Raw genomic sequence first — 288,358 nt, forward strand, 5'->3', positions numbered from 1 at the left:
GCGTAAAGATCTCTGTCACTTGTCAAGGAGCAAGAAACTGTTTCCTCTAACATTAATATATGGTCTGGGGCCACCTCATGCAGAAGCATTACAAGTGCATGAAGTGAAAACTCTTGTTTGGGGGACAGTCATATTCAAAACACATACACAGAGAAGAAAGAAACTCACTGGCATTATTTATGTTTTGATCTTTTTCTTTGCTTAGAATAGATTGAGATTTGTTTGGAACCGACACACATATGCAGAAGGACCCCAGATTTGAACATCCAACCAGAGTGCAGCAAAACCCACGCTGCGGCTGCTGCTATCAGCCCCATGCAGTAATGCCCCCTGTCACTTCGCCAAGAAGCAGCTGTTGCAGAAAAGAAATAAATTCTCTACCATTCTACCAAGCAGGGCAGGTCTCAGCTTTGGCAGATGCAGGAGTGTAAAAGAAATAAATGCTAATCAGACATTTAGAAAAGTAAACACTCCTTATTTGTGCCTCAAAAATAATCATTCTACTGCTTGATACAAAATGTTATTAAAGAGTATGGGGCTTATACACATGGATTTTCTTATATTGAAGATTGATGGCATAGAGAAGTAGGTTTATTGTTGCTTAAATGATAGGATTTTATCAGTAAAGTACTTGGTTTTACACAAGAACTTTTTCTTATATTTTTAAATTACTAATATTTAGTTGTCTGCCTGCTTACATCCTCAAAATTATTAACATACTTTATACTCATCCTCCCACTAAAAGGTGCATGAATCCACAGTATTCACACTGATGTAACAGGGAATGCAGCTGCGTTACACAACACAAGCACATAAACTGTCCCAAAGTACATGGGTGCTGTTAATCACCATGACTTCCTAATGACATATGCATTTGGGTATGCTAGGCATGTAAGATACTGAGTTACCCGTGCCTGGGAATGCTTGTGGGTTCCGAGGCCAATTGGCAGAGCCAGCCCCAGGACTTCCCTGGAATGATGCTTCTTGGCGCAGGCCAGAACCTCAGCAGAGGATATTCCTACAGTATATTAGCAGGCATGATCATGTCTAAATGCTGGCAAAGGTCCTGGAGACTTCTTAATTTACAATCATAGATGCAGCCAAGGTGTCCGTCAAGATGTACGTGAGTTGCATAGGTGATGTGTGAAGGTACAAGCATATGAGGAGTTTGTGATGCATCACTTCTATGGGCATACCTTGGTCATCGGTAAATTTGATGGATCCTGGGCCTATCAGACTTGCTGCATGTGCACTATAGACACAGTTTTTAGCCTGAAAATCTCAGGCTGTAATATGGTAACCCAAAAAGTGTGGCTGAGTCTCTGCAAAGAATTTTTTAGCCTTTTGATCTTAAAGATGTACACTTCCTTCTATCATTTGCTACTGTGCTTTGTTGAAAAGCTGTAAGATTAACATAGTTGCAGATTAGTGGTTTAACCCCAGCCAGCAACTAAGCACCACGCAGCCACTGATTCACTTCCTCCCTGCCCAGTGGGATGGGGCAGAGAATCGGGAGGAAAAAGGTAAAACTCGTAGGTTGAGATAAGAACAGTTGAATAGGACAGAAAGGAAGAAAATAGTAATGATAATAATAACAATAATAAAATTACAATAATAAAAATAAAAGAATTGGAATATACAAAACAAGTAATGCACAATGCAATTGCTTACCACCCGCCGACTGATGCCCAGTTAGTTCCCAAGCACCGATTCCCCCAGGCCAACTACCCCTGGTTTACATACTGGGCATGACATCACATGGTATGGAATATCCTTTTGGCCAGTTTGGGTCAGCTGCCCTGGCTGTGCCCCCTCCCAACTTCTTGTGCCCCTCCAGTCTTCTTGCTGGCTGGGCATCAGAAGCTGAAAAATCCTTGACTTAGTCTGAATACTACTTAGCCATAAATGAAAACATCAGTGTGTTATCAACATTATTCTCATACTGAATCCAAGACATAACACTATAGCAGCTACTAGAAAGAAAATTAACTATATCCATGCTGAAACCAGGGCACAGATTTTATTCATGATCTCCTTATTGTTGTGTTTCCCAGTAGTTTTTCTCATTCAGGAGCTTAGCATACTTACATTCTCAAGAGAAATACAGATGTGGCTTGCTTATACTGTTGGCCTCAGCATTATGCACTTATCACCTGAACTTTATACTGGTATAATTTGGTTCTTTTCTTCTCTCTAAACATGCCCTGTTAATCAACTGTACTTCTGAAAGCCAGAATTTACTTCACAGAAGGTAGAAAGAAAAATGGAGAGCTCAGAGAAAAGAATTCCTTTCTCCAGTATTTAAAAAACATTTTGAAATTTTCATTATCTTCTGCAAAATCTCAATATTGGATTTTTCCCCAGGTAAGAACATTCATAGTGTAAACACTCTCACTTTTTTCATTATCTCTTCTCTGCCTCACAAATGTAACCTTTCTCCAGTTCCTCTTCTAACCCTCTGATTGTATCTCCTCCATATCTACTTTCCTTCTCATTTTACTGCTCTGATTTGTCCAGTGGTGCTGTGTCTCCTGCATCTGCTGCCTTTGGTCTACATCTTTTAGTTCCTCAGAGTTTAATTGCTCAACACTTGTTGGCTGCCGACATTTTGAAGGAATCAGGGGGTGTTTGGTCTTTGAGACAAGTCCTCATTTGCCAGTGATGTTCATCTCCAAAGGATAATGGAGACCGAGTTTGATGTGTTTAAGATGGAGGGTGATGCTTTTATACATCCACAAGTCCAAGGATCTGCTCGGGAGAATCCCATAGGATGCAGCCTTGGAGAAAAGGAGGGTCCAGGAGAGCTGGCTGATTTTCAAGGATGACTTACTCTGAGCTCAAGAATGGTCCATCCATACAAACATGAAATGAAGCAAAGCCAGCAGGAGGTCTGCATGGATGAACAAGATGCTCCTCTGGGAATAGGAACAGGGTCTTACCCTTTTTTTCTAATTTCGTCTTTCTGACATGAGGACTATCCTTTTGTCTCACGATTATGTTAGACTTTTCACTGTATTCTGGTCTCTCAGTAGGACTCCTCACTATATGACAGTACATAAAAACCACATACCAGCTTTGTTTGATTTCTGTTTCTGCAATTTTGTGTCCTCAGAGCTGTCAGATGGAAAAATACATAGAAAAAATGGGGGTAAAAAAAATTGGGGAAAAAGGAAAATAGTATTATTCTTGTAGTTCTTAGTTATTAATTATTACTATTTATAGGTAGTAATAATACTAGTTGTTAATTATTATTGTCATCTTCTCGTTCTGTTTTTCACTATTTAGCTTTTGAATATCCTTCTTCTGTTTGCTTCTCAATTACAAACTGGGAAAAAAAACCCCAAAACTGTTTATGCAGTTTATGCAGCCTCACAAGTCTCAACATAATACTTTTTATTCTTGGCTTATGTGAGCTGTGTGAAAGCATGGTCCCACCACTTTCTGCTGAAAGAACGTTCAGTGAAGAATGAAAAAGGAAGCTTCCATTGATGAACATCCTGCTCACACCATCTCTGGCTTTCCTCAGGAGCCTCTCATTCAAGTTATATGTGGCAATGGAGTTACTGTCCTGTGTATTAACTGATCTATCAATCTTGGTGACCAAGATTTACATCTAAATTACTGGTTCCAGCACTGCTGAATACATACCCTGTCCACATCCTGATTCTATACTAGAGAGTCATGCATCAGCCTCACCTGTGATTTTTTTCATTGAAAGGAAGTCTTGGTTTGCAAAAGACACAAAACTATCACTTTGGCCTCTGAAAACACTTGATGAGGACATTTGATGACCGGGATTCCAAGGTGTGCTTGGTATGCTTAAGAGGTGACTATGGGTAGAGCCCAGGTGACATCTCTGGTAAAAATAATCAGTTTGAACACAGTATATACTATGTCCAAGAGAAGTAAGCCTGAATAATACTTGTAAAAAATGTGTTTGTATAGGATTTCATTGGTAAAAGCGAAAATCAATCCACAGTTCAAAGATCTGTAAATTCAAACAAAACTTGCTCTAAAGCAACAAAAAGCACAGAACTTTAAGACTGAATTAATTTAACTTAAAATTCCTTTAGCCGTGTAGCTGTAATAGCTAATAAATCTAAATCTCCCTCTCCTGAAAAACAGTGCTGAATGAGGCAAGTGTCCTCAACAATTTCTTCCCCTTTTTGATGCCTTGTCATTACTTTGGGAGAGGTGACTGGGCTCAAGCAAGTTATTTAAGTGGAAGTGAAGATAGATAAAGCAACCTTTTGTTTGGCTAATCACCTGTTTTTCTCTAGTCCATGCTAAGGAACCTAACTTTGGCTTCTCAAGCCTATTAAGATATTTGGAATCAGGATTTCAGGATAAAAATAACTTCTCAAAATCAGAAGTTATCCTGATGGAGTTCTGACCTTGTCAAGAAATATCCAAAAGATGAGAGGCGTTCTATTAGACTATTAGATTTTATGCATTCTTTTTCATGATATTAATGGTCTACACATACTTAATATAGCTAGTTTAATGGAAGCAAGTGGACAGGTTCTTCTGGGAAATATTTGCCTAGCTACATCTCCCCATTATTTAACTTTAAATGCATATTGCACTTCAATACATCATTAACCCTATTTTTAAATTATCCTTTCTGAGAATCATATTGAACCTTCAAAAATATAACTTGACTTTCAGGAAACTATGGTTTCACCACTGTGTACGTACACTATCTATGAAAAGAAATTGATATTTTCTCCATGAAAACTGAATAACAGCATATCAAATTAACACAGCAAATATTGGTTCAAGGTAAAATTCGCAAACACAAAGGCTGAGTTAAAAATGTATTACCCTTCCATGTGTAATCATCAAATTTAATAGACTGAGTTTAATAAATTAGTGTATCTTTTGTTGGCAATAGACAATCCTGTTTAGATTTACATTGGAATGTAGAGATTGTATTACTTCTTTCTTCAGCTTTTGTGCATCTGCTATTAAAACCCACCAATTCAGGAGTCTGTAACTAATTAATAACATTGAAAACCTGGTACGAAACTGCCAAATAACTGTAGAATGATTTAAAAAATAGAAATTCTGAAGATAAAAGACTCTGAAGGTTCATAGTATCTAAATACTGAAGGTAAAGGGACTTGAACATGGATTATTAATAGTTCACTCTTTGTTGAAGGTGTAACAAAATCTATTGGTTGGAAGCTGAACTGAGCAATTTAAAATATACGTTTTTAACAATGACAGGAAACTGATAAACAGTAAAGAGGTCCTGAAGCATCAAGAGTTGTGGCAGATTCTCCATCATCCATTGTAAATTTGTAAATCAAGCTTGACAGGACATTTCACTAGATCTGTTCTCTTTCAACAGCTACAACTGAAAAGACACAGGTGTCATGGGCAGAACAATCTCAACTGGGGGAATTTTTATGTGATTTGATTTACTGCCAATTAACTCTATCTTCTGATTTAGGTACTGGGGGGACATAAATGAGAAAACAAACACTTAGGTAACACACTTTCATTCCTCTTTCCCAGGCTCATCTTAAGACAAACATCTCTGCTCTCCTCTTATTAGTGTCATCATGCCTTGTTTTTGCTGTGGGTTATGCTCAGTCCCTCCTTATTCATTCCATGAGCCCATGGGCAGGCCCGGTGCTTAATGGTTTCTTTCTGCTGCTCCTTGCTCATTTTTCCCCTGCTCCAGTGAGGACCACCCATGGCCACGGTCCTTCAGGGGTGCCCCTGCGCTGGCATGGGTCACCCTGGGCTGCAGTCCCCCGAGGTTGTCCCCACTCTGATATGGGTCACCTCTATGTCCCAAAATGTCTCCTTCCCTGTGGCCCCTCCATGCATCTGCCCAAAAGCATCTCCCCACATGTCCCCCGCCCTTTGTGGCTGCTGCTTTTTCTGAAATGCATTTGAGCAGAGACACCACGTGCCCCTTCAACGTTGAAGTTTTGGCAGGCAATGGGTTGCTCACATTGGTTTCAGAGCTGGCTGGACGTAGCTGTTACCTGCTCAGGGCAACTCATGACCTTCTCCCATGCAACATCCAGCTACCCAAATGCTGCCAGTTATGCTCAATACAACAGGTGTTAGATTAACTTTTATTTTTCATATGTCAGTGTAGCTCAGGACCACAGGCTTTGTAAGCAAACTGTTGTCCTACCTGTGTCTAAAGTGAGGCAGAGCAGATGCCATTCTCAGGGTTCACAAACAGCCTGTGTTATGTGTCTTACTCTGCCAAATGCTTCCTGGTACCACAGAATAAAGTCCTGTTTGGAAGCACCATGTTCTTCTGATCTTATGAGAATTATTGTCAGCTACTTTGTCAGTTTGTTCTATAATGACAAGAGAGCATATTGCATTATGTCAAAAAAAAAGGGTGTAAAAATGTGTATTTTCTCTGAAACTAAAGGCAACCTTTCCATTTGACTTCAATCATTCGTTATTTGGCCTGATCTCAGTAATACAGAAACTCTTTGCTCAGTCTTTAAATCTTCACTGTTAAAGTCACCTGCTTAAAACAGGTCCCATTTCAGCAAGGCAGTTATGCCAGTATATAAACACATGTATTTAAGTTGATCCTTTTTTATAAGAAAGGCCCTTCTAAATGCCTAAATTTAAAGTAGAAATTATGTTCTCTAAGTTTCTGAAATAAGCTCTTTTTTGAAATTCAAATGTTGCTATCCTTTTGCAATCAACACTCCCGTTGACTACCATTATGTGTCAAGATTTGGCCTTGAAACATAATCTTTTTTTGGATGTTAACAAGCAGAACTATGAGAGCACTGTGAATATGAGACAATGAAACATACCAGTGACATTTGTTACTGATGATGTGGGGACCTGATAGATGATTTAATCTGAGAGTGCAGATTCAATTCCTGACCCACATGTCACTACACAGAAGGTTTATGTAATTATCATTAGTGTGTTGTTATTTATCCATGTGTAGATCCTGCTGACTTTTTATTACTGTCTGCTAATGTTGTCATTAAAAATGCATGCCAATTAACATAATTTTAAAAGGAGACATGAAAAAATATCTAATTTTGCTTTAAATTTCAAGTCTTTCTTTGGTTTATTTTTCTTTCTTTTCAGTATTTGCAAAATAACAGTCTGGGTAGACAATAGATAGGAAAATAGTAGCCAAGTGTAGTAATTCTTTTACCTCTATAGGTAAAGGTGTCAAGCTTCTCATTTTGTGCTAGGCAAATCACGTGCTGTCACCACTCTTTGGCCAGTCAGTTCTTTTTATTTAAAAAAAAAAAAACAAACCCTAGCACAGATGGCATATTTTGTTGCAGCATTACAGTTTCAGGCCCTTCATGAATCACTTGAGTAGGTAAAACAGCATCTGTCAATTTTATTATATTGGATTTATTGAAACCAGGAAATTAGTAGCATGTAAGTATGTATTAGTCTCTACTTGGCACTTTATCGCAGTACTCAGTTATTCAAGATGACAAATTCAGATGTGTTTACTAAAACCTTTAGATATATTTCTTTTTCCTGCTTCACTTGACCGAGGAGGCTTAACGATCACAATTTTATGAGCCTCTGTTTCTTATGAAGGTAAAAGCCTTGACATTTCATTTTAGATCAGCTTTTCTGAGCCTTATACAGAGCACGGGTTTCGTGTGAGCTTCAAGATGACAATGGGACGTGGGGAGTGATCTTATCAGGGAGCTGACTACCACCAATTTTAGCACTAGAAAATGCTCGCTCTACCCAGGAGAAACCCATTCCCTGGAACTGCTGCCATCTCTCCTTGTCTGCCAGGAGGGCTCAGTCCCAAGGGGCTCCCAGGTGTCAGAGAGAGTTAAGGACCAAATGTCAGAAACGTTGAAATGAACCCGTGGCTGGCGATTGGGTCCCTCAGGCAAGACGGTAGGTTGCTTAAGTCTGTTTCTTGCTGAAGGACCATATCTATACACAGTTCTTTCAGTAATAATATTCACTTGCACTTAACATATATGGCACCTTTTGTTAACGCTATTTTCTATTTTTTGCCTTCTTTTTTGAGCAGATGGGAAATCAGACCAAGCAAGGTTGCAGGGTTCTTTTCCAAAACACACACTCTTGATTCATTAGCAGGAATATAAATTAAATTTAAGAGTAAACATTTTGATACTATTTTCTTTGATTCTTTTGATTATTTGTATACTTAAAAACAATCAGTCTGTAGTCAGTTTGCAATTATTGATTTGAACAGACTAAAGCAGTGAACTCTTCTAATGCTGAGATGTGCACCTTGTAAAAGGTCCTCTGTCGGATCCAGCAAACAGCGCTCCACCAAAATCTGATCTTTTCTCTGGCCAGTTAGATCTTGTAAAGGCTATTTCCAATACTGCCATCTGGTAAAATACAAGTTGTGTTACAGCTTTGATTGTTGTTCCATTTCTCTGGTAGCTAAACCACATTGCGTATTGTAAATGAAGAGAAGCTTGGAAGTTGGTTCTTACATTCATAAACTCTTCAGTCTTTGGTCTTTTATTTCTTTTAGAGGTCCATTCCAGCAGTCCCATTTGAAGAACCTTCCAGCATTTCCATTTTCTTTCCTGGTTTCAATAGTGAAGCTGTCCCAGAACTGAAGCCATAGCAATCACTGCATTGATGTGGAGCAAGATCCTGAAACATGACCTCAGCCATATGGAACAGAAGTGAAACATGGTATTGATGGACGTCACTTGAGAAATGGGGGAAAGAAAATGCTGCCACAGTGAACACTTTTTGTTTGTATGCATGCTAAGCTCTTGAATGACTTTATAGGGAAGATTTGTCATGTATTTCAGTGCAAAATTGAGGAAATGGCCTCAAGTTGTGGCATAGGAGGTTTAGATTGGATATTAGGAAAAATTTCTTTACTGAAAGGGTTGTTGGGCACTGGCACAGGCTGTGCAGGGAAGTGGTTGAGTCACCATCCCTGGAGGGGTTAAAAAACTGTGTAGACAAGGCACTTCAGGACATGGTTTAGTGGCCATGGTTGATGGTTGGACTGGATGATCTTAAAGGTCTTTTCCAACCTAAATGATTCTATGATTCTATAAAAAGACATGCAGTGTTGGAAACTGGCTTTTACAAATGACACTGGAAGAGGAACATTCTGCTCATTAAGTGGATTCATAACAAATTTCTTCTCTAAGTGGAAGCTCCTGTACTGTTCTGTTTTCCTGCTTTCTCCCTTTCCTTCTCCTTTTTTTTTTTTTTTAATATGTATTCTGCTGGCAGGACTTAGTAGCAAATCAAGTGATGTTTACTAGCACTAGACCCGTAACGTTTGCTGAAGCACAGTGACATTAACCAAAGGTGTACAATATACTGTAGTACACTATCTGACACTAAACGTTTTAGTTCTTTTGATAGCAGTACACTCAGGGCTTTAAATCATTATTCTCCTCAGTACGAGGAAGGCTAAGACAAAGACGGTGATGAGATGGAAGGTGCTCCATTATTGCAGTAGCAGAACACCAAAAGATGGTGGTCTGTGGCTGGTGCGTTCACAATGTGTTCAGGGGAAAAGGGAGCCTGTCTGCCAGCCAGGTTTTAAGGCAGGTTGCTGAGAAGTTGAATCAGGAGAGAGAACTGAAATAAGGTGAGGACTGTCAAAGGTTCAATCATTTTTAACATTCCTTTTTGTCCTGGTTTCAGCTGGGATAGAGTTAATTGTCTTCCTAGTAGCTGGTACAATGCTATGTTTTTGAGTTCAGTATGAGAAGAATGTTGATAACACTGATGTTTTCAGTTGTTGCTCAGTAGTGTTTAGATTAAAGTCAAGGATTTTTCAGCTTCTCATGCCCAGCCAGCGAGAAAGCTGGAGGGGCACCAGAGGTTGGCACAGGACACAGCCAGGGCACCTGACCCAAAGTGGCCAATGGTGTATTCCATACCATGGGACGTCCCATCTAGTATAGGAACTGGGGAGTGGGGGCGGGGAATCGCCGCTCGGGGACTGTCTGGGTGTTGGTCGGCAGGTGGTGAGCAATTGCCCTGCGCATCATTTGTACATTCCAATCCTTTTATTATTGCTGTTGTCATTTTATTAGTGTTATCATTATCATTATTAGTTTCTTCTTTTCTGTTCTATTAAACTGTTCTTATCTCAACCCACGAGTTTTACCTCTTTTCCTGATTTTCTCCTCCATCCCACTGGGTGTGGGGGGGAGTGAGTGAGCGGCTGTGTGGTGCTTGGTTGCTGGCTGGAGTTAAACCATGACACTTTCATATTATTTCTGATGATGGGGACCAAATAACTTCAAAAAATCATATTGATTACAATTTAATTGGGCATATTTATCTTGGAATGCAAAGCATTTATTGGCAGTGGAACAGTGATACGTATATATTGTGATCAATCAAATGCTAATTATAACTGTGGTAGCTTCCTATTTCAGAGGTCAAATATTAGAAAAACTCTCTATCTTGTATGACAGAGAAGTCAGGGAGTTTTAGTGGTTCATCTTATGCTTTGTTTTAATTCACAGCTTTAAATAAAGATCAGAAACAGCAGCTTCATAAAAGAGCTCTATGGGAGTAGGTTTATGTGTTAATTTACAAAATTATCCATGAATAATTTAGAACAAACACTAGATTTAGAGAAATAGAGTTTTATCTTCTAATAATAAAATTAAAGAAAAATTAAGAAACAGGTAAGTTTATTTCTTGAACCAGCAAAGCAATTTTCATCTGATGGATTAGTCCTATTTAATCAGAACAGTGAGCAGCTGGATAAATCCTAGCTAGAAGAATATTAGGTCATTTGTTAGCCCTTCAGCCAATTACAGCTGCAGCTGCTCTATGTTATCTTTTTCTTCTCATCATTGAGCTGCATTTTCTTTTCCTTGAAAACACTAGATGATGAGCCCTCAATAGATAAAAATGTAGGGCACAGAGATCTTACAGCATCAGGGTGCTGGTGGATAAAATATGGTCCCTCTCATCACCAGCGGAGAGTGTCAGTGAAACTTGTTTGTGGAACTGGAGAGCTGCAGGACCAGGGTCTAGTCCTGACTTGACAAGAAGATAGCTAAGTGTCTTTTTCTCTTCTGCTGAAGGAACTCTTTTTTCTTTATTTTGGAAAATAAACTCCTTAGTTCTTTGATTATTTTTTTTAAAATTGTTTTCATTCAGGCTGTCCTTAGAATGGTAACATTTGTGCTGAGTGGCTTACTTTGGGGTTCTTTATGGGTTTTTCTTTGTTAAAAAGCAAGCAAACCCAGGTGAGAAAATAGCCGGAAAATCTTGTCAGAAGTTTTGTGGTGGTACCAAAAGAGTGGCAGAAAACTCTAGAGGAGTTTGTGAATGCTATCCTGATTTTTTAATTATTCTTTTTTGTTCCCCAGGACTAGGAAAAAAACTATTCTTCCTACAGCTCTTAATGACTCTTCTGTGATTCACAGTGTGTTTTGGTACCAAATAGGTTTTAGTGTCCGCCTGTAGAAAGGTTTTAATTTTATCTATTTTATTATCTCTAGAGCTTGAGATTTTTGCCCCGTCCCCCCTTCCCCTGCAGTTAATTGATAGTAGCTTAATTAAAAGGGAATTATGTTGGATCCTTTTACCTCTATGTATAACTAAACATTGGCTGTTTGCTCTGCTACATCCCCCCTTGGGCTACCTTGTGAATACAGAGGTTGGGGAACTCACTGCCAAGGCAGCAGAGAGAGCACAAAGTGATGCGAGGGCATGGACAGCCAACTCTAGGCTGCCAGTGTAATGGGCAAAGACATAAACTGGTGGAAAAACATCTTTTGAGTGTTTTGTTCATCCCTGGTTACTAAGACAAGAACATCAAAGCCTTGCAAAGGGTGAGCCATGAATCATCGAACAGCACTGGCACTGAAAGAAGTGCTGTGGATGTTCAGAAATGCATGTGTGTGTTTAAGGAGCATTAGAGTCTACCAATTAACTCAGGACTGCACTACTCAGCCATGTTTTTCCTCTGTGTGTTGGGGAAATTGCTATGCCTCAGCTGACCATAGGTAAAGATGGGATCACATACCTCTCTCTTTCTCTCCTCGGGGTGGTTGAAGGACAAGGGCACCAGATGGAGGCAGGCATCCAGGGAGGAAAGAAATAGTCCTCAGAGTGAGGGTGAGTGGGGTCTTCCTGGGTCTTCAGAGCTTGCTTGTTTGAACTGGAACATGGTACTTGCCCAAACTGAGAAGCACTCCTATGGATAAAGTGCATGAAAACCAGCAGGTGCAGCACGAGAAGCCAGATATAACATGAAGTTGTACAAATCTATGATTCAAGACTTGCTGCTCCAGCTGGATGCACATAAATCTATGGGGTCTGATGGGATTCATCCCACGGTACTTAAAGAGCTGGCTGATGTCATCACAGGACCTCTCTCCACTATTTTTCAATGGTCTTGGGAGTCTGAAGAGGTCCCAGTTGACTGGAAGCTGGCAAATGTTGTCCCAAGTTTCAAGAAAGGTAAGAAGGAAGACCCTAGTAATTACAGGCCTGTCAGTCTCACTTCAGTGCCTGGTAAAATTACGGAGAAGGTTATTCTGGGAGTTACTGAAAAACACTTAAGAGAAAACACAGTCATTGGTCATGCCAGCACAGGTTTGTGAGGGGAAAGTCCCACCTGAACAACTTAATTTCCTTCTATAATAAGGTCACCCATCTAGTTGACCAAGGGAAGCCACTAGATATGGTGGGTTTGGATTTTAGCAGAGCTTTTGATACTGTCTCTCACAGTATCCTTCTGAATAAACTGCCCAGCACACAGGTAGATGGGTCCATAATACGTTGGGTGAGCAATTGGTTGACACATTGGGCTCAAAAGGTTGTAGCAAATGGGGTTACATCAGGCTGGTGGCCAGTCACCAGTGCGGTTCCTCAGGGCTCAATTTTAGGGCCAGTGCCCTTTAATATTTTTATAAATGATATTGACGCAGGAATCCAATGTACATTAAGTAAGTTTGCCAATGAAATTAAACTAGGAGGAGCTGTGGACTCCCTTGAGTGTAGCGAGGCCTTACAGAGAGACCTGGATAGACTAGAGAGCTGGGCAATCACCAACCGTATGAAATTTAACAAGAGCAAGTGCCCGATTCTCCACCTGGGATGGGTTAATCTTGGATATACATACAAATTGGGGGATGAGAGGCTGGAGAGCAGCCCCGTGGGAAGAGATCTGGGGGCCTGGGTTGATGGCAAATTGAATATGAGTCAACAGTGTGCCCTGGCAGCTGAATGGGCCAACTGTGTCCTGGAGTGCATCAAGCACAGCAGAGCCAGCTGGTTGAGGGAGGTGACTCCTACTCTGCACTGCACTGCTGTGGCCCCACCTTGAGTACAGTTCACAGTTTGGGGTGCCTCAATGTAAGAACACCAAACTATTAGAGCATGTTCAGAGGAGGGCGACCAAGATGGTGAAGGTCTCAAGGGCAAGACTTAGGAGGAGCGACTGAGGTCACTTGGTTTGTTCAGCTTGGAGAAGAGAAGGCTGAGGAGTGACCTCATCACAGTCTACAACTTCCCCAAGGGGGGCAGCGGAGGGGGAGGTGCTGATCTCCTCTCTCTGGTGACCAGCGATAGGGCATGAGAAAATGGAATGAAGCTGCATCAGGGGAAGTTCAGATTGGAGATTAGGAAAATGTTTGTCACTGAGAGGGTGGTCAGTCACTGGAACAGGCTCCCCAGGGAAGTGGTCATGGCACCAAGCCTGTCAGAGTTCAAAGAGCATCTGGACGATGCTTTTAGTCATATGGTTTGTTTTTAGGTAGTCCTGCAAGGAGCAGGGAGTTGGTCTCAACGATCCTTATGGGGCCCTTCCAACTTGAGATATTCTATGATTCTATGAAATATTAAACCATGTCATGTAAGCTACATTTTCTTTTCTAATCAGTTGTGCAGGGTAGGTGGGAGTCTGTTTCTTCAGTGTGCTGTAGAGGAAACAGAGAGGTATTTTGGTACCCAGAGCATCCCTTTGTCCCAAGCACTGTCTCTTCTTGGACTTATAGCTGCAGCTACTGCTCCTCCTCCTGTGCAGCTCTGGCTGCGTTAGCCATGTTTTGTACCCTCTCCCACTGCCCCTCCTGTGGCTTGCAGGGAGCTACTGATGCTAACACAAGAATGGCCTATAGCTTTGTAGCAGCCAGCAGCAGTTTATGGGACATTTAGGTGGCAAATTATACCTTGCATTTGATTGACTAGTTCTGTCTAGTACACCAGCTTTGTGTTACAGTGCATCCCCCAGGTTACTCCACATGGTAATAAAAGTATGTGCTCTATCTTGTATATGTTAATTTTAAATTATGTTTACACAGTGCATGAATGTGAATCAATTGAAGCTTGACATTCCTATTTCAGGGTAGAAATAGCTAGTCAATATGAGCTGATATTATTGATTGGGCTGTTTGTATGTCTGTTATGCAAACTGTACAGGTAATGAATATCAATATACAAGAGTCTGCTGAAATGTTTTATAGTCAAAAGCATGGAGAGTTCGCTGAACATGGAAGGCAGTCTCCCATGTTGGAAAGCAGCTGCCAATATTTTGGTACAATAGATTCATCTGTAATCTAAAGTATACATAAAAAATGAAATGTGAAATACTCTGTCTTAAAGGGAAAACATGAACATATGTTTCACAGTACACTTCTGACATGTGGTGTCTCACACTCCAGAGCAACTTTTTTTTTTTTAACATCGGATGCAGAGCTGGTGTTACAGCTATGGAGTTTCCAGGCAGAAGCAAAGGCACGGTGGAGTCTCTCTCCTAGCTGTACCCTATTGTCTTGCACTGCTACCTCCTCCGACTTCAGCAGACCTCCTCCTGCGCTGTCCTCAGTGGTCTGAGATCCAAAGTGGTTGCTGTGGTTCTTGCCTTTAAAACTTGTTCTAATCAGGTATGTGTTCCAAGGAGACAATTAGGATTGAATAGCAATTAGGAATGGATAATATGCCATTATTGTAAATCAGGATTACTAAGCATTCACATCATCTTAATTACAATATTTGTAAAAGAAGACACCAAATCTACGGCTGGTAAGGGAAAATTAAGACTAATCATAAGCCAATTGTTAGCTTTATAACATGTCCCCTGCAGCAGTCATGGGTTACAGCTGGGCTGTCTCGGGAGCAGATGAGGGACAGAGCGGTGACTCTGGAAGCTGTTATATGGCTTCATGCTTCCTGAGACATGACGTAGAAGGATCAGTTGGTGCTTTCTTACTAACAGCAGATTGACTGTACTGACTGGTGCGCTGGGGATGACTGCAGCACAGGCACTAAGTGTATGGTTTTTAAGGAATAAAACCCTCTGTTTTGCTTCTCTTATTCCCCCAGTCTGTGAATATACCTACACGTGCCCTGAGCAGACATGAGCTTACTTCACTGATGCTATAGCCTTACTGGAAGCTACATAGCTGTGTTAATGTGTTGCCAACATACAGCAACAAAAAAATTTGATTCTTAGCAAGGCTTATTAGCTTGGGCCCAGCTTTCTGCAAGCATGGCTGTCTTGCTTTCATTCAGAGCTCGCTTGCTTCTAGCTAATTCCAAGTGTGGGCAGAATAAGATAATGACAGTACAGAAAATGCCATGCAGACATAACTGAGTTCCTCATGGTTTTTAAAAACATGATGTTCTTTTAACACTTCAGTTTGAGAGTAAGTGATTAAGTTAAAAGGAAGCAAACTGATGAATCAACTCTCCCTGTTTAGAATGGGATTCCTCCTAAAAAAGCTGCTTAGTTTATATTTTAGGGTTCCTCATATGAAATCAGTCATCCACAAGCTGTCATTATTTCTGAATCTAAGATGGCATTTTATGGTTATGAGATGAACCTCCCATTGCTTGCAAATATAGAGGCTAGTATGGTTCTAGGCACAGGGTACCAGGAGACTGATTTTTTTTTTGTCTTGATGGCAATATGGGAAGAATAATAATGAAGTGCTACATACACACTAAGCTACATAGCTGCTGTAGCTCAGTTTACACTGGAAAATAAGAACTACCTGCTTGGGAACAAAAAGCTTTTGCCTCCATCCACAAGGGGATGGAACCTTGCCCCTGTGAAGCATAGCTGGGGATGCTGACATAAGGGCTACCAGCCTTTATTTTTGTGTCTCATTGAATAAATGAATTTAGAAACGTATAATGGTGGTGCAACTATCTAAATTCATAGACACAAACACTAATATTGTTCCACATTGCCTACCTTGGTTATTAATCCTTTCTGGAAGATTAAGGAACAGACATTTTGATTTTTATTCAATGTGCTATGATGAACCTGAAGATATTTTGAATTCTCCCTTGGCAATACATCTAACTGAATCCCAATGATTTTGTATTTAAAATCTGAACTCCACTTTCCTTCCTACTTTCAATTTGGCTCACAAACACCGTTCATTTGACCTATGCTATGACTTTCTGAAAAGATGATATTGTAGAATTATTAAATATAAATACGTTTGCCTTATCAGGCTTATCAACATATTGGAAGGGGAGTTTTTTATCTTTCTTGAAAAAAAAGGAATTACTGTTTTAAAGTTGGATAGTTTTCTTAAGCTGAGGGGTAAGTTTATTTTTTTAGTGAGGTGGTATTCCAGTTAGTTACAGTGATTAATTACCCTATACCAAACCCATTCCTTTGTTTACCACAACCAAACCCTTTTTATCTGCATGTAAAAAGAATTTCATCTGAAGTGGCTGCACTTGAAAGGCATTAGCTGCTTCAACAAAATATTTTCTATGGGCTTGACATTGATGGTCCATATTACCTTTAGGATCATCTCATTAGATAGCCCACAGTGATTACAGTAGTCTGGGTTATTTTCTCTTTCCAAGAGGTAGTCCTCTGAATACTTTAGGAGACATTTCATTAGAAAATGGTGTAAAGTCTTGAGCCACAACTTTCTCAAAGCACCAAAACCATAAGGAAATTGCTAGTAACATTTTTGTAACAGTTCTCTTTCTCTTTGTCCTTCTCCTTTTTTTTGTGACTTGAGTTTGCAGGTGACAATTTGGAAGACTATATTTGTGTTTTTCAAGTCATTCTGCATTTATCATGCAGTGTGATGTTACCCAAGAATCTAACAAGACAGAAAAAAAGTGGCCGATGGCCTTTGGTGCAAAAAAAATGGCAATTAGTAGGTTAAATTCAGTCTTGTATGCGTCTGTTCCTTCAGTGGACCAACAGAAAGGAATATTCTACAAAGTGCACAGCTTTCTTGGATGGCAGTCTTTTTGCGAAAGGGATCATAATAAGTTATGTGATCTTACTATGTATAAATCCACAGTTATGAGGAGCCTCTTATTTTTTACTACTGGGTTTAAAAAAGGAGGTATACCAATTAATGCTTCTATACTTTGCAGGAGATTAAGAGTTGCAGTTATATAACAAATACATTAGAGGAAAGGAAACCTGTATTTCCACCAATCCTTCTGCTTGGATATTCAAGGAAGATGAGCTACATTCTTCAAACTGGCAGTTCCCCAAGAGTCAGTACTCGGAGCTCTGAATAGAAGAAACAGACTTGGATTTTGCATGGTATATTCATGTGTTTAACTCATCTCTGTCATGTTTATCTCGTGCAGATTGCGTTGAAGACAGTTGCTGGTCACGTATGCGTTGCTTTTTTCCCCATTATGTATGCAATGTGTGCATGAGCAGAATTTTGGAGAACAGGTGGAAATGACACAGCCATGTGTTGCAAGTATATTCATAGATTACAGAGCCAAGAGGCAGGACTGTAACAGTCTAATCTAACTTCTTATATAATGCTGTTCTGTACATGCATAAAATAGTTTGGGGGGAAACATCCTGTTTTGATTTAAACATTTATTTCCTTAGCTATGTTAATCAGCAGTCCTCAATACCGAGGAACTTATTTCTCCTGAGATAATGAACTTTTTATTTGTTGAAGCAAGAAGGCGATGGTGAGGTGTTGAATTTTAAAAATGCCCACCTCATCAATGACTGGATTCCTCTCCAAGCCCATGCATCGGTCCTTGACCACTTGCTCTTTGCAGTAGGTGCAACTGAAAGCCTTTCCTTCAGATTTCTTACCATTTTGTTTTCATTTTCTTCAGCTCTCTTGTAACAGGCCCCTTACATTTTACTTACTGTCACAGTTTCTTTCACCTTCTGAGCTGACAATCCAGTCTTTGTTCCTCCAATGATTTGGCTTCTGCTTCTAATTTTCAGCTGCAATTCTGTTTCCTCTCCCTCTGTTCTTTGTGTCCAATCTCTATTCCCCTCCCCCCGCCCCCCGCACCTTAGTTTTGTACATCAAAGGAGGAAAAAATTGTCTTCCATATCTGTGTTTCTTTAAATAGTCCACAGCTTTGGCCATTTTCATGTGGCTCCCTCTTTCAGTGATGTAGCTTAGTCACTGTTTTCTTGAAGTCATTTCTAATTCCTCTTCTTGTAATGACTTTTCTTGCATTTGCAGATAAGCATTTTAGGATCCAGCCCTGCAGATGATCCTGAAGGTAATATGGACCACCAACATCAAGCTCATAGGAAGTATTTTGTTGAAGCAGCCAACACCTTTCAAGTGCAGCCACTTCAGATGAAATTGTTTTTACATGCAGATAAAAAGAGCTTTGGGTAACTGTCTCACTAGTGAATTCTTCCTCTAGCAAATCTGGGAGGGCAGACTGCCCCATCTGGCTTTGTCATCTCTCTTTCTCTCCTGCTTTCTGTATTCCTGGACTTAAATATTTCCCCAGCCTATTTCTACTTTGCAGCAGTACCTGGTTTTTCCCCTCACGCTAAGATGGAGACCACCCTGGCTTTCACAGTGGAGTAAGCAAACCTTGTCCCAGAGCTCTCTTTTAGCTCCAGTTCTCATGGGTATTGTGCAATCAGTATTTTGAAAGAAATTACTTCACTTTTCTTGACTTCTAAAATTTTCTCTCTTTCTCTGTGCTCATGCAGGAGAGACAGGCTTGTTCAGTGCCATGAATTGATAAACTTCCACTGTTTTGGCTTGCTACAGGTTGTGGAGAGCTTAAAACATATTCAAAATTTCTTCTAGAAGACACTCAAAATGAACAGTAATGTCTGTCAAGAAAAAGGGACTTTTCTTACGACTGTTCTTTCTCGCCTCCTAAGCAATATAGAGCATGAGTCTTGCCGGACAGTTGTTTCTTCCTTAGAAGGAATTAACAAAATATCCTGCACTCTGGACATGTTTGTGGAAGAGTATCCTGAAACCTTTCTGGTACGAGGGAGCTAGGGCCAGCCACTAGAAGGCAACGTGATCCCACAAACAGCCAAAGGTAATATTGCCTCTGAGCTACTTAAGCTGAAAACTGCACTTCTGCTCAATAAAATCACTTTTGTCACTCGTATGCATAATTAGTAGGCGATCTATTAAAACTACAGCATTTTACTTGGGCAATGATTGCAGCACCATGGCGTTTGAAAGGCAGAGCATGAGAAGAGACGGTCGTCACGCAGGCATTTCAGCCTTGTGCTTTAACAGCATTTACTGTATTTATAATTCGCTATGTTTGCAAAGCAGGCTGATGGCAATTTATTTGAAAACAGTAAATGCAAGTAATAGTCTCTTGATGATCATTACTGGTTTCTTAGACCTGAAGCCCTGTATAAGTGTGTGAAGGGGATTTGCTGTGCCAGCTTGCTTTTGGGAACCGTTAGTAGTAAATAACTTGTCCCTGTCAGGAATTTAATGCTCCCAAAGCATAGTTAATATGTCCCTATATCTGTTTGGATATACAACCACAAAATAGATGCAGTGCTCCTGTTTCACCTTTTCCTTTTCATCTCCCTTGTAGCTGAGAGACCCGACAGATGGTCCTTGCTGTGTCTGTGTGTTAAAACTGTAGTATAAGAGCTGCCACTTGTAGGGTTCAATTATATGGAACTTAGTTATCGGGCCTGAAAGTAGCTCATGGTCACAAGAGTGTTCCAGATGCCTTTAGAAGGCTTTGAACAGACTAAACAAGATAGAAGAAGAAAGATCCCAATTAGAAAAACACAGGTGCGCATTCCACGATAAAGGGAACTTGGCACAAACAACCTCAATTCAAGGACTTATCTCGACCAATTGGACTAAGACAAGTCTTGCATGCTCTAATTAATACGGCCAATTATGTCCTATGTTTATGTGCGTGTATAACTAACCTTTTCTTACATCTGTGCGCGTGGACAGTACCGATGTAACCAATCACCGTTTATGCTTGTGCGCGTGGACACCAAATGCTTGCATGCAGCAACCAATTAGAATTTCTAAACAACTTATAGAATTGTATAAAAATGATCGGCTAAGCTCAATAAACATCTACTACTTTGATCATCATATTGGTGTTCCATCATCCGGACCCCAGATGGATTAACCCTAAACCCTACAGCCACTAAGTATTTTCTGCCTCTTAATTTTCAGGAAAAGATGTAAATGAAGGAAGTCTTGCTCTATGGATCAAAAGAATGGAACCCAATTAGCATGGTGCTCTGCTCTAGGAGTGCTGCCCCAACCTAGGTCCCCTACAGCTTTTAAATGGACAATTTTGATCTTTTGTCACCTTTTTAGGGGGGAGTTATTTTGTTTGCTTTTTTCCTAGCACTCACCTGGAATTCCACTCTCTTTGTTGTCATCTCTTTGTTTCTTACAGTGGCTTTTGTCTTATGCATGAATAACAAGGACCTTTGCACTTATTTCTTTTTACTCACTTGTGCTTCATGCGCAGCCTCTTCAGGCACCTGTCGCTGGCTGGAGGTGTCCCTCAGAGCGCGTCCTGTTCAACAACATGAAGGAGTGGGGAAAAAAAACAAACAGAGGGGAAGTATCCTGACAGCAGGTAAGTAACCTCCTCCCCATTATTCCTCCTAATTTGGTAAGTTGGTGGATCCAGACAAGTGTATTTACTGTAGAATCTAATAAGATGCCAAGTTTTAATTAAACATGGTGGAAAGGAGAATGATAAAATAATGATTTATGGCTTTGAGAGTACAAGCTCACCTGTTACAAGTCAGGATACATAGTTCTCATGTCTTTGCTAGCAATACCTAACAAAAATTGTGCTTTTTTGCACAGCTTCACTCCTTAGAGAATAAAAAGCCCTGTCCTGTACCAAGTCTTTGGATCCTCAGAAACAACTCAGAATTATTCCATACTGTATCAAAGTGCTCTGCAAGGGACAGGCACTTGGCTATTGTGACAGTCATTTTTTTCTCATTACCATTGCGCCTGTATGTCTGGGGAGCTATGTGTGTGTGTATGACGAGAATCATCCATAAACCAGAAATCTAATTAGGGAGATTTTCATGTCTCCCAGCTCAGTAAAATACTCCCGAGAGAAGGGCAGGGCAAACCTCTGCAGCCAAAGGACAAATCAATACCGATAGACTCCTGCCAGTGCCAGAGGCGGCTGTGTAGGGGGAAGGCAGGGCTACCTGCATGCCCGCTGGCTGGCTGCGAGCCGGGTCAGGATTTTGCTCAGGCAGGTGCAGAACCTGTTGTTTATTTAACAAGGTTGGTGGCAGCTGCTGCTACCGCTTCAGAGCAATTAAAGAATGTGTTGTTCGGTAGGAGGTTGCCAGGTGCTGGCTGTCCTATATGCTATGACAAGCAGGGCAAAATTTCATGTAAACACCTGCCAGCATCCCAGGCAAACCTGTACTAACGGGCTATTATGTACCTGCCATTAAGCCATTTGTGGATTTAGCTGACAGCAACATGTGTGCGCCAGCTATCGCAGCAAAGGCTTGAAGAGATAAGATATGCCAGTGTTCCCTTACCACCAACAGATGTGAGGGCAGGATGTTTGAGAAACACCAACAACCACTTCAGACTTTACCCTCTCAAACACGCAGGGCCCAGTCCTTAAGTGGGGTGAACTGGTTCTGTGCTGCTGACGGCAGGAGAAAGGTACAATGCACGTGGCGGAGCTCTAGCATGGACCAGGCCTGCCAACCGCAGCCTAATGTTTCAGCATGGGGTTGTTTTTCCCCTGGGAACCTGGGTTTTGGGTGGGCTTTCTTGCCTCCACATACAAGGCAGGCAGGCTTATGTGTTAGCCACTTAATTGATTTGTAAGTGTGTATATGATCTCTGCTCTGTTAACTGAGATTGGTACAATTAGTGCCATTAGTCATGAACTTCCCCCCAAAAAGAACAGATGCTACTACTGAAAAAAATCAGATCTTTGAAATATTTAAAAGCGTCTCTTTCGATGATTAATACACTTCTGAGAATGCATATGATGAATAGTGCTTCTGTTACTTCGGTGCTTCTGTTACTTCGGTGTATGAGACACCCATGATATTCTGCGGCTGTCCTCTGAGAGCTTAACTCAGGGAAAGAGGCCAAAGAGTTACAGGCTGTTCCTTCCGTGAGGTGACTCAACCAGAGATCAGCAGTAGTGTCTCAGAGAGAGTTCCTCCACACAACGTCTGCGGCTAATAGCCCTCAAGGGACCGCTGGCCAGCCAGAAATGGCTAGATCACAGCAGCGACGTGGCCCCTGCCCTCGCGCCCTCGGCGCAGGAGCGATGCTGGAGGAACAGGCAGGAGGGCTGGGCGCTGGCAGCGCTGAGCGCCGGGTCTGCCGGGAAGCCTCCCCACTGGGAGTTCTTCTCCAGCTGGGGAGAGTGTCCTGCAGCTTCCAGAAATACAAGGAGTAGCAACAGTCATAACAGGAGGAGGGGGGACCAATACGTAGAAGGCTTTTCAATTCATTGCTGTACGTTAGACCCTAAGAGTTTATTTTTCCTGTGTGCGTAAGCACATAAATGGGTGGTCTACTTTATGAAGTTTGAGACAGTTAGAGGATTGCTGTTCTGAATTGTGCTTTGTTTTGAAAAGAAAAGCAAAAAACTTACTCAGAATGTGATTGTGGCAACAGCTGCTTGCATCGCTGACCTTACTAAATTAATGAGTTCAACAAAACGGACAGCATTGCAGCACAACAACCTACCCTGGTTCGTGCAAACCCCATCCGACTGCTTCTGTTTGCAACTCTGTGTACGCTCTGTGACCACCTCTCGTGTTTAGGCAGATGGACTGTGTGTGCGTGCCTGTTAGTATGGGTAACTGTGTATTTTGGATTGTTCAACTGAACAATAAAAAGTCAGAAATGTAGCAGATAAAGTTAGAGGTTCCTTTTGTTTTGCAACAAGAGGATCCCAATACTCTTAGCAGATGAGTACCCTAGGAGTTACTTAGCCATGTTCCATCATGGGGAAGGGAATGACTCTTATCTGGACTCACCTTCTGTGTATTGTGTATGTTTGCAACAGGAATTATTATATATGCATTTTTCTTCCTTGTTTGAAAGGAAAACCTGCAGTCTCTTGCCCCCTGCAGTTTTTAGTGAATACTGTACATAAATGATTTATTTCTTTCTTTAGAGAGGGCTTTGCTCTGCACGGCATCTGTCATCTTGGGATTTCCCCCTCCCCCTCTTGCAGAAATGTAGCTTGAAGCTCTTTGACTCAATCTGAGCACAACTCAAAGTGGGTTGTATTAATTCCATCAAGCTTCATCTACTCTTTAACATTCTCTTTCATCTGGTGAGGACCTTCATTAATATGCACCATTTGTGATTAAGGTAGCACTTACAGGACCATCACAGGATAATGTGCAGATTACTACACTTCAGAAATATTGCCCTGTCATTCATCCATGACATTCAGATTTCTAGAGTTTAGGCAAAAAAAAAAAAATAAAAAAGGCTTTCTGAATCACCTTTTTATTTTTAATCAAGAAAAGTCATGCTAATAATTGCCCTCTAACATGTGATCTCTTCATTTATTGTGGCAGAGAGATGGGCAATGAGACAAGATTTCAGCTGAAAGATGGGGCAACACATAAGATGGATCAAAAAAGCTAACCTATAAAAAATCAGTAACTCAGTGGGATGCTAGGGTCCATTGCTGGTAGCTCTTCTTTAGGGAACAAATAACTGTGTTACACTAGGTATGGCATAGTAGTAACTGTCAGCAAATGCTGTGATTTGTGACTTTTATTTTTTATTTTTTAAATGAAGTTCAAAGTGACAATCTGAAATAGAGTCATCAGGTGAACTTCTGTGTAAAGGCCAAGGAAATGCAGTTGCTGGCATGAGATAAAAGACAAAAATAAAATGGGTAACAGGACAGAGAAACTTTGGAAGTAGATGATGTATCAAAGCAAAGAATAACAGAGGTCAATGAGGAAGAAGATTAAAGTAGAATAGGAAAAGTAATCTGAGGAGGTCTCAAGTGAAAGCTGTTGGAGAGCAAACTACATGTTGCTGAGAAGGAAGTCTTTGAATCATTAAATACACCTAGTGTAGTTATGCCTTTTCCGATGGTCAAAACTGCTCCCACTGAATTGAGTACAAAGATTTCAACAGACACAAAACTGAGCCTACAAAGAGTCTCAGCAGCACCACCACTGGAAATAGCAAGTGTCACCTGCTGGGGCTTTGCTGATCACAAAGAAGAGCTGGAAAACTGTTACCAACACAAAGCACACGCAGCTCAGCCATGCACGGCTCATGGGAACCCCCTTTTCCAGGCATGCCATTGCCCGAGGACCTGGAGCCAACCACAGGGTGCTGGGACTCCAGTGGGGAGATGAGGAGGTACGTAGGGCAGCTCATCGCAAGCGTGCAAAATGCTTTGGTGTATAATCATGTCTGGGTGTCTTGCAGAGAGAGATATCAAAAAGAATGGGAAGATAGAAGGCTTATGAGCACATCAAAGTGGAAGGTGCTGCTAATATGCCTGCACTGAGGTTGAAAACACGATCACTTGTTTACTGAGCAGAAGACAGAGAACCCAACTTTATTTCAGCCTAAAGTAATAATGTTTATTTCAGTTATTTAGCAATACAGTTCTATGCCATGTGAAGGCCAGAGCAAAGGATTAGGGCTGGGATTTGGGAACACATTTGTGAGAACAGAGTTTTCAGGAATGTGGTAGTGTGAATTGCAGTTGAACCAAGAAATCATGGAAGGAGCTTCATATGAGAAGAAGCACCCTTGTATACAGGGTATTTTTTTTCTGCCCATGATGCCTATAAAAGGATAACTCTGGCTTTACAGAATGGCCCATCCTCTCTGCTGGAGGGTGGATGGCTGCAAGGGTGGAAGGAGCTGGTAACTCAGAACTCTGAAGAAAGTTGAGACCTAGCCCTTTACCTGTTCTGCAGAAGTGTTAAAACATCTTGGGTGGATGGACAGGTTCCAGAATACTAACCTAGAGAAGAAAAGAGAATGAAACACAAATGACTGAGAGGATGAGATTATCTGTAAGCAACAGACAAAAGTGGGGTTCAACTGGGACCTTGCAGGTCCATGCTGACCTACAGCTGAAATGCCTTCTCCTGCATGTGGACAGGTGTGTGGAACCTGACCTCTCTCACTGCTGAGGGTGAGGGATAGGCTGGAGATGTGCTTTGTGCTGCATGTATGCACAATGATGCATTGAGCTGGAAACCACTTATAGGGGCCTTTCTGGCTGAGGGGTTAGGAGAAAGGAGGGAAAGCAAAGCAGATATGGCAGGAGAAGTAGAAAAAGCAAGATGTTGAAAGTTAAGGAAGAACAAAAGGTGTGGAAGCAATGGCTGCAGTTTCTCTTCTCAGACCATATGAACCACTTGGAACTGGGAATTACTTTCCCTGCCCTTAACCTCAAACATCTGTGTTTGTGCAAAGTATAATTTATGGGGCAATTCCATAATTTTTATAAAGATAGTGTGATTTGCATATCACATTTGCATTATATTACTTATTTGCACACCAATCCTACTTAGTTTCTCCTCCTGCATTTAAAAATTTCAGATGTGTTATAGCTACAAGCAAATATTGAACATTTAGTAACTACTAGCTTTTCTAAAAACACCATTTAATCATGGCACCATGTACTATATGTTCATGGCAAGAATGTTTGCAAATGCTTGCAGGATGTGCAGAAATAGTAGAAGGCATCAGGAAAAGTTTTCAGAGTGAAAACTAGGTACTGGTTTTAGGGTCTTCAAAAAAAATGTTGGCGGTGTATAATGGTTGGTGTTGAGGAAGAAGAGAATTGCTATGATATCATTAGATCCTCTGCTTCAGAAGCTACTGGCTGGGGGCAGTGAGGGGGCAGAGAAGGAAGCAGGCTTAAGGAATTGTTTTCTACAGGAAAAAGGAGCTTCAATCTTGAAGGGGCACCAGGGAGTGAAGTAGAGGAATGAAGACTTATTTCTGCTTAGGAGGACGATGACCAGTCCAAAGAGGGGAAATGAATATGCTGTCACAAATTTCTGTGTGGGGAGGGACTGCTCCGCTGGTCTGAGGGGTGGAAGGGCCTCCAAGGAGCTCCAGATAGTATGTGGGACTCGATCAAGAATTGTCTATTCTTGGTAATAGAAGAACTGTATATCCTGAATTTATTCAAATTGATTTTTGTTTGAATCTTGCAGTACTGCTGAAAGCAGGATCCACTCTGGGGGTTGCTGTCTGCCTCAGAAAAGATAGCAGGTTGTTGAATGAAAGAAACATGGGTATCTCAGGTGTGACTGGGCAGCTCCTCCATGAATCATGCCATTTCCTACTTGGAACTGGGGCACATGAGAGCAAAGGATGTTCTGATGAAAAATGTAGACATACCTTCACTCTTTTACTGCTTCCCCTCTCATCAACCTTCCCCTCCCCTGTCTTCTTTGCCAGTTACTCTCTCATCCATTTTACCTTCTCTGTTGTCCCTATCTCAGGTCTCACACACAAAGCCTGAGCTTCTTCAGTATAGTAAGAAGGGACTGGAGTAACAAGAGGTCTGGAGAAGCAAAATACAAGCCAGAGAAAAAATCTTCAGTTGAGGAAGGACTGCCATATTAGTTGTCTCGTGTAGTGTTCTTGTTCAATGAAATTAACTGTACAATCCCATAATTAATTCCTTTTTCTCGTGGTTACATAAATTAGCATATAACACAGATAAAGCAAGGAGGCAGTGGTTGGTGTTTTGCCTTCAGCAGTCGGCAGTGCAATATGTTAAGCCATCAAATTGTCTATGTGCTGCAGATCATTTCTCCCTTTGGAAAAAAGTGCCCACCATTAAGGCACTAGCAAAGAAAAATGAGCCAGAAGTTTAAGGCAAAGGGGCAGTGCTTCGAATGTACATTTTATGCTGCTAAAGAGATCCACAGTACTGTGACCAAAATCCCATTAAATGGAACACTTTCTATTTAAATCTTCCCATGACATGTTTCTGGTATTACTGTACCAGGGAGGCACATAACTGTCAGGCTTAAAGGCTGCTCTTCTTTCCTTCCTTGAATGGCTCTGCGGACTCAGGCTGTCACTTCCAGTTCAGGATCTCAGGCTAAGTGCTCAATTTCTGGGCTGAACAACGTCTTACCTCTGACTGCCACTGCATACCTTACCCAACTCCTTAACTTGCGTCCCTTACCCAGTGAGATATTAGCAACTTAATTCTCAGGTAAGAAAACTCAAGACCTCACAAGGGAAACTGCGATGCTGTTACCCCTGCCCCGAGCCTCCGTGAGCCATCAGCTTTGCTGTGTCCCACATGGGATGAACTCCAGCGTAGTGTTGCTGGTGGATGCCTTGCCTGTCCTTCTCTGCTGGCGGAAAGGCCTCTGGCAGTGTTAACCAGGCCAGCGCTAAGTGGTCAGGAATAACTCAAATGAGAAGTTTTTGGCTGCTGCTTTTGCAACCACCCTTTGGGCATTCAAGGCATGCTGTGGCTTCTGACCTGCAGACAGGAGTTTCTCACCACGCAGGGCAGCAAACTGCGGTGAGTTACAATTAAAGTCAATGTTCACCCACTATTAGCTTCTGGCATTATCTGAAATACACACTTAGCTTTCTTTCAAGGGCTGATCCCAGCATCTTGGATACACTTAACACTGGCTTACATTAACCGCTTGTTGTTAAATGCTTTTAATAATCCCAAGGGCAGAGTATACAGTGGTATGCAGAGTTGGTTCAGAGAAGCTGAGAAACAAATGCTTGACTGAATCTTAATAGATTGTCATCCCAAGCTCCCCAAATATTGATGATGTTAGAAACAATAGTATAAGAGAAAGAAGGAATGTAAATGATATACTAAAGTCTAGGAGTCTTACTTTGTCCACTGACAGGCTAAAATATTCCTCCTTCTTTTACATTCTGTGTAGGAAGGGCAGCTTTTTTTCTCCCATTTCAAGTGCATTGGTGCAATCATCATCTCTACGATGTGGACAACTATAGCGCTATTTTCATATTTACTTAGTTTGTAAAGTACGTAGAAAACTCATTCGATTTGGGATTCCTCCCAGAAACAACTTATCTGAATAGCAGTAGCCAGTAATCCAATGACAGTTGTTGTTTTAATTAGGAATATTTTTCATTTTTGCATTTGGCTTTGGTTTTTCATGTCTTCTACTCAGATATTGAACTTTTCTTTTGTCATGGCTTGATCAGCTGTTGTAGCCTTGGTTTTCTTGCTTCATCCCAGCACGTTAGCAATACTGAAAAAGAGAATAACTTTCAGGTAACTATTCACTGTCTATCTAAAGCAATTCTACTCTCTTCTTGCAGTTTACAGTGGACATCAGTTACTGGCAACACGGGTAAGCTCCTTGAAGGTCTCAGAAAGGACACAAAGGTGTGAATCATCTGGCAAATACTAGGTCCAAGGCATCTGATTGTCCATATCATTCCTTAGTCACATCAGGCAATCCAATGTCTGAATTAATGTTCACCTCTTCTGTGGGTGAACAGGACTCTAGCATTCTTCCTAGTGCTTGCTATGTGAGAAGTAAACTCGGCTAAAATCCCCCCAAACCCACAATCCCAAATAAGCTAAGAGAAATAATACATTAAAAGGGAAAGGTGTGTTAAAATATGGTATCTGTCAGGTAACTGAGCCCATACTTTGTTGCAAATATTTTATAATACTTTTTCTGGCCAATATTACTATTTATCAAAGCTCTCTTTTGTTTAAGCAAGGGCTTGCTGCCTCACAGCCTGTCTGCTTGGTCCTGCAGTGCAGCCATTATGCTGAATTTATGACACAACAGTAATTACTGTGCCAAACTCCACCAACTGCTGTTTAAAAAAGAAACCCCTTAAAATCCAAGAAACAAAACCACTGGATTGTGCCTAACAATGCAGAATTAGATGGTAGAGGACAGGGGAGCTTTATTCAAGCGCTAATGTTCACCAAACTAGCAGGGACACTGGAAATGAATGGCAGAGTAAGTAGCATGTTGAATAAATGTCTCCTCCAAGTTTGGTCCATTGTAAGAACCCTTCTCAATGTACAGTGTTGCCACAGTATAAGGCACACAGAGAGCCAAATGCTCACTTAGAGTGAACAAAAGCCTGTCTCCCGCTGTTGCTTAATGCTGTAACTTTTATTAGCAGCAAGTGACAGCAGTTTAGTCTCCCTTCCTTTTTCTAGATGATTACATTCTTAAGCCGATTGACTGTGTTGACTAAAGGCAGCTGTTGATCCACACTCTTTCCTCGTACACACACAATGGCACACGAAGAAAAGAAACACCAGATTTTGTGTGCTCAGGATAAGCTTAAGATTTTGATTGCCTGAACAGAGGTGAAAAATTGGTTGCTGTATCAGGAGCCTGAGATCCCTAAAGGCACAGTTTCCGCATGCCTAGCAAAAGCAGGTGGGGCTGCTCTGAGTTTGGGAGCCGAAAACTGAGCCTCCCTCCTAAAGTCCCTTTCCCTTCCCTCTTGCCCTAGACATGGGGAAAAAGATTGTGAAGGGGAGCACAGTAATAGTATGTATTTGGTTGGATCTGGGCCACTAAGTCACTAACCTTATAAAGGGAAAACCCTACAAAGAAGAGTGAGGATTTGTGAATCAAATGTAAATGTAGCCTGCAGTCTTTATACAGAGTTAAATGTAGATGTGTAAACAGAATTTGCTTCTTTCTTTTTTTTTTTTTTTGTAGTGGTTGTTAATACGTAGATCTGTTTCCACCTCCAAGTCCATGCAGGTGCTTTGCTCCATGCTCAGAAGACCTTCAGGACATCCAAAGTGGCAGCTGTCTTTTTTGCTAAGGCTTAGAGGTGCAATGTCAGTGCATGGGGATGTGGATAGTGTTGAACAGTCAGTTCCCTGAACTTGCAAGCCATCCTTTGAGCTTGTAAATAGCACTACTATAGGGGATGGTATCAGGAAAGGATTCCTTATAATGCAAAATAGCTGAAAAGCTGGTTCTTGGAGAGGTAAATAACTTGCCTGTGTGAATTGGCACAAAATTTTACCCAGGAGGAAAGATGACAGTGGAAGTGGCATTGCAGCTATAATTACCCGATTAAGCTTTTTTCAAGGAAAAGCATGTCTTAGAAATCACCTTATCTGTGTAAATTAATGAAGAAAACCAGTCTCTTTCTGCAAAGATTTAGGAGACAAATTTCCTGGTTCAGCCTCTGTTGGCTGCAATGCGCAGTAAATACATCAGTTAAAGGTCTCAGGAGAGGTTGATCTAACAAGAAAGCTCCTGCCACTGTCTTATCTCAGGTGAGAGGCAGTTTGCTATTGAAAGGAACATCCAAGAGCAAGTCCTCATTTGCAAAAAGAAAATACAAGTGAAGAAAGTAGGGGTTTTCTCATGCATAAACCAGTGAGGCAACGTGGCTGCAATAAAAAGGAACCTAACAACAAAATTCAGGTCTGCATTTTCCTCCTTGACAAAACTGTGGGGCATCTGCTTAGGGGCCAATACAAAAACACACACTGAAACATTGTTCCAGGTGAAATCCAACTGAATGCAGCCAAAATACAATCACAGCTTTTAAAGTGATGGTCACGTGGGAAAAAATATTTTGACATCTCAAACTGGAGTTTTCAAAAATGGTTAAAGAAAAGGTACTTTTTCTATTGGGAGACTGTGCCATATGGTTTACTGCTTTGGAAGCTGCAATAGAAAAAAGTTCCTTTTGTTGTGCTCCTTCATCCTAGAAGGAAAGACCAAACAACAAATGAGAAATGCTGGTGTCCTTACTATCTTTTGCTTCTCCCTCTCTCCATATACCTAAGCTCCCATTCATATTTTTGTGACATAAGATGATTTATGCAGCTGAAGTATTGGCCAGACATACCGCTTGTAAACTGCTGGAAAAGCTGCTTGATTCTGCCTTGTGCAGTGTGAAAATGGATTTATGCACAGTGGAAGAACTTAACAGGGATGACAATTTGATAACTGACATTGTTACGGTAGTTTAATAAGAGAAGAAAACCTAGACTAGATCTCAAAAGCTTGAGTAGACATAGATAATAGCTCACTGGTAAACCATATCCTGAGGAATGAAAGTGCTGCCAGTGTGCTGTCAAATAGGGAAAGTCTATTCAATAATAAACCAAGACACATTAAGGAAGCAGGTGGCTTTCCAGGTGGTAACAGAAGTATGAGCGCAGATCTCAGTTGGAATAAAATGGTTGAAAGGGTCAGAGTCCAATGGAGTTAGCACCAAGGAATGGAAAGATGCTTTATTTTTGTGAACATGCCAAAAAGTTTCTTGGTTTAGAAACATTTCAGAAAATTCTGCACCCATTGACGGAGTGGTAGGGTAAAATATGGTATTTTTAAATTCAACCCACCAGTGCCTGATTATAGTTGATACAAATCTGTTTTCTGTATTTGTTCATATGGGTATTTTAGCCCCAACAAAGGACAGATGAAATAAGGTGAGAAGGTCTGTAAGTCAAAAACAGACCCCCAAAAATGACAACCATACAAAAGGGTTTAAAGCTCAGTTCCACTGCTTCTCTTCACAGCACCCTCAATCCATCCCTAATGTCTTCAGAATCAACTGTTACCTAAAATAAAAGAAGTTCAAGCTTACCTACAGCAGCCCGTGTAGAATACGTCTGTTAAAGCTGCTTCTCAGTGATCAGCTATTGCTTTCCAAAAACCTAGCCTAAACCAGCAGCTGTACTTTTCAGGCAGGGGTGGTGTCTTTTACATGAGCGTTCTGTTCTCTTGACTAGGGCAAACCAGAAATGAATTATAGCTTCAACTGAAGACAAACACAAAATGAAGTGGCTTGTCTGGACTCCAGGGCACAGGAGCTGAGTAGGCAATACTTTCCCCAGGCCACGCTGACCTGGGGTGCACTGGCCCCTTGCAGACACTGTTGTGTTTAAACACACCACCTCCCTTCCCTCCTCACCCCTCTCCAAGCTGCAGTGATTGGGCTGCCCACGCGAATGTACATACATCAGTAATCACTTCAATGTGAAACAAAAATCCCAATGTAGACAGAAACATATATTTCATCATTCAGAGAGAGCTGCATCTATTTATTTTGGTTCTCTCTGCCAGTAGGTGTCATGATACAGCAACCTGTGAAAATTCTTGGTGTAGTAGGAGATAAAGTGGTTAAAGAAACAGTAATAATTATGGAATTTTATTTAAATTATTGGATGTCAGTAGTTAAAAAGGTGGTTAATTTTGCTAGATGCTACCAACCAGACGTTAGCCTCCTTGTTTTGAGTGCGCTGCAGATGAAAACCTCTGTCACTGCCCCAAAATTTTCTTTTTGATGCCTGTATAATATATCTCTTTCCCTTGTTCCAGGAATGGTACCTGCCCTTCAGTGGGACAGACTAATAATGGGGTGGGTAAGTGACTGAGGAGTGACATCCTCTGAAGAAATTCATGATAACCTCTCCTTTGAAGAGAGAGATTCAAAACGAATGCCACACACATTTGCTACATCTAAAAGCTGTCCGCTTAGATGTTTTTGTCACACATCAAAGCACACTCGCAGCTATGTCCATTTTTGTGATGATCCTGGTTTCATCCTTCTGGGGAAAAAAAAAAGCTGCTAGTCTGAGAATTTAATTAAAAGTAATGGTAATATGTCAGATGATAGTCAGTCAGGTGCCTGGGCTAACTAGGATCATCCCCTTTCAGCAATGCTGCTGTGCCCCACTGAAGTTGCAGTTATAAATGTAAAAACATCATAGCAAGCTATACCTGCATGTCACACTTTTTCCCTGCTCTTCCCTCCTGCTAGGAGGATGATGAAACATAAAAATACCTTAAATAAGCATGAAAGGAAGTCATATTAATATCCACATTCTAGAGTGGGGTAAGTGACCAGAGAGTGGGGGAAATGTTTTAGCATAGGCGAACCTGTATTCACGGAGATGAGCTGCGGCAAATGAGCAGTATGACACGTGCTTTCTTTCACCTTCCCCATACCAACCTGCAGAGCAGCAGGCATTCTCAGCTCTCATGGACATCCATGCAAGCTGAGGGTATGAATGCCAGATAGGTTGTTCAGTTTTCAAGCCTTTACCTGTGCAGACATGTTGCAGGTTAAGAGGAATAAATTAGGGGTGTTTTTAAGCTTGATGCGATTGCTGGCCTGATGACTTCTCCTGAATGTGTTTCCTGCTCCCAGTGAAAGCATCTGTTAAAATGTTTTGAGTTTGGTTTTGGGTGGGGGTTTTCTGTATTTATCTTAGCCCTTTAAAGATTGTGGTTGCAAAAAAAACCCCCACCACGTTAAACAAAAGGGCCTGTTACTGTTCAGTGAGGAAAGGAAAAACTGGAGTGTAATATCTTACTAGAAATGTATAAACCCTCCTTTGTGTACCCTTGCTTCATGTTCTCAGCAAAGTTCTTGCTCTAAGCTCTAGGGATCATGTAAAACCATTCTAGGTATTTTTGATGATTTTTGCAACCCATATTTTGAAGCTACTCCTGTGTTTGTAAGGCATTTGTGTTAACAACTGAATTTCTGGATTCTTAAGGGGTTAATATGAGAAAGTAAATGGAGTCTCATTAAATGGATTCCTCAGGACAGATGGAAGCAAAAATATTTAAGAATATGCATTGCTCTTTAGTGAAAACACCAACCCTACAAATTCAGTAAAGAAGCCAAACAAAAGTGTAAGAAAAAATATAGCATGAGGTTAAGAAGGCACCGTGGCAGTGTACACGGTTAACCACAAGGACCCCATGAGTGACATTTAGTCAGGCAAGACTTGACAGAGCTTTTTAGCTCAGACTCACCAACTGCCTACACAGAAACCCTTCTGCACCTCTGACTTGGAGGTCTGAGCACCCAAGTCTTACTTGAGTGTTGGATGTAACACAACACTGCAATAAGCACTGCCATCTGCAGAACAGAATCAAAACTGCTTAATTGTTAATAAAACTTCTTTAGTTTGACAAGTGTGGGTTTTACACAGCACACCTCCACCATGTCATATTGTCATTCTTGAAGGAAATGAGACAAGATCACTACATTATTTTGGTTTCTCAAAATACTTTGGGCAGAAGTCTGGTCTCTGCTGAATTCCTGCCATAAATACACTTACTTACTTTAAATACACTTTGGGAAAAGAGAAGGCAGTGACACAGGACCCCATCTTGTCAATACTTATCTTAAATCCTATTCCTAATTATCCAAGTGTTTCTCAAACAGAAAGAAAAGCAGCTACCCTCTTCTGGGGCCCTTCCCAGGGACTGATTTTCAAAACCGCTGCTGCTCAGCAGCTTGCATAAACACAGTTTGGGTTGTTTCGTGCCAGACTGGGCCAATTTTTCACTTGCCTCTACCTTGGCCTTGGTTTCAAAGCAATATTCTCACATAAAACAACAGTGAAAAATTCACAAGGAGAAGCTACCACAGTGTACCTGCTTGTCACGAATAACGACCACTTCAGAGTGGTTTACCATTTATTAGTGTTCACGCTGAGTCTATTACTCGCCAACTAAATTTTACAAGTGAACATTAGCAAATTAGTTAGCCAGTTTCAGGGGATGAACACACAGTGTCTTGCACCCAAACCAAATGCTTACCCTTTTTTGAATTGGAGGAGAATCAGTCAATAATGAAAGAGCATTTTACCTTCATCTTAGACCTGTCAGCTTTCTAGAAAGCAACATATAGTCAGAGTGTTTGGTACAGGCTTCCCAACTCAGCTGTGATCGCTGGAAGAACTGTTATAATGAGAGATGTGTAATCAACTCTGCACTTCATCCAGGTAAATGATGCGATTGTTTTAGCTGAATATCTTTCTTAATGTTTTAGTTGCAGTTACAACTGAAATTTCACCTTGTCATAAGGGGACCCTGTTCATGAGGTTTGCCAAAGCCTGAACCAGGCAAAGCTATGGCTTAGGTGAATGCTTCGCATTTTTATAAAGATTTTCTAAGGTCTTAGCCTGAGAGCTGCTCTGTTCAACAAGTGCCATCCCTTTTCTCATTCAAGAGTGGCCCCAATAGATGCTATTCACAGCTTGGGACAGGATCTGCAACATTTGAACTGTAGTTAAGTCTTTCCAGTAGTTCACTAATATAAATTTAGTGAACAAAATGTTGACAAGTAGAGTAAACTGTGCCCACTCAAAATGTGTCAAGTTGAGTCTTGACTCAAGTAACTTAAGACAAACGGATCTGGATCTGCAGAGTCCTTTCAGGGCTTGGTACTCATCAGGGCACTATAATGCTTACTGATTTCTTTCATTGTATTGTGTCATTCACACTGTATTACCATAACAATGACATCCTCTTATTGGTGGGGAGCAATAGAAGGCTAATAAAAAATCAGTATCCCTGTTAGTATTCTCCTTCTCCCTTACAGAAGAAAAGAAGAAAGTGGCCTTTTATAGTGACTAGGATGGGCAGATGGACCTTTTTAAGCAAAGATTAATTTTCACTTTTTCACACCACAAAAATGTACCACCTAGCATGATGTACAGAGTGACAGCTATTAATCACATTTCTCTCAATATCTTGACAATGGAATTCTCTTTCAAGTTCTGAAATATCGGTCTGAAGTCCCAGTGACAGTGATACAAGAAACTGCCACTGGAAGGTTTTCTGAACTACTACTGAAACATTCCCAAACTGCCCACAATACCTGAGCTATAGCATTTCACAGAGATTTTCCACAAACTCTTCAGCCCAAAAATATTGGGAATGCAATGACCAGCCAAAAGGCCATCGGGAATGAGAGCTTTTCTACAGTATCCCACAGTAATCATAACAGCCCACTCCTACGCATAATGTAGTAATGGGTCAAAACATTGATAACTCTGGGATGCCATCCAGAGGGACCTTGAGAGGCTTGAGGAGCGGCCAATGTGAACCTCATAAAGTTCAACAAGTGCAAGGTCCTGCACCTGGGTCGAGGCAATCCCCAATATCAATACAGGCTGGGGGATGAGTGGATTGAGAGTGGAGAAGGGCTTGGGGATACTGGTGGATAAAAAATAGGACATGAGGCAGCAATGTGCACTTGCAGGCCAGAAAGCCAATCATATCCTTGGCTGCCTAAAAAAAGTATGGCCAGCAGGTCGAGGGAGGTGATTCTTCCCCTCTACTCCACTCTCATGAGACCCCACCTGCAGTACTGTGTTCAGCCCTGGGGCCCGCAACATAAGAAGTAAACATGGACCTGTTGGAGCAAGTCCAGAGGAGGGCCATAAAAATTATCAGAGGGCTGGAGCACCTCTCCTATGAGTAAAGGCTGAGGGAGTTGGGGTTGTTCAGCCTGGAGAAGAGAAGGCTCCGGGGAGACTTTAATGCAGCCTTTCAACAAATAAGACAGAAAGCGACTATTTACCAAGGCCTGTAGTGACAGGACAAGGGGCAATAGACTGAATTTGAAAGAGGGTAGATTTAGATTAGAAGTAAGGAAGAAGTTCTTCACTGTGAGGGTGGTGAGGCACTGGACCAGGTTGCCCAGAGAGGTTGTGGATGCCCCATCCCTGGAAGTGTTCCAGGCCAGGTTGGATGGGGCTTTGAGCAACCTGGTCTAGTGGAAGGTGTCCCTGCCCATGGCGGGGGGGGGGGGGCATGGGCGGAACAAGGTGATCTTTAAGGTCCCTTCCAACCCAAACCATTCTTTGATTCTATGATTCTACCAGGATCTAAATGATTTGGTGTTTAAACGACTAAACTTTAGTCAATAACCATGTGGTGGTTTTTTAATTGAGCATGATTTCAAGCCCTTCATCAGCAATTTTTGTAAGCTAACAGAGTGACAAAGAACTTGGCAGGGAGAATAGACAGAGCATGCTGCTGCCTTTGACACCCTAGTCCAAAGAAGAGGGTGGATTTCCACTGTAGAGATTTCCCCACATAGCAGAAGAAATCTGGGTTCCATATACTGTAAACACACACTATTAATAATAATTTTTAAAAAAGGAGCAATCATATGATTTTGTACTTTAGCACTGAGACTACTAAAGTTTTCCAAATGTGGACCTCAACTGTAGGCTGGATATTAAAGATTTATATTAAATCTATAATTTTATTTTTTGTCATTCTTTATAGTTTAATGTTTGCATTGAAATGAATAAAAATAAGATTAGACAAAGACATTAAAAAAAAAATTAGCCTGTGCCTCTAATTATTAGAGAACAGATCTGCAAGTTAAGCATGCCTTGTAGCTTGTAATTTTCAAATATCAGGGGCAGCAAATGAACGCCAATAAGGTTGCCTGCTGGCTAGGGCAGTAAGAGCTTTTCTCAGCTAGAAGCTATTCCTCCACATGGAAAATCCTTCCCTCCCTGCTACAGAATGCGAAAGGAAATAAATAGGTCAAGCTTGTGGTGCTAAAGCACTCTGAGTTTGCAAGCACATATAAAATTAATTTAAAACATTTAAACAGAGACATGCTTGAAAAATTAATAATACTTATCCTTTCTATTTTTCCAGTTCTTCCTAGTGCTTGCCTTGCTATGAGTGCTTCACTGTGTTGTGACTGATTGTAAAAAACAAACCCGCACCAAGAACTGATTAGCAACCCTACAATAACAAAACAGCAGCCTTGCAGGAAAAAGGGAAAAAATTATCTGATTTAAGTTTCCAGGGAAACATTAGGAAAAGATTAAATTAAAATTATTTTCTAGAAAACCTGGAAAAATTGGCAACACTGTTTCTTTTTAATTAGCTACTGTGATCTAACCCCCTGCTGAGTCAACGGTTGCCTAGACTCTCAGGGAAAACAAGGACAATCCTATCTATGTGCAATTGGTAAACTGGATCCTTCTCCCAACTCTCCTTACACCATAATTTTATAGTTGGCTTACCACAGCAAAGGTGTACTTACAAAACAAATTATACATATATAGTCACAATAATTAGAATTCTTTTCCATTGTGTTTCCAGACATTATTAGAAAAGGGAACAAAAAAATTTGCATAAAATATCTTTCTCCACACTTGGAGAAATTAACTGTATTAGGTGGCACAACATAAAATTTCTATTCATAAAGCAGTTACTAATTTTACAGCCTTTCCAGCTCCTTTGTGATCCTTTTCTTCAGTGGTGAAAGAGAGATTTAAGCAGGTTATTTGGGTTAGAGTAAAAAAAAAATATTTCTGCACCCTCTTCCCCAACATTTGATCCAGTCCTGAGGAAAGCTTAGCAGAAAAAGAGAATCCAATTTTTTTACTTTATGTACTGCACTTGGCTTATCTGGAGTGTGCTTTACTGGGGCAGGACATTTGAAAGGAATCAGCAGACCTGGCTTGGGCATTCACAGATTGCATGGCCTCAGCCAACTCATTTGCCTTTTGTGCCCAATATTTTTTTATGATATACCGTACCGTATGATGTCATTCTTGGCAATAAAATGTGGGGGGAATTGGGGTGGGGCGTGTGCCCAAAGCAGCCATTGCTCAGGGACTGGCTGGGCATCAGTCTGCTGGTGGGAGGTGGTGAGTGATTGCCTTTGCATCACTTTTTCTTTTTTCGTTCTTCACTTATTAAACTTGACCCACTTTTTTTTCCTAACTTTTGCCCTTCTGATTCTCTCCCTGTGCCGCTGGGGGGAGTAAGCGAGTGACAGGGTGGGGGCTTACGTGCCACCCAGCGACAACCCACTGCAGCCTCTAGTTGTGGTAGGCCATGGATGTGCATTTAGAGAGCATTGTTATATGCTTGCTCTATTCTTCTGCTCTGCTATATCTGCTACATCTTTATCTGGTTTGTTATCAGAGATGGAATACAATGCTGTGAACAATTGGTCTTGTCCAGTATAGACATTTTATATTCTTACATACTTACTCCAGCAGTCATCTGTGTGTCATTGCCTGATTTCTGCCATTATTTCACAATTATTTTTCATGTGCTGGTAACTGTTTTTTAGTAGTGGTTGGAGTCAGGGCTAGATCCTGACTCCAGGATCTACTGAAATCTGCTTTTCTTTATATAGCAGAACATATGTCTTCCTTATGAATGTCTCACAAGTTACTCAAAGCCAAATTCAGAGGATTTTTAACAAATTTATGGGAAGATTTTAACACAGCGCTAGAACTTGAAAGAAATGAAATTGTTCCTTATTTCAATGGAGTTTTACCCACAAAACTTACCTCCACTTAAAACTGTATTCAGCAGACACTCAGGTCATTACAGCAAGAATATCCAATCCCTTCAGTAAAACTGTTTTCCAATTAGTTTTATAGCTATGGTTGACTTCATGTTCATCTGATTTTTGTCCTTCAGAAAATTCATTCTCCATACAGGATGGGCATGTTTTGAACTGTCAAATATTTGCTTACCTATGCATTGTCTTTCTGTAGCTTTTGATACTCATCATGGCTGATATGGTGGTGGTCTCTTTCGATGACAGGCAGCAAGGTGTCAATCTGGATAAAAACTTTTGACTCCAGATCTCTTTTCATGTGTTCTGATTCCAGTTTCCAGGCATCAAAAGCAGTAAACAAATCTGGTTAGTTGCTAAACTGGTTGGATTGTCCAATTCCACAGCCTAAGGTTGCATTTAAGGCTATTACCCACAGCTGCTTGCCCTATCGATGAAAACTACCCTGGAAATCAGAGAGAGAAGAGAGAAGAATGGAAAAATGGCTTGTCTTCCCAGTGTGGATGTAAGAGACTCAACCCACTGAGACCATGGTCAAGTTTGGTACTCAATTCAGGGACATTATATGACATTCTCCCACCACCCCTCCCTTTCCAGCAACACCCTGAAGACTGAAGGTCTTACAGGACCATTCCCAAGGAAACTCCAGGATAGTTGGGAAGATGTGAGGTTGTCTCAAGGAAGACCAGCACCTGCCAGGCTGCACTGATGAGGTTCTGTAGTGAGACATCCATCAACTTGAAGTACTAGTTTAATAAAGATATTGGAGATAAGGATAACACTTTTCTGAAGGCAGCCTTAAGCAGTCATACTCAGGGGACATGCCCATGCTGGAAGGGACTGGCCTTATCTTAACAGCAATATTTAGGCTGAGGTGATCAGGCATTGATTACAGAAGATGTGGATAAGAGAAAGAAATAACCCTGAAGTTACTTCTGGACACCTGACTGAGTCTATAGCTGGAGCAAGAGCTTCACCTGTGCTTTTACTTCCCTAGCAGGTTCAAAGCAGGCAAAGAGTAAGTGGCTCTGAGACCTATACAGGATCCAAGAGGGCAAATTTAGTTGCGATGCTTGGATCTAGATTTGCACACACGAAAGTGGATTGAGATTTATGGTCTTTCCTTCACAGGATGAGTCCAAATTTCAGCACCCTTCTAGAAGAAGAGGAAGTTAAAACTACAGTTGAATCTATGATTGTTCCAAAGAAGCGATGAATAAACCCTGTACTTAGAGGTGGAAACAGCTATAGAGTAAAAAACCCATCAGTATGCTGGAATTTGGCACAGATAAACCACTTCAGGACTGAAAGCTAAGTATCTGTATGAGCCTTTAGAGAAGGACATCAATTGCTTCTAGAACTGAAGGCCCTAAATATTTCAGAGAAGGCAGCCAGAAGGAGAAGATGTGTGTGCTGCAGAAGACATACTTGGAGAACTACCAAGTAGGTGGGGGGTGGAACAGAACAAAGGGGACACTAGCCATAGGCCTTGAAGATCATATGGTGACCCCCCAACTTTCCTACTTCTCCCTCAGGAGAAGGAGTAATTGGGGGAGAGGAAAGAAGAGTCAGAGGGTAGAACACCGAAGTAAATCTCTTAATTCCTCATCCTCTAGCCTCTTGTCCTTACCTGGATTTAGCAAGACAGCCGAAAAGCAGTGAGGCTGCCCAGCTGCAAAGCATTCCTGGCTGGAAAACAGCCTCTTAGAAAAACTGCTGGTTGCTGCTTAGTTGGCAGTTTGAGGCACACTGCCCTGCACAACAGGTCTAAGGAAACTTCGAAACATAGGCATAGTTGCCATTCTTCTTCTTTGTGGAAGATGTATGCCTGAACTTTTCTTCAGATGAGGCCAAGATAGTGACCTGGCACAAGGTACCTGCTTCATCCCCTCCTGGCATGCAACAGACAGAAGAAGCTGTAGATACTTGAAAGTGGAAGGGAGGAAACAGGCACTTGGCTCCTAACAGGCTTTTGAATGCCTGGTGAGACAAAAGCTGAGGCAACCGCACATCTATGGTAGAGACAAGCTATAGGTTTTCACAAGCATGGTGAGGAGATGTTCGGAGCAAATGCACCTCTCAAGTGATGGGTAACAACTAGTAAGAATTTGCAACAATATTCTCATATCCAAGAATAGGTGCCTTTAAAAAGACATCCAATAGATTTTTAAGAATAAATGTAGAGTGGTAAAATGGTGTTGCCTCCAGCCAACTTAAAATGATAAAATGCTAGTGACTCAGATCTCATGATTTATGGGCCACCCGCTTCTGCTCTTACTGAGGAATTTCTTCATTAACACAAAGCTCCAGCTAGATCAGTCTACTGGATTTACTCAATAATTTTGAGAAATGAGCTTTGGGTGTCTGCATGAATTGGACTGGAAGGCCCTTTTTCCTGTCTAAAGACAATGATATGTATAGCTTTAAATGCTGTGTCAGTTTAAATGTTATAATGTTTCACAATCATGTATTTAAACACAGAAATCTGTTTATTTACCCAAACAAAACAGAGGAAATGATTCCAGCCCTCAGGTTTTGAATTCTCATTTAAATATGTGAACATCAGTCCACAACTTAGAGATGTTTGTGTATCTATGTACCTCCAAAATACTCATATTTCATAGGCTTTTTCACATTAATATTCACCAACAGTATCACAAAAGTTCTTTTTCTTTTACATAACTGTAAGCAACAGTAATTCTAGAAACACTAGAGAAAAAAAAGCATAGCAATGTCCACAGTTACAAGAAAAAGTGCACATTACTTGGTCACAATCACAGTCATTACTTGGAAAACTATATGTAACAAGTAGATATAAAATATCACTGATGCCTTAAACTCATTGTCAAAAACAGAATTACATAAAATTTTGTACATGAAATAAGGCAAATTTAGGAATGCACAAGAAACTTGTTATTCAACAAAAGCTAAACAACAGAACAGATAGTACAGTAAGCATAAACTAAAGTACTTTTTTCTATATACTTAAAAATAAGCCTGCTGTAGTGCACAAAGAAAACACCATTAATGTGTAATCAATATTATAAAATAAGAAATAGAGGGGTTGGGAAGAGTGGGGAAGGGGAGAGAAGAGTTTTATTATAGTTGCAGCTGCATCCATTTACAGTTTTGTACAGGTTTTAGCTAGGCCTGGGAATTATACAAATCATACCAGAAGTGTCAATGACAGTCCTTGGTAAGAATTTTGTTTAAATTAAGGAAAAAAAAATAAATACACACAAGAGTGCAAATTTTCAGATTGTCACTTGCAACCTCTTAACATTCATCATCTACGTCCAATCACAACTAGAGGGACTTGTATAGGACAGCAGCAGTGATCATGGAGTTAGATGAGCTCACTGTAAGAAATCAATTTATCTTTTTTTTTCTCAATGATATGTCTTTTTTAAAAAACCCTCAACTCTTTATTAATTGCTAATAAAGCTGCAATATATTACAGAATGGAGTTGAGAATGGCATGAATGCAGGAAATGCATGCTTCCTTTGGAAGGTATTCCACAGATGACAATTTACAGTACACGGGGGAAGAATTATCCAGCATCAAGAGTTACTTGTTGTAGAAAGAATATGAAGTTGGGGAGAAGGGCACAGTCAGGGGTTCAAGAGAGGAAGGGGGGACTTAAAATAGCTCCTCAAAACATTTTCAGGACCAGTGAAAAAGTTTACCAAAGTAAAAATGAAAAATCTTGAATGAAAACAAAAATCTTTTGTTTTGTTTTTTATAAAAATTACATTTTTTTAAAATACAAGATCCTTTTAATTGCAATTGTGCCCTGTAGCAACAGGACATTTGGCAACGTTTTGCCATATACTGCAGCTTTAAGTCCAATGAGTCAGTATCACATTCCACTAATATTGCACTTGGATCTTGAACCTTTTTTTTTTAAGCCATCACAGCATCTTCTGTTTCCTCCACTTGTTAGAATGAGTTAATTTCTAGCCACTTTTTCGATATTTATGCTGACACACTAAAACAAAAGCAATAGGCTGGACACAGTAAAGTACCTCGGAAATACCAGAGGTCGAAGTTCACTTGAAGCACCTTAACACATCACTTTATGGATCAAGAACAGTGTGGCATTATGGTAATTAACTCTCCTAAAAGACTGTGCAGTAACTGAAGTGTGTGCTCTGGGAAATCAAAATGTCATTAGTGGAAACTCTGAGATAAGACCAGGCCAGTGTGAAGGTCACATGACTCAGTTCTGCTGCAAAATAAGGTTTTCCAGTTCATCTGCAGAACGCAATAAAAATGCGGCTGATTCTCGATACCCTGCCACAAGCTGCCTCACTGCATTTATTTCAGTTGGACTCAGCTGGGGTCTAGAGCTTGAACTACTGGAGGATCCAGAGCTGGTTGCTAACTGCCTCTTCATACTGAGATCTGTTGGACCTGCAGATAACAAAGGAAAAGAAAAGAAGCTTCAGATCCACCGCCAGAGACATTTCACAGGTTTGTAGCTACAAATGCAGAGCAGCAAAAATCTGCTCTCAGCTGAGTGCCAGTGAGAAGCAGCAGAAACAAGCAATAACTCTTTAGTTACCAGTTGCCTTGACAGGAACCACAGCGATTTATATTTATATGACAGATACCTTTTAAGTTCTACTTACGTAACACGAGGGGCAAGTCCACCGCCAGCAGAAAACTACCCTCTGGGGGGTATGCCAACAGTGTAAGCCACTTGCACCCCAACACTGCCCTGGAATCTGATGCTGGTGAGCAGGCAGAAGGTTCATCTCCTGTGACTACCCCAGCTCCAGCTGCCATCATAGCCTTCATGGCAATCTGCACACTTGCAGTTTTTATCACAGAATATCAAACTTGTGTTCTCTAGATATCTCTTTTCACGTTTTATGCTTCAATCAGCATGCGGCCAGATTGTGAATCCCTTACAGACGTAGATAAACGGTCATTCACTTGACTAGCCCTGATGCCATGTGATCACTTATATAAATAGCTGGTCATGAATGAGATTAGGCTGGTGACAATCTAGCTGTTACAGTGAGGAGTACAGTATCATCTGGCAGGGCTGCATACAGCTGGCAATACATTGCAAGGATCTTGTAAGGCCTGAACACTGACAAGAGAACCTGCAGCAATCACCATGTTGCACTGGCAGCTTATACCAGTATGCTTAGCACTTTTCCTCAAAGAATATTCTCAAGACCATGCACATTGCATGCAGAAGACAGCACTCCTGAGGGCAGTCTGCAGGTTACCCCGATCGGCAAAACCATCTGCCACCATGGAGCTTGGCTTTGTGTGGAATTTCCCTGGTCGTTTGACCATAGTTATTAATCAGCTAAGATGTATGGTGCTTTGATGAGATGTTTGCCTTTTGCACTTAACACAATACATGTTTTCTTCCTGGACTGTAAATTTCGACAGGTAGAATTGGACTGAGGACTTTTTTAAACATGGAAGGATACAGATGGCAATTACATCTGGAAAAGTACTGCTCATTCATTTTGACAGTGTAGCAAATCTATACTTCTGGCAGGCAGAAGATCAGACTAGCTTGATCTTAATCTTAATACTCTCCTGGAAACTGGGCTCAAGTTATCCAAAGCTATGTATCTTGCTTTCCTATGAGAAAAATGTCACTGTTCAATTTCATCTGGACAATGTATGTCAATGCCAAGGATTTCTCAGCATTGGCTCACTGGATGGACTTTGTTTCCTAAGAAGACTGGAATAATTTTAAAATTTAGCGTATTCAACTGTAGAATACAGAACACACTGATTCATATCCTAGAGGTTCTCCTAAATAATCCCACCAGAATCACAAGATTCAAAACCAGACTCTCTATCTTAAGCACTAATGGAAAGAGATGTACTGATTTCCAGAAGCTGAAGATCTGGTCATGAACCTTACTTATTTTTCTTTCTTTTATGTCTATGCAGAGATACGGCTGAGACCACAAAGAATGTGGAGATTGCCATGTTCTCACACTCACTGAAGTTAATGAAAATCTCCCCTTGAGTGAATGAAAGCAGAGCTGGGACTATGAAAAGAAAATACTCAAACAGAAAGGGTTCTATTAGATCTTATTTCCTACTACGCGACTAGCCTGAACAGCACTTAGCTTTACAACTGTATTATCCAGTTTTACACCAGCATAAATGAACTGACTTTTAAATGACTTCCAGTGTACAAAGGATAAATAAAAGGACAATTAGCTTGGTGCATTTGTTTCTGTGTGACCGCACGCTGCAGGGAAACGACCACAGTGTGAAGAAGCTCAGAGAATATTTCTAAGTAAATCTTAACCCAGCACAGAGAAGAAGGGTATACAAATCATAAAGCCAGCTGGACTGAATGGTTGTAAGAAGCCATTAAAGACTTCTATATTTATTGAGGCAGTAGTGAAAAAGCTACCACTGACATATTGAGGGCATTGTGCTCCATATGAAACTACTTTAACTTTTATGTTCTTTCCTTGTCTCTCATTCATGTCACAGCCAAAAACACACACACAATATACAGCAGAACAGAGTTGCTGCAGCAGAGCACGTCTTTTTCTGAAACTAAACTGAAGGGCTTTTCTCATTGGCAAGCCAGATTTTTAAGTGATTGAATAGGATATTAAGTTTACTTCACTCATAAGTAGAAAATACATAGAAATGTGCTTGCTTACATCTCTGAGGTTTTCCTTACAAAAAAATGATGACACAAAGTAAAAGCACTGCTCTGAAAGGAAAACTAGGAGAAGACCAGATGTCCAGCATGCATAAATCTGTGTAACTCCTCACAAGTCTATAGGGTCACAGTGATTTACACAAACTGAAGATCTGGCCCTGTATTCCTAGATGTCCGGATAACTATCATAAGGAAAATTTTTTAACTCTTCAGAATACATATGCTTGAATCCCTGAAGGTACCGGAAATAAAGTTTTGTGCAAGTGCAAATCTGCAGTCTGCATACACAGAGAATCATCAGGACCCAGAACTCCTCTTGGTCTGGGAGACTTCTGATGTATACAAAGTTCTTGTATACAAAGGAAATAAGAAATCTCTGATTTTAACTTACCCCAGCTACTTCAAACTCCTTGATTTTTCTTTTATTGCTATATACTAAGAAAACAGGATTTTACTTCACCCTCCAACTCCTGCCTTGTACTTAACAAGTCACAGTGCTGTCCTCTTTCCCCTCAAAGAAAAGCCCCCTGAGCAAAAAAGCAAAGAAATCCACACACACAGAAAAGCGTTCATGGCTGTGGTTTCAGGACAGTGAGTACACCCGTGCCTTTTCAGGAAGGGAAGCTGCATGTGCTGGCAGATAGCTGAACAGAAAGAGAACAAGCCATGCTTGATGTGGGGATAAGGATTTTGGTTCTCCTTTTAATTATGTTATGTGACCCCCTACACCTCACCTCCAAAGCTTGCCTATGATAGCCCAAGCTTTATATCTGGGAGAACACCTCACCCAGAGACTAGCCCTAGGATGTATTATATTGGTCTCAGCTTTTAATAGCTATGATGGTCACAGCTTTTAATAGCTATGATAGACACTCACTGGCAGTATTACTGATTCTTAAAGGTTGTTCAGGCTGCTATATGGTAAAAATGCTGTAACTTATCTGTAGCTTCATCAGTCATACCTGGTCATTCAGAAAATAAGGAATAAAGGCACCTTATAGTGTACATTTTTCCTGTGTAATTTTATGCAAATCAGCTATTGAAACATGGGAACTTAAATCTTACTCATAAATATCCAGCACATTTCTTTAAACAGGCAAATAAAACACAGATATTCTGAAGGCTTAAAATAGCTGGTTAAGGTAGACACTTTGTGAACCTCTATCTCCAGAAGCCATCACTACAGATGACTAAATCAGGAGAAAGCTGAACAGCTTCACCACCATTTCTTTTAATAACTATCCTTACTTTAAATAGAACTATTTCTTTAGTGTACTTAACATTATTTATTAAGCTGCCAGCCTTCACAGGAACAAGGAAGTGTATCCTTATACAGAGGGAAATCTGAATATTTTTGTAACGAATTTTGCAGTGTCTGCTTCCTCCAAGGTGATACTGCACATTTTAGCATACTGCTTCCTATCCTGGAGTACTTCAGGACAATTAAAAATCTTGATTGCAAACATTATCAGGTTCCACAATGTCTGTGTGTGCAAGCAAAGATTAAGCATATATCACAGATATGAAGACAGGATACTTATTTTTATTTATTTATTTCTCCTAGTGCATACTATTGTAACTCACAACTGTCACCTCCCATGTTTTTATAACAGCACAACATTCTCTTAAGCATTGGGTTAAACAAATTGCTGAGACAGATCCTTTCTTTTACACTCTTTCAGAACACTGAAGTATTGTTCCTCTGCTTCTTGCCGAGGCCACCTGATTGACACTTTAACACAGGAATATTTTCGATTTACCACCTCAGTCCAGTTACATAGACCTAATTTCCCCTGTGAGGTGAAAATGTTCTTGTTGGAACCACATCAAGCTGAATATGAGAACTCTGAAAACCCGCTCTTCATGTGCTAGACAATCATTTATCAAATTAGCTGCTAGGAATATCTGTCATTAAATACACTGTGGGACAAATGGCTTTTCTGTAAATTGCCAGACTTAAATGGAACTAGTTATTGCCTCATGCACTACTCATTAGCAACATGATTTATATCAAATTCCAAAATATGGGTCAGATGTAGATGTGCTGTTACTGATTGCTTACACACTATCAACTGTCTCGGCAAAAATCCCTTAAGAATTGTATGCTGTCACTGGGTAGCTACCAATCTTATAATTAACAACTATTGAAAGAATAATAAATGTGTCAGTGACCCTCAAAATGGTTATCATTATTGCAGATAATAATTTAAAATCACAAAAATTATTTTAAAAACCTATATGTGCTTAAGCATCTATGCTTCTACATTTTCCTTAATAGTTAAGCAACCCTTTCCATCAGTGAAAATGTAAAAAACAGTGGCACTTGCAGAAAAATACATTTGCCCATGCTTTGAAATCTCTCTTGTGTATCTCTTCTATTGCACCTATTCTCCTCTCACCTTTTTTCTCCATGAGTAGCTTTAGGAGTGAGTATATACTAGCTTCTCATATACTCCAATAAAACTAAATAGAAACAACTATAACAGTGTGCTACTTTTTCCAAATCAGATGTATTTATTATTGCAATAATGTTTCATTGTGATATTATGTATGTCAATGTTTCTTTTCCTCCCGCCTTCAAACAGATGTGCCTAAAACTATTGTTTCAAGTGCCAGATCTCAGATGAAGAAAACAGGGACTAATGAATTGGACCTTTTAAGCTTCTTTCTCCCTTCTACACCTTTTCCTCTGGAAAACATACCTTCAGCTAGTTTAGACAGCAGAATAAACTGCTGTGTTGCCTGAGGAAAGAAGTGCGAAAACACAGAAATGCCTATAGCCGCTGAATATCATGCATTTTCAACAATCATCAAACACACTGGTTTGTGATGAAATCATTATGTGAGGTCCTCCAGTAATGTTTCCTATCCACCGTATGAGATTAGTTATGTGGCATACACCTGTCTTGCCTTAATGGCTGTCTCCTGAGCTTTGTGCAAAGGTAGAAAAGTAGGATACTGCCCAATATATCACAGACATTCCATCTCCATTCCTATGGTTGGAGCAGAATAATATTTGCATATGGCATGTATCCGATAACTTGAAGAGGAGGAGGAAGGTGGAAGAGGAATGTGGGCATGATCTTAATATCAAATTCAGCCAGCATTTCCCAGTGAGAAATTCCCACCTTTGCCACAACATAGGTCAAACCATTTAACTTCTCCCAACCCCACATTTTGCCTTTTTTAAATGGGACTAAACACACTCTCCCAGGTTCCTAGCTCTAACACTCTTGTTCTGTGTCTTTTCATGCTCCAGGCTCCAGCTATGTTAGAGACAAGCTGTTTTGTCTTTCCTCTCTCTCTCACTTTGATGTCATCAGGATAGCACTGAGAACACAGAAGACTGTGCAAGAGTAGAGGTATAAAGAAGAGCTGGAGAGAGCAACCACAGCAAAAATCCCATTCAACCCCTACAACATGGCCAGCAATGCTGTGGGTAACCCAGTCAGCACTTTACGAATTAGCTACATACTGGATATTCTCAGCTGGACTGTTTTTTTTTCCTAGTTTATTGCCAAGAAGCCACTACTGCTCATGCAAATGCCAAGATTTTACAGAAGGTTATAACTTCACCAAATCTGAGGGTGCAGAAATGAGGCACCCCCCCTACTGTCACATACAAAAGTGGACAAGAGTGCTCAGCTCTCCTCTCCCTGCCCCAGAGCAGCACGGCCATGCTGATCGCTGGGGCTCAGCAGCATCAGTTCCAGGACCTTCCTCCATCTACCCCATCGTCTTCAGCAGGGCTGCACCGCCTGAAGGACCAGGAGGCAGAAGGACCAGGAAGGCTGATTTGCACCTGGGTAAGAGGCCAGGCTAAAGTGGGGAATGGCTGGGAGAGCGCAGCCCTTCTGGGCCTCTGGAAGGGAGCAGCATGGAGAGGTGAGCGGTGTGGTAGGAGTCTGACAGCTACCAGCTGGAGCATGGGGCCATTGGTCATGGTCTGCGGGCCCGCCCGCGGGAGAGGAGGCTGAAAGAGAAGCCTGCCAGGGGTCAGGAGTTGCTTGTGGTGTGAACATATTCAGATTCAGCAGGAAGACTCACCTGAGCTGGAAGGGGACTGGACGTTTGTGGTGCCTGGGATGCAGTGCTGAGTTGAGGCTGTGGTGGAGGTAGGCTGCAGATCTGTGTAGAGAAACGGAGACACAACAGATGCTTTGTTTTACCATGACAGGAGGGCATGTCCTGCACAGCCAGGCTGCCTTTGAGTCTGAAACACCCTCTCTTTTTACACACACAAAGGGAAACAACTGACATTTCTGCCTAGAAAACCAGGCAATGATGCAGAAGAAACAGTCCCAAATCACCTCCAGGAAACCCATCAATGGCAGAAGAAACGCTTTCCACACCTCTTAGGGAAAATGGACTTCAGGAAACAGAGTGGCTGTGGGGAGCAAGGCTCTGATAAGCCCGCCCTGGCTTCAGAGAGTGCTGACAGCTGACAATCATGGGGAGAGGGCGGACAGTGACCCATTGGACAGAAACACGTGGGGAGAAGGGGTGATCCCACGCTGTCAGGAGAGGCTCAGGCAGCATGCAGGGACTTCAACAGCTTCTGGTGGCAGCAAGAGATTTTGCTCCCAACAGAGCAGCCTGTCTCCTGTCCTCACCCTCCTGCCCTCAAGCTGGGCGTCCCTCCAAGCTCAGTCCAGGTGTGATGGAGTGGGGCCAGATGAAGCCTTTGTGGCTGGTTAGGAGCTGGCAGGAAATTTTTTTCACACCCACTGGGCTATCCCACCTTGGAGATTCTCTACTCAGTTCTGTAGCAGGACCTGCATTAGTCTTAAAAAGAGAGCCGTGGAAGTCCACCCTTCTCAAAGAGAAGCTCTCCTTTAGCATCTACAAGAATCAAGGACGACGTGCCCAAAGGCTTCTCCCTAGCTCATGTATAGGCTGACAGAGGCTCTGTCAACCCACAGATTGCTTGGTGATGGGGTGAAGCTTTCCAGCCAAGCTGCCTTGGCCTAAAGGGTTTAAAAGCAGGGGAAAAAAAAAAGAGACCTTGGTGCTGTAAGCCCAAGCCTTTTCCTGCTGTGCTTTTTTCCTGCCCACAATAAAAGAGGGGTCACTCTACAAGCTGTTGCATTCTGCTTTCTCATATTGAGCAGTTGCATGAAGGCTTGCCCCATACAGTTGTGTAAGAAGCTAATTATGGTTCTGTGGAAGGACAGGCTGAGGGGGGAAGCACTGCAACAGCAGGCACAGAGAGGTCCCTGAGCCAGAGTCACCAAACAGTTGGGCAAGCAGATAGCTAAGTCTGTAAGATGGGATCTGAGTAGGGACCAACTTTATAGGGGAGGAAATAACCAAATTAAATGAGTCACAGCATACAAAATACACACATCAGCTGGACTATTAGAGAGGAGAGCTAATTGGACATAGTCATATTACTGTGGGACAAGGTCCAGAAATAGGTATTCAAGCAGTGAGTTTTAGCTAGTTTTGCAACTTCTTTTTTCTGTTATAGCAGATACACAAAACCAGACTGTATTTGCTTATACACACATCCTGACTGAGGTGTATATTTATTTTTACGTTAGAAGAACATTTGTAAACGTGACAAGAACATTTGATGGTTTACTAAATTGAAAAGGAAATGCATTCTTAAATGACTTCTTAGGTCCTGAAAACAATTCACAAGCAAATATCCTGTTCTCCAGAGAGGGAACTCATTAACCATCATAACAGCCTTACGTATGTTTGGAATGAGAGTCCTTTAAACAGAATAACGACTGCAAACAACTGTCCTATGAGGTCTGTGGAGGGCAATGGTTACCCCCTCAACTGCAACTCCACCCGCTCCTCTTAGTCCACAAATGAAAAAGCAAATATCCATGGACATATCAGAGAGGATTGACAGATCCCAAAGAACTGGCCTTCAAGTCCTCCCATTTCTCCTGTAGGGAAACCAGCTAATGGGGCCAGAGCACTTTACTCTCAATAGCCCAGAGATAATTAGGTTGGCTACTGATTGCTTTTGTGTCAATGAAACTGAGAAATTGATGGAGTTGCCTTTCCACAACTTTCCTAATGATCTTCCTGAAATGGCAAGTGGGTCACAAATCAGCAGCCAGCTAGATTGTTAGCATCAACAACTGGTTTCCAAGTGCTGGCACACAGACTTTTGGTTCATGGAGCTTATGTGCTTTGGATCCTGTAGGATCCCTGTGGAGAAGACAGACACCATTGCGCAACACTCCAACTATGCACAACCATCTGGCAGAGGTATAATGGTTTACTAATATTCCAAAGTAAGAGGACATACAGACAAAATTTTCCAGTGCAAGTAGGGAAAGGCAAGGAAGAAGAAATGTTTGAGCATATGTCAGTATGCAAACCGTAAACATCCACTGGTCCCTTCACACCAGCAATGCTACAGAGGGAAATGCAGTGCACTGTACAGTTCCCCGGCTGCCTTAGCTGTGCAGCATCTGGCAGTTCCTGAATATCAACTGTTTGTCCTGCAAAACCCATCTTAAGTTTTAATTGTGAAAAACACTGGAGTCCTCTACGTTAAAGGTACACAGAAAATGTTGCTTCTAATCAGAAAGTAATGCTAATTTATGATGTTGAATTTGTACCTCATTTTTTAAAATTGCATGCTGAGGTGACATAGAATGTTTTTGCCTAAATCCCACAATTCACTGAAAAATGGGAGTTATGGAAATGTATCCTATTACAAGAGGTTTGCAGGGAAGAACAAGTACACAAAACAGTTGTGATTCCTCACAGTTTAAGATTATGTAAACCAGGGCAATTCTGATGGCTTCTGCTGACAAATAACACATGGGGAGTTTAATCCTACTCTTAGTTGGGTGAAAGAGCAAATGCCAACTGTTTTTAGTGGGAACTGGCTCGGATCTTCTCTGGCCACAATGTAAAAGACAATTTTAAAGTTCTTGTGCATTTTCCCAAGAAACCAGTTTTCCACGGCATGTCTTACTCTTATGAAAATATTTGATCAGAGATCATATTCAGTACCTCAGATGTGTTTTTCATGCATATGGAAACAATTGTAATCATTATTCACTCTCTTCAAGTCAAAGACTTTTGACAACTAAAATATTATCTTTTTAAGGCCCTTTGAAAACTTAATGCAAATGATTCACAGACCTTTGAGGATTTTGGGGGTGGGGGCTGAGGGAGCAGACATGACCTAAGGTCACCAGGACACCACATACCAGTAACTCCTTGCAGGCTGCAGCACTGGTAGCATTTTGAAAATTGCTTAGCATGTCAAATATAGAGGCTATAGCTGAACAATTACCATCTTGCCTAAGTCAGCCCATGTACTTGAAGCAGCACTCTCCACTCAGCCACAGAGGGATCAGGCAGGACAAAAACCCAGGGATTTCTCCATCCTCTCAGACATTTTTTAAATACCGTTCTTGGAGGCCAGAGACCCTCAGGCTTCCAGAGTAATCACTTTTCTCAGACAGACAGACAATACCCTCGTTATCAGAATGGGCAAACCTTTTCCTTTGCTCTGAATTTGTATGAAATCAATACGGGGGACTATTTCAAACAAATAATACAATACGCTTATATCTGTTTGTTACAAAAGCTTGCTAATGTAAGAAGAAAAGAATGTTGTTTAAATAAATGACACCACTGTTTTTTTCAGAGGGGCATACAGCCTCATGGTGACACATAATTACCTGCATCATTTTAAGTTTAGAATATAGATGGATATGCTGATTTCTCATTTAACACTTGGTATGCCAGATCCTTATCTGCAGTAAATTAAAGTAGCTAGAGAGACCATGTGCGGAATCTAGGTCAATTCATTTGTGTTACGAAATATGGAGTTCAGTGTTTTCAAACTCCAGCCACAAAAATACTAATGGCCTCATTTCGTGATCAGTACAGGAGAGGACAATAATGACAGTGTAGGTCCTCATAAAGTCATGCAAATCGACTGAAGATCTAACCTGGCACTTTTTTACGCAGCTTTGTTAGAGACTTCAGGTTCAGTCTCGCCCTATTGTGAATTAGTCCCTGGCAACTGAAAGGAGACTAACATGCAGTAAGCAAGTATTTTGCTCAGCAGTAGCTGTTTGCGGGATTTTGTTCTTGCTCATTATCTGATAATAGCCTATGGATGTTGAACCCCTTGGACTAGCTTTCTGTACAGCAGGGGGAAATGTACACATGAGCACATATACACACAGGCACATTTTGTAAGGAAACTCACCACTGCTAGAAGCATCGTTGAGATTTAGCAGCCCACCTCCGAGCCCTCTGTAACTATGGTAACTGTAGGTCCCGTTGCCATTGATGTACAACACCTCCTGTGTGCTGGAAACAGCTGATGTTGAGTAAGTGACCTGGGCTGGCTCCTGTTTGTACTGCTTGTCAGCTGGAGCTGCCTCGTCCTGCAAAAACAAGGAAAGGTTTTGAATAATTGTTACATTTTACCTTGCACAAGAGGGTCTTTTCCATTGTTAAGACTCCATATCTACTGCTTTCAGAAAAGTATAATACATGTTAAACAAGCACAGATGTGTTTCTGATTAACCAAATATCAGCTGAAAAGAAACAATGGAAATAAGCAAGAATACAGGTTTCCTACAAATATGAGAATATTCATTTATTTGTGCTCCACAAGCCAACCATGCTGTTTCTCAAAGGAGAAGATGCATCCTCTCACCCTAAAGAGCTCAGTCTCCTGCAAAATGCAACTCTGTCCAGAAATACGTGGGAAAGGATAGAAAAAAAGCCATTACTTTCTGAGTGACTCTTCCAAGCCAGAGAATCATATCTTTCTCGATAAATGAATACAGAATGCACCAACTACTTCTTTTGATGTATCAGCCTCAGAAATGACAGAAGGAATAGAGGAATGGAATAAAACAGCATTTCCTGTGTTTGCAGAGGGCTGAGTGAGTGTCCATCCACAAAGGGCCAAGTGGCAAGGATGCGTCTACAAACGTGACTTGAAAGCATTTGTCCTCTCTGTATAAGCAGCAACTGTACACCATAAGTTCCCTTCAATGCTCCCTGTTTACCTTTTAGATGCTTGCATAATATTTAACAGCATTTAGCACAATGCCCTCCAATTTTCCCCTAAATGAGATCACGTTTCAGGTGAAAGCATATTTTTTCCCATCTGCACTTACCATAGCTACTGCTTAGAGCACCTCACCTCCACTCATGATCACAGAATGCCCCTGTGGCAACTTTAGTAATGACACAGGTGAAACAAAAAAAGCATTAAGAGAAGATTTAATGTGTTTTAGTAGTTGGGAACAAGGAAAACTATCAGTGTGTGACTGCTCAGCCCACCACAGGGACGTGAGCACCAGAATTTCTGATTTAGTCTGCAAGTGTATTTGAACTTTTTCTCTGTTTCTTTTAACCTGCAGACTTGTTTTTACAGGCTTGACTTTATATTCTTACGTGATGAAAATATATTTCAGTAATTTCAAATAAAATGGATCTATGGAAGATCAGTATTTAAAAAAACAGAGATGAGAATGTTTGCAGACCTTTTTAGAGTAACTAACTGAAAAATGATCTGTTAAAATTATCTCTCCTTTGTGTAAGATTTTGTCCATTTTATGTCTCTCTCTTCTGCACAACCCTTTTGTGGTTGCTAAATATACCAACCTTATCAAGAATGTTATAAAATATCTCAAACCTTTTTTACAGTGTTTACTTAAAAATAAGAATGTATATACCAGCACAGAGGGATCAAATAGTTCAAATAGTGTCCAGTCTCTGTGTCGAAGCAAAAAAGGGTTCTGAAGCAGCTTTCCTCTTTGCATTAGGAGCAGTTGTCAGTTCCACCTCTCAAATAAGACACTACCAATTTTTCAGAGATGAAGATATCTCTGTCTTGTAGATATTTATTGGTGAAAGAGACTTGGGCACAACTGACATGACTCAGGAGATGGTATATATATTATTAACAGAAATTTTAATATTTAATACAGAACACTGAGCCATCAGATAATTAATTCCATAAACAATCAGAATGGGGCCTCTTGGGCACTAATATGAGCTGAGGCACAGCTTTGCATTTTTAAGAGAGTTGGCCAAACCGGTCTCTTATGCATTTTCTTAAGTAATTATAGACTTAAACAAAGGGCCAAAACTGCAATGTATTTTTGCCAGGAATTCAACTTTAATATCATTTACCTTTTATCTCCAAAGGTCATTGCTGTCTCTTATAAGAGAGAATGTATTCTTTTCTCTGAGAAAATATTCATAAGCTATACAGTAAATTTCTTTCTTGGCAACAAAGCTTAACTCACTGTCCAAATCTTTAACACTCTCAAGGCTGAGATGTTCTGTATCCTTATGTCTAAAACCAGATGATACTTCCTGCCATAGACTCACTCAGAGCCTCATTTTATTCTCGCGAAGATCAGTGAGGGCTCTTCTGCAAATTTATCAAGGACTGGACTGTGTTCAAGGGGTGCAGTGCAAAGGGGACTAACTCCTACAGCTGAGCAGAGTATCTCAGGGCCTGTTTCCTTATCCTGACTGTCTGGAACCCACAAATTTGCACGACCCTGAATTTACACGTGGTCCAGAGCCCCCTCTAGTCAATGCACTGAAAACCTCACAGTGAGTTTCTTGCAGAGCTGATGCACTGAGCTTCTAGCAGAGCACAGCGAGCAGAGCCTGGCCGGAGGGCACAGCCAGGGCCCTTGGTGCGTACCAGCCCACGCATTAGAGCACATGGCCAAGAAGTGGGAGGCTCGAGTTCTGGCTCCTTGTTGCAATACACGCTGAAGAGGCGCCAAATTTGGGATGCAAGGTCTTTGCTAGCTGCGGTGAGAAGGGGACCTGAACTCCGAGCTGCCATCTCCTAGCAACCAGGCTCAAAGCAAAACTGCGGTGGGAGTCATCACTGAAGCGGTGCTACTGTGTGGAGAGAAATGCACAATTCATAGGGCTACAGAGATAGCAAACAAAAAGGGAGCATGACTCAGTTCCCTTTCGGAGAAGTGCTGCCCTGGGAGGCTTCCAGCCCTGCTCCCTTCCAGCTGCTGCCTAACACGAAGCTCACAAGCTGCTCTGAGGTCGGAATCCAAGGCTGGGGCCGCACTGCAGAAGGGGGATCTTCATATTGAACTGACCGGAGCCCCGTGCCACACCGCGGCCTGCCCCGGGGCTGGGGCTCGAGGTGGAGCCCAGGCGCCCCGGCGGGGAAGGCACTCCTCGGAGGGGTGAGGGGTGCTGAGGCGATGCGGAGCCCAGGACTCCTGGTTCTGCGGATCAGCTCTAATCTCTCGGCCGCTACACAAAAGGTGGCTTCCTCTAAATATTACGTATATTTTTAAAGAGCAGACCAGTCACCTGTACCTAAATGATGAATAAGTTGCCATACATTTCAGACCTGAAATCTAGGCCTCATCTAAGTGCTCAGCTCAGTGCTTCAGGATGACTAAATGCAGAAGTAGGGCAGGATTTTTGGCAAGCATTTTCTGAGCAGGCTCAGGTGTCAGCCCTACTGCTAGGATTATGAACCATTAGCCTGGTCCCAGGGGGTTAGGTGTTCCCTCTCATACATCCCCCGGGATTTAAGCATTTTTCAGAAACGGTTTGTACTTCAAAAGGCAAAACTGTGTCCTCTTTCCTTGCAGCCACACCAAGGATAAAGAAGCCAGGCTCTCTTTTTCTTGGGGAGAAAGAACATGACTATCATATTCACTTTTGCATACGCGAGATTTATTCTGCACAGATTCATTCTCTTCTTTCTTTTCATCTTAATTGCCTTTGCTTTTAAACTAATCTAGAAATTAAACAATCATAGTGTTGTTCCAGACTGAGATTTTTTTAATACTCTGTGTTAGTCATTCAGCACTTGTTGTTTCCCCATATATTATATTTACACTGGAAAGGCTTAATAATTTATTTAAAATATTATTTTTAAAAAATAATCATAATAATCAGTAACAATTAACCAACCATTTATTAATGTGTTTGACCTAACTACCTGGAATACACACTGTTGTAATTCATAACAGATTTATAAAACCTGTGAAGTATTAACTAACCATTTTTAAACTGTTTATAGTTTACCTTTAATAAGAAGTATGAACAAGATGCAGATATAACATTTGTCCATCTAGAATTTGACTTATACCATCTTCATTTTGTATGTGGCAATGAAAATAAGTCATCCATCTAACAATATTTCTCTTCTGAATTTATTTTGGAGGATAAGTAATTTAAGTCTTGAGCATATCATCTGGAAAACGACGGAAATCACAGAAATGCAAAAATACCTTTTAGGTACAAAAGCATGCTAAAATACAAAGTTATCTGTTCACTTGAAAAAGTGGAAGCATGAAGTACATACCATGATCCTCAACTTGGTAAATATCAGAGACATCTATGTCTCAGTTTTATGTCCAGGTCTGTACTAGGAGAACACAATTTTTTCCTTAAAAGAGCAGATAGATGCAATTTGTTTTATTTTTAGTCATGGAAGCAATTAAGTAACCCTCTAAGGACAGTACATACTAAGAAAAGATTTCATGAGCTGTTGTATAACCTGTATATTGAAGAAACCCTGCTCTCCTCTGACTGATATTCTGAGCAGCTAATGAATAGTTTAAAAGGAAATACCATCCACAGCAACACAGATGCTAGTGCAGAATGCCACGACTGTGGTACAAAGAACGAGGCTCACCAGGAGTGTCCCAGCCTCCTGTTCCCTGTGCCAGTGGAGGCCCAGCATACACATTTATTTTCGAAAAGTCTGTCCTTTGTGGAAGCAACTCTAACAATGCCATTGCTCCTTTCTGTTCCCCATCTGCTTCACCACCACCAAAATAATAAAAAAAGCAAGAGACTGTTAAAATAAAAAGCCCTGGCAAATCTGTGCTATATTGAGTTTTGATCCCGTATATACACAAGTGTCGGAAATTCTGTGTATTTCCATTAAGAGACAGCAGTGCTGTTGCTTTGGTTCCACTGTTAGCAACAGGCATTGCTAACATGTAAATGTAAATCCCAAAAGGGAGTGTGTATGCAGACCAACCCACATGGACAATGCTAGCTGACCATAAAGCTAACAAAACTTCTGCAATAAGAATATAAATGGTAAAGTTCCAAAAATGGCAAAGATGGTGACACTCATTTAACTACTGCTTTCATGAAATGCAGTGTCTACCACACCAACAAATGAACAACTCTGAGAATGACAGCTTTTAACTGCCTCTTTGGCAAGGTGATTTTTTCCCATTCAATTAGAAAAGAGACAAAAAGGCAAACACATTTTTGCCTCATGTTTCTTGATACTTTCTTTTCTAATATGTTAAGCTGAAAAATGTGGATTGCTTGTTGTTCTTGTTAATAAACACTTCTCTTAGAATACCACTTTGAGGTTAGGAAAACTCAAATGCAGATTAGTCTTCAAACAAATAGGCAAGCCAGGGACCCAATATTTGCATATGGTCTTCCATTTTTTCAGCATAGGAAAAAAAAATCATTCACATGAAAAAAAAACCCCATGCTTTCATGTGCTTAAAATTTTTTTTTAGCCTCAATAGCTTGTAGTATGGCTTTAGAAGAAAGGAGATAAAGTTTCACATACTTTTCCGATTTGGAACCCACCAATTAATTTCTATGATTTTTGAACCAAAAGTAAAATAAATAGAAACACATGATAAAACCATGTAGCACTTTTCAAAGCATACCCAATTAATCCTCACAATACTCCTGTTAGATAGGACTTTTATCACTGCTTTTCAGATGGTGAGATTCTGGCAACGAAGGCAACCTTAAGCTAGCATTACCTAATATGTAAAGCGCTTGAGTTCTGCAACCATAACATAACGGGCTTTTCTTCGTGTAACTTCGCTTTAAAATAATGGGAAGAAACTCAGAAGTTCCATCACGGGACACCCTGCTGAGTCTGCAAGGGGCTGTGGGGCTGGGAGCTCTCTGCCTGTCTCAGCTCTTGCGCAGAGAAGCAGCTGCCGGGGTAAGCAGCCATCATCATCTGCACGGAGCAAAGTGTTTAAAGGAGGATGAGCCAAAGGATTCCTGGCTCCCATTGCAGGGCCCAGAAGGTGGCCCCTTCTTAGACACCTGGAGAGATCACTGCCATTTCCCCGCCCATGACCTGATCATGTATACCTTGTGCTCTGTCTCTTCAAACTTATTTCATGCTGTCTCTTCAAAATCCCTGACTCCTCATTCCATCCTTCTTGCTTCTCCAGTTTCATCTTCTACCCTCCATCTCAGTTTCAATCTTCTTGCCTAGCAAATCCTCATCTCTCCTCTCCAGACAAGTCTCTCGATGCGTGATACCTGAGCGGCTTCAGCAACTCGAGCCCTTTCGTTTCCTAACTTGTCTTTGATCAGTGTCACAGCCACTGATGGTCCCATCTGAGGTTTCTTCTTCCTCCTCAGACTCCTGTCAGTCTCCCAATCCCCAAAATGCTGTCCCACGGGGAGCAAAGCCAGATTCTACAATTAGCCAGGGCAGCTCTTGTTTTCAACCCACATTATTTTTTGCTATTAATATCCGATCCTCTTTCACCACTAGCTCTTTAATTCACCTGATTGGTTTCCTTCACATCACCAGCCTCAGCTACTCACTTCCTCATCCAACCCCATCTAATAATCTCCCTTTCCCTTCATCCCTTGTTATCTCTGCTCCTGCCATGGTTCACAGCCCCAACACTCTTCCCCTCCTTTCTGCACCGAGATCAGATTCCTAGTCACACCCACTGAAATTCAAATAAACTGGGAATTTAGCAAGTAAAATATTTTAACTGTGTAAGCATGTGCATCCATTGTCACATCCTTGGCATAAATGACACCACTATACTGTCAAGACCAAACACAGAGGCTTTTTTTTTTTTTTTTTAAGGAATGGTAAATACATTTAGGGATCAAATGACCCTTACAGGATAAAATTTTCCTCATTCTTGAAAATGGCTGAAGTTTTCTCTGAAAGAGTTCAACAGACGGAAGACAGAGAGAACAGAAAATGTAATCCCTGGGGGCTGAAGGTCATGAAGTTATCACCAAATTGCATACCTAGTATTATAATGGGAAGTGTCAGGTAATCTTAATAAGTGATGATACTACCAACTGCTTGGATAGCACACATTGTTCTGACAGAACACTGGATCTTTTATTAGCTTTAATTACATTAAATTAATTCTCTAGTGTTTGACCCAGCTTTTAATTTTATGACCAATATCCTGGAAGCCTAGACAGCTAAACATTACTTTGGCACATCACAGTAGGCTAAATTTTCCTTTAACGCTGCAGTAAGGCTGTTGACTCAGAGTGCTTAGCAATGGCGGAAATGGTATTTCTGCAAATGATGGATGTGAGTCTTCGCTTTAGTTTTGGTTTCCATTGCACATTCTTTCTCCCCTCTCCAGTTGCTAAGGTTTGTGCTGGGATTACTACTCACTAAATAAAACCTGTTCAAGACGAGGGAGGCCTGAACAAAATTAAATAGACCTACATAATTCACTGAGTTTGAAATCCAAATGAAGCTTCACAGTAGTCCTTTTCATTGGCTGACTTTCATATTTAAAGTACTGATTATTTAAAGTCCTTTAAAAGGACAACATCTTTCAATATTTAGGAGGTGCTCTTACAGCTGCGATCTAAGCATGGAGGCAAGGTAAGGTTTGTAGAAAAAGGTAACACATTTTCTTAGACCAGGAGAAGAACTTCTATGCCCAAAAGCTGATCTAATAAAAGACACTACCTTCCCCAGAAAGCCTTATTTCTCTGACAGCACAATGAGTAAAAGCCAGATTTTCAGTTGAAGTCAGCAGAGTTTCAGTACTCACAGTGAGAAAAAACAAGCACTTGCTACAGGTTCCCTGATGAATTTGTGCACAGAAAAATTAATTCATGTCACCTGTTTGCCATGCTGCATCGTGCTTTCATACCTCAAAACTACTTTGAATAAAGTTCTACAAAATTCCCAGTCCCTGTATTGAGGGATTATTAATGCAAAATTAGTATCTACCTGAGATTTCAACTTATCGCACCAGACCCATAGTTGAAACCTGAAAATTGAATTGCTAGAATTTTTATAGTCCGTTTAGGAAAATACTTAAAACATACCTCAGATATACTTTATCTGAGGGACAAAGTTATTCTCTGATAATTTTCCAAGATAGATATCTATATTTATATATATGTATGCTTGGATATTTCTCCACCTCTCAAGCTACTCACAGTATTGTTTAAAATGATGGATCCATTGACAGTGCCATAACCTGTTGTCCAAAAATCATCAGGAAAGATAGATTTAAAAAATAATTGCACCTCTGGACAGATTCCTTCCCCTTTAAGTTTAGTTGTTCTTCATAAACAGCATTCCAGGTCTTCATCAGAGGGTAAGGCACTAGAATTATGGATGAGGTCTATGCACAACCAGCAGAAAGACCCCTGAGGTTTTCCCCAGAAGTACTAAGAGTAAATTTGAGCAAGCTGGCTAAAATAAAATATGAGGTCAAGTTCAAATAATATCACAGAACTCATGCCAGGTATTTTTTAGATTGGGAAGTGTTTTGATAATTCAGGGATGGATTTAGCAGTGAAATCAAGAGGGCCATAATTGCTGTCCTCAGGCACACACACTATTTCTCCTCTCATAAGAAACATCTGGGAGACTGCACAGCTTTCTATTTCCCACCCTCTGTTATCAGATCTAGACCATGTTTTTCTCTGCCGCTCTCTCTGCATTATTCTCTTCACTTTTACTTACTTAAATCAAGTATGTAAAAAAAATAAGAAAGCCTGTTCTTGTGTGACATACTACTCAATTTGTAGCTCAGAGCTGGGTATTCCAGCTAAACTCAACATTCATGCTTTAGCTGTGAGTCTATCATCTCATTGTTACATGGAGAGACATCAGTCTCAGAGTTTTCTGGCTCCTGCTCAGAGAAGCAGCTGCCAGGGTAAGCGGCCATCATCATCTGCACAGAGCAGGGCATTTAAAGGAAGATTTAAAGGAAGATGAGCCATGGGATTCTTGGTTCCCATTGCAAGGTCTGGAAGGTGTCCCCTTCTTAAACACCCAGAGATTACTGCCTTTCCCTTGCCTGTGACCCAGTAGTGCATACCCCTTATCCCACTCTCCTTGCTTCTGTCTATCACCTCATCATTACATGGAGAGCACATCAGTCTCAGCACAGAATTTTCTGGCATAAATATAACCTTATATGAAAAAGTGCTCCTAGCATGCAGATGCAACTGTATTGACCATGTTACTGCCAGAATTCTAGGTACTAATGATGATTTTGCTGTGAAGTCCAGTATCAAAATGATCTTCATATTTTTGATTAAAAAATGATAAATATAATTTTTCAGATGGAGAGGAAATATTGATATAGTCTAATTGAGCTAAATCAGGTGTAATACAGAGTCCAGCTAGGCATCTAAATTCCCTGTAATGCCAATGGTGATGTGGGAACTTGAAGAGTGTCTATCAAAATGTTAAAAGTTAGCTGCCAAAAGTTTGAGGACCTCTAAACTGTCCTCCTGACACAGGGTATAGAGCCAAGAAAAGAAAGCACCATGATTCAGTTTCAGATCAGAAGGGCAGTAGGTTCCTTTTGCTTTCAGGTTATTAACACTGAAATGAACTGCCAGCGTCAGTGCTGTCACCAGACATCAAAAATGACATGAGCCAGTGTTCAACAAGAAATGAAAGCATGAGACCGACATGGAAATAAAAAGGTGCTATTGTGTAGAAGAAAGAAAAATGAACCTCAGTCTTCTGCATTACTGATAGAATGACACATTATTTATACACTGGAATGGGTATGTTAATCTTAAAAGGTTAGTGTTTTCACATTGCAGTGTTGGAGTCTTGTTTTTTCACTACTGCCACTTCACCTGCAGAACAGAAAACTTTTTTGGAAGAGGTACTCATATGGCTGTTGCAAGGAGTTGTTGGAGAATCACTTTTGCTGGAGCAATAGCAAAGCAGAGAGATCATTTTTCATAGCCTGTCAGCTTTGGCCAGTTCATTATCCACTGTGATAGCGGAAGAGCAACGTGAGCTTTCAGAGGTCATTAGTGGTGCTGGCTGAGCATGGACACATGGATGAGCTATTCCTACAGTTTAGATAACTGTGATGCAATGTCACTGGCGAAAGTGAAACTGCGTTCTTCTAAAGAACCATGTCTCTCTGTCCAAATGGAAAAGGATAGCACTTATCTTTTTCTGTGGTGCTTGAGATAAACTTACTGTTCTTTAGTGAAGTTCTAGATAGTTGATTTTTGAATGCGCTTTCCCTGGTGTGCTTTTTTCCATCAGGGACAAAGGAATGTTAAAAAGCGTAACTCAATGTAGCAACCACATTTGAGGTGGACTAATGACAGAAAGCGTCCTGCAAGTTAAATTTCTCCATAGCTCCTGCTGTTCTTGACTTAGGTTGCAGTTATCACCCTTCATAAGCTATTTCATAAGTTATATTGGACATGGTAATGCTCTTTATTTCTCTAGAGAATTTTAATGTATGAAAAAATTTAGTTAGCTAATGGTTTCAACACTATTAATTGAAAGTTGTCTCAACGTATAAGACAGGTGCATAGTGCAAGACTGCATAGTGCACTGCAGTGTATGCACAGCAATGACTTCCTCAGTGCAATTTTAAATAACGTGTCCAGCGATGGCCAGCACCAGATGACAAACAGCTACAGGCATGTAACAGGCAGAACTGGACCTGGTTTGATGACATGAATTGTGCCAATGCCTTTGAGTTCTGGCAAAACTCCTATGTGCTCATGGCATATTTCACAAAATACATGTGACATTTCCCACAGAGAAAGTGGTACAAATTCAGAAAAAGGGACAAAGGTGCCATGCAAAGAGCAGAAGAGTCTTCAGGGCCACTGTTTTCTGCTTTGCAGAGGAACACCAGAGGAGAGGGGGCAGGAGGAACTTTTTCTCCTCCCTGTTGCACCAGCAGAGAGAAGAGATTTGTTAGGGCCCAGGCCTCATACAGAATTTCTTCCTCTCAGGATAGGCAGAAAACAAAGGCAGATTTTCGCTCTGACCTAAAGAACAGCACAGAGTGGCCCTTGCCTTGGGCCTTATCATAAGTTACTGATTCAGGCCTTGTTTCAGTAGTCAACCTTGACAATCCCCCCCCCCACCTCTGTTTGCACCTCCCCACCCACTCTCAGTCAACATCTTCCTTCAAAGGAAAGCCAGTTTCCCTTGGGAGACTGCATCACCGACCCCTTCAGCCTGCCACAGAGGATGGGACCAGAGAGAATACGGAAGGATCCTTTCCTTCCCTGTGCCACGTCCATAGATCTCTCAGCCTAAGACAGTTCAAGGCACAGCACCATGGGAGCAGGCTTGCTAAGCCTGCTCCTAAGAGAGCTCATTTGATACATGCCTGATCCCAAACGTGAAGCACTGCATAATGAACTCCAAGGCCTAGGATGCCCCTGCTGAAATTAGATTAGCTGAAAGTCTGAAGAAAATAAAGGTAAAACTTCAGTGCAAACAACGTACGGGTTATGTCATGTTTATTCTTATGTTGCTGCATATCCGCTCCAGTCCTTTCAAAGCCAATTTCTTTGCAGAGGCCAGCACCTTGCAGAAGAACACGGCTCCTGATCATTTTTGCTGCTTCCTCATTGACAGGCAGTACAAATGGCGGAGTCTGAATATCTGACCTTTCTTCCAAACAGAAAAAAACATAAACCACAAGAAAACAATGTCATCTTTTCCCATCCCAAGAGCAGTTTTGCCTGCAGGTAATGGTGCTGAATGAATCAATGTATTACTGAAACTGATGTGTGATGACAAAGGCATAGCAGTACTTACTGCTGAACCAGAAGGATGCAAAGTGAGAGAAATTCCTCCTTCGTGGTGTATTCCTCTCATTCAGAACAAGCCTTGCTATGCCTCAGGCAGCTCCACTTTTACGATCACAATCAAGCATTTTTCTCTTCATTTTTCATACTTATGTGTACTGTCCTCAACAAATTACCTCAGTGAGGCACTCCGATAGGGAGAGACGTTTCTGTTCCCCCTTGCCAACATGCCATTTTTTAGTGACTATGATGGGCAGCACTTTCAGCTGGGATAGATCAGCATTACTCCATTCAGTGCAGGAGGACTGTGGCACCAGAGCACCAACAGAGAAAATTTTTAAACTCGTGAATCAAATGTTTCGGGAGCATGCAGGGGAAAGTGTGTGGGAGGACTGGAGCAATGCTTGTGCCAGCTTTGCAGATTTATTACTACAATATCATCACGGTCAACATAATTAAACCTCCCACTATAGGTCTCTTCGTCTACTGCATTACAACTGGTATCACTCCCACCACTGACAGCATATTTTCTTGACACAAAACAGCTTTCCATACACCTGCTAGCTCTGGGGTATGGAGATGCAACTAGTGAAAAAGGCTTTATTGGAAAACTATGGGGTGTGATTTGGACTTTTGAGTGTTTCTCCTTCCTATTTCTCTTCTGCCCCACACTTTCTTTTAATATTACATATATTGGAGTGTGTGGCAGGGGGAATGGACCAAAGCACTTTATATTAGATTCTAAATGAAATTCTTCTCATTTAGAAACAGAAGATGACAGCCTAGACATGAAGCATTTGCAGTCAATGCTGAATTAACTTCCTCAGTTTCAACTAATTAAAAATGTCTGTGTTCTGCTTTGAAAAGGAAAAAAACAAGCACACTGAAGATTCCAGCTTATTGCCATATTTAGAGTATGGTGTCTCTTCCACAGGTAAATTCTAGTGGGAGTTATAGACAGCTGTCTTTCAAAAAAAACCAGTTTTCTGTCTGTTAGAGAGTGAGCAATTACTTTTTCTGCATGCACTTAATGACTGTTTTTAACAGTAGGTTCAGATATTTTAAAGATATTTTACCCTGTGTTTGATACATTTGATTGCTAATTATTTTATTTCAAATCTGTGTTAAAACTTGAACTGCATGTTTGTGAAAACCAAAATTCTTTCTATGAATTAAATGCAGGATGTCTGGTTTTGAACACTGCCTCAGGTACAACTTGACTTTTACAGCTTAAAAAAAAAAACTCTTCAAAATAAAAGGTATTTTAAAAAAAACCCGACCTCCCCACCCTGTCTCAAACTATTTAGTAGAAAGAAAATGTTTTGCTACTGAAGAAGACCTGCTCTAAATTTTTGACAGAACTTGGTGCACATTCTTTAACTTCAGTACTCTGAGAGTTCTGTATTTTAAAAGATTCAGTAGATAAGAAGTGATGCTTTGGGGTATGGCCTTTTGATTCCACAATTGCCAAACTAGAGTAGCATAAGCCGTTGGAAGAAACAAAGAAATGAACTTTGACTGGCCTTTGGAGGATGCACTTTCTGATTTGCTTCATTAATGGAGACAGTAAAACTGAAGCTTAATATGAAATACCATGAGTAATAAGCATGAAATTTGTGCGCTGCAGTACAAATCTGTTCGCCAAATATTCTCATTTCAGGGGAGGATTCTTCTGGCACAATGCCTGGGCTGCTGGCCACAGCCTGCTTGGCTGCCTTGCCCTGTGCCTAGCCTCTTTAGCAGCTGGTGCTGCTCCCAGGCAATGCACTCAGCTCCTGCTCCCACAGCTTATTATATTTTTTATTTTTTTCTTAGAAAAATATGTTTCTAAATTTAGTTTAGGGACATCAAGCCAGTTGTTGAATCACAAACATTTTCCTGCTACCAAACATAAGCAGTCTGTGCGCACATTTCTACATGTATTCTCCGCATGGAGAATTGCACTGTTCTAACCAAGGAATACATCTGAATCCATTGTGCAACTGATGCTTTGAATTTAAGAGTAATTTATTATTGTTTAAAGTCTTCTAAACCTACTAATTCATTAACCAAACCAAAATATGCCAGTCTTGAAAAGTAAGAGTTTGCACATGCACGCTGGTTTTGCATTGATTTCATTAAACTGGCTCAACCTCTGCATGATAACAGGGATTTACTGACCAGAAACATTATTCCCTGCCTGTGCTGTAGGCAGGAGGGTGTGTGCAATGAAGTCATTAGCTAAACACAGGAAAGGAAGGACAAAATCATGCCTTTTACATACTTGTCTCTACGCTAGAAACATCTGACAGGCAAGAAAATGCTTCACATTTAATATCTTTCTGCCATATGAAAGGGAGGGGTAAGTAAAAAGGTCTCTATTCTTGGCTTTCAACATAGGAGCAGGAAGAACAAAAGCCGTGACTCCAAAACCTCCATCTTTGAGCCTGAGGAGAGAACTTTCATATCTACACTTCCATCAGCCTTTCCTCTTCTGCCTCCTTGACAGGAGATGGATATTAAAGACACAGGGAAGAAGGCTGTTCTGGTCCCTGTTCCTTTTCATTCCACCTATGGTAGGAAGGGGGACAATGTTGTTTAAAAGTTCCTGTCCAAGAAACAACCTGACACTCCATTTCTGAGCCTTCAGCTTTATCAACCTCCAGAACAGAAAACTTACATTGGCATCAATTTTACTTCACATTTGAGATCTTATTGCAGCTTGGGGTGTTTACAGTGTTCCCTGAAATCAGCAGCTTGAAATTCAACCATATATGCTCAGCAAGAACAGTCTGGAAAAATAAAGCATTTTCTAATTTAATGATCTCTGTGTTGAGGTGAAAAATTAGCTGCTTACCTTAGGGCCTCACTGTAAATCCAAGGCATGAAATTATTTGCAATTGCATGCCTCGCACATTACTCCTTTCCAATACATGGAGCAAATTTAATGTAGGTTGGGCTGGAGCATGGAGGCAGGGGGGTTGCCCTGTGATACTTGGCAGTCCCTTCCAGCTGCATCTGCTAATGACAGAACCCTATCCAGCACTGCTGAAATCAGGAATTTTGCCACTGACTTGAAAGGCAGCAGGATTTAAAATTACAATGCATACCGCTTATTTTCTTCCCCTTGACAATATGGCCAGTGCATTGTGGGTAGGAAGCTAAGTTTCCCAATACTAGTACATAATTTGATCTCCTGACAATAATCCACATGCAGCTAAATGGTGCCTGCATAACATTTTGTGCCTCAGTGGTTAAAGCATATCATTTGGAACCACAAAAGCAAACCAAAGACCAACTCAGAAGTAAAATAATCATTAGGTGGGGAAATGATGGAAGTGAACAAGGCCTGAAATGCAAACAAGCATGTGGGTATCCAAGGACGTTACAGTCATCTTAGTGATCATTTTGAATGCAGATAAAAAAAGGATAAAGTACTGAAGTACAGAAATTACTCTGACCCCTATTAAATACCAAATCACAATGAGATGTCTGAATACAAAAAGCTATTATTAATAAAGCTTCTATAAAGTAGTGTAAGAGGCATTGAGGTCTTTGCAAGTTAAAGTGACTTTTGCCTCTTGCGGTTTTGGGGATTCCAATTTGTATTTGTTTGCTTTATGTTAAGTGAACTATCTGCTTCCCTTTGCTCTTTTCTATTATCTAAGACTCTGCAAGCCTCCCATTCTGAAGTGAAAATCACTTTGAGCTGGAATTTTTCAGGTCTTATGTAAATACACAGCAGAGAGAGGACATGGCCCCATCCCTCCGCACTGCTGCCACTTGTGGTCAGCACGGACGAAGTTCCTTTTCTTTCCCATTCTCTAGAGCAAATTAGGCTCTGTGAAACCCAAGAGGAAGGGAACTCCTGATGCTTTCTCCTCCACCTCTAACAAGGATGTATAGTTGATGTGCTCTTCCTGCATACTGAACAGCTGTAGCAAGGACTCCATCTCTGTGAAACAAAACCTTTTCTTTGTGCTCCCTCTGAATTTGCAGCTTTCTGCCACAGAAGCACTGCCTCAGCAGGGCATTCTCCAACGTCCACTGGGAGATATTTTTGCATAACTCCCTTTTCTGTAATGAATATTGTCCAAATCTGCCCTTGATACAAAAACATTCAATATAAATAACAGAATAAAAAGAGCATTTAAGAACCCTGCAATTTGTTTCTTCCTTCCTCTTGGGAGCTGCAGTTAGGATTGATCAGGAAAGAGAAGAACAACTTACATACAGGGACACAAATACATATCCTTCTTCCTTCTTTCCTTCTGTCTGAAGGGTAATACAGGAAATAACTGCTCAGTGTCAAAATTTAGAAGCTGTGCATTAGTGGCACAGCTGAAACACAAATTCTCTGTCCTCAGAATATGAAGGCTTAAAGGTCTCTTCCCCCTCACTGCTGAAAGCCAGATACAGTGATCCTGCAATGGAGGTCCACGCCCTCATTGCAATTCAGATTTTTAATTAGTTTCTTCCAAAACAGTTTTACAATTACTTGTAATTTGTCCACTAGTAATTTCTTTCCTTCTTGATCGAGACACAAACTGCTCCTGGTCTGCAACAACCAGACATTTTTTTTTGTTAATAAAACTGTGCCTGAAGAGTCTTTCTTTAGGTCAACCCCCTTGTTACATGCAGAGAAATGGCACCAGAAATTGTATGGAGGTAGATCATTAACATCTCCTTACAAACCTCAATTTCTTTGAAAACGAACATTTAGGAATTAGATATAAATGGAAGGAAACAGTAGCAGTGATTTCCAAGTGGCAGTACATATGCACTTTTATTAATATTCAGATGGATTGCATTAGCACAGAACCTATACCCAGTCTGCAACCGGCACTTGTATCAAGCTGCTCTATTCAGGTTGCTGCTATGACAACTATCCAGAGGCAAATGTCAGGTCAGCTCCCAGCATATGTGTCTAGGCCATAATTGCTTCGTCAGAAACCTAATAGCCACCTACTCCTACTGCTCTAGCAGCTAAAAGCAGTATTGTTAAAATTACTAAATGTTGCAATATTAACACCCTATTCAAATGCTACTAAAGCACTGAAAACTTTAGATTTGCCTTCCTTATATCCCCCAAACTAGAATGGGGGTGAAGAATGTGTTTAAGGTGCCTATTTGCAAATTTATGTTCATTTATGTTTCAGTGTAAGCCTGGGATCATTAAACTTTCTCTTCCTTGGGGGTTAGATATTATCTTTCACTCCACCACAATGATTATTGATATCTAATTTGCCTGGTTACAAATCACAGCATGGAAAAAAATTATAGCTGTCATCTTGATGAGAGGTTTCTTAAAAAATGCATTCAGTGTTTATCATAAAGAACTGCTTCATAGCACCATAGTGCATGATAATCTATGCACAGTGCATAGACTTGTTCTTACGAACTTGAAAAGCTCAAATAATCAAAGATTTTTTTATTGAGTTTAGCTTTTATAATTAAAGAAACTGGTAACTTCCACAAGACTCAGAACTATAACCTGCACATATATCCTAATCTTATTTTTCCTAATCTTACATCACATCTTTTAACCTTATGATTAAAAAAAAAAGGCATTTAATGTTTATGTTTAGAGAACTTTTTTGAGATGCCTAGCAGAGAATGAAATAATTGAAGCAGAGGTAAAGATGAAGTAAGTAATACTCTAGCAACTGCAAAGTTGTCTTGCAGCCATCTCCAAATATGATCTCATGTGAAGAATTAAAGTCTGCATATAACTGGTTTGTTCAGTGAAAGAGAAATCATCTCCCATGCACACATGGAGATGTACACATATCCTAATAGCTTCATTGTACTACCTCACATTTGGCTTGTAGATAGTGATAAAGAATAGTTAAAATAAATCAAACTAAAGAAATTACGAATTTTACAAAAAAAGTATTATTATCATGTCTATGCAGTGAAGGTATTAGGACAACACCTTTGTCAGGCTCTAAAGTTTTCTGACTTGTTACTTTTAGCTAGTGTCTGGAATGAAAAGAAACTGTACCCTTTAAATTCACATTTTAAAAAAAATGAAAATGCAGAAAACCTTTTTCTTATCATGTATATTCTATAAAATATTGACTGACAAGCACTCTGTGAAGAGCCTACGAATTTAAAAAGCACCGGCTCTGGCTGAGAAATGCCTTTGTTAGGATGGGAGATATGTAAGATAACTCTGACTTTCCTCTGAGCTTAAGCTCTCTTTGGGCTCAACTTGTCACTTGCTATGTAACGTCAAAGAGTCATACATTGCATGTTCGATTACTTGGGGCATAAGGATGAAAGAAGTGTACATAGCTCACCCCTTTGGCTGACCAAAAAACTCTGCATGCTATGGTAGCTCTTCCATGACATTACTCACTGAAATGGAGGTCAAATTGCTAAAATAACATGGACTGAATCCAGGAAAGAATCCAGTCCACTGGCTTAGCAGTCATATGTGACCACTATTCTCCCATCTACAAATAGAATAATGAATTCTCAAAGGTCCAGATTCCTAATTGATACAAATCAACACGGTGTGAATAAAGCTACATCAATTTTCTAAGTGATCTGGCTAGCTATACACAACATGTCCATAAAAAGGTTCATACACTTCTACAGACATAGTATTCTATGATTCAGTTCTTTTCCTGCTTTCCCATATTCATCCTCCCTCCTCACTCCCAGGTGCTGACATTTTGCCTTGATCACCAAAATCTTCTTATTTCAATTAGAAGAAAAAATGTTCATTCATAAATTTTGCAACATGACTGCATGCAAAAAGAATCAATTCTAAATAACAAAACAATGAAACAAAAGGCAGCTGTTACAAAACCCACTTGTGTCCAAATAAAGGTGAAGGCATTTTTTTCCTACTATCATTCTTATTTGCTTTGCCAAAGGAAGATTTCACCTTTTCATCTCCCTTAGGAAAAATAAAGGGGCAGGTCCTCTCACATACTGATGTATATAAAGTACTTTTCCTCTTAGATCTTCCCTTGAAGAATTTTCATTGGTCTTTTTGATTTCAGACAGGACAGTAACAAGACTAATCCACCTCCACTTTCCACAGAGTACCATAGCCCAACAGTGCTCCAGACAGTTTTATTATGAGGTTTTACAAAAACTACACCACGCACATACCTGTTCGAAAGAAGCAAAGACTGACAATGGTTAAGCTCTTAAAGTGAACCTTCCATTTCTGTGATCAACAACAAGTAGAGCCACAGACCTGAGGCCTCTGCAGCGGCAGCCCACAAAACAGGCATCCCAACCTCTGTTCACTGCCCAGGACAGTAATGACAGGATGACTTTTTCCAGATTTTTCTATTTATTTAACCATTCTTCTTTTGTCCAACCAAGACACAATTTGGTTTGTAAAGTGAAGGACACAACAAAAGAAGTCATCCTGTTTACCATATGTAAGGAATGCATGTAAAAAGGGCTGTATTTTAGCTCTACTTAATTTGTTTCATTACTCCCTTGTTTATAGTAGTTCAGAACCTCCACTTCAGTGCAACTGCTTCACACTGAATATTGCTAGAAATGTGATAAGGATCTTGAAGGATTATCCCAGGAGAGCATCCCAAGATATCACTCAGAAGCACAGGAAATCTTAAGGATTGCACCTTCTATCTCTGACTGAAGCAAGTCACAGAAGGTCGATCCAATTATTGTTTCTACATTTTTTATTGTTTCTACATTTTTTATCAACTGTGATGAAAAAAGTCCTCAAAATGCAAGACTGGAGTTACCCTTTTTCAGTATCCAGACTCAGCAAAGATGACTTGGAGAGCAACACAAAAGCTCTGCATTGCCTCTGTACCCACTGCCTGATCTAGACTGGGAAAGATCAACCAAATCCAGCCCAGTGTCATGAGCATTTCGCCATTTGGCAGTAGTATCAGTAATCCTATACAATTTCAATATATAAATCTATAAAATTTGTGCAAGGGAATAAATTATTTTTACTACCAGGCAGAATTAAAAAGTGGAAGCGACAGAACTCTTCAGTTGGGTAATAGGTATCAAATATATAACTTCTCGGCACTTAAGCTACTGGCCAACCAGCAGAGCTTGATCTCAAGATAATGAAAATGCACTGAAGCTAAAGAGAGCACTTGAGTAACATCTAACACAGTCAGACAGCCAAAGCATTATAGTCCAAGCTACCGTGACCTAGTAAACACATTTATATTCCTTACAGAGAAGTCTCAGAAACTGCCAATGCTTTTATTGTTGCAGCTTCAAAAACTATGGGAAGTTATTAGTTTCCTGACAGACAAGATCACATTGATTTTCCCATTATGAAATAAATTATTGCCATGAAAAAAACCAATTTGGAAAATAAGTAATTGATGCCAGTGAGACCAATTTTCATTAACTTATTTTTAAAATTGGATTTTTGCAGGCAGAAATTTTCAGCCTTGAGTTAGGAAATACAAAGATCACATGAGTGGAATTTAAGGCATATAGGGTTTTATAGGATGGCTTCTTCCTGCTTCAGACTTAACTTTATCAGACTTAACAATATCCCTAGGTCAGGGCTATATTAAGCACTGCAGCTATCAGAAATACTTCTAGAAAGTCATTCATAAGATGCAGTATTTGTTTGTGTGCAGACACACACATACTTTGGAGAGGTTTATTCTGAAGAGATAACAAATCTGTGCACAGGATTATAGGTATATAAAGCCAATCCTTCAAATTTAATACTTGTGAAAGAAACAGCTAATACTCATGAGCATGGCTAATACTCTATCAGTTCAAAAGAAAAAAATGAACTCTTAGAAGTTTTCATAGTTTTTACTTTTAAGCTGATTCTTTTTGCTGAGCAGTAATTGAGATGGTTTTTCATCAAACCACTGTTAAAATTAACACTGTAGGCAAAAACATACTTAGTTTGGAAGTTCATATTATTTTACTGAAGTACAGACTTCCATTAGGGACGTACATGCAACATGCTCAGAACTTCCTGTTCAGGGACCATGTTGTGCTAGGGACAGGAGGACAAATGGAGAAGAGGAAAGAACATAAACAAGACAAGAAAAGGAGTTCAGGAAGCTGCTGAAGTGTTGTCTTAGCTTCAGGATTGGGCATAACACTCACCGTGTTCTTAATACATTCACATGTTATGGGTAATATTCTGAAAAAGGTGGTGGTGGGGATGCAAGTTACATCTCACTCTGAGGCAATTCACCCTTCTGGAGAATAAAAGGCAGACCTTCACTGTGCTGCGTGCAAGAATAAAGCAGCTTTAATGCAACGCTTCCATTCAGCTCTGAGGGGAAGTGCTGAATGAGTGCTCTTACCAGATCCTCTTAACAATCTACTTTCCAGGACTGTCTAATGGTTGTCCTCCATAAGAAGACCTCTTGATATAATTTATGAAGTGGTAATTTTCATTATCTAAATCTTATTTCCCCTTTCCTCCTCCCAAATTTCCACTGAAGAGTCCTCAAAGCCTGAGTCCACCCATTGGCATAATGCCCAATTTTGGAAATTTATGTTTAAAAAGGAAAAGTGGAGACATGTTAACAAATAAACAAGGCATCTTTTTTTTTTTTTTTTTGAGCTATGGAGCAGTAAAAACAACATGCTGAACTGAACTTTTTCAACCTTACTCTGTTTAAGAAAAAAATCCAATTAAAGTATTTCACTTTGGACATATCTAAGAAAAGTGAAGGAAATTTAAAAGTAAGTAAAAGGCAAAAATAGGAAAAGGAGAAGGTTAGAACCCTTTTACCTATAAGGCATTCTCCCTGGATGTGAGCATACAGGTCCGCTTCCCATCTCAGCATAAGAACAGAGCACAGTAGTGTGTGTTAAATACCCCATTCAGAAATATTCTGGAATGCTTTGCTCTCGGTCTACTTTGTTAATGTCACATACTTGGAATAAATTATTAAATTTCAATGGAACTGGGGCTAGAATGAAGTTTTTCTACTTCTCTAATGACTTAACTATTCCACCCTGCAGGGTAAATTTCTCACTACAAGTTTTATGAAGCTACCTAACACACATTGCCATAATTTTTTCCAGCCAAAACTATTCAGCAAATCTACCCTGAATTCACAAACAGTTTTGCAAGCACCAGAGCTATATCAACCCAGCTAATTTACTGCTTGCTGAATCAAATGGCTGGTGCTATTTGCAACTGTCTCCACAGTGTTCGGAGAACTCACTGCCAAAAAGAGGGCAGAGCTGAAGGAAGCAGAACCCAACACCTATTCTTCGTAGGCAGCTTTGCTACTTTAATATCACAATTGTAATTAAGGTGATCAGTTTGGAGCCATTCTGCCTACAGATTTTTAATTCTGTAATGAAAAGTAAAGAAATACCTCTCCCCTCAATGATAAATGTTACCAAATCCTTCTGTGATAGTAATACCACAAACAAGAGAAAAAAATATCCTCCTAATATGTATTTTGAATTCTGTCTACAGTTTTTAAATTGTTTTTGGTTTCAACAGCTCTCTGGCTCTCTGGGGAGTATTATGGGATTCTCATTTAAATCACTCAAAATCTCTGCCTCACCCTGGCTAGACCAAGGAATTGAGACACCAGTTTTGTGCAATGAAAGTAACTGATGTTTGCACAAGTCTCTTCTAGTTCTCCTTGGGGTAAGCACATCGACTTTGTAGGGGTTTGGGTTTTTTTTTCAATTGTTACTGAAAAATCAGAGAACAAATGAGAGAATATAAAACCTGCAAAATCTGAATGAGCACTACTTCTAAACTAAGCCATACATCAGTGCTTTGACATCCCATGTGATTTGTAAATCTTAAGGCAAATGTACCACAGTAATGAAAATACTAGCAAAAAATATGACAATAAAAAGAAATAGCAATATCCACTCTCAGATACTAAACTATCAATGTTCTAGGCATAGCAGTAGTAATCCTTTATTCAGTTAGGGCATGACCTGAAAGAACTCAATAGACTATGTATAAAGGGAAAATGTTCTTTTAAAAAATGTCCTTTTCCACAAAAAAAGTTCATCTACCATGACAGAAGCATATACTGGAACAACTGAGTATTACTAAGATTTGACTTTGTGATAATCATGAAGAGAAATAAAGCATAATAGTCTGCAATAAGAATGTTAGACATTCACTGCATCTGTGAAGCAATTAAACAATCAAAGCCTGGAATGAGCTACCAGTTTGATTTCAAAAAATTGAAAGAAAATATGCAATTCCTAGCAAATTAAAAATAATTAAATCTTAACATGCACTATAATAGTTGAATAATCACATAAGAAAAAAATAAAATAAATATTGATATGAGCTTTAAAAACTCACTAATAAGTTAATTGACAGGATTTTGCTATGTATCACAATAACTTTTCTGTTTCAGGCAAATAGATATTTTCAGAAACTTACACTATTTCACCTTACATTTACAAATGCGTACATATTTTGAAAGAGAGTATGTGCACAGAAAAGCACACTGACTCATGGATACATGCACCATTTCTGTTATTTATGGAAATTATATATACTGTATATTCTGTTCCTTTTAATTCTAGTACGCAGATTACACACTATGCCCTCAAAAGCTACAACTGTTAAAAAGCAAATATATAGCTTTATCCAGCTGGACATTATAAATATACTAGACACCCTCATACACCTTATGTAAATATAGACAAAGACATGCTTGTGTATTCATTTAAAGAACTACAGCTTTTATATTTTAATTATTCTTGCCAGCAAGAAATGTATAAGGGATTGCACCACCCTTCTGCATGGCATCCTCTGTAAATGAGTCCAGTGCATTTATAAATATGGATGTGGTAGACCCCCAAACAACACAGTACCTGCTGTCTATCCAACCGCATCCTTTTTGCAGCATTTCTGCTTTCACTCTCACAGGCGGAAGCCAGGATACTCTCTGCAACTGCTGAAGTAAGGTGTGAGGGAATAGGTCGTGACTATGAGAGAAAAAAGAAACACAGAAATTATTTCTAGCATAATCCACGATACCCTTTTTCAAAGCACACAATACCATCACCTAGGCAGGAAAGTCCGCTCATTGAAATGCAGTTTATACCAACAAAACAGGGAAATGGAACTTGTAAAGATGAAAAATGAAACTAGTTAGATGTTAAAGCTGCAGCTGATCCATAGATCCATGAGAAGCACTTTCCCTCCACAGCTCTATTGTCCAGTGTGTTTAGTCTGGCTCATTAAGCTGTACTTTGAACAGACAGTGGCATATTCTCTGCGTTCCAGCAGCACCCTGGCCGTCTGATTCTTGTTAAGAAAACTGAAAGGCTTTTTATCCTGTACAGCATGTGACAGAGATGAGTAGTGTTTTTTTATCATCATAAAAAAAACAAAACAAAAAAACCAAGTGATGGGGTTGAAACATCACTCAAAACATAACAGATTGTCAGAACATTTCAGAGCAGTCTCAATCTGTAGTATATGAATATTTGCATTCTTTGCTGCAACATGACTGATGTGATTAAAATGACTAAAAAAAAAAATAATCTGTTTTTCTTTTGATAATGCCAGCCTTCCAACACTGTAGATATTGTGTGGTTCAACTAGCTATGGTTCATTTTTCCGATTTAAAACCCCTCATTACTAATTTCATAGCATTTACATGTTTTAGGTTAGAGGTGCAATGAATCCCCCCAAAACAAGGGAATGCTAAAATCTATGAACTCCAATATGATCTTCCCTACCATTTCATTAAGAAGAATATGTACACACCTCTTTCTCCTAATTACGTGCAAAACAATCTTCTGAAAGATGCTCACAATAAAACTAATCTTCTTCATTAATATACAAAGATATATCTGAACTACCAAGAAAATAAAGAAAATGGGGATAATAACATAGATACTGATATACATATAAGCCCATTCCAGAGACTGCAATTTACTGAACTGGGTTCTGAACTTCCATAAATTTTCAAAGCTTCATTGAACTCAAAAATACTGTGTAAATTTATACCTACTGAGGAACTAGCCATGGGGGGGTGGGTGGTGGTGGTGCTTTTTTGTTCACTGTTGGGTTTTGGGTTGTGGTTTTTGGTGGGGGGGAGGGTTTATAGTCTTGCCTTCTTACTCCTAAAAGCATAAATATGAACCTGCTATGAAATGTCACTGAGTTTTGGAAGAAAATTTTGAAGTATTCCCATTCAGTTCTTAGACAACCTTAGAACAGATTCATTATATTGGCTCAACTGATTTTATGGTTTTCATAACATCCCATGAACTAATTAAACTAACCATTACTAAGATTACATTTTTACCTTTAAAAATTAAAGTCCATTTATAGACTTTAGATATGCTCTGCAGAATACCAATTTTTAATCTGACGCTGTACTTTCTCTAATGTATGGGACCACAGTCTGTCTGGGACCAGAAGCCGAACTAGCTTTCAGAAATGGACAGGGATTTATGGGTCTCCCTCACTAGTGCAATAGGCTTATTTCTCCCCACTCATACAAGAACAAGCTCTCTGGCATCAGCATAACAGCTGTGTAAGAAAGACAATCAGAGGCTGCAATACTACAATAAAATATACTTGGATTGATTTGACAGAACAAACTATTGAACTTGTTTCTGGTTTGGAAAATAAGTCTAAGAGATGAGGGACACTGACATTAAACCCTGGTGTCATTACAGAAGTTAACATTACAGTACAAGCAGACACCTTCCTCAGAGCTCCAGAGGAGGGAGGAAGTCTTTGCGGAAGGTTTTCACTGACAAAGCATTATTTTTTTTATTCTGCCTCCCCAGAATGGTGATGTTACTCTGAATTCATTATTGCATCACTTAGCCACACTAGATCCCTCCCTGTGTTTGGTGGCCAAGTATCAATGTACATGCCACTGTTTTATGTATGTTCAAGGTACATTGACTATGTTTGCTGCATGGTCTCAGAGTGTTCCTGTAGCAGTGGCCACACAATGACATTCTTGAAAAATGGTGAGTAAACACCTGGTTAATTCCTCCAGCTCAGGTCTTTAATTAGACCTATAACTATACCTATACATCAATGGATTTTTAGAAGGTGACATATGAGCCAAAAAAATTAATGTTCTGACCAAAAAGTAAAATGAACCCAAGTTCCCCCAGCTTATTTGTTTATGGGAGAGAATAGGTTTATTGAAGTGTTTTATAAAATAAAAAATAAAGAATTACCGTACAAATCAAGCAGTCATGTGCTTTTCTCTGAATAGGAGTACAGTGGTTACGTGTTCACTGTTGAAATATTGAACTCAAAGTTAGTAGCCACAAAAAGAAAAAATCTCCAGGTAATGGAGTATCTTCCTCTTGAAATATGTGTTAACTCATAATTTGTCTCACTCGTCACTGCAGCTGGCTGTTGATATGTTCATGTCAAGAACTATCTAGAGTGAATAGGGAGAATGTAATGAATGCACAGTTGAGTCACCTGGGGAGTAAAATACGGTAACAAAGCACAGGAGAAAAATCATCTGATTAAGGTTCGGGCTCTATCAGCTTAACTCAGGCAGAGTACTAGTCTGACATTGACTGAGAATATGAACACAGTCCTCTGTCACTAAAAGGAGAGCTGTTAAAAAGAGGATTTTCTGTTCCATGAAATGCCCTATCTGTGAAATGTCAAAAAGATCAATTTTGAAAAGCCTTGCCTAAGAGGAAAAATTGCTTTGGAATAACCACTTTTTAAAAGATGTTTTTAAATAAACTGAATTAATAGCCCCATCTTCTAAGCTCAGAGGCTCCTTCTGGCTTAGCTTAACTTCCTCACCTTCTGTAGTTCTGATTATTCATGAACTCTACCATGACTACCAGCTATAAAACCACCTCTGTAAGAAGCTCAAGCATCCCAGTCCTTCTAGGGTTCTGAATATTTCTCAACTCCCTATCTGAGGGTGAGACACAAAGGCCTTGGGAAACATGGCAAAAGCAACATCATTAAATTCTGCAGAAGGGAGCCTGCAGATCTTAGCCAAACCAGCATTTTCTAGGTTACCAGGCTCCCCTCTGCAGAGCTGAGAGCTAAGACCTGGTTCCTGCATGTTTGGGACTACAGCAGGAAATGTGGGAGCCAAGGAGTCCTTATTTCCAAGGGCTCCCAGGCTCCCCCCACAATTCCTAGATCCACAACCTGCCCACTGGACTAGTAGGAAACGAGGTTTCATTTTACTGGATTACGTCAAAACAGGAAACCTTTGACAGACTAACATTTCTTCAAGGAAAAAAAAAAAAGGCATTATCAAAAAATTCCCAACCAGCTTTAACTGGCAGAATGCACCTAATGTCATTTGATACCTAACATTCACAGCCCCAGTGTGGTTGTTCTTTTACTTCACAGTGATGTAAAGCAGGAAATAACTATACTGGAACTACCCATGTGTAAAACAACAGAAAAGAAGCAAGCCTCTAACCTTTAGTCTACCAAAACAAACAATTCACATAGCAAAATTAGAAGGCAGGATAACATTTTTGTCATTTTTGAACCAATGACAGATAGAAAAGAGGCATGTGAAAATGTTATAGTAACTTTCAGGTGAAGAGATAAATAAAACGTAGAGGGAATCTGGTAAACAGCTTAATACAGACCTTCTGAGAAGACTATATGCCTCTGTCCATCACACAGCAGCAGTATACAGAATTCCTTTGTATTTACTTGGAAACGTGATACCGCTTGTGACTGCACTAAAACAGCAGCCACATTTTGAACACACATTGTTTTTTGATATTGTACATCTCTTCAGCTGACACACAACTAACGTTCAGCCTCTAACATGATGTAGGAGAAGAGCATTCTGACAAAAGATATAAGGGAAACCTGCTAGATTTCATGTACATGAGGATGCCTCTTTTTGTAACATCTTTTGAAGTGACTGACATTCAGGAAGAGGTTGAAATTCCCTCAGTAGCCCAAGGGAGATGACCAACCACCTCCAGTCCTCTCATATTTGAAACCGCATTTCAAGGGAATTTAAACCTGATTCTTGAGACCACCACAGAGCCTGTAGATGACAGTGATGACAACACAACAAGCACACTTAACCACCATACTGGACAGGAACTTTTGCATGGTTTTAAAATAAATCACTTTTGTGCAAATTGATATGAAGTCTTTACACACCCATCCCCTTATCTCTTTCTGAAGAGTGTACAAATTGCTGAGAGATACACTTTCACAGATTTCTTAATGAAAAATCAAATTAGCTGATACTTCTTTGTAGTCAAATAACTGTTGGTCTGCTTTAAAGAACAGTAAAGCTAATGAAGATCCTTCCATGGCTTTGGTGGTCTTTAGATCTGGCTCTCAACAATCAAAACATCTTACAACAAGCCTTTCTGGAGTTATGGAGTAGTCCTGTAAGGTTGCTGATTTTTTAGTAGCTGAAATGAGAAATCCTTGGCCCAGATTCTCTAGAAATTAGGTCTGTAAGTATAATCTCTGATTCCTTAACATAAAAGAGACTAGCGCTTTCAATATGCTGTAGAGTACCCATTTGCAGTACACCAACTGTATAGAATATCATCAGGTCTTCTGTTTAAAGTGATGTACCTTTGAAGTACCCTCATGGGAAACAAAATATCCTTTTTGGCATATTCACACAGTTCCTGTATTTCTATAGGGAAGCTAAAAAACTGCTATGTTGCAATTTCAGATGTAGATTTATACCAAAAATGCACCAATTATTGATATAACGGATGGATTATATTTCAGTCTAAACCACTAGGAGCAGTATATTCACCAAAAAGAAGTTTGCAATCTGCTGTACGTGCTGTCCTCCTGTGGTTAGAGATCTGTTGTCTCTGAAGTTACTACCTTGGCATTTTTTGTGAGATCCAGTATTTACTTATAAATAAAAGCCAAAGTTGTCATACAGAAGCTTGGTCTAGATACTATTACACACTACACCAGTCTGACTCAGTTCTGAAAAAAATACAGCTACCTGTTACATTAGATAATAGGCACACATGCACACCTGCTAAAATGCCAAACTTTATAACCTGACATTTGTGCATAAATACCATCTTCTAGTTTAGGCCAATTAACACTGAAAAGGAGATCTTTCAGTATAAGACAGTTGCAAGCACATAAACATACTAGTTACTTTGTTTTGTTTATAGAGAGCCTAATATAAATGTATGAACTCTAATATAAATGTGTGAATGAGAAAATATTTTAACTGTTACTCAAACTTGAAAAAAAAACAGTTCCAAATTTTTCAAAGTGATTGGGCATCTGAAGTTGAAGATGAATGCCTAACATGCCTCACTGACAGTAACCAAGTTTTTTCCAGAGGTACCACTAAGAAATTCTTTGCAAGTTGGGCTCCTAATAACATGATACCTCCTAGTGCTCTCCTGCATGTCAGCTTTCTCCTCAGGTATCATAAGACCAGTTCATATCCAAAATGAAATACTGCAAATATGCCACAACTCTTTCATAATAATTTATTAAGCTCTAACACAATGTGTTAAAATCCCCAACATATTTATAACAGTATGCAATACCTAAATAGCATTTTTTCATAAAAAAAATCCAAAATACTTTACAAGACAGGGTACGCATTATCTTCAAATGAGATTTTTTACTTAGTGTAACACACTGAAATGTATGACACGGAACTGTTCTACACTGCACCGTTACAAAGGATTCAGAAACCTTTCCACAGAGTATTTTTTAATTTACAGACTGAAGTACAGTACTGCACTGTATTGGATGTACTTTTATAATTGTTAGTTAGTACAGAATAGTGAAATATAAACAACCGGACTGGCATTTTAATGCCTGCAGCACTGTGTTTCAGTCTGGGTTTTGATATATTTTGCTCAGCCTTGCAGTCTTGTGATAAATACTCAATTGTAACACCTACTAAGGAATTCAGAGAAATAACTAGAAATATTTTCTTAAATGGCAGAAGAGGCTTTTTAAAATGTTCAATGATGTTCACATCACTTTAAGTTTCCAGCTTTAATGTACATTTAATTGAAACATTGCATGTTGCACCTTGATTATGACAGCACCTAAATATATCCATATATATCTTAACATATCCATATTCCTGTCTAAATGTTAAGCAAGTGACATGTTCCAATCAACCAGTGTTCTGCTGCTGCTGCTGTGCCTACATATGGGGCCAAGTCCTGCTCCATTTGTTAAAGAGACCAGTTTCAGTGGGGCTAGTGAAAATTTTAGATTACTTATGTGAACAACAGAAAGAATATCTCTCTGACTTTATCCACCTAAAACTCAAGTCTTTTGCCTAAACTAGTCATCTAGGCATCTTTTTTGTTTCATTAAAAAGACAGGTATCTCCAGAAGTTGACTCATGAGACAGCTGGGGATGAACTTCTCTGGAACAGTTAGTTCATCTAAGTGCTTCACTGATTGCTGAGGGAGCTCAGGTCACCTAATTTCTCTAGCAAAATTAGGTAAGATTACCTCCATCCCAAATTTATCTGGTATTTCAGAGAGACAGAGAACGCCAGGAATTGTCATGCTGAACTAGCCCCTTCTGTGTTAGGTGGGGATTGGACGCTCCAATAGCAAGCAGTTTACTAGCAAAACTCCAGAGGACTAGGAAAAACTGACTCTGATTTAACATTGGTTCCTGTTTCCCCTAAACAAATACACTGAACTGGCTCCCTGTCCTTAAGTTACTGGCACAAACCAGCTAATCAAGTATCATTGCAGCAGAGGTCTCAATCTAAGTCAGAATCACAGCATAAGAAAAACTGACATATTTACTACTTTTTTTTCTGATTTCAAGTTTACAGGTAATCAGGGTGAACACTCTTTTACCCCAGATTTTTTTTGTTCCATAAAAAGGGGTTTTTTTTCTATGTCAGAACTTATTTTGGAGGAGATTGTTTTTCTTCTAAATCCAATTTAAAAAATGAAACAAATGTCAAAATTGCATTCCTATCTTTTGTGAAGACTAATTACTATCAGGTTGCTAGGTATTTTTCAATTTTTAGTTTTCGTTCTTTTTCAAAGCTCACTTCTTCACATTTTCCAAGTGTAAATTCTTCCACCACTCACTTTTCCAAAATTGCCCATACTTGCAAAAGTTATTGAAAAGAAAAAGGTATCTGAGAGATTTAAAAGGCAGTTCTTAAAAATCACATAAGTATTCACTGAACTGTTCTGTGGGGGAAAAAAATATTTAAGAGCCTTAGGGAATTTTATTTTAAGGACATGTGAGACCTAATGGAAAAAGTCAAAGTTTGTAAGAGAGTAGCTTTGCCCTTTTTCAATCATGTTGCTCATCAGACTTACATAAGGGAACCACTGTCAAACAAGGGTGAGATGCTTAGAAAGGGAAGTGACCAGTCAACAGTCTGGGGTATAGTACAAAGCAACAACTCTATTATTATTCGTAGATCTTCATGTAACTGTTCTTGTGATAATTTTCTTAATGCTTCCCAGCTTATTAGTCAAGATTATGTATGCACCCCTGTATCCACAGACCCTCACCTTCCTGAAAACGTTTATGACCTTTCCAGTCATAAAAGGCCTGGAGGACTGAAAAGCCATGTGACAGCAAGGGCAGCTGGACTATTCAGCACTAAATTCAGTAAATAATGAAAGCTTCCTCTCTGTAAAGCTAAAACTTAAAAACAGAGGCTAGGTACCTATCCCGAGAAATCTTAACGAGGCAGATTTCAGAAAACATACCCCCTTCTGCAAACCAGTCCCCACCAAAGTTGCTCAATCACAATATAGAAGCACTCCAAGCCACTAGACACATTTAAAACACCTCGATCAACACGTGCACAGTTGCAAATCATTAAAACACCTCTTACAGCCAATTGGCTCAACCAAATGACAGAAGCAGTGAAGATACAGAGCTTAGTTATTTGTTATTGAGGCTGGCAATAGGACAGAAGGAGCTGGGATGAACAACACTGGGATCTAACTGAGAAACTGTCTTCAGGCATAGTGTGACTCTTCTTTGACACATGCAAACTTGTCTCCGGACAATGAAAAGCATTTATAACTAGCCTTTTCTCTCCAATATAAAAGAACACTTTGCTCTTTGATACTATTGTTTTGTATTACAGTACTGCCTAGGAAGGAGGGTTTACTTTTGCTTAAACAAAAGGAAGAATCTCTTTGTGAATGAGAATTTAAGACCTTGCTCTTGCATTGGGATGCACATAGAAAATATGCCATAACTGTGAAAAAGATACTGTAAGATGAAGTTTCAAACTGAATGCAGTGAGACTGATGATAGGAGATCATGAAGATAGGAGGAAGCAGATAGTAGAAAATGTAATTATTAAGTCAATTCATCCTCATTTGGTTATTTCTAGCATTAAATTTTTTCTGGACTGTAACTAAATAAATACATACCACATAACCTCAGCAGCTGTCTACTGTCTTTTTTTTAACTGGCAGTTTTCTATAGATACAGAGGCTGGGACAAATCTAAAGGACAGATTTTAAAAACATTAGCAAAACAGGTCATTTGACCATTCCAGGGAGAAAATTCTTCTTGTATAGCATATATAAGTCACAAATCACTTAATGTATATAAAGGAATTCTCATTAGTATCAGTCCTTGAGAAAGAGACAGTAATTTTTTTTTTCTTTTGCTTATAGGCTAATGAAGAGAAAAAGAAATAATTTCTCTAAGAACATCAAGAACTTTAAGAAGTTCACAAAGTGCTACAGCATAACGCAGGTGGAAACATAACCTAGAGATCCCATCCAAAAGCCAGTGATTTCAGGACTTGAGAAACTTCCCTTCCAATGAAAGATTCTGAGCAAGATCGTAGAACTTAGTAAGAGAACATTCTCAACAGTCCATAAGCAAGAGACAATGGGAGGAGAAAAACAATCTAATGAGAAAAACTTTGACAGTGTCTTGCTGAGGGGTATGCTTGTGTCAGAATGAAAAAGGCACAATTACAAGCTGAACAGTCAAATGGACAAAGCATTTCCAATGTAGAAAGGGAACTCCTCAAAGGAGTATTTGTAACAAGAAGGTATGCAAGCTGCCTTTGAGTCCACGGACAACTATCTGTCATAAGTAGAAACAGATAGAAGCAGAATAACTATAAGCAGTCCTTAAAAATATTAATACGGAGAAACATGTTAATTAACAATATGAACACTCATTAGATTGAGTCTTTCCCATTGCCTCAGAGCTAGAACTGGCCTGTTATACAGCAGGAACTGTCATTTGGATTACAGATGGCAAATAACTGACAGAAGCAGGCTTCAGGCATGCTTTTTCATCTTTACCATGCAGTCTTACACTAATTTAACTTAGTGTTTACATTTTCTCTTCACTTTACAATATGACGCTGTAGATAGCTGCACTGCTCCACACAGAGTCTGAACTGTCATATGCCATATATGAGATTATTCTCTTTTTCTCTTGCAACTAGATGCTCAAAATGTAGCATTCTGAACCTGAACAAAATGAAAAACTTGTGTTTAATATGTCTATAGCAAAAGACATCTCCTGTGGAGATTATTATCTGACATCCTATTTAATATAACAATGGTAGCACTATTGCTCCTGAGGAGATCATTATCCCATTTTGCTATATTTGAGGGTAACACCTTATTCGAATCAACACCAGCATGTCCCTTCACGATTGTTTTGAACAAATGTTATTATCCAGACAAAGTGATTCTTTTCCACTGTCAAAATGGTAAGTACATTTAAAATAATCATACAGTCAAGTGCCTCTGTCCATGGTAGGATTTTAACAAACTACTTATAATCAGGAGGTGCTGATACAGTAATTTAGTAATCAGAAAATAATTAAAAACATCAAATAGATACGTATTACATTTCAGAATTATTCAAGACATAAACATAAAACACCATTTATTTTCTTAGGAAGTTAATGGGAGCTCCTCCAAAGACTTCAGATAGTCTTTGGCTCGTGTTCCTACCTGTGAAGAGAGAAGCAGGACAGATTTCCCTTCAGGCCCAAGGGGGCTGAAATCTTTGGCATGAGCTCCAGTGCCTTGTCACTTCCATTCATGGGCAGCAAAGTCAATATTTTAGAGGGTAATTTGTTTGTTTAAAAAGAAATAAAGCCCATCATAAAGTGTCGTGGAACATTATAAAAATAGTGAATATTTCTGAACCATAAAGATTGCTTATTTGGATCATGTTCATGGTAACCTCTGTTCCTTTTCCCATCCCAAGAATAAATTTGATCCTGCAACCTTTATTCATATGAAAGTAACATTTGCAAATGTGTGCTGAAGTCAAGCCAACAACCTAGCTCTTATGGGTCAGACTGTAAGCCCCTTATTCATATTGCAAAACAGTTGTGCAATGTTTTCAGATGACAAAAGATGAGCCAGTTTACATAACTGCTCATCAGTGTGAATAATGACAGTAATGAGGCCATAAATTGGAACAGTGAGGAGACTTGCTAGCATCGGCTAATTTTGTAAGTATTTTCAATTGAAAGTACAGCAAAATAAAAATATTTGGCATAGTGAAAGCTGAACTTGAAGTTGCTGAATTATTTTCAACCAAAGTGAGTAGATGCAATTTGATACCACTTAGTGTATCATGGAAAATATTTACTTTCTGTTATTCTTTATTTTGGAAGGCTCTACAATCTGACATGTACATCACCAGTCAATCTTTGGCACTTTTATCTGTACAGATGTCCTTTATTCTACCTGTCTCTCTTCACCTGTGTTTCCTTTGTTCAGAAATGGTGTTATCCCAATGTTTCAAATAATAAAAACATGCAGTCAATTAGAATCACAAACACATACAAAAATTTAGTTTCTGTCTTTGCTTTTTGTGTTATCTGATAGTGCTTTTATCCTACAAATAAACTTGATATTTTGTTCTTAAAACTGTCAGCTAACATCTTAAACAACATATGGAAATCATAAGTATTCTGCAAAGACTGCAGGAAAGAGAAAGACAGAGAGAAAGAGAGAAACAGTAAAATTCAATCATCTCCAGTAATTTTTTAATGTAATCAATGGGTTTGCAGATGATTCATTAAAAAAAAATGATATGTTTAATCACTAAATGATATCTATTTGTAATGATGAGGTGATTTTATTGTCATCTAGAGGCCAGAGAGATAGCTAAGATGACACATCAAACATAAGGTGTGTAGCTACCTAGTTTCTTCTGACTTTCCTGGGTTTTGGAAATGCAAAAGTTTTTTAGAGATAATAAAGCTGCCAACTGGTGAGAAGACTTATTATTTACCCATTCTTGTGCTACTGAGTAATATTAAAATATTAATATCTGAAAACACTGACAGTTGTATACCATCATAATTTTCATGGGTTTTGGTTCAATTACAATTACTAAACCACTGGGATGCTCAAACTGTAAGCTTGATGTCTGTGTTTTAAAACCATTTAATGTGTTTTCCACACCTATCTATCAACTGAAAGATTTCAAAGGAGTAACTTTTACTGATAAGTAACAGTCTAAAATGTAGAAGGAAAAAACCCAAAGCCAAAACCATTGCCAGTGTGATGTTACTACACTGGGCATTTTCTTGGGTATAGAATTTCTCCAGCAGGATCTAATTTTTAGAGAGCTCATAGAAATCCAGTTAGCAGAGGCATTTTAAAGAAAAATCCATCTTACTGCAAGACTTTTCCAGGCAAAAATCTCTAAGTGTAACCTGAAGTAGGAAATAAGTCACTATATATGCCATCGTTTGGTTTCCCTCCTTATGCCTTGCTTTCTTCTTCTTTTTCTATACATCCATATTAGTTCATCTTCTGAACTCTAGTGTCTCAAAGCATTTTTAAACCAGTGAACAACAGGAATAAATTCAGGAAGAATGAAGGAGGGAAAAAGAAACCTCTGACCTGGTATTACCAAAAAAATAAACAAACAAAAAAAAAGACACTAAGATGAAAACAAAATAGTGCCATGGATTTACATATGGGGTTTTGATGGAAACTAGGGCTGGGTTTTAAATCAAAACTCACCATCTCAAAACCACTTCTTTTCATCCGCCTGCAGGACTTGAGGTAAGTACGTATGCGTTTTCTGGCACGCTCTTGATACTCAGGGAATTGTCGCCTGCATGAGTCAATGATAGCCTGGATCTTTTCTTTGGGCTGCTTAGAGATTGGGACCATTCGGTCCAAGTTTTCATCTACAAACAGCCTGACAAACATCTGTTGGCAAGAGGGAGACAGAGGAGATGGGTTTGGAGGGCGGCTCTCTTCTCTTCCTAGCTTCCTGTCTTGATTACTGATAGGAAGACATTTTTTCTATCCACTGAAGAGCTTTGTAATGGGAAGCCAGAAATATTAAGCAAACAGTTTTTTAAAGGGTTATTGGGGGGCGGGGGGGGGGAAGCTGATTAAAAAAAAAGACAAGAAAAGAATAGTCTATAGGATACAGAACTTGTAAGATAAACCAGAACAGATTGTGAAAATAGGCACTACTTAACTTTCATTATTAACAATAAGCTGTGATTGCTAATCATTTTATTGAACTGACTCTCACTTTTTCTTTGTTTGAACAATTGCTTGTGTTTTCATGCATAATTACATACATTGGGAAAGCAATAGAGAACAGCTGACCACCAGAATGGTCTTCTGATAAACTAGCTACAGCCCCTTTCCATTCAATGGGTGAACATGCACATACACACAGCCACATCCACACACACAGGAGCACATGCACACATACAGTACAAAGCTTTGTTTGCCTCACTGGTAAAGATGGCACTCTGCCTTAAAATTCTAAATAAAACACAGTAAATCTGTCATCTGTTGGCAAGTGTTTAATATGCATTAAAATAATAATTGAAATAAATCCTGCAAATTAAATTAATGTGCCTTTAATTGTCAAACTTACTCATAAATAACAAAGTAAAAGCAATAGTAAAAGTAAACAAGACAATGAGTGCAAGAGGACTTACGTTAAAAGCTTTCAGTCGCTCAGCTTCTACCCCATCTGATTCATTAACCTTCTCAGGATCTTCCTGCTCATCATGGTCATCCTCATCCTCATCTCCTCGGTTCAGAGACAGATCTTCAGCACCTCTGCCTACACTCTCATTCTTGCCAGAGTCATAGCTTGAATAGCTATGTGCAGGGGACTGAAAACAGACAAAAAGAATGTTTGTAAAAATTCACCATGGAAATAAGGTCTTCTCATCAAAAATGCTTTATATATATAAATATTTAAAGAATTCCATGATTTCTTTTTATTCTTTGTTCAACATAAAGTGCTCATAATCCTTGTAAGAGCGAAGAATTCACAATATTAATTTCAGTACTTTCAAAAAAGTGACCAGCTGCAAATTCAGTAAATCAATTAACAAATGAATTACCTATGGTAATTACAGTTAACATGAGGTCTTTGCCATACAGCCTTGTTTAAGCACTACATGCAGAAGTTTCTTAAAAATACCAACTTCTTTGTATTAGCCAAAATGTAAATAAGGGGCAATTGATTTGCACAAAACTGTAAAGGATTAAAAATTGCACATTTTAAGGCAAAAAGGATTTAAATAGGAAACATTGATATTCATCCAATCAATAATCAAGAGCTACAATAAGTTATGCAAAACATGGAGATGATTATGTTCTGGTTTCACTTGCAAAACTTCAGAATGAATTAGAGATGTGTAGGTTTGTTAACATTTTGAACTATCTCCTGAGAATCATATAGCAAAACCATTGTCTCTTTGCATATCAGCATTCAGAACTTTCCCCTGAGCTGAAATTCAGCTTGCTGGATAAAACAGATGACCATCTCATTAAAGTGTATCCACTTGTAGGACCAAAAAGTTTTCAATTGCCAAAAGTCAATACTGTGCATTTTTCCTTGCAATATCAAGACTTCAGTTACCTGCTTCCTCTGTATGCACTTCAGACTGCAGACCACAAAAAGACATCAGTAATAAAAAGCCTTCTACAACTTAACACTTTAAGATCATAGCTTTCCCCTAGTCAAACAAACATATCGGTGAGTATCTTTGCCAGAACCATCAGATTCACGTTTAGATAATTCAGAGCACAATTTTTCTTCTATAATATTTTAATGCGGTAATATTTCAATGTTTTCCTCTCTTGCTTCAAAGCATACTGTAGTCTATTAACTTCAGAGAGTCCTGAATCAGGTATTACATGATGAACTTCACATACTTTTTTTAGGTGCCTCCTGCCTAAATGTCACCAAAAGTCAGGAGCATAATGCCTCAATCAAAAATACATTTCAAATACTTAAAATCACATGCCTTGATCTACACTCTGAGCTTCCAAAAACTGTCTTTATTTCAGGGTGTTTTCACCAATCACAGAATGTAGCTGGGCAGTGAGGTAGGAGGTAAAGACCATTCATCTTTAAGGTATACTTCTTGCTTTATATTCTTACTCCAGCTTCTTTTTTTCTTTCCCTATTTTCATTTCCATCTTATGTACACCATCAGTTTTGGAGTCACTCCTATATGTTTCCTTGCCTTGCCTTAACAGCACTCATACTCCAAGCCTTCCATTTTTTATGTATCCTCCCCAGATACACTCTCCATTCACTAGACCCTTATAGCAGACAGAGACAGAATGAGAAAACATCAAAAGAAAACAGAAGATCCAGCCTCTAGATACAAACACCTTCAATAAGTAGCAAGCTCAGCATCACCTCTTCTCTTCCTATAGCCTATGACTGCCCAGTTATGAGGCAAGAAATTAGCCAGGGTTCAGGATTAGCAGGTTATGAGATGGCATAGGAAGATAAGACTTGGGAGAGCAGAAAAAAAACTTGTTTCTTTTCTTGACACACTGGTATTTTGTTCTGGGAAGATGATGAACATCTACATTGCTGCCCATTCAGATAACTCTTCCTTGCAGGAGATGTTGAATCCACTGAATTATTAGGCTCCAGAAGAATATAGTTCCATACTGACAGGAGATGATGGCTGTAACTTATCAAGAGTGTCTAGCATATCTAAGCAACAGTATTTAACTGGCCAATGGCTACCAGAAGTGTGACACCTGCAGCCTGGTAGCCTGTTATGAAGGAATAAGAAGACTGATTTTCTTTGATGCTGAAGAGGTTCCCAGATGAAAATTTTTTAAAAAAGAAAGTTACAATTAATTAATTGTTACAATTATTGAAATTGTGTCCAAGTGCTACGCAGTAGTAGATCTGACCTAGACTGCCAGACTTGTTCTTTTGTACTTCTTCGTTTCACCTTGCACCACAGCTATACAGCATGCAGAGGGCTTCTAGATAATCAAAGAGCCATTTCATGTGCTAGGCACCATATAAAGCTGTAGAAGCAACTGCCCTGAAGAACCCTACTGTCTGAAACCCTTGTTCTGCAAACACTTGATTTCGCATGAGTCATTTCATGAGACTAAATCCAATTAGACTACTCATGTGCATGAAGTTAAACAGATGCAAAACTGATTTCAGTATGTACATATGTTTGGGCTGGATGCCAAGATCATAAATTATGCACCAGGATTGAGATTTGCTTTTGTGAAGGAAAGAAATTCAGGCCAAAATGGATTAGCTATGTCTCTCAAAAATGCAATAGTAATTTTTTTTTTGTTTTAAAAGAAAGCATCGCATAGAGAGCCTTGTCCAATGTCTTCTCCAAAATATTTATTTCAAGAACAACTTTAGCATCTTAAATGAACCATGGAAAATAACCATCTGAGAAAGTTGCATGGCAGGAATCCGTATTTATTCATAGTGGATTTGAAGACTCTGTACAGTACCAGGAAAAAAAGGTGGGTTTTTTCCCTAGCTGTTGCATCAGCAAACTGAGGGAAGAGGTTACAAAAGCTCAGTTAAGAATAAAATTTCTACCTTTTTATATTTCTACACAGATGAATATTGAGTCAGAGAAGGAACAGACTGTTTCTCTCACTTGTGTTGACTCTGCAGTTGTGCAAAAGCTGAGAAGCATTTTCTTTTGGTACTCTATTAAGCAGCTGCAGTGCTAAACAAACATGGAGTAGAAGAGCAGAGGACAACTTTTCCTGAGTACATGTTCCTCAATTTTAGGTCTTGCACTGTCCTTTCAAAAGGCTTTTCCCACCTTTGCCAGACAGGAACCTGCTCATTCAGATTCCTGTACACCCCTTGACACATATAATTTTATGGTCCTGCAGTGAACTAGACTGGAGAAGTGATCCCGGTTAAAATGTTTTGGGGTTGGTTTGGTGTTTGGTTTTTTTTTTGCCAGTCTGTTTAAGACCAGGATCAGTTCTTGGCTCTAGTTCACCACCTGAAAGCACAAACCTTTGTGCTGACAGGAGAGTGTGAGCATGGAGGGGATAGAGGGAGCATACACTTCTCTGTTGACAGCAATGCAAGATTAAAGCAATCATGGAGTGGAAGCGTTAGTAGACACAAGATATTTCACAGGTGAAACCTTTGTGCTTAACAAATGTGGGTTGGAAAAGAAAGTGGCAGCAAAGTATAATGAGAAATTATTCAAGGAGAACAAATGAGGCTAAGGCTAAGGCTAAGGCCAAGAGTATTGCATCCCCCAAACATTTAGACGATTATAAAGTTGTCTTAAAAATACTGAGATGTTGATAGATATACTCTTGCCATTTTGCCCTTGCCCTTTTCTGAAGGTTCTGAGTTCATTATTTTAATGTCTTCCTTGCAATAATAAGTATTAGACACTTCTGCTTTATAAAAATGAAAGTAAAGGTTCTTGCCCAACAACCTGCTTTCAGGAGCTTGTGACATGAAATATCAACATCTTTCTAATACATTACAAGTCAGCAACAAAAGTCACCTGAAGTAAGGTCAAATAGTACTATAAAAGACCTGGGAGGACATCACAGTGTCACCTAGTTCATCTTGCTGCCACAGAACATCAGAGGTCATTCCTGACCACTGTTTGTCTGGCTGTTACCTTACAACTTCCAGTGACAGAGATGCCATGTATCCCCCAGACAATCTGCATCAGTGTTTCACTGTCTTCAGAATTATTAAAATATTCTTAACACCCACCTCTGACTTACATGAAAAAGGGATAGGGTTAGTTCTGTTTATGAATCTACCACATATTGCAATGGAGGACAGGTGTACCTGGAGAAGAGAGCATTCTCTTCCCTCTTTACAGGAATCTTTCAGACATTTGAATTCTGTTGTCACATCCCCTCCCCTCAATCTCCTCTTCCCAATAAATTCATTCATGCTATGAAACTCATGTTTTCCAGATTTGTAATCATTCTTACTGGTCTGCTCTGGATGTTCTTTGTTTGGTCTGAAACTTTCTCAAAGAGCAACTCCCAAAACTCCATTTGAGGCCTTTCTATAGAAAATATATTCATTTATTGCTTCACTGATTTCTAATATGCTTACAGCAGAAAAGCTTATCACTTTATTTGCAAGATAAAAGAATACCCCATACATGGCAAAAGACAGTAATACAGAAACCCCACAGTTGCCAACAGATGTCATGCTGTTATTTTGTGAGAAATAAAGCAGAAGTAATCCAGAATATTAATAAAGTCTACCATAGTGCCCCAGTGCCTGGTAGGCTCAAACACTGGTGTATGGCCATCAGACATGGTCTGTAGGATGATGTCACATGAACTCATTGCAGGAGGCTTCTCCCAGCAATGGACAGCAAGACACTCTTGGCTATCTTGGTGAGTATACAAAGAAGGCTGTTGATTACTGGACGAAAAGTTATTCAGCAACAGAAAGCTAATTACTGAGTCTGGTTATTTGTAATGACCAAAAATGGGAAAAATCTCAGCCTTGTAATTTTTTAAAAATGCCAAAAGGGAACAAAAGACCCCACCTTTCAAGGAAAAAAAAGCCTCTGAAGGAAGCGTAGCAAATTTTCTTTTAAAATGAAGTATCATTTTTCACATTTACATTGCATTTTACATTTACATTTAGTTGAATAGTTTTACATTTAGTTGGATAGTGTGTAGTGTAACTCTTTCAGTTGTTACATTAGTCACTCATAAACCACAGCACTCCTGTGAGCTGAAGAGATTTGGTGATTTGAGGAGTTGGCAAGAGAGTAGCACAGGTTTCCATATTGCATGGAAAGGAAAGGAGTTGTGAGGTAGGCAGAGATGAAAACACTCTGCTGGCTATAGATGATTCTCTTCTAGAAATCTGCCTCCACATCCATAAGAGTTACTAAATATATTTTTTTTAACGAGTAAATAAAACCACAATCTAAAGCTGACAGAATTCTGCTCGTCCCCTCAGTTGTACCTCCAACCCTTTCGTTCTTCTCTTTCTACATCTCAGTCTTTCCTGCTGTACCACTGAATACACAAAAGTCTACAAATTTAGCAATTACTCTGGCAAATTAGGTGTGCTTTTCTGCATATTTTCCCATGTGCTATTGTGTATACATATTTTTATAGAAACCATTCCTATGATACAGAAAGGGATTAGAATATTCTGATGACACCAGATTTGATTGCTTTGAAGACTTCTTTTTTTCCAGAATCGTCAATTAAATTAGAAGTTGATTTTAATTTTTTATTTCACCTTTACATTTTTAACTGATGCTACATATGACAAGCTTTTTGAAAAAAAGTATAACAAGCACACTGGTTTTTGGTGCACTGTCTGCGAGTAAGAAGCATGCATTTTATTTGACATATAAACAACATTAAAAGTTTAAGCCTGTAAGGTTAAGGGAAAATTTATGTCCTATATCTTCCCCTTAAAATTATATTTGAAATGAACATTGGATTCTTAGAGTTCCACTTTCTTTCCTGCGCAAACTGTGAGTATTCCATATTGCACAGAACTTGTCTACAGGAGGTAGTGGGTTTTTTTTTTATATTAAATCTACACCATATTGTCATGGTTTAACCCCAGCCAGCAACTAAGCACCACGCAGCCACTCACTCACTCCCCTCGCACCCAGGGGGATGGGAGAGAAAATCGGGAAAAGAAGTAAAACTCATAGGTTGAGACAGGAACAGTTCAACAGAACAGAAAAGAAGAAACCAACAACGCCAATGATAACACTAATAAAATGACAACAGCAGTAATAAAAGGATTGGAATGTACAAATGATGCACAGTGCAACCACCCACCACCCACCGATCGACACCCAGTTAGTCCCCGAGCGGCAATCCCCCTGCCCCCACTCCCCCCAGTTCCTATACTAGATGAGACGTCCCATGGTATGGAATACCCCTTTGGCCAGTTTGGGTCAGCTGTCCTGGCTGTGCCCCCTCCCAACTTCTTGTGCCCCTCCAGCTTTCTCGCTGGCTGGGCATGAGAAGCTGAAAAATCCTTGACATTAGTCTAAACACTACTTAGAAACAACTGAAAACATCAGTGTTATCAACATTCTTTGCATACTGAACTCAAAACATAGCACCGTACCAGCTACTAGGAAGACAGTTAACTCTATCCCAGCTGAAACCAGGACACATATGTAATAACAATAACACATTAGAAAACATAAAATACATTTGGCACATACATGCCCTTTTGGTATTAAAAAAGATGAAACTATGAATTCAAATGTTCCTATCTTTTTATCCTCAATTCAAACAGTAAAGCAGGAGGCATAACTGGAAAACTAAGGTTCAGGTACTATCCTAAGCAATCTTCTTTCAGCTTTTATAGAGATAAGCCCAGGTCTCCACTATTTTTCATTAATAAACCATTTTTTCCACAGTCTCTCTTAAATCCTATGCCTTTCTGTCTTTCAGACTTTACTGTTACTATCCTTTTTACATAGTCCCTTTAAAGCTTCATACTGTCATGTGTGTGGAACTTTACTGCCCATCATTTTTTTCTCATTACAGAAAAGACTGTAAAGTCTCAAATAAAATTCCAGCATCTCACCATTTATTTCAAGATCCAATTAACCTCATTTTTATAAACTTGTCACACATTTGCTCATCTTACCCACCTCTTTGCACCTGACTATGACCAGCTTGCTCCCCTTGTTACACCACAACTGGCCTTGCCAGCTCCTTCATAAAATTCCACGCTTGATAATGGGAAGGTGTCACTGTGTATAATTCTGCTATTTGGAGCATGAGGATAACAGCATTTTTACTGCAAGAATGGAGAGCTGAAATCTAGGGTTCATAGGTTTGACTCTATCAAAGTGTTATCTAACATGTAAAGTGGAGTAGATCTTATAAGACATTTCTACACAAAACCTGTATTACACTGAAATATTAAAATATCTTTTCTGTTTCCTCTGTGTTAACAATGTGAGGTCCAGAAAGACAACTGTTCAGTTATTTATAATAGGAACTAAGAAATAAAAAGATTTTTCTCCTGAATTATCTTTGACATGGTCTTTTCTCCAGAGTCATTGTTTTTACAGTAGTCACTGAGAGAACAGTGACTGTTCTTAAGACTACCTACTTGTTCTTTCTCAGTAATTAGGCAGTATATATCATATTATCTGTTTGCTTATAATATTCCTTTCAACAGAAGCACATTTAATAGCAGTGAGTAAACTGTAAATTACCCAGACACATTAATTCCAGCAGGATTTATCTGGATAGATAGAAGTTTGGATAATTTAAAGATAAGAAATAATTGAAAAACCTCCTGAAACACAGAACTTCCTGTGGTATATTTTCTCCTTTTAGCTAAAACATAGTCTGCCATAGGTCTATCCCCACTGGTATTGACCGACATTATTGAAGTACATCACCTTGCCCTAGTAGAATTAACCTCAGAAATATAGTAGAGAGTAAAAACAGAGAGACAACTGAGAATTTTCAGTCAAGTAGAAAAATGAAGTCTATTTAGAGGCAATAGTTTAACGAGCTTCTTTCTAATTTATCCACAACGAACCTCTTACTACCTGATTCAGCACCTTCAGGAAGGCTCCTACTCCTTCCCCAGCTATTCTAGAGGGGGAGAATTCTTGAAGGGTCAGAATAAGCATGTCCAAACCTCCCTAGCCCACCAGTGTCAAGAGTACCAGGGCAGAGCCAATTTAACAGAGCAGGAGACTTGCCTACTTCTCACAGCTTTTATTTTACAAAGTTTTTTTTATTCATGAATTCTAGAACTCCTGTCACTGATGTAGGAAGATAGGTATTTTCAACCAAATACTAAAAACCCTAGTTATATAACCCCCAATAACTGGTCATGTTGCAAAATGTGACTGTTGCGGTTTTGGCAAAAATACAATGTCCTTTGTAGGAGTTGAAAAGTCAAAGCTAAATGGTGACATATGCAAATAAAAGCCTAAATTATTTTTGGCATCATACACCGCTATTTTGAAGCTTTAAAAGGATCTGACAAAGTTTCTGTGAATTTGAGAAACAAATAGGAAAGCTCCATCACAAACTTCTGGATTTATGCAAACCGTTAACCAGTAGAGTATTTAAACATTTCCTATAGTACATGCAAAATCAAACTAGAAGATCTGAATGAAGATGTTATACTCTTGTAAGAGCCTACCTTACAAAAAAAAAAAAAAAAGAAAACCTACCTTATTATCAAAGGTAAGGGAACTTCACGAGTGGTCTCCTAAGGACAGCATTATCATACTTTGCAGGTACTACCATAGCTCTGTGAAGTGAAGAGCCTGGGAGTGCCCCACGTAGTTCTTGAGCTTTTGTCAAAATGCATCAATCAAAAACTTCTATTGGAAAACTACCATTTCTAATTTAGGGTGAAATTTTAACATTTTGCCAAGAACCTTTACAGTTTCCACCCAGATTCCACAGCCTTCCATTTGTCAGGGTTTTTTCTTTTTTAAATGAAATAGTGACAGTTTATATGGGGATTAGGGAACATTTTTCTTATGAAATACAGTTCAGTCTACTAAGGTTCACATTACAGGCATGTAGTGAGCATTTTTGACCACAATTCTTTGGTCAATTTTTAGACAACTGGCTGGTAAGAGCTAAAAACTATTTTGCAAATACACTGGGCTATTAATTTCTTCTCATTTTATTTAAATTGAGAATGAAACCTCTAATGCAGGCAACACATTTGGGAAGTAACTAAGATGGAGAAGACCTATATAAATCTGAATATCACAGTGACAATCACAATGTAAGACTTAAGACTCTCACTCCTTTCTTTGCAGCCTGTCCTCATCCAAGTGACAGAAGAGTAAGACATAACTAAGCACGTCAGTAAGGGTACAACAGTCCAGTTTCATAGGAAGTCTTCTGCAAGTAAAAGCAGAATCCCTGAAAAAACTCAATCTATCCTTCAAAGAGACCACTTAATGGCCAACAGTGCTACCTCTATGGTTAGAAAATATCCTGAACTGCTGCTAGCTTTTAAAACAAAAGTAGTTGCTGAATACTAAAACTGCAGTCATGGCTTCTGAAGTCTGATTTAGGTACAAAGTTATTGTCAGCAAAAGCAGGAATTGAGATATAGAAATGAAATAATTTCTTGAGTAGTAGTTTAAATGTCCTAAGCTTACTGCTTTATTTCTAGGATTTTAATTTCTTAGAGGTATCTGGGAAATAATGTTGTCCTAAATACAGAAGAGCAGGGTTTCTTGTCAGCCTGACATCATCGGATGCTCTATTTTAATCTTGAGCATATTCCTGCTGGAAACCAGGGAATATAAACTACATGCAATTCACTGGTTTAGTCATAGGCCCCTTGTCAAACATCTACAATGAACTAGAAAACTGCCACAATCTTTTGTTCTTTTTTTTCCTCCTTTGCTTTTCCTTCTGTTCATGCCCCTTGGTTCAGTTTAAACCATTTTTTTCCAAGCTGCTTTCTCCTAAAACCTCTCATTCCTTTCTTTCTCTTTGAACTCATTATGCCTTTAGTTCTTATTGCTTCATTCTCCTCTTGCATTGTTCTCTTGACTCTCATACCATTTCCTTCACATCTTCCTCCTTAAATTTCTCTCTGCTCCATCTTGCCATAAATTTAAGCTGTGACACCAATAGGTTCAATAACCTGTTTTCTTCTTCAATTACAAACATGAAAGATAAGGCTAATTTCTCAAGTCCAAAAACTTGAATCTACGCTAGGAAATTATGTGCTTATTTGTGAACAACATCCCTTGAATCTACAACTGTCGGCTACAGGTGAAGCCCTTGCTAAGAGAACTACAACCACAGAGAATCTAAAGACTTTGTACCTGGCCCTTTACTCCACCACCTTTTTCTTCCTGCCACTCTTTACTATGACAGTTTTCTACTCCTCCATCGCAGCTCAGGTATATGTAAGCTTTTTCTACCTGCAAAGCAATGTTCCCAAGGAGCAAACACATTCACAGGTGAAGGAGTTCAAGTCATATCAGGAAGTCAGGAGTTAAGAATTTTATTTTTTTTTTTGACACTTACTTTCACCCCACTCCCCTGTCTCTGTGTATCCCAGGAAAGCTAGAGGTGGAAGCTACACAGGAAGCTTCCAGGTTGTACAAAGTTTCAAAAGAAACTTCCAGAGAGTAACAGCAGAGACAGATGTAGGGACAATAATACATCACCACTGCAGAGTTTGTGTGTCCCAAGAGAAGCAGCAGCGCAGGAGAGGAGCATTTTTCACTAGGTAAAGAGAAAGAAAGCAATGAAGATGAAGGATACCTCTGTCCTATTCTTGCCAGGACTTCGGTAAAAGAGTGCTATTTGAGGTCCAGGAACTCAGCAACTCCCTATAAAGGCTACCCAGCAGCGGGACTTATTAAACACATAGTTACATGCTGAGCTCTGGACGTGTATTTTCTAATAAGGAAGGAGGAACAGCATTTTTTGTCCTAACTCATATGAGTAAGAACACAGTGCACAGAACAGAAGTGGGAAATAATGAGGAACTAAAAATGATGATCAGGATGAGAGAGGAAAATTGTTAAACAACGGACCTTTCTTGGTGTGCTCTTTCTGAATTTATCATAAGTTCTTCCCTGTGCTGATTTCATCTTCCTACTTTATTCCTACACAATGGCATTTCAGAGATTCTCCCACCTTTCTCCTTTCCAGTCTGAGCATAGCAGAATTGCAAATGTTTGGAAAGGAGATTAAAAATCAGTTGGTGGAAGCAGCGAAGGAGGGAACTCCAACTCACCTGTCTCCATCGTTTGAGACAAATTTAGGCTCTCCCTCCTTCAGTTTGTGTTGCTCAGTCACTACAGTCATATGCCAGAATAGGTGAGAGGAGACAGTCTGTCACTCCTTCTCTTCTGATCATGAGAGTCTGACCGATCATTTACATCTTCAGAAGTACAGATTAGAGGAAAAAAGACAGTAATGGTAACATATTGAGAGACAGACTCATGCAAAAAAACAAAGCCAATTGATTAATGACATGCACGTAACCCAAAATAATCTGTTCAATACTGAACAGCCATTTACAATTATCCCAGTAATACAATGACATACTCAAGATTGATTTCTTTGGGGGAAAGCTAGGAATGCAACAGGGGCACAACACAAATTTGTTGCATATGCAAGAGAGGAGCATATTACTTACAGAGAAGTATAGGGCACAACTAGCGAATGAAGGACTAGCTTGTTCTTGCTTTTCCTTTCTGCCTTTTGCCTCTATCTGCTTATAGTAGCAACTTTTTTTTTTCTTTTTTTTTTTCCTTTGCTTAGCTTCATAAAACATCTCTGGAGGTAAATCAGCTGGATTGTGCTAGCAACTAGCCCTGGGAGACAGAGGCTAATTGCCTTAATTATTGCTTAAGAGCCAGGTGGGGAGATTTAGACCTTGAGACCAATGAAGAGAGGACAGATGAAGACAGGGCTCCTGAAAGGGAGGGGGGGAAGAAAACTGGTCCTAGTTTGCAATAGTCTGAGTGATAAGGGAGCAGATGAGATGTCTGTAGCTGAAGCTGATGGAATAGCTTACTGATTAGTTCCCTACTTATCTACCGCAAATAAATCTTTAGAGTGATTTGTAAGAAATGCATGTAGTTTGACCCTCTTTGTTTAGGGAAGGAGAAAAAAAGCATTTATCATACAAGTAAGCCAGATGTATTGCTTGAGGTTAGCACATGACGGCAACCATAAGAAGATTGCAGTAGAGTTCCTCATAAAGGCGATCTCTAGCCACTGGTCCTCCAGATCAATGCATCCTTAGGATTGATACAAAAAGAGCACCAAGAAACAGAAATAACAAAAGAACCTTTCAGTCCTAAAGTGACGCTGGCTGTGCTCCTGCTAAAGACACAATCTGACATTTGGGGGATTGGGGATGGAGGACAATATTATAAAAAGCATTAAACATGACTCCCAAAGAAAAGGCAATACCTGATCAAACTATTCAGGGAACCTATTCTAGCAAACAACACAGTTGTGTTGAAGAGCAAATGCTCTTCCCCAGAAGAATCAGAGAGATCACAGTAGCCTCCTAACTCCCTACCAATATCATTAAGTATCTCTATTGGATCATAGCTTTCATAGTACCATCCTGAAGAAACCAGAAACTCTCACTGTAATCCATAAGTTTACTCTGTCTGAGATGGTATAGCACTTTCTAACTTGTACAAACATTAGTATATATTTGATACAAAAGTGAGCTAGAACTTTTGGGTGGCCTGGTTATAAATGAGCCCTGGGATTTTATATGCAGCCTGTTAAACTCTCAGGTTTGCGAGAAAAGAATTATCCTGCTTCCTCCAGGATAGCATGGCATAGTGTAAGCTCCCTGAACAGCTGCTGTTTGGAAAGGAAATTGCACTTCCAAACTTGACTCCGTGCATAATCTTTGTTTACTGCAAAATGTTTCTGTCACATTGGTACTTAGAGCTCAGTTAGAAGGAACCATGCAGCCATCCAGCAGCAAAAAAGTTTCCAAGATGATCTAATAGACCTGGTCTGTAAAAGCTCAAACTCATTTACAACAAACAATATTTTTAGCTTCTATTAAGAGAGATATTTTGAGTTGCAAATTCTAGGGACAACTTTGTTACATGCATTCACTTTATTTTACTAAATCAGTGCACAAGGCTTAGCTCTTATCACCACCCAGCAATGGAGAATTCCCCTAGCAGAGCAGAAAATCCTATTTGGCAAAACTTCACTTCCTCCAAAAAAACACATTAAATCCACATTGTTGTAGAGTAAGAGTTCTGGAAGGAAAACCAGCTAGAAGTATACCAGAAGAATGGAATAAATCAGAGCAGGCAGTACATTTTCTCATATTGATATCACAACTCAATGTCTGACTATAGAGCAGTGAACAGCTATAAAAACTGCTTTGTATCTTGCTCCAACTCAAATGATTTAATCTTCCCTGCCACCCTTCCCCTAAATTCAGGGAAAAGGGATTTGATCCTATAGTAAGTCAGTTTATCGCATAAAGAGAGCTAGCTGAAAAGTTCTGATCCAGATCTGAACTGGCATAAAGCTTTAAAAGTTTGTGTCCATTTCTATTTGCTTTCTTATGTTATATGACTACTACTTTTTCCTTAGCTTCCATAGATTAAAAAAACAAAGAGGAAGACAAAATAGAATCTATTTTTTAAAATAAAAATAAGTCATCCATATGTCTGTTTTGAGAAAGTGCCCCCCCCCTCATGGTGCAGCTGCCTACACTGTGTGTTCACCCATTCTCCTCCTTCACAGAGCTCTACCTGAGTTCAAGACATGCAGTGCTGTGCTCTACAGTCTGAGATCCTTTTGGAGTATGAATGGGGACTATAACTCTCATCTGTTGCATTTTAATAAACCCAAATACAAGATGCACAGAATGTGAGGGACAGAAGAGTTTTCTGTGAGCACCCTCCATCATTGTCACTGGAAGTGGCATTGACTCTCCCCTGCTGTGTGGCCAGACCACAGATCAGGAAACCAGTAAGCAAGAATTAATTTAAAAAACTGAAAGGCAAGGATAACTTTAGTAAAGTTCCCCTTCCCTAGTGAGTAACCAGATTTAACAAACCTAAGTAGAATGTTCTCTTTCGCACATGCCAGACCTCCTGCATGCATCCAGCACCATCAGCTGGCACTGGCATCCCTGCAGCTCTCTGAACTTTCCTGCATAAAACTTGCTTTCTGCCTAGTGAGGTCCATGAGGGACAGATCAGAGCTGATTACATAGAGCAGAAGGTCATGTGGGGTCAAAAAAGCACCCATACACCTGAAGCTGGTTTAGCTGCTATGATTTGCGCTGTTATCTGTGTACCAAGAAAACATCAACAGTTTTTATCCCAAGATCTTTACTGGTTCCTTATGACTGATTAAGTCAACAGTGTGTGTGTGCGTTAGTGTGTGTTAAAGGTTAGGGTACAGTCTAAATTTAAAGATAGCTGCACAAAACAGAAAACAAACTCATCTGCTTTTCTTGTCTTACTGATTGTCGCAGGCAAGAGTTTTTAAGATCTCCTGATGTGCATCTGAAAAGCATCTCAGCTGGTTATCTAGATAAGCATTAGGAGCTATGAGTCTCTAAATGTAAGATTTCTCAATGAAACTGTGATTCAGCTCACCAGAAGGAATTTTATGGGGTCTGAAAAGGCTGCAGTGTATTTATTTTGTAGCTAAGGGATTACAGGCAGATTTTCTAAAATCCAAATGAAAACTTTATGACTCAGAAAATGGTCCCCAGATAGAAGGTTTTCTGAAACACATATGTACCACTGCAATTTTTAAAGGTATTTTCACCATCAAGCTTTGCAATGCCAGAATTTATAAACCAGCAATGTTTACTTGTCTGTAAGGCAACATCCGTAATATTACTTTGTATATTTTGCTTTCCATTCCAACTTGCTAAACTACCTGTCAATCGTCTAGTCAACAAAGTAAATACAACAGGATTTCCTTTTGTAGACCCTGGGCTCCGTTTGAACACAAGGATCTGTTCACATGTGGCATAGGACAATAATAGCTTTGTTTTCCATTATTAAAAAGTAACACCACGCAGGCAATGAAAGTATATAGAAATAGGTTTTCTCTGTTAAATAAGACCTCTTCAGTCTTGTCAAGAAATTTTGCAGCTCCAGTACTACTGTTTTAAAATGAATGTGATGATACGGGTTCAAGCTATTGAATTTTTCTATGCAGTAAGTGCTTTCAACAGTGCCATAAGCAGCAAACAAAATACAGGGAAGTGACTCACTCTGGCCGTCACAGTTTACCTTGACGAGTCCTGTAAAGGAGTAGCTTTAATATCTGCTCAGTGATTCCTATACAGAAATATCCAGTATACTATGCTTAAACAGGTTTATCTTCAAAAAGTAGAACTGAAGAAACCTGACATCCTATTGACTTATGTCCTAGATCCCCAAGTCCTCACTGGCATGCCATCTCCATTTCACTCCACATCTCTCCCACTTCTCACAAGGCAAGAGTTTGTGGCTTGTTGAGGGCTGGGAGAGTACTCATTGCCCAAGCAGCTTCTGCCTCTCAAAATGTAAGGCCCTCATGAAGGCAGTAACTTGGGTCTTTCTACTTGAGTCAAATGCAGGTTTTCACAGAACTTGTAGCAACTCAACATTGTCAAGATTCCTACCTTATCAAATCAGATTGAAATTGGTCAATAGTTTTGAAGGTTAGGCAGGGACGGACAAACTGACAGAGCATAAAACACTTCCTTAGGAAACAAAATCAAGATAATGATCAGGACCACAACAAATATCTTTTCACATTGATAGAATAAACTGCAGCATATGGATAGCAAACGGGTATTTCTTCTGGATAAAACTTTCCTTGTAACCAAGATTTCAGAGAACATTTCTTACCTGGGACATGAGTAAAGCAGGAACAGTCTGGCATAAAAATCTCTAAATAACACTTTGCATCTAAATGTATTTATACAGAAAGTAATACTTTGAAAAGATCTAACAAGTATCTTGCAAATTCTTGCTCTAGGTAGAATGAATTTCAAAGTGGTGTGGGGGAGGTATCCATACAGAGAAGAATCCCATACTTATTAGCTACTTCCATAACACTTTGCACGTGTACTGTTATTTTTCTGGATATTTGTACAAGTACGAATGTGTTCTGTGGCATTATTATGTAGTTCACAATACTGAATAAGGCTGGGAGATAATCTTTTTTTAAATGTATTTAATATAGTTTCACCTCAGAGCTTGACTGAAGGCAAGACGTATAAAGTGACAGTTATACAAAATGTTGAACGCATGGAATAACTTTCACGAAAATTATTTGATAAGTTGATGTTCTTAAAAATTCAACTTTCCAAGTAGCTACTTCTATTTAACAAACCTATGAGAGGTTAACTAATGTATGAAGCAATATGTCTGCGCACAGCCACGTTCCTCTTAATGCACTGCCCTTCCAAGGCCCTGCTCTTAAGACATTATGTGTGACAGACCATCCAGTAGTTTTTAATTGCTTATAAATTCTGCATGATATGCTTAATCAAAGTTCCACATGAGTTTTAGGACAACCCTAGCTTTCTTTAAAACCACAAAAAATGAAATTTATAACCTGAAAGCAAAATTTTCTATCATTCACCATTCAGCCTTTCAAAAGTCAGGAAAAACATACACAAACTACTGTCCTTAATAGTGTTATCAGTGTGAGAAAACTACAGAAGACCTTACAGCCTTTTTTGCCAGACCACTCCCTTTTTACTACCTCAGACTTCATGATTTGCAAGAGAATTCCTGCAAGCCATCCCTCAGACAAACTCCAGAGGGAGGATGAAGGAAGCTATTTTTTCTTCAACATTCCTTTTCCTGATGTTTTGCCAAAAGTGGGATTACAAAAAATATCACTGGAGTCTGGCAGGTCTCCTCTCACCTTGCAAAGAACATGGAGCAAAATCATCCAGTCACAAGACTCCGAAGGCCCAGAGAAGCTTCTGTTTTGATCCCTCTCTTCTCCTCACCAAAGGCTTCTCATTGAAAAGTACCCACAATGAATTATTTCCCCTACCACTCCTTCCAAAACATTTTCTAATATGTTCATATTAATACCTTAAATAATCAAATAATCCTTATTTATCATCTGGTTAAAATTAAGAAGCAAATATGGAGTAATTGTGCACACACCATGAAAGGTGTTGAAGTGTTGGAAAACTCTCTTCTCAAGAGGAAACACTACATCACTTGGTTTTGCTTTGTGGACTACCTTCACTATTTCCAAGATCAGTATTTCAGTAGCTGTTTCATAAAACACCTTGAAATAAGCCTGAAGCCTATTTATCTTCTCTTTTTTCTATTCTTTGTGTGCAAATAAATCAGCCTCCAACCTGACACTTCTTGAGTAATGTTTCTACAATGTATTATTGTATTTTCTAATGATTTTTTGATCCTAAAAAATACCAGCCCTGGTCAGTCCTAATGATCACAGGCAAATTCATGGTCTGGCATATCTCTGAAGATCTACAGCTGACAGGAGGATCATGGGACCAAACTTAAAGCTTTGCTGCCTTATGTTTTGCAGAGCTCATGTTTCACAGGCTTTAAATAACTGGAGCTATGGAAACACTCTTTATGCCTTAACTTTGCGCACCAAAAACGGTTTACCTTGGTTAGTGCTTCACGGGATCTGATCTCTGAAAACTGCACTGTCCTCAATTAACTAATTCAAGGTAAGACCATGTTTTTTTGTGGAAGGATGAAAGGCTTTAGGGTAGGATTAGCGAGGCCCATTAATTTTTGAAATTAAATGCTGTCCTTTTGCTTTCCCATATCTTGGATTCTGCATTTCCACCAAAGACAGAAGTAAACATCTCTATTGTGTAAGATCGCTGGCTGTAGCCTGAGCACAGCCCATGGAAATTTGCCCTTGCAGAGTTAATACAAGTCCTTCCATGTGAGGTAGAAATGGGCTCTGAAGTTAACATTTCATTTTTTACCACTGCCACTTAAAACCCTCTTGCATTTTCTGTCATCAATCCACACCCTTGTCAGGACCTGGAGTGCACCATCGGGCCTTATTTTTTCTGGCCACCTCTCCTGGGACCTCCACCTCTGTGCCCCTTCCCAGGAGCCCCACTGAAGCTGAGCCATGCTGTGGGCAAGTGGGGGCCAGTGCTGTCCCAGGCTGCTCCTGGCTTGCTGCCTGCCCTTCCTGCACTGAGCTGGGACCTGCCCAGCCGCTCCTGCTTGTCTGCTGGTCACTGGGCTGTCAGTGGGACCTGCTACTGCCGTCAGCAGCCCTTGCCCTGCAGGCTGCGGGGTGCTGTGGGGCTTGGGTCACGGCCACCGTCAACTCCCTGACTGCCTTCCCTTATGGAGGAGCCTCCCTCTTGCTGCTCTCCAACAATGCTGATGATCAAATCTGCTCTAAGTATTGGCATGACATTTGCAGAAATAGTTCCCTTCAGTGCTCTGCTGCCAGTCTTGCTTTTGAACTGCTATGCACAGGATCATTTCCTTCCTTGTTCTCTACTTAGAAAAACTTTTAGAACAGCTTCTTCAAAAGTACCTTACAAGAGTACTATTGTAGGCAATCTAGTTCCATATTCAACAAAATCCACAGCAAATCTGCTCTGTGAAAATACTACTAATTTCATTTTGCATGCTATTTGCTAAAGTCTCTATAACATTACACTGGTTTCTCCACAGTTTCAGAATTTTTCCTTCTTTTGATACCTTAGCAAAGGTAAAGCAATGACCTGAAATGCATGCTCCCAAAAACAGATAGGGAATGTCTTCTATTCTTGCCAATCTTTTCTGATTCCTCTATTGGCTTTTGCCTTCATATATCGTAGCAGAGGCAACAGGGGAGACTTCTGTTTCTGGCACAAGTGTAAGAAGAGATATTGAAAGTGATGAAATCATCAGTTGGGATAATCCTCTTTGAAGAGATCACCATACAGAATGGATCCACTTTGGGGGCTGAATTCTCTCAATAAGTTATTACGTAGCAGATCGCAACACAGTTGACTTGGATTAACTTGTAAGGCTGACTGAGGAAGAGTTCCCAACAACACAAGAGGCAGGAGGTAATAATACAAAAAGTCATTTATGCCAATAACAATGAACAGGCAGATGAAACAAGGGCCTAAAATGGCTGCACGGTAGTGGAAATTTCATGTCCTGGTGACAAAGCCATTTCAAAGAAGGAAGGAAGAGGGATGCTATTGTACATCCAGTCTCTGACCTGCAGCAGAAGGACTTTGCAGAGCACTGCAAGAGATGGAGCACCAGCAGATGTTCATTTTTGCCCTCAGCTGTGTATATTCCTTGCTATTTAAAGTAAAAAAGCTCTTAATTTTTAAATCTTTTTATGTTTTCTGTGTTACATGTTTCAGTTAACACTTGCCTCAAAATCAGTGAATTGTAAACATAGTGCCCAGCTGCTCTAACACCAATAAGTGCGTCTGTGTAAGCTACTGCAGGATCTGTTGGTGTCAACATTAGTTATATGGTTTTGGTGGCTGAAGTGCTTAAGTTTTAGAAAATGGGTTGCTTGAAGAAGAATCTGCAATTTAAAGATGTGTATAAAGGCACACTGTCAAAAGCACTTGCCAGAGACATATGGAAAGTACATAGGCCTATTAAGCAGGACATAAATTTAGCGATCGGGAGAGCACTCAGCCAAGCAAGCTATATATACCAGCATTGTGAAACAAGGATTGTATGGTAAGAAGTAATATTTAAGGAGGGAGTCAAACAACTTGCTTGATTCAGGCACACAGATGCACAGGCACACTCATATTTTGTACATAAATTGAAAAGCTGAAGTCCAATGCTTCCATGATTTGAACTATTATTTTAATTTTTACTTTTTTCGTAATTAAGCAGAAGAAATGGCACTGCTATATAGTTTCAGACAACTATTCTGACACTTCTACAGTCTCATCATCATGCAGTTCTCTCAGTTTTGGCTACATACCCATTACTTAGTTCAATCAATGATCCCATCAGCAAATTAATGGCTGTATCCATCCCAGCTCTGCAAGGCCAGGGCCATGTTCTGAGACACATTTAAAGAAGTTCAGAGGCCAAATGTTGGTCTCCTATCCTTAGGAATATAAAAAAGACCACAGCATCAATGTAAGTGGAATTAACTGCAGTTTGTACCAAAGTACTCTGAACTTCCTTGACTGTCAAGAGAGGAGGCTAAACGGATGTGCAAGACAGCCTGAAAGGGAACCAGACGACTAGGTGAAAGGCAACTGAGCCCCATTGCTATTTGAGGATGGAATAGGAGCACTGTACAGTGCTGGCAAATAAGACAGGAGGCCAATGCGAGAGACACATCCTTCCAGAGATGTGTTTGCTGGGCAAAGATTACCCTAGGTCCCTACAAGGGTACCAGATGCCCATTTCTATGCAACTGAATCCCATTCTGCTATCTAAAACCAGGATGAACTGCCACAGCTGTTAACTTCTGTATTATTTAAGTACACTCTACAGGGAAGCTATATCACTAAATTTAAGGAAAGCAACTAACTTTAAGGCAACTAAGGCTTATTCACATAAGTATTAACAATGTAGTCCATAGGATCTCTTGTGGATACATATGTGTGTTTTCATGATGAGGGCTGGATAGATTTATCAAGACAATCAGTGAAATTGTCATCCTCATGGTTCCAGCAAAGCACAAATTAAAACAAACATTTTTTAAAACTGCTTTGAATTTTAGCTATGCTAATAAAACCAGAGGAAACTTTCCAATGGCTATTCAACTCAAGTTGATTCTGCCTCTTTACTCTAACTGAACAGTAACGTCTGAAGGTAAGGATTAGTACTGTGATTAATGTTCAGGTATAGCACACAGGAAACAAATGACTAATCCAGCTTTCCTACAGATTGTTTGGCCTTGGGAAAGTCAATGAATTATGTCATGCCTGTATTTACCAATCAATAGACAGTGATGGAATATGCTCACCTCACGGGACTGATCCAATGTGAAGCTGATTTATTTTTATTGATGTTCTCAGAATTCCAAATGTGCTGTGTAAATCCAAAGAATTAAGACACTGGAATCTCTGGCAATTAACATATTGGTGAAAGTATAAATGACTGATTCATGCTGTATAAAGCTATTATGGACAGAATTATCTTATTAGAAACAATATATCCTAAAACTTAAATTAACCATATGAATTACAGATGTTAAATGTCAAACGTAAAAAGTAACACTGCAGCATCATATACAGTTAAAGGACATAACTCTTGACTAGGAAAAGATAATAAAAGGTGGAGCAAAAGTTTTGAAGATCCTGCCACCGCTGACACTGCCTACCTCACATGGGCAGAATAGTTCAAGTAGAGATAACTGAATGTCTTACCGTTGAACAGTAGATTCACTACGCTATTTGCCATATATAGCCCTAGATATAAGTTCTTGGTACTGTAAACATCATTCTAAAGTGAGCATTAAATATTAAAACAAACAAACAAACAAAATCTAAACAGAGAAACAGAGTAAAAGCAAAGCAGCATACTCCCTGCCAATTTCCTATTTAAAAAAGGAAAAATAAGGAAAATAAAAAGTCATCCCAACAGAGTTTAGAGATAGTCTTAAAAACTACTTACCTCTTATACTAATAAGAATGATCTTGAATTGGCATAGTGAGTGTAGTAAAATTAAATATCCTGTCCTGGGTTTTATACCCCAAACCAGATGTATGCAGGGCTAAGCACTAAAGACTATGAAATATAGACATCTAGGCCAGGTTTTTCAAAAGCTTATGCCAGGGAACTGGCAGTCTGAGAGGCTAAAAGCCTTTTTGGCTCTTTAAGCATTCAAGACACTTCTACAGATTCATAGATGTTAAGCTCAAAAAAGAATGCCTGCACTGTAGAACATCACCTGGTAACTCTTGAACAGGAAGGAATAGTTGTCACCGTTTTCCTAAATAACACAATTATGCCAAATAACTTGCAGATAAATTAGAACAAGTATTTATAAAAAGAACAAATACCTTATGTAGAAATTTTTGTGTAATAATTAACTACTTTAATATGAATGGTTGGTTACAATAATTATAAAAATATTTTGTCTCAATTCCAACCTAACTTAAAAAAAATAAGTTTCATCTGCTGAATCTTTTAATAACTTTGTCTTCTAAAATAAAAGACAATCTATTTATTGGTAAGAACCAATGAGATCTGTGATGAAGTCGCCACTGCTTTATCTCTAACAAGTTAATTCCCTCTTTGTGTAGCAAGTTTTTCAGCTCCTCGGTGTTTTGTCACTTATTCAAATGCGCTATGGCTTCCAATATCTTTTTTCAATATTACACAAACCTGTATATTATGTGTTTCCTGAAAGCAGGGTGGACACTTAATTGTATGATTATGTATAGAGGTGGATTTTAAAAAGCATCTAATGAACCACACAGAAGCATCAACCTTATGAGACAGTCATCTTTAAGGCATGACTGACACAAGCATATTCCAAAAGATGCCTGTATCTCATTCATCCATCCCTCCATCCCTCCATTTCCCAGTGAGGCCAAGAGGGTTCGAAGTGGCACATACGCCCCAGACTCATCTGATTTCTTTTTCACTAAACACAGCTATTCCTTCTAAGCAACACACTGGGGGAAACACGAACTTTTAAAACTTTTATTTTAGTCATTTTATACAGTTTTTGATACAGGTCCAGTCCCACGGGGTTCCACCTGCAAAAGATTTTTTAAGAGCATATGACTAACTGTACAAGGTTAGACAAAGATACATACATTCAGAGGGGCTCCAAAAATATATATCACTGATTCAATACAAAAGGCCCAAAAAATATCCATGTCTCTTTTTGAGAGCTGATATAGAGCTCATAGTATAATGTTGAGGACTCAGGACAGGCCATACTGGGGCCATTTGTGGTAACCCCTAAAGAAACCAACTCACCTTTTCCTGTTTTTCATGCAGATTCTCTTATCCATCCTGAGACCGCACAGCCCAGGAGCTCAAGGGCAGAAGGTACAGGGCAGAAATTCTGAATAGTTCTGCAAGGGATCTTCACGATGGAGTCAGACAATTCCCAAATTCCATGGGAAACACAAGAGGAGGAAACACATTACTTCATGACCTTTACCCAAATATAAAATGGAGACAGAAGCAACACACAAGATATCATCCTGATTTTAATTAAAATGCACATGAAAGATAATCACACACTCTTGTCTACAGGAGCACCTGTACACAAAGGTTAGGTGTATGTCATTGCAGCTGCCTCAACAACAAGAGATATAAGCTTTTCATATGCTCCTGATTCATCTGTATGATTCCATCAACTTTGGGTCATGGCCACTGGATATGACAGTTCTCATTGGACAAGGGAGAAAAAAAGAATATATAAATAAATATATATATATCTTTATGAAAAAGTGTGTTTGTGTGTATGTATGTATGTATATGAAGAAAACAGCATGTATCGTTACCCGTTCTGGGGAGTAGCTCATGGCATATTCATGGTGAGAAGCATTAAGAAAACACAGACTGAATAGGTGCGAAAGGACACTGAGAATGACAGTCTGTGACCAAAGCAGTTGATGAGAAGAAGCACCTATATGGGAAATACTTAGCTGTACCATGCCAAGATCCAAGCAACAGCTGCAGTATTTCATAGAAACACTGTGAGCTCCAAGAAGCAGCAGCTTAGTAAAAACTCTGCAGATACAGATGGAATTCATCCAGTATTAAAATGTTTCGTGATATGCCACACTTCCATGGGTGGAATGAAAGCTCACAACAGTTACAGACCACTACCTTTGGCTGCATATTTTCATACTTGCTCATGTTTTCATATTCTTTCATCAGTGTCCAGTGAAAAGTAAATGTTGACTGTTTACACAGTTCTCAAGTACCAGTTTCCAGGATCTTTTACTGATTGTGCAAGAATACTGTTCTGTAATATTTGTAACAGTCAGTGGCTTATTCATTACCACACATTTTGCAAAATTATTTGATTGCTATCTTTTGACTGTGTGTAATAAACATAACACACGTTTCACATGTTTCAATGCTTACCTACATCAGCATCCCCTTCCTGCCTCAATAACTAATGTAGATGAGGCTTTTTTAATTGTTTCTTTGAAGTATTCAAAATCAGTCACTGTTAGAATCGAAATATAAGGCAGGATGTTTTGATGAAACATATGGCAGAGAAAACCTCAAGCAGACTGACAGGGATTATTGGAGGTTGTTCTTTTTTACTCCCTATTCTGTGGGGAATAAGATACTGCCAGAGACCATCTGGGAAATCCACCTAGCAAATCCCTTGTTGTTGCAGGGATCTAGGACAGCAACTATGATTCCAGTACCTCACTTTCTCCCTGTGGCATATTACAGCTGCACCATTGTTGTTTCCTATAAGGCTGAAGGTTATTAATCAGAACTTTATGGATGTTGCGACGTTTAGTGAGCTGAACTGTTGCACAGTAAATGCCTATTACCTAGGTTGCCATTTCCAGAGGACTTGACTCAGTAATTCAGGTGATTCCTTACAGTCCTCTTTACTGGTAATTGATATTATTATCTACATCTACTATTTTGTTCCTAAAACTAAAATTTCATATAGGTTTTCCTAGGAGTCTTTGGAAGCAAATGGAGGAGAACAGAGGAGAATTAACAGAAAAAGCTGAAGCAGCAAAAGGAGGGTTAGAAGACTATCAACAAAAAGAAAGATGAAAGAGAACAAAATAGTTAAATAGTTTTAAAGTCGAATTCTACTTCTCCTTCCTTCCTCCATTAAAAAATTTACTTATTCACTTCTCTCACATCACCGTGCAAATCCAGTTATGTGAATAAGTAAGTATCCAAAAAAAGCATTCAGTGTTCTAGTGTACCTAATTATTCTCAGCAATTGCTATAGAGGGAAAATGGAGAGCACACAAAAGCACAGTTTGAAGGTGTATCAAGTATTCACCAAGATATTTGACTACTGGCATTCATTCCACAAAAAACAAGATTAGAAAGCGAGATATCTGTAAGACAACTAATAAAAAATATATTTATTTTAAAACCTCAGCAATATGTTGTTATAAAAGTCATTAAAGAAAAAAAGAAAAAAAAATCTTTGACTTCTTTCCTCCCTTTCTTCAGCAGCTGACTTGGTATATAGAAAAGAATTCAATACCAGAAGAAAAAATCAGGGGTAACATTTCAGGATTATCAACTTCATGAATAACAATATAGTTTTGGAGGAGTGTAATGTATGTAGAAAGTGGCCAATTATCAAGCCATTCATCACAGATTAATTTTGAGGATCAGTTCTTCAACCTCTGCATCCAAAAAAAAAAGACAGTTCATTAGCTGTAAATAATATTAAGACTAAACACAATTGCAGTAGGTAGCAATTATTGCTGCCCCATTATATCTTGCTTAATTTACCATCAAATAGTATTTAATCTTCCAAGAGCAAGATTTGCTCTCAGTCTTTTTCTAGTTGGTAGAGGAGCTGCATATGTGATAACAGGAGAAGAAAAAGCTGCAGTGAACCATTTGACCTGGTAGGACTTCAACACAAATTCAATTTCCTTCCTAAGAAAAAAAAACAAAACAAAACACAAAAGCAAGAGTTAGGGATTGAAGCTATTCACTGTAACAAGGCCCAGCCTTGAAGGTATCTGTCAGGAACAAACCCTGGTTGAAGTCAACAGGAATTTGCCTGAAAGGTACAGACTTGGGTTCCCAGGCTGTTGAGTTATAAAAAGTGCTTGGCTGTAAACAGGGAGGGAAGTAGTACTTTCAGACACCTTACCTCACTCCTTGCAGATGCACTTGATAGCTTTCTCTCTTGTCTGAACAGATATCCAGCCACTAAAACCTAGTTGTACAAAGTCCTGCATCCCCTCCAGGTACAACTGCTTCTGTTTCAGTATGAGGGACCAATGACTCCAAAGGTGAGTGTGAATGAGGATAGACAGCTGTATCTGTGAGTAATACACATGCAATCTGGAATCAACAGCACCGCTGTCTGATACTTGACCAATGTGCACTTGTCCCTTTGACAAAAAACTTCTGAGAAAATTTATAAAAGGTCACATTAAAAGTTATCCTCTTCTGTGCCAGTTTCACATTAGCTGGGATTTCATACGCATATGGGGCCAGATTGTATTCTCCATTACAGATATGTAAATCTGGAGTAGCATCATCAACTTCAGTTTAATTGATCTGGATTTACATCATTGTAATGAACGCCCTGCAGGAAACCAATTTCATTTTCAAGAGCTTTCACTGAACATGAAAACCTGTTACTAAATATATTTCCAATGGGAGGAATTAGACACAGAACTGATGTTATCATAGACAAAGGACTTTGATGAATGTGACTGTTAAAGAACGCTAGAGCATTCATATTTTCTGACAAACACTGCACTGATTTTTTCATGCACCTGTAGTTGTCTCTCTTCATAACAACGTTACATTTAGCCATTTATTATGGGTAACCCCCAAAATCAGAAGATTCAAGTCTGGAGAAAAAAGTGCTGTATAAATTCAACTTCTTTTTCATGGAAAAGGCTTATTAAACCATTAAACTAACATCAACTTTTCAGTACCAAAAAGCTTCTCAGTGGCCTATAACAATTCCTCTATCAAAGAGCAGCAAAAAAAAGACGACCTTTTTTTCTTCATAGAACTGTACTGCTTTCTCCAAACAACCAATAAACTGACCTTTGGAGCTAGAAAATTGTGATTTTCTCAGCTTTCTCATTTTCTAAAAGTAGGGGAAAGTAAAGCCAAGGTGTTTGATAAAATGGTAAAGCAAAATATAAAGGACTCAGTCTTCACAAAGAAACCAACCTATAAAACCCCTTTGTATGAAGCAGGAATTAATAGGGAAAGAGAAAACAGGCTAGTTTGTCTAACTTTTGTGTAGGTGAGTGGGTAGGCAAAAATGAAGAGATCACAAAACTTCTTGCATACACTTTTTGTTCTCCTTTCTTTAATGTTCTCCATGCATATGAGAAGGGGCCTATCTCCTCCCACTGTAGTGCATCTATCTCCCAAGGAGCTGTCAAAAACACTGGTACGCCTGCTACCTTTGCACAAACCTGAGCATAACAGAGAAAGACAAAGATGCATACTTCAACAGAACCTTTGAGCCTGACTTCACACACCAAAGATGTGAGATGCAAACCAAAAGATGTTGTAGCCTTGTATCACCTACACGTGATGGCAGCAGGGGCAGATTTCACCTTCAGTTCACTTCTTTTATTATTTTTACTTTTGAGTCTCAGTACAGACTATTTCCAAGGATGTAGTGAAAAGCAGCAATGACGGAATCCATCAAATAACAGTTAAGGCTTAGCTGAAAGAAGTCACCGTCCTCTCCTTGGTGCTTGCTTGGAACAGTGGAAGCAGGCCGGACCCTTGTGGAGCTGCAGGCTCAGTCTGTGCTGATGTCTTGCTGCTCCACAGGGTGCGTATCATGCTGGCTTTGCATTCTGCCCCAATCTTCTGTAGTTTGCTCATAATCTACTATATCACTAACTGTAACATTTCCTGCCTATACCTTTCACCAGACTTTGCCTCCCTCCTCACAGGTTATTCATTACAGTAGCAAACAGAATTGCACGCTAAGCCTCTTCCTAGTCATAATAATAAAGCCATAAAATAAGGCTGTCAAACACCTGGACTGCAGACTCTTAAGATATTTGCATTAACAAAATAGCAGTCAGTAAGATATGGCATTGCTTTAACACTTTCTATCTGACTATGGAAACAAAATAAAATATAACAGTTAAAACAAAAAAATCTAGCTTCCTCTTACGCCATACCTAGGTAGTGAGATCCAACTTCAAACAAGAGAGATGAGTGACAAGTTCTGTGGAGAGGATGAGTTGGAGTCAAAAACTCCTTTCTGAAAGGCTTAACTAACTCCTAATCCAGATTCATTATCTGTAACTTGGGCACTTGGCAGCATAAACTAGAAGCACAAAAGGGTATTTTCTTTGTACCAAAAAAGCCAACATGCAGAGTTTAGTGGTATCCTCAAAAGTGGAGGAGACACTTCTGTCTTACCCTTTTCAGCTTTCCTTCCTGCTTAGAGCTGAGGTAACCATATCGTATAAGCACCATATGACAATGCTCCAATTCAGCTGAAAGCTACCTATGCCACCTGAATATAAATAATGATGATGAAAGAAAAAAAGAAATGAGAAATGTTTTAGTTATGAAGTAAAAAAAAGAAACAAAAAAAAAGAAAAAAATAAATAATAAATGTCTCCAACACTGTTCTTCAACACGCCAAATTCCCAGTCTGCAGTTTACTTCTTGCTTCAAGTAGATGCACACCTGTTTCACATCTCATTAAGAAATTTTTTTAATAAATTACTTCTTAAGTGACTCAGTAAGCTACTATTGGTCTATATAAAAGCCCACTGTAACTCCTGAGGACTCCGCTTGCTTTGGAAAGAGCATTTACCTATATAGTCTTATACTTATACTCTGAGCATTTCCCCAAGCAAACCTGCAGACAAAAATAGAGGCAGAGGGGAACTAGACAGACAGTGACATCACATGCCTCAGACACGTCAGATGTGATGATGTTCACCGGATATTAGGAATGACCTTTCATATTTTACTAAGATACAATCCTACCTTTAAAAAGGAGAGTGAGAAGGAAACACATTGAAACTCTACCTTACTCCTCAGAGATGGTGTCTATCTGTGGCTAAATTCATGTGCACTTTTGGAAACCAGCTGGATTCATGATGCACCAGCAGATTAGGACAGTCTTATCGGTATATTTGTATATTCAGGTCAGGCTGCTTGGATGGTTGTGCCCATTTCCCTTCAGTAATGATGAGGTTCAGCAAAGCAGATGTTACAAGATTCTACAGCTGGACTAACTACCGAAGATGACTAAAGTTTTAACTAGAGCAGTGTGCAGGAACTTCAAATGACCCTTCACCCAGGATCTCACATGTGCTCTGGCTTTCAGATCCCATGCAAGGTTACAGTTTTTAAATACCTTCTTAGAGCAGGACATGTCTTAAAAGTGGACAACCTGCCGGGCTAACCTGCTGTAGTGTAAAATGCATCCATTACAACACCAGTTTGAAGTTGCAATAGTTGGGAGTAAACAGCCCCTGGCAATGGCCCATGACAACACCACTGTTCTTTCTTTACATCAGGCTGAAGAAAAAAGCTTGAGAAACACGTCAAAAGCCCAGCATTAAAGGAGTGACAGAAAGTAAGATCTTCCATTTAGAAACTACATGAAAGCTCTGCCTTGTTGTGAACCACTGTAACTATAATGACATGCATGTTAGAATGCAGTATTATAATTAAAGGTCACTGTATGCAGCAATCATTATTTACTGTTCTCTCCTTTAAAACTGTGCTTTTCTTTTCAGACTTAGAGAAAAATTACTTATCTTGTGCACTTCTCCATGCAGCCAATTACACACTTGAGCTAAACATAATGTATGTTAACTTAGCCTTACCATACAACCAGAGGGCATGGAGGTGTCCAATTTTTCTATCAGAAATTTTGTCTGGTAGAAAGAAAGAAGACATTAACCAACTGTCCACATTTAGTAGGTATCTGGACAAAATGGACACATGGTGTGCACCCTCCTTGTCACCTCACTTTAATGCATCTCCTAGGCATTCGTGATCAGTAGTACATGTTTCTATCTGGCATAGCCCAAAGAGAAGTTTTGCATATTAGGAACGTCCTTTGCAATACAGACATAATGAACTATATATTAATCCAGGTAAAATACATGGCACAATATAAGTATGGCTGGTTAGCTCAAAAACCTGTTTTCCCATACCACATCACAATAACCTTGTTATCCAAATGCAGAAAAGACAAAATAAGTTAAAAGGAATGGGCTTTCTATATTTCATGAAATAAATTATGTGGAAGAGATAAAGCTATATAATAAGTTTTCAAAATAAAATATATGGTCTAGGAAAAAGCAATAACACAAGAATGAGAAATCAAAAATCTCAGTGTTACAGAGACTTCACCATGGTCATACAGAAACCCAGCAGTCTCACACATAAGTATATAATGATCTAAAATAATTTATATGTGCACTTAACTATTTGGTTTCAAAGAACTGCATTTGCAGAGCATTTACAGGTGAGTATTTTATAAGCTTTTCGTAGTACAAAGACCCAGCCCTGTTAAGGTAAATTTATGTATACATTTCTGCAGCTATTCAAAGTTTCACTGACTTCAGTTTAGCACTAAATGGCGATAGAAAGTTCTACTGCATGAACATCTGAGTCTTACTGGAGGATCAGTTCCCTAATATCAGCTTAATAAAAGCATAAAGTATATATATACACATAGACATATATACATACATACTTACATATATGTATTTAAGACTATGAAAACCCATTTCTTCCTTGCATCACACTTTTTCAGTGAGCACTAAAACATTTTGGACCAGATTTTAATGTTATGTTACAATTTGGCAAGTCCCTCCACCACACTCAGCATGTGGTCTTTTTACACGGAGAAGAGGCTACCACACATACTTACTGCCTGAAACTGAAGATTCAAAGAGTAAAGTTACACTGTCCACTGAAAAATCATTCTTGTTTAAAGAGTGTTATCAACATCAGTTTTAAAAGTCATATTCTGAAGTGACTGAACAGAGCATTCTTTACATAATATACCCTAGTAGTTTGAAAAGTTGAATTAAAATTTGTTCACAGGGTTGTCTAATCTCCAGTTATTCATCAGTCTTTTCAGACAAGAAAACTCGATTTATTCTTCCCAAAAAACTACATTTCTTACAAATCACTGATGACTTCCTCTGTGTACATTAGAAAGGCCTGAATTTAGGGAAATGTTAAGTATCCCTGTTTTGACATCCCAGACTCTTTCCCAGAATGACACCACTATCTAGCAAACTTTACATATAGCATAAGCATATAATTGGTTCAGATAGGTATTGACAAGATGGATATTCTAAAAATTGAACTTCCACAAAGAAGTAACCATTTTCAAAAAACATTTGCCTATTAGCTGTCATATTTACAAAGAAAATATTATGGGAAAACTACCATTTTTATCTCAGCTGCTTCTTCATATTTCTGCAGCATGTACAAAATCATCAATCAGAACTGTATCATCAAATGGTGGGGCTCACCACTACACATGTAAAGGAAGTATCATTGTTGTAAACAGTGTTATACAGGCAAATACCTATAATATAGTTTAACAAAAGTGCTTGCTTCCAGAAAAAAACAAACTCCCTTAAAACATCAGTAATGTTTTGGCTTTTTGTGGCTAGATTCAGGTCTGATGTGTTATCTTTAAACCTAGTGACAGGTCAGAATGGATACAAGTTGACCAGAGAAAACATGGCTTCAAACTTAACAAAACATATATGATGCAGTATCTAAAAAGGAGACTCAGAGCAGATCTTCCCAGCTCCAGCCCTTTGCCTCTGGGTTTCAGAGAGTCCTGGACATCTCAAGCAAGTAACATCTTCTGCAGGCTGAATGGGCCATTGTAGAAGCTGGAGGAAGCATAATGTATTACTTCCTGCAATGCTAATCCAATAATTAAAATATATTTCCCTTCATTTAGAAACCAGATGTTTTCTTCACTAGCTTCTCACATAACTTTTCTTAGTTCTTTGCCACATAAAGATACTGCAAGAATACTACATTATAAGAAGTGGCATATCAATTTGATATTTGGTGAACACTGCAGATTATTTTTCTCATGAAAGAAATGGTTACAGGTTACGCTAAACACATTTGCTTACCCATCACTACCAGTGATGCCATTATTCAGGTCTAATTGTGTCTGCTAACTCTATAATTGTGAATGGCTGGAGGTTAGATGCTGAGAGAGCACTGGGAGAATTCCTAGATGACTTCAAAAAACAATGCACGTATTTGGTGTATTCTGGGTAAAAAGGATATGTGAGATGTTGCTCCTGGTAAACTATAGTATTCTGTTAACCTTACTTGTTCGTTATTTTGTTTCCTTCCTGGCAGAGAATTAGAGTTCTGGCTATTCCTTGTGATATCCTTGCCCAAGTGCATCCAGCGAATACTGCACACAACTAGGAGTTTGATCTTCTGCATTGTTCAAGATTAATCAGCTCAGTAAAGGCCAGAACGCTCTTCTGGAGGGACCCAGTAATCTGACTCACCAGGAGGAGGCAAGAGGATCTTCTTGATCAGGTCTAGGGTTTGTAAAACATTCTCTGACTCTTTAGCCTGTACGTTACTGCTCAAGGTAAAAGAGTAGTAATGATTTATATGAATGTATATGTACGCATATGAAACACTGAGATGTTGTACAGTCCCATTCTATTCTAATACATTGGGTTTGTTCCTTCTAAAAATATTCTATAACTTTTTTTTAAATTTAAAAAGTAAGAGTAGAATTCATCTGTAAAATATAAAATGGGCTGCAAAAGTATTCCTTTACTGTACACTCAGCTTACAAATCTCTGACAAATTTTTGTTTATCCCAGGAGTGTGTTCTTCCTGAAGTCTTCACTCCATATTTAATAATCTTTGCTGCATACCTAATGAATCATATACTTAAATGAACTGTAAACATCAATATGAATTTCACTAGGACAAAGAGGGGAGACAAATCTGCATACTGTTGGCAGTATAGAGTGGGTAGGATGACAGTGAGTGATGAAAGACTATATCAATGTGGGGGATGATTCAGGCCTCTTAAAATTTGTAGAATAACAAAGAATGAGATGGCTTTGATTGCCATCTCAATTCATTACAAGCAGATTTTTAACACTTCTTGATACCATTTTTTTGCATCTGAGTTGGAACTGATTAAAACCAGAAATGTGACATTAGACTATGTTCTTGTCTTGGCTATAAAGGAGTTCCACATTAAGACTCCTCCCTTTCTTCACCAAGCTTATTTGTGTATTTGCAAGAGTAATGGCAGAAACAATGTACCTCAGGCAAAAGAGCCTGTGTGTCTATCAATATTTGGGTGGCTGGCTTATAAAATGTTCACTGGAACAATGTGCCCTGAAGCAAATGAAGATACTGTTCATATGAGCCAATTTGGGACTCACTGTGCAACAAAGTACTGAGTAAATCCACCACTGGAGTGTATACGCACTCTGAGACTAGATCTATTCAGAACATTATCACTAAAATCAAAATTTGTGGAAACAAAAATATCCCATGCAGATAAACAGGTTTTCATAAAGATTTTATGGAGAAGGTTTTGGGATACATGATTTGCTAAACTGGAAGGCCAAGAAAGACAAAGACTAACAATCTCCCATTTGGTCAGCCTTTCTTCTACCCACCAAAACCAGACACTTGAGTTAAAAAAACATTCCAAGTTTTTATTTTTACTCCACAAGCAATGAAGACAGGAGTTAAAACTTTAGCATAAATAAATGTTCTCTAGACATCAGTCATGTACAGTCTCCTTCTGGCTATACCTAGAAAAAGTGATTTTCTGTATCACTCCTATTTCAAAGCCCTGCAAAAAATGTGATCATTCAAAGTATATATATATTTTCAGGTTATTTTGTAGTGGGCTATTGAAAGCTAGTAACTAGCATTAATAGTATTTGGATCTAGTACGGACATCCTATTATTGCTGCAGTAAAAGTGTTAATCCAGTTGGGAGTTATCAGATAAAAAACAAGAACTTGTCACCAATAAGGTCAATAGGTAAATTCTGTGATACAGGCCATTTCTTCACCCTCCCTACAGTATGCCCTCATGACAAACACCTTCCTAGAAAGCTAGCTACCTAGTCTATAGGATCTGTCTTTATCTACAATATAACCGCCCTCGCTTCTCTGTACCCACATAATGGAAACTACAGAGAAAAGCCCTCAAGGGATTACAGCTTCTTAAAGCAAACTTGTCAGTTTTAATTCAGGTTAGGTGCCTGCATAACACAAATAATCAGGAAGGAACTAAATCAGTTCCTTTCAGATGTTGATAATTCACATGTAGTAATTCGCTTGGGCATACGCACTTAACATTCACATGGATTCATTCTACAGATACGTAATACATGTAATGAGATGGTCATCTATAAATATACATAGATATATGTATCTCATTATATATACATATATATATGTATTACATTATATACATAGTTTAATATATATATATTTCAAATGGATAATGTAGACAGTTCTCAATAAATGGACTGATAAAATTCATGCCTGGTGGAGAAGTGCACTGTTTTTTGTCAGTGTGTCAGCACAATATTATGCCTATATATATGTATTCACCCATGTACATCCACATACACTTAATGTACGTATGCATCATATATGTGTAACAGAGCATACAAATCTATGTATAGCATTTGAGTAATGATGTGACAAACATTAGACACATTGCATTAAGTGCTTAGCTGGGAATAACCTCTGGTTTGGCCTCACAAAGCTTTTCCTTTTCTAAGCTACACACTTCATATCTGGAGCATGTGGAAGCATCTTACCTTGCTTCCATTTTCTCTTGCCTCCCGTTCCATCTTGAGATCAGAAATTAGGAGAGTCTTGTATTTGTTCTTTCCATTACTGCTGTGATCATCTAGTCTGTATTCTGAAGTCAGCTGAGCAGAGAGGGGACTGTCACTCAGGTTCAGAGGCTGCTCATCCTGCTCCAGATTTGTTTTGCCATTACTGTTGGTTTCTGCCATCTCCCTGCAGTGTGTTCCCCCTGAAGCATTGGAACTGTGTCCCACGGTCTCATTGCCATTAAAACTCTCTGCGGCTGAATCATCTATTAAAAAATATATATTTTCAGTCACATGCCACATCATCATCTCTGTCCAGTTCAAACATAATTTATACCTTCACAATGTTTTTCAAAATAGAATGAAAATGGTTTATATTACTAGTACCAGTACATTTCTGCAAAATGTGCATACACACTCCTCCACGTTTTCAAGTAAAAACTTTATGTAAATCCATAAAATATTACTAAGTTAAGGGAAATTATCTGGGCTGACACCTTAGTGTCACTGTGTACACAAGAGATAAGTATCACAAAAGATTTTAGGGACAAAGTGACAAAGTCTGCCTTAATCCATCTGTCTGTCCATATGTCTATGGATCTATTTAGATTCTTATACCATGCTCATTACTGCAGTATTGCATATTTCTGAAATCAACAGAGGCGCACATCGTAGTGAGAGAATCTAGTCCTCAGGTTTTAAGGGTGCAGAGCAGCATATGTCATATCCGTAAACATCCTCTTGCACAGATACAATGTAAATACATCTGATGTAACCACTGCTGGCCGTAAAGATTAACTGGAAAAGTTAACTCCGGAAACAAAGATCATCTCTTCATTTTGTTCAGGGGCTTGTTCACTTTGCTTGTTCATTGTGTGTCACAATATATTTAAAAATATTGCTCAATAAAGGACTAAATTATCAGCCTGAAAGTTACATCTGAAAACTCTGGATGTGTTGCTGTTACCCCTAAGATTTTACAGCTGAAATGTATGATTAATATGTGTTTTCACATGCTTATGGGTTTGTGTATCCCGTGTTTGTCACCACTGGAATTTGCCACCTGTGCTACTACTCAGCCCTTCTTTACTACTAAACAATCTTTTGGCCAACAGGCTATCTAGTAAAACAATTCATCCTTCCATGGATTAAATGGCAGCAGAATTTGACCCTCAATTTGCTTACTTCTTTTGCTCTAAAGCACCTCTTTTTTGGTGACTGACTTACACAGTTTTGCTAATGGTGCAAATACCTGCCCAGGGTTCTACAAGCCTATGCTTACTGCAGACAGTGAAGCTGGAAACAAAACTTGGGGGTTAGCAGCCAGGAATGTGTACAGATTGAAACTGGAGATACAGGATGAGATAGACCTTAACATATCAGTACCTTAATACACCATCTGCTTTCAGGCCCTTCTAAACAACTTCCATGGAAAAGAAACAAACACATTTATGGACACGTGGAATTCAATAAAAACATCAGGACACATTCTTTAAAGGATGTGCTCAGAAATACTCATGTTTGAAACTACATGATTAATCAAATTGTTGACTCCCTATCATTAATACAGTAAAAAACAACTATTCACCACCCTCAGATCAGAATATAAAAAGTGAAGGAAATATTGTATAAATGGGTAATGATTTAATTCAGTTAAGTACTTGGAGAGCCATAGACAAGCCATCATACATCAGTGGTTTGCTTGCTGTACTCATCCAACACTTTTATGTCAGAAAGTATACAGGACTGGGCACACATTCTGAACATATTTTCTTTAAATTGCTTTGATTTGTAAACCTGTAACAAAAAAAGTTTCATGAAAATACATAATAAAAAGAATAATTTAAATGCTTTTATTTAAGGAACATTTTTTGGTTTTATAAAATGCTTTATAATTAATGGCTGCAATAAAAAATAAAGGTATGTTTTGGTATGTACCACTTTTACATTACCTTTTATAAATACAAATGTATATACAATAAAAGACATAACGTTCCTACAATAAGACTTTTAAATGTGTACACCAACCAACTTGCAACAGAGCAATGGAAGAGTTCTGATTTAAAAACCTGAGGCTGCTTGAGGATTTCAGCTACATAAATGAGTAAGGTGAGCAGGATTTATCCTTAATAAACTTTCTATCATGCCCTGAGACTTATGTCTTACAGGGGATAACATATTAAAAAGGTTAAAATTCTAAATGCAGTTTCAGAAATAAATAAATATGCAATTTTATTATTCTGAACTAGAAAATGGCATTCTAATATAAAGTCTTTATTTTTTTTTAAGAAAATAGCCATATTTACAACTCATCTTAAAAGCTCTGAGATATCAGAAAGAAATCCAGATTTCTTTATTTAAGACAGAAACACTTTGGTTACCGCTGATTCATATTTAGGACTGTTAACAGATAATTGGCTTCTTGATTATCAGTTTAACAAGTGACAGTTAGTTTCAAATTAATTAAATCAATTACTGAATTGGTCACCGAGTGAGGGATGCTCCTCCCTTTGAAGGGCTCAGAAAATTCCCTGCTGTTGGCAGCAGAGAGAGAAACAAGTGAGTAGCCAGAGGATGCAAAGAGCCACCTAAAAGCTGGGGGCACTGCCTACTCTGCAGCTCACAGGTTTGATCCTTAGGGAACTTCTGCATGCCGGGACCCGAGTGCCCCGGGTGATACAGTGCAGAGGAGCCACTACCAGGACATAGATGGCTAAATGGGAATGATGGAGTGGGACGAGAGCTGTGCATAGAGCCGGATCTAGGAACAACAAAGTCCAAAGCAAGGCTGTTAGTTTTGGCTTGTAATCATAAGCAATAATGCTTTTATTTCTTTGGTGGGTTTTTTTCCTTGTATGATGAATGGTTGACAACTAAAACTTACACATGTGTGAGAATGTTACAATGCAAAAGAAAAAAAGAAAAACCCAGCTTTTTCTATATTTGTTCTAAAACATAACCATTGAAAAAATTCCTATGCTGAGTAAATGTGATCAAGCATTATAATACTTTGAAACAATTATACAGTATTTACATGACTTTGGCTTTTCTTAGCTAAAGCTTAGTTACTTGATGGTAAATCTCAGTTTCTACTCTAAAGTCAAATACCTGCTTTCACAGTCATTTAACCTTGCTTGTTAGAAATGGGAACCATTGTTTGTCAGGATAACGTACAGGAGAACGGCTACAATGCCTGTAAATCACGCTTTTGCCAAGTAAATATAAATATGTATTGCCATAAAATAGATCAAGAAAAAAAATAGTGGTTTAGTGCTAGTAGTTCCTTACAGATGTTACCAAGGTAACTAAATTACAAGGTTTAGTACATTTCTCATCCCTGGGCAGCTGGTCTTTTTTTGCCAAGAATAAGGCTACTCTAAAGCAAGAGTTTCTCATGTATCAGAAACACAGAGCACATCAGGAATAACTGGGTTTTGGGAAAAAGGCAGGAGGGTCTGGCCCAGGAGAGGAAAGGCACATTCACCATCGGATATGGGCAGCCACGGGCCCAACAGCTCCCAGCCCTGCTCGCGGACGCTGGGCCGAGCTACCCCGCTCCTGGGCCCGCAGGGCCTGCAAGCACTCATGGCCGCCACACAGCTGCCGAGGGGCAAGGAGACCTGTCCCTCGGACCACCCTCCCCAGTGGCGACTGCCTCTCCGGGGGGCAGGAGGTGAGATCTCACCTCCTCACTGCTCCCGGCGTGGCTGGCGAGCGGGGGCTGCACCTAAGCTAGGGCCTCGGTAGCAACCAGCAGTTTGCTTGTACAGTTTTCTCACCTTTATTTATCACAACACCTCAGCAACAGTAAACTGCTAATGCTGAAAGTCTGTTCTCTTACCAAATATTTTTTTCCTCCATCCTGCAGAGGCAGAGGTGTAGCCGCTTGGGGAGAGCTCTGCGCAGGCCCAGGGAAGCCGAGGCTTTGCCCAGCTACGGCCACCGGCGAGCGCGTCTCCAGGGTGGCTTGCCAACAGCTCCTCGTTCGGGAGAGGGACACCACTAACGGCAGGCACTGAGGGGGAGAGGCCGGGGGCCCATCCCTGCGGCAGCGGAGAGGCTGCAGGAGCGCAGCTGGGGGACGTGGTGGCGGCCCTGGAACCCGCTGACATGGCGCGGGTGGCAGTTGGGGGCTGCCTGGGCCCAGCCCGGCCCCTGCCCCTTGCCCCTGGCCCCTGGACTTGCCACTCGGGCCCGGCAGCACACGCGGGGCAGCAGCCGTTGACACGCTGCAGGGCTGCCCTCCTGCAGGAGGCCGAGCAAACCTCAGTGGCCCTCCCTGGGCTCGCTTTGGCAGCGCCGCCGGTCAGCAGACGCTCCAGGCTCCCTTCCCACAAGCTGGCTGACAAGGGGCAAAATGAAACTCCACTGTGGTCAGCCTACATCTGGGTACTTGGTAGCAACTGCCCCACTGATGCAAGGACAGCTGTTTTCAAAACATGCCTCTTGCCTGAACCGCCACCGCAGGGCAGGTTTTGAGGGAAGACCTCCAGGGAAGCACACCACAGGCGCTGGGAGCTGAGAAAGGAGGGAGCAGAGGGCTCCCCTGCCCCGTGTTGGGTGTCGGGGCAGTCACGAAAGAGGCTGTGGGATGAGTTCACGTCTTCATCACCTCCCAGGGCTGCCACTATCCACAGGCATCAGCCGTGACAGTGCATGATGGCCTCATCAAATGCTGCTGCTTACTTGGGACAGGACACGTCTTTAGGAACAGTGCAGTTTTCAAACCCTTACCCCAGCACACTGGAAGACTGGAAGCACATCTACAACCAGTTTTATTGCGTAAGCCTGAAAAGGGCGAGTCTGACTGCAAAACATGTATGTGTTTCACTTCTCAAAAACAGCCAGCGGGTGCCTCGCCTATGCAGAAATCCTTCTCCAGGGATTAAAGAGCGTCACCCCTCAGAGAAAGACTCCAAGAGCAGAGGGAAGGTACCTTTGGAATGGGCAGCAGCCTTCTTGCTAAAGCAAGGAGTACTGTCCAGGCTTAGGCATGGACTTCTCACTCATGGACTGATATTTCTTAAACCTCCTGATGCCAAGACCTCCTTCTCCTGCCTTTGCAGAGAGCTCCACGCTGATCCTCTGCTCTGACCAACACCCTTTGGGCACCTTCAGTCCAAGTACTCTCCCTGTTAGGGGTAATTCTCAAAACAAGAACTGCAGTAATTTTCTTACTTCCAATTAGTTTCTTATTATTCATCACATTGCATTAGAGCTTCCAGCTCATCCTTCCAGATCACCTTGAGGCCAACTAGACACAAAGTGACACCAGCTCCATTTCTGCACACTTGAGAAGTCCAGGCTCCTGCCTGAGAACTTTCCAGGCTCATTGCAGTCACCACTGTGTTATCTTCTCCCCCGGCTTTTGAAGGAAACTTGGAAATGGTGGAAGAAAAGACAATGCAAAGTCCAAGAAAACAGATGCTCCGAATATGAGTATTGATTCTCAGAACTGTTGCATCCTTCACTTCAATTATCTGCCACAGACATTCGCTTTATCATTGCCTGAACTTCCGCCAAAACTCAGTTTCTCTGTATTTAATGCCTTGGATTCTGCAAGGTGATTTCCATGACAGTTGACAGTTTAAGGGCACTCAGATTTAGAGCAGGAAACCCGGTCTTAATTTATAAGATTACATTCTCCTACCAAACTGTCTAGATTTATGAATGGGCAAACAACATATATTGCTAGAATTAGAGATTCTTCTGTTACAGGTTAAAATACAGTTCTTCCACCCAGAGAGAACTGTCTTCAGACCAGGTATGTCAAATGCTCAACACCATTCTCAGTAAGAGTGCTTTCTTAAACCAAAGCAAGTTGCAGCGTGCACAAAGTCTGGCTGGAATGACTTGTTCCTCAAACACCAGTTTTCTGACAGCAGAAATCTGAACTCTGATATAAGTGTCACTGAAGTACTGTGAATCTCAAACCAAGGTGTATATATATAAACTCCCACTTGTCTCCTTGAGAGAAAAATCTCCAGATGTTTTAAAGGATCTCTTGCATTACTCTTAGTGATCAATTTCGTACTATAAATCACCCAGACTTTTCATATTCCTTGCAGGTAAGGCAGGAAGGAGTCAACAAGACATTCTACATAGAGACAGATCTCTGAATATATCCTCTCCCTCTCTCAAATTAATTCTCAGGCTAGAATTCAATTAATATTTAGAATATACTTAAATAGTTTATACAGCTGAGATTTCAGCTACCTGAAACTTACTGCATATTTTACTAGTCAGTAATACATAGTCTTGGCCTTCAGCTCTAACAGCAGTAGTGTGGCACAGTCCTACAACCATACAACCACATGGAAGCTCAGATCTGCTGAAAGGACAGATGTGGTGATGGGTCAGGGAGCTAAGGAACCCTCTCATTAACACCAAGAATGAAGCAAGACCCCCATGATACCAAAGCAGCTCTAACACAGCTCCCTTTTTTGCCATGAAGCAAGGCAGACAGCCTACTTAGGAACTAGACAAAAAACGAGGGAAAGGCAATTAACCTTAGAGCACCTTTGGCTCTTCTGAGACATTCTGACTACATGAGGGTGTACCACAAGCCAAAACCATTCCTGGTGATAATGAGTCTGATTAATCACACCAAATGAACAAGGCAATTGTTGGGGCCACTTTTTTCATTCTGCTCTAAGAAGTGGAGATAGGAGAGGAACACGTCTGCAGCCCAAACAGACACCGATGCCTGCAGATCCCAAGGTAGCATGCACACAGGTTAAATGGATATTTTTGGTGGGTTGCCTGCCTACAGAACATCTCTGAGAGCAGCAGTTACTGTAAGGTGAGTAACTGTTCTTTCTAAAAGGAGGAGATTGGATATGAATGAGCTGAGTGGGATGAGTGAGACTGAAGCTGCTGGCTGTGCAAGCGCAGGCTGTCACAAAACCCACTCTTAAAGATTGTCTACCAAAGTCCTGTATGATGAAGGTTGCTTTAATCTCTTTGGGCTGGATACCACCAGCCCAGGTCTTGCTAAACACCACCTTACACCCTTAGCAATCTGATTCATTTGAACAGGATCACTTGCAAGAGACAGTATTGCAGACCAAAGAGTGACAGACTCCAGACAGTTTTGAGTTACTGTGCTGTTCTCTTTAACCTTTGGCTTCAATATTGCACATGTTTTATTTTTCCTATGTTAAAATACCACTTTAATGAAAATAACATGCTACATAAGCAAATATTTAAAACTGTTAGTTACATTCCTTCTGTAATTCCACAAACCCAAGGCACGCTCGCAAATCTTCCTAACAGGAACTATTGAAAAAAACGCTCTACTGGTGGCAACTGACAGCAGGCAGTTTTGGGAGAGGAACACCATAAATCAGATGAAAGGTGGTATAGAGTGCTGACTCACAGAAACTTCTGTAGTATGAAATAATTATAGAGATTTTTCTAAATGAACTGATAAAAAGGTGAGGTCACATTTCACTCCCACCATTTTTCACAAGGACCGTTTAATACCAGTTTGTCACAGTTATGTATTTGGTTATGCTTCATTTACATCACAAGTCATGTTTCAAGCACAAGTTCAATACATAACAAAAGCTAGTCAAAATCAACTATATCTATTCATCTTCTCCATTCCCTTTCATATTATGACAAAGAATAGAGGTTGAATTAATTGGGGTACAAAGATAATTTCAGACCCTCTATTATTCCCTGTTTCATAAAGCATAAGAATGGCCATAGTTGGTCAGACAAAAATCCATTTAGTCCAATATCCTATCTCCAGTGGTGGCTATTAGGAGATGTTTAGAGAAGAGAATAAGGCAAGCATATACAATTCTTCCTCCTTGGGGGATTGCTAAGCCCTTAATAATTTTCAACTCATGGTCTTTCTGAGCTGGATGTGGTTTCTAGTAACATACTGATGCTCAACAGATTTCTTTTCCATGCAAATATCCAGTCTCTCTTTGAACCTGTGTAAACCTCAAGCACCCTTCTCTGCTTCTCCAAAAGGTTACTGGCACTATTTTTGTTCCTTCATTCGCAGTGAGACTGTATTTGCTCCATTACAAGAATATGTTTTAATTGTCCTCTTCAGCTAACCTCACTAACTTTAACAATTTTTTTTCTCCTTTTGATATGTGTAGCTTTCCTGATGTGGTTGGCTTCTGTGAATTCAGCTATGGAACTCACTGCATTGAAATTTGAACCTGGAATGTCCATCAGTTTCAGTGCAATGCCAATCAATGAATCCCTCACTGCTATTTTCAGTGGTGGAGGAATAGGTCTGGAGCTGCTCTATATGATTACTCACTGCATGCATTTATGGAATTAAAAAGGAACAAAGCAAACTAAAAAACTAATCCTTAGCATTGTCAACAAGAGTACTGTAAATTTCATATACACAGGCACATAGACAGTGGAATCGGCATTAGCCAGGCTGTAAATCTTATTTCATTATTAAACAACCCCTCCAGTAATTCATGATTTTTCCATGGATAAACACCTCTTCTTGTTGGAGCCACAAAACAGGCAGATATTTTATTCAATTATAACATTAAATAACAGAACAGTGAACAACTGCCACTCCATGACATCAGCAGCTATCAGAAAAATAATACTGCCCTGTCAGTCAGTGTTATAGAAGGGCTCATTTATAAAGCTTCATGAGTGATTGCATGCTTACTTTGCCTGCAGAGCTACTGTCCCTGCATACACACAACAAGGAGATGAAGCAGAATGGCTATTAGGAGGGTACTGCACATGTAAATAACCAATTGAATAGCTCACTGGGTGCACAGTAGTCTTATTATCCCTAAGCATCTAGTTTGTACTTGTGCTTTGGCATTTCCACTTCAAAAGACATAGCCCTCGCTGCCTCTGGGGAGAAAAATCTCTGATTTTCCCTTTACTCTGGAGAAACCTCTAGGGCGCTTTTTGTGGCAAAGGCTCTATCAAGCAGTTCTTAATACAGAAAACCTGCAATTCTTCTAAAAGTTTTTATGCTGTCTTTAGGATCATATTTGACAGGCAAAACGTCATCTGACATCGAGAATGTGGCTTAGAGCTCCATCTCTGGACAAGCATTGCAGGAACAAGTTCTCAGCCCAATAACATATGAGTGATGCCAGAGATATTGCCTTACACTCATCTCAAACAGGACTCCAGACTTCAGAGAAGTTTATTGATATGAAGCTAGAAACTGATGAAGGCTGGGAGACAGGCAGGCAAGCAGGGCTCAGGACAGGCTAACTCTGACTTTTGAGATTCACTAAAATTCCAACCATGTACAGAACATATCAGCAACAAAGATGTTTGAGACTGCAACATGTTAAGAAAAGAAGGATAAATATGAAGTCTTTTCCTTAAAGTAAAAAGAGGTAACCTAGGAGATCTTACCCTCTCCTCTTTCCTGCCCAGCATGGAAGAGGCTTATGCTGCTCTAGCTAGAAGCTGCTGTGGGCAGCAGCAGCTGCCGCCATTCCTGGCAGCAAGAAGAATCTGGTGCTGTGCCAGCAAGAGACAAAAGACTAACATGCAGGTGCATGTTTGGTGCCTAAACGTCAACCCAAACGGGGCTGAAAGGAATTATGTTAACTTATCTGCCACTCGGACCTACTGCATGTGTGTGATGCCATATTTTATTTCATCAGGACCTGACAGAAGATAAAAGCAAAGAGGAAAGATCAAGTTGGAGTCAGTAGAGGAAATTCTCTGCAGACCAGATGCCCCAAATACTGGCATTTTTTAATAAAGCCCTTTAAAGTCTAAAATTTAGCCTACCAGCTTTAGTGTGTCGAGCAGGTTCACACAGTGACATCACTGTGTACTTCCTTCCGGAACGGTGAAGCCCTGAGCACAAGCAAGAAAAATGATCGCTTGACAGCTCTGCAGCCGCTCAGAAAACTGCTGCCTGCTCTTCTATGAAGGCAGCAAGACTATAGAAAGGCTCGTTATACCCCCTCCATCAGTAAAACTGGGAGAGAAAAGGGTGAGAAGCCTTAAGAGCAAACAGAAATGGCTGCTTTGAGCTTTGTACATCCTTAGCAACATAAACTCTGACTTGGGCCCCAAACTTTACACTACAAATTGGTGGATTTGCCCATCTGCTAGATTCCTAGAAGAAAACTGAACAGAAGTTTCCTCTTGAAATACAAAAAAATTCATTTGTCTGTTAATATTTTGCCTATCACTAGAAGACTACAATGAAGTAGAAATAAGAAAAAATCTTACCTATCCAACAAAAAAAAGCAAGAGAATTGGGAAAAGATATCTATACATGCCCAAATGTAGGAAAACCAAGAGTTCTGCTGAAGTTCAACAGATACTATTATTATATTTTAAGTTTTATTTTAGAACCATTCTGAAGAAGACTTGCAAGCATTCTTTGCTTTATATTTGTAATGTATACACAGTCTCAGTAGGTATAAATTTGCTATTTAGGTGCATAAAACAAAGAGTAACTAAGTTGAAAATGACCTGTCAGCCCAATATTTTGGGTACCTCTATAATAATGAAAATAACTGAGTTGACAGCATAACTCTCAGTAACAGTATTTCTACAAGAAGTTCAGACTCATTAGACCCTTCATCATCAGGTTTGTAGCTTTGTAGCTCAGGATTTCAAAATGACAATCTAAATTTTTTAATTTTTTAATACAGAAAAGTATAGTTTAAAAACTTGTATCAAGTAAATTAAAGACATTTTATTGTTACTTACATACTAATACTATTGTTATTTGCATGCTAAAAGCTAGGACATGAAAAATGCTTCATAACTAAAAGTGAAAACATTTCCTACCATTTTCATAATTTTTTTTTCTAGTTTTCATTTGAAAATGTTGGTAAAATGAATTTGTTTTTGCAAAAGATTTGGTTTTCACTCTAGAACAATTCTGTCATATCCTTTCCAATCAGTTCTCTCCACTCATATTAACATACAGGCTTTCAGGAAAATTTCCTAACTCAGCAGAGAGTAATATAAGCACCTCCAATATTCACATACTGAAATTCAGTTTAAAAATAGGTAATAAATATGTAATTGGGAAGAACTGGAAGAAAAGTACGTTGAACATGAAATAGGAACTTAATGGCGTTTGTACTTCATCACAGTTCTAGCATTGTCAACAGTGAACTAAAACTTCCTTGATACATTAGGAAAATGGCTGTTAGTGAATCCGAGAAATTAGAACACTAAATATACAAGTTTCAGACTCTATTAGGGTTGCTGTTTCCCTATTTAATGACTGTGATGTAATTAATGTTTTTGCTGAGACACAGTCTCAGTGGATCAAGCATAGGATTCTGTTACAGATAAACTGTAAGTTTAGAAATTTGATGAAGAATTCCAGAGCTTGGAAAGCTGCTATTACAAACTTGAGCAAATAAGCATGTTCAAGGGATATAAATTACATGGCCCTTTTCAATTCAGTTTGCTTTTCATTCTGTCACTTTAAAATGCTTATGGATGTCCATGGCAGCATGTACATTGCTGTTTCCTGATTTGAGCATGCCTTGAGTAACTACAGTGAGTGGTCTCCTCACTGCTTGAGTGAAAACAGTGTTCTGGTCACACAGAGCAACACTTGATAACAAACTTGATGGCCTTTCTCCATCTGGCAAGCAATCATTTTTTAATGTTACATCCATTATGCTTTCCTAATTTTATTTTTTGCTGTTATCAAGTAAAAGTTAAAAATATTCAGCATCTACAGAGGCTAAGCACCAGCCCAAACACCAGCAAAAGAATGCAAAAGGTGACAACAGGCACCAATGCTAGAGAAGCTTCACCTGAACACAAAAATATTGCCACTGAGGTAAAGGACATAAGCATATTGGAAGTCTCCCTAGCATGTTGATTACAATTATAAGCATCAAACAAAAGGGAGAAAAATAAACAGTGCTGATGACTGGACTCCCTTGATTTGAAAAAATCTCTTGTGTGTAGTAAATGCCAAAACTGCCATGAGGGATGTACAGGCATTATCATATGCAAGGCATTAGAATCAGCTTGGAAGTTTACAACAGTTAATATTTTTTCTTACTAAAAAATTGCATGGCCCAAGACAGCCCAATCCCGAATCACATAATACAACTTTGGTTGAAAAGTGGTAGATTTGCAAGCTCTATCCACAAACATCCATGATTTGAAGTCTTTCCCACCAATTGGGTGATATCAGGCAGAAGATAGCAGACTTCCAATGAGATGTTAATACTACGGGAAGATCTCTTCTGTCTTCATTAAAGTCACCACTTTTAAATCCCAACTGCCTCATAACACTAGAGATAGACATGTTGACTTCCAATCTGACGGGCAAAATTAAAACATGCTCTTTCCTTTTCAGAAATTATTTTTGGCAAAAATAAAACATGCTCCTTCATTTTCAGAAATTATTTTCAGCACAGACATCAGAGTCAATAAATCTTTTTACAATTCCCAAAATACAGCTGAGCATTTGGTCACATATCTTCTAAAAATGGACTAGAATAAGAGGTATCTGAAGACAAAAAAGAATGATTTTGCTAGATGGTCTGTCAGCACAATATCTCTGGCAAACCAAGTAACTATGATTCAATGCCCAGAAACTTCACAAAGCCCAAAGGATCTGATAGACGGTTCTGGCATATCTGCTGCTATTCCTCACCAGAGCTGTGGACTTGAAATTTTCACTGCCAAGCCACCTGACTAAGCAATGCATCTCTTCTTCCGAACTTTCCCTCCCACTGCAATGCAGTGGACTGTGCTTGCATGGGGAACAGAGCAAGTATGAGAGGATGCATTAAACAAAAGTGTAAATGAAAGATGGGAAAACTTGAAAACTATTGGTGCTTGAAAACTTTTGCATGAAGACCATCATTTTACAGTTCCTTTCTGAGAAGCTAATGCCAACAGAAACACTACGGGTTCTTGGACACAATACTATTTTAGTAACTTCCAAAAAATTTTCTTCTCTTTAAGGCAGTCAATTTCCCCTTGCTGAAACATCACTGAGAGCTAGTCTCAAAACCAGATTACTCAATGTTGTGGCTTAACCCCAGCCAGCAACTAAGCACCACGCAGCTGCTTGCTCACTTACCCCCCACCCAGTGGGAAGGGGGAGAGAATTGAAAAAAAAAAAAAAAGGTAAAACTGGTGGGTTGAGATAAGAACAGTTTAATAGAACCGAAAGGAATAAAATAATAATGATAACAATAACAATAATAACATTACAATGATAATAAAAGGATTGGAATGTACAAACGAAGTGATGCACAACGCAAATGCTCACCACTCGCCAACTGATGCCCAGTTAGTTCCCAAGCAGCAATCCCTGCCCAGGCCAACTCCCCCCAGTTTATATACTGGGCATGATGTCACATGGTATGGAATACCCCTTTGGCCAATTTGGGTCAGTTGTCCTGGCTGTGCCCCCTCCCAAATTCTTGTGCCCCTCCAGCCTTCTTGCTGGCTGGGCATGAGAAACTGAAAAATCCTTGACTTCGTCTCTAAACACTACTTAGCAACAACTGAAAACATCAGTGTGTTATCAACATTCTTCTCATACTGAATCCAAAACATAACCCTATACCAGCTACTAGAAAGAATATTAACTCTATCCCAGCCGAAACCAGGACATTCACCAAGGCCAGAATGTAGACCAAAGAGAATACCAACCTTCAGAGAGAATCCACAAACTGCTTTGCAGTTCTTTGCAAACTGAAGAGATTTCTTAAGAAATAAAATAACTGGTTCATGTTTGTAATTCACTTAAAGGCTTCTGGTAGCCCAGCAGGATTCAGCAACGGGACAGTCCACACACAGAGTATTTGCAGCACATGCTTTTCCTGTGCTTGACAGAATTGATGAGGTACCATTACCAATGAAATTTAAGAATCTTTTGATCACAGTGAATCAGTCCTATTCTCACTAAAATTCCAACAACTGTTTATGTACAGATTGTTGTTAAAGGTCAGAGCACTACAATGGGAAAGAATAAAACCATACCAAAGAGTCCAGCTGTAATACCTACTTGGCCTCTGTATAATATGGGATTGGCTAAGAATGCTGGGCCGCGTAAAATTATAAGAAATGATCATTTGCTGAGCTTGCCCAATGGATCCGTGTGTGGAAACCAGCAGGCTGCTCCTGGTAAACACAGCATCCTGCCCACAGATGATGTTCTCTGTTACAAAGTTAACTAGGGGAGAAAGGGACAGCCTAGGGCAAGAGACTTACAGAAATGCTTGGTGTTATTTTAAATAACAAAATAAAGGACAATGATATTGCAAAACCTGCTTTATAATTTGTTTTCCCTTTAAAATCTGTAAACAAGATTATTTGGCCCATGATACACTTTGTATTTTGAAGGGATCATCACTGTATAGCTACTTTAATCTGTTGAAATGCATGTTAGAAACAGCTGTATGACAAACGGCCGTATGGCAAACCTGTTCCCAAGCTTTCAGATAAGTTAGAAAATACAGTGTTTACAAAAAACAATGCAGAGAACAAGCAACACTTGCTGATAGTCTTTCTCCTGCTTAAATAACCTGTAAATGTCCATCATAACAACAGAAGCCTGGGAAGTTCTTTCAAATCCCCAGTTTGCTTTGCAATTCTTATCATCACCTACATAAACTGATCACCTTCCTTCCTAAATAACAATTATGTATCAATTCTGAAGGAACTGTGTTTTCCAGAAGCTTAGTTTAAAATTTTTAGAAGCGGAACATGGATCTGAAGCTGGGTTTGAGAATACAATAAGAGTATTACTTCTGGGTGAAAAGTTGCTATCATTGGAACAAGCAGAGAAGTTATGCATGTTGCAGAGTGAAACACGTGGTAACAATCTTGATCATTAATAGAATGTTATTTACAATAACTGTTACAATCTTGGTGGGCTGTTATCTTTTATATTCAGTGCAAAAGCAAACAATAATACCAATACTCAACAGCATGAAATGCCTAGTGTGCCCTCTTTCACAAAAGAGGAGCAGATTTTTCCTTTTCTGCAATTGCAAATAACTGCCATCAGAAGAAAAAATACAAACCAATGCAACAACAACAACAACAACAACAACAAAAAACTAAGTGAAAGCTGGCAATGGTAAATGCAGTCCGAGAAAATCTACTAACTGCACTTCAAACACAAATTTGTGTGGGAAATCTTTTCGTGGATGGCACCTAGAGATGCTCCAGGTATGACAGCTTCAGAGACTTTTCCTTATTCTGCACATAGGAATCAACAGAAAACTTCAGAGCTAGATATTTAATTGGTCCAAAAATTACAAAACAATCTGGGGAAAGCATAATCTTATTATCCCTGATTAAAGGAGTATGACAGGCTCCAACATACAGAAAAATATTGATACAAAATGACCGATCATACTATATATGTCCATTCAGGTACTTAAAAAAGTTTCAGCTGTCTAAGCACCTTTGATTCTCCAACACATGAACAAAAAACATTTTGGAGGACTCAAAGGGCAGCTTTTCTAAAAAAAAAAAAAAACCCTTTCCTTATTACCCTGTGTCAACTATAGCAGCTTCAATAGAGAAACATTTAGAAGGTGATCTAAAGATATCACCTTCCTCTTCAGAAAAGTTTCTAATATTTCAAAGATATTCATGGCATCCCCCTTTATGCAAACAGAAAAACAGAGTTTTTCAAGTTCCTGATCCTGTCTCCCCAATATTAGCTGAAGTCCCAGAACAGTGGGATACAGAGTCAGTGCCTCTCTCCTGTACAGTGAACATCCTGTTGTATACACATTATCAACAGAGCAAAGAAGAGAAAAACACATATAGATGGAGATGGAACAGTTATCAGTGATGCAGAAAATACCTAAATTCAAGTTGCTGTATTACTTGATTGAGATCAGAGGTTTGAACCTGCATCTCTCAACCCCAGGAAAAATGTTCTATGAGACTTTTGGACTTTTGATTCAAAATCTTTCAGGCTGAACTTGAGAAGCCTTTGAAGATTAAAATTTTGTCAGAACTGCTTTAATTTCAACATTATCTTCTTCTGTTGAAGAACACCTGAGACAACTCTAATTTGAAATATCTCCAACAAATGGCAAAAACCACTTGACAAGTGTGGTGAGAATCACTGGTGTGGAGTCCCTTTTATGTAGTATCATTAACCAATTCTCAAGCAGTCTGTTTTCCCAAAATGTATTTCTTTTTAACTTCAGCACTGAAATCTGCAGTTTCTGGAGTTTCCTACACTATGAGTCCCTGCCAAACTCAACACCACAGCTGCTGCTACAGGAAATTAAGATAAAATACAGAGAGTAGAGGCTGAGCTTTTGTATTGGAAGTGGACTTATGCTGACAGCGCATCTGCAGACAGTAAAAGGACTGATACTGTTAATGCAATTTCTACATCACGTGGTAACCACAGTATGAGCCATCAAAACGAATCTTCAGTAGTTTATGTAGTAGCAAAGAGCAGAATGGAAGGACATTAGTGGATATCATGGCACTCTTGCCCTTGGACTTGAATATCCAAAACATAGTTTTGATCAGATCCCATTAGGTTTGCTGCTGGCTGAAAGCATTCACACATTACAGATGCAATCAGGATTGCTGCTGTTGTTGCCATCAACCCACACGTGCAGTAGTCGTCTTCTCCTCAGCATGTTTCAGAAAACAATTTCAACCATAATGACTAGAGAAATGACAAACACAAAATGACTGATTATCCACCTAAAGACAGACCATTAAAGGGGTCCACACCAGGATACAATAACTAATCTATTGACAAGAATAAATTTGCAATGAGAAATTAAAATGCACTACGTATAAAAAGATTGATCACTCAAATCCTGAGCTCACTTTCATTCTCCTATACCCTGCAAAACTCCAGGTGGACTCTTCTGGCAACAGAATGAGAGAAACCCTAGATTCCCATTATATAACTTTCTACTACAATTGCAATTTTGATATTACTGATATGAACATTTGATATTTTGATATTTGGAATCTGAAATAAACCTCAGCATTGCCCTAGAGGATGCATGTATGCCCCTCATGTTCCTTGTAGCCACCTGCTGACATGGCCTTACAAATGACCTTTGGAGAAGACTAAAAAATTCAGTTTGCTATGGCTAGAAGCATACAAAACTAGAATAATGGAGCTGCAACAAGAACAATTCCACTCCTTTTAGCATTACGGCTGTCAGCCAGACAGCACATAGTACCTCAACTACCACTAGAAACAGAGAACTTGCCCAGGAAATCTTGATTTCTCTCCCTTTGCATTTGGCCCTGCTGAAAGTTAACATTGCTGTTTTGCTTAGGTCTTCAGCTAATATAAGGAACTTATTATGCAAAAAACCACAAAGCCAGCATCACAGCACTGAGAAAGCACTGTTTAATTAACTGCTACAAAGCTGGCCAGAACACCATACACAGGGCTGAAATCTACCTTTGGATGCATGTGATCTTAATCACACTAGAGTCAACAGGAGCCAGTGTATACAGCCTGGGAAATAATTTAGTCCATTAAATTAATGCAATTTACATACAATTAGTGGCTTCAGACTTTTACTTTTGAGGAGAAAAGGAAGATAAAGGAGGTTTAAAATAAAATATTCCCATGTGGCTGGCTATTACTGTTTCAAATTAGGGCAAACAGTTAACTCAAAAGATATTTTTTAAATCCTTGCAGATTTGTTTAAACAAAAGAAAAATACAAATATTAATCAAAATAGTTGAGCTTATGTTTAAAGGCAAACAAAATCTTAACAGATTTAAACTTCCTGTTTTAACTGAAGATATACTTCTTTCACTGAGGGCCACTTCTGCCACCTTCACATTGGCCATCTGTAGTCTCTGGAAACATGAATATATACGTACATTTTAAAGGAATTAAAGAGGCAGAAATGCCCCAGGAAAAAAAAAAAAGCCTTATAACCATAAAAAAAATATCATTGCTATTACTGTTTTCTTACTAAAACGTGAAGGATAAATCTCTGATATGAAGAGACATATACATCGTGTGTAAAGTTTGTATATAGTATAAATTTGTTATTTCTATTATTCATTTAATGAGAATACCAGCAGCAAGATCCCTGCTGGGACAGAACGGAGTTTGTGATTTTATCATATTTGTGGATGTTAAAAGACAGCCAGGTTCTGTGAGGTGCAGCGTACCACCTGGGAAGTGCCGAACATCTTACCTATTTTTCCCTGAATGAGTATCTCAATGAAAGAGGAACAAATTGTTAGTCATGAATTCCAAATGGAGGTTTTAGGCAGAAGCTGTGCTATACAAGTTTTGGGGGATATTTTTGCCATCGTGAGAAATGTTTCAAGGAAAGAGCGCGACACACTATTAACAATATTTTTCTGATTGGTGTCATAATTCAAAACCTTGATCTGGGGAATCAGTATATACATTAAATCATTCTACTTTTATGCATGGAAAAGACACATCAGAGAGCATTATGTTAGCCAGTTCAACATCTAGCCAGCAGACAGCCTGAACACTAGGACACAGTGGCACAGGGAGAAGGCAGTTCAGGATGAGGGCAATACCTGTAGGGAGCAGGAATGCTGGGCAGAAACAGAATGAAGAGAAAAGCCTGGGCAGAGGAGTGATCCACTGCCGTGTGGAAGCCAACAGTTCTCACAACAGGAGAGTGCCATAGAGAAGCCCTGGCAGAATATGCTACATCTATTATTTTTAAGAGTTTAGGAACTCTGACTTTTTTGTAAACAGCAAGAAGAGTCACATCTGCTTTTTAGCTTCTGGTATCTTAAGGAAATTAATTTTATTTAATCAAAACAGAGTTTATACAGGAACTCCCTCAAGTTTGGAGGCCTGGAGTCCTGAGCATGAGCCGTCTCTACCAATTGTACCTGCCCGTGTGTAATACAGTCCCACTGCTACATGGAGCATTCACATCCTTTTCTCGGAAGAGAATGCAACACAGGTTATGGGTTTGGGTGCAGGCTTTGGGTGCAGGCTTTGAACCTCACTGCACTTCCTCACATGCAGTTAGTCCTGTTTACAGCTGGTGCTTAAAGTTGTCTGTAAATGCAGATAAGGAATCCAAGTCCCTTTGTGAAAACTCAGTCCTAATAAAACTTGGACCAACTTCCTAAAAATCACATATTTTGCAGAAGACAAAAAAAGCTGAGACAATGTTTGACCAGCCAACATTATTCCATAGACAAGTTAAATGTTGGAGGAAAAAAAAGGGAAACAAGTCATGACCTTGAGATAAAAAAATTCAACTTTGTGGTGAATTAATTTAATAAGAGGACACACAAGGTAGAAAATTTATGCAGTTACCCATCTAAAAATTTTTAAAAGCTGTAAACAGCTATGCTAAATGGTGTCACTCTAAAACAAAGCCTCACAGAGGTGGTGAAAATACACAATGAATTCTCTGACAAACGTTCCCTTGTGTTACTTTATCACAGAAGGGACTTTTTAATCAGTAATTTAATTTGACGTGTAACAAAAAATAATCTCTTAGTGCTCTTTCTAATGAAAAACATATATTTGATGAACCTTCTCTTACCCTGATCCCCGCTTTGCTTGGCACTTGTGTGAATTCCCTGTCACCCATATGTCTACCACAGAATCAAGAGCCAGCCTAAATAATGGCTTAAAGCTTCCATCCTTTTGCGTTTATTTCTATAGTCCTCCATATAATAGATGTAGACTGGCTACTGAGTATTTTAACTACAAAGACGACAGACACTGTCTTTGATTATCAATGCTCTTGCTATTTGGTAAACCAACCAAAAAAAGGAAGTTTTTGGGGAAGACTGCTCTTATACTAACCAATCTGGAGCTTATGTGTGACTCTCTGACCTGCCCTCAGAGGGAAGAGAGAAAAACAGCTGTCCCCTCACTACCTATTCCATGGACCCAGGTCTCTGGAAAGGCAACACAGTGCTCTTTCACCATATCAGTCAAGACACTTTCCCTTTTTACTCTAGAGACACACACAGAAATACAACATATGCTGTTTCTTTAAGTGGACCGAGTGCGTTTATTAGGTTTTTGCAACAATAAACATTTTAGATAGGAGAAAAATATCTATCCTTCAAAGTGAAAACAGGTCTTTTACTTCCTCGGTGTTATATTATCATGAATCACTCACAGGCCTTATTAAAACAAAGACCCCATATGTCTGCATATGGATATGCATGTATGTATTGCAGAAACACACAAGCACGCATACATTTTATACATGTAAAACACATATATGCATCATAGATCTAAGTTAGAGAATACTACTATATATTAAATAATCATTAAATAATGATAAAGTTTTTTTTGATTAAAAACTCAACAGAAAAAGCATGCATACTAAAAATGTAAAAATACATAGGCTGAACATATAAACTCTGCTGAAAAAAATAAGTTTAGGAAAAGCTGACAGTAATAAAAATCAGACAGTTAAAATCTTACTGCAAACAGTCTAGTTTAAAGCTGGGAGTCTTCATTATCTATTAAAGTGAAATACAGGACCATATCAAAGAAAGCCAGAGCATTAAAATAACCAGAAATGGAATAGCTAGAATACCCTCTGTTTAACTCTACCAGCAAGAAAACAAACACACATTTCACACGCTGCATCATGTCACACACCACCTTAATTTATCTACATTAAAATGAGTTTTCCTCAAAGAAAAGCTTGTATTATGACTATACCTTTAAAAAGCTCATGTTTTCTCAGTTTGGGTTTTAATATGAAGAAAAAACAAGGTTGAATCAGGAGTTGTAAATTTTCATGCTTAATTTGATAGTTCAGCACTTTTGCAGTTGAGTTTGCAGCACACAGAGATCGGTTTCCTCACGCTTTCCCGCTTATTTTTCAGCACACAGGAATTCTTAAGCACGCCGCACAGTGCATACACAATTTGCAAGGTATGCTCATCGTCACTTGTTCAGCTTTACGCACCAAATGAGACATGCTTCAGGTTTCTAGGTGCGCATCTCACGATGATGTTTTAAAATTTTATCACCTAGTTTCCAGGGAACTGAGGCTTTGAATCTATATTTGAAATACCACCTGAACAGGTGAAACATACTGGTATTCCACACACAGCCTCCTGCTGTCATTCCACTGTTGGCATGGGACAGTCTTCACCAAGACTTAGAAAACCTCATTCAATATTCCTCTCTGGAGGATCTGACACTTACTGTGAATTCTGCTCTTCAACTTAAATACCAGTGTCTGTGGCAGGCCAATTCTATCATTGCAGATACAGCATCCCTCAGGCGAGGTCCAACCTTTCTCTCGCAGTGCACCCAGGGATTAGCTTGACTTCCCCTAAATTCTCTCCAGTGCACAGTACGAGCTAATCTTTCCTGTAGGAAGCAGGAGATGGGGTTGCCATGACAACAGAGCACATTCTAGCAGTGGGACCACTGAGATGAGCTGAAAAGACGACAGTGAAACATGCACTCAGCCTTCCTCCGGGGCTACGGGCTTCTTCCTCCAGGATTTAATTCCCCTGCAAGTTTACTGACAGGCTAGGAGGTTGATTAGCTATGTATTTTGCTACGGGGAGATTACTAGTTAAGAATATGGTTGAGAGATCATAGCATTATTTAATGAAACTGCCATTCCTGCTTACGTTAAATTGCTGATTTTATAAGCAGTGTGGCTGCTTTTAAACCACTACTTGTTCATGCATATTAGTCCTACACTTAGTCCACACTAACATCTCACTGTAATAAAGAAAAAGAAAGAAAGTCACAAGCCAAGTCCTGTGCTTCAGCTTTGGTTTTCCAGCATATTAGCCATGCGGTCTTTCTTTAATGGTTTTACACTCATACACATACATGCACACAAAGAGCACAGTACAACATCTGTGTTTGAAGCTCAAAGGTTTCTGCTGATGGGGGAGGGGATACTGAGAAAAGCAAATCACAGTGGCCACGTGTCTTACATAAATGACAAAACAGCCACAATAAGCTTTGGGAGCCCTGTTCATCAGGCAAAAGAAAATTGAGTAATCCATACTGTAAGTATCAGCTATTTACTGCCCCAGAATAATGTCTGGATCCTATGCTTTAAATATTTTTTTCTCAATGAGAATAACAGAAAGCTTTTATAGTCCCTGCATTTCAATTATTTACACTTTTTTTTAATTGTTCAATCAAATTTTCATGCAAAGGGTTTTTCTCTGTGTTTTAATTTCTCTTACAAAACCACACAACGTATTATTGTGGTAAATTCCTGGAGCATGACTGTGTCTTCTCTGTTATTTCAGATACAAGCGTGCCTCGGTGAGCTTTCACATTAAAGAAGCAGCAACTTAGAATGTAAGGCAGGTGCCTAACCATGTTTTTAACCATCCATTTCCACAGAACAGATTTCTTCCTCCTTTGTGCCTTTGCTCTCAAGCATATAAAGTGTGTGGCTACACACACAACACCCCATCCGCAGGTAAGATACACCAGACCCCTCAGTACCTGTAATGGCTTGACCTATCTGAGTACTAAAAGAGCTGCAGATGAGTCAAATCTACACCATCTGAATCCACTTCTCTCTGGAAATTTTAAAAGAAAAGAACCTTCATGATGGTCTCTGACACATGAAAGAGAAAGTGCCCAGAGGCTGCATTTAGCCAGAACTCCTATGGGTAGGGGAGGTGGGGGGTGAGCAGGCAAAACCGTGCGCAGATGTATAGCAGCCTTCCCTGTACAGCAAGTTATACAGGATAGTTGGCAGTTAGTCCCAACTTAGTCCCAGCAAACCACATAAGGCTAGGAATAGAGCTTTGGTTGGAGAGGAAAGGTGCCTTCTGGGGGAGGCACCTTGCTGCCTGGAATGCATCAGGAAATTGTTGGGAAGTCTGAAGGGATGGAAGCATAGGGAAGCCCAGGTCAGGATCTCCAAATTATCATCAAATCACTGGGTTTTTTCCTGGTACCACACTAATTGCATTTACAGCTAGAAGCCCTCAGACAAAACCCAACCAAATAAAAAGCATACAATTTATCTTCCATGGCTAGGCAATATTGCTCTTCTGTAACCTTGAAAAGTATCTCAGTGTTACACGACCCTTTCAGTTTTACTTTAGTTTGGATCTTAGCATGTGTCAGGAATATACACGCACAAAACAGTATCCCTCAGAATCTGCTGGCTCTGACTCATCCCACAGCTTGCTACGAAGATGAATTACACCACACAGTATAGCACCTGTATTTATTATCATCTAATTAGTGTTAGGGTTGGGGTTTTTTTCCCTCTACTTTTCCACTCATGTTCTATGCAACTGGAGAAATGCCAAATCATGTAAGCAACATATGGTTTTGGTTTTGAAATCATCCAGCCAGAATTCCCAAATACTGAAAAATCTTTGGCTAAATAATTTGCAGCTCGAGAGACAGTATTTTACACCTTCAATTCCACTGGGAAACACTGATATTTGTAGGCATGCAAATTGGTTTTGAGGAAAAAGGGCATATAATCAGATGTTGAATGATGTTACAGATTTTTCCTGTCATATGCTGTCTCCTCACAATGTGAAAAGAACAGTTAACAGCAAGATTAATGCTGTGAAAATAGCTAAACTACTATTATGGTTAATGAAAGCAAAGTTCTGTTCCTTTATTCTTTCACAAACTATGACTGCAGAAATCAGTAAATATTGCCCTTAGAATGCAAACATTCATTTCTTCATGCTCATGTGCAGAACTTCTATCTAATAATACTGAATCTTGTGTTTCTGGAAATTCAGTCTTTCAACCAAATACAAAATAGAATTACTATGTTCCTTTAGTTGTTGGATAGGGAATGGATTCCCCTGCCAGCACCCTAAACAAGTAGCACCCAGTTACTAAAATGGGTCCAAATTAACCCTGACCATCATCTTTCCATTTCTGGCTGAACCTTCTTGTGTTTTATTTCAGATGAGTACCCGGAATCATTCCCTTAGCAGGAACACACCCTCTCACAGACACATGGAGAAACAGAAGCACTTTAAATGTGTGAAGTTCAGAGATCTCCTGGAACATAGACGAGCTCACAGGTACGCCTGTTGCGTTAGTATATCCCTGGGTATACCCAGGGAAAGGCAACTGTTTTAGTGAACCCAGGTGAAGCTTGCCAGAACAAGAAGCAAGATAAAATGAAAAGTGATTATATGTATTTAAGCAATCTACTCTAAGGGAAAACACGTACGTGTAACATACTTCTAAGGCTTGACTAGAGTAACCAGCTCTAGGTCCTTAGCAGAAACAAGCTGCTCCTACTGCTCTCATAGGTCTGCTCTACATTTTTCGAAGGTAAAGTCTACCTTTATGAAGGTTGGAGTCTTAATTTTGCTCTTTGTCTACCCTCTTGCTTGGGAGGGGGATGAGAGGTGAATACACAACAGCCACTTTTCCTCTCAATAATACCCACAGTTTAAAGACACTACGTGGAAGCTCAGAAGACACATTTTGTCCTATGTTTCTGCATGAATTCACAGCTTTGGCCACAAATGAGGAGTCTGAGGATTTCATGTTGAAAATAAACGGGAAGAAAGACAGGAAAATAAAACTATACAGAGGTCCAACATGAAAAGTTGACATGAGAAAGTGAAGGTTTCTGTTTTGATTTCCTGTCTTTTTCTTTACTATGCTTAAACTCTGAAATCACCATTGAATTCTCATTTTTATTATATAGTTTCTGTACATAGCTGTTCACAGAGTCCTTTGAAATCTGTGGATGAAAGGAAATATCAATCTTCTTTTTAAGAACTATTCATTTGAGATTAAACAGTGCTAAATGCTGAGCCCTGAACAAAAGGTTTAAGCACGTGTAAAGTCTTGCTGAAATAGAGCAACAGTGCCCAGTACTTTACAGGATCAAACCAGTGATTTGGGGTTTTAAACACCCTAATTCCCTATCCTTTCCTTTCTCTTTTTAAATATACCTTGGTAGCTCAGATCCTGCTTTTGTCAGATGAATTCCTTATACGAAATGCTGAGTGACCTTCAGTCCTAGTGCAGTGATAAATCAAGAAGAAGCCTATACCAGTGCAAGCTGTACCGCTACCTTCTGACAGCAAACAGTTTTCATATTCTAAGCACAGAACTAATGGCACAGAGCTAATAATCAGAATACACCTAAATATGTAAATGAAAACCAAAATTTTTTGCTTTTGCACTTCAAGAGTCTTAAACACAATCTTATTTTATTTTTGGAAATGTGTTATATAATTAAGCATTTTCCTCCTGTAATTTTATCCACTGGATCGTATAGGCAATCAGGACCTATTTCTGGTACCTCTTAGACCATTTTTCTCTATCTGTGGTTCCTCTCAATTCACTGACTTTACTCAAGATTTACAAATAAGAGTAGGTATTAGCAGAATCAGCGTTCAGGAATTTTAAATCAAATGATTTGTAAGTAATGACACATTTCAGGAGATATGATTTTTTTTTTAATATGCAAAATGATAAAAATTACTGTGATTTCATTCTAATAGCCAAAGTAATTTATACAGAAAAGCTAAAACAGCCTGTACTTGTAAAATTGTAATATAATTTTGTTTTCTTAAGCAAATGCTTTGTATTTTGGGAATGTAGTACCAAATGTAGAAGTACTCATTCAAGGGATAAGCTACCCCTTTGGGAGACATGGGCAACATTAAACAACATTAAACTAAATTATTTCTACACTGAAATCATAAATGCAAGATGAGGTCAGGTGTTCTCAGTAAGATGTTCTTTTTTCTAGATCTGTAAGATTAGTTTATCAGATTGGGAGTGGTGGAGAGGCATAGCAAAGATAAAAATGCTTTTTCAAATGTCTGTTGCTTATACATCTTCTAAAAACTGAATTTCATAACTTTCTTAAACAGGCAATGAAGTTGGACTGAGCAATGTCCAGAGGTCCCTTTCAAATTCAGCTATTCTGTGATTCTGTGAGTTACATGGCTACTTTGTGGCAGTACAGTCTCTGGTGAATGAGACCAACAATAAAAGATTACACCATACATTACACCATTATGTCTGATAGACATTCAAAAAGAGGATATATAGAAAATAACAATGACTTTGAAATGCATGTTGTTACTTCCAGCAATAATCCCTTACCACTATTCTGCAAGAGGATAATAACAGAGATACTCTCCTGACCCTGACACCACGCAACAGCTAGAGGCATGATTGAGAAGAGAGTGACAATGTTCCCCTGGCTTACCTTCCCACCACCCAGCTACCTTTCGGTCAGACATTTCCTAAACCTGACCTTATATATCTTGGCTACATTGTCAGCTTTGTGGACCACACTAGGAAGTAGGTTCTGGCCTTTGGACCAACTAGAGCAGACTGACTTCTGTCCATGCCGTTCAGGGCAGGACCAGCTTTGTCCACACTGCATAATACTTAACCCATCTCATCTGCATGGCAACCCCAAATTAACCAATTGATGAGACAGACATACCACAGTCCTCCACAGCAGTGGTTGTAAAAACACAGCAATGACATTATATTGTGATGTCCAAGTCCTTGGAGGGACTTGGTGGCCTTGTTCCCAAGAGGAGCCTGAACATGAACTGCATGGATATGGTGTGTGTGATCTGGGTCTGAAAAATGCAAAAAGCCAATGAATAGCTTAAAGACTCATTCTTGCCTTTTAAAGCTCTTCACGGATTTTCCCTCTATTAATTTTTCTAATTTTTTTTTAACCTATAATAAGCATTTGGCATCTACAACACCCTTTTGTGATGCACAAAATGTATCTTCTTTTACTTATTCTGGTCATGACCTCTGTTAATTCCATCTGATGGCCTATACATTTTGTATTATGAGAGACAACAAATAATTTGTCCTTCTTAGTCTTCTCCACACCACTCATGACTTTAAAAATGTCAGTCATGTCCTCTGAAATCATCCTTTTTCCAGGTTAAAGAGTCATAGTCGATGTAGTTTCTTCTCTCACGGAGACAATTTTGTATGTTTGATCTTCCTTATCACCTTTCCCCGTACCTTTTCTTCTATACACTTTTTGGAAAAGGGAGGGCAGAATGGCACTGTAGGTACATAAATTTACACAGGGATGTGACAGGAATGTAAGAATTGCTGTGCTGGGTCAGATAAAGTCCATTTAGCCTAATATCCTGTCTTTGACAGCAGTGAAAAAGGGGATGCTACTGTTCGCAGTTTTGCTGTCTATTTCTTTCCTGGTGGATCCAATATTAAGCTCTATATTAAGCTCTGAAGTGTCCTCCTTCAATCCGCAACCTCATCAAGGTTTGTGTGCCAAAAAGTTTGCCTACTTTTTCCAACCGCACTAGGTGATTTAACATTTATCTACAAATCCCGTTAAACCCATATCTTTAGCACTACTTCTACCAATCCACAACACTATTTTTTTTCCAACTGCACTAGCTGGTATAACATCTAAGTACAAATCCTGTTTAACTCGTATCTTCAGTACTACTTCAAGAAATTCTTAACAGTCTATTTGTAAACCATTACTGAGCTCTGAGCTGATCTTTTCATAGATCTATTTACTATCCCCCCAAGATTTTATTCCAAGCCATTCATAGACCTTGTAGATAGTATATAAATTGAAGATTGCATTTCTTCATTATTTTTACTTTACATTCACCACAGCTGAATTTCTTATGTCATTTTATCACCCAGCACCATGAGATTCTTCCGTAACTCTTTACAACCAGGCTTTGCTTTGGGATCCTGAGTAACAGTCTTGTCAACATGCGTCACCTTGCCCTCCAGTCTTTTTCCAAACTATTTATGAATATTTTGAACAGTAAGAGCCCTACTGCAAATCCATTTAGACTCCACTGGTGACCTCTCTCCAATGAGAGATCCAAATATTTAGTCATATTCTCTATTTCTGATTTTTCAACCACTTAGATACTACAGAGCATTTAGGAGGGGCCTTGTTAAAAAACTTTAGGAAACCCAGATGGATTACATTTTCATCCCCATTAACTGAGGGCCTACCTTCCTTTATAACAGATTTGCACTGGAGCAAGCAAGCTGAAATGGCCCAGCACAGACCAATTAAACTGAGTGAATGTCTGGGTGTTCCAGTGCTCAAGGTTGCAGACCCTGACCGTTTTCTGAACAGCACATAGATGTACCCTACACCAGCCACAAGCTCAGTGACTCTTTCACACACAAATAGTTTTGACTCTTAACAGGTTTGAGCTCCTGACTCTTCCTCAGTGCATTGTATTGCTACATTGCGTTATTATGCTCATGCATAGAAACCCTGTTCTTCAGGGCAGTTTCTGCCAATGTGACCAGTGAAGACCTCTGACTTTTTCATTTGCAGTTCCCTGGATACCAGCTGCAACATTGCAAGATTCACATTCACTACCTTCCATTTCAATGCAAGATGCTTTGAAGGTCAGATCATTTTTATCTACCTAAATATAAGTGTGAGCATTAAACTGTACATTTTGAAACAGGAAACTCAAGGCATAGGCACTTAAATTATTTAAATTAAATATGTTCTGAGTACTATCACAAAAAGGTTGCATTTAGCACCATGTAAATTTGGACAAATGAAAATATTTAGTAATGTAAAACCTATTCACACTCTGAGATAAGAGAACTCATTTCCAAATCCATGTTTTCCAAGCTCAGTGCTGTTCCTGTTATACAGCGTTAAAGTATACTCTGAATTTATTTCCTTTCTGTATCTGTTACTTCTAATATTTACATTTAATGCTATTAAAGAAGCTAATGGATTTCCATTTATACATGTGAATTTTGCTCTACAACCTTGTGTCTTTGTGCCTAATCTATCCAAATGGGGCAGGCTAGCATCAGGTTGGGCTTGTCAGAGAAAAAAAAAAAGAAATAAAATTAAGATAACCAGTGTACTTATTGCTTTATTCTTTGAGTGTTCGCAATTTTGCAGCATCTCTATGCCACACTATTTAGTCTGGCTTTTTCAGCTGATTTTAAAAATCCTGGAAATCCAGGTGTTTACTGTTCAAGCATTGAAGAAATTCAAATACTACCTTTACTTAAAAAAAGAAAACCTAATCTAAATTAGCTTTATGGAAGCAATTTCTGCTTCGTTGCTGATATTTACGATATTATGGGATATTGATCAATTTTAAGCATTACCAGTAAATACACAAGGGCTTACTTCTCCTGTCTCACTCCTCTGTGCATATTTCCCACCCGTTTATTTCCTATGCAGAAGCAGAAATAACTCTACTGGAACATGTCTTCTAAATGCACAAATTTTTTTCAGTTACCTAAAAAAAAACCAAAACCAAAACCAAAAAACCCACAGCGTAATGCAATTGCAGTAGATATTATCAGTATTATAAATGTTTTTCATAGTGCTTATGGTTTCAAATGAAATTAATTTTAGAAGCTGCATCAAATTTCCGTCTTGTTAGTCCAAATCATGTCACGACAGTACTTTGGATGACCTACTGTGCATTGCTGTGTTAGAATGTGCTTAGGTCTGTTTTCAATGTAACAGGAAGTCTGATTTTCCCTGATATAATATCTGGTCTTTTTAGAATTTTACAGCTTCTTTTCCCATATATATCAATTTAAGTTACTGTTGAGGAGAAAGATGCTGATATCAAAAAAAGCTGGAAATAGGATGTAACAACACATAGTGAGGTGACTGAAACTTCTGTGAACAAACAGCTTTGAAAGACCAAAACCGCCTGTTTCCCAATCATGCCAGGCAGGAAGTTCTATTTAATTCTCCCTGGATAGCTTTATGAATTCAGAACAGGAGGAAATATTTTAAGTAATTTCTATCTTAAAGATCACAGTAAATAACAAAGTTTACATAAATCATACTGGCTGATGATGTTTCTCCAGGAGCTGCCATTTATGACAGACACACAGTGAAATCAAGATGAGGGAACAAGAAAAGTGATACTGTGTTAATGGCCCAGCAAAGTGACAAAAAAAGCATTGCAGCTATTTATCTTTTAAAATCTAAGGATGAATATTTGACCTTGACCAAGAGTACCAAAATAAAAAATGAAGCCGTTTATGTTCTTTTTTTTTGCATAACTATAAAAAGAGGCAAGAAAGATATGCTAGCCAGCTCTGGCTTGACAAAGCTTCATAATCAAGGAACATACAATATCGGAAAAGAGTTGAATACTCAAATTTTCATTCTGGTTCAGTATATGTCAGTATATTTGTAAGAAATTTACTGATATTACCCCATGGCTGCTAGAATGAAAACTGAGGAAGAGAATAAGGTGAAGCTAAAGACAGTGCAAGCTGTAAAACAGATGCTTTTCGAACATCCAGTTAGACAGGTGGATCTAAGGTCTTTTAAGCATAGCTGATCTGTACCCAAATACCTGCATCAGTTCTTTGCTTTCCTATGAGATGCACCTCTGGAAAACTTGTATAAGATGCTGAAGCAATAGCACATCAAGAGGACACAAGGAAGAGTATGAAGAAAACTTTACTTCCTCTTGCTGTTTCCACCTAGTTCCAAAGCTCTGTTAAGTTTCATCAACAGGTATATAAAGAATAATTCTTTGGCCCCAGTAGGAGCAATAGCTCCTCAGTTTCCAGAGGGGAATTATGAAACTGTCATTTATATTGTTATCTTACATTCTCACCAGAAGAGATGGCAGTTGACTGATTCAATATCTCAGCTGGCATTAGACTCAAAGAATTATATGAAGAACATATTCCAAGGACACCTACCCTGAAGTAAATCATTTATGCATTGCAGATAAGACAAACAAATAAACAAGAGTTGAGACATAAGAGCATTACCTGGGTCATAACCTTGGCTGCTTACTCCATCTGCTAGCTAATTCTCACAAATAGACATTAAAGTTGAGGAACATCTAAGAGGGACAGAACAGAGACAGCACGATAAAATTGATCTAAGAGTATTCACTGTAGAGAAGGAAAGTAGGGGTGAAAGGGATATCACATCCACAGGGTATTCTACTGCTCAAAGCAAAGCATTCTCCATGTGTATAGTAAGGTAGCAGAAAAAACTATCATGTTAAGACAGTGATGGATATCTTCTTCCCTCTCCTGCTTTGAGAAAAACAAACATTTAATCAGTGAATTTGTGAAAAACAAACCTCAATATGTTGCACAAAAGGGAGGAATAGCTCTATCTGTATGAACTTCTGTGGACTGCTTACCCTAAGACATCGAATAAAAGATTTAAATAGTCTTTCAGTCTCAGCTGAAGTGAAAACTTTCCCTATTGCTTCTTCCCAATGGTGCACAGTCGGTCTGCAGTACACCACCACTACTAACAGATTAAGCACTGCTTTTATAATAAGGAAAAGTCCTATGGTAAAATCCATTTAAATCTGTGGGAATTAGTGCAGTCATTTCAGTCATCTTAGGACATGGTACATCTTGCCACATCAATGCTTTAACTGGCAACAGTTTGCTCACCATGAAAACGGCAAAGACATGCTCTTAGTTGTATGCTCTAGTCACAACAACATAAATAAATTCTGTGTATGTGACCTCCAAATACCTTGATTAACCTTGCTTACTGAAGATCTAGTAACTGGCTGCTCACTGATGTCATGAAGGTTTGCAGCATGGTCCAAGTGCTTCAGATACAGAGGGGGATGATGAACCACTATAAAAGATGGTTTGGTTGAGATTTAAATACTGCACTAGGACGTCTGGACAAACGACAATTAAGGATTGCTCAAAGCCTAACCAAGTAGTGACAAAACCACTTGTGGGTCCCATGGTGCAAAACTGATTTCAGTGAGAAGTGCATGGCCAGGACTAAGAGCTGGAACTGCAGTCATGCAGAGCAGCTTATGTGGGTCTGCGTAATTTATTTGTCTCCAATGGGTGACTTTAACGGTACTGTAACCTTCCAATTTAAGAAATTAAAAATATGCAAAGTTATACTAAATGCATGATGGGGGGGGGGGGGCAGGGAGGAGCCAAATGTAGAGGAATTTAAGTGCCACTTCCTTCCCAATCACACAGCTGGTTCCTCTAAAACAGAAATGCTAGCAAGTCTAATGTCCCCTATGCAAGTCAAAATTGGTGAGGCTAACATTCATGGCTAGTCTTGGTACCAGCCTAGCCCCATCCATGCAGTGCAGCAGTGAGATGTGTGGGGTAGTGTTGTTAGTTCCCACCTACACATCGGTTCTTAAACTCCCACTAGTAAACACAATTCAGGAAGACTGTTCCCCACCAACGCTCAGATTACATAAAGGCTTTGATTACATTGGAATGAGAATGGTAATATTTTTCCCCTACATCTCAGGCTTAAAGATTTTCACTGAAGGAATAAAGTCCCTTTTATTTTATTTTTTAATTTTTATTCACATTCCTGACACCAAATCACTAAAAGGTCATGGATGCAGAGAATCACTTTCTAGAGCCTGGGGTACTGGTTTCCCAGTAAGAAGCATGGATGTGTGCTTCTGGTTTGTTTTTGCAAAGCTGATACGCTGGTTTGAGGATGCCAGTAGGCATGTCTTGCAGGGCTGCCTGTAACACCTGCGTCTCCACTAAGCTCTGCCTCCAAGGCATGTCTGTGTCACTCTTCACAGAAGAGGGAGATGAGGACGGCACAAAGAGCCAAGCTGGTGGGTCCAGTTGCAGCACAGAACAACTGTTAAGGAGCACACCTAAGTGCCCAAGTGCATGTTTGGAGGAGGAAGGCACATGCAGTTCAGCCACTGACTCCCTCACACTTTACTTTTTTCTTTTAAAGAACACCATCAAACAGTCAGGCTGAGAAAGGTTAAGGAGAAGAAAGTGAGAGAGTGTCAGCAGCATACAAGAGGGGAAGTAAAGAAAGAAAAATAGGCAGAAGTGAAGAGCCAAGGACTTGCCTATTCTTTGTCCTCAAGAAGTTTTTCTTTTGGTTGGTTAGTTTGATTTTTTAAGTATTTCTGCTTAATATATGTACACATGTAAGCACATTAGCACTTACATGCCCTGGCTTGTATCAGGTCACCACTATGCCAGGCATTGTACCCATACATAGTAATAAACTCCCTGGCCTAAAAGCTTACTGCTTAACCAAGCAAGACAGAAAATAGATGGATTTAAAGCAATATTATCACCTCCACTCTCCAGACAGGAAACAAGACAGAAAGAAATCAAGAGACTTGACCAGGACAAAGGTAACCAGGAAAGAAACGCAAGCCCACTGAATCCCAGTTTTGTATCCCCCCTCTCATGTCCAGAGCAGGCCTTGCACACTGGTTGCTGCCATAGTGCTATTTTTGCTGCCTCGGCATTTTCTTCTATCACCCCAAAAAGGTTAATTTTTTTCAGAAGTACTTCATTTTGACTGACCTATTTGTTTCTTTGTGTAAGCACCGGTGCATCTAATAACATAATCTTAAAAAAAAAAAAAAAAAAAGTAGCAAATTGTCAGCAGTAATGAACTCTAAAAGGCCTCAGGATGGTTGAACTGAGCATGTTTCTACAAAACAATCAGATACTTTTCAGTGAAGAATTCTACTTCACCTGATGGCAAAAAATATATTAGGCAATTGAGGGAGGTAAGACAGCAATTCAGGTTACAGTCAGCCTTTATGTTGTTTCATGATGATAATTAGCACAATGTAGACTGAAAAACAAACAGCAGGCTTGCAATACAACATGCAACTGAACATTGCCTTTTCTTCCTGTTTTGCTACAGATTGTCTCTCTGATGCTCTGTTAGGTGAAGGGAATCCCCTCACTGTCTTTATCTGCAGGACTTTGCTTGCTTGATACTATGAAGTGTATACCTTCAAGTATCTGACATATAGATGTGATGCCTGGAAATCTAAAAACAAGCACAAATAATCACAGTGGCTCAAGCAAAGATTCATCTCGCCAAGTATCCCAATTCTAAGCAGCAGTTGAGCAAAAGACCATAGGAACAGTAAAATATGATGATCCTTCTCCTAGTATATCCTTGCAGCTTCCAGCAATCAATACTTTATGACCTCCTCTGAGTAAATATTTTAAAAAACCTGTATTGAATAGCTACCAGTTGATCTATGCTTCAGGACCACTTTTGAACTGTTCATTTTTTCAGCTTCTGCAACATTCTGTGACAATAATACCACAACTTAATTATGTCCTGTGTGCAAAAATGTCTTTTGATTTTTATGATCTCACTGCCTGATCATTTTATTAAGTGTCCCAGTTTTCTACAGTATGAGAAACAGTGTAGAATACTACCATGTTTACCGCTATATACCGCTTACAACTGTACAGACCACTGTCATACCCCTCCCTCAGATATCTTTTTTTTTTCCAAACTGAAGAGTCCAAGAATTTATTTAATGTCTCTTCATTCCACATTACTTTCTATTCTAGTCTTTCTTTACTGTGTCTTCTCTAAGCCTAGAGCATCTTGTGCTAGTATTTGTTTTATAACATCAGTTTTCAAGGTGCGATAATGCAATAAAGTTCAAGGAAGCACACAGAACATAATAAGATAATGAATTCATATTCTGTATGTAAATTTTTTTGTAGTGTTTAAACAGAGTTTGAAGAAGTAGGAAAGATTTTTAGCTAACAATTCTCCATAAGTGTATAAATATGAGATCAATTTATGTATAAAAGATTTAGGAGCTGTAGATTGGGAAGTTTAAATCTGCTACTCTTCCATATAAGGCTATCAAACACAAGGGGTTTCTATGAAGGTTCTTCTGCAGAAGAACATACAAGCTGTCTGTAAAGCTTACATCAGTGGGTCTGATGGGCTGGACTCACACTACAGACTTTTAAGATACACATATATATTTCCAGCTAAGATATCCCACACAGGAATACAGCAGTATGCCTTAAACTCTTCCCTCCCTTGTTTAGCACACACCTCTAAGAAATACCATGGATGACCTCAGCTTTTGTATGGTAAATAAGGAGAACAAAAGTCCCTAAGAAAGCTTAGTCCCAAACAGTATGAAGTGTATACAACTGAAGTTACATGTAGAAACAGGTAGGAAGCCAATGCTGTTCAGTCAGTAAATTATAAGATGCATCCCCTTTTTGATGCTTAAACCATGCCTCCATATTATAAACGCTATAGTTCAGGCTTCAGATTTTCACAGTATGAAAAGATACTGGCAGTCATACAGTGGTTACTATTCTAGAAGATCCCCAGGAGACGGTATTTATTTAGGTAGAAAACTGTTTCTGAGGATAGGCTCATGGGGGATTCAGTACATCTCTTCCTGAGCTTCCCGAGGGGACAGCAGTCAGACAACCTCACTTCAGCATCCTTCAGTACAACACAAACAACATAATGCAGGACATTCACTCAGGACAAGTAGACAGCCACTGTCAATGTCTCATTAGGCTGTCACAGGAAGTAAAGGCTTCAGATACAGGGATTTTAGTATTCCAGTCACTGATTCTATGGTATATATAAAAGCCATCTTTCTCCTGCACATATTTATGTGTATGTTACTCAATACCAGAGGGAAGCCCTTTCCAAAGCTTTCTTTCACCCAACTTGCAGCAGACAAACCCAGGTCCTGTCTCTAAGCCACAGGCCTGAGGCCATTCTATTTATAGACACCCTAGCCTTAAGTAAAATACGCAGTATGTCGACTCAGTTAATAAAACCAGCACCATGGATGGCTTTCTCCAGCATATTATCCATATCCAGTTCACTGAGTCTCTGGTATTTAATTAATGCATTTAACATGAACACAGCATCTAAATACTTTAAGTTGCCAAGGTTTCTCATCTTACACATAAAGTGAAAAGGACTCCAGAAACTTGAGTTATTTATCCATAAGTTTCATTTTCATGATATCAAGTGCCCCAAACTAGAAGCCCCAAATTCTCAAAAATTATTAGAGAAATCATACATATATACAAAGGTATAGATATATCCTGAAATCTGCTTCTTTTTTTTTTTTTAGCAAAACGGATTTTTGCATTTCATTTAGGTGTTTCTTTGGATCTTGCTTGAATAAGCGTTTCTGTTTACATCTCTCCTAAAAATCAACCACATTTTCTGGAGAATTAAAATAAAAAATGAAACAAACAAAAAAAGCTTTTATGGTCCTAAGGATGCTTTCATTGTGAATTCAGTCAAATCTGTTGGCTATATCTGTGAGCTTGAGAAAGGGTTGGGAATCCTGCAGTGAACAATATTCCTCTCATTTACTCTTAATGCCTTAATCGTGTTTCTGGCTGAGGTCCCAGCCTGAGACAGTGGTGAGCATAGAGAGTGCTAATAAACTGTCATTTGACTTCTCATCCTCTCTTCACAGGGAAAGGAAGGCAGAGGATGGAAATTTGCCACATTCTACCCAAGGGAAAAAGGAAATAAGGTGCCTTTTCCTAGTCCAGATATTCCTTTTTCCCCTCAAACCTACTACTTGCTGTGAAGGTGTTCACATACTGCTGACATAGATACAGGGAATAAAGCTCTGAAAGGTGAATCGCCAATTCTGGGGCAAGGATAATGAGGAATTCAAACATCTGGACAAAACGCTGTGCTGGCTCCACCCCTTTTGCCATATAATTCCATTTAAACACTATATTTTAGAGCTAAAAAGAAAAATGTTTCCATTAGTTTAGCTACATTGAGACTCTGTAAGTAATGCCCCATTAGCCTCACATAGCTTACATCTGCTTTTACTTAAGTATGAAAAACATAATAGCCCATGCTCGTGATATATCTTGTATCTTTTCTGTCCCCCACACTAATCATTTTCAGCATTCATTCCTCTCAATATGGGATGTTCAGGAGGAAAGCCATACAGTCCCAGTATTTTGCCTGTTGCCCAGTGCTTTAAGAACAACTCAGGGTTGTACGGAAGCTACAGTCATCACAAGGTCTGTATGGGGGACCTGGCACCAGAACAACTTCTGATGAGTATTAAGAGAGAGCTGATGATAACAATAATAATAACAACAGTAATAACAGTAACAATAATAATAATCTACAGCTTTTTTCAACCAAGTCTCTCAACACTAGATGAAAACAGATAGAATAATTCTTCATTGAGGAGCCAAGATACGAGGTGGGGAATGGATGCTAATTAATAGGATAGACAAATGGCTGGGGGATGCACCCTTTGTCCTCACTTTTCCTAGCTATTCTGGCTATATCTGTTTTGCTCTACCCAGCTTCGCTGGCAAGACTTCTTTGGAGCCCTGACAGCAACTTAAAATTACCCTTCCCCTGAAACCCCAGGGAGGGCAGAGCAGCTCCACCACCTGCTCTCCCTGGAGGGGAATCCCTGTTGGGATGCTGGACCCAGACGGACGCAGGGAGACGTGATTACACCTCCCAGCACTGCCTTGACTGAATCGGCTCTTTTGCCTTTTGCACAAAGGACCTGAGTGATTCTCCAACTGTTCAATGAAGAAAGCAAGGACATTCTTAAAAGAACTAATTTCATGGGTCTTTCATAAGGAAAGCATTGCCCTCTTCATATGGCATTTCCTCTTCAAAGTGAAGAAGGAGAAAAAGGAAATCTTTCCATAAAGGGCAATAAGTGCAAACTATCTTGGGCATGACTTATGTACACAGTGGCCATTTATAGATGGGTTTACCAAATCCTTTAGTATAATGATTTACCCTTAGTTGTTCTGCTATCACACTAATGACTTCCCCTCTTATTAAAGAGGTATACTCATACCAAGCAGTCCGACCAGTAAGAGGCATGTCTGGATACCTTCATAAATATTAAGGTTGACAGATGTAGGCATCAGAATTTTTTCCTTTTTAATAAACAATCTGAAAAAAAGACAGACTTTATAGATTTTCCTTTTCTTTAGCTGCCAGCCATCAGCTACTGACTTCATGCACACAGCTAACTGAAGTCACCACACTATCACATCCCTCATCCTTCAGTAAGTGAAGAAAACTATGCACAAGTTAACAGCTAGTGCTAAGCTAAGAAAAGGGGGAGTACAGCAGTCACAATATAGTCAGTATACAGACAATATTTCATTACAAGACCCAATACAGTACACAATATACAATCAATATTTCCACTGAAATTAATCCCAGTTCAGCAAAGCACCCAATTCAGCTAAGTACGCATCAGGAAAGTTTTACAAGTGTGCTGAACCAGGCCTCGTTTGTATCCTCAGCACAGCAGCTGATTTCAGCAACACTACCTGTGACACCACCTTCTTTCAAAAAAAGCAAAAAAAAGTATACCCACTTGTCAGACACCAAATAGGAAGCACTGTCAGATGAAATCTGAGGAGCCTGATGCTTCTTATGAGACCCACAGACTACTGTTTTATGACTTGTCAGGCCACAACAAAGAGGATGTAAAAACATTTTGCTGAGCAGGAACAGATAAAGCCATGCTTAACTCTAACCATCAGCCAGGTCTCAAATGGATCTTCTCATGCCCCAGCCTGATTCCCTACAAACTCTAGGTAAGGAGCTCATGAGTAACCAGGCAACTGTGACTTACCCATTTTGTTTGGTTGATTTGTTTTGTGTTTGTTTTGACCAAGAAGCAGTATTTGTCACCTGACTGCAGAGAAGTCTCTGGAAAAAAGTCATTAATGTAACATGTCCCCCCTGTTGTCCCAACGAATACATTCCTGTTCTTCTGATGAATAACTAGGCCTACAGGAAATACAGTAATCTAATTCCCACTTGTTGTTTGAAATTTAAAAAGCATCACACTAAGGTCATTTAAAAGAGGGGTTTAAGATTGTTTTATTTTTTGAGAAATAAAAATAATCCTCAAAGGCAGATGGAATTCAATAATGCCGTAAGAAGCCATTAACTGTAGAACAATTTCATTAAAACATTGTTTGCTGCAAGGTTAACCACTAAGAAATATATCTATCCAGTGAATTACATTATAATATACTTACTTGGTGAATATAGTTGGCAATCTTTTAAGTCACTTTTCAGTTGTGAGTTGTGTGCAACTCTTCCCTACTTCAGGTAAATACTACTTAATTGAAAACAACACTAAGAGGTTAAAAATTCAGAGAATTACAATGATACACCTCACAAAGCAAACAATGTTTAATAAGAAGCACTTTCTTTTGGATGAAACATTTTTAATACTTGCAGAAATAATTGATGTTGGCAGAATTTTGATATCAGTAGACCTCTAGTGGCTATTACAGTAATTGATGATTACATTACTTTTTTTTAATATTCTCTTCAGAAAACAAAACAGGAAAAAAACCCCACAGGAGCAAAACTGCAGCAAAATATTATTAGAGTACAAAAAACATAATAAATGCCTTATTTCACAACTGTTATCCAACAAGTATTTAGAGGCCTGGTTCTCATTGGTTTTAATAAAATTACACAGCTAAATACCTTTACAAATCTAGTCACCAAAACCCAAATCTGAGTCAGCAGTGGATGTTTTAGAATTTCCTGAGATTAATTAAAAAATATTTGCCAAACACTCTGAGGGAGCTATTTACGGGTTGAGTCTTAAAAGGGACAGGAAAACACTTCCTCGCTCCCCAGCTGGGGCAGGTGCCCTCAGCCTGCCCACGCACCATCCCTCCTCGCTCTGCTCACCGCCGGGAAGGACCTCAGACCTGCATGTCAGAAGCGGTCTGCAGAGGGCTCGGGACAGTCCCCAGTCTGGACTGGGAGCTGTGGGACAGGAGAACATTGTCATGTGGTGTAGCTAGCCATGACTCTTAAGCTAGCCATTCCTAGAGTCAGCCACTGTCAGTATTTGGTAAAATAGCCATTTTAATGATTCTTCATTCATTTTGGCTAAACTGTCACATTTCAGTGCCTGTCAGCAGGTGTAAAACAGATAGGATTCCCTGCAATGATTTAGTAAAGGAAACAGTAAAGGGCAGGCCTTGATGACCTTTGAAAAATCAGGATACATTAGCTTAATGCAACATCAAAGAATGGATTTCATGCCTGAAGATGGGATGCTCAACCCTAAAAGTTTAAGTCTTTGCTCATTTAGTTTGCTTATTTAGAGTTTTTTGTCATGACACAACATCTCCCTACATTATCTAACATGTGGTTCAGGGGCCTGGGTACACATTTAAAATTTTTCTCTCTCCCACACTTCTCAACATTAAAGGGCCAGACTTAATGCAGAAAGGCAAAGAGAATAAGACAACAATCTATATGAACATATCTGAGTATTGGCCATCTTACTCTTGCCATGTGACAAGTTAAAAGGCTTTGGTGATACTTAGGTCTAACAAACACTTAAGGGCTTTTTCAGATGGTATTAACTATCTTTCTCGGGGAATCGAGAGGTTTTATCTCCTAAGAAGATACACTTGGAATCATATAGTATTAGTAAGAAAGTAGTATGAAAATTAAATTCTCATTGCCTGAGGCCCTCCCATTTGCCCATTTAAGAGGCTCCATTTTAGTTGGTTTGCACATACTATTTCTTTCAGGTATATTTTAGATTCAGAGTAGCTATCATTCTGTCTTCCTCACATGGTGTTGCATCTTCACGAAACAACTAAATCAAAAGAACTCTGGTTGGTCAAAATTGTTCAACGGATTTTTGGTGTGACCTCCTTCATATGCTTGTGAAAAAAATCGTATATACAATCAGAAAAGTTGATTCTTATTTAAAGGACAATCATATGCACCTATGCATGAAATCTACTGCCTTCTGACAGACCTTTGTGCCAAGGTGACTTTCACAACCTAAAATGGTCACAAAAATGTAATTCTGTACCACCTGTGTAGGTTTAGAACCTAAACAGTATCTAGAAAATATCATCTACGCATAACCTTGCACATATTTTTGTACACAAGGGCAGAAAACATAACACTCTCAAAAGCTGAACCTTTACCATGCCACAGGATTTTAAAAAAGAATTGAAGGCCTACATAATCAAAGGCAGATCATTTGAATGAAAGAAATGCTGTGGAAATCAGTCCAAATAGATCTGAGCACACACAGGGAAGTGCAGTGATGTAAAATGTGTGTGCCAGAACAAAAATCTCTCCCTCAAGGAAGAACTTCCAGCACACACTTACTGAAGCTATTCTTGATTGAATATCGTAGGCTGAGCAGTTCAAAAAGAAAGAGTTTAAAACATTTGCAGCTAGGTATTCATACTTTCAAAGAGTTCAGCAGATGATCTCTTGGCAGTCTATGTCCAATAGCTGTCTATTCAGATAGGATGATGGCTGTTCATTATCAAATCATCTCTTTGCCTAAGGGTGTTGCCAAACTTGTTAATGATAAGTTTGGCTGAGCAACCTGGATAACACTGGGGGAAATATTACTCTGCAGAAACTTTCTGCTGTGTGCCAGCAGATAACCTGCCATTGCAAGGTTGGTTGAGCTATACAAAGAAAAGTGATACGTATTTTTTTAAATACAAAAAGAGTCCCAGGTGATTTGGTTAATTTATTTACAAGGATTCTCTGCATTGCTGAGCAAACAGCTACAAATTGGAAACTAAGAAGTATGTTAGTTCCCAGTATGTAACACTTCTGAGGATCTGAACATACCATGGAAGTGCACTGTTTATTATTCTTTAATCACTATTAATATACTATTTCCCTTTCTCCTCCAAACCCAGGAAGTATACTGTGCATAAATGAGATGAGCTTACAGCTCAGATGATTCTTGACACACCCTGCCAAGATAAACGTTCATCCAAAGAGCTAAAATTCTGTTCCTTACCCTGCTCCTCTGAAGCTTTCTCAGAGCCAGAAGCTGGGGACAGCCAGCCCTTCTGGACAACCTTCCGCTCTTCCTGTATGTTCCTGGTTACAGTCTCTTTGGAAACAGAACAGTGGGAAGCCACACAATAGGGAACAGCTTCATTTAACTGAGCTTCTCTCATTGCAACTAAGCACACGAGTGCCTGTACCTTAGTGTGAAGTCAATACAGAGTGGATTCAATGGAAATGGACTAAGTTTGAACACCCTTCCGTATGTGTTGAAATTTGCCTTGAAATGGAACAAGAAGGGTCAGAGTGTCAGCAGCTCCCATTTGAGAGCTAATAATGAAAAGCTGTGTGTTAAAGGCATTTTCTGGGATCAGCTGATCCTGAGGGGACTCCAGCCCAAAGCAGACCCTGCAGCAGACTGAAGATCTGGAATCACAGCAACCAGTGAAACTATTCACTATTGATCCAGCTACCAAAATCCTCTGTGTGTTGCAGGGTTCATCAGTACTTTTCAACTACATAAACCTCATTTGGGCTAAAGACATGGATCTGCAATCCATGAGACCCCAACACTGGCTAATAAAAACCTGGAACCTGGGTTCAAACTTAAACATCACAGATGTTTATTTTTTAAACAAGGACTTTAAAGGGTTCATTGATGACCATGTTTAAAGCAAAGAACAAAAGGAATTCACTGGCGTTTTGTGTTTTTGCCAAAGCTTGCCTGCACAGGATCTATATAGGTGTAAGGAGAAACATGTCATGATGCAAAATCTAAAAGCAAGGCCTCAGCCCTACCTTGAAAACATTAGCATCTCACAGCTTCCCTACAGCTTTTTATGTAATCACATCATGCAGCCAGCAGAGCTCTTACCAGAGAGAAAGCTTCTGGCCTACCTTCACAGCTATCCTCTCCTTTCAGCCTGAACGTGTCACTAAAAGTGTCCATCACACTTCAGGCTGAGCTGAGCTGTAGCATGCAGAAAGAAAAGGCTCCTACTTCGGATACCTTTGGACAATCCATATGTTCTACTCATTCTCATATGTGGCATGTTTAGGGAATCTAATTTAGAGTAGTAAAGACTATCTCACAAGATGTAGGTGGATCTTAAAATACCCTCCAGATTTCTGCCGTAGTGTAAAAGCTGCTCCTCTTTAATATCAAAGGAGTGGATTTGTTAAAAGAAAAAAAAAATTCTATATATAGTCAGTGCTGAATCAGTATGAACATCCAGGACAAAAACAAATACAAATCATTTTCAGTATTCAGGGCCAAAAACCATCCCTTCCTTCCAAAAGCTGGTCACATTTCATTAAAGAGTAATGCAGATTTAACTTAAGGAGGAATTTTTTTCCGCTAACTCTACAGCTCCCTCCCATGAGAGCTCATAGTTGCTAAAAGACTTCCATCACCTCTGTTCACTCTCATGGGAGGAATATGACAGTAATGTCCTCCCTCTTCTTTACCCATTTACCAGAGTTCCTGGATACATTACTTACAGACGTCAATAAATTCTGGCATCACCAAATCGGTAACTCAATTTATTAAACCATATCTTTTGGACTACTTTGTTTTCTTTATTTCACAGTCTGCAAGCTATGTTCTGGCCTTCAGTCATATTGCTGACAATTTCTGATACCTCCAGCTTCTAAATAATATCTATTGCGGTGACTCAAGGCAACAGACATTCATTCTTCTTCTGTCAAAGACACATCCTTGCCTCATTTCCCCAGCTCCACTGGCCTTCTGATTTAACTAGGAAGATGGGAGAGTAACCTCTATGAGCTCTGCTGTCCCTGCTAATACCTCCAAACTTTCTGGATTAATGATGCTCTGAGTCATTGGAAATGGCTGTCACTCTTGTTGTATGGATGGGTACATTTAACAAAGATGGCAATATTCCCCCAAATGCTCCCAACTGAAAATACTTCCTTTAGTATTACTACTTAGAACAATAAAGCTACTGAATCAGGCCTTCAATTTAAATGCACAGGCAAACACCCTCAGATTGCTTTGAAAAGCTACTCTACATGCAGAGGGTGGGTGGAATAGGTGACAGCGTCTCTTCTGGAATGTAGACAACATAATACAGCATGCCACTTACATTGTGTTACTGACTTGCTGGTATTTCAGAACAGATTTTGTTGTACTGAAATCAGGCAGGCGTTCACCACAAACATCTATGTGGTTACTTCACCATTTGAAGACAAGAATGGATAGCATGTGGACATCAGCAGATTTTCTTTATAACCACTGCACTTTGGACTTACAAATTGTGCCTAATAATTAATGAAGTTAAGATTATATTTTTCATATACAGGGATGCACTGACAACTATCAACTATCACAGAAATCAATATTGCAGGCAGAAAATAATAGCTGTTTTTAAACAAGGTCAGAACCTCATTTGCTATAAACCATTGTAGGCCCACTGAGAATATGATGCAAGACATCTAAATTTGCCTGCACTGACATTTTCCTTTCACACACTGGCAAGTAATACTCTTTTAAACAGCTGCTTTGTGGAGTGACTAGAAGAGAATTTGCAAACCTTCACCAAGAGCGGTACTTTCAAAGGCATAAATGGCAGAAGAGTGTTCTCTCTTCTGCTACCTCTCTGCAGGAGTTAGAGGTCTAACTACCACTTATGCCTCTGCCAAGCCCCTCACTACTGCCTCTCTTCCTGTCTGCCAGACAACTCTTTGGAAAACTGTTTTTCCTTGCCGCTAAAACTGACTTTCTCTTCTCATACTCAGAATCCAAGCCAGAAATCAGCATGAAGATAGCTTACCTTTTTATTTGCTCTACTCCAGTCCATTCTCATGAAAGTACATGCCTTTCAACTGCCAGCACCCCTTCCTTTACTACCATTCTCCCCTCATATGACATAGATTCAGCTGGCAAAAAAACAAATGTGAAATATTGAGGAGAAATATTTCAGACTTCCTTAGACTGAGAACTAAGGATCATTACGAAAACTGTTTCTCTCCTGCCAAAACGCACACCTTCGAGACAAAAAAAGCCCCAGTGTTCTTCCCCAATAACTACATGAACCTGTGGAAAAAAATGTTTCTTATCACTTTGACACCAATGCACAAAGCTTTTCACTCCACAATCCATCTCTTTCTCCAGCTGTCTTGATGTTTAGGTGATAACAGGAAAAAAGCCTTTTCACAATGATGGGGGACAAATGAAAGGTGGTAGGAAGAAGGAAGTGCCTCCTGATCATCTTCCAGTAACAACAACATCCAGCTTTAAATTAATCAACCCACTCTTCAGTTTTGGGACCTTTCAAGATTCTATGGTATTGGCTGCCCAAACAGCCATGGAAGCAAAAATAAATAATCTGCCACCTGTAACAACCCAGAAATCTCCTTTCTTTTTCTGACACAAGCCTTATAAGCTGGACTGTATGAATTCTCACCTTGATTACCGGAATCACAGAATCATAGGGTGGTTTGAGTTGGAAGAGACCTTTAAAGATCATCTAGTTCAATCCCCCCTGCCATGAGCAGGGACGTCTTCAGCTAGATCAGGTTACTCAAAGCCCGGTCCAACCTGGCCTGGAACACTTCCAAGGATGGGGCATCCACAACTGCTCTGGACAACCTGTTCCAGTGTCTCACTACCCTCGTTGTAAAAAATTTCTTCCTTATATCCAATATAAAACTTACCCTCTTTCAGCTTCAAACCACTGCCCTTGTCCTGTCACTACAGGCCTTGTTAAAAAGTCTCTCTCCACCTTTACTATAAGCCCCCTTTATATATTGAAAAGTTGCATTACGATCTCCCCAGACCCTTCTCTTCTCCAGGCTGAACAACCCCAACTCTCTCAGCCTGTCTTCATAGGAGAGGTGTTCCATCCCTCTGGCCACTTTCATGGCCCTCCTCTGGACCTATTCCAACAGGTCCATGTCTTTCCTGTACTGAGGACTCCAGAACTGGATGCAGTAATCCAGGTGGGGTCTCAGCAGAGCAGAGTAGAGAGGGAGAATCACCTTGACCTGCTGGCCATGCTTCTTTTGATGCAGCCCAGGATACAATTGGCTTTCTTGGCTGTCATCACACATCACTAGCTCATGCCCAATTTTTCATCCACCAGTATCCCCAATTCCTTCTCCACTCTCAATTCATTCAGTCTGTATTGATGCTGGGAATTGTCCCAACCCAGGTGCAGGACCTTGCGCTAGACCTTGTTGAACTTCATGACGCTTGTATTGGTCCACTTCTCAAGACTATCAAGGTCCCTCTGGCATCCCTTCCCTCTAGCGAATCAACTGCACCACTCAGCGTGATGTCATCTGCAAACTCACTGAGGGTGCACTCAATCCCACTATGTCATTGACAAGATACTAAATAGTACTGGTCCCAGGTATTGACCCTTGACAGACACCCCTTGTTACTGGTTTCCACTTGGACATTGAGCCATTGACTGTAACTCACTGTACTTAAGAATGAAACCACCTAAAGAAGAGGCCTCAGGAGACCATTTACTCACCAATACCACACCAGCTTTATGTTCTCCCCTCAATCTCTGACCTGCCCTGCAAAGCACCACTGGAAACAGCTCTGAGAGGAAGCCCCTAAGATGGGCACTGTCCTGTATCAGGAAAACACTTTGAAGTATGGAAAGAGCTTCACTATAGGGTTTTTTAATTTTTATATATATGTTCTGTCTAATATATGGAATATATTCTATATATATATATGGAACCTGCTTCTACAAGAGACAGCCGTGCAAATGTATTTTTTATGTTGCTTCCCTGAAAGAAGAATGTGCTGCTAAGCTGTTATAGTTACTGCTGCCCCTCAGATATAACCTGTAATATTCTGATAGGAGTTACACACACTGACATGCACTGTTTCTTGCTGTTGCTCCTGTTGCACAGGAAAACACAAGCTGGCTCAGATGGCACACACCTTGTGATTTGTTTGAAATACACTCAAACAAAACCTTTTTCACCCACACCAAAACAACAAGAAAGAGATGTAAACTCTTTTTTTTGCCTTGGAGCTTCAGAAGGTATTGGAATATATGCCTCTGAGAAAGAGGTAGACTGGTGGAACCATTCTCTGCCCTCCCTGAGACAGAAACAGGAACATCCACCAGAAAAAAACACAACATCAGGAGGATCCTGTATCCTCCCACCACCAGGCAGAAGGCAATAGCTTAAAGGAAAGGGGTGAATGGAGGCAATTCCATGCTCAGGGTGGCAGACGAACCCGCTCCTTGCCCACCTCACCTTCCCAGGCGCCTCTATACAACAAGTATGAGGTTCTGGATGTGGAAGGTCAGTCAATGGATGATGTGGATGATGGTCCATCTACACCAGAGGTGTTGCCAAGGTCAGAAAGGCCTACCCCCATATCATGACCACCTCCACGAGGAAGAAACAATGGGTTATAGTTGTGACTCCCTTCTGAGATGAACAGAGGATCCAATATGCCAGACAGACCCTCCTCTTAGGGAAGTCTGCTGCCTTCCTGGGGCCCCGGTTAAGGACATCACTAGGAAACTTCCTAACCTGGTAAGGCCCTTGGACTATTACCCATTACTGCTCTTCCATGTGGGCAGCAATAAAGCCACAACATGTAGTCCAAGGGCAGTCAAAAGAGACTTCAGGGCCTTGGGATGGTTGGTAAGGGAATTAGGAGTACAGGTAATTTTTTCCTCTCTCCTTCGAGATGCAGGCAGCGACATTGGAAGAAACAGACACACCCAGTCAATTAATACATGGCTCTGTGGCTGGTGTCACTGCCACAGTTTTGGGGTTTTCAATAACGGGATGGCCTACACGGCACCAGGCCTGCTGGCATCAGATGGGATATACCTTTCTCAAAGGGAGAAGAGGGTCTTTCCTCACAAGCTAGTGGGGCTTATTGGCACAACTTTAAACTAGACATGAAGAGGGAGGGGGATAATATCAGACTCACCCGTGACAAGCTGTGGGATGACACACCAAGGTTAGAGGGACAGGGTGCTAGTGAGACCACTCAGCCTGTTGCTCTGAGACTTGCTGGGTACACTTGAGCACACCTGAAGTCTTACGGAGATGAGTCAGGGGCTCCTGAGGTATTACAAGCCAACAAGGAAACACCAGAGAAATACCTCGAAGGAATTAAGGGATGTTCCTCTAGGAAGGCGACACGGCCAACAGCCCAGCTGAAGTGCCCCTACACCAATGCACGCAGCGTAGGCAACAAACAGGAGGAGCTGGAGGCCACCATGCTGCTAGAAAGCTACAACCTAGTTGCCATTGGTGAAACTTGGTGGGACGAATCCCATGACTGCAGTGTGGCTATCTGGCTACAGGCTGTTCAGAAGGGACAGGCAAGGAAGGAGGGGTGGAGAGGTTGCCCTCCACATCAAGAAATGGATGAAGTGTGAAGAGCCATCTCTGAAGAATAGCCACAAGCAGGTTGAAAGCTTACGGGTAAGAATTAGAGACCAAGGCAACAAAGGGAACCTTGTGTCGGTGTCTACTACAGGCCACCCGATCAAGGGGAGCCTATTGGTGAAGCAGCCTTTACTCCAGCTACAGGAGGCATTGCACTCACAGGGTCTCGTCACGCTGGGGGACTTCAACCACCCTGACATCTGCTGGAAAAGTAGCACGGCAAGCCGTAGGCAATCCAGGAGACTCCTGGAATGTGTTGAGGACAACTTCTTAAGTCAGGTAATAGACACCCCTACCAGAGGGGATGCGATACTGGACCTGTTGGTCACCAACACAAGTGAGCTAATTGGTGACATCAAGATTGGAGGCAGCCTGGGCTGCAGCGATCACACACTGGTGGAGTTTGCAGTCCTGAGGGATATGGGACAAGCAAAGAGTAAAGTCTTTTAGGAAAGCAAACTTGCAGCTGTTGAAGGAATTAGTCAATAGGACGCCCTGGGAAACTGTCCTCAGGGACAAGGGAGCAGAACAGAGCCGACAGATCTTTAAGGATGTTTTCCATAGAGTGCAAGAGCTCTCCATCCCCAGGTGTAAGAAACCAGGCAAAGAAGGCAAGAGACTGGCATGGATGAGTCAAGACCTGCTGGTCAAACTAAAGGGCAAGAAGAAAATGCACAGGCAGTGGAATCAGGGACAGGTATCCCAGGTAGAGTATAAGGACGCTGCCCGGTTGTGTAGGGATAGAGTCAGGAAGGCCAAGGCACGGATGGAGCCGAATATGGCAAGGGGTGCAAAGAATAATAATAAGAGCTTCTATAGGTATGTCAGCCAGAAAAGGAAGGTCAAAGAAAGTGTACGTCCCCCGATGAACAAGACTGGCAAACTGGTAACAACAGATGAGGAGAAGGCTGAGGTAGTCAACAACTTTTTTGCCTCAGTCTTCATGGGCAATCTCTCTTCGCACACCTCTCAAGTGGATGGACCACAAGATGAGGACTAGGGAGCAAAGTCCCTGCCACTGCAAGAGAGGATCAGGTTCATGACCACCTGAGGAACCTGAACAAACATAAGTCTAAGGGACCTGATGAGACGCATCCCAGAGTCCTGAGGGAATTGGCTGATGTAGTTGCCAGGCCACTCTCCATGATATTTTTGCATGACAGTCAGGTAAAGTCCCCGGAGACTGGAAAAAGGGAAACATTGCACCCATCTTTAAAAAGGGTAGAAAGGAGGACCCTGGGAGCTACCAACCTGTCAGCCTCACCTCTGTGCCTTGGAAGATCATGGAACAGATCCTCCTAGCAGCTATGCTAAGGGACATGGAGGACAGGGAGGTGATTCGAGACAGCCAGCATGGCTTCACCTTGGGCAAGTCCTGCCTGACCAACCTAGGAGCCTTCTTTGATGGAGTGAATACATCAGCAGACAAGGGAAGAGCTATGGATGTCATCTATCTGGACTTCTGTAAGGCCTTTGACATGGTCCCCTACAACATCCTTCTCTCTAAATTGGAGAGATAGGGAAATGATGGGTGGACTATTCAGTGGATGAGGAATTGGTTGGATGGTTGCATCCAGAGAGTAGTGGTCAATGGCTCAATGTCCAGATGGAGATCGGTGACAAGTGGTGTCCCTCAGGGGTCTGTATTGGCACCAGTACTGTTTAATATCTTCATCAATGACATAGACAGTGGGATCAAGTGCACCCTCAGCAAATTTGCAGATGACATCAAGCTGAGTGGTACAGCTGACACACCTTGAGGGACAGGATGCCATCCAGATGGACCTGGACAAGCTGGAGAAGTGGGCCCATGTGAACCTCATGAGGTTCAACAACCCAAGTGCAAGGTCCTGGTATCAATACAGGCTGGGGGATGAAGGGATTGAGAGCAGCCCTGCAGAGAAGGAATTGGGGATACTGGTGGATGAAAAACTGGACATGAGCTGACAGTGTGCACTCGCATCCCAGAAAGCCAACCATATCCTAGGCTGCATCAAAAGAAGCATGGCCAGCAGGACAAGAGAGGCAATTCTGGCCCCCTACTCCACTCTGCTGAGACCTGACGTGGAGTACTGCATCCATCTCTGGAGTCCTCAGTACAGGAAAGACATGGACATGTTGGAGCCACTCCAGAGGAGGGCCACAAAAATGATCAGAGGGATGGAACACCTCTCCTATGAAGACAGGCTGAGAGAGTTCAAGTTGTTCAGCCTAGAGAAGAGAAAGTCCCAGGGAGATCTTATGCAGCCTTTCAATACTTAAAGGGGGTTTATATGAAAGATGGGGACAGACTTTTTAATAGGGCCCATAGTGACAGGACAAGGGGTAATGGTTTTAAACTAAGGGAGGGTAGATTCAGACTAGATGTAAGGAAGAAATTTCTCACAATGAGGGTGGTGAAACACTGGAACAGGTTGCCCAGAGAGGTTGTAGGTGCCCCATCCCTGGAAACATTCAAGGTCAGGTTGGATGGGGCTTTGAGCAACCTGATCTAGTTGAAGATGTCCCTGCTCATTCCAGGAGGGTTGGACTAGATGATGACCTTTAAAGGTCCCTTCCAACCCAAACCATTCTATGATTCTAAACTGCTCTGGTTGGATTTAGCCTTTACAGAATTGGTTCTTCCAGAAATTCAGGCCCATGGTATTTCTGAACTCTCCGAGATGGTCTCTAATTAGAGCACAGGAAAATGTATTAATCTGCTTAATAACAGATTCCCATGACACAAAGCTCCGCTTCCCTTCAGTGAGGAGTTTTCAGTTTACTTAGATAACTATAGAAAGAGATACATGTGATAAGAGAAATATAGATTTATAAATATGGTTATGAAACACACGAACAGAAAATCTATTCTTATTAGTAGATACTTCTGTATACACTTGAATTAGCTTTGTGCTTGTTCCATACTGTGTAATGAAACATACAAAAGGGTCAACATACAACTCAGTTCTAACTTTATTTTTAATAAATGCTGCTGGAAAAATAACCTTGTCAAGTTGGCAAGCTCAATTTCTGTTACTCCCTAAGCAGCCTTCATAACCCTCTACTCTCTGGATCTTTCCTCAGAACCGATTTCTGTTCACATCTGCATGTACAGCCAGGGAGAAACAAATGGTAAGGCATCCACTACATACTCGCATAGGAAACCAGAGTAAGTAAAATTTTCCTGCTTTGAAGGGTGCTGAAGGGGGACACTTTTCACTCTTAGCAGAAATAATGGAGTCAGGAGAGTGGTTTTCTCCTCATTTCTTCATTCAGGTTGAAAGTATAGATAATTGCAGTATTCCCAAGAGGTAGTCAGACAGCACAGGAGACTAGATTTTCTCCTGACCCACAAGACAGGAATATCTTTAAAGAAACTAATTATTATTCAGAGAAATTTACTCTGCAGGGCAGGAACAGTTTAAAAACCAAATAGTTATTTCCCTTCTATCTGTATACAAAGAAAAAGACCCAGATATTGGTACTGCTAACAGCTGCTCTCTCCATCATACATGTGTACTTGATGGTCAGTTAGGTTTGGGGTGTTACTAGCCAGTCTATTCAGGTGTTAGCCAGCTCACCTGTTACACAAGGTCCTTGCATAACTTCACCTATGAAGCAATGGGCTTTTTTTCTATTACAGTATGGTAGTTTGATGGGCCACGTGCCTGATTTGGGACTCCCCAGTTGTCCTCCCCACTGAAGCCACATCGCAGCATCCTCTTCTACAAAAACAGCAGATGCCCTAGAAGGCATCAAAGCCATTCTGGAAAAAAAAGCCATCCATATAACAGAACTGCCCCATAGACTACCAACTGGACTACTCAAAACCAGGTAGTATGCTGGAAGGGGGTCCAAGAAACAGAAAAAAGACTAAAAAGCTACCACTACCCATCCAAGTCAATTATCCATACAGTAGAAGCTCTTCTGAAAGGAACCTGTTCTTCTGAATGGCCATGGTGGTGTTGGATCTGCCTGCAAAAGGCTAGAAGGCTAGGAGTATACACAATTTCTTAGGTGGTGAAGAATTGTTTCTGAGAAAAAATAATTATTTTACCATGTCTACCCTCTCCTTTACAAAGCTGATTTAAGTAAGCTTCTATTGAAATCAGCACTTTACAATGCCAACAGACAGAATTAAGTTCAAGAATCTCCACAGAACCCCCTTTCTTAAATCACTGTGGAGAACTTGTCCAGGTTGTCATCTTACTCTTCAAAATCCACCCATACCACATGCTTTTTAATGCTGTCACCACCATTTCCCCACCTCCTTGAGTAAGCAAGCATTTTAGGCCCTTTTTTTTCCAGGGACTGAATGGAAGCATGCTGCTGAGTAGCTGATTCAGAGAACAGAAAAATATTTGTCCTTTCTAACAGGCTTTACAACAACCATACTTTTAATTAAAATAGGGCATATTTGCAGGAGATAACAATGTGTGCAACTGCAAGTCTGTGACTACAGATGTACAGGAATAACCTGGCATTATAGTCTTATCCAGGAATCAAAGATGCACAGTTCCTAGAGAGCATACATAACTAGTACAGATCGCAAAAATGTAGCAGAAAGAAGAAAGGACGATACAGGAACACAGACAGAGCTTGGCTAACTCACTGAATTAAAGCTTATCATCTCTGCATAAACTGCACTGATGGTTTAAGTGAAGAACCACCAGCGATTTCAGCACCCACATTAACTACTTCAGGATCAGTTCAACTGCCCAGAACCTATTACGAAAACATGAAGGATGAAACCTTGTCTCCACTGGAGTTTATAGAAATTCTTATAATTGATTTTAGTAAGATTTTAATTGCACCCATATATTTTGGACACGATCATGATAAATATGATTTCCAAAAGCCAAGTCACTAAATCTCACAGTTCTTTGAAACTTTTCGTAAAAATACAGTCCTTCGATGGTTAACTAAGAGGGATATTTTTTAAAAGTTACGGATTGCTTTTGGACAGATAGAAATGATAGCTTTCTTTGGTAATGAAGATGTATACAGACCTGTAAACTATTCAAAGATTATCTATTGATTCTTCATACACATACAAGGAGTCCTCTTAAAAGAGATTTGACAGCACTGGTTGCTTCCATTTACTTTCTGCCTCTTTAGACCACCTGGCTGCTCTCAATATTTCTACCGCCTCCTCTTGCAGAAGGCCTATTTCTCCCATTGCAGGTAATTTGTATTAAAAGTTCTCAAGTCTTGTAGTTCTGTCTCTTCATCCTCTCTTTGACAGGCTGCAGCATCAGCTGCCTTCAGAATAACCATCCAAGAGATGCTTAAACAGTGTGACATAACAAACCCGCCGCATGCCTTTACCAATTAAGTCATTACAACTTTAGTGTGCTTCATATTTTGGTTCCTCTTAGAACAGTAACTTTGTGTAACTGAAATGTCATCTCTGTATTTTGTTTTCTTTGCAGAGAAAAAAAACAAACCTATTTCCTGTCTGTATCTCCCAATTTCTTTTCCCATCAAAGCAGTAATAGCAATTATCGCTCCTGAGAATTTAGACTAGTCTGTTGATATCATGGTTTTATCACAGTGTTTCTCAAAGTACAAAACCAAATTTTCTAATCAATTATTGCCCTAAAGTACCTATTACTATTGCCTTATTTAAAAGCTGGTAGTGAACCACATGCTTTATTCTGGTTTATGATCTCATTTAAATCTCCAAGCCAATGTCTATGCTTATGTGAAATCCAAGTTTCAGAGTAGGGAAAGCTAGACACAGAGGTTTGAACTCCACCTTCCAGTCAGAAGTAATTATTCCTTTTACACAAGTTTAACAGTTTGTTTATAGCAGGGATCTGGGATGGTTATTAACAAGGATCACTCTACCTTCTTAGGGAAGAAGTCTACCCAGTAAAGCACACAGACATCAGGACTGCTAGAAGTTCGGTAGAAGCAGTCGCTAGCTCTCTTGGAGATGCATTAAGCTGACTCCTTGATTCATTTCACAAGAAAGCAGGCTTGTAAAAACTCTGAAATGAAACTGAAGCACTGAGGAAGAACTTAAGACATAAAGGTGCAACTATCTCCATAACCAGGAACTTCTGCAGTAGGGACTGATTTCAGGGCACTATTTCTGCTGGAAAACCACATTCCAGCTGCAAGACTAGCACACTAATGAGTTGTTATCTGATGGAAATGGAGAAAAGCTTGGGGCTGACCTAAGGCATCAATTTCTCTTCATTTCTGTGCACCTAAGTCTGAAAATTGTGTATTATATAAATTTAGATTCTTCCTTTATGTTAGCTTTTATCTGAACTTATGCTAATGGTAATGCCAACCCTTACAATTGAGGCTCTGGATTGGTTTCTCAGCATCACAAACAGTACAGCCCACAAAGGCAACTAAATAGGGTGTGCTCCTCCACCTCTTTTCCCAGTGTGGGTTTGAGTAGCTACTAAAATCTGTTTGTCTCTCTGGAAGGGTGCTCCTTCAGCAACCAGCACTGGTCAGTGCCCACCTGGCAGGCAGCAGTGGAGAGACTGCTTCAGCCTCACGTCTCCCAGCAAGCTGTTAACCAGTCACCAAGTGCTAAATAAACTTGCAAAAGAGCCTAGTTGTATTTTAGTTTGTGTTGATGCTAAATGTAATTGTTGTATTTTTCTGCCTCCAGACAACATGCAAACCATCCCTTCCATCTTTCTCATAATAACCAGGCTATCAGTATTCACGAATACTTGGAGGACACTACTGGAGTTTCATCCTACCCTGAACCTTTCAGAATGATTATATAATTTCTTCCATCCTGTTATTAGGAAGTGCCAGAGATAGCACATTCCTCTGCCTCAGAATAACAAATATGGTTACTATTTGGCAACATTAAATCAACTATTTGAAAACACCGCTTCACAGATCTCAGAACCACTTCCTATGTGTTAAAATATTACAAAACTCTATAGTGCTGAAAAAGTACTACTTTCCTTTTGTAATCAAAGTATTTGCATTTGGTTAAAAAATTACTCCTAATTTTAAACATTCAGTATTACAAATATTTTATCAAACAAGAAACACTTTAAAGAAATTTCCATTTAAAAAACCCCAAAACTTTCACAAGACAGCCCAGTGTCTCCAGGGAATTTCCTGTTCAGAAAAAAAAAATTAATAGCTTCCCTAATTAAAATATAACAGAGTGAAGAACTAATGGCTAAATTTAATTTTCTTTAAAACACATTATTTTACATGCCTTTTACTGAAATAAAAATGCTCTATTATGTTCTTCAATATCAAACATAATAGCAAAAAAAAGTGGAGTCAATATCTAGCATACATTTTAACAGTAGTTAGGAGAAAAACCTCTACCTATACTGTAAGGAAGTAGATCAAATTAAATTAAGCAACCTGTGTGCATAGATCCTGCTAAAGTCAACTGGTACATACAAAAGGATAAACTGGGTAAAGTGCCTGTACTGGAAAGCAAATCTAAATCCCTATACCAGAATACCCCTCCTTAATTTTGAAGTTACAGAGAAATGGGAGGAAAAAGCCTGAAAGATACTAAGATAAGGGAAAAGAGCAGAGAAAAGTCAACCAAAACCAAACCCATGCTTTCAGAAATCCCACTAAGCTTAGTTACAAGGGCTTGCACACTGAAATCAAAGGCAAATTGGCTCCCTTCAGTACCTGCGCAGGGAAAAGATAGCTTGGTTGGTTAGTATTATTACCAAAGTGAAATGCCCACTGACAGAGGACCTGTACAACACTGGTGAAACCCACAGACCTGTTCTGAAGGTGCAAAAGAATGCAAGTCTGCAGCTAGCCTTTTACACAGGGGTAGGCTTCACTTACCACTAGATTACTGATATAAAAAAGAAGGGCTGTGAACAGTGAATGGTCTGCAAGCCTTTTAGAATTCCTTGTAAAAAGATAATTCTGATTTCTCAGCTATTATTGGCTGCAAGTATTCCCTGATGTAATTATGGAGTAATAGCTGAGAATTTGATTGTAACCAACAGTTAGTAGTTTGTTGCTAACAAGGCAAACATGACAAACAATTTTGAGGCAATTATTGTCATTACAAGCCACACTCAATTGTTCAAGGCAAGTGTAATAGAAAGTGACAGTTGTGCAGCTGGGAGGGTGGCGCAGGAAATGGGATTGTTCTCTGGTTGCAACAGACCAGTCAGACTCTAGCAGAGAGTCTGCTCAATGCATAATTCATGTTTAATAATATTTTAGTCTCCAAAGCAAATTACAGTATAAGATAAAAAACAAAGACATATCAAAGAAAAAGAACACAAGTTATTAAAAGATGAGAGAAGACACACAGAAGTAAAATGGAGCAGAGGGGAGACATTCAGCACAGCCAACTTACAAGAAGTTTGCAACCAGCAAATGAAAATAAAGTAACTCTACATATTAAAAGAGTCAGTTGTAAAAGTATTCCATTTGCTACACTTCAGTGAGAGGGATGCTCATGTCCACAGCCTGGTTTGAGACCCTTGTCTGATTAGGCAGGTCCACTGAGTTACTGAAGTTCTGAAAGTTCCTTCCATTAATCTGGAGTAAGGAAGGACTGCTCTCCATGGAGAAACACTGATGCTTAATTTTTACTAAATTTGAGTTGTATAGAGAGTCAAAGGAAGATTTTCATCCATCGTACAATAGAAATATCTCATATATCAGCTCAGTATTCTGATGACAATGCACATACCAGCTGCCTCATCAGCAGCCAGTACATTAAAATACTTGATTTGCTGAAAATCCCACCCAGCTCTCCTTAGTGATGTTAAGGACTGAAAGTTTCTAACGTAGCTGCACCAATATTTCAAGCTCTTGGCCAGGCTCAGTACGATGCATTATCACTGACATCATTAACACTGCTCAAGTGGCATTAGAGTGTCACTCGTAGTGCCTTTTGCATTAATAAGGTATCATCTCTAAAGAAGCCATTAAAATCCCACTGAAACAAGATTTCCACAACTCTCTGGCTTTCTGTCCTTGTTTCACCATTTTCTTCCTCTTTCTTAAATGTATTGGTTTATGCAAATAATATTACATCAAAGCAAATCTGATGGGCCAAATCACCCCAGGTGTAGCTCCACTGAAGCAAAATAATACTAGTACTATATGCCAGGTTCTCAGATCCGCTTTAACTCTGCTTAGGTGAAGATGATACTAATTTTCTCAGATAAAGCAATATATTATAACTAACACCCTGTCTAAAGAAACCTTTGTGATTTTGACATGTGCAAGATAACACTTCAGTGCAGCCCATAGACTTACTCAGAAACATGCATGTGTGACTTTGCTGTCTTTTGCTTTATTCAGTAATGAAGCTGGTGCTTGCAAAAGGTGGCAGATCGACAGCTGCAGAGACAGGAGACCTTTGCTTATCCTCAGAACAGATTGCTGGGCAGCCAAAGCAGAGACCTTCCTCACTCTCTCTTGCCAGCTTGTCTCTGCTCTTGTCTTTGCGATGTGGTTGTTGCCCTCATTCAGCCTGTGCTGTCTCTGCTCTTTCTTCCAAAATAGGGGAAAGGTAAAACCCATTAATACAGGTGGGCTTTTCCCTTCAGGGAAATCACAGCAAGATCACAAAAGACTATGCATAAGGTGCTGTATTGCTAGCGTTGCCTGGATGTTACTGTACTCCTCTCTTCTTTTCCACTGCCATGAGACAGACAGGTATCTTAGATCTCTTTCAGAAGACTGGTACTTATTGTTTCATCCTTAGTCATAAGAAGTGAGATTATTGCCCAAAATGTTTCAAGTTTCACTGGCTCAACAAAGACTAGAAGGTCTGAATATATCACAAAATTCAGTCAGCTCTCCTGGCCCCAGCTCAAATGTAATTTTAAATGGTCTGCCATGTCACCAATGGCTTGGACTCAGTTCAGAGTGAACAAAACAGCAGCAACCATGGGTACAGCAAGCTCTGCTCCCTTGCACAAACACAGTTTTGACAACTTAATCAGCTGATGTTACTTGTTTCCGGTGAAGCTGTTAAGTAAAGATTATAGCTTCGATGCAGAAAACGGGTATTTAGATGACTGACTCCAATACCTGTATCTACCACAAATACCAAATGAGTGACAGGAATAGTCAATGTGAACAACCACATCTCCTACATCTATCTTGGGGAAAGCCTGGCAACTTGAACATGCCAGGAAAGAGAACTGGCACCATCCAAATGACCACAAACTACTTGAAGGCATAGTCCTCCATTGAATTACAGTACTATTGTTCAATTTTCTATAAACTGGAAAAAATACAACCAGGAAAAGCTTATCAGTAATCTCCACATCTAAGATGATAGCACAACCCCCATCAAAGGTTGAATGGTGACATATTTTGTCATACCTAGCTGCTATAAGCACAGTTTCCATACAGTGCCTCTGAGGGGGAGTTCTATTTAAATACGTATAAACATGTAACTATCATTTTCTAAAAACTAGATTGAAAAGAACATAGTCCCTCCACCCAAATCCAGACAAAACACTGATATGTTTTGGTGTACCTCAGTACAGTGAGAAATACTGAAAATAAATGAATTCTGCATCTTGCACTGAGTTACAGTCAAATAGTCTCATCCCTGATTTTTATTTGATATCTCACATAGTGAAAAACAAAATTCAACATAAAATTTATACCTAACTCTTGTTACTTCTAGAGTTGTGCATGTTCTTAATTTCCTCTAATCAGAGCATCCCCCTACACCTCTCTCATTTCTTGGTGTCCTGGTTTCAGCTGGGATAGAGCTAATATTCTTTCTAGTAGCTGGTATAGGGTTATGTTTTGGGTTACAAGAAGAATGTTGATAACACACTGATGCTTTCAGTAGTGGCTAAGTAGCCTTTCAATTAAGTCAAGGATTTTTCAGCTTCTCATGCCCAGCCAGCAAGAAGGCTGGAGGGGCACAAGAATTTGGGAGGGGACACAGCCAGGACAGCTGACCCAAATTGGCCAAAGGGGTATTCCATACCATGTGACGTCATGCCCAGTATATAAACTGGGGGGGAGTTGGCCTGGGAGGGATCGCTGCTCGGGAACTAACTGGGCATTGGTCGGCGAGCAATTGCATTGTGCATCACTTGTATATTCCAATCTTTTTATTACTATTATTGTCATTTTATTATTGTTATTACTATCATTATTAGTTTCTTCCTTTCTGTCCTATTAAATTCTTCTTATCTCAACCCACAGGTTTTACCATTTTTTCCTGATTCTCTGCCCCATCCCACTGGGTAGGGGGGAAGTGAGCGAGCAGCTGCGCAGTGCTTAGTTGCTGGCTGGGGTTAAACCACGACACTTAGTAACTAATGAGCCACCACAGTAAGGGAGCAAACACACTCCACAGGGCTCCAGCTAACAGGCAAGGGCAACAAGAGTCCCATTTTCCCTCAGGGTAGCAGCTCTTGTTGCCCCTGTGACAGACCTATCTAGAGGTCAGTTTTCACTACAAAAATAATTTTTGTACAGGTTGAAGCACTAATTAAAAAAAAGACAAGCTCCTTTTATTTCCAACTCAGTGTGCAAACCTTGCCTGCTGTCTGTGGTCTGAGACCAAGGCAAAAGAGTTTGATCCAGCAACATCAGAGTCCCTAGAGCGTTATTAGGAGAAAGAAGAATTATAGACAGCTCTCAAGTGGGAGCTTTGCCCACGGGTGAGTGGTATGCAGGGCTCGCTCCAAAGAACCAGCTCAGGACAAGGGAGCTGTAGCATGTATAGGGAAGGAAGAAAATAGGGGCAAGCAAGGGGAGAGGGTGCAAAAGAGGAAGGAACATACCAGCAATTTGCAGCCCTATTATCCAGCTGGCTGCTAGGGAAAGCAGCTCTGAGGCACTGGTAACCAGATAGCCCTACCCCATTCCCAGCTGGGGAATGAACCAATTGCAAATTAGAGCTGCTTTCCTTTTCTAACTCCCCAGGGAAGAGCAGCAGCTCTTTTCCAACTCCTCCCCCATCGTTGCAGCAGCCCTGCAGGTGCTCAGGATGCTATTTTCAGCCATTCACCAGCAGGTGTGACTCAAGGCCCTGTTATTTAAAAGCGTACGAAGGCTAATTTATAGTGGGAACTGTCCTTCATAGTACTCTGGCAACTTCAGTACTATGGATACGGTTCCCCAACTCTTCCCACTTTTCATTTCTTCCTCAATTCCTGTTCCCTCTCAACCTAACATGCTTTATACAAGGAGTCTTATGAAGCCTCAGTATATTTGCAGAGACCAGCACTTTTGTACAGTACCAGCACCCATTTACTGCGAGGAAATACCTTCCCTCTCTGTGCCTTTCTTCTCAACATTTTTCCTACTTACCATGACATTTCTGGGTGAAGAAGTCTATTGCTTTCAGCTGATACTGTAGATTGCTCTCATATTTGCCTTTATGCTCTTTAGGTTCAAACAACCTAACCATAAGAAGCAGAACACAGCGTACTAGACTGGAAGATATTGAGAAACCTCAGTCAAATTTTCTAGTATGAGCTCTGCAATGGAGTCTCAAAGCCAAATACCTATCTAAATATGATGCAGGTATAGCCTCAATGGAAGAGGGTATGAAAGCATCTTACTCCTTTTATGTAGATAGTGTCAGCATTTCACTATGCTCTGATAAACTGAACTGGAAGAGGAGCCTCCATCTTTCCCCCAGTAGCATGGCCCAGCTCACTATTACATTCCTCTGGGGTACACGGACTCTGTTGATATGCTAGTACCAAATCATTTGAAATCCATGGAAAAAAAATAATAGATGTCCCAAAATATTCTCATGCCACCTCACATGGAAAGCCAGCTAAGCAAAGTGATAGAACACATCACCTTTATGTACACTGGAGCTGTCACTAATCCACCCCAGGCAGCAGTTTTCCTAATGATTCCCATTAGCAAATCATTCTCCCAATAAGGGCATGCTTGGGGCAGCAGGAGACCTGTGCTGTCCCATTCCACCACAGACACCATTCCCAACCATGTGTGCACAGGCAACCTTACACAGCAGTAAGTTTTCACCTGCCAGAATGCAGCAAAGACATTTCAGATGAGCTAAATGTCAAGTGTCTTTATCTGTAGACTGAATGTGGTGGCTGACATAAACTGTCATGGACATATAGAATGTTTGAGGGAAAGGGGCAGGAATCACTTTAGACACACGAATTCATGCTTTGGTGATGGTTTTGGTATGCATGTGCTGTAATTAAGTATTAAATTTGTAAAATTTTACAGTGAAGGCTATGACAGCAAAAGGGATTGTACTGCTAAGTTCATTAAAGTTCCCTTTTGTCTTCCCTCCTTCCTGTTCCTGCTTCCAATACTCTATCCCTGTGTTCATTATTTTCTTCCAATCTTCTTTTTCCTGCCCTCTCCTATCATTCTTCTTTCCCTCCCCTTCTGTAATGTCTTTCCATTGCTCCTTCAGCCTCTTCTCCCATATCTGAAAAAGCAGTGTTGCTATAACTAGCTACACTCAGGTTTGCTACCTGACAACAGCTAGCACAGGAAAACCATGAAGCAGGAAGAGCTGCTATTTCAAATCTCTGTATCAGCAGATGCTTTAGCAGAAGATGCAGCAAAAAATAGGATTGCCTTAGGAAGGTGAGCAAGTACCATCTGGGAGGAAGAGAAGGAAAGCTGAGAGATTTAAAGCAATTCTGTAAGATCACACTACCTGCAATTCAAAGACCACAGTGCATTTATTTCCCATACATTTTAAATAGCAAGTGACAGATTTGCAGCGTTGTATCATTAGTACTTATCTTCTAATATGATTAGATGTGGCACATCAATCTGGTTTTGGCAAGTATTAAGACGTACAACAGGCATTTCTTCATAGGTTACTATACTGAGCTATACTTTTTATTTTGAACATACACATGCACACAATTACTATTAAGAAACTTTCTATATATGTGAAACAGATTGAGTATATAGGTAAGCCAAAACCTCTAAAGCACAGTTTTGCACTGAAAGCCAGATGATACATTAAAAATGGCACCTTCCAAAGTATCCCTGAAAACTCAAACTTAGCAGTATTATTGTAATATATTAGCCCTGAAAAGTCAAACTTCAATAGGAAAGGGAACAGACTTTCCCTACATCTTGTGCATCAGAACTGCTCCTTTAGTGAACATACATAGAAATTAAGTCAAAAGTTGCACAAATTTTGTGATAGCTTGAGGACACTCAGGCAAAAGGCAGCTGTGGTTAGAATCTAGCCTACCAAATTATCATAGATATTCTCCTCCTTTATATGTCTGGAGAGAAACACAGCAGAAGGTCCTACCCATCACCAGATCCTATCAGCCACTATGCAGCACGCCCTTCCTCACCTAAATAGCTTACCAGCTAGCAATTGACCATGATGCATAAAGTGGAAAGAATCCAGCTTAACTGTCAAATCCCATATATTTAGTGTTCAAGAGAAATATAACAAGCGCTTCTGAATTGGCACACATGATCAGGAAATTACAGCGTAACAAGTAGAGAATACCAATGTGTTGTTTCTAATAGCAATAGAATGGACCTGCACTTTGGGTGTCGCGCATTCACATGCCACACATGAGCCACTGTCACAGCCTGTAGTGGGCAGGCTCTTTGTGAGCTCCATAGGCAAGGAGAAAGTTCATTCCAAATCAGGCCCATCTAACTTGTTCTATAACAGGGGCTGAAATCAAAGAGTACATACACATCTATGCACCTTCTATGCAAAGTAAAACTTCCACCTCTTTCACCAACAAATTAGCTTTGTGTTGTAACTAACCTAGAAATAATTAACATTCAAATTTACAATGCTGCTTGTTCTGTTTTCTCTTCTTTTACCTCTATTTCCCTATCAGAGTTTGTCTTTTTCATCCTTTCTTCTGAATATGACATCCCAATTCCTAGCTCTCAAATAACCATGCTTCTGTCACACCCCTCTTCCTGATTTCAACCAGTAAAAACAACTTTCTCAGCCTTCTGGGTTGCCTCAGAAAGGTTTGAGTTTCATTTCCTTTTATGCCTGTGTATGGTCACACTATGTATACAAAAATAGTAAAATAAGAATACCTAACGTATAGTGGTCTAAGCACTCAACTGTTGCCTAAGCAACAAATAAATTAACCTGCAGAAAAACCCAACTTCATCCTCTTCATGCTGAGACATAGGTAACATACATTTCAAATTACCTAATGAAACACATTATGAAGAAAAGGACACAGCAGGTACTAAATGAAGGCACAGAATGGGAAAAAGACAAGGCAATACCACATTTTCTGTATGAAACGAGAGCCTTACCATCCTGCTGGCCCTGGAGGTTCTGAGGACTTTGCATTCTCTCTTCCAGATTTGAGCTGAGGTCAGAGTTCACAGCTGACATCCTAGTGGAGTCACTCATATCAAACTCATCACTTTCTATAGAGCTCTCATCCTGCAAACGGAAAGTTTCAGAGACATGTCAGAAAACATCGTATGCTGTTCACATTATATGTGCAGTTCACTCGTTCCCATTTGTTTCACTCACACCTGGAGCAGGGTGTAATCATGCTAAATCTTTGTCTATATAAGCAAACAAGCAGAGCATATAAAGAAGAGCAAGGAAAACACAGTGTTTATGTGATATGATAATCTGACAAATGCAATTTGTTCAACTATGAGGATACTCCATTACCGCACACTTGTAACTGTTTCCCTAGTATTTTGCAAAAGAGGGCTAGTAAGTAGAGACACCATACCAAGTCCTTGTTATTCAAATTTGGTTGAGGAGAGCTCTCCACATTCCCTACCTGAATCCTCTACCTTTCCCAAGCAAGGTCATTAACCCCATGATGACCACTCACAGTAAGATATTTCCAAATGGCCGCTTGACCTAATAAGAATCCACCATCAAATTCCCTTGACATGATGTCACCCTTACACTGCTACTGTGTTTAAAGAAGCATCTATGAAAATGATAAAGCTTATAAAAGTTCTGAGCATGTTCAAATGACAGTCAGTGGCAAACCAAAGTAATATAATCACATGAGAATCACTTCAAATTTATTCTACCTTATACATCTTTAATATGATTTTTCCATCAAGTCTAATTACAAAGCATCTACTAGGGATGATAGCAGAGGGCAAAAAGTAAAAGTCCCAACCAAATATTTTGTCCCCATTTATAAAAGCAAAACAGTTTTGGACCTAGTCCAGCAAACATTCACATACATGTTTAACTTCACTTGTTTCAGTCCCACTGAAATTCATGCGTCCACTCATGGATTAAAAATTAAGCAATCACAAGTCTTGCTCTGTAAGCTGCTGAAGCAACATACAAACCTAAGGTGTTATATTTTCAGTGACAATTTTTATGAGATAATTACTCCTGTTATGAAGAAAAGCATCTTAAAGAACACAGAGAAAAATATGGCAAATAATTTTGTATTCCCTGAAGATCAGTTTAAAATACTTTTCTAATTAATATAATTTTTTATTTTTTTAGGGGAAAAAAAAAACCAACAACTGACGGGATTCTATTTTTCTGGGTTGCTCACCGGAATTGACCCAGAAAAACAGCAATCTTTAGAATATGATTTGCTGTGTACTTGTTGTGAACTGGTTTCTACAGATACTAATGTAGCTGCTTTCTTCTTTCTGAGTGCTTGGCCTTTAAATCAATTCCTCTCTTGGGTTTCAGCAATGTTTCCAGCTTGCAGGGGCATTTCTCTCATTTTCGGAAGGCAAGTTCCCTGCAGTCACGACTCTTGTTGAACTGGGATGAAGTACTGCCAAATGCCATTCAGGAGCGAGAGTGGGACAACACGCACGGCAATGCCGTTTTGCACTGTCACACCAGGACAATGACAAATAACAAAACAAACATACTTTGTTCTCAAAGTTTTGTAAAGCACTAAACGGAAGAGTGAGATCTTCTCTAGCGGGCACCTGTCTGCCTTGCTCAGATAAGGTGGGAGCACCCCAGGTACAGCAGCAGCAAATACCTGAACCCTGCCCTCACACAAGAACCGTGGTGCCCACTAGCCTCCTGCCCCAGAGAGAGGGGGCCAAGGCACATGCTGAGCTGGTTCTGGGGTTTAGGAAAAATGCACACTGCTTGTTCAAAGAGTAAGATCAGAACACAAACTCCCACAGACCTTCTGGAAGGCTGGGCCTCTGTTAAGACACAGTGGTATTTCTCATTGAATCCTGTAGGAACCAGCAAGCAGCAGCTTACGTTTTCCAATTCTGGGGTTAGGCAACCTGTATGGGCTCCCAGAAGAGGAGCTCTGGCTATCCAGCGCTAGCATAGGTATAAAACAATACACGTGGGCAGGCCTGTGTTTGCCTACAGCACTCTACAGAATATCTCCTCCTCGCTCCCCAACCTGTGTAAACATTCATCTGAATCTGCGTGGACACACAGGCATGGGGAAAGGAGCTGGGAGCCACTGGGATCTTTGCACCAGTTGTAGCACAGCTGTAAATTCCTACACAGCGATGAGTTCTCCTGTTAGATGAAGCCTGTTTCCCTTTCATCGATGGCCTCAGCTTAAAAATGATGAATTGAGGATGAGAGAATTAGGAGGCTTTCAGTCACTGTGCTAGCTAGTCATGGGATCCAAGTTTACTCCTGTCTCAATTCCACCCCCTCCACAAGAATACAGATATGATTGATGAAACCTTGGAAACAGAGTCTTCCTACAAACCCAAGCATGTTTTTCAAGTACATTAAATAGCTGGAACGTATGCACCAAAAATCTTCCTGCTTTGTACTACACCATTTTCATTGCCATTTTGTTCTCAGTGCAACAAATGTACAGCCTGAAGGAAAAAGAAATTCTTAACAGAACTCTGCCTTGAGAAAAGATGTAAAGATTATCTTGAGGACTTTCCTTGTGTCCACTCTGCCCTGGCAAAGACATTGTTGCTAAAAAATATCAAAAATTACTTTTATCTTCATAAATCCAGTGCTACAAACATTTCATACACAGTAACATTAGAGCTGCAAAACTGAGCTGGGCTGGGAGACAGCAAGCAATGGCACTTCTTGCTGCCACCATTTCATCTCCCCTGGTTCACCTAGATGAAAAAACTGGTTTAACACAAATTTCAGCCATCAGACCAGAAAGACTACACCTAAACATTCAGGCTGTAGAGGCACTGCAGCAGGTGGCCCTGATCCAGCATGAGCCCTTGACCCTGTTGTGGGTGGAGTAATTGTCAAAGGGAAGAAGTGGAAAAAACAAAGAGTCCTTTAACTCCTAAGGCTGCTGCAAGGATAAAGCTCTTCTCTCCTGCTGCTTGAAACCCTGCTGCCAGATCCCTAAAAAGGGGCAGCATGCAGAAGGGAGACTCAATAGGAGGGAAAGATGACCAGGCTGTATTTGTGCATGAAGAACTCTGAGTCAGGGATCTCTCCCCACACCCTCCACAATTAAAAAAAAAAAAAGGCAAAAGCAAAACAAGGATCCTGATATTTCTAAAAGATTGATGAAATCCCTATTCTATGGTGTTTTGAATAATTCATAAATCTCCATCAATAGCCCATATCTACTTATTATGAAACCAAATCTGGCTGACTCCACAGAAGTCAGGAGTCAGTCAGGGTCTTTGACATAATCCAGCTGCTAAGGTTGTTTTTGAAGGTTTTCTTTATTAAAAAATAAGTTGCAGTCAGGCAGAAGGACACAGCGTGTAGGACTGCTTTTTGGCTGGCACATAGCTGGGCTTCTAACTATTTGGCAGCTGAAATGGTAAATGAACACATTTCTAGCAAAATGAGTTTATTACAAATAATTTGGTAGGTGCTATCCAATTGATGAAGCACTTAGGATCTGGAAAAACTCTGAATAAATCACAGAAAGAAAATAATTTTTTAGAAGTAAATACCATTCAATTCCAATTCTCTCTGAAGAAGCTTGATTCTCCGCCTACTTCTCTTCCTTTTGTTTCCTGTCTTTTTATTCAAAGTTTCAAAAGCAACCCCTACTCTTATTTATCAAGCTTTTTGCCTTAAAGATTTCAGCTGATGTTGCCAAGATTTCCATCTATCTCACTGTAATGTGTTGCATCCTGGCTGCTAAAGTTGAGAACACCATGGCATTCATTTCAGCTGTTGATGGTATGTTTTCTAGAAGTAGACAATGAAAGTCACTGCTGAACACAGCACTAAGTCTTGGGTGATCATGCTACCCCCGTTATCCTTTCTGCTGGTCCAGACAGTAAAAGGGCACCTTCAGGTAATTTGAAGCAGTACAGCATATTACCCCCAACCATGGAAGGGTGGTAAGTCATTACATTTTCTCTCAACCTGATTGCTTGCAAACAGCCTTGGTTTGGTTTCAGACTGGCTATTTTAGCAACAAAATTATAAAGATGGGATCAACAATCATCTTCAGTTCAGTTTCCTGGCTACGGCAAAGACAAGTACCAAAGAACACAGGAGAACAGAAAACCAAAAGATTCCAGGTTTTACCTCATCTTGCTGTGAATTTAGTAGCTGCAGCTTCATGTGTTTCATATAAGCCATAGTAATTGGCATGTTGTAATCAATCATACTGGTCACCAAAGTTGGAGGTTTTCCATTATCTGCAATAAAAATATTTATTATACATTATATGTTAATTGCGGAGGCTACATCAGCCTACTCTGCAGTCAAAGTCAGACAGTTATGTCATTTAGTTCTAACTTTGGCATCGTCAATCGCTTGTAGGCTGTACAGATGGAAGTCTCCCGAAGAAAAATGAAAATCAAGTTCAAACCCTGAAAAGTGATGAGTTCTTCTTCCCTAAATGACTACAGCACATGCACCCTATCTATTCCTTATGTTTAAGCCCCCATATAAACATTTCCATAGCAAAATAAATTATTTCCTCCAGATAAAATCATCTTTCTGTTGAGGGTGCATATGGTATTACACTCCATCCTTAAGTGAAAGCAGAAGATTCACTACCTTCCAGCTTAAGTAAATGAGATGATCTGAATTACCGAACTGTTCCAGTCTACCAAATTTTTATGAACCCTCACTTAAGCTAGGAAAATATAAATGGGTATTAGGAGTAAAATTACTTTACATCCCACTATTTGACACTAAAACTACCTTTATGATCCGCTCCATCTGGGTTTAAATGCATTCTTTTCTGGCACTCTGAGCAGCTCATTAGAAATCGTGTCACCGCTTCTCTCGGTAGGAAGGCATAGGTCTCTGAAATCTGAAATGAATAACAAAATATAGGTGTTATTATATAAGCTGATTGAACATGATTTAACAGAACTGATCATTATATTTCCAAATAAGGCATATTATCTTATAATGCCAGGAAGCACAATGAAAGCATGTTCTGCATACTATGTAGGATTTCAAGAAACATCTATCCAATCTGCCTACTTATCATCTAATGCCTAATAACAGTTGATACTGAACAAAATTTCATTTATATCAAAAGGGGGTTTGTGTTCTGTTTACAGGTTTTTTTCAAATTCCTCTCAGCAAAAAGATTCATACATAACAGACATCCCACTGAGGGTTGTTTTTAAAAAAAGTTGAAAAGCAACCTTTGTCTTATAACCAACACCAAAACCAGAAAGTGCTTGGCTTATGTGCTCTATTTATTTTTATTGTAACAACAGGTAGACAGATATAGGACTCAGTGTATTAGCAGCAATGACAGTCTCCTTACTATTTTAAATTTGTATTTGAATGTTTTGCAAAAATATTCTTGGAAAGCTCGTGATTTAATACTATGGAGTAAATATGTTATTTTTACTAATAGTTATAGAATTTCAGAATTGCTGGATTTTAAAGACTCTGGTTTACCTTGAAATAACAGATTTTGGTTGTTTCCTCATTTCAACGTTACCATTCTTTCCAACCACATACTCACAAGCAGGCATCAGAGGGATTTTTTTTTCTTTTTTGAAAGGGTAGAGGAGGAAACAGGTATTGCTGGTTTTGAAGATTGCATTCCCCCCACCCCCAAGGATGCATACATCTTTATAGACATTTTGCCTTGGTGAAAAGGACCTGGAGGTTGGCGCCAAGCTGAAAATGAGCCAACAGCATACTCTCTGATCACAGATAAAACCCATCTCATACTGGCTACGTTATGTGTATGGCCAGCAGATAAAGCAAAGTTATTATCCCTCTCTACTCAGTGCTGGTAAGACAGCAGCTGCAATAATGTGCCCGGGTTGCCCCTCCACGGTTCAAGAAGGCTGCTGAGGAGCAGGAGCAGGCTCTGTGGCAGGCCACCCTGGCAGCTGGAACCTAAAGGAAACCTTCAAGGAAGGGTTGAGGGAGCTGGATTTGTTTTATGTAGCTTATGAGGCAGAGAGAGATCTAATTGCAGCCCACCACTGCCCGAAGGGGAGTTAAAAAACTGGGGAGAGAAATTCTTCAGATGGTATAACCAAGGACAACAACCACCAACTGCGGTTTGGGACATTCAAACCAAACATCAGCAGAAACTTCTTCACCAAGAGGCCAGTGCACAGGAGCAGCTTTACCAGATGAGTGGAAGAATCTCCAAACTTGGATGTTTTCATGACATTACAAGGCAAAGCCATGGCTTTTCTGTGATTCATTATATATGTTGATGTATATACACTGAACAGTGCAAGTATTGTAAGGAATCTCTAGCCTTTCTTCTCCCAACCAAGGTGGTTGTCTTGCAATGGAGACAACCCCTAAAGAAAGACAAAGTCCCTGCAAGAGAGATTAAAAGAGTCAACTGATATCTGCTTGTATTCCCTTATAGTAAAACCTACAGCAGGACTGGATTTCCTATCAAGCCCTGCATTGATGCAAGTCTCTGTAGGAAGTGCAGAAGGATGGAGGTGGGGTGTATCAAAGTGTGGATACAGAAAGGACAAGGTAACTTTCTTTAACTGGATGTAAAATGGGATTCTATACTGTGTAAATCACTCATGCTCCTCACAAGGGTGCTAAAAGGAGGAGCAATGGCAAGTTTTAACTCTCTTACACTCTTGCCCTTGGCTCGTCACCTACTTAATCTGTGTTGAAACTTATGTTTCCTAAAACTCCATGGACCAAATTTACCATGACAGTATTTTGGAAAATAGGTGGAGTTTAAATTAGTGTTTGTTGATATGACATGAGTCATGGAAATACATGAAAATGATGCATTGTAAAATAAGAACGCAAATTATACCATCCTGTTTATGATATTGTTTAGGCCATTTATTGTTGTTGTTTTCTTATATAACAGAAATCTTATTTTGAGGGGGAGAAGGGGATTAGTATAAAAGCAAAATTTGTTCTGTGATGACAACTGGCAAAGATTTTCTCTGGGCCTGAAAAAATTTATCTGAAAATGAAGGCACTAAATGAAGCCATTTTTGAATGGGAGATGCTACCAAAAAAATTTTTTCAGATTATTTTTCCTGGTTTTTATACCACAGAACAGATGTTTATTTACCTTTCTAAATATGAAAACATTGGTTATACTCATGCCTTATGGAATCTTAAAAAATAACTTAAAACCAGCTAGAATTTAGCATTAAGAAAATTGGTAAGTGCACATACACAGCAACCTCTCTCTCGTAACATTTAACACATTTAGCACTGTATTGAAATTAATGGAGCTTACCCATGGATTCATTAGTTGTCTGCATTTGATAGGAATGCTCCATTTATTCTAATCAAGCATCTCTGTCAAAATTCCGGTTCTGCTCAAACAAGATGAAAATCCTCCATGGAAAGCAAGTGAGCTAAGGCCTAGATTTGATAGGTATGCTCCACTGACTATAAGGGAACCGGGTTTTATAACTAAATTTGTCCACATAGCAGATGCTTGTGTCTCCAGCCTCCCACTGCAACACAGTTTTAAGGATGCCCTTCCCTAAATAACACCAGTTTTCACCAACTTCCTCCCCTGTTTATTTTGTAATTTGAATCAACCACTTACATTCCAAGACTTCAGCCTGTATAAATTGCCGTAACACAGTAGGTATGATATTAAGAGATACATAGAGGACATAACCTGCAGCTTTCCTTATTCTTGCTGCTTGAATATACACAAAAAGCTCTTTCCAAGTTTCAATGCCAGAAAGCTTAGAAAACCTCCCCCAAAACCTCACGTCCCCAACAGTGCAGACTTCTGTTTGCCTTTCTCATTAAGGAAGGGCACATCTACTTCATAAGATGCAGATAGCTGCTTTCTCACTCTGGCCATGCTCCGAACCAGCTGGCTTAGCATCAGCTGTAGCCGGGAAGCTCTCTAACCAAATTAGCACAAGGCTGAACACAAAATCCTGTATTTCACCCTTCAGTAGAGTTTACCAGTTTGTGCACAAGGTTGGGTTGATGTAGTTCATGGAGCTGGCTTGCATGTGAGTATTTCAGAGCACAACCTGAAGGCCTATGACACTTTTTAAATAATTATACAGAAATACCTTAGACAGTGGTCTGACTTCATCAGGAAAATTTGTTTCTGTCCTCTATTCTATCTGAAAGAAAGCAATAATGACTCAATCCTCATTGATGCTGTATATTCTCACTGCCTTCAGTAGCCCTGCTTCTAGCTCTCTTCTCAAGGGCATTAGCTAACAAAAATATAGCCAGACCATCTCATTCAGTGATGTGCTGCAATAAAAGAATATTGTTTTATTGCAATTCTACACAAAAAAACCCAAATGCACACAATTCTACATTTTAAGAAAAAATAAAGCCAGAAAAGTGAATTGAAGTGGGTGATATTGCATTGTTTACATCCACATACTAACAATGCACACCGGCATGTTTTTCGCACGACTTACAAGAAACTGCTCACACACATGCCTGTACCAATCAAAGAACAATCAGTGCTGATTTACCATATTGATAAAATTACTTGCATTGCTTGAAAAAAAAGTAAGTATACTTTTTTCAAATATGAAGCTTTAGAAGTATTCTTATGGGTTTCCTTATTCTTACTAGTGGTTTTATTGCACATTAGCATATCTTCTGTTGCTTGTAGAAATGTGTTATCTTGCATCTGGACGTATTCTGTATCACGGACAAATTAGAAAATAAGCAAATCCTAGCAGGTTGGTGTTTAGGTATTGTGTACTAGGTATAGCTCTTACAGCTGAATGTTTTTTACATTGTAAAGGGAAAAAAATTATATGAAGAAGAAACTAGACGTCTGGAGCATTAAGCAAAGAGTGCAAAACTCATACAGGGTTTGTTTTAGCCCCCAAAGTTACAGGATAAGAAGCAAACATTTCCTAACAATACAGTCCATGTGCACCTACACATATCTCATTTTAACTCTGAACTGAGAGGAAAATAAAAGGAGTTGACTCAGCAACTTCAGTGTCAAAACTTTTGTGATCTTATTTCGTTGTTCACAAAAAGTCTATAATAGATTTTGACATATATCAACCCATCCAAAACATCACCCAGCAACAAAGGCCTTCTAGACCTATAATTGACCTACATGCTACTTATTTACTGGATCCCACGAAGAGCACAACTACTACAAGGCAAGTAATCCAGTACCTGAGCATGTCATCTGATTTAGACTGGAGCTAAGTGATGCATGCCCTAATTGTCTATGAGAAGCGTATTGCATTCCTACTCCATCACTGCAGGCAGAGAAAACAGGCAGTGTCTTTTATGCTCTCCAATATTCAGATTATTTAAGTGCAGGATGTTGTGATGATGTAGCTTTCAGAGCTACATTTTTATTTGGAAAATTAACAAGCTCTAAACTGAAAGGCAGATTTTAGGACACATATGGCAGAGCAGGAAAGACAAGTGTGAGGAGAGGGAGTGAAATTTTGCAAGTGAACCTATTAACCCCTAAAGAATTAACATGGAGGATGTATGTGTAGTCTGGAAGATACGATGTGTCAGAATAGAGAATTTTTTTTGGTGTGTGTGTTTATTTTTTTAATTAAGGAGGGTAAGGGGGCGAAGATTATCGAAAGAAGACTTCCAAGAGGAGAGAAAGAGAGACAGGGAGAGTGAAGACGGTAATCCGTCCTGGGCCCACAGCCATCAAACCAGGTGGCAGAAATTGGTTTCTTGATGACAGGAGGGCAAGCCAGCCAAGGAAAGTCCTCTCCTTTCCTCATCAAGAGGTCAGAATAGAAGGATGGCATAAGAAAGCAGATATATTACTGCTGGGAGTTTTATCAAGAGCTCACTACCCTGCTATACTGGGGAAAATGCTGTTCCCTTTCGTGCTAAACTTGCGCTTCACAGCTCCCTTCCCTCCCTGTGTAGCAGAAGCTGCTTTCTGCAAGGGAAGCAATGGGGGACACCTGCTAGCAGGACTACTGCCAGGACACTCAACACTTGCCCTTTGCAAAGAAGCAAGAACAAGTCCATAGAGTAAAAGTGCACAGGGCTTGGCTGTTTCACCGTGCACACAGGAACAGTGTGGATGCAAGGTTTTAAGTGTGTTAAAAGGCCCTGCACAAGCGTCATATTTTTCCGCTTCCCCAAGGACAAGGTCTACCCTGGACAGAAACCAGCCAGGCTCCAAACCTGCTTTAGCCCTGTTTGATCAGGGAAGTTGTACTGGAATGAGATTATGTTATTTCACAGTGTGACCTGTCAAAAAATTCTTTCCCAAGGAAAACACGTTCATTGTGATGCTCAGAGGGGACTCGCAAGCACATTGCTGTTTTAGGAGGGGAAAGGAGTCACGCCATGTTTCACAATCTGTGGAAGGTTTTTCTTAGGGTGACAGGAAAGAGGGAATCTACTCAACAGCCTGATCCCAAACCAAGAAACATTTATTACTGCAACAGCTGGGTGAAGAACAGGACCCCAGATACTTCCCCACACCTAATAGACTCCTGTTCTGCCTCAGATGTTACATATTTATGTACTACCTATCTGATCAGAGTCTTGCCTCAAGCTACTTTCCCTTGACACATCAATATCTCCCCCATGTTTTACAAGCCTGATTCTCTTCCAGCTCATCAGCCCAGTGCTCTTTTTTCATTCATGGATTGGGAGTTTTATTAACTGACCCATTTCTCCTGCTCAGACATTGCAACCCTCACTCACTACTCAAGTTCACTGCTGTAACATTTCAAAGCTTTGCACAGTGGCTACACAGGCTCAACAGGCAGATATTATATCATCCTTCACAGGTAAAAACATTCAAGTAGAATATGCACGTGGAATTTAAGGTGCTTAAGGTGGCTATGAGATTTACACAAACAGTTCTCAGGTAGGTAATGCACTTAGTTATGGGAAACTTTGTCTAGATACAACATACAAAGCTGAGGCACTTAGTCTATTGTTTAAATGAATTAAAATCTAACATCTTTTTTAAGAATATTAAAGAAAGTAAAGAAAATAAAATATACTCTGAAATACAGGGCTTGATCACTAAATCTGGCCTACCTGTACCCATACCTGGGCCTGAGAGGAGGCAGAGATGTTTTCCATCTTCCATCTGGTCACAGACCATTTGAGTTTCTTGAAAAATGTAATAAGGCTATTTTTTTCCTAGTTTGCACTGAATCGCAAACAGTTGCCCTAACAGCTTGAGCCTGTTGCATTATGCTGCTACTGTAGCCACAACTTTTCCCAGTTACTCCCACCTCTGATATACCCCTCACCACTCAAATTTAAATTTTAGAACTGTTTAAATCAAGAAATGCAGCTTTACAAAGGCACAGAAAGCCCACTATGCACTTGTTGCATGCCTTTTCCAATACACCAGATGGATTCTTTTCCTGAACACTTCTGTCCTGTGCATCCCCATCTCCGCTTTGACACCGCAGTTCTCCTTTCAGAGTGGGATGCCTATACAAAAATAACTCCTTTAGGACAAAGAGTGAAAAGTACTATCCCAAAGCAACGCAATTCCTCTAGGACACTGAGCTGTAGCAGCGAGTGCTAGCAGAGTCACCCCTACAAGGATCCTTGGTATTCTCTCCCGACAGCTTAACCAATTCCTTGCATCAGCACATTTCACCCCCCCTCCTGTGGAGCCTGACAGAGGACCCGGGGGGGAATGCAGGACAAGCAGCGACCTGTTTGGGCACCGCTGCTTTCCTTGGCACCAAGGAACATGCTCTTTTCACCTTCCACACCTTCCTAATCACCTGTGCCCCTGCTGAGCAACTGACTTGGCCAGGCCTTGTGTCACACATCCTGCCTTTGTGAGGGAATTACTTCCCAGATCAAGGCCCTCGATATTTTTTCCCTGTTTGTAAACTTCCTTGGGAACCAGGCAACTAGCTGAGATTATAAACATCGTATTAAGTACTCCTTCAGTCTGGCATACTCCAGATATGATTTAAAGATCTTACTTTCATTTTATATATATAAGCCGGGTCTTTTTTTTGCTAGTGCGGATCTACCTACAGCTATGCTGGCAAGGAATACAGCCCATCAATCTTATAATGCATACAAGTCGGGCACTTGAAATGAGCACAAAACCTGCCAGTTAAACAGGAAGTTCACTCTTTTTTGCATATTTTCAAGGTTACTCTCCCACATCATTTAGATAGACTTTGTACAATTCCCTTCTTATTTGTTAGTGTGCAGAGAAGAAAATAGGACCTTATTCTAAACTTAAATATTGAAGCACAGATGCTTTCCTAGTTAATCTATAGGATTTTTGTCAAGAAATCATAAAGTTTGAGTTTGATACATTGCTGCCCCAATTAAAATATAAAGGTTCCCTTCCAATATGCTGCTCTTTTAGAGGTACCAAGCACCATATCCTACTTATCTTCCCATGAGGCACCACTGTAGGAAGTCCCACAGAAATCAATCAGTTGTAAAAATGCCATTTGTTTCCACACAGTTAATGTAAACAAGTCAGTGCAGATTACAGATTCACTAATTGAGTTTGTAAGCTGTTCTGAACACGCTTTCAGAGAGACATACTGATGTATTTTAGCACTCCAGCATCTGGGGTAACTCTATCAAAAACTAAAAAGACTCTACCTATTCCAAGTTTGCTACTCTAGATAAATGCGAACAGTAGTTAATTAAGTCACCTTTGACAATTCATTACCCTTCTAATCATTCTTGAGTGCTATTCAAAATTTTGAGTGGAGCAGTTCACTGTTGAAAATAGACACACATATATAAGCAAAGTAATTACTTGAAATCAATATGTTGCAATTCTTAGGGCTGTGCCACTAATTTTTTAGAAATACTTGGGTACTGAAAATCCATGACAATATTTATGAACTTCAGAAGCTTAGCAATTTTCTACCAAAATTGTGGTGGTTTTCTCCCCATCATTTCTCTGTTAAAATGTTTTGGTTATCCAGTCAGAGAGCAGAAGCAATGTGATCATCACATGCCAGGAATTATGAATAACAAATAGCAGTTGTAGCATACAGTTTGTGAACCATCCTTTCTGTAAAAACTCTTCACTCAAACTATTTAGTGAATACTTATGCATGATAAATACATTCACAGATATCAAGGATGATTCACTTTTGACATGTGAATGAAGAAACAAGACTAAATTAATCTTGTTCCCAATTCACTTAATAAAATTAAACCCCACCAAAGTACTTCAGTTTGAGTTATAAAGCTTTTAGGATATAATGCTTTGTGAGGCAGTTACTCGAAATACTACCTCTTTCCTCCTGCAATGCCACAGAGGAGATAGATAGATACTGCATGGCTCGCAGGAACAGACCGACACCACAGCTCATCATTTTTAGTGAAGGCATTTTCATGGACAGGTCCAGTAAAGGAGCATGCATTTCCCCAGCTAGTCTGGTAGAATTTGAGGCCTGTTTACTTAATTCTCACATCAGGATAGAACTTTTTTCCTTTTTTTTAATCTATAGAAGTCTTTAAATATTATATATGTGAATCCTGTCCTTGGCAAATAAGAGTCAATGCCCTTAATAAACAAATATGCAATGAAATGAATGCACAAATATTGCAGACTCTGGTAATGACACAAACTTACATTTGGACATCCTTATCCTCTCCTCATAATGATGTAATAAGGTCAGGTCTCAGTTGCAATAACAGTTGACATCAAATGAAACTACTGTGCAGGCCATTGAATCTGTACAAATAGTTCTCCTCACAGAAGATACGCTAGTTGTCTTTCATGCTGTTCGCAACACACAAAATTCCTATCTGACCTGGAATCATGGGATTCTTACGGTGGTAAATATTATACTTGGCATGCATTTGTAGGATGATGACTTGAAGTATTGTATTTATAGTTGGTAGTATACTTTATACTTGTATATTATTATACAAAGTTTGTGACCTATAACTTTGAACAGCTTACGGAAGTAAAACAAAATAGAAACGTCAATGAAAATATTACTTCTCTAATGCTTTCTAAAAGAGAAGACCAAGTATCAAAATGGCCAAGGTGACATATGAAAATTAGACAGTTTGTGTTTGTTCACCCTAAAATAACACTCCAAGCCTTACAAAAGCACACCAGATGACTGATGTCTTCCTTCATATATCTAGCTTAAGGCCAATACCTCTGGGAACAAATTATAAGAAATTTTGCCAAGACCTTATGCCACAACAAACCACCTGAAATAGCCTATAAATAAAATATCTGTGAAGGGATTCATAAACACATACGAAAGATTCTTTATATCTGAAAAAAACAGTAATGGAAAAATAGCAATTTCTTACGGCTAAAATTGAAGATGTGGGTAGCAGAAACCTGGAGTTCCCCCACAGTTTGGTGACCCCTGATGAAAAACAGCTGACACGACTGCAGGTTGTTTTTAAGGTGAAGAACACTGTGTTCAGGGTGACAGGTCACCTCAGGGCCCTGTGCACAGCAACCCGTGGGCCTCGTCCCACTGGGGCCAAGGGGAGAGGTGCCTCAGAAGCCCTGCACCCTGGCTGGGGCTGTGGGATGGGCCCTGGCTGGGACTCCCTGCCCTGCTGCCCTGGGGGAGCTCCTGGTGCTGCAGCAGCTGGAAACAGCTGGGAAGGTGGATCAGGATCAACTGCTGAGCGTGCCTGGCACTATCACAGCCCTGCACATGGAAGTTTGGCCATCCAAATCCAGGCAAGCACATACATTTTAAGCACCTTAGGAAAGCGCAGTAAATGTTTCATTAGTTCTCCGTAAGAAAAGAAAGTGTTGCATTTGTGCCACTAACCACAAAAGCTATTTATAGCTATTTTGAGGCAGTGGCTGAACTGGTTAGGTCAAGCAACAACATGCAATTAAAAATCGTAGAAATAATCATTTCTCTCTACTCAGCCGGTTTATGCAGGTGTGAGAGCTGCCCTCTTAATACTTCTCTCATTGTACCTAGTAGCTTTCTGGCCTTTTGAATTTAGCATATTTACAAGTTTTCATACCATGAAACCATTAAGTATACTTAGTCTGCAGCAATAAACTATAAGGCAACTTCATTCATATGCTGAAGTACAGCACCTCATTCAGCAAAGCTATGGCAACACCTGCTAAGTCTTCTTTAAAACTTCATCCATTTAATAACAACTAATTAATACAGAGTTAATAGAGATATTGTCAAACCATTATAGAAAGAATAAATTCTCTGCTTGTACCAATGAGAAAATGTTTATTGAAGTCAATGGATCTGGTCCTTACTACACAGAAAATGTGATTTCTAAACTGTGTGTTTTCATGCATTATTGAAAGATCTCTGAAATAAATTTGAGGGTGAGGGTTGCAGTACTAATCCAGTTGGAAAAAAACACAAATCGCACACCATGGGACTAAGCCCAAATAATTCACGCTTTTAGAGACTGATGTTCACTTTTAGTTGCTTTTTTTACTTACTGCTTTATACGTTCTCTTTTGTCCAGCATGTTTTCTGATTTGTTCTCCATTAGGCCCAGTTTCAACATGCATGGAATAGATTATGTCAAAGAAATCTTCTACGACGGCTACCCGCCGTAAAGACAGCTTCTCATCTACACCTACTCCATCCTGAAAAGAAAAAAAAAAGAAAAAAGAAAAGGTAAAGAAGACAGGATGAATAGATAAATTATGACAATCATGGGATGCATTCTCCTTTTTTAGCAGGGAGTTAAAGACCCTTCCACTGAGATCTGAAGGTCACCCACCCTGTGAATGACAGAAACAGTATTGTAGGAAAGCTGTATGATCAGAAGGATCACATGGACCCTTGCAAGCAGTCCATTTTGCCAAGCCAGGGCATCTGGCCTCTTGATAGAAAGTGATCTTTCAGTCCAGTATTTATAAAATGAAACAAAAAATTTCTGTGCTTCTTTCTCCAAATGCACAAACAAGATTCAATGGTAGAAGCAGTCCCAAACACATGGCACAGAAATGCATTATGCGGTGGTTAATAAGAATGCAACAGCTCTTTTATCCTCTCATTCCCCTCCCAGTAAATCTGCACCTAGCATTTCGTAAAGATATTTAATAAAAGGTTTTAATTCACAGGTGACAGAGCTGACTGCAATTATGAATACAAAAGAAGTTGTTACAAACAAATTACCCCTGCAAAACCTGCTTCAAAATACACTACATGAAGACATAGCACAATATGAGGAAAAGAAAGGGATTTTTTTAAAATTTGTGATTTTTGCACACAGATGTCCAGTTGGAACAAGTGACAGAAAAGTGAGGACACCTACCATCTGATTTTCAAAAGTGATAGTGCCATGGTAGCTAAAGACTTCTAAACAGAAACAGTCCCCAATGTCTCTGAAATTAATCACTGCAGTTCAGTTCCCGCCTTTTAAACAGGACCATCCATATGAGGGTTTTTTATTTTACAGCTGTCTATGGATTCTATTCTAATCAAGGGGCAGGAACTGGGACTCTTGTTTTTCCACAGCAGGCATCTATCAAGCAGGCTGTGTTTTGTAATACAATATAAGTATATGAAGAATAAAATAAGAATGGGCAATTCACTTGTACTCCACCATAGTATTTGAATTCAGACCTCTGGAGGTGGCAGTGTCACCTAAGCTTCAATGTGTATTTTAAGTAATAAGGGCGCTCCAAACTCAACACATTTGATAATACCTTTACTGCTGCTGTAACTCATGCCACAACAAAACTGATTTATATTGACTCTTTTGTGACCAAACACATGCAGTTATTGCTGTGGTGACCAAATAAAGATGAAAGATGAGAAATGAAAAGGCAGTAATTATGTATGACTCCCAGTTGCCGTCCCCCTGCTCATAACTTCTTGCTAACCCATTCCAGTAAGTTTGCTTGATGTGAACAACCATGATTTTTTTTTCCTCACTGCCTCTATTTTTATTCCAGTCCACTTATTTTTATTTTTCATAGAGTTCATGGAAAAGAACCCAAATAGTCCCAATGGCTCTGAAGAACCTCCAAGGGTGACAAAGAGGAGCTTTGACACATTCCCAGTAGTGATGGAGAAAATGTCAGTGCCTTTATAGAGTAACTTTCTAAATGTGCATGACTCTAAATGATATCAGGTTAGGATGTGTTGATATGCTACCAGCCAGTCAAGTTTTGTCCTGTCTTGCTCCAGTATGCCCAACCTTCTTCAGAAAGGTCCCTGCCCAAAGCTACGTGATCCCTTCCATCTGCACAGCAGGTTGTGCTCTTTGTCCCCAGGAGACGACTGTACCAGAGCAGAACTCCCGCATATGCATGATGAGAGGACTACCACAGTCCTGATGGAAGCGACTGTGTTGAGGATTCAGGGTGGAGGAAGATGAAGAATTTGCAGTGCAGACAAGTTAAAGCCTCAGAGAGCTCAGCTGGGAACAGTTGCTCTGAGAAGGCGGCGAGGCTCCTGTCCCATGAACAGTCTCTAAAATTTCACTAACCACCAGCTCAAAAATTTTGTGGCATCGTGACAGGTTCTGGTATCAGCATCATTAAGAATTCATTTGGTATTGCCCACTACCATTGCCCACTATTTAAAAAAAAAAAATGTTTTAGAGATGGGGCCAACATAAAATCCAGTCTTTGCAGCTTTAATCTTTAGGGGAATTCACGCGAGCTTTGTAGGGGGCCCCATCTTCAATCATTATTTTCTCACCACCCAAACGGCACGGCGGGTTCCCTAATGATTTCAAACACTCTTATTATGACGACAGTGTTATCTCATGCCGCTCTCCGAACACTCAGAAGTTTATAGTGTTGATTAACTGATAAAGATTTAATCTGTTTATTACTAATGAGTTTTGTTTTAGGAAATTTCCTACGGGGGAGCTCTCTTTTTTAATTAAAGAGAAATGCATTACAACAATATTAATTTAAAACGTGAGATGCCACCTCAGCAGAGCTGACACATGCAAACATTAGGAATACATTCAAAAAAGAAACTCAAAAACAAAACTCATTTTGCTGCTTTTGGTAGCCATAGTGTGCAATGCTCTTGTTTCACAGTCCTCCTACCTCCCTCGCCTTACACTGATACCCAAAGGCAGGTAGGCATGATGTGGGTGCGCTCTTGAAACTGCATTTCTCCATAGAGCTGAATAAAACTCTAAGCATTGCTACTACTTCTAAAAATACAAGGAAATAAAATCAGCACAAACCCTCTGTCATGCCTCCTAACTGAAGTGCCAGAAAATGAACACAAACTTTCCAAATCTTGTCAGTCAAAAAGGGTAGGAAAAAAATGGTTTACATGGAGTGGAAACTGCTTCAGGGGAAGACAGTACTATTATTTAACATCTATACTTGTAAATTCATCATAACTTTATCTGGTGGGGCCTGGACCTGATTAGGTCAGGCTTCAATCTGCTGGGTGCTGTATAAGGCAGTAAGGTAGACCTTGTTTCAGAAAGCCTGCAGTGCTGCAGAAGGTGCTGAGCTGCTTTGAGTAAGCTGTTCAGTCCATCTGGCAACTAGCAATGCTGTGCAGAGATGTAAGCTTTAGCTGCAGAAGCAATACACCAGATGAGTAACTTGAATAAGGTAGCTACTTACTGAGACTTTTGATATCCCAATACTGACATCCCAATAAGTAAAAAGTTGGGCAAATGATACAAACTCAAATCTCCATTTAAACCATAAAGTCTCTGAAGTGGACACAGTTGTATCAGGTTTTCCTGCCATATGCCATTACACTACACTTTTATCCTGAAATTGCTATTTGATAAAGGCATTAACAAAGCAGTTCTACTTCATAAGCTGGCTTTGGGTAAAATTTTTCACAGTGCCTAAGGGGACATTTTTTTAGCCTCAACTAGGGCTAAAAAGAGACGAATCAGGGAATACATGATAATGCTATGCAGATGTCTGAAAGGCTATGAAATGTCCACAAGGGACAGGACAAGTAATAGGCTTAAACCACAGCAAGGGAGATTTACATTAGACATTAGGAAAAACTTACTATTGATGTGGATAGTCAAGTACAGTAATAGTTTGCCTGGGGAGGCTGTGGGATGTCTGTCACAGGAGGATTTTGAGACCAGGTTAGACAAATATCTGTCAGGGATCGTTTGAGTAAATCCTGTCTTGGATAGACTAGATATTAACTGAGTTCCTTCTTGATAATTCTATGACTGAGAAGCTTAAATGCCACTTTCAAAGTGACTTGGTTACTAACAACTCTGGAATAGCAAGGAGGATATTTATAAATCACAGATGTATTTTTAGGACTTTCATTCATCATGGCAACAGTCCAAGCCCTACTTTCAAAAATTACTTAGGAATGGAAGCCTCACTGGATGTTTCACTTCAAAAATTGGACTTAGACTCTTAAATCTTTTAGGCTGAGCTTCATCCCACTTGTTCCAGCCATCACAGAGCTATGCCCCTATCCTAAACCAGTTGTCTCAGATTCCTCACCAGCCAACAGCGTGACAGGCAGTGCCAAGATACAATTCATCCCTATAGCTGCTGGAATGGTTTCAATCTCTACCAGTGAGAAATTACTTAATTTTACTCTTTGCATTGCAGGGTTTCCTGTTTACTCTTGGTTTTATGTTTATTCCGTGCTCTTCCTATGTTCTTAGGATACAAATAAATAGATGTTTCTTTTCATTTTCAGCCCTCCAAATTCCATTTGCACTCTGAGATTGAAGATGTTTGGTTGGTTGGTTGGTTTTAGATGTCTACACAAAGAATAAATTTCTGGACAGTATTGACTTTTACAGAGAGTTGTGTACCTCTTGGAAAGTGCTAAGGATCCCTTTGAACAAGGATGCTTGAGGAGAGAGTCAGTCTGTTTTCTTGAGGTGGAACCTACAGGGCTAGTGGGACTCAAGAAGGGGGAAAAGATTTGCCAGTGAAGTGAACAGATAAAACTATTAGTCAAGACAGCAAAAAGATCTATTAAATGAAAGGCTGTCATTTTTACAGTTACTTTGCAGAGGAGAAAAAAATTTAATACAAGCCTTTATAATTAAAGCCACTGAAACAAAAGTGCTTGCAATTCCTTGCTTGAGAATACCTACACCATCTCATGTTGAAATTTCTTGGGGGAAATAGGTCTCATAAAACACCCTCTCAATTTGTGAATGAATATAACTATCAGTATCTTTACCACATTTGAAAAATATTCCTATAAACACATGATAGACAGAAATAGAAAATAAAAGTAAAGGCTTGGTTGGTGGTTCTATGGAAAATGTTCAGGCCTATAAAAACCTCCGTTGTAAAAGCATCAAAGCCAGAAGCATCTACAACACATTAGGAGTAGATGGAAATAACAATCAACCTAAATATTTAATTACAGAACACAAATCACATACAAATGTAAGACTGCTTTGATTGCAGAAATATGTGTAACAACCAACCAGTTCAGACGACAGCAGAGTTAAAGCACATCTGTGTCACCGCACATCTGTATCACCACACCTCTGCTGACTAGTATTGCCTCTTGCAGTCTTGAAAATGCATTTCCTCTGGAAGGGAAGCAAAGTCTTTTGCTGACTAAAACATTGTGCTCTGAACGAACTACATCCTTACAAAAAGTTTTGCACATAAACCCCCACCTTGTTAGCTTATACATAATGAGCTCCTGACATGATTGTATGTAGGTGTTTTACTCCCTCTGGATTCAACACTGGAAAAATTTTGTATTGTAACTGTTAGGGGGAACCAGTGGTAGTTTATGTATAACATGAGCCTTATATACTTGTCTGCAGAAATAAGTTAAAATAAATGATCAGATTGAAAATCCTGTTAGATGTTATTTCCTTTATCTGCTTGCTCACTAACTGTAAAAATATTAAAATTTAAAAACAGTGATGACCATTTAAGAATGTCTCTTACTCCCAAGGAAACGAACAATCTAGTTTCATCAGCACGCTGATTCGAATCCCCAGGTTATTAGTACACCATTCGAATATCTAAATCATTCCTGTCAGCACAGTACAGATCAAAATTTATTAGTGTTTCATACTTATTATTAAGTGGCCTAAAAATAAATAAATTGATCACTTCTATCCCATTCCTAATGGAAAGTGTCTATAATAGCAAAAGGGGTATTTATTATTTGAAATTTATAGTTGCTGTTACTCATTATATGATCTGTTTGAACAGCAAATCTCGTATTTTACCAGCAGATGGAGACAGGAAAAATCAGAGTTATATTAAGGCAGATACACACTGGAACCATTTTCAGTTGACAAGTCTTCTGGAACCTTTAGAGCAACAAACCCTACAAGGGCTACACCTGTAAGCTAGGAAATGGCAGCAACGAGTCAAACTAATTGTGGAAATAGGTCATGAAAATAAAGAGAATAAAGTGAAGTAAAATGGCAAATTAATATGCCATTTGAGATAAGAGACAAACAGATTAAACAACAGACACAAAGTTTTGGGATGTTATGAAAGCTGTAGGTGAGAAAAAGTCTTCTAACTGTCTTGATAGGGAGTCTAAGAGACCCAATAAACAGCAAGAGAGACCAAATCAACACTGAGTAGAAGCCCCTTTCTCCTTTATCTCTTGGACCAGTCCAGATGATGGGAAAGCACCAAAGCCAAGTCTCTGTCCATAAACAATAAGAGGTGAATGCTGAGTGTTATGTAAGTCTAAAAGATCCCACCCAAAAAGTCTATCCTACTGAGTCCTTTCAAGTGAGGCCATCATCTGGTGTGAATCACTAGCTCTATTAAATGAAGCTCTTGCAACTAGAGATCATGGGTTGTGAAATCCAACTTGCCAAACTGCAAAGGGAAGGTCTGTCACCTTTTTTTCCTTGAAGTGTAGTAAAATGGGCCTGGAGATTATGTCATGATAGAAAAGATACCTTCAAAGCAGAAGCAGGGAAGTGATCGTCCCCCTGTACTGGGCACTGGTGAGGCCGCACCTCGAGTCCTGTGTTCAGTTTTGGGCCCCTCACTGCAGGAAAGACATTGAGGTGCTGGAGCGTGTCCAGAGAGGGGCAACCAAGTTGGTGAGGGGCCTGGAGCATAAGTCTATGAGGAGCGGCTGAGGGAACTGGGGTTGTTTAATCTGGAGAAAAGGAGGCTGAGGGGAGACCTTATCGCTCTCTACAACTACCTGAAAGGAGGTTGGAGTGAGATGGGTGTCGGTCTCTTCTGTCAGGTAGCTGGAGATAGGACGAGAGGAAATGGCCTCAGGTTGCGGCAGGGGAGGTTTAGATTAGATATTAGGAAAAATTTCTTACTGAAGGGGTTGTCAGGCATTGGAACAGGCTGCCCAGGGAAGTGGTTGAGTCACCATCCCTTGGAGGTGTTCAAAAACCACGTAGACAAGGCACTTCAGGACATGGTTTAGTGGGCATAGTTGATGGTTGGACTCAATGATCTTAAAGGTCTTTTCCAACCTAAATGATTCTATGATTCTATGAAAGGTATCTTCAGAGGCCCCTTTGGCATGAACAGGATAGTAATGTGGCCAGTGGTCTCTGAGATAAATATTTAAAACTCTTTCCATATTGTAGAGGGGAAGAAACTTTTCTTTTTCATCTTTCTTCAGAAGTGTGGATGGATGGGTAGATCTATCATCATCAGTGTTAGTGCAGAAGAGCTTTGAAATGAAACATGGAATGTGTCTACTGACTCTTGTGTCTCCTACTGAAAATAAGCATGAACATGGTAAGCAAGAGGCAATTTCAAAACATCACCTTAAGATCAACTGCACTCAGAGCCCTGAAGGAATGACAGAGAAGACCCCAGTGAGGAATACAGAACAGGCAGAGCCCTGGTTGCAGTTTACTCTTCACAGTTAAGAGTTACTTCTTAACTGAGGTCTCAATATTCTTTTCCTTCAGCACACTAACACCAGATTATTTTTTTTCCTTAGGTGTTTAAACATTTACACAGCCATTCTGAACAAAACCAGGTCACACGACAGGCCACATTTTACTATTTGTGAAGTCTGTTGCTGCAGGCTAATTAAACACCCTGAGCTGTATCTCTGTGAGCAAGCAGGGCACCACAGGAGCAGCAGATCCATAGAGCAAGGCAGCTGATACCAAGGAGGTGATTCCACACGGTACGTATTTCAGGCTAGCTCTAACCTGGTCCCCTGCACTGGACACCCACTTCTGGTTGCAACCCAATAGGTGCATGCCTAGAACAAATGCCAGTTTTCTTTCACTGAAAGGAATCCAGTTCATGCACTGAAAAAACACTGCAGTGTGAAACGAAGCACAGCGAGCATGGTCAGGAGTTTTGTTTCAAAGGCACATTCATTCTCCAAACTAAAATGCCAGTGCAGGTGCAGTCATAGCTTCCTTAGTAAGACAACAAGATAGGATTTTTCACAGATGCACATGGTGGTGAATATTACCCAAACCAATGAGGAAGATACTTAAGTATCTAGCTCAGGGACACACATGGCCCTGGTGTGACTGGGAAGAGCAGAAAGAAGCTGAACAAACAGCTATTCTGACATGGAGACCATATTTGCCACATGACTCCCTCCACCTGCCTCCCTCTCCAGCAAATTCCTGCCTACTTAGCCTCCTAAAACAACAGATGATGCTTCCAACATTAGATGCAGCCTGATTACAGCTGGCCTTTTTTCCTTTTATTTTTTGACAGAGAAAGCAAATTAATGCTGTATTCTGTCTACAAAAGTATGTTGAGTTGGTATGTTTAGTACAGGAACAATTAACCCAGGCATTAAATGCATCATACTCAGTGAAAAGTATGGGACAATTCCAATTGAACCAAAGCTAGAATTGGACAGAGAGGAAGAGCACATATAACAACTGTGGGGAGATGGCAGTTTGCACTTCAAAGGTGAACAATTTTGGTCAATTTCTAAGCACAACAAAAAAAATTAATTCAGCAAATTGCTATTTCTTTTTATTAAATTGAACTTAACTATAATTTACCAATGAATTTTTCATTCAAAAAATCATCTCAAAAATAATTTCTGATCTTAGACCATTTCAAAATAGTTTGTTCAGAAGTCTATATTTTAAAAGAGAAGCAATAACTATTTCTTTTTTTGATAACCAGATTGTATTGTTTCCTGTTCCCTGAAGGAAGCTGTCTCTTTTCTAGTGGGTTACTTTTCTATTAGAAATAATTAAGTTTTGACTTTGAAGTCTATTTTTTTGAAAATACTCACTACAGTTCTGGAAATATCCAGCACACTTCCCTTGCCCACTTCAAATTCACTGTTTGGTAGGCAACTGAGAGCTAATAAACCTAGCTAGGACACTAAAGATAACTGAACAGATGAGGAGTGTAACATAGCCAAATTTAACTGAAGTTTTTTTTTAAGCTCACATTCATGATCAAAGTTTTAATGTTTAATGTTTTTATTCCTTCTTGACGACTCATTAGAGGATTCATCTAGGTATGAGGAACTTCTACCAGAATTTTCTGTAATTGTGTGAATTCTAAGAAATTGCAGGTTTTAAGCTTAAAAAACTGCCAAGACTTCAGTTCTACCACGAAACAGGATGAAAGTGTGTGAAAATTCATCCCATTAAAGTAACATGTTATTCATTTACTGGAAGTAAAACTGAACATAGAGGAAAGTATTAGGATAGCTATAAAATAAGATTTCTCCTAACTAAGAGACACCAAAAAAAGTTCCAAGGAGTTATTCTGAGGCTGGTGGTAACCCTTCTGTGTACAGATTTCTTCAGTTGTTCAAAAAATTGTAAATACACCATCAGGCTAAGCCAGAAAAATAGGATAACAACTCAGTGAAGCGCAAGTGACCACTAAGTGTACAAACACCAAAATGACATTCCCTTTAAACACTTTTTCATGTCTTTCTACTCTTCATACATTTTATCTGATAATTATACCTGTCAAGCTGTGAGCAGTTACTCCAAGACTTTTCCAGGGAAGATTGCAATGCCAAGCTAAATGCTTAGCCAGGGAACTGCCTTTTCAATCTCACATGAAATCTGGAAGGGTCATCTACTCCTAGTGAGTTTGAAGAGAAGGGACTTCAGCTCCCCACTCTGACAGCTCAGCATGCTGTACATTTATTTCCATGAAACTTGTTTCTAAAAGTTACTAGCAATGACAATACACACAAAACTTAGTTTTACTTTCATCTCAAAACAGACAGTTCTTTGTACTACATAGTACTTTAGTGAGCATGAAAAGATTTGCTTTTCCCAAATAAGGTTACCAGGATAAAACAACTAATTCTCTTCACATATTTTTGACTGTAGGGGATTTTAAAATTAATGGGTGTGAATCCTAGAGTGGATGTTTGGGGTTTTTTTCTAAATTAAAATAACTGGTATTGTCATCAGTTCAGCAAAAAGAAACAGGCAAGCTACTAACTAAATGTTAACTCTTAACATTCCTGTCATGTTCCAAAAATGAACAATTACACAATTATATTTTAAAGTGTGCTATACTTTACAGGTATTCAAGCACTAGGGGAATGCAATGTAGATCTATAATGCCACCTTTTTTCAGACTGATGAAATGCAACTACTGTACACCAAAAGTAACCTAACACTAAAGTGAAGCTTAAATAATGAGAACTCATTACCCCAAAGTGCTGCCTGTGAAATTAAATGTATGTTTTTAAATTATATTCCAAATACTCATAAGCCTCTGATGCAAGGGTGTTCGCGGAGGGAGATTTTTTTAATACATAAGTAATATGCAGGTGCCAAGAGTTACATATTGGAATCAGGTGCCAAGAGGATACCACACCACAGATCAACACAGCTCAGTGACAAAACTTCTAAGAAAAGAAAAAATTGCTTCAAAATGCTAGTTAATTGGTAAAATACTTCAAAAAGTCAGGGGAACCGGATGGATCAGAAGACTGCTAATGGGATATAGTGGGTTTGTGTCTAGATCTGTGGGTCCAACTCCAGGAAGGGCTTTTGTCCCTTGAAGTTTCTTCCACCTTCCACCTGCTGCCTGCTGCAAGGAATAGCCCTGGGGTGGCAGGGAGATGAAGTGTGTGACCTAATATCTCCCATCGATATTTCTGCAACAGCTGTTCACTTGCTTACAAAAAATGAGTTCACAATCTCAGCACAGTTCCCAGAGGACAGCTGTCTCCATCACCAAAACCACTGCTACAACAGACTGTTAGGTGCCATTAATTGGTAACCTCATTAGCAACATCAGTAAAAACACTGGGAATCAGATTTTAAGTTGCACTAGTGCTGTACAGGCAGCTTATGGCAGGGACTGATGAGAAAACATTAGTGGCTTTGCATCACCTGTACAAAACCTTGGTGCTGATATAACCCAGGGGCTGGTTCAGCAACCTTGTTTGCGAGCCCTGCTCCAGTGCCAAAGGGTACAGGACTCTCCAGGGTACCCCGTGCTCCACGTGTGGCCTGGTTCTCTGGCCACATTACCAATATACTTCCCACTGGAAGACAGCTGTTTGTTGCAGGGAGCGAAGAGGTACTTCCAAGACTAAATATTGCTGGAGTATAAACTAACAGCCTCTAATGGAGGTCCCTCTAGATTTCTGCAAGGACAAATGGGCAGGGATTACCAAGGGGCTCGCTGTAATTGCACAGGTAATGTTACCTGACCAGGGAGAGTGGCCACTGGGGACTTGGTGGTCAGATTAGTACAAAACTGAATGCATGGGTCTGTGCTTGGCACACTGACTTCTGCGTGCAGGCAGTTTTAGCAGTAGTGGTGTTACAGCCCTGATGACCTACAAACATAAGCAAAGCAGGAACTGCGGGGAGAACTAGGATCTGTTCTCAGATGAAGCAACGCAGTATCTAGAAAAATCAGGCAAAACATTGGATATACAATCTCTCCACCGGGTCTGAAACAGAAACAGCAAATGTCATGTCAGGTACTGACAACAAGTTTTCGGTGTAGCCAGCAAACGCTGTGAACCAAATATCTGATCATATTCTTAAAAATTCATTATGAGGGGTGCAAGTTATCCTTCCAAAAATACATTAAAAAAACAACTTTTTTGATCCTATCTCAGACTTGAGGGACAGCTTGTGCAGTCAAAAGTATCATAAAACTAAAGCAGTTGGTAAATAAAGAATATTGCTTTTTTAATTATTAGTTTTGTTAATATTTGTGTGTGTGTGCACAGATCAGGTTTTACAAAATGAAATTACCTCAGCAGACTTACGTGGGGCTCTTTAACAACTTATTTGTTGGCTTTTTCTTTAATTAAATTACATTTCCCCAATTCTTCCCACACACACACCCCAAGAGCACTTTTCCCTCCTGGGTAACCTAGGCAAGAACAAGTGCCAGATTCAAAAACCTGTGTTTCTGTGACGAAACACTGATCCAGATAGTAAGATCATTTACATCATTTTTTTTTCTCCTTTTCTTCTTCCTCCCTTCCTCAACCATAAACAAAGTCCACAGCATGAAGAGGCCAATCCTTGCCACCAGAACCAAGTTTTGAAAAACACTGCTCAACCACATGTTCAGTCCTGACCAGTGCGATAGTTAGGAGGCTGACATCTGCAGATGGAAAGTTCATATCACCATTCAGCACAAACATGCTGCTACTGCACACTGAAGTCAATATTAACCAGACTTTGCTTAGGAGAAAATTTCAACACTGATCTACAGTTTCACCTTGCCAATTAATTTTTGCTACAGTGACGTAAATGAAATATATATCTAAAAAGAATCTAAGAGAAAAATGGTGGCAGTGACTGAAAAAGGGAGCCTTTACAAATCCTTTTGGTAGTCTCCTCTAGAAGGAAAGTTCTTCTGTATCAAATATTATGTTGAAGCTGTTTGTGTGATAGAAAACACTTGCTAATGGTACACATGATGAACCTTCATGAAAGCCCACCAAACTCTGTTTGGCCTGTAGGGTTATGCACTAAGAGAATACAAGCATCTGAAACAGTCTCCTGAACTTCTTTGAAGACACAGTAGACTCAGTTTTTCTCTAAATAAATTCTAACAACCTTTCTTGCAAGAAGCACTGTAAGAACATAAGTCTTTCTTGCCTTACTTAATACCCTTCTGAAAGCAGTGAGAATACTCTACTTAAATGTTTGTGGGAGTGATATTGGTTCTTCTTACAGAAGCGGCAAGATAAAATGCATTTTCCCCACTACTTCTTACTTCTTCTCCCCCTTGCTCTTCTCTCAGTCTATCTGCAGCTCTTCATGCAGTCCAAACACTTTCTTCAGGGCTTAAACAGATTTATGGTTAGCAATTTCCACAGGGTCTGTGTGCATGTTCTCTCAGGCATGCTCAGGCACCACCACTCATCTGAGGGCTGGGAATCAAAATCTGTGTCTGTTCTGCCACTGGCAATGAAATTCAGTGGGTTCATGCTTGTTGTGTCCTTCATTCAGATGTTTACTGCATAGCAGTCCCCTTCTTTGAAAGCCTATCCTTAAAAGATATGCCTCTGCACGAATTTTCTTTTAAATGTTTTGCAGTCTTACCTAACATGCACATGTATCACTGATTATAAAAAAGCAGAGTGAATGGAACTATTTTCCTTTATTATGTTGCTTTGAAACTGAAACAGACATAGATGTCTAGACTGTAAATTCCTAGTAGAAAGGGGTTAGATACTCAGTTACAAAGATTTTACACAGAACATTTCCTGCATCAAATCTGGAGGGTGCCCTAAAGAGCAAACAGTTCACAGAAACGGTAACTACAAATTACAACACTGACTTTGCAAATGCTGTTTTATTGGGTAAATTTGGCTTCTTAATTTTCATAAATATCAGCTTCTTGATTTTTTTAGTGAAGATAAGAGGTACAGCCCAGTTCTGATCACTAATGATGCTGTCCACCATCCCTTTTTTTCTTAACAGAATTAAAGAAACAATCAAATAATGAAGGAAAACATATTATTTCCTCAACAGTACTGCAAAAATAGGTGTTTTGAATAAGTAGGTAATCAGATTTACCCAACATCTGATGCATGATAGAAGACTGGAAATCAGAGTTATTTGCAAGTTGAAAACTCCCTATTAATCAGATGTTTGCAAGTCTCTGCCTTAATCTAGGCATGCCTGTGAATTTACTACCACACAGTATTGCTTCGCATGCTAATATTAGTATACGTAAAGCACAGCTGATGAAAGAAAAGGAAAGATGCAGATGAAATAGTCTCTCTGTATAATTAAAGTTCATGATTATTCTTTCATACCTACAACAGTAAATATGCAAACTATACGAATCTTTGTAATTATTAGCACAATTCTGTGCTCAAAACACGAACCAAGCACTATATTAACATTTTTTTCTCTGAGTATGTATCCTTACTTGCACTTTCTCTCTTTATATAAAAGGAATAAAGTTTTAAATTTCTCAGCTGTTTACCAGAACAGGAAGACAAGTTGAAACATAGCATTAGAATTCAATTATGTATTAAATACGCCATAATGACTATATTATTCATCAGGTTCACCAGAATTTGGTGCTCTGTCTCCCAAAATCTTAAACTACTGTGTTGAAACTGTAGCAAAACCGTAATTCACCAATATTAAGTGATCTGCCCATTTTCTCGCTCCTCTGTGTATACTGGCTGTATTAAGATAATGGGACACAGCACTTGGATGTCTTCAGTAATAATAATGACAATAATGTTTCTCCTCCTCTCATTACATACACATGCTGTGTACAGTTTGACTGATGGATATGGCCATCCAACCCAGAGCCGGATGTAATTCACAGTTTAGCTTGCAATGCGCTATGGGATCTCTTGAGATGAATAGTACTATACAAAATCAGGGACGTTACAGATGAAAGAAAAATCAAATGCTGACTTAGCCCATCCCCTGACAGAAAAGGGACTGTCTTCTGTTGTTCATGATGTATTTTCTTCTGTCTTGTGTTAAATGACTCTTCTGAGGTAGCTTTCAACACTCCCTCTGAGAGACTATTTTACTGACTAGTAGAGGTAAACACAGAATCTCTGGCTGAGCCCACGCCAACTGCCTGCTACAAAAGGTTTGCAGACTGCTGTGCTGCTGTTCCTTAGTTATGTTCACTTGGAAGACAGACGTGGTACTAACACTCTCTAGGATTCATTTGGGGAATAGAGTTTCTCTGCCATACCAGATCATACTTGCTGAGAAAGAGTTAGCACGGGCCTCTCAGTGGCAGCAAGAAACAGGTGATCACCTCCCTAAGGCTTTGCCGTATCATTGCCTTGGTTCCAGTGTAGCTCCTAATTCCTGCTCTGCTCCTGCCAAAAACAGCTTCCCTTGCAAGGGGTCCAGTACATTCTCTCTTCATGAATAATAACGTAATTAAAAATCCCATTGAAGACTCACATTGATTTTAATAAACCATGGCTCAACCTCCCAAATTGTTCTATTCTCTCTAAAATTATGCTCTGCCTGCAAAGGACTAGGGACACACCATCATCAGTGTTAGTTCCACAGCAAAGCTGATACAGATACAGAGATCACAGTTTCACATACGTGTTAGAGATGGCTAAGGGTATAAAGCTTTAAATCTATGTTACAAGGAGAGCCAATGTCTATTTTCATGTTGATGACAACATGAATGACAACATTTTTATTCTGCTGAATAAAATATTAGCAAGAATTGAATTTGCAAATGCAATATTTTGTTTTTTTCTGCATCAATTCAATATTAAACTGCATCTTCTGAGATGCTGCTGTGCCTACAGGAAGCTGCAATTTGCTTTTCTCAAACCTTCACCTTTTCCTTACATCAGGCTTGATTCTTCCTCGACTACATTTCCCAAGACACACTGCAGAAGGAGATCATGTGTATCGTGAAACATTTAGTAAAATCAAGGATGCCAGTGTAGTAGGAATTCTTGTATCACATCTCTCTCTTTGTAAATACATTGCACCCACTCATTTGCTTGCACTTTATAGCAATGACTATCTCCAAATAACCTAAAAGGCTTTGCAGCACTTGCACCAACAGATGGAGTCAGCTATGTGGACTGAATATGTACTTTATCTACATCATTTAAGCCTTGTCTGCTCTAAGAGAAATATGCTATTACTTTATTGATGAATAACACCTGCTACCCAAACCACATATAAGGCCAGTTCTCCCTCACTAGGAAAACTCTAAATTCAAAATCCTACGTCTACAGCTGCCAAATCAGCATGGATCAGCACAAAGATGTTTAAAAAGACCACGCAGACAAGCCCTGCTCCATTCTGTGCAAATAGCCTGTTACAGTACTGTATTTTCAGTGCTACAGTCTTTAAAAGGAAATGACACAGAAATTTCCCATCAAATCAAATAATTTCTAGCATAACTTTTCATTGGGGATATTCTGCATGTATCTTGGAATTTGCTTTCTGGGGAGACATCAGGCACAGCTGCATGTCTGGTAAATATGTGTGTTTGTTTTTTACATATGGGGGTGTGTGAAATTAAATTCAATTTGATTCAATAATACTTTGCTGGCATGGCAAACATTGCCTAAGAAAAAAAAACAGACCCTTGAGGTAGCTGTCACAAGCTGGCACAATGCATTTAGGATGGGGTTTCATTCTGTATCTGGGGTTTTATCCCATCTACCTATTCACCACTACAGCCTGTTTCCTGTCTTGCTCCGTCATTTTTAACAGTAACCTGCCATCTGAGGGTACTTCACAACACAATACCATCATTGCACTCTCCTCCAGGGGTCAGGAATACTTTTTCTTCAGGCTTTTTGACAGACACGTTTTATGATTTCCGATGATGCCCTAAAAAATCTTTCTGAAACTCCCTCAGATTTTGGTTGTTGAAGCAAAAAGGGTTGCTCCATTTAATTTTTTCCTATTAGATTTTCTGGTCCTTTTTTTTTTTTTTGTATCCTTGTTTCCACTTGTAGCTTACAGACATTCCTTCTCCATTCAGTGTATCTGTTTCAGTTCTGCATATTCACTGAAATAAAGAAATCTATTAAGATGACAGCATCCAGTCTAGCATCCTGTTGTTTGCATTCCTCTTTCCCAGACCTCAGTTATACTGGGTATCATGAGTTACAGAGACAGAATCATAAAATCACAGAATCGTTTGGGTTGGAACAGACCTTTAAAGGTCATCTAGTCCAACCCTCCTGCAATGAGCAGGGACATCTTCAACTAGATCAGGTTGCTCAAAGCCCTACCCAACCTGACCTTGAACGTTACCAGAGATGGGGCATCCACAACTTCTCTGGGCAACCTGTTCCACTGTCTCACTACCCTCATCATAAAAAAAGTCTTCCTCGTGTCCAATCTAAATCTACCCTCTTTCAGTTTAAAACTATTGCCCCTTGTCCTATCACTACAGGCCTTGGTAAAAAGTCTCCATCTTTCTTATAACCCCCCTTTAAGTACTAAAAGGCCACAATAAGGTCTCCCAGGAGCTTCCTCTTCTCCAGGCTGAACACCACCAACTCTCTCAGCCTTTCTTCATAGGAGAGCTGTTCCATCCCTCTGATCATTTTCGTGGCCCTCCTCTGGACTGGCTCCAACAGGTCCATGTCTTTCCTGTACTGAGGACTCCAGAGATGGATGCAGTACTCCAGGTGGGGTCTTAGGAGAGCGGAGTAGAGGGGCAGAATCACCCCCCTTGACCTGCTGGCCATGCTTCTTTTTATGGTGGTGGTGATCATAATGGTTTAGAAGGAACCATTATGATTAGCTCAACTGATGTATAACTCAAGCTATACGAAAATCTCTGAATTAATTCCTGCGAGTTATTGATGCTGTAGATATTGCAGCAATGTATTCTGCATTTTTGGTCCCACAGAAGTCAACCTATTAGAATTATGGGCAAGAAATAATGGCATTGATGTTGCTTTCACATTTGATCCTCCTGTGCTCCTGTACTGCAGCAGAAGGAATGCCTCCTGGTTTTGATGAGACGGCACCTGGGAAATACGGTCTTCAGCAAGGCATTTACTAGAATGCTCTCCTTTTCCAGAGCTTGCTTTATGGTACAGCATACTTATGCAATTTTTTTTCGTATTAAGGTTTTACAATCTGATTTGTAAACTTCAGAAACTGAAGCTTCTAGACTCCCCTATTATGAGGCTGAGCTTTATATAATTTAAGATGTATTCAGTGTTCCTATCTCTGTAATTAAATTTTAGTCTGTTTTTGTTATTTTGAGCACCTTCTGAAATTTTTTTCGAAGAGCTTACTAGGCATTATGTTGAAAAGATTCTGCTGAAATTATATCTTCCGTTTTCTCATCTTTCATATTTATGGCCTTTTTTTAAGAATAATTACTTAACTGATATTTCCATTAATGAAATAGGGTATGGAAAATCATTAAATTGGTCTGAAAAATCTTATGATTTAGGAAAAAACACACTTGTTTTGTTTCCTCGGTTCTAAGTCTACAGGGTCTACTTGGGACATTGGCAGAGTTTAAAGTGAAAGTTCTCAAACAGCAGTCTGCAAGACCATTCATCGTTTATAAATCAACAGTATCAGTCTCTAGAACCACACTAACCACTAGCATTTTATACACTCATCAGTCAAAAGGCTGATAATGAAATACCCATGGCCCTTGAGAGATTTTGAGATTTGACAGGGAGTTGTTGCTAAGACTGACAATCTTTTCTATACAGCTATGGGGATTACTAAATGATTTTTGTGTAATTTTTTTAACACAAAAGTAGAATTTTCACAAGCATTTGACTGGAGATGGGATTTTTTAAGAAAAAATGACAAATACCATGGGACTCACAATGAAATTGTAACAGTTGACAAGACTCTATTTTTAAGCTATTTTAACATCTATAAAGGAAGAGAAGGTTTCCTGCTCTTTTTTTACATTAACGTCTTTAGGACACAGATGCGGGTTTGTGGTTAGTTTTTCACAAAGGAATTAAATTTTTATTTTCATGGGTGATGTTATTATTGGTCAGGTATTTTACTATCTTTTTGGGTCTCAGCTATGTTCAGTTAAAGACAATGGGAGTCCTCCAGCTGTATTCGATGATATGCAATCCAGCACTTAGTGAAGCTGATAAAAAGTAGTTATATTATGGCTAAAACAGAAACCTCTTCTAGTACGTGGGGCTAAGGATATTCCTCCTATCCATCCCCTTTTCCCAATTCCTGGGCTGCCCCATTCAGCTACATGGAGGAAGGGGCTCACAAGTCTTCTTTAGAGGGACAGAACTGGCTTTAAAGTATATCATCAGACTAGTATTTGCACATCAGGGACCCAAGACCACATTTTCGTACCATAACGTTTTGACTGCTTGTAATAGCCAGTTTAGTACCTTGAGAGCCAAAAGTTGAGCAACGCTACTTTTCAGCGATAGCTATAACTAAATACTATGCTACATACCATACAGCTACGCCCACGTGGTAAGAGAGTGCCAGGGCTGGTAAGCAAGAGGTGTCTCGAGTGCTGGGTTCTGGCAAAAGCAGAAGTGAGGGTGAACATCAGGAGTGACAGCGGCACAAGGTTTTATTTCCATTCCCTGCACCTCAAGTCATGCCAACCATGACATGTCACTATTTACAGCAAGTAGTTGTAGCTGCCATGCCATTGGGCAGCCCTACATCCGCCAGCAGGGTCTCATGTGGCATCACGTCATGGTACAGTGAATTTACTTGAGAGACTCGGGGCTTGTTTCCAACGACAAGGGCCTCCCTAAGTCAAACCACTAGTTCCTGGAGGCCCGTGATGTCTGCAGGCTATACAGCCATAACGCAAGCGCGCTGCGCGCATCTGGGACCGCCCCAATGAAATAGGTACCTGCCGTATCACCGCGTACACGCACCAGCACCCGTACTCTGCCAGGAACGGGGCAGGCTAGGCGTAGAAATCCACCCATGGCCGCCCATACGACTGCTCAGGACAGAGGAGGGTATCGCCCACCTATCTCCAGCGCTAGCATTACTCCGGGCCCTACCGGTGCCAGCAGCAACCACCACGCTGAGCTGGCACAGGGGATTTCCTGCACTGAAAATACACCGGAGCTGCTATTTTACCTCACGTTATCACCTGCCCGCACGTTTAACCGCGCGGGTGCTGGCTCACGGCTGCCCGGGGCCGGCGGTGCCCACCACGGGGGCACAGGCCGAGGCTCGCCGGCCCGCGGTATGGCGGCAGCGGGCCGGGTCGGACCCCCCCGACGGCGGCCCTTTCTCTGGAGGACTGGCACGGCCTCGCCGCGGGCCCCGGCGGGAGCCAGGCCGGGCTGTGGCGGGGAGCGGGGGGGAGGCGGCACGCGAGAGGCCGATGGCCGGGCGGAGGCCGCTCTGCGCCGCCTCGGCGGCGGCCGCCCAGGTGCTGCGGCAGCCCGTCGCCATGGGAACCGCGCGGCGCGGCGGGGGGGCCGGTGCCGAGGGCGCGGTGGCCGGGCCCGGCCGGGCCCCCCCTCCGCGAGTGGGCGTGAGGAGCGGGTGTGCGAGTGTGTGTGTGTGTGTGTGTCCGTCCCGGCGGTATTTCGCGGTTACCATAGGAACAGGCGGGGGGGGGCGATGGCGGCACAGCCGCACCCTGTCCCCGCTCCCCCCTCCCCCGTGCCCTCAATGCCAGCCCAGGCCCTCAATCAATTCATGGAGCCGCAGCGGCGGCGGAGCCGGCACCGGGCTGGGGTGCGGGCGGGGGGGGGGGGGAGAAGCGGCGGCGCGGCGGCCCCCGCCCCGGTCCCCTCCTCGCCCCTGAGGGAGCCCCCGCACCCAGCTGGCGTCGCGGCCCGGGCTGCCTCCCCGCGGGGCGGCGGCCCCGGACCCCGGGCGGCGGCAGATGGCCCCTCCGCAGCCGGCGCCGCTCCGCGCCCGCCCCAACGCCGTCCCCGGCAAGGGGCGCCCGGGGCGGGCCGCTCCGGAGCACCGGCCGGCGCCGCCGGGAGAGACCCGCGGCCTGCGCAGCGCGGGGAGAAGCCGGAGCGGGGCGGGGGGGGAGGAGGACACCACCACCAACAACAACCACCCAACCCCGCACGGCGCGGCGGTTGTTTACGGCACCATATGGCTGCAGGGGGAGGGGTGAGGGAAATGCCTGCCGGCTGCGAACCGCCGCGCTCATTATGTCCGATGGAGTCACGGTCACCGCGCCGCCCGCCCGCCCCGCAGCCCCGGGGGTGGCGGGGGGGAGTGGGGGGGGGCACGGCACACGCGGCCTCTCAGCGCTTCAGCTCCCGTCACGCACAGATTTTGGGGTACGGCGTGCCCCGGGGCGGAGGGGCTCGGAAAACCCCGCTGTATTGCAAGGGACGGTTTGAGCTTCAGGGAATAAAAATACAGCGGTCTGGCTGGCCTTGCGTTGCCGGTGAGGAAAAAGGCAGCCCCTTCCCCAAAGTGTGCCTCTGTTTCTGTTAAAACCGATGCATATCCTTTGTGTAAAGACGAACGTATGGGATACGGCTCTGCTTTGAATCACAGCGCTGCAACGCTTGAAACGGAAAAGGAAAATACAAAATAAACCTGTCGCCAGTGTTTTCTGTGGCGTGGTTTGAAATGAAAACCTGACCCGTTCCAGGGCGTTTCTGTTGACACGTATTAAGAGTTGGAATTGCAGTTCTGTGCATCAAATGCTACAGTGAGATCCGCAGCAATTAATGCCTTTTTTTTTTTTTTTTTTTTTTTCCAAGCGAGGCAGTCATTCATTTCAGAGCAATCCTTGCGTTGCGGCGCTGATGGAGGCACGCTCCGTGCGGCGCATCCTGCCTCTGGAGAGCTTTCTCGGCTAGGGGCAGGGGAAATGCTCTGAAACAGCTTATGTCTTTCGATGATTCATAAGATAGGTGCTGAACCTCGGTATTATTAGAGAGAGAAAATCCACAGACTATGGGGTCTGATAATAGGCAACTATACTGCTATCCATATTACCTTGTAAAATTGAAGTATTGATCTTTTTAAAGCATGGTTTGCTACTTAGCAGACCAATCCCAGTTCTATTGTAGTCAGTGGGATTTTGCTATTGACTTTACTGGGAACAGGGTTTTGCCTTTAAAATGGTCTATTTCCCATTATTATGGTAATGTCATTCAGCAATTCTTAAAATCGGCCTTCTTGGCCTCGGACATTTTACAAGATTAATTATTTCAGCTCAACTTATTCACCTCATTTCTGCTCATGTCATGTCCAAAGTTTTGTTTAGATAAATAAGATAGATAACTTACTGGTCCAGATGGTTGTGGGTGGATTGGACCTAATAGATTCTCCAGTTACATGTTTTTAAGTTTTCTGTTTTGTTTTTTTTTTTAATTTTACAGAAGCCTAGATTTAGAAACCCATTTGTAGATCTCCTCTTGAGTGCAGCTTAGACTGCATTTGGTTGCTCACCAAAATAGCGTGCCTTCCAAAGAAAGATTAACAATATTAAAATGCAGCCAGCACAGTGAGTGGTTCAGTTCAACGGATGTTACACAAACGGGCTGATCCTACTGCCCATAGATAATATACATTTGAATCTTGGCACCTGCCGTTGGATTGGAATTCAAAATGAGAAACAGCAGGCCTCGAGGTCTGGAAATAAAGGCAACGCAAGGAAAAAACCTGTTCTCTGCCTATTAGTAAATAATAATCTGCAGCAGCAAAGACAAATGACAAGGATCAAGGAAAACTCGTAGTGCTGCAGACATCACATAGATATTGGGGCTATGACACAATGGCGAACACATTCAAATTCAAATTGAGAGGTGTATCTAGCACCTATATTAATTATTTGCATATTTGTATAACAACAAGCTTTTTAGTGTCTAGCAACATTCTGCTTAGCTACTTTCTGCTATATCATGCTGTGATACTCATTAAATTAAATGTTGACTAATAAACTCCAATTTGAAATAAATGCTAGGGAACAGGCATAGAATTTATTAAAAATCTTGCTGAAATCAAATTTCCATGAAAAATACCCCAAAAAATCATGTTCCATCTTCCTCACATTTTCCAGGCAGTTTTAATTGTTAGGTAGTTAGTATCTTAAGGTTGTTCTGTGCTTATAGGTGGCCAACAGGTATGCTTAGCTGCTTAAATACTGGTGTTTTGAAGAAGATCAATAGTAGTTTTATTACCAAATTAACAGGAAACATCAGCCTCCTTTTACCTGGTTTACTTCATTATTGTTGTTGTTATTATTATTATTATTATATGCATGATATGTGTTTTCCGTGCTTATTTTACTTTCCCCAGCCTCCACCTCTCCCAAAGCTGACTTTCTTGCTTTAGGATGAGCTCATAGGGCGCTATTAAGCCAAAGTTTGTTTATAGTTAGTTGATTGGCTTTAACGCTTTACTCCATTTGTTCTCTCATCTCACTTTTCTTCCACTCTTATTAGAAGCAGGATTGCTCTAATGCAAATATAGTTCAAAGAGGGAAAAGGGAATGAGAGCTGAATTCTCCCCATAGCAGATGTCCTAATGCAATATCCGTAGAAAGGGGAGAATACTTAAGCAAACAAACAACCTCAACAGTGTAATTGACAGTGAGTGTGTGTTGTGTATGTTTAGTTGGGAAGAGGACAAGATGAGAGATGCACTTTCAGTTGACAAATATATGGAGAGTTTAAAGGACTAAGATCAAGCCCATTCTCCAGTTTGGTTTTTCCATCCCTAAACAATCAGAATATGGGGACTTCTATAACGGAGAACTGTCTGTACAGTGCATTGCAATGAGTGCAACTCTGGCGTTGCAGAAGATTATAACCAAAGAGGTGGGAGCAGGGTGCTCCTAGTATTATTTTACAGCTGAATTGGGCCTTGCTGTAACTACATCTTTCTAGATATTTTTATACATTTTATAAATATGTCTATACACTTACTAAGCACTGGTCTAGCACATTGGGATATACTGTGGCAAAACAGAGAGCAGTTATGGGTAAATTATTCTTTGCAAATAGTAAAACTTCATCTGAACGTATCCTATTGAGAATTCAGTCATTGCCACCCAGTCAACCGATACCAACTGATCGGGGTGTGGAGTGCACATGGTGGATGCTTTGTGGGTGGACTCCTCCCTTGGGTACTGGCCATTACAAAGACTAAACATCACCCAAGGGCTGCATTATGTCTTCAAAACAGGGGCATAATCTTTGTGCCAAAAAAATGATTCACAGACCTGCTGCTGGTCCTATCCCAGGAGGGCATTTCATCCAGCGCAATTTAGGATGACAGGACTGGTCCTTCAAAGCCTCACAGATTTCAACGGCTTGACTCCTTCCAACTACCTACAGCTACAGTTTTTCAGCTGTTTTGTAGGTCTTAGTTCACTCTTTGGAACTATTAGGCAAAGTACTAGTTCACTTTAAAATATTTTCACATAACCAACTATATTGTACTTTGTGTATTTGCCTGCTTTCAAATTACAGCAAGCATGATAATGCAAATTTGTTAAAATTTTTGAAGTCTGTATATGTGAAAATTTTCCTGACTTTACATTTATTAAGAATTAAATATCTAAAAAACCCACCCTGGTAATTATGTATAAATTCATTAAAGTTCAATGATAAGTTAGAATTCTATTAATTAAAATGTTCTACTTACTTACTATTACTAACAAAATTTGACCCACTTTCTCCTATTTAGGAATGCTTTTTCCTACTCAGTTTTTGAAAGCAGTCCTTTTGTTTCAAGTTGAAACTGTAAGGTTCAGTTAGGAATACAGGTAAAACAATCTTTTCAGTTCCACAGTGTCCTCGAAGTCTGATGTATCTTGCCAAAATTGGGCTGATTTGAAGACGATAATACTAGAATTTGCTATATAGAAGGGCAGATAAAAAGGAAGAAAGTAGTCTTATTTTAATCAGCTTTAGACCCAGCTTTATTTATATTGCTTTATTATTTGCTTCGGTGCAAATTTAACTTCTTGAAAGCTCACCGTATGCCCAATTCAACTCTCAGTTACACCAAAACAATGATAACCAGGCCTTGTGCACTGGTAAAACACAGCAGAGGATCTGTGTAGGTTTTCTAATAAAGCAGGGTCAAAGTACAATGAGTTTACAACATATGTCTTTTTGAGAAGTTCTGGGTTTTGCTGCTGCATCCATACAGAACTTACTATCCCATCTCTTTGTTGGATAAGCCCAAATTGAGACGAAAAAGGGTAAAAGATGTGGTCTGTCTGAACTACAAGTTTTAGACGGATGCCTGGAATTGGAATATAGCACTCATTAAAAGAAGGCTGAGCTGTTTGCTTGCTACAAATGAAATATTTTAGTATTATGGCAACCATGGCTGTGGGGCTTTGCTGAACTCTCAGAATATAAAAAGACAAAGGTTATCAAAAGATGTCATTAAAAAAAAAATTGTGACTATGACTAGATTAAGGGAGAAAAGGAAGAGTTACACTCTTTTTGTTTTCCACTGCAGTTTCTTGAGAAATGCAATGGGACAAGTCATCTAATTATGTCTGCGCCACACTTGCTGGTCAGACTGGTCAAAAGCTAAGTCTTCCAGAAATTGTCATTTGAATGAGCTCATTTCCTCTCATATTTGCAATTAATTCTCTAATAATTCTGCTCTTTGTTTCTTTTCTTCCCACCATAGTAAGAGTTTGGTAACAGTTGCAACAAATACACACAAAAAAACCTAGCACAAGTAGACAAAAATATGGAAGTGAAAACAGCACATTACTTCTCCTCACAAGTGGAGCAAATTGGAAAACGGAGGTGATATACATCGCAAATGTTCTGTGGAAACCACAATACTCTCATGCACCGGTCCACATAGGATAGAGCTGGAGCTCAGAAACTTGATGGTCTCCTTCCTTCCTCCAGACTAGTAATATCAGTACAGCAATGAGCCATAGAAACTGCTACAGCCAAACTGACCAACGAACCATCTAGTCCCAGTCTCCAAGGGAGTCTGCAAAAGTTGTTTCAGAGCTCAGTAACTAGTAAATAAACAAATAAATCCCTAACTGCAGGTGTATTGTGCTATAATGACCAAATTATTTTCCTCTGCTAGCTTCGGCCAACCTAAGAACACATACCTAAAACTTAATGATCTATTCATGAAACAAGAGCATGAAGGCTGAGACCACCAGCAATATTAAAATTCAGTACAAAGGGGAAAGGGCTGAGGAGATGCTGGGATTTCACCACCCTCCACAAGTCTTTCCTTGTGTTGACTCTATGGGCTGGAACATGACTAACCCTGATGATAGACACTTTATAGGAAAACACCTGGCCAGATGCTGCCAGAGACCAGGTAACAGCAAGGCAGCAGGTAAGTGCCATCCCTCACCAATGCCTGCGCTCCCAGGGGCACAGAGCGGGAAGGGCAGGAACATAACCTTGTCCTGACTTCTGCTCCAGCCAGCAAAGCTGAACTGACGTGAAGGGCATACTACATCCTTACAACAGCCACGGAACTATCATTCTCTTGTAAAATCCTTGGAAGAAATTTTGGCTGAATCAATCAGAGTTTCTCTAGGGGCTGCAATGCAGACTTTCCACTCCCAACACTGCGGGTTATGAAACAATGGCCTAGCTTTGAATTTACCTTTTGAGATGGTTGTCAAAAGAGTCGTAGAAGATGGAGTAGGAATAAAAAGGGTGGCTGCTGAATTTTCAATCTCTGCTGTTCATCAATATTTACACCACACCATTTCTCTCAGCTTCTTTCTACCTCTTTACATGTCTGTTTTCTACTGTGCATGTTCTTTAACGTTCATCTTTCTGGGTGATATAACCATTAAAATCTATTTCTCTTATAAGTACCCCTTTTCTTTAATTAGCTTAGTTACCTTCCCTGGACCTCTCATCTATCATGACCTTTTAGAGATGAGGTAAATACACTAAACATGTTATTAAAGGCGAGGACATACCATTTAATTAATGAGAACAGTAAGTTTTCAATATTATTCTCTACACTTTTCCTAATGCCGTTTTTTTATATACCTGCTATGCTTACTGAAGAGATGCTTATTGATTTGTTTGAAATTATTCCTAAATATTTCCCTTAAGATGTTATACTAATTCTATACATTTTACATGTGATTGAAAAGCTTGAATTCTTCCTTTTCTTTCAAAAAGCTAATGTCACAATGGCATAAAATGTAAATTATCTGGCAATGGTCTGTAGGGAATTCTGCCTGCCATGATTTCTTCTTTTTTCCTTTGTTATGATATTTCTATTTTCCCTCCCATTCTTCCTTGACTTGCTTAACCTAATTAATTTGCATTTCCATCCAGTGTTGAAACTTCTTCATTTGTCTCAGTTTATGTGTGTATATGTATATGTATGTACTTATTGTGTGTGTATATACGCGCATCGGACTGCATTTGTATAGCTCTCAAACACTTCCTATGGTTTCCCAACTCTTCACCAGCTTTAATTTGTCACATAGCCAAAGTTTCAACCCTGCTTTAATAAAGTCAGTATCAGATTGGTTTCATTTCAGAAGGAAGCCAGAAGCAAAGTTTCACCTGAAAACTGTTTCCAAAAGACTTCTGAACATGACAGGCTAGAGGAACATAATTAACCCTTACAAAATCCAAACTAGTTGCACCAACCAGGTACAGTTCATATTGACACTTAACAACTCTATTTTTAATGATTTTCTTATTGCCTTTTTTTTTTCTGGTGTTGAAATATGGTTCACTGGTCTGTCATTTCTATGAGCTATCTTTACCACCTTGTTTTTTCTCTTTCTAGTACATTTTTTGCCATCCTCCAGTATCATTGCCATATATAGTGGCAAATGACAGATTTTAATAATGTTTTAGTTACTTCATTCTTCAGTGTTCTTGGATTTGTATTAGTCCTGGTGATGCACTGCAGTTTAATACCTTGACTTTCTATCATCTCTTTTTTTATTTCTCTATTTCTGGCCGGTCTTCAGTTTCATCACCTGAGAAATGTAAACCCAGGACAGGTATTTCCTCATTGCCTACAACAGAGAAGATACACGCTGAAAAATGAAGTTCTGTGAAACCTTTTTATGCTCCTTGTCTTTCCTGTCTGCTGAAACCTCTGGCCATACCTTAGCTGTTCTTCTCTTACTGTATCTCAATACTTGTACAGTTACTTACTTGTTACTCATCTTCTATCAGCTCAGGCTAGTGAGCATTAGCCCATTCACAAGTTTGATTTCCCATCTGCTAACACAATGCTACTTTACCCTACAGGTAGGTCATGATTTAGTGGCAGCTACTTCAGCTCTGGATCTGCCTTGAACAAAAGTTTTCTACAAAATCCACCTGGCAGTATTGGTAGTGGTATTAGTCCAGAGGCAACAAAGAGAGCAATCACATGATGTACCCATTTAAAAGTTGTATGGTGAGTTAGAGTCATAAGTCATTTAAGTGCAAGTGACCTCACCTCTTAAATTTTCCTCACTACAGTCAAAATGTTATAGCATCCATGTCTTGTCATATTAAAAACTCTGGGGTAACAAAATTTACAAAACTTTCAGACACACAGACCTTACTGGCAATGTAATATGTAAAACCTCTCATTTCCCAGAGGAGCTTAATTACAGGCTCTCAAGTGAAAAAGGTTGAATGAGTTTCATCCTAGGCTCAAGTAGGTCATTTAATAAAAATTGTCCTTCCAAGTCTATACAGAATATTTATTTCTGAAAAAGTCTTTACTTGAGGTTAAGTCTAACATAGATCAGATTTATTAAGTAAAATGTTCACTACAGATAGCCCCTTAAGTTGAAGAGTATCCACATATACAACTAAATGGTTCAAACCCTACAATTCAATTTCAACAACTAGCTGTAATCCCTGCAGATGCACATAGTAACTGTCAGGGTTTGCAGCTTGCAGAGTTATTGAATAAGCAGTTAGAAGCCTGTACAACTGTCTGTGATAAAGTTGATCATGGCTAAGAAAATCCATTTGCATCCAGAAGAATGCTCAATGCCATAACTTGGAGCAAGTCTCTCCTGGATATTGGCAGTGCCTACCTGGATATTTTATGTTTATAAACCATGAAAAAATACCTTGCTAGTGGAACTGTAAGGTTTCAAGGCTCATCTATTTAAATAGAACAAAAAGGTAATTTAAGAAAGCTACAGGATCACTTTCAGTGCTGCTGCAGGACAATGCAAACAACTCTCATGCACCAGTTAATACCTCCTGAGTTTTCTGAAGTCAGAGAGGCTTCTGGCAGGTTTAAAATGACATAACAAGATAAAAACATCTTTTACGTCCTTGAAAGCTCTACTCATTTTGGAGGCTGTGTTGACCAGGGTCAACCTACTCAACAAGGAACAAAAGATTCCTGTGATGCTCTGTGGTGCATGGGAGGCTGCAGAATCTGGTATGATGCTCCTGGAGAGTGTTTCCTGTCATGCTGTCTCATGATCTTTCTCCGCATCTACCTCATTTATATCTCTCCTCAACATTTGCCCTGCTTGTTTTGTTCCTCTTTTACCAGCAAACTCTCAACAGGTGTATCCTGCATATGGGGAAAGATCAGGACCCAAATAGCTTCCTTCAGAGCAAACCCAATAGCTGCTGGTTGCCTCCTTTCAGCAGCAGACCAAAAAATGCACGGTTCAATGTCAGCCGATTTTAATTTATTTCTGTAGCATAAAATGAAATTTGAATCATAAACTCCATTAACATTCATCCAGCACTAGCACTAGCCCTGTTCCCCCAGGGCCCTGTTTGCATGATAAGCCCTTTCTACATGGAGTCCTTCTGTGCCCATATGTATGTAGTCTCTCCGGACTATGTCTCCTTTGTGTCTAGATCATTGAACAAGAGCAATTGTGATCACCCCAGAAGTTAGGGAAAGAAACTTTCTCTGTAAAAAGATCAGGAAAAGTCCCATTATGCTGTACTGATGCCCATCAGCCCATTTTAGCACTCACCTGCTAGCAAATGCCTGCTTATTTCCTACTGATCACGTAGCTATGTAGCCACAGAAACAACAGTAGGTATATCTAAAGAAAATCAGGGCTGAAGTGTCTGAGCTGGAGTCCCTACCACACTGCATCATGACTGAATCCAGTGCAGCTTTGCTGACAAGAGGCTGAGGTAAGACAGCGAAGAACCAAGTTCACTGTTGCCTCAGTCTTCTCGGCAAAGGTTCATAGCAGCATGAAAATTAAAGTGCGATGTTTTATTTTGTATGACTGGAAAGATTGGGGCTTTTGAGCTACAAGCCTGGCCTTTACCAGGGGATAGCACTGAATCTGTCGTCCTGTCTCATTATATGCATGGGATGGATGTATCAGTAGTAGGTTTTGTTATGATATTGCTACACCCTATTTAATGTTTCTAAAGTATCGTTAACAGTTTCTAGTGTTACAGAAGCAGCACTTTAAAATGCTCCCTCTTTAAAAATTTGCTCTCTTTGGCTCATAGTTCTTTGGAAAATTCTAGCTCAACATTGTTACCAAGAAATCTCAGATCTTGTCTCCCTTTGCCTCTCTCTCACACAGGCACATGGACATGGCGTCTTACATATGGCCACTTGAACATCTTTAAGTTTCAGGACAGGGTTATTCTCTTTATTCATGAACACTTCACTGAATGCCTGCATGGCAGAGTTGCCAACTAAACCGGTTTTGTTCCATCTGCTATGACCATTTTCCAGCACTGTCTGTCTGATTCACCAGCATCCCTCCTCACTGAGTCCACTGGGAGGTCTGCAAATGGCAGGGCAGAGGCTGCGGGTAACCGGAGGAGACGAAGCTCTGCAGACCTGAACAGGGGTTAAGGAAAATGTGGTGGGCAGTTAAAACAGGGTGGATATGGCAAGGCTCAAATACCACTTCTGAGCCTGGAAGGTGCATTTAACGGGACTGTAAACTACCGCAGAATTGTACCTTGGGATAAATTGTAGCTCACCCTCATCATCACCTTTCTGTGGTACTTACTGCCATTATGTGTTGGCAGTTTGGTAGGCTACAGAGCTACCAATATATATTTGACAAACACTTTTATTCATTTTTTATATTGATGGCTACAAAAATGGGGAGGAATGCAATGAAGCAAAGCTGCATATTTTCAGATCACTATAAAATACCCTAAAACAATGAACAATTTAAAACATAATTTAAAGCACCGTATTTTGACATATAAGCTATCTATACTGTGATCTGTTTCTTCTATTGTTCATAAACAAAGTCATTTATACAAAATCAAACGAACCATAAAGTCATACGTCCCCCTCCTATTCTTCACCACTAACAGAACAAGAGGTGGGCTGGGATGCAGCCTGTTCCACAGAACTGACTGGCCTGTAATCTTAAATCCTAAATCCTGTAATCAGATTCAGTAGTAGAGCCCTGCACCTGCAAAGACCCTCACTGGTCTGCTGGCAGCAATCGAAGAGGTACCAGATCCTTCCGGAGGATCTAAAGATTTAACTAAACTGAACAAAATTTGGTTTCTGAATAAAAAGTTCATTCTATGCTTATAGTTGGAAAATATAGAAGACGACACAGGAAAATTCATACATTAGGCTTGAGATTTCATTAAAGTCAGTGGAGTCATTCCAAATTAATAATGACATAAAAGCAATCTGAACTTGGCCTTTGAGGTTATATTCTATTAGTTTGCTAATACCATGTAAATTCTGTATGTGAGAGGTATCCTGCAGTCATCTTGGCGCTTCTTTTTTACAGGAAAGTTCTGCTTAGAATCTGCTGATACACCTTGGGCCATTATTTTAGAATTTATTTTTAAATTGAGACTGATTTTAGGAGCCATATTTGTGTCTATGGACAACATCAAGCAAGAGAAAGAAAAGTGGTGAAAAGAAATTTGTTTTCAAGTTGCCAATCGATAAACAGTTTCAGTTAAAGAAATATGCAGAAAATACACACCAAAAAATCCACCATAAAAATCATGTATACCATTGGAAAAGATAGTATACTAGAAATATTAGTTCCACGACTCCTGATGGATTGCAAGTACCAACCATTAAAAGTCGATACTGTCAGCCATGTGGCAAATTTATTGGCCTAACACGTTTATACAGTGTGTCTAGGTTAGGTATAATTTCACTACTTTCATAAAGCCCAGCTTGGGCTTAATGAAAGAAAACCTACAGTGGTAACAGGAGCAATCTGCAAAGTTGCAGAAGTGAGATACTCACTGGGTTGCATATAGGAATACCTTACTGCGTGTTGTCCCACTCCGGACCTAAAATGGCTGTTTTGCAGGCGATGTTGTTGCCTGGTGACCAAAAGTGCATCTCCTAGGCCACAGAGGGATGTGAACATTCAGAAATTGATTTGTTCCTGTTGCTCTTGAGGAGACCATACCCGTAAAATAGATTAGGCCAGCACATAATCATCTATGCATTCTCCTTGCTGGCATGCTTAAACTTGATATTGAAGGTAGGCCTGTGATTTTGAGCTACTTCCCAACCAGGCAAGGGAAAAACAGAATAATACCTCATGCGCTACTGCCCACAGAATATGACAGTAGACCAAGCCTCAGCTACTGTGAGACTGCAAGACACCCCTGCTTCAATTAAGTCTGTGTTGTACATCTAGCCTGTTCCGGTGCAACCTCCCAGTTGCTATCAGGCTCTCTTTCTTTCATTAGAATCAAGTAGTTAATTAGCCCCAGCCTGTCCTCTCTCCTTCTCTCTTTCCCTTTAACGCAGCAGTAATGATGTCTAATTACCAGCAGCAGTGGATTACAGCACCATCAGGAGCAAATCTCTCTGGCTGACAGCAAAGCTGAGCAGCAAATCTTAAACCTTCAAGGAGAGAATAATTCCTAATGAAGTATTTGAATATTTGCTTATTTTTGACCAGCTTGTGACTGTAGAGTCCAACTTGTAATTTCATCCATCCTGTTACTGCAGAGGGAGCGCTCATGCTGCCAGCAGTGATTAATATTAAATTGAAATTACTTTTACCTATGGTGAGATCAAGTGATGGACAAGAAGAGGGAGAGGATGAGGGAGAGATTCACAGTTTGGGGATCTTCTACTCTTTGTGGCTCTCTCTGCGGACTGGACAGGCTCAAATGTATGGGATAACAATGAGAGAGAAAAAAAACCAAACAGTGGGGATGTTTCTAAATGGTCATAAATTAATAAACTCTTAAATAATTAGTAAGAATTAAAGAAATGAGAGAATGGGCTTTCAAGGCTTACAAACAATTACTGTCTGATGAAAATCCCATCTTTCCCCCCGGTAACTTATCATTCCTGGCGGGTTGAAACCCTAGGCCTCTTGAAGTCAAAAGGAGCTTTGCCACTGGCTTTCTGTGGGCCAGGGGCTGCATCCCTGTCACGTCAAAGGGGTTGTTTCTGAGCCTTCAGCACCTGGCAGGTGCTGCCCCTGCCCTGGCAACAGCTCATACAAACCATGGCCACCCGACTTAAATACTCCTCTGCCTCCTGTGATGGGATAGTGACACCAGATTCACGGGTTTAGGAGAGGGGGCAGCATTTGTTTCTCAGAGCTGAATGTTGTATGAGAGTGCTGAGTGTCACCTTTTCTCATTTATGTTGGATAACAGATTGATGTTGGCCAGCAGGAGGGAATTTTACCTATATGCAAGACCTTTTCTGTAAGGGTTTATATGTCATTGTTCAAGTAATGTACTGATATTCAGGACAGGTCATGCTAACTTTCCTTTCTTGATTTTATTAGCAAGCATCCTTATTTTATTAGGATTTAAAAATTTTGATTATTTGATCTGAAAATAAACTAGAAGAGGGGATGCAAGGTGGCACTCTAGGCTTTCATGGCCTAGCAAAGGTGAGAGAAAATAGACAAGCTGATCGCCACTGAGTCTTGTGTTTCAGGGGCCCAGAACAGCACCTAATTTTTTAAATTCTATCAAGTGAAATATAGGTTAGCCTTTTTATTTAGTAGTGTAGTCAATGTAATTAAAAAAAAATACTGAATTTGCTTACAGTTTTGAGCCTGCAGTGAAAAGGGTAGTCTTAGGAACAAACGATCTTGCCTACTGGATCTCCAAAATTATTATTTCAGTAAGTAGAAGAGACATTAAAAAATATCGACCTAATTGGAGACTTCTGCTTTAGACAACATTTTCGTTATAAATTGTATCTACAGTACCCTCTGGGGTCAGAGATTAGCAATCGGTCATCTAATGGTAGAACAGAAATCTGCCAAATAACCTGAAGGTTAGGCAGACCTAGAACATTTTGGTGAATAAAAACCATAGAGAGGGAACAAACTCTGTCCAGAGCTTCTCTTTCACTTTCCATCTTCATATTTGTAAACTCCTTAAAATTAATTTCCCACCTCTGCCTCCTCGCAGGCATGACGGCGCTGATGACAAGGGGGCAAATACAAGCCGGCCCCTGGGAATGCCCAGGTTTATGACTTCAGCGAGGCAGAGAGCGGCAGATTTCCCCGGCAGCCTACGTCACAACCCAACCCAGAATACTTTCCAAGAAGCCCCCTTTGCTGCGCCACCCAGCAGCCTTCCCGTTAGGTCAGAATAAGCTACCACTCACAAAAAAAAAAAAAAAAAAAAAAAAAAGGAAAGAGAGAGAGAATATTGCTCACCCAAGCCAAATGCCCAGGCAGAGATATTTTTAATTGCCGGGTTTCCGTTCTCGGCTCCCCCTTCCCCATCCGCCCCACGCACAGACAAAAGAAGCTTAGCTTGCGTGACCCAGAGCGTAAGAAGTAAGAATAATGGTACATTTAAGAGAGTTCAATAGGCAAAACCTACTTGCAGCCAACAGTCCCCATCTTCTTACATAGGAAAATCTGTCGCTTCTGCCACCACCAAGCATAATAGCTCTCCCGCTGTCAGACCTGCACCGAGCTCTGCAGCTCCAGCGCCTGCCGGGGGATGCCACGCTAGCCTAGCGCATCAAATTGAGTTTTAAGCCTTATGGCTGCGAGACCCGTGCAACCCTCAGCAAGAGGAACAAAATAACACCCTTCCTTCGGTCATGCGGAACCCTCTCTCCCTTTGTTGAGCATCCATCCTCTCCCCCCGCCGCCGTTACTATCGCAGCCGGCGCTTCCCAGCCAGCCGGGGACAGTCGTGCCGCTCGGCGGCTCAAGGGCTGCGGGCTAACAATAAAAAAATAATTAAGAAAAAAAAAAAAAACAAACCCAACAACCGATATCCCGGGGAAACCCCCCCCAAATCACCGACCGGCGCCACGCTTGGCTTTGTGCCAGGCAGGCTACCCCCGTGCGCTATCGATCAGCCCCGCCGGCGGCGGGGGGCCGCTGCCCGGGGCGGCGGGGCCCGGCACAATGGCCGGAGCGGCGGCGGCGGCGGCGGGACAATAGCCCACCCCAAACCCGCCGCGGCGGCCCGGAGGGGGACGGGGGGGACGGGGGGGACGAGGAGGACGAGGAGGAGAACGACACCGACCCGGCAGGGTGTGTTGTGCGCACGATCGCTTTAAATAAAAGGACCCACAAAGACCTCGGCGGTGTATAATGTGACAGGCAAACGCAACATGGTGATGATGACTTGGGGGAAGAGGGAGGAAGGAGCCAACTGTGGCTGCGGCTCCCCCTGTGCCTCTCGCTCCCGGAGCGGGCTGCAGCGGCCGACATAGAACAAGGAAGACAATTCTCTACTAACCGTGGTTTTGACTGGCACGTACAGCACTTGCTTCCCTCCTCCAGCACCACCACTGACCTCGTCCGAGTTGCCGAGCTGGAAGCCTTTAGATTTGACCCAGAATTTGAATTTGGCATTATCCGTGGAGCTCGACTCGGAGCCGTTCAGGAGCTGGACGATCCGGTCGTATTTTTTACGGGTCACCGTCTTGGTTTTTCCTGAGTCCCCGTAAGTCCTGAGACACCAGTCTTGAAACTGGCGGTACATGTCCCGGTCGCCGCTCTCCATAATCTCCTAGTACACACACGCACACATGCACACGCCGGGGCGCACACACACACACACACTCGCACACTCACTCACTCACACACTCACACGCACACACACAGACACGCGCGCACACACGCGCGCACACACGCACACGCCGCCCCGCCGCGGGCCGGGGTGCGGGGCCGGGCCGCCCCGCCGCACTTTGCACCTGTTCACCCAGCGCTCATGAAAAATGCATCCAGCTCCGAGCCGGGGCGAAGGAGGTCCCGGTGCAGGCAGATCCCAGCGGGGTTTTTTTTGTTGTTGTTGTTGTTGTGGTGGTGGTGGTTCGGGGGGGTGGGGGGGCCGGGAGGGGGATGGGTGAGGGGGGGCAGCAATCAATTCAGTGGTGTGGCAATGTTCTCCTTCATTATTTCTTTTTTTTTTTTTTCACAGGAGGCAAAACGGGTCTGGTGGAGGCTCCTCTTATCCTTCCACTGTACGTGATCAGTCTCTTTAATAATTGTGCAAGGCAGGACTATCCCACTGGCTCCAGCAGCGTCTTACCCGGAGAGGGTTCGGGTGGATAAATAATTAAAATCTTATCCCACGGCTTAGCGAAGAGAAAAGAAAATATTGACTCGGATCCTTCTTCTTTTCCATACATCAGCTGCACCCGGATTCACCCTGCATAGTGCAGGTGAAGGAAGGAGAAAAAAAAAAAAAAAAAAAAGAAGAAAAAAAAAGCCCACCCTCCTCCGCCCCGGCAGCCCTCGGCTGCCTTCTCGAAAGGCTTTCTGTCTCTGTCCTGGCGGGCTGTGCCTCTCCCTAAAGCAGCCTCGCCGCGCAGGATGGAGGAAGCACTGAAGGGCAAACTGGTCTCTTCGCTCCCCCTTTATTCCAGGGCTGGGCGGCTTTGCTTTAGATATCCCCGCTCCGGGCATGAAGGTACTGGAAAGAAAGAAAGTTCTTACCTGCTATTTTCTAAGCCTAATATATCCGATCCGCGTTTTAAGCACATATTTTCTAATTTATATTTTAAAAAAATAATAACGGTCTGTGAGCATTTCACTTCCTCATGTTCAGTCCCACTGAATTTTCAGATGCCCTTTTAGGATTTTTCCTCTATTTATTTACTTAGCAATCCCAGCAGATGGAGGAAAAAAAAAAACCAACCAAAAAACAACCAGATATATACGAGATAGGCTCGGATATTGGACCAGAGGAGAGAGAGAGATCAGTCCCAGGAGGATGTTGGTAAAGGAAAGGAGGCGGCTCTCGGTTGCTCTGCCAGTGTAATGATGGTGCTCACACATGTAGGACTCCTCGGGTGCGGGGTATCCTTTGGTCTCTGGGCTAAACTGGCTACAAGGCATTCAAGTAAGTTTGCGTGCGGATGCTGAGCAGAACCCCCTTTTTTAAAGGGGGAAGAAGAAGGAAAAAAAAGCAATCTCGGGGGTTTTTCCCCCTCCCTTTGCCACAGTTTCAGTTCACGCCGGAGATTTCCGCGCTCTCCCCCGCCGCGCCAACCAGGACAGCCCCTCCGCGGGGGGAAGGCTCCGCGGCGGCGCTTTCCTCTCGTCGCCTCTCCGCGGCCGCGCCCGCCCGCGCCTCCGCCATCCAGCGCCCGGCTCCGCGCCCCCGCCCGCAGCCGGCACCTCCGCGGCCGGGGCACGCGTCCGACCCGGGCCCGGCCGCCGCTTGCGCGCCGCAGGCCGCGCACCGCCGCTCCGCTCCGCTGCGCCGCTCCCCGCGCTGCGCTGCGCTGCGCTCCGCGGCGGGCTGGCGGCGGCGGCGGCGGCGGCGGCGCACCGGGCCGGGCCCAGCGCCGCTCCGCGCCCCCCCCCGCGCCCTGATTGGCCGCCGGGACAAAAGTTTCTGTGGCGACGGCGGCGCGGCGCGGTGACGGGCAGCGCTGTCCCATGTCGGGATGGCGCGCGCGGCGCCCCCGCCTCCGCGGGCGCGGCGGGGCGCGGAGGACGGCGCGGACCCGGCCGCGGGCCGCCCGGGGCGGGGGGGGGAGGGGGGGAGAGGAGGGGAGGGCAGCGTTTCCATGGCGATGTCTCCGGGCGCAGCACCCCCCCCCCCCCCGCCTCGCCGCGCGCAGACGGAGCGAGCGGATCAGCTGACACATCATTAGCTTAGGACCTAATTATTGCTTATTGGAGCAAGAAACGCGCGCAGGGCCGCGGCGGGGGGCTGGCGGCCTCCGCGCCCCCGGCGGACGTCTGTCCGTCCGACCGTCCGTCCGTCCGTCCCCCCGCCCCAGCCGCCGCCGGCCCGCGCACGCCGCAGCCGCCGGCGGAGCGGGGGAGGAGCGGCGGCACCGCGCACTTAGCGCCGCACCGGCCGGCGGGGGCTGCGGCGGGCCGGGCGGGGGTCCCCGCGGGGACACGTGGCCGCCGCCGGGCCGGGCTCTCCTTTGGAAACGGGAGAGCGAAGCCGCTCCGCGGCCCGGCCCCCTTCCCCCCTCCCTCGGCGGCCCGGCCCCCGCCCGGCGGAGCGGAGGGGCCGCGCTTCTCCCGGCGCGCACCGCCCCCGCCGGCGCTTCCCCGCCTCTCCCGTCGCCTGCGGGACCCTCCGCGGCGGCTCCGGGGGGCGCGGCCGCGGGTCGGGGCCCCGGCGGCGGAGGCTGGGGGGCTCGGCCGGCCGGAGCGGCGGCATCGTAGCCCGGGGCTGCGGCGGGGCAGGGCGCCGTGCTTCCTGGCGGCGAGCGGCCGCCGGACGGTTCGGCGTTTGTCCCGCGGCCGTTGGGTGGGAGGGGAGGCCGACGGCGGGGGAAACCCGGGCACGTGCCCTTGTCTCTCCGGCCGCGCGGAAATGAAGGGGGTCGTGGGCTTCCCGAGCTTGAACCCAGCGTCCTCCGCAGAAATCTTGCCTGTGCCTGGGTTGGCGGTCACTCGGGGCCTGGAAGGACGCGGTGCAGAGGATGCGAATCCAACGCTGTGGGGGTTTTTCTCCTGCCCAGGCCTGGACTGGGGCGAGCACCCTCTGCTTTCGCCACCTCGCACCCCGCAGGAAAAGGCTGCCGCGGCCTGCGGTGCCAGCAAAACCGTTCACGCCAAGCCTGGATTTCTAGTGCGGAAAGGGAAGGTGCTAAGAGAGCTGGGAGAGGCCTTTCCTCGCACACCCCGGCCGGACCGCGACGGCCCATCGGGCCGGCCCCACGCGCGGGCACCTCACGCCGGCCGCCATCTCCCCGTGCCTGACCCAGCTCGCCCGCACCATGGCCGCTCTGCTCCTCTGCTCTCTCCCTCCCACCGGTCCCGTGTTTACTCTCTGCTTTTCTGCTTTCTGTCTAGAAACACCGCCGCAGACGCAGGCGAAGCCGGGAGAAGACTGTTGTTTAAAAGCAGCGCGCTGAAGGATGCTTGTCTTGCCAAAACCTTTCCTGGCATCTGTAAAATCTGAGAGGACAAGCTGGCACAATGGGCGGAGAAAAGCAGGACTTAGAGATAACCCAGGGAGGCCTGAGACTTTTTGTTGGCCACGGGGCCCGTAAATTATCTTGGCAGCCCCATTTTAGTGTTAAAGGAGCACGGGACTCCCGTCCATCACAGGATCTGGAGGAGAGGCAGTAACAAAGGAACTGCTGTGCAGAAGGGAAGCGAGGGGAACCTCGCTGAACCCTCACCCAGCAGGCTTTATGAGATGTAACATTACTTTAATGTGCCATTAGATCTGCATTTAGAAAAAGGGTCATAACATAGATTGGGCTGCACTGCTAAACAATTCTGTCAGATAATTGTTCTCAAACCAACCTCCTGCTGAGGGTCTCGGTAACTTCCATATCACACTGATACCGTGCTACGCCTGAATCCCAAGTAAGCTCACAAAGCGGGGGGGGGAAAGGAGGAAGCGATGTAACCAGGAGTGATGATACAGACAGTTGTAGCATGGATGAGTGAAATGCTTGAAATAATATCGCAGGAGCACTTTAGTGTATCAGAAAATAATTCCATATCCAGGAGTACCGCTTTGGATCATGTAAAGAGCCATATGCCTTCTCAGCAGAGACAAATTCCTAAATTCAGCTGAGTTTGGATCATGCCTTAGAAAAACCAGAAATAACTCATTATTTTTTCAAACTGTTTAATGACAGGAGAGAAACAAAAGCGGATGGAAACCAACTGTGGTGTGGAGTGGGGATGGAGTGTAGAAACTAGCATAATATTTAACTGAGCTGGATTTGTTTCTTTGTTTTACAGTTAGGATGTTTGATTTGCGTTGGTGAAAGGTATGGATGTTTTATTACTGCTTCCATTCAGTTACGTGGGCAGAAGTCCTAGGAGCATCCTGGAACTCCACCGTGCCAGGCAATGGATCAGCACAGGACACAAAAATGATGCTTACTGTGGAGAATTTGTGATCTAAATGCGGTCAATTGCATGGTACACGACTTCACTTTTATATAGATGTACATTATAGTATATACCTGCATAACCTGTACTCATTACATACATCCATATATATATAGATGTCTGTAGTAATTTCAGCAGAATTATACGACAAGTTTAGAATGCAAATTTTTAATTTCCAATTTTTAAATCATCTGAGACTCTGAAATTAGAACTATGAGATTATGTTTAAATAAGGAAAATTGCATGAGGTTAGGTTCACTGTTTTGATTTTATGGTATCAGAATTTACAGGGTTTAATAACGCAGACAGGGATCTCCTTGCAATGAAAAGGGCTTGCACAGATCCTCCTTTCTGTCAAGGCTTCTAGTGACAGCCCATTACTCAGCTGAACTTGAATAATCTCCCCTAGCATCCTTGAAGGAAAGGGGTTGTGTCGGTCTTTCGGTGCCACAGGCTGAGGCTCTTCTGCATGCTGCAGAGCTCACTCGCCTTTGTCAGAAAACGAAAGTTTCTGTCCTCTGGTTTGGAGACAGCCTTCCTATGGCAAGTGTGTGCCTTGCTGGATTGTTTGCTCTGCAGCCAGCCCGAAACAATACAACACCAACAGATGTGTGAACTTTTCCATTCAGTGTAATGAAGTGTTAGTTGCAAAACAGAGTTTTGGTGATTTAAATTGCCTCATGTGCATCAGGCTGTGAAAGAGGTTTAAAATAAATCATGAATAAGTTATAAATATTGTATTTTTGGAATTATCAGCTCTAATGAGTCCACTGGCAATAGAAAGTGAAGACTTAGGCAGAATGGGGCCTAATGTCTCTCATTAAAGTTGCCAGTGTTTCTAGATGAAATTGCAGCATTGTGGTGACGTAGCACTGAGTCCATGGAAAAAGCTGAGAAGACACTTTCAAGTTTTTAAAACTTGCTGAAGAAAAAGAGGAGGCTTTTGGCTGAAATCTGTCATCCAACTTCTGCCAAAGAGGAGCGTTTAGAAAATGTGCACCGTAATATTTCAGCACAGTGCTTGTTATGGAGTTACTGGATGGTTAAGAGTAGCCTTTGAGGGTAAGAATTTTCTGTCTCTTGTTTTTTTCTTCACCAACATAGTTAGAAAAATGATTTTGACACTTCTAACTTGCCATGTCCATGAGTTACGAGGGAAAGTCTGCGTTCCGTGCAGACTGAAAATCTTCTGTGCTGAACTGAGAGAAGATGTGCTGTGGAATAAAGAAACTGCAACTCCAAATTATTTATTTTAAACTGCGTACTTGCCAGCACTTTTCCTCTTTGCTGGAGACAATTTCAGTGGAAGTCTTCTCATGCCCTTTCCAGCCCGGCGATGGCAGTACAGATGAGTGATGGCAGCCCTGCCGCTTGTGAAGGCAGAAGTCAGTGTTCACGCACTGCATGGGCTTGTCTGCGCTGTCTTCCTTTAGTCTCGGGTAGATGACAAAATCCCCAAGTGGTCAGATGATCAGTCACCTCATTACACTTGGGGAGGTAGGACTCTTGCCGTGACATGGCTTCCACAAGGAGAAAATAGTCACCGTTCCACCTACTAATATTACTGGCAAAGGACCGCTCTAGAAAGTTGTTCTTAATGATAACTTCAAGGCATTTGCTGCTTAGAAGATCAGAAACTAGGGAGGTCGGGACTTGGTGGTCTTAATGTATGAAAACTGCAAGCAAATGAACACCTCCTGATTTTTGATTTATCTACTGAGGGAGCTATCATGAAGAAAAGCCTGAACTATTCATTGTTGTCGAATATAAATGTTTCCTACAGATTCTCTATTGTTTCCAATTCCAATATTCTTCTCTATTTTTTTCAGTAGGTTTTGGTCAGTTACTGCTGAGTTTGGAAAATTAAGTGGAGGTAGACCAAGGCAATGACTCGGGGATGGATTATAAGAACATACTAGACTGCTAAACCTTTGGGGGAAAGAGGCTGTATGTTCCCGGGTTTATAAAATGGGAGAATGGTGCCATAATTCTGGCTGGGAACTTTTCACATAGAGTGATGTTGATGACCCTAATGAGAATAGTATTGGGATATATTCCATCTTTGCCTTTTAACGATCTTGTTTGTAGACATTTGGAATTTCTTATGGAAAATACTCAAACTCACTTGCCCTTAACTGCAGTTAGAAAAATTCAGACTCGGCTTCGTTCTACAAAGCTGCTTTGCTTTAAGTAGCAGTTCTGCAAAACATAACTTCACATATTTCTTTTACTCTATGCTTTATTACTGAGAATATTTGCATGAAAACAGGGTCTTTGTTTAAAAGTTCCTGCTTTTTATTCATCACAGCTCGTTGGGTTGGAAGCAATTACGATACCCTTTACAGAAGGCTCCGATCCCTTCAGAGCAGGAAAATATAAGCAGGAATAGACAAACTTTCAAGAATCTAAGCTCTTGTTTTCATGCAAATGACCTCATTTCCTTAGTAATAAAGAAAGGAAAAGGGATTAAATATGTAACATACAATGGAAAAAAAAAGAATCTTTCAAATGTGTTAAGGTTTGTATATGGGTATCGAATGGTTTTTAATGTTATAATGATGCCTTACATTCAACTTTGCTTGCTTTTATCCTAAAGGAGAAGGTGTGCACAAAGGATTTTTTTTATATATATTTGTGTGTGTGTGTGTAGGATTTTTTATTCTTTCTACAGGTAACATATCTTTCTTAGCTACGGCAACACTAATAAAAACCAGCTACTGGAATATCACCCAGTGTGTTGCCTAAGCCAAGCCAGAACTAACAAGGCAGTTCTGAAAATGCTAGCAGCCTATCTCTGTTAGCATTCTCAACTTTATTGCCATGGAGGAAGATGTGATAATTGGAAATTTTTCCAGAAAGTTCCAGATATGGCTCTACAGCCGTTGTGTCAGGCACGACTAGACAAAGCCAAGAGCGGAGCAGAGTGTGGTTAACCAGCTGGCACTGTCCTCCTTGCAACAGCAGGAAACTGTGGAGGAAGAAAAAAGAAGAGGATTACTCAATCTGAAATATTTGGCAGAATACAACATTAATCCCTCCCCAGTATAAAAGATCATCCAAATTTTACTTTTTCATATGATGTAAAAGTAAAATCCAAATTTTACTTTTTGCATCAGCAGCATAGGGCCCTCCCACCACTTCACAACACTAAAGGAATTGCTAGCTAAAGACCAAGATGGAAGAAATGAGTGTCAGCTCATGTTGCAGATACTACTTCCTTCACTATTTTATCTTTTTTAGTTCCTTGACCTAATTGATCTTGCTTCACAGGTGAAATTTGTTCGAAGTACTTCCCAAATTTCTGCCACTGTAGTTTTAATATAAGCCAGCCATGCTCTTTAAAGGAAAACACCATGCACTTTTTGCGGTTATATGTCTAGGGTCATAAAATGGTCATTAAAAAGTGCCCTTTCAGAAACTGTCATAACTGCTAGCTTTTGACTTGGTAATATTTGGTGTCCTGAATAAAGTTGTCATCAAAACACCACATCCAGAACAGTATAAATAGTATCTGCCCTCCTGCAACTTTTCCCCACTCACCAACTGCAGCTTATCTATTGCACACTTCTTAGGCTGGTCTCTCTGTTGCTGTTAAAATATTGAATAGATTTTACTCAGTATAACCCCATTCTGAACAGTAACACCAGAAGAAAGATCATTAATTTTAAAAAGTAAACACAAACAACCAAACTGATTAAATAAAAAGAATTCTCAGAACAACTGGGGATTTACAAATAGAAGTGGGGTGCAGATCTCCATTAATTTATGGCAAGTAAAATTGGTTCAGACCCAAGAAGTAGGTTTGGGTTGGGTTGGTTTGGTTTGGTTTGGTTTGGGGGGTTCTCCTGGGCTTGTTTGTCGGTCTGCTGCTTTCTGTGTACTCTGCATGACTGGGTTATTCCTCACCCCTCAGGAGTGAGGAGAGGACCTCTGACCAGGAAAGGTCCGTTCCCCTTGTAGGGCAGCGGGACACTGCCACCAATCAAATTAGGTAGAGAATTTCAAGGCATTATATGTAGAAAATGCCCAGGATAGGGAGCTGGAGATAGTTGTCGTGTCCTGCAGGTCTCCTAGCTTGGGCCTGCAGGCCTGGAGAGGGACCTCCTCACAGGTCCCATCTACTCTAAGTACCTTGTAGCATTCAGTCAAGGACAACACACCTATGCCATATTTCTCCTATGTGCCAGGGCTCTCCCAACCCTTTATGTCAATCTGGAAACCTGAAGATAGAGGCAAAAATCCACAATAGTTTGCAACAGCAGGGAAATAGTTGTGGCTCTCTTGATTTCTAACTAGCTCTGCCCTACTGCAAGCAGTGCAGCAAGGAGGCACCAAGTGTGAAAGATGACAGCACTCGGGAATTAAATGAGGTATGAGCCCAGGACTGCCCCTCTGTGCTTTGTCTCTGGAGATCTGCCAGAATCATGGTGTTTATCTGTACCAAGACCTTGCACGTTATTTGCTGTTAGAAGGAGGTTCATTTAGACCTCAGTGTGCCTGAGGTCCTTAATTCCATATTCGTGTTACTTGGAACAAAATCCACAATCGGAGTCTTACAACAGTGTAGCTGGAGCTGGACATCACCGTGACCAATCTGCCCAGGCACCTGTTTGATACAGCCCCTCACTCTGTGCTGGGATATGGAAAGAGAGGTAGAGATGGAGCACGAGGCAGCAAAAATGCCTGGTTTGTGTCAGGAAGAACTTCTTTTAAGCAGTGCCATTTCTCTACCTGCTGTTCCCAACCTTTTAATGACCACTCTCTAGTATATAAACTCTTACATCATTTTGATTTCTCTCTTCCCAAAAGGAAAAGACCATCTGAAAAAAAACAGCCCACTGCTTCAAGGCTCTGAAACAGAAAAAAATGCTTAGTGAAGAACCTCAATAGTGACAGCAGTATGCCTGAAATGGGGAGGATTGCATGAATAGTTATATTTATGACCACTATCCCATAGAGAACAACGGTGCCTTAGCAAAGTCCTCACTCTGTTTAACACATACTGAACTTTGCAGTGTTAAGCTCTGTATATTTTCATACATTTCCAGTTGAACTTTGTGTATTGGTTTTTATGAAAGAAAGTAAAACTGGAGCTCCTTATACTTCCCACAGCCATTTTTTGAACCAGAGGTGTACTTTGTTTTCTGAAGTTGATATCCCCATTCAAACAAGTACACGATTGAAAATGTGTTCATGTGTGAAAAAGCCATATGCAGTGTTGAAATTCTGGCCAACTTGTTATACAGATACTACATGCTAGAGAAATGATGACTCAGTAGGGGAATTTTACTCATCGGGTAACACACTCAACTTCTTAAGCAAAATCTTGCCTTCACTACTCTCAGTCATGCCAGAGACCAGGGAGATAGAGATGTACATGGCCATAGAAAGGGGAGCTGAGGAAGCTATTCTACTGTTTCTGCTGCTTGGTTTTGGTTTGCTTTGGTTTGTTTTAAAGATATTTACTCTCTCTGTAAGCTCAAGTATGGCCATGGTGCTTTCCAGTCTCTGATGGGAAGGAAAAGGCCATTTTGGCCTTTGCCTCCAAACTTGCAAGACTCCCCGCTCTGTAACCACCCACTCTGTTGTTGTGCTTAGCATGGTCAGAAAGCTACCTGCTGGCATATTAGTGACTTTCTAGTTCATGTATTCATTTATCAGAGGAAGCAGGAAAAGAACATAGGCTAGACCAGAACTTGTCTGTCATACATTAGCTCATGCTGGCTGGCCCAATTGTTCACCTTGCTTTTTCTATCTTTTTTATTTACACATCTGGATTCATGAAAAAGGCGATCCCTTAGCCCATCACTTGCTACAGGCCTCTGAGAATGAATTAAAATACAATAAATCAATCTGTAGATGCAGTATCCCTAGAAAACAGACAGCAGGTTTGCAAACATACTTCAGGAAATAATCGTGGTGTGTTGAAGGCAAACTGTGTCACTTCTGTTCTCAAAACCATCCCAAAGCACAGATACAACACAAGAAGTTCCTCATCGGCCTGTTTTAAAGAGTGAGCGTGAAATATATCCTAAAGGATAACTAAAGGTAAAAGACCTTTCCAGATACTGCTCTGTCTGTAACTCTCTGGTATTGCTGGGTGTCCTAAACGGGAAAGGAGACACATCCAGAAAGACTATGTGGAGTGTTGTAGAAAAATCCCAATATCTTCAATTCTGTCTGGGAAACCAAGCAATGGTCACAGACCTTGGAGTACACATGAAAACCGGTCTGTTAAGGGGGGTTGCTGCATTTTGTTCTCTATGTCTGAGGCACAGTTTAGTGTATCTAGAGAAGCTGTCTACATGTGCCCCTTCTTCAGAGAAATCAATTTCTCTGTTGCACACAACTCCTGCCAGATCAGCCCCGTTTCAGACTGAGCATAACTGTGCTTAGGATCTCCAGGCTCACTTCAGGACCCAGTATATACATTTGTAGTATTGGGGTCTTGTCCATATGTATAAAGGCTCTCTAAAAAAAAAAAAAATCAAGGGTAATGGTGAATAATCTGCTAAATGTAAATTTTCAGTCTGGGGATGAGTCAAAGGGTCAATGCCTCCTATCTACTGCAAGATTTCTCAGAGTAAAGCTGTGTTGCCTTTGTATCAGCAGAGGTGCAGTGGTGACTGAAGTAGTGTGCACTTTTGAGTCCACCATCAACCGACAGAGAGGGCTTCAGAGAAGGTCTACAAGAGGGCAAGGGATGTCTTTCAATGAGAGACTTAAGTAGATCAATCTATTTAGCTTAACAAAGACAAGGTTAAGGGGAGAGTTGGTTATCATTTATAAACTTCCTTTCTCCCTGTAGAAATAGAATAGAAGAGTAGAAATTTGATAATATATGGCATTTCAGTGAAGTGGAAAAAAGTCTGACAAAAAATGGTGGAATCGGAAACCAGACACATTTAAACATGGAAGGTAATTAATTTTTAGAACAATTTACCAAGGATTGTAATGGATTCTCCATCACTAGACATTTTGAAGTTGAAATTGATTGATTTTCTCAGAGAAATGCTCTAGTTCCTACAGGAGTTAATTCAAGAAAGTCCTGTAACCTGTGTAATACAGGACAAACGTAGATGATCACAAATGGTCTTTCCAGCTTTATGATCCATAAACTTGCACCAAATAGCTAATGCATAGCTGCCTATGTCCTCTATTCTCCTACTGTAACTGGTAAGTATGATTCAAACATCTTTCCCTTTATTTACATTTGCTTGGGAATTGTACAGTGAAGGACTATAACATAAGCTCCATGCTTGCGGTTCAGGTGGGACATTCAGTCTGGCACATGGATTCAAAGATTTTAAGGCTGGGGAACCCCTAATCATCATCTAGCCTGAGTACCTCCAGTACAGAGCACTGCATGTCACCCCACCATTCCTGCACTACTTGAGGAGCTGACATCTAATTGACGGCAGCCGTTTCCAAAAGGCATGTGGGTTATAGTTCATCATGGGGGTGCAGGGGGAAGCGGGATGCCCTACTCCTTGTCCATCTCAGTGGAATGTGAGCTCCTGATTTTTCCAGGCTCTTTTGTAAATTACACCCCAGACCCAATTTAAGGAATGAGGTCCTGCCGCTGCTGAAGCCAGCAGGCACCTTGACTTTGATTTCACTGAATTCTACTGGATAAGCCAAAATGATGCTGCATTTGCCACACTGAAAATATATAAAAAAATCAATTAATAGCTTTCTATGGATTTTGTTATGCAGAATTAAATGTAAAATAAGACACCATTGGACCTCTCTGACCAGGACCTCTCTGTTCCTGGTCACCTTTCACTGAGGTGTATGAAATAAGAAGGAAAAATCTACTTTAAACTAGGCAGACAATTTTTGTTTCAATATTTGTCCAAGATCTTCCCAGCCACTGCATCAAACCATACTGTCTAAATCTAGCAGAGTGTCTGTCTCTGAGCAGTGCTCAATGCAAATGTTACTTGACCTAGAAAATTACTGCTCACAAGGAAAAGGAGAACCCTTTCGATATTTTGATGGTAAGTCATGGAGACCAACTATACAGAGAACTGTAAATAAACATTACTTCAAAGTGTAGCTCTGGGCAGTTCTGTATAGTTCATCTGAAGCCATTACAACATACGTAGCTATATAAAAGAGTCAAGACAGAGGAGGAAGTGTCTTTTATTACAGCTGGAAAAATGAATATAACAGTTGTTCTAATCAAAGAGGTTACTTTTTCCAGGAAACTTTGTGTCTTTGAACTGCCACGGCTACAATGCTACCACTCTTTCTGCATAAACAGTATTGTTAATAGAACTGACTTTACATACAGCACAGAATACTTGAGAAATAAAACAAAAGCAATTATCATACACAGTAAAACATGCACTTTAAAGCATAGGTGAGAAAACCAATAGTTAGATATTCTCACTGTTTGGGCGGGGGGGGTAACAAAATGAGATGACAAATTTGTCTATAAAAATAATGCCCTTTCCCTCCACATTAGGTCTGGGTAGAAATAGCAATAAAAAAATAGTTTAAAGAATCCATAGGTCAAACTATTTGTGTCAGTTACTTACTTCACAGAATATATTCTTCCATGAATTTTATCCACGGTCACGTTGAATATATTTGCTATAATCACGCACCATCTCTTTCTGAAGAAGGACCAACTCATAAGTGCTTTTCTTAAATTCGTATCAAGACATAATGAAGACAATTTTTTAAAAATCTTTAGTTTTAACCAAACAAAAAGTAAGGGAAGAAGAGTTAGACACTGGGTATCACTTCTTTTTTCTGTGCAAGTTAGGTGGCAGCAACACTGTAACAGAAAACAAAAATATTCCCCTCTCCCACCTTCCTTTCCGAAGACCAAAACAATCACTCATTTACTAAATGACTGTAATGTAGAGCTACACTTGGACTAGCATGTTAAACACCTGAATGAGAGTCAGCTTGCACAGGGTATGAATGATTCAGATATGAGTGATCTGACTACCGCCGATGTGCATTAACTGCAGAGATTAGTCAGTCAGCTCTATGTGAATGTTCAGGTGGCAAACTAAGCAATAAGGGGAGATGTGTTGTAAAGCATTAGAGATTTTTGGAGGATGAGGGAGAAGGAGGGAAAATTGCTGCTATCTATCTGCAGTGCAATTTAACAGGTAACAGCAACTTTGGAAGAATAAAAAAGCACTCAGAATCTCACCTATTTGCAATATTGGGTTAATTACATGATTAGAGAGTGAACCCAGATCAGGGTGCTATTGGGGCAGTTCCTGCTTTTGACACGACATCCTGCATAATTTTGCTGAGGACATCCACAGTGGCCTGATTTTTTTATTTCTCCAGCTGAATTTTTTTGATAGCAATCACTAAATATTTAGTCTGAGATTTTGCTAATAGGAAGGAACAACAGTCCCTTTGAGAAGGGTGCTCAATGTGGTTAAGTGCGGTCTGGACGTGCAAGATAAGCTCACTCAGAACCTTTCAGTTAGTGGATAAAACCCACTGATGCAGGGCAATACTGACAGACCCCTGCTAGGCTGGACTCTGGCACTGCTAACATTTAACTGCTTCACACTTAACTTTTAAAAACATTTTTTTAATGTGGGAATTTTGCAATCAACCCACCCTGCCTCAAAGCTTGCTCCAGTTTCTAATGTGAATCACTGTTGCTAGACAAACCTACACTTTAGGTTTATTGATACCGTGGGAGAAGTGTATTGGGCATAAGGGATTTGCCTATTCTGAGACCTCCACCCCCACTATTGTACCTGCTTTGGGAACTGGATTGCCGGTAGCAAATATTGGTAAAAATCCTTTATTGTACAGCGAAATTTCTCAGGGGAATGCTATGCCTGGCTGCTTTACACAGGCTCTGAAAAGGCATTTTGAAATTACACAGCGATAAAATGTAAAAGTCACCACCACATTTAGCTTGCACCTTGAGTCTATACACAGGGCCAAATCTAGGGCCTGTCTACCTGAGGCATCAGGATGGCCGAAGCTGCCTGCTCTCAGCAGTAGCTTCTGAGAGCCCACAGTGAGATAATTGACTGTTTCCTCATCATGAGTTTTTTGACAGGGGATCCACGATGGAATAATACGGGACATCTTTTCCAGATTTCTCAATAAATGACATATTGCCAACAATATTGGCATGCACTCTTCAAAGATCTTGCTGTAAAGGAAGGAGGTTTTAAAGAGTGGGCAGCATAAAGTCAGGCCACTTTCGTCTGGGGTTTTGTATAATTGCTGCCAGCCTCAGCCAGAGTTGGGTGTAATGAGCGAGCCGCATGGCGTGTTCCTCCCCTGCAGCTTCCCAGCTGACCAGAGAGGCACCTTCTCTGAGGAGACAGGGAGGCAGGTCACATCTGCAAAGGCAGAGGATAGCAGAGCAGAAGAGCAGAGGGGTGAGAAGAAATCTCTCCTGTAGTTCCCCTCTTTGCAGGGGCAGAGGTGGGGCTGGGGGCGAAGCAGCAGGTGGGGAGCGCCCGGCCATTGCGTGCTTTGCCCTTCCCATCCCTGTGTCCCACGCTCCCGCTTTTTTTCTGTTTTTCAGTGCACTTCCGAATATTTGTTTCCTGAATAACAACAGACATATTTATCTGCAGAGTTGATGACTTTAGAAGCCCAAACAGAAAATTGAAAACTTCAGAAGCTTTAGTTTGCCCATTTCTATAGGTAGCCATTTTTGAAGAAATTACTTCCTTTATAGAGACAGTTTCTTTGTGACAACAATGCTCTCATGTAGTAAGGCATGTAGTTTTACAACTGAGGCACAAGTTGAAGCATTTCTTGTACTGCTCAAGCCAAAATACATTTATAGTTTTTAAGAAGGAAGAAGGCAGTGTCTCATCTAACCCCTTGTTCTGCATAACACAGGTCACATATTTTCACCTGGTTTCTTAGTAACCTGTAATTCTCAAAGTATGTGCTTAGGAAGATGCGCATTTTCCACACATTTAAAAAAAATATAATTCATCAGGTCACATGTGAGATGGGACTTTCAGATGATGGGGTTAGCCTCTACCTGTAACTAATCAGCTGTCTTCCAGCTGATAAGATAAGGCTAACAAGCAGCTTACTTAAGGGAGGGAGCCTGCTAGAGCTAAAGAGACTGGGTCATGTTAAGGATAAGGATCTGTTATGCAAAACTGGGTGATCTGCCTGCTATCTAGGTGATGGTAGAGAGCTGGAAGGAGTCAGGTGGTAAGATTTGGCTTACCTATTTTACCTGGCTTTGAGTTATGCTTGTGATTGATTTAGTGCCTTTAGGAAGAGTCTCAGAAAATGTTGCCTGTATTCAGTTCAGTTCAGCTAGCTAGTCTGCTAAAGGGAAACAGGACTGAGGAGATGCTTGCCGAGTGGAAAACTTTCAGCTGATGCAAAGGTTATTTTACTACAGCAATCCTTGCTGACCTATGTGAGAGAATTGACTGTGGTATGTGCCCATTGTCCTTTAACAGCAATTGATGTGATTTCGTAGAGTATTTTATCCATGGTTTTGTCCTTGAACTATGTTGCAGCTGTAAACTCCAATAAAGAACGTGGAGAGTTTACCACCATGCAATGCAGAGCTCTGTATAGGAAGGGCAATGCCTAAAACTAGGGAATGTGTTAACCTCTTCTGTAGGAGTTCTTCTAAGTCACTAATGAAAGCATCTGTACCATCAGGGGCTTCAAATCTTGCTAGAGCTTCCCTTAAAGCCTTGCAGTACCAGGTGCTGTACACAAATTGGTTTGGTATCTCCCTCCAACCAAGTTCTTACCATCTGTCATTGCAGTGCTCAAATGGGTCTCAATCCGGCAGTATGAATGCTCAAATGTAGAGAGGCTTATGCAGACACACTCCCCTCTTTGTAGTTCAGGCAAAGATCCAAAAAAAAAAAAAATCTGAAAAGGATCTGAGTATTCAGGGTGCAAATCAGGCAGAACTTAAAAGAAACAAAACCACTCTGGCATCTTTTACTTGTATTTGCCATCAGAACCCTTCTGTGGTGTGTACGGGTTTAGTCCTGTGATTCTCTTCCAGTTCAAGGCTAAACAAGGCCTGGGGCCCGGCTCCCTTCCCTGCGAAGGAGTGCCTGCACTACACTAGATGGCACTGCTTAATACTCACGTTTTTCTCTTGTCTCTGCTATGTCGGTTCCCTGGATCTGGACCATCCTCCAGCTGCAACTTCATGAGGCTTTAACCAGTGCTCTGCGGTCGCTGGTGATGGTATCACCTGCAGGGAGGTATTCGGAGCAGTCATTTAACAAGGCAGTAGTAATGGCCATCAAAAGCATGTGCTAAATTCGTCTTTTTACTCTAATAAATGGGTAAAGCAGAGCTTTTTAGAGATTATATGCTTAAATTAAGACTGAGTTCTGATGTTATCTTTGACTCTTGCTAGCATCCCCCCGTCTCCTTTCTTTCATGACTGGAATAAAAGGCATTGATAGAATGGCTGCAGACGTCAGTCATTTTACAAAGCAAGAAATCTGCGTGATAATACAGCTGTTGGATAGTGATCAATAAATATGGGGAGAGGACAAGCTATGGAGTAACAAATCTCTGCTTTCATCAATAGCCTATAGATTCGGCAGTAAACAACTGGGTTTCTGCTTTCAGAACAGTGTTCAGCTAATTTGGAAGCTTGATTCTTGCAAGGAGGGTCTGATCAAAATTTAGGAATGCTGTTGAACAATGTTCTATGAACTATGTTGAGCCCTTCACTTACTAATAAATTGGTGAATACATCTAAAATGTGAAAGCATAGAGTCCCACCAGTATTTTATGTACTTTTGGAAATATGATGCGTGCTTACAAAAAACCCATCAAGTTTCATGACGAGTGTATAGCTTTTGCTAACTTCAAAACGTGTTGTAAAAGTAGTTATTAGTTGAAGTACCGATCTCCTCCAAGAGTAAGGAGAGAGCTAAGTGCTCTTAGCCTAAGTTAGTTATTTTGAAATCAGCTGGGCCTGGAATACTTAAAAACTGACTAAAGTTGTGTTAGAACGTGATGGATATTTCTGAAGGTAGGAAAAAGCTCTGGAAAAGGGGCAAATGGGATAGATCTCTCAGGAAAAAAAAAAGTGGGAAAAGCAGAGGATTGTGGTAGGTGTAGATTGGCCAGCCTGATGCCAGTTCCTAGAAAGAACACACATAAAAAGACTGGTAAGTAATGGGGGAAATTGCAAAGAAATGAGTAACAGCCTATGCTGGTTCCTCATGGAGGTGTCAGGCCACCTTACCTTCTCTGACACTGAAATAGGCCTTTTAGCTGGGGTGAAGCGTCAAAGACATCTTGGCTGTTTTAACGCTGATCTGTTTGGTCTCTGACTTAGGCAGTGGAAGTGGGAGTTAAACTTGAAGATGATTCAAGGTGAGAGGGACCGCAAGTGCACACAAGGGTTACTTAGAATTTAAAAGATCTGGAAAAAATGGATTAAAAATACTGGGTGAGATTCAATAAAGATAAATAAGATGCAATACATTTGTTAGTTGATTATTCCTCCCCAATAGGGGATGAAAAATAAATGGTTAGGTGGCATTTTTTCAGAAAAGGGTCTTGGGAGTATGCTAAACATAAATCACAACTGTACTGTTGCCAACACTCCCCCTGAATCTCATAAGAGTGGGAGATAGACAGAAATATAGATTGTAAGACACATGGAAAGATCCTTTTTCCACCCATCATTGATCAAGCCTCAGCTGGAGAACTGTGGCTGGTTTTGGATATTATACTTTAAGAGCAATGTGGCACACTTGGAGAGCATCCAGAGGAGAATAACATGTTCTCCTTAGTAAAGAACATAACCTACAAATAAAAGATTTTTTTAAAAGTTATCTAGATTAAGAAAGAAAAATCTGGGAGTGGGAGAAAAGGAATAATCACAATTTGCAAGTATATAGTGACTGTTTCAGGGAGGAAGAGGCTATGGTGGATAAGAGTAATGGCTTTAAATCGGTGCAAGGAATATTGGCAGTTGACATGAGTAAAAGCTGGCAGGCATAGTCAATCCTGCCTTGAAACAGTGAGAGGGACTAGGTAGTCCCTTTATGCCCTGTTTTTCTATTATGATATTTAATAGTAATTAATACTGACAATTTCATTTAAAATATACAGCTGTGCAACTCCAGATCCTGGATTTGTTAAGCTGACAAAGCTGATGCTTTATTTTGAAGACCCCAACCTTGAATTTTATTGGTGTCCAAACAGTGTTCTCTTTTGTTTTCTCCCTAAAGCCATGCTGAATTGCCCATCTGAAATAAAAATCATGGATGTGGCTACACTTTCAAGACTTCCCCACTGAAATGTTATATGTACTTCTTCTTTTACACTCATAACCTGGATTACAAAATAAGAGGAAAGGAAGAAAACTTCTGGAAATAATTAATAAGTGACTAATAATACTTTAAATAAGATCATTTCCATGTTGTTTTTTTTCCAGTGGCTCAGTAAGTAGTAGGCGTAGACTAAATCTTTTAGCATGGCTACAAACTAGGCCCTACACCAGGTTTGTAAGCAAAGCTGTAAGTTAAGCTTTCTGGAATTCTCCATCCAGGCTTGAGCCTAAACTTGAGAATTGAAGCCCCCCAAGGGGGAATCACTCTGGGCAGGGGAGAAATTGCTCTGTGCAGCTGAGGAGGCTATCAAGGAAAGTTGGGAACCATGTGGCTAACCTCAAAAGAATGAAAGAACAGACTCTTTCTGAAGCCAGAACAACTCAACTGTCTCAAAAGCATAAATTAGGAGTATTATCATGAAATTTACTGTACTACATACTCTCATTTTATTGGTACTTATTCTGCCACTGAAAACCTTTAGGGACGTACAAGCTGAAAAAAGTTAGATAATCCTGGTATGGGACTGCTGTCTCCTGGAGAAACTGGCTGCTCATGGCTTGGACAGGTGTACTCTTTGCTGGGTAAAAAACTGGCTGGATGGCTGGGCCCAAAGGGTTGTGGTGAATGGAGTTAAATCCAGTTGGCAGCCAGTTACAAGTGGTGTTCCCCAGGGCTCAGTACTGGGGCTGGTTCTGTTTAATATCTTTATCAATGATCTGGACGAGGGGACTAGAGTGCACCCTCAGTAAGTTTGCAAATGACACCAAGATGGGTGGGAGTGCTGATCTGCTTGAGGGAAGGAAGGCTCTACAGAGGGATCTGGACAGGCTGGATCAATGGGTTAACGCCAGTTGTATGAGGTTCAACAAGGCCAAGTGCCGGGTCCTGCACTTGGGTCACAACAACCCCACGCAGCGCTACAGGCTTGGGGAAGAGTGGCTGGAAAGCTGCCCGGCAGAGAAAGACCTGGGGGTGCTGGTCAACAGCCGGCTGAATATGAGCCAGCAGTGTGCCCAGGTGGCCAAGAAGGCCAACGGCATCCTGGCCTGTATCAGAAATAGCGTGGCCAGCAGGAGTAGGGAAGTGATCATCCCCCTGTACTGGGCACTGGTGAGGCCGCACCTCGAGTCCTGTGTTCAGTTTTGGGCCCCTCACTACAGGAAAGACATTGAGGTGCTGGAGCGTGTCCAGAGAGGGGCAACAAAGCTGGTGAAGGGTCTAGAGCACAAGTCTTATGAGGAACGGCTGAGGGAACTGGGGCTGTTTAGCCTGGAGAAGAGGAGGCTGAAGGGAGACCTTATCACTCTACAACTCCCTGGAAGGAGGCTGGAGTGAGGTGGGTGCTGGTCTCTTCTGTCAGGTGGCTGGAGATAGGACGAGAGGAAATGGCTTCAAGTTGTGCCAGGGGAGGCTTAGATTGGACATTAGGAAAAACTTCTTCACCAAAAGGGTTGTCAAGCACTGGAACAGGCTGTCTAGGGAAGTGGTTGAGTTGCCATCCCTGGACGTATTTAAATGCCATGTGGACGTGGTACCTGGGGACATGGTTTAGTGGTGGACTTGGCAGTGCTAGGTTTATGGTTGGACTTGATGATCTTATGGGTCTTTTCCAACCTAAGTGACCCTGTGATTCTACTGTATGATGCAGCAAACAACTGTAGAGAGGAGTCATTTTATCTAGAAAGGTGTGTCAAAAGAGTGTCAGATTTCTGTGAGGTATTTAATTTTGCCAACGTTAAAATGCAGCAGAAAATGTATTTCTTAATCATAACATGGCACAGGAGACAAAACAGGGAGATATCTCAAGTCTGGAAAAGTTTTCATCCTTTTGTTTTCAGCCAAGGGACTTTCTTGTAATGCAATCTTTCTCTGAATAAGATGTTGATTTTTTTAAACATTAAGTCTCAGTGATGTGATTAAACTGAAGAAAAATTGGATATGAATATATTCATGTGTTTGAGGGGTTTGCAAATTTGAGATTTAGTAAGAGATATGAGTAGATACTTTAGGAGTCTTGTGTTAGGAAATGGGCTCATAGTCTGTTTTCAAAGCTTAGTTCTGTCACATTTTTAAGTGGTGTGGAATTTACGCTCAGCCTCAAATGCAGCACTGCAAAGAGTATTTTTCTTGTATAAGCATTGTTGGACAGGTGACAGAAGCCTGCTAAACCTTAACTTGAAGCTCAGGTACAAATAAATTTTAACTCTATGTACAATAAGTTTTATAGGTTGATTTAAAAATGTATGTTTCAACTAACATTCAGTACCACTTTACACAATAAATTGAGACTTATAACTGAGTTGTGTTTGAAGATGGTAGGAATGTACACTTGAAAGGAAAATATTATGAGGAAATCCTATTTCCCTAAAAAAGTGATTTTTAAAAACAAAATATTTTGCCTTGCATGCCATTGTCCTTGATTTCTATATAAAATGATGACTGCAGTATGGAAAACAAGGAGGAGGGAGTGAGCACCTCATGGAAGTTTCAGATAGGTCTTTCCTTTGCTTAGCTTGCCCCTTGCTCTTCGGTCTCTTGGGCTCCCTTACATGAGTGCCCTGACTCAGTGTCAGTCACACTGGGGTAGTCCTGGGCCTGGACAAGGGTGGCACTAGATGATAGAGCAGGTAGATGCTGCCCACTGCAAATGCCGAAGAGCCCTTGAGAGTACAACCTCCCTGTTTCTCTGAATCCTCTTAGATGTTTACCTACTTAAATACATCTTGAAAATCTCTAAATGACTTGCAGGTGTAAATCCCATTGGAAATCAATAACAATTTTTTTTTTTGCCTAAGTGATCAATGTACTTTTAAAAATCCTACCCATAACTTTAGCACATGTACAGAAAGATAACACTCGTTTGCCTGAGTTTCTTATGGCCTATATTTGCTATTATGAAACTTCTATTTTTGCAGAGTTACTGCCATCCAAACTCACCAAGGTAACTGTGATGAAGAACGAATGCTGTTTTGACTGAAACTGAGTGGAAACAAACTTACAGATTTTGCAAATTTTTTTTCTTGAGATTATTGTGCTTCTGAAAAAGTGACTAGTTAAAGGACCACCTCCTGCATATCCAGCAAAATGCTTGTTCCTGGTTGCTTGGAAGCTGCTATGCAGCAATAAAGCACAGTCAGAGGGAAAGCACTAAATGCTGTGGTGCTTCAAATAGGCAATGCTTATTCTTCCCAGCACCTCAAATTGGTTTTGCCATATACAATCATAACACAAGCTGGATATTGAAAATTTGTGATTCAATAATTTGAGCTGTCCTCTGAATTGGCATAAATAATCCTGAAATCTACTTTAATGATGAAAATGTTGCTGATTTTCAGTGCAGATGTACGTCTGTTTTATTTACAACAATGCCCAAGGTTAACTTCAATTATTTCACTTTGCAGCTAATAAATGATCCTAGCTCAGTAACCAGGTCTTCTCACTCCTGTGCATTTTACATAAGCAGCAGGGATCACATGTTCATACAGCAAATAAGTTTTAAAGGCCTTCTAGCTACTTAAAAAGACAAATCTATAAAAGCTGCTCATAAAGTCAAAAATTTTGTAGATTATTTCCTACATGAAGTCCTTAGCTTTCTGTTAGTTCTACGATTTACTTGGATATTTTTCATACTGAAAAGTAGTGCTTTCTGCCTTGATTTTTTGGCCACAGGACTGTGAATAAACACCTATGTGAAATCAGTATGCTTTGATTTTATTTTATTCCTTGCTGCCTTACTTTCTTCCCTTATTCACTTCCAAAATTATTTTTGAGAAAGCATAAACCCAAAATTCAAAGCTCAGTTAACAAAATAAGTTATTTGTTTTAAATGACAAAGCCATAAAGTGCAAAGCTAGCTACCTTTATAGATAAGGATGCTTTACAGTGTGGAGACAATACCAGCCTTGTCCTGCAGACCTTCCTTCCATGCTTCCTGAAAATTCAAAAGGAGAGAAAAGTTAAAGCAGGATTTCTCCCTAAAGGAGATCAACTTCCAATGTGAAAAGGGACTTGTGTCTTATTAAAAAAATGTGCAGCCTCAGTCATGATCTGTATCTTGTTTCTGTGCTGGCTATTGAGAGAACATGGCAAGAGGGTAGTGCTCTTGGCTAGATACATTCACAAACCCAAAAGCATGCACTAAATGAAAACTAGGCATCACAAATGCTTTTCAGGCACTTGCTGCCAGGGGCTGCACATTTCCTAAAATCCTTTCTCCAAATGTGTTATTGTATACAAATGGTTGGCATGCACACGCATAACAAGTCTGAGTGCAGATGGTTTTGGTGGTCTTAATGGTGCTTTTTTTTTTTTTTTTCAGTTTTCTCCCTTTCTTTCTGCATGTGTATGGATGTGGATGCGGAGGAGAGAGGGAGGCGGAACACGTAACAAGAGTCTTATGTTTGTTAACTGTGGAAATAACATTCTCCTTAATGTTTTCTTCCTTTCAGAAGCTCATATTTGCTATTTTAAGTGTACCAGCAGCTTGCACAGGATAGAGAAATGCCGTATAGAAAAGCCAGGCTGGGCCATGCTACATCAGCTTGAGAAGCAGATACTGCCGCGTGGAAGCCACCACCAAGCCCAGCAATGAGGTGGCCTGAGGACCACCCCAAGCCCTCTTTGCACAGCTGGCAATGCGCTCTGGGCTGGCTTGCATGCTAGGTTTTTTCTTCCTAAAGGAAAGAACAGCCTCTGTTTAAAAGAAAAAGCTTCAAACCTCAGTAACATCTCTGTCAGTAGTGGTTGTACAACAAAACCTACATAATTCTAGTGAACAAGTGAGAAATAAATTCACTGAGACCCTGTCCCAGCTTGTTTGTCATTGCTCTTTGGTGGGTGGTGGCTTAGTTTTTGTTAGCAGCGTCTCTGGCTGTACAGACTGCAAGCAGTCTGCTCTGAAGGGAAGAAAACATGCATTTGTCATGGGCAAACTACAAATCAAATTAATAAAAGACTAATAATATGGTTTCAACTGCTAATACACTCACATGCATGTTGTATATATGTACAGTATCTCCAGGAAACTCTGTATATTAGAAGAGGGCAACTTGCTGAAAACTCTATTTGGTGAAAGGAAGCTAATAAAGTATCGGTGGTGGTAGAGGCTCATCTCATGCTGCATGGCTGCTTTCACTCCTCATCATGAAATGCAACGAATTTAACTGAACATGGCAGTTTTGTAGCGGGAAGACGAGGTAGAGTCAAGGTTGTTGATGGTTCGGACCTTTCCCTGTCACAGCTTACATTCACATAGCAAATGGCACTGAATTATTCAAACCTTTTTGGAGTTGAAATCACTGGATTCCTGCTGGGTAACTGGTGTATTAGTGGTACTGAAGTGGTTCCTGTTTTGTGAAATGGAGAGGGAGGGGGGGAGGATGCTGCCTGTAAACTATAACACACTTTGCAAATGTCCCTGTTAACTTCCCAAAGGCCTGAGCTTGATTTGTATAGCAGCCTGAGAGGTAGGTAAACGATCATTTTACAGGCAGGGAAATTAGGGTTATTGAAGTACCGAAGCATTAATAGAAGTACCTTTCCAGTCCTTCTACTAATCCATCAGAGCTACAACTAGCATCCAGAGCATTCCAAGTCTCAACTTGGTTTTTAGCTGCAATTTTCATACCTGTTTTAAAAATGTTTATATGTCTACAGTCCCCTTGGGAACCTTGGACCAAGATTTCCATGTGACTAGAAGAATAAAGATGAAGGAAAACACTGAGAACGTGAGTCTTGGAGGTTTCAAATGCGATTCATTTTAATAATTTGAAATGTTATAAAATAGGTCCAGAAATTAATAACAGCTTTCTAGTCTTCCCTAGCCCAATAAAACAAAAGTAGGGACCTAATCATAAAATCCAAGTTCCACACCTAATGGCCAATGTGTATTTAAGGCCTTACCAGGAACCTTCTACCTGTTGAACTGGCCTCAGCCAAATGTTTCTCACCAGCTGTCCTTCACTTCATGCTCAGTACACAGCTCTCATTGTGCTGAGCAGAAGTTGCACACACACACAAAACACCAGCAGTTTGCTCAGCAAGTTGCAAACACCTCCATCTATCTGCTGAGCTAAATCTGAGCCATTAAGAAACACTTCACTGAAGCACCTAAACTGATGCAATGCTTATCTGCACTAAAATTATAAGGACTAAACTTTATGAAGCAAATGAAATTAAACTAATTAAACAAACAAGAAAGGCCCAACCTGAGATTTTTCTCTCCACTAGGTTTTCAAACTACTGTTAAGTACTGTGCAATGCATATCTGCTAGAGCTAACTTTTTTCTAGTGTTCATAGATTATCATACTGGAGAAAACTCCTCCTCACAAAATCAGTACCAGGCTAGTTCACCATTAATATCCCCATCCTCAAGCTTCAAGGTGATGATTAAAGAAACTTTTAAACATAATTGACTATTAATATGTCCACAAAGTTTTAAACCACATGTGTAAGGGCGATGAGAAAATTTATGCTGCTTTTGGACTTCCTGAATTGTTTAAAACCACTGTGCACAAGAAAAAAAGGCAGGCAAAAAAATATGTTCTGCAGGACATCTGATCAACTTGTGCTTGTGAAGCTCAGGAAAATCACCTGACTCACTAGCAAAGTCACTGTCTGTGTGCAGATAATTCTGGTTTTAAAAAAAAAGATAGAAAATATCACAACCTGCAGCCTGTCAAGGATGGCTCCAGAACAAGCTTCTTTTCATATAATACTACAGCAATACTCTTTAGGATATCTTTTATCAGAGAAGCCTTTTTACAGGAACTCAAAAGCGATAGCATTTTCTACAAGCAGTATCCTACTATGCCGCAGCTTCTGCATGCTAGATTGTAGTGTAGGCGGGAACTCCTACCTGCAATAAACCAAAAGCAGTAAATGTCCACCCTTGAACTGTAGTCATGATTTTACCTCTCCTTGGGGAATATTCCCTCTCAATACCAAATTATCAAAGTGAAATAGAAAATAACTTCATAGCTCTTGGCTCTTCAGTTAGCTAGGACTCAGATGAGACCAGCGTTTGAGACCAAAGCAAGCAGCGAAGAATAATTCCATAGCAAATCTGATATGGGTTATACTTCCAGAGCACCTCAAGTCTCCATTGTGGCAATTCTCAGATGAGAGATCTCATAGTCACTGTTCTCTGACAAACAATGGTCTCACACGGCAGTTACAGCAGGTAATTAATGCTACATAAACTTTTTTTAAAAGGACCTTGTAAAACAACTGTATTCAGTAGGAATAGAGTGGCGAGGGAATAAGTTTCAGTGATGGTTTACCCCACTCCTATCATTATTCTTATGGTGAAAATAATTGCCTGATGTACAGATAGATATGGGTACCTCTTCTCTCCATGAGTTTTAACCTGCTGGTATTCAGCATAAGACTTCAGGAAGCAAATATTCCAGTCTTTCTTCTGCTCCACCACAGCTGGAAATGCACATAGATTTATACTAGAGCAAATATGAGATTTTTAATATTTTGGCCTTTTATCCAAGGCAGAAGTACTCTTTTATCCTTTTAATGCTTCAGCTTTTTGTCCAAGGATCTCAAAACGCACTGGACTTAAACATCGACTTGAAACTTGTGACGTTATCCACTATTTTAGAAATGGAAAAGCAGAAAAAGCATAGAAGGAGAAAAAAAGCAAAGAAGGAGAAAAAAAGCATAGAAGGTCAAGTCATCACTGCTTGACCCAGTAAGACATTACAAAAGAGACCTCAAACTCTATGAGACTCACTTCCACTTGAAGCAGCACTTCGTTTGTAGTAGCATAAAGTTTAACACCAAAAGTGTTGTGGTTGTGTAGGTTAACCCCTGGTATGTCAGAGGACATGAACTGTTACCCATGCACAAAATTACTGATGTTTAACTGAACCTTATCTTCTAGACAAGACTGAAGACACGAAGAAATGAACAATCAACGATGCCCCTTAGCTCTGTCTTCAAACAGTTAGTTTTCTGCAACATTAAAAACATGCCTGGTTTTGGATTTGCCTGTCTTTGGCTTCCCTTGTTCCGTCAGCCTCATTCCTTCTCCTGCCTTCTCAGCTAGGTTAAAGCCTTTTGGATTTGTGTTCCTCCTCTGGGAAGGTACTTTGCAGTGATACCAAGTCACTTCTCAGTCTTCTCCTTGCTAAGCTAAACAGACTGAGTTCTCAAAGTCTCTCACTGCAAGGCATTTCTTCCAGCCTTCAAAGCATTTGTCCAGGCCCCATCTTTGTCCTTTTCAGTTCTGGACTTCTCCTGTTTGCTTCCTGCTTTTTTTTATTTTTTAAAGCACCAGCAGCAGAATGACATGTGCTATTCCAGTAATGATGACCCCGATGCCCCATTTAGTGGTAAAATCCCTTTTCCTCACAAGTTGGCAGTTCATACACAGTGCCCATCACCAAGGCAGGGCACTGGGAGCTCCTGCTATGTTGCCTGTTTCTTAGGACCCTCGTATCTTCTTGCATGCTGCCGTTTCCTAAGATGTGAGCATCCATTCTGTAGGTATGACCCCTATTCCTTTGCCCTGGGTATGTAACTTACATTTGGCTGCATTTTAATGCACATGGTTTGAAGAGCTCCAGAAAATCAAGTAAATCTCTATAATACTTCTTCTAATTCAATTAAGGAAATTTAAAGCCTAATTTTAAGAGATGGTAAGCATTCTCCAGTCTCTTGAGTTTATTAGCGCTAAATATCAAATAAACTATAAAATCCCTTGTTTTTTATTTTCAGGAAGTTGGATTTATATTCTTCGACTCGGAGATTAAATTTCTAGTTTGCAATAAGGTTGGAAAAAACAGGAAGCAAATTACAGAATGAAGTGTTAAGGCACCAACAAAAAAGAGAAAAATATGCCTGAAGAGAATTAACAACATTAGTAAATGAACAACAGACGATAGAATAATTACAATTTCAGTACAAAAGGGTGTCTACTAGAACTAAATCCCTTTGAGGAGGGAAGAGAAAAAAGGCTACATGCTGTAAGCAGGAAAGTAACCAGCAGCATAATCATTGCTAGAATCTGATCTTAATAACCTACACTTACTTAGAAATCTTATCCACGTACAGAAAAGACATGACTGCAAATTAGTAAAACAATTATAGTCAAAGGCTATTTATACTTCAGGATAAAACTCAGTGAAAATCTTTGCCTTCAGAGACCGTATGTGTATTGAATTCCAGGTAAAATTCCCAATGCAATTGATCAAAAAGACCTTTGTCTTCAGCAAACATGCATCTGATCAGTATCTGATAAATTTGAGCTGCCAGTTAGATCAATGGTTTCCCTGGTAAAGGCCAGAAATTAAAGGAGAGCACTGCTTCCTAAGAAGGTGATCAACAACGCTTGGGCAAAACACAGAGATCCCAGTACTTCATGGAAAGCTAAACAGTCCCTGTGTTTGCACAGAGCTGACTTGAAGTCACTGTGCTCCCATACTCACGCTTATCTCAGGGCTCTCATCTAAGCAGCGTAAGGAAAAGCAGTCTGCCACACACATAAAGACTTCCAGTAGTCCAGTAAGTTGAAAGAAAGAGGGGAAAAAATAAGACCCAGATCCTGCAAACACGTACACTCATCCATAGCTGTGAATACATACGTTGCCCCACTGATTTCATAGAGTTGGCTGTCTATTAGATTTACTGCCAAGACAGGAGCCTGGCATGGTAAACCCCCTGGGGTAAAGGGATCCATTTGGGTTTTGCCCACAAGAAGTCTCAACACCTGGTCTGAGGGACTCTTAGGATACTAAAACAAATCAAGTAATGATTCTTCTGTTCTGTACAATAAAACTACAACCCTGAAACAAGCTACACTGCCACCCTATACAGCCTTCTTGGACAAGAGCTTAGTGCTCACTTGATCAGTCATGTGTGTCCCAGGTTAGAAAAGAAATCCAGACTAACTTCTTCCTGTGTGGGAAGAAGGGACAGTGTAGGACACAGAGTGGTCTTTGGTATGTCCCTGCCACCATGCACAGACCCAGCCTGCTATACTGGATGTCAAGATTGAAGTAGCTGCACTGACCATCTAAATGCAAATTTCTCATTCTGAAAAAAATAATCACCCTCCAAGCCAACTGAAAAAACTGGAGCAGTGAAAGCACCTTTAACCCATAGACAATCAATCCCAGTTAAAAAAAAGCTCCAGTAAAGTGGCTGCTGAGTCCATCACATTGCATATTGGTGAAAGTAACTGGAGTTTCTTATCCTATCCAAGTGTCTTCATTTTATGTCTCTGCTAATTCCTTAGCCTGCAAATTCCCAGAACGAGAAATGTCCTAACAGGTTTTTCTGCCCATCATTAAATGCACTTATTACCTATACATGGAAAGTAATTTCGTCTTCTGATTTTCAGCAGTGATTTCTGTGTGGAGCATGGTGACTCTTAGCAGAAACTGGCAGGATTTTTGTATGCTAAAAGTTAATCAGTGATTCCCTTCTTCGAGTCAGGACATATTATTCTTCTGGTTGGATTAAATCTTTTTTTTTTTTCCTAAACTCATGCAAAAAATAGTTTAATATTATTTGAATCGTAATTGTACTAACTGGAAATATTTTGAGTGTGATTTTATAATTGAGACATAGTCCCACGTAGTGGACTGTGACTAGAAGTGTTGTGGGCTGGGGCTCTGTACAGTATATGGAACAGATCCTCCAGTCTGGTCATGGCACTCTGTGTTATAATAATGCAAAGCAACTGTGAAGAGTGTTTAACTAATCATATGAGGAGTCTTCAGCCCTGGAGAATCTCTGGGAGATGCGAGGCCACTGTTGGATTCATGCTAATCTGTATGCACTGCCTGATGTGAGGCACTGCTGTGAACATACAGGTATTCCCACTCTGAACCATGGTGGGTGTAACTGTAGTGATTTTAGGGCCATGGGCAGATGGCATCAGCTAGACACGGGTCTACTAAAGGGCAGAAGGTGGAGTATTGAGGCAGGTTCTGAGGGTACAAAAAGTTCCGGCTAGTGCCTCCTGCAGTGCTTTTTCTTGACCATCACAAAGACAGTCTCTGTCCAGGAGGTAAAATAATTTCAGTTAATTTTGATATGTGAAGCTGAAATCGATTTTCAGGTCAAGTTCACCTTTCACAGGCAACATTCCACTGGAACCTTCCTGGGGTTTCTGCTGGTGCACCACGGCCCCAGGGATCAGTAACGTGCCCAGAAAATCAGTGGCCCAAACACTCTGATCTAAAGCCTGTTTTTCAGGTGGAACCAAGAGAAACCAGTGGAAGCATTTCAACTGGAACAGAAATCAGAAGTCTCTTTTGCTAGAAGATGTTCAAAAGGAGCAGAATTGTTGGCATCCTGACAATTCCCACATCACATAGACAGGAAAAGCACTATCAATGCAGGCCTTCTTCTGGATCGGCTTCAGGCTCTTTCCCACCCTTCCACCTGCACTGCTAACAGCAACAGCGATTGATACAGCTAAGCCACTGCCGAGGCTTCAGAAACATTCAGGTTTAAAGCAGAGCCGTCTTGCACATTAGCAGGGAAAGCCACGTCAGCGGCACTTGCTTAATAAAGGTATTCCTAACAGCCCGGATGCTGGGCGTGCTGTAATTACAACGGGGCAGCAGAGTGGTGCAGCTCCGGCTGCCCCCGACAGCTCTGCTCCCCTGGAAGAGCAAGGCTGACAGCTCAGGAAGGAGAGCAGCAGAGCTGGAGGCAGCTTTCCTGGCAGCTGGCCTGCGTTCGCAGAGCTCTCACCCAGCCCGTGCTGGTGCATAGGAGCTTTCTGAACAACATGTGAAAGCCCAGGGCAAGAGGCAAACACATTTCTCTTCTCTTTGGGAGAAAACAGAACGCTGTGTGGTAATTAAATTTGCCAGGCTCTGCTGTAGTGTGATGGTGCAGTTGAGAGGATGCAGACACGTATTCTAGGGCAGCCCACTTTCACGTTGAAGCACCGGAAGGGTTCTCTTACGAACAATAGCATTAACAAGTCTGTCTTAATCCTGCCTAGTCCAAAAGGTAGTATTTATGAAGTATAGCTTACAAGGTTTTGGGGGGAGGGCGGTTACACTGAAAGAAGGATGCAAATTTTAACACTAATAGAAATACAAATATCACTTCTCTCCAGACCTGAAGTAACAGAGATCTTGTTTTCTTAACTCAGAAAAAATACAGAACAAAGCATAACTGAAGCAAACAGAAGGACTATAGACTCCCATTTATTTTAAAGGATTTCAATTCAGACCCTTCATGACTATGTCCCACTGATCTCAGTGGGAGTTACTTGTCCCTAAGAAGGAGAGCTGTACAGACCCTGATTTTCACATGATTATTCTGTTTAAATGCATTCCCTCAGATTCCCAGGGAATGGAGGCGGGCAGGGTCCAGAGCATGCCTTTGAACTCCTGGGTATTTTATTTGGTATACTGCAGTATTGCATTACAACATGGCCACAGATCTGCAGGTAGTTCATTTTGGTTCATGCCTACAATCACCTGGGAAATCTCCCTTTATTGTTGTATGCTCAGATACCATCATGATCCAAGTCCCTGGGCTGATCAGTGCAAATAGCTAGTGAATACATGTATAACCTCTCCTGATTATCATGCAGCTGTACTGTGCAGTAGCTTTCCTCCATTTACTTTGTCATTACCTGTTTAATGTTCCTCTGTCTCTCTCCTTTTAAAAGGGAAATCTTCTTGACCTCAATCAGTGTTTCTTCAAACTCCTTCCTCCCCCGCCCCTATCAAGTTCATGCTTCTCCGTCAGCCTTTAATGCTCATTCACTAGGGTGGATTGTCCTTGATCACCTGCTGTCACTCTCCCACCCTGTCTTCCTGTGTTAGGACATCTTCTGTGTCAACATACCAAGCTAACCTTCAATACTGACATCTTATATTCAAGCTAGTAGTGTTAAGTGAGAGCAAGTATTTGCTTTCGGGAAGCAACCAGAGATGCCAGGATAGCTACTGCCTTCCCGTGATTTAATGCAACAAAGTTTTACAAAAGATCTTGCTCTTTGACTTTTCATTTTCTGTTGTAAAAATGAATGTGTGACAAGAAAGGGGGGGGGGTGTATACCAGGACATATCTGATTTGTTTGTTTTTTCCTGAGGTAGCATTTACTACTTGGGATCTCTACTTCCCACATGGAGTCATATGAACCATAATGCAGCCCTCGCAGGGAACAGCAGATACAGCCAGTGGACCAGCACTTTTTCAGATTAGTCAAAGGCAAAAAGAAGCTCTCCATTAACACAGAGAAAAGTTGTCTGCTTGTGTCTTGCACCTTAACAACAGCAAACATCAACCTTTTGAAGACCAGCTTTGCGCTGCGCTGTGGAGGCTGTGCTGTTGGTAGAGAGAAGGGGCTTCCTTCTGCCGCAGAGGCTTTTGGCAGCTAGGAGGGAGCCGAGCGGGATAAGCAGTCCTTAGAATCCTGAAGGGTATTGTGTGTGTAATGGTGGAGAGCTTGAAAAAACTAATATATATTTGGTGTTTGTTCTGGAGGGCACTTCTGTGAGTACGGATGTTGCCCTGGACACTTTTTTCTGAAGGCAGTTAAGAAGACATTCAAGAGGTATTATAGTATCACTTAAAAAGGCCACAGGGACACCTGGGCTCACCTTTTAACAACTTCACAGTTTCAGATCACCACAGCTTGGACAGGTGCAAGACTCCCCACCAGAAATACACCTCAACTTGGTGCTAATGAAGTCTTCTTCATTGACTTTGCCAGCATAAGAAGGAAACGGAATAGCTCTTCTGGAGTACCAAAGTGTACACAGCTGTAGATAGCACACAGATTTGCAGAGTGTATGTTGTCCTCTGTGCTACTGTACAACAGAGCTTCTGCTCTTGCAGTGAAGTATCTGGCCGGGTAGTTTCTGACAGGGAATATGAAAGAATTCAAGTCTATATATGCCTGAAGTTACCAATAGCTGAACTGTACTTTGGCCATAGCAACTTTCAACTTGAAAGTGTGAACGAAGAACTTTTCTTCTTTACTCTCAACATACATACTCATTTTGTCGTTTGTATTTCCCCAACCCTTTGCAGCATTGATTTACAAGGCACAGGGGCAGAAGACCCCAGACAAGGATATTTTGTGCTTACTGCCAACTCCCACTTCAGCTTTATAACCTCATTCTTCAGCACAGGCCAAACTGAGTTTCACCCTTTTCAATATCCCAAACTTCTCAGCGTCTCAAAATAGCTATAGCCTATTAGAAAAGCAAACATCAGCTTGTATTATCCACTAATTATCCCAGCCCAAAGCCCCTAGCTACCCAGAACCGAGCTCTCTTTTCGAATGAACTTGTCATTAGCCTCCCAGTCCCCTCTTAAAGCCCACCAAGTCCCCTGCCACTGAGCCGGCTTACTCAGCCCACAGCCAAGGACGTCTGGGAAGGTTAATGGTGTTTCTTTCTCACTTCCTTCAGCTCCCTCGCTGGCACGGTGGGATCCCCACAGCCTCTCACACCACTCGTTCTTGTGCCAAAACTGCTCTTTAGCTTAACTTAAATAGCCCTTTTCCCTTCCTGCTACTAACTCTTCTGAATTACTTATGAAGAGCTATCATATAAGCTCTAAAGTCTTTTGCTGAGCTAATTACTCTTGTGCGTATTCCCTCACAGGACAGTGACTGCCCCCAGCCGTCACCTTTGCCTCTGCTCCAGGCTGGCCACGTCTTTCCTGACTGAGAGTGACTGGTATAAAGCAGCAGGGATGAGATCTCTCCAGAGACTTCTGTGATAGCATTAATAAGTCCTGCTCTCTGTAGGAAGTACCTTGCCTAATAGATTTTGCGGTCACCTTTTTTTTTCCTCACAGCCAACACATCTCAGTGGCTCATTGTCACCTTGTGACTAATAAAACCAAGACTTACTCCTCCTCTGTCATTCACAGCTGATGAACTCAAAGAAATTTCCATGATTAATCCCGAAACACGGAGACTATTACTTTGCTGTTAGATAAATTTCCATTTCTACCCCACTGGCCCTCATGCTCATGCATTATGCCTTCACATAATATTTCAGCCCTTGCTCTGTTGGCAGTGTCTCCCAGTCTGGTGTCAACAGCGTGCTGCTTTACCTCCCGCCTTGGGCTTCTACCACTAAAGCAGAACAAGGGCAGCGTTAAGGCTGATCCCAGAGCAACTCCATCATTAATTTCCTTCCTTGCTGATAGTTTTTTCTCCAAGGGCACACACGGCCATCGCCCTCTCTGGAGCCAGAAAAACTATTGGCCCAGCAGCCATGAACCTGCTTCTCTCTCACACACAACAGCACGAACACGACATCTTCTGGGGGTGAAAAAATTTGGCAAGTGCCAGATCAGGTGCCCAGGCCTCCCCAGCTGGACTCCAGGCCTGGCTCGCCGCTTTCCCTGCCTGGGGCTGTCAATGGACCCGGCTCTGGCCACCACGGCCAGACCCTGTGGGCCTGCGCCCCATTGCTGAGGGCACAGCTCGTGCTGTGGCTGCCCTCATCTCCCAGCTTGTCCCCCATCATGGAGCCACCGGCTATCACTGTGCCCTCACTGCTCTGCCACAAGCCAGACCTAGTCCTCCTCGGCTTTGAAATACATATGGCACCAGGAGAGCCCGAGATTAGCTCAGCATCAGCTTCTGCTTCACCTGCCTTCCTTCTTATGGACAGAAAAGAGGGATCAAAGGTTTTATCTCAGCCCCAGTAAATTAATCCCTTGGTTTAAAAGAGTGATTTTCAGGGATATGAAGAATATCTTTCAAGCAGCCAGGTGAGCAGTCTGCATGGGCATCCACATTTCTAAAGCATCAATTAAATTAGGTGTTGGCAGACAGAGTAGGTTACCTGTCAGATAGGCTTTATGCTAACTATACATTTTATAAATGTATGCGTGTCGAGTATTACCCCAAATTTTTCTGCAGCTTGCTTTCTTTAGTCCATCCTTTATAGAAGCACCTCCTATTTTAAGTATCACAATAATTTGGGATAACTGGGTGCAAGTCTTACTCCCTTATTGTCCACAAAGCTAGAAAAAATATTTCTGTGCATTTTTGCTTTTTGCTTTTTCTAAACACCAGTGTCTTTCCTTGCTCTATTTAAACTGTCTAGCAGCTCATTTTTTGGCCATTGTTTCTCCCCCACCAGCCCTGTGTTATTTCAAGGTTGACATGATGACAAAAGCCACTTAAGGATGGCAGCTAATAAGACATCTGCTTTCCCCTAGCGAGTGCGAGGGGAGGCTTGCAAGGCAGCGGTCAGATGTGGGTTGGTAATAGGATGCATTACCTTTCAACTCTGGGTCACTGCTTCACCTCTGATCCTTGTCAAAAGTGACCATAACTTGTTATCTGGCTGTAAATCACTAACCTAGGAAAATGAGTTGATGCTTTTGCTTTTAGTCCTGCTGACAGCTATCTATACCACAATTAGCCAAAGTAGCGAGGATAGAGAGACCAGAGTGAGCTGCCTTCTCAGCCCATGGTGGGGGCTCAGCAGGCCAGAGGCAAGGCAGCTCGTAGGGCCGGTGGCTGGGCAGGCTCACTGGCTGCGGAGCTCCAGCACCACCAGTTCCACAGGCAGGAGCCACATTCTGATATTAATAAAATAGCAGTAAAGCAAGGTAAATTTGCCCAGGGTTTAGCTTTCTTGTTGTTTTCTGGAGTGCCACTAATAAATCAGTGCCCATTTTGTAGAGTATACTTTAAGTAAGGGTGGGCTAAATAAATGAAACTGTAGGATAAAATACAGTAATTTTCGGGGGCCTTGGAGTCACAGCATAAAGGGTTTAGTGGTTCACTGTTAGTCTGCAATGTATGCAGCCCTGGGCTTTATGCTGATTTTGGCTGCTTTGTGATGTGTCTGCACATATATCATGCCAAAAATGCCAGCCAGCTGTGCTACGTTTGTGATATAAACCATTATATATTTCATTTTTACTTTCTCTCTGTATCTTATGATAAGGCATAGGTAAGATTTAAGTCAGCAAGAGTTTTATTAACTAGTGCTGTTAATCAGTGAAATAGCCAATGCTATCAGGTGGTCAACATTAGCCATTTTCACTGCATATAATTATCAATATCTTTCTCAGTTTCAAGTTATCACAATTACCATATCATGCATATAGATCACTGTATTTATTTGAAGTCTTTATGGATGTCAAAATGTAACCAGAACTTAATCCCAGTAAAAGGGCATATTGAAGACCTCCATTTGTGGTGATTAAATCATACATTAACCCAAGAGAACAGAAGGTCTGACATCACTATCAGGTAGTTAATGATTATGCTTCCTATTGTCTCCTAATATTATCTTGAAAATGGCCGTGTCAGGAGGCCTAGAAATCTTCAGAGCACCTAATGCTTTCTTTATTTTCAAGCATCCAATTGTAGTACACGATCAGAGAGAGAGACAGAAATATGAATTCGTTAAATGATCTATTAGATGTAAAATATGAGGTCAAAAATGTGCATTTTTAGTCAGTTCTCAGTCAGGCAAATCTCCAAATACTTCTAGGATGAGCATTTGCTGGAGAAGCTATTTCAGAGCAAAGCAGGAGCAAGCAGACTGCAATATCCCACAACTAGTAGAAAGATATTTATTTCAGGAAGGTATCCCATGAGCGTTGGTGGGAAGAGCATGGGGACAGCTGCTCAGGCTTCCCCCTGGTCCTTGCCCCAACAGGGGTCACAGCAGGTACTCGGGGAGGGACACCAGCAAGGGGCAAACACAGCGGGAGCCTGTCTGCTCCCTTAGGGACTGGCAATCCGAGGCCTCCAGAAAAAAGGCATCTGTAGGCAAGCTGTATGTGACTGTTAGTCTTACTGGTGCTACAGGAAAATGGCTCGGGTTTTTTTGCCCACACCTAATTTGGTGTAATGACTATTCTCATTGAGGTGCTGGCCGTCTGCCTGTGCCTGCCCGTGCCGTAGCCCAGCTCCTCGGGGCTTTGTCCCAACAACAGGCTTGAACACATGCTTCACTAGTCACAGTGGTGATGGTAAATAAATGCTGAGGGCCTCAAAACTTGGGTCTTAAGGCATTGCCCACCAGCCAAGCCAGTTACAGGGGAAGTGGGAGAATTGTGTGTTTCCCATCTGGGTAAGGCTATTTGTAAGAACGAGCAGAAATGGTGTTTTGAATATTTTATGGCCTGGGCATTTCACACTTGCGAATCAACCCGCCTTCCTAAACTAGGGTAGTTTTTTAGCTCCTAGCTCCAAGATGTATTCCTTTTTGCTAGACACTCTTCGGGGAGGGTTAGCTGCTGGGTGCCCTGGCTGTGTGCCCTGGGGTGCGGGAGTGGGGCAGGAGCCCTCCTCACCCAGGGAGGATGCCCACGGTGTGAAGTAAAGCTGGCAGGGAGGCTGGGGGGTGCGGGGCCTGGTGCACCCACAATGTGGTGCAGCAGGGCCAGGCAGCCACGGGCATGGCAGAAGCATGGAGAAGGCAGGGAAACAGCATCGGAGCAAGCATTCCCTTGGGACCCAGCTGCTTCCCCTCCTCCCCAACCAGCTGATTTTAAAATAATGTGGGAATGAGGATAACGGGGAGCTACAGATGCTGCCCAGCATCAAACGTCTCCTTTTCAGCCTGAGCAGCCTGCCCTAATTTCACCGTGCATCCGGTCCCGTCTGTACCCACTGCCTCACCCATAGGCATGCATGAGAGATATGACATTGCACATATATTACGTAGGAATACCTATTTTATATCTGTGGGCAAAATAGTTACGCCAATTCACAAGTAGGTGTGCTTGCTCCAAAATAAGAGCATCTACCCAGGAAATTAATTGAAGGTAGTTAATTGGGGATAACTCCCAGTGCAGAAAAGCGCATAGCATAGAAGTGGGAATGAAGCTAACTGCTGTGTTACTGCTTCTGGCTTGTCTGCGGAGAGCATGAGAGAATTTGTCCTCGGGCTCCCAGGGAAGAGAAGATGCCAGCATATCACCATTGCACATCTTGGGTTAGGCCACTTCTACAGAATTTAAGCTGTTGTTTAATCAAGGTGCTTAAAAAAATGGATATAGTTTGATAAAATGATGATTAATCTTCATTATACTCCTCTGTGATCATCACAGCAAAGAGCTGCACTTATGTGCCTGCTTATCATCTTCTCTGAAAATTTTACTGGTAAAGAAAGACTTCATTGGGGATTAGATTTTCATCATCAAATCCCATTTTTGTTCACATGCAGCAAAAAGGAAAGACTTGCTTTTGAGGGAAAAGGGAAGTAAAAGGAAAGCACAATTGCTGGACAGTTATCTCTGACATTCATATAATGTAGTGTACGTCCTTATGTGACTTTTATGCGAGAGGAAAAGAAAGGCGTTGATGGAAAAAGGTTACAGGAGTTCTTCAGGCATGAAGTCATCTCCAGGCAGCAGTGTCACTGCAGTTTATAAACAGGTTCTGCTCTCACCCATCTGTGTTTACAGACTTAGGGCACCATTTAACCCGTTTGCTTGCTGATGCTTCTTTAATACCCAACTTTGATTTTCCTTTCTAACAATCGCATGAAACAAGAAAATTAGGCCAACTGCTGGGTTTAGGAAAGATGTTTGCAGCCACTGCTCTTGCCATCCTGTCTTCCATGGAGGAGAAGGGCACTGCACTGAGGAGGTGGGCACTGGTGTGGAGAAATTTGTCTCCTGTTCTCTGGGAAAGCACGGCTGGCCCTCACGAGGTGCTGCCTTCTCTCATCCCTGGGCATGACTTTCTGCAAAACTGGGAAGTCAGACAGATGGGACACAGGATGCAGACGCGGGCAGAAATGGCAGGGTGAGGTCCACCACTTGAAGTCTGTTCCAGTTTTAACTCCATGAAGAAGAAAATCCAAAGCCTTCCTTTAAACAACCATTACATCATCTATTTCAGTAGCAGTCATTTTGCTTTCTGATTGTCTCTGGTTTCTAAGCACTGGGATTGACTCAGGGCATGTCTTCGGGTTCCTTTTATTTCTACAGGCATGGCACCTACAATATTATTTCCATTCAGCTCAGAGCACATCATCCTGCAAAAAGATGTGCAGATATCTTCACAATCCCTAGGTCTGGCAGATCTTGCACAGCCAAGGTTCCTGAGGATGGAAGTCCAGATACAGAAATATAACCAAAAAGCTGTGGAAGAATTGGCACTATATTGATAGGAAATCGCAGCAGAGAGTTGGAGGCCTCTCTGGTTCCCTACCCTTGCAGTGCTGTCTAACTTGGCTGAGGTGGCCTGGGGCATCAGGTGGTCCCACTTCATGGCTTGCTGTGGAAAACAGCTATTTTTTTAAAGAATGCAACACTCCTGAGCAAGGGTGGCCACGTAGCAGTGCTGGAGCTGTTCCTGCAGTTTCTGGGTGTTGGCATGAATTTACCAAGAGCACAAAAGGTCTGGGAGCGGAGCTGCCTCCTCTATTTACAGGCATAGTCTGCCCTGTAATACTTGCAGATGAAATTGTCTCTGTCACAAGATATAAAAGATGCATGATAACACTAGCATCTTCCAGCATATTGAACTGATTATGAATCTAAAAGAAATGGTAACTGTGTAGACACAGACTGGATGCTTTTACATGGCACGTAGGCAATACAGAGACAACTTACTCCCCAGGGCAGGTAACAATGAAATGCAGTTGCTGTGGGTTCATGAAGTTGTCTAAGTTCAAATGATCATTAGTGTATTTCACAATATTACTTTGCAGTGTGTGATGAGGCATTACTTGACCAGAGCGACCACTGTCCTGCCTGCATGCGTGGGAGCACTGCCAGCCATAACAGCTTCCCATTCAGAGATGGTGTCTTCTGTGCAATTTTATTTTACTTAGACTTTAGAACAAGAAGATCTTTATATCCCTCGCAGCTGAAAGGAAAATACTATGCTGTGCATTGTGTAAAGCTGTGTTTAATTGGAGTCATACAACATAGCATTTGCTACTGCAGGCAGCAAGCGCAGGTATTTGTTGCTGCATTGCTATTTGAACCCAGCCGTCCTCACATTTTTTATCGAAAAAATCTGCTTTCCTCTTGCAGGTGCTGTTTTCCCATGACCTTTCAAATGCATTCCGATTTCTCTTTTTGTCTTTCATTCCCGAATCGAGTGCATTACCTTCCGCCTGCTGAAACTAAAGATGTGTAACACTTCTCCTTCGCATACTCTGGACAGCCTACTCCTGTCATCTTTAATTCCAGGAATTCTTGGTTTTTAAAAAGAAAACCCCCAGGTTCCAGGGAAATTCTTCGTCAAACTCGGGATTATGAGTAAGGGTGGCAGGACTGTGTCTAATGACTCACAGGTGCAAAAATGTGCAGCCACTTAAGAGCTGCTTAAAAGCCACTTGTGCGTGTGTGAGAAAGTCTTGAAGCTAAACACGCGCCTGCCCCTGCAGTTGGGAAACGGCGGAGCTCGGCGACTCTGCGGAGAGGTTGGACAAAGCCCCGGGGGATGTGCAGATACCTGCTCCCTCTCCTGGTAAAAAGGGCAAAGCACGGGCGGAGGGAATCCCTTCCCCTGCCCCCCCGCTCCTCCCGCCGCGGTGCGGGGCTGGGGGCGCTGCTTCTGCTCTCCTTCGTCCTCGTACGGGGCTTCGTGGTGAAAGACGAAGGTGACAGAGGGAGAGGTGGGAGGGCTGGGGTGAAGGCTCGCCGGGCACCTCTCTGCCCCGCTGCGGCGCTGAGCTGCCTTGGGCGGCGGGAGCGATGGAGACGAGGCGGCCCGGCCGGGAAAGGGGGTTGTAGCGTTGCTGTGATTCCAGGCTGAGGTACTGGGGACCGAGGGTTAATAGTCGGGATAGCCTCAGTGGTCTGGGAAAGGACATTAATCAGAGTTAGTGGCGGAATGATATTTTCACCCTTAACATGCATAGATGGGTTTGCTGCCGGTTCCTCCCTCTTGATAAAGCTTCTGCCGGTTCTTCCCTCTTGATAAAGCTTTCTCCTTATGGGACTTTTGGAGGCTTGCCAGTCTGGGAACCCTTGCCGGTCTAGGTGTCTGCATACAGGCTCTCAGGTGTCTCAGGAGCTGACTGAAAGAATGTAATCGTCCTACATGCTATAAGCTCATGCTGCTGATCGTCGGGAGAACAATTCCATATATACGTAACCATCGCAAGTGTTAGATTCACAGTCATTTCTAGAACACCTACTGCTTTAGTACCTGAATTTGAGGAGAGAAACTAGCAACTAGGCAATGATTTATTACCACAAACACTCTAAGGAATAATTTAGATAAATTCCAAAAATTATTCAAAGCTGGGAAGACAGAAGTAACAGCAGAAACAGCAAGGAAGTGTTCAGTACTATAGCTGTAACACTGAAACAAAGATTCAAGTTAAATGAAAGAGAAACCATACACTAAACATAATAATTAAAACCAAACATTAAAAGGATGTATTTGGGGGAAGATATGTGGCTGTATAAAATGTCTGGTCAATGCCACAGCGGTCTTCAGGAGGTCTTGTGGCGCATAAGTGGGCCCCTGTGCTCCTTAGGCATGCTCGCGCCCTTGGGCATCCCACATGTGACATTGCCTTCTCCACACATGGGCAAAACATCTGTCTGGAAGTCTGTGCACCCCGTCTCTTCACTGGTTGCCTAACTCCTAGTCTGAGCTTCCTTGGAGATATAGAAGTGAAAGAGTTCTCGGGAAATAGGGGCATCGCACTTTTAATATAAAAATGGGTGTAGCTGATTTTCAGCTACAGATGACTCTTATTCATGAATTTCAGTACAGCAGGCTGACTTCTCTCTTGGTTGTAATGTGTTAAAGATTATATGACTGACTTGGTACCATAACAGTGTGTCAAAATACGTTATCATGACAAGAAATAAAAAACAGTTTTTTGTTGAGACCTATGTTCAGCAGTCTAGCTGCATTTGGCAAAGTACTTAAATGTTTGTTTAAAATTATATTTATGCCCCACTGATTTCAGTGGGACTGAAATAAACCCCAAATGCTTCACTTAGCTGAGAATTTAGGCTCAGACTCATAAGCATACCCCATCGCTACTGAATTCAATGGAAGCTGAGGGAACTTGTCATCCAGTAGGAAAAACAGCATGTTATGAGGTATGCTCTTAATGAAGCAAGTGATGTATCTTTTCTGGTATGAGTGAAAGGGAGAAGCACAAGGCCATAATATGTTTAGTTGTATAAAAAACCAGCACACTGGAACACAGGGGTTATATTAGGAAAGCCTCCAAATTTTTTGTGTATCACTAGTATACAATGTTACTGTAAGATGCAGTTTCTGGAGGGTGGGAGCTGATCTAAGTTAAAAGAGGAAAATGAATAAATAGAGCAAAGAAAGCATGAATGTTCGTTTGGTATAATATATTTAGTACTAGTTGCATGTTACGCAGTACGTAAATTCAGAAACAATTCAGGAACAGTTATGTTTCTGAGAGCTAAGGGACTGGAAGTCCAATGCTCCTATTTGGTCACTGGCTTAGCAGGCTGCAGACAGCTGTTTAATGTATATTTGCCTTATAGGCGACCTTCTGTTTTTGAATGGGTTAACCATCATGCTTGTTCAGCCCTGGTCATTTCCTCCACAGACCCTGGTTCTTCTGGGTAGTTTTTTTCACTCTGAACTAATGTCTGGAAGGAACTCGGCTGAAACCACAGCTTTTATTATACTGATGGTGTCAGGCTGGACAGGAACTGTGACACCAGTGTTAGCCCTACAGCCATCCTGAGGCACTTACTTTCTATTTTGGCCTGACCTGTTATGACTGTGCCTGTGCCCTTCCCAGTTTGGAAAGGAGAATTCATTGTGACAAGACATCAGGAAGATATTCTGGGTGTGATCCCACTGCTAAGCATTTCTATTGCCTCGATTTGTATAATTTGTACTGTGGAGCTATGAGAAAGTGTGGACCAGAGACTTAAGTCACGTGTGAAAGATACATTATGAAACTGAGTAAATGATTGATTTGAGGAATAGTAACTGCTCACCTCTACAGATCACTAGGTAAAGGTAACCAACAGAAAAGAAAATAGCAAGAGTCTATTCAGTATTTTTCTGGTTTTTCTACAATTTGCATGCATGGAAGTTACATGCTGGTGTATAGTTGGGGTACTGTCTTGTTTCTGTTCCTGTCTCTCTATAAAATTAATTAAAAACATCACCTGGATTAAGCATACCAGGTGAGCCTCAGACTACAAAAAGAGTCTATGTCATGAGAAAGGGGAGTGAAGTTCGAGTGGTTGTGAGTTTACATGAAAGGGGCTATCACCTACTCAGGTCCCTAGGACTGTAGATTTATATAGTGTAAAACTACCACTGAGAGTGGCCCTTAATGGCTAGCCTGATTTTGGTAGTCAGATGAACTGGTGGAGATGTAAAGAAGGGAGTGTCGTGAGTTACATTTCACATGGTGCTTTTACCTTAAACAATGGCAGAAAACCTTGGGACCGGCTCTGGTTTCGTGTATGAGTGCTTTGAGCAGGATGAGCTTCCCTGCAGTCACCCAGGACTCACCAGCCTAAAACCTGCAATGGGTCTGCTGATCCAGAGGAGGAGGGTGACCAAAGGGGGCTTTAGCCCATACATTAGCACCACCTGATACAGTATATCTCCTCTGGGGCAGGATGAGGAAGATGCCACAGACCGTGACTATCACAGCTGTATCCAGCTGTATCCAGCTGTATCCACCCAACAAACCCCAGTGAAGAGCAGGGCCACAGGGAAACACAAATCCTTCAACAACCTGAGCCACGTGTTCTCTGTGCGCAGTCACTGAGCACTTAATTTCCCAATGCTATCGGTCACAAAAATTGCCATCCTGATTTCAAAAGCTGCTATCTATTGCTATATATAGGCTGTTCTGCATGCGGTTCAGCACTGAGCTCTTCACACACATTAATATCTCATTGTGTCATGCAGGGAAGTGTTAGCATTACCCGCTGGTTACAGAATACAGCACACAACTTAGGGCCACAGCCCTGCAAATGGTGCTACACCTGCTTCGCTGTCTTAGAAAAACAGTCTCGCAAAATCAGTAGGACTTGTCGTGGTTATTGCATCCCTGGGTGCTGCCGCATCTGCAGGACTGCAGCGTGTGTGCTTTGCCAGGAGAGGAGCCGTCGTCCTGCATGCAGGTAAAAACTGCGGTCGTTGGCAGAGAGGAATTGCATGAAGCTCAGATGTGGGTTTTGTGAATGAAGCTTACGTCCTGGTGACCCACCTCAAGCAGAGGGGGAAGAGAGGGAATGTTACTAAACATGCATTCCCAGAGGCAAACAGAGTGCAAACTCATCTTTCCCTACAGAACACACATGCGTAGAGTGGCCCGGAAAGCACCAGACGCTGCTTGTTAAAAATTGGCTTCTCTTCAACACAGCTACCAGTGATTTTTCCATAAAACACATTAAGATTCAGTATAAATGCCTTTATGGATTTCACACCACATTAAAAGGAGTGAGTGATTGACTACATTCCCAGTAGCTTATTTTTCATCCTTTGACAGCTGTTAACCAGACAGAAGCATTATTAGTTCAATTTCTCATGCTGTAAAAATATTTGGGTATAGGAATTCAGCCAAATTTTTCCTTCTTGCTTCTGGTTTCCTATCAGAGCTGGTTAGATTGTTTTGACAAGTCTAGAGTGTAACTAGCACAGCATCTTAACACGAATGCTGGTTTTAGAGCCAAGCCTCCAGGTTTTCTAAGCAGATCCAAAGCTTGAAGTAAAGAGACACAAGCTCTAATTACAGCACTCCTAAGCAAAGTTTCAGGGTCGTCAGGGCTTGAATATCCTTTTGCTCTTCACAAAAATAAGAACTGCTTGTGGGTTGTGGGGTATCTGGTTCAAAGGTAGGGTCTCCCTGCCACGGACAATAGATGGCATATGAAAAATAGGTATTGAATGCTAATGCTGAGTTGAATCTGTTTTTTCCTTGTGTAGACTACAGACAGGAGAATATGCTTCCAGTTCCTCCGTCTCTTCAGTCATTATTATTAATTGTCTGAGAAAATTTCAGCGCTATCTGTGTGTCTTCTGGAATTTGCAGTCTCTTAAAGCAAACTCCTTTGCAATCAAGTGTCCAAGTTCTTAAAGCATAAAGTGTGGAAATAAAAGAATTTCCCAGATGCCTCGATACCACTGGCAGAGTTGATAGCGTCTGCTATGGCCCTTGGGGAATTTACACCATCCAGGCATTATTCATCGTTTCAAGCAAAACGATTGTGCAAAATCAGCAAGGTGACAGTTACACAGAACCAAGTTGTGCTCTCAGTCTGTCAGGGGCAACGCAAGGCAGCAGCACTGAAGTCAGTGAGTTGCTCTGCATTTAATTCAGAGGAGCCAACAGCAGAGCCTGAGCATTTCTGAGACGTTCAGGTGTTACAAACAGTGCCGCTTCCCTCCCACAGGCTCTGCGTTCCGCCAACCCTGCAATGGGAAACTGAGGGACCTGGTAGATCCCAACTATGTCTGAAAGAATTTCTCCTGTTGTGGGAAGCAAACACCTGAACCCTTCTCAGTGTATTCAGCTGAATATGAATTACACAAGCTTGCAGAGCATACAGAGAAAGTTTTGGACCGAACATAGAAGCAATTTTAACACCTGCTTTCCTGGAATATGGTTATTTTCAAATCAAGTCTGAGTTTTGAAAAGTAAATGTTTCTGGTCATAGCTAAATTACAAAGTAAGTTCTGTTTTCAAATGTTTAAATGCCTTTTTTTTTTTTTTTTTAATAAGCACACTGGAAGTAGGCATATTGCAGGAGCATAAAGTGTTCACTGGTGAGCAGCATAAAATAGCCATTGTAACTATTAAGTTTGCAATATTAGCGTTCCTAAACAATACTAAGTACTCATTTCTTGTTCCAACTAAATATTTATGATTTTATATGCAGATATATATAATGTTCTAAGCAAGCTTGTGGCAGAGAAAAGGTACATTTACCTTCCCCTCAGCTTAGAGCCAAGGTAAGCTCATATGATTCAGGTGTTTGCTTTCCACACCATGGGAAGAATAGGAGTGTCAATAAAGTAGTTCTTCCTGTAGCTAAAAATCCTGGAGAGGCCTTGTAAAATGAGCAAGCAAACAAACAAAGAGAAAACAAAGCTGCCATGTCCATCTCAATGGTAAAGAATATGTCAGCACTGCAGAGCACTCACATTTCCATTTGCTGGATTGGAAAAGGGGTCCTGCTTGTCCAGGAGTTTCAAAAAAGCAACGTCTTGGACTCTGAGGCTCCCTGCTCATCCAAAGGCTTTCTGCCAGGCTCCGGCATGTGTGGGACATAGCTACGTCAGGCAGGGCAGGGCAGACATCCCGAACAAACGATCACCTAATGAGCGAGCCCTGAGCAGAAAGCGAGGTAGCAGCATTAGTGCACTAAGCCCAGCCTAGCCGACTTTTGCAAAACCAGTCTGAATCAACCCCAGAGCAGCACCGCACGAAGGGGACGACCCTGCGGCCAGGACCCGAGAGGGTACCTGTGCCCACCGCAGCACCGGTCACTGCTTGGGGGAGCCGGCTGCGGTGCCCCGCGCCACGCACGTGTCTCCCCTCCCTGCGTGACTGGGTTCCTTCTTTGCATCCGCCCTGACCACTAGGGCGTGACGGAGTAGTGGACCAGGTCACACAGCAAAGTGACCACTGGCAAGCTCCGCGTGTGAGGCATTAGCCCCCATTACTCACATGAATTAAGACAGAAACCTACTTTTATTTTCCTAGGCTTATTCATATAATTAATTAATATCTCAATCAGCCAAGAACAGGCAAAGACATAACAGTATTTCAGTCCATTCCTTGGGGAAACACTACACGGAGACAGCACAATTAATTTAGACGAGATCCATTTAGATAGCAAGTTCATTTTAATGGATAGAAGCAGACAGGAGAACCATTTTTCCGAAAACTATGAGAAAGCCGAATTTCCTTTTCCCTTACCTGTTGTCTGCCTCCATCGAACACACTTCTGTTTGAAGGCAAAGACATGCAGAAAGCACAGCAAAACCTCTGCTGAATTTCTGCAGACTTCTGGGGCATTCAGGCCAGGTAACAGTGATGACTGAGCAACTCAATTGTGCTCTACTGGGTAAGGAAATTTGTCCCCCCAGCTCATCTACACATTGAAACTGTATCAAAGCTTGAAATAACACAACAATGTCTGGCTTAACAACATTAAAATCAGTTCTCTTATGACTCATCAGCATTAGAAATACAGCTTCCTAGAGCTAAGTCACTTAATTAAATTTTTTTAGCATGCCTTGCAATGATCTGACTGAAGATGGGGGGGGGGGGGAAGCGGCAAATAATCCTCATCCAATTTATAAGCAAACTAGGTTACTGTAAAGTTGTCCTTGTCACCGAGTGCCAAAGTGCAGTATGCAGTTCTCGCCTCCTTGTGGGTTGCCATCTGCCATTACATCTCCTTCTCCTTCCTCTGTCTCCCTGTTGGGGTAAAGTTGGAACATCAGGGGCTTTGGCAGGCAGCTGAAAAAAAAACCCAAAAAACTAAACCAACACTGTGAGCTTCCTACAGGCCAGTGCAGTCTGCTTCTAATATTGCTTCAGTCTCTGCCTGCAGGAAATGAAGTTAAACAGACCTTGTGCTGCCCTCGGGCTCAGTCCCCAAATCGCTGTAAAACAAGTGCACTGGAGAGCCTCTGTTCAGCCCACGAGATCGCATTTTTGCAGTGAAATGTTCTGCGTTCTCACACAGCACTGCAACAGTCAGTGGCTTTCCCACATTGTACTGAAGCAGGGCCTTTAAAGTCTGAATAATGCATCTTCAGGTGTTTAAAAATTGTTTCCAGTGTTTGTTTTCAACAACTCCGTCTCTTAACAGCTCATGGGAGGCTTTTGTGCAGTGTGAAATTCTGCCTCTGTTTGCACAGGTCATTGTACCCAAGCACCAATTAGGCTCCACTCAAGGAGAATTTCACTTGGAAATCATAAGGCAAAATGGGATCCACTAATTACCATGCAACAACCAATAAATCAGATATGGAGAAAATATCTGCTTTCTGCCTCAACAGTCCGCTTGCATCCCAGGCTGCTTTTGCAGCACACAGTAAAAGCAAGTCCCAAGTGTTACTGACCAAGATCATGCATTCTCTGAAATACAAAGCAGATTTTAATAACTGTTTTCTGCTATAACTGGCCCCAGCTATGGGATTTATATGAGAGGAAAATTCACCGACCACGAGTAAAGAGCATGCCTCTGTTTGCCCAGGAAATCTCTCCTGTAGCTATTTCAAACCCTCTTTACATCCAGATGGGTATTTGCATTCCTGGCTTTTTAGGAAAAAGCAGCAGCACACAGTGTAAGCTTACTAGTTTATGAAGTGTTAGTTATGATTTATTTTTAAGCTTATGCAAGACAGAGCTTGAACCTTTTGGGCAAGGTCTGTTCTGTGAAGACCATGACATTCATGTCAAATGTAAGTAAGGCCTGAATGTTGGGCAAAGGGAATGTTCAAGAGAGGCTTTTTTATACATGTGGCTCCATGTCTGCCATCATTTCGTTCTCACATCACATTACAAGACAGGGAAATGAAGTCTAACAATTTTTTAGGCAACTCTTGCTATAACCTATATTTTATTCTATTTTAAGTTTGTAAAAATGTAAGTTTAAATGAAATAGCCATGTCTGGCTCTTTGGAGTTAAGTAGGCAATTAATAGAAACCGGTGCAATCTAAGCACCCTGACTCACGTTCCCTGAGGCGAAGAGCTGCTGTGGCTTAGGATGCTCTATTTTGCAGATTAGTTCTCTCACAGCAGTGTCAGCAATAAAATGTTTGCACTTCAGCCACTGCAATGCCAGAGCAGACATATCGCTGTAAATTCATCTTTGTCAGAGGTTTAAACTAGTATGCCCACACCCAACCGTGAACAAATGTTTTCTTCTTCCAGCTCCTCTACAGAAGTGTTATTTCTAGGCACTGGGACAAGGTTGACATCTGGGGATGACAGGACTGGATTTGCCAGAGCTTCTCTGTAGGTGCTGTGCAGCCGGTGGGTGCAGGACTGGGTGTCATCCTCTGTGGCAGGACGTTTCTCCAGGTACGTTCTCAGTATTTCTGGCAGAGCAGGCATTAGCAAAGGAAGAGCAGGTTTTTCTTTGAAGTCCACTGAATCACTGTCCATTTTTTCCACACTAAAGGCAGCACTTAACCTCATCAGTGCACTGAAAGGGAATATTCTTGCATCAACCCTCCCACAAAAGTGGCTTATTTTACGTGAGATGTAGAAAGATTTCACACTAAGATGAATTAACAATTATTTACCATGATGTGATGCAGCAGCATCTCCTTTCAGAGTCATTCATGCAGTTTTACCCTAGGCAACATAGATAGATCTATCTGTCCTGTGGCCATAAGACTTCACACAAATCTGCTAGGCATTCAGCAATAATACCCTTCACATGAGGTTACTGGTTCAGCTTGTATCTATTGCTTAATCAATGAGAAATAAAACTCCAGTTGCTGCCAAACTGCTGCTTCAGCTAATAAAGGCTTGGTCTGCTTTGCCTGAGTATCCTTATTAATAATAATGAAATAGTGTAAGCAGATCTGATACATTTGGAAGTTTGGGGTTTTTTTTTCTTTCACCAAAATGGGAACTCACTAATGCCTGGAGTTTTATTTGTCACTGAATTACTCTTTAATTGGAACTGATTGCCTGAGCTGCTATTTGTAACTGCAGCTCTCCTTCTACTCTGTTTAGGGGGAAACCTTTACCATCACCACCAACAGGGCTGCAATGTTTGCTGTGACAGACTGTGAGATGCTGAAATCCATCCCTGGGCAGAGACAGATTTAATATGCATCCTTTTGCCCTAGTGGCTTAGAAAAACTGACTGGTGGTGTCACACCTTCTCTAGACTGATAAAGATAATAGCAGCAGGCTTGGTTTGGGCCAGTAGCAGGCTGTAAAGGGACAGGTAGCAGCCTTATAAAATATCAGTAATTTGCCATGTATTTCTGTTCCCTGTACCTCTGCCCCACAGAGGGCACTGAGCTAAGCTGCTGCATGCTACAGAAACCTCTGCCTGGGCTGTAGAAGATCCTTGGACCTTAGCACACAATAATAAGATTAACAGAGACAATTTGAGGAATCTGCTCTGAAACAGCTAGATTCCTGTCCCCTGAGGGCCCAAAGATTAAACCGGTACTGAAGAGCCAGAAATGCTGGAGGTCTGTTGAGATAAGTAAGCATACTTCTGCCTGCCCTGCAAGTAGTGGTTTCTAAATGAGCTTCCAGAAGGGGTGAAATAGAAAGAACTGTAGTGACACAGGTGTAAGGGCTCTTACAGCAACTGCTCAGTGGCTGAGGGGAACAGACTGATCTCCTG

General features: G+C 40.7%; 1 protein-coding gene across 5 annotated transcripts; it reads right to left on the bottom strand.

The window, feature by feature from the left end:
• Nucleotides 1-43,486: 43,486 nt before the first annotated feature.
• NOL4 (nucleolar protein 4) lies at nucleotides 43,487-238,516 on the bottom strand. 5 transcript variants are annotated; one of them, XM_075023227.1, is made up of 12 exons: nucleotides 238,220-238,516; nucleotides 203,308-203,457; nucleotides 192,672-192,783; nucleotides 192,048-192,160; nucleotides 187,892-188,024; nucleotides 124,788-125,071; nucleotides 90,536-90,715; nucleotides 89,592-89,783; nucleotides 77,489-77,602; nucleotides 54,126-54,306; nucleotides 49,976-50,056; nucleotides 43,487-43,680 (listed from the first exon to the last, which is right to left on the bottom strand). In XM_075023227.1, exons 1-12 carry the CDS (start codon nucleotides 238,484-238,486, stop codon nucleotides 43,487-43,489), a joined length of 2,001 nt encoding a protein of 666 aa, XP_074879328.1. In that variant the 5' UTR covers nucleotides 238,487-238,516. The 5 variants fall into 5 exon arrangements, with proteins under 5 accessions (XP_074879328.1, XP_074879330.1, XP_074879329.1 ...); XM_075023229.1 differs by lacking the exons at nucleotides 49,976-50,056; nucleotides 89,592-89,783 and adding exons at nucleotides 195,119-195,155; nucleotides 198,330-198,357 and having other exon boundaries at nucleotides 203,304-203,457; XM_075023228.1 differs by lacking the exon at nucleotides 49,976-50,056.
• Between the last annotated feature and the right edge of the window lie 49,842 nt (nucleotides 238,517-288,358).

The sequence above is a fragment of the Buteo buteo genome, chromosome 3 (assembly GCF_964188355.1).
Source record: "Buteo buteo chromosome 3, bButBut1.hap1.1, whole genome shotgun sequence".
Lineage (NCBI taxonomy): Eukaryota > Metazoa > Chordata > Aves > Accipitriformes > Accipitridae > Buteo > Buteo buteo.

Coding starts and splice junctions, on each gene's coding strand:
- NOL4 (XM_075023227.1), bottom strand. CDS start 238,486: ATGGAGAGCGGCGACCGGGACATGTACCGCCAGTTTCAAGACTGGTGT. Junction 125,072..187,891: donor CCTCCAGGGCCAGCAGGATG/GTAAGGCTCTCG, acceptor ATTTTTTAATAG/ATGATTCAGCCGCAGAGAGT. Junction 50,057..54,125: donor CAACGATGCTTCTAGCAGTG/GTGAGTTTCCTT, acceptor TTCTCTACACAG/ATCTGCAGCCTACCTCCACC.